Below are 288358 nucleotides of genomic sequence, written 5' to 3'. Positions count from 1 at the left end.
GTACTGTAACTTCATTGACCCCTTCTCCACACAATCTCTGATGCAGTGGTACTTGATCTCAATATGCTTCGACTTGTCATGAAACACTGGATTCTCAGAGAGTTTGATACAACTCTAATTATCATAGTAAATGACAATTGGATCTAGCTCCTGATCAAAGAGCCCAACTAGAAGTTTCCGAAGTTAGATAGCCTCATATGTAGCCATACTGGCTTCCATATGTTCGGCCTTTGTAGAACTTAGTGCAACTGACTTTTGTTTCTTGCTATACCAAGGGATTGCTCCTGATCACAAACTGAAACAACACCTTGAAGTGCTCTTCCTATCAGTTGTACTGCCTGCCCAATTTGCATCAGTGAACCTCTCAAGCTTCACTCCATCTTGCTGAATATACCTCAACCCATAATCAACTTTTCTTTGGAGATACCTCAAAACATGCTTCACAACTACCTAGTGCACACATTTAGGTTCTACCATAAATTGACTGAGTGAATTCATTGCAAAACAAATGTCTGGCCTAGTATTGACCAGATACATAAGAGAGCCTATCAACCGTCTGTACAAAGTTGGGTCCACTACCTCTGATTTAGAAGCATCAACTTTCTTCCAGTTGGTCACAAGTGGTGTGGACACAGGCTTAAAGTTTTCCATCCTAAATTGCTTCAAGATATCAATTGTATACTTCCCCTATCCAAGGAAGATCTCTCCCTCTTTCTGCCACAACTCCAATAAGTAGTGCATCAATCCCAAGTCCTTCATCTCGAACTGTCCTACAGGATCTTGCTTGCAATGTGCTATGAGCTCTTCCGACCCTGTAAAAAATAAGTTATCAACATATAACACCAATATGAGAAGCTCGCCCTTCACCTGAACATAGTATAGGTTTGGATCAACGTCACTCTTGGTGAAGCCCACACTTTGCAAGTAACCATCAATACACGCATACCATGCCATGGGAGCCTACTTGAGCCCATACAATGCTCTCTTCATCCTGCACACATAATAATCCCTCCCATGCACCTCAAAACCCTTTGGTTGTTCTATGTAAATCTCTTCCTCATTCACTCCATTGAGAAAGGTTGCCTTCACATCCATTCGGTAAATCCTCCAACCCATATGTGCTGCTACATAAATGATAGCCCTTATGGATGAGTACTTGACTACCAAAGAAAAGTTCTTGTCATAGTTGACCCCTTCTTTCTGAGAAAAACCCTTAGCCACAAATCTTGCTTTGAACCTTTCCACACTACCATCTGCATCATGCTTGATCTTATACAACCATCTTGATCCTACCATTGATTTGTTTTCAGGTCATGGCACTACCTCCCACACGCTATTCTTCATGATAGAAGAATACACTTCCACCATGACATCCATCCAAACTTGATGCTTGGACGCTTCCTGAAAGCTGGAAGGCTCCACCTCAATTAGTTCACTCATAAGTGCCATATAATCAGAAAAACATTTAGGATCCTTTCTCTATCTAACTGGATTTTGAGGATCACCAACATACTCCTAGGCCTCTCTTAGTGTCTTCTTAGCTGCCATGTTTCCCCTCATCCCTATGATAGGAATATGAGGCTAAGGAACCCTATGTTCTTCCTCTTGATCAACTTGATCGACCTACTTGCTCTGCTCTCCAACTTGCGTGAATAAAGTCTGAGGAATTTGTAAAACCTCAACCTTGGGTGCTTGTTCCTCCTCCTGAATCTCCATCAAGCTTCCAGACTTCTGAAGAGCCCTTTCCTCCTCAAACTTCACATCTCTGTGAATAACAGTTTTCCTGAGGGAAGGAATGTAAACAGGATAGACCTTAGAAGTTTCACTATACCCAACTAGGATACCCTTCTCTACAATTGGTTCCAACTTGGTTCTTTTCTCCATGAGAATATGGCATATGGAAATACACAAGGCATCCAAAGATGCAAATGTGTGCCAAATCTGGTTTCTTCTCGGTGAACGCCTCTTCTAGAGTCAATTTTCCCAACACTTTGTGTGGACTCCTATTTCACAAATACACTGTTGTATTGCAAGCTTCTGCCCATAAAAACCAAGGCAAATTCTAATCATGAAGTATGGCCTTGGCTGCTCCAACTACAACCCTATTTTTCCATTCAACAACCCCATTCTATTGAGGTTTGTACGAAACTATCAACTCTTTCTTGATACCTTCCTGAGCACAAAAATCTTTGAAGGCATTCAAGGTATACTTGCCTCCATTATTAGATCTTAATATCTTGATCTTCCTCCCTGTCTAGTTCTCCATGAGAGCCTTAAAGTCTTTGAACCTACTGAAGACTTCATCTTTATTCTTTATTAAATATATCCATGTCTTCCTAGAGAAATCATCAATGAAGGTAACATAATACTCATACTCATTCAAGGATGTTGTTGACATGGGCCCATATACATCTAAGTGCATGAGATCCAAAATCCCTTTAGATCTAGTATCGCTGCTTGGAAAATTGATCTTGGTATATTTCCCAAGAGCACAACCCTTGCACACCTCATGCTTTTCGACGTTCATCTCAGGAAGCCTCGTCACTATTTCCTTGAGCACATTAAGTGCTCCATGGTGAAGATGAGACATCCTCCTATGCCACAATTCTACAAGCCCTCTACAACTGCTCACCAACGCATGTCCTGGCTCAAACTGTAATCGAAACAAGTTGCCACGCCTGAGTACTCCAATCACTTTGTTACCTTGGAGTTCTTTAGACAGATATAAACTTTGCCCTCTTCAAAGGTCACAATGTAACCCTTGTCCTCCAAAGTAGAAACAAATATTAAATTCTTTGTCATTCTAGGGACATACAACACGTCCTCCACCAATTGAAGTTTGCCAGACCCCCTTTGAAACTTGACCATGCCTACACCAGTTGCATGGTACTTGGCATTGTCTCCAAGCTCAATACAAAACTCCAACTTCTTCTCCTCCAACTTAATGAAATATTCTTTGACTCTCGTCTTGTGGGAAGAAGCCCCACTATCAATATAACATAACACTTTTGGCAATTGAACTTGAGAGACAGGCAATGAGTGAAAAATCACTCTCAAACCATGTTGCAAACTTGTCCACCTTTGTTGTAGCAACAACTTGCTTCTTATGTTTGCCCTTGTTTTTGTTATTCAGACATTGACTAGCATAGTGACCCATCTAATGGCAGCAAAAACACTTTATCTTACTCAAATCTTTCTTCTTCCCATCCTTGGAAGAAGACCCTTCAGTTTGTCCTTTACTGAACTTATGCTTACCCTTGCTTGCAAGAGAAAGATTTTCTTCATCGTCAACTGTCTTTATCTGGCCTCCTCGATGAGCACTTTAACAGATCTCCTCCTGGACGAAATGATCCCAAAGCCTTTCCTAGTCAGGTAGGCGATCTCTGATGACAACACACTTGACAAACACTTCCCACTACTTCGATAATCCATTCAGGGCTATCTGTACGAGCTCATCATCGACAATCATCTCTTCAACATCAACCAACTCATCTTTGACCTGTGTCAATTTGGACAAGTAAGAGGTCACACTCTCATCGTTGGACATCTTAGTGTTATACAACTTGTCCTTGAGCATCATCTTACGACTCTGATAGTTTCTTTGATAAAGTTTTGTGAGCGTATCCCTCATTTCCTTGGCGATGTCCTTCTCAAATAAATGGGGAATCAAATGATCTTTTACCCCATCTAGGATAATCCTCTAAGCTTTGGCTTCCTTGATTTCATGTGAATTTAGGGCAATAGGATCATTTACTCGTGGAATCACTTATGTACTAGCATAGGTCCACAACCTATTCTCCTTCTCCTTGAGAATGGATGTAATTTGAACCTTACATTGTAAGAAGTTAGATGCACCCTCACGTCTGTCCTCATATCGAATGCTAGTTGCTATTGCAAACTAAAACCCTCGAAGGAATTGAAGATTGAAATTTGTGATATAAAACTTGGCTTTGTATTCAAAGTTTAGAGCTCTGATACCATGTTAAATTCTATAAGCCAACAATAGATTACATGCTCAACAAATATCACAAAAAAGAAACTATCTGATTTGTAACAATTAATACACAGGTTAATTAACAACTAATAATAGTGGAAGGAAAAATAACAAGCCAATCACAATAACACAAATAACACCGATATACCCAGGAAACCCCAACGTGGGAAAAACCCTGCAAATGTTGAATCTTTTATTTAGCTTCAAGAGCAAACTTTCCTTCTGAATGCAATCCTATTTGCTACAACAATTTTACATATATAGCCTTCTTGATGAAAATATTAATTATGCAAGAGAAGTGAAACTTTCCTCATATGACACATCCTAAGAGAAACTTCCTTACAGAACTCGGGAAATGAACTTTCCTTACATGATGCACGAGAAAATGAAACTTGTCTCACACAACTCAAACTATCTAACACATAAAATTGCTCTTGGCGTTAACCTCACAACTCTAGGAAATATTCTAATTACAGAATAGAAAATATGTTAATGCTGAACATCCAACACGAGTTGCACTTAAGCAACTTCCACAACCACACCTTTCGAACTACAAAAAACTTAACATTAAGTATGTCAAAGAGAATGGTAGATAAGAGGAGAAGAGGACACTCAACATATAATCATAAACTATCAAGTTATAAGAGATCTCTACAATTTCTTTTTGATAAATTATAACATGCAAATATTTGGTTTTTATTAATTTTTAAAAATAAAATAATTATATCTTATATTTTGAAGTTATATTATCTTATAAAGAGAATTTTAACTAGACTGTTTTTGAAAATTATTTATACAAATAATTTGAATATTTATTTAAAAAATGACAACAAATTATATTGAATTTATTTGAAAGTTATTAGTCAATAGATTTTATATTCATGATTTTTGTTTAGAATTAAGACATTCTTGTATTGGAAATCTCATATCAGATTTTTCACATCGAAATTCTCATACTCATGGTTTGCAATCAACATTCAAAGTTATCACGCTTGTAGTTCACAATCTACATCTAGATTTTTCATGCCTGTAAACAAATTTAATTTGCAATCAAATCAGATTAAATGATATCATATTTTTAGTCAAAACAGATTGGGTTATATTCCATTTGAATTGGAATAAATCAAATCTTGTCTCGATCTCAGGAATCAAACAACACTAAAACATCGATATTTCTTGCAAACATTTCCCATTTTTTCTCATTGGAAATGTTCACAACACAACACAATTTGTGCAAAATCTTGATGTCCTTTGCCATGGTTTCAATGAATGTTTCATTTTATGGGTTCAATGAGTGTTTCATTTTAAAAATATCGACCACAAGATTTTATAGATCAACACCAATCAAAGGCCTAAGCAAGATTCTAAAAAAAATCAAAGAGGCATTAGAAGAAATTAGCATAAGCCATAGATTTAATTTGCAATCAAGATTGCATGGCTCGCAAACTTGTAGAGAAAAAACAAAAATGTTGAGGTTGCAAATCATGTAAAAGATGAAATCCAATAATATAGAGCATGCAAAGATGAAATTCAATATGCAACCCACTACACTATCATTTAGAGTTCATGTTCACATATATACTCCAGTGAAAGAAGCTATATCAACCAAGATTCACTACATGACTAACCAAAGTAAGAGAATTATGCAAGAGTTCCATGCATTCATTATCATCTTGAGTTTGACATAAATTTTTTTTATATTATAAATAAGAGCATATTGCTCATTAATAGGTTAGAAGTTTATTTACAAAAGTTGTGTTATTAAAACCTTGTTCTTAAAACTATTTCTCAAATGCTCTTTCAATTTATAGTTTATAGAATAGCCTTAATTTGCCTTTCCATAATTCTAAGTCTATTGTGGAAATATTATGTAATTTCTCAAGTATTCAATAGAAATTGTTGTGACTATCTCTACTCTTCATGTGTTATTGCTTATAAATGGGTTAGTTTTGTGGTTATGATAAAGTTAGATTGGTTGTCTTTAACACTACTTGAGTTGTGCTTGATACCAATTGCGTGAATTGACATATTCACATCAAAATTATGACGAAAGATAAGTGAGAGAGTTAACCTATTCTAAAATATTATACACTTTCCCTTTGTTCATTTGATTACAAAATTCCTTCTCCTTTTCATGAGTCATAGTTAGCTATAGCTAGAGGACAAAAGATTGGCCTACTCCAAACGTTGCTTGACTAAAAGAGCCCCGCATCTATAAATATTTCATGTTGTCATAAATTGTCAATGGAAAAAGAGCTAAGAAGAACTTCTTGATAAGACGATTTCATTGGACATAATTGCAATGGTATTTAGTCATTTTCAAGTTTCATCCTTTCATTCCCAAAATACTTGACACCATCCATCTCTTGCAAAAGTCAGGATTAATGTTGAATATCTCCAATTCTGTATTCAACAAAAATCAATGTGTAACTTATCGATGGGCATGAGATCCAGGATTGCTACAATGACTGCTGACAAAATTCACCACCAAATGTTGTATCAATTTTTGATAAAGTACTTATACATTCAAATACAAACCTCCTATAAAATATTATATAAAAATTATGATAGATGTAATCATTATACCTCCTTTGAGCACAAGTGCTAAATTTATTTTACTTATAAACAATTGTATATACAAAGATATGAACTATAACTATTTATGACATTGGAAAAGACCAAATAAAATTGGAAGAAAGAGTGTATTTTTTGCACTTTTGGGCATGTGGAAATGAAAAATCATTTCATTTTAGAGCACGATGTCTTCAAGGACATGGATAGTTATGAACATATCTTGACAATTGGCTCTTGATATATAATTTATTCAACGATGGGTTTATTGAGAAGTTGGGAGCGCTCATCATCACCTTGCATAGGAAGAGGATGTAATTACAAAAGTTGGTTTGATCAGGCCATCAGTCCCATAGGTTATTTTTAGCCTCGTGAGCTTTAAAATTTATTCTCCCTTCTATAACCCATGAGTTCAACTGTGGAGATATGACCTTGAGAAATATTATATGTTCAACACTTTGTTGGGACATGAATGCCCTTAAGAAGCCCAACACTAGCAATCTAGGCAATGAAGAAGAACAAGTTGTAGGATCAACTTGCAATATTAAGCTTGTAGTGGATGAATCAATTATCTATAAAAAAGAAGAACAAGTTTGCACTCCAAAAAAGCGTGGGGCTTAAAAAAAATAGCCTTGATTTCTTAGAGGGTGAGGTGCCATTCTACATTGCACAATAATAACACAAGCATAAGACTAACACCAGAATTCCTAAAGGGTTACCAACAAAGAATTAAACTAAAAGTTAAATTCCATAATTACGATTAATCCAAATATCCCTCATTACTCATTGAACATAATAAACCATATACAATAACAGATTACACCATTTAAAGATTGAAAGAGTAATGATATAATTATCTCTTAAATTAAGCATTTACACAAATCATATAGATAGTTGATAAATAACATCCAAAACTAGGATTACATTGATCATAAAATACATGGCTTCCAATAATACATATAAAGTTAACATCTTTACCAAATACAAGGTTACATAAATTCATTAATACAATTGACCACATAGGTCTGCAAAGAACAATAATCTCCAACATGAGATAGAGCATGAGTCACAAACCACAAGAACACATGCAAAGCCAATCCTCGCATAAAGGTATGAACAAGAATATCCGATGGAAAGTGGCACTACCTCCCGACCATGTGATCCGAAAATGGAATCACCCCATCATGCTAGAAGATAGAAGAGGACCCTCAATCAAGCATAAAAAAGACAAGGATGACAGTACAATACTACTCCACAATACTCCAGGTGACTCGACATCACAATACACTAGTGACCCTAAAGAGAGAGTGTCATCGCATAGCTTATGATGGTTACCCTAGGTAGACCTCCATAGGTCCCGACTCCCATCCAGGGTTATCCTGGTAACCTTTCCCAAACCCCCGGTTCTATCTAAGTCTCATGCAGACCCTACCAACCCTTCGTGAAGACAAGGTGGTCGGTTTGCCATTCCAGGCCTTCCCACTACATCTTGAGCCTATACGAGCACTCAACCATGCACAAGGTACAATATCTTAATTAATATTAAAACTACCCACCCCCTAATCAATTATTAGGTTATCACTTATTAACTGACTTTCGAGGGGTTATCCTACCAATCACTTCGGGTGCGGCCCCCACTCAAAAGCCACTCTCTCATAGGACACTAAACGAACATGGTCACTCTACGAGGACCCTATGGCGAAATAGACAACCATAACACCACTATCCAAATACAAGTGGCCAAAAACAAAGACATACTAACCCTTGGTTAACCATAAGGAATAAGCACTACATGGTTAAGACAACGAGGTCATAATACATTACTTGGTCAAGAGATACAAAATACGCCACAACAGGACGACTAACAAAGATGAGGGATAACAACCAAGTAAACCCCTTGCAAGAAAAGCTAAATTCACTAAGTCCGAGCACAATCAATCTTTTGAAAATAACAACAACATATATACTTGCAATTTCATCATTTAAATTAAATAAAACATCACCATGAAAATTACGAGAAATTCAAGTCATCATTGAACCAATAGGACTAGAAATCTAACTAATCATAATTAATTAATTTACCTCTCTTAACTTGAACCACAAAATCACAATGATTAAATGAACAAACACCCCAAAATAAATAACACATTTATTCTAAAGGCATCATTTAATTTATAAATTAAACCATTTTATTAAACTATTAATAAATTAATAAAAACTAATATATATATATATATATATATATATATATATATATAATAATAATAATTAACTATTAATAATTATTATTATACTAAATTTACATTATTATTAATTATTAACCACAGATATATCACAAAGCACAATATTATAATAATATTATTATTTATTTATTTTTAATACAAAAAAATAATTTAAAAAAACTTTAATAAATAATAAAAAAAATAATAAACAAAGAGCATGAGTTACGGTGGGTCCATGACCCACTGCTACTACCACACATATGTGGCAACGACACTAACTGCTACCACAGGTATGGGGTAGCAACGCTCGCTGTTGGGTGTGTGGCTGGATCGAGCCTAGCTCCCCACCACACAACCCAAAATTGATATTTTTTAATTTTTTTTTAAAAACTATATAAAAAGATACATTAAATCTTCTGCTAAATTTTATTTTTTCTATATTATCTCTGCAACAAAACAAAGAGCATAAAATATATTTTTTTTAAAAAAATTTCTTTCCCCAAACAAGATTCTTAGAAACTCAAAAGAAATAACAAGACCCAAATCAAAATCTGGGCAAAATATAAAGAGGAATTAACAGAAATAGAGGAAAAATTTAAATCAATTTCTACATTCTTTAACACATAGGAAGAATTTTGGCAAAATTGGCAAAATTTTGCCAGCATTACCCCCAAATTTGCACAAATAAAAACTTGCAATCAATTCCATTCCATACTACACAAATGGAGGAAATGATCACAAACCAAGTTTTATGCATAAATTTGAAAACACACAACCAAAAGAAGATTGGAGAAACTCTTCAACAAAACAAATTAAAATGAAATTTCATTGAATCCCAAAACAAACTACTCCATTATCCCAAACAAACTTCCAACAAGATTTCAAAATTATAAATCAAACACACATGAAGAAAGAGTAGCATCCAAATTTATTTTTTTATAATTTAAACATAAAAAAAACTATCCAACCTGCAAAGCAATCCAGGAAGTAAATTTGTGGAAGAGCTTCAAGCTTGCAACCGATTTCCCAACCTAGGTTTCTTCTTCCAAATGAATTTTCAAATTTGCATTAAAAAATAATTCCCTTCCCATCCCGTGAACTCACAGGCCATATATCCAAAAATATTTCAACCTAAACTTTTAGGTTGAAAATCTCTTCCAACCAATTAGAATAAAACTATTTAAAAAGTAAAAGAAATCAGATTTTATTTTTCATGACGTAATCCCTTTTTGAACAAAATAAAATCTACAAGTTAAATACTATCAAAAAGGAAAAAGAGAATGTCTTTATTTATTCTTTTACTTTCTTTTTCTCATGAGACTTTATTTCAACAAGAGCATTTAAAATTTAAATAGCAAAGCAAATACTTACTTCTTTTTCCAATATTTTACTACAACAATAACATAATATATTAAGCAAATTTAACCATTTAAATCTAGCAACTCATTCATTTAATTAAATTGATAAATTCAAGAGCATAATAATTAACTAATTATGCCAACACAATAAAATCATTCACTCAATTAAATAACTATTCAAATAATCGAAAGCACGTAAAACGAGGAATGATCAAATGACAACTCACAAAACGAAAATACTAAAGCATTATGACTCACATACCGGTCAAACGGGAAAGACGACCAACTGACAACACTCACATGAGTGTAGCTGCAGATCAAGTTAGGGTCCAACAACTATCTCCTCCACTCCCATTGGACAAATAAGGCACACTCAGACCTGTGAAACCAGGTGGAATCGGTACCCCCGTACCTACCCGGTACTTGTACCTGCAATGTCCTGCATCAACGAACCACACATGCATATAGACAAATATATAAACATACACGACACACACACTGATGAAGGGGAATCATGACGTTCTCTGTCTCATTGGAGTGAGTGAAGGAAAATCACCCCTCGCATCCCATACACTTGCAAACATGAAACCTATAAATAACACATCACACATATAAAGTAAAAGTGTCAGTCCATGACAATAATCCATAAAAATTAACATTTAATCATAAGTACTAAAATACTGCATGAAAGCATACACCACATATCTAGTTAAAACATGAAATAACATCGCATAAAGTCTGAATAAAGTAGAGCAGTAATGTATCCACTGAACAATCAACTGAAGTCAAACATAAGTCCAAAAAGAGACTGATCAAGAAGGGGTACTACACGCATTACTATCCTTCCATGTTGATTCTTTATCATGTTAGAAGGTTCGGTATCCGATAGAGTAGTAAAATAGGGTTATCCTCACTATTGGTGGTGTAATGTCTGGACCAGATTGTTTGAGGTGATTTTGGTGGTTGCTGGTAAGTTCGAGGTAATTGGACCGACTTATGGGAAGCGTGTGATCATATGTTTTGGATCCAAAATGTTGTTTTGTAAATATTTGAGCCGACTTGAAGCTACACGTTTCATATTTTCATATTTTGAGAAGCCGACTTGTGAGAGATCAAATTTTCTAGTGCGGATATATAAGATTGACTTGGTTAATGCTTTTGCGTATGGATGTGATGTGTGAAATGATTTTGGAGTAATTGAGCGTAGTTTCATGTGCACACCTTAATTTTTGTTGATTTGGTAATCAGTAGCAAGACATAACATATCAGTTTACCAGAACAGTAGCAATGGATCATTTTGTGCCTAACCAAAACTATCATCTGGCATAGTTAGATGATTTTATACAGTTCATTACTCATTGTAATCATTTTCTATTAACCTGTAAGGCAATGAGCCTTCCTTCAGATTGTAGACCTTTTGTAATTGAGCAGTGAGCTCTAGGCAGTGTGCCTAAATTCATGTACATTCCCCTCATGTAATATTGTTTTACTACTGTCCATAGTATAATAATATTATGGGTTCAAATCCCACCGTGGTTTTTTCCTTTCCAGGTTTCCACGTAAAAAATATTGGTGTTATGATTATGTGCTTGTTTGCTTTGTCTTTCTACATCTCAGTTTCTAATTTGTGCATCTGGTTGATAAAGAATTAGATTAACAAATTTGTAAATATCAGAACGCTTATTCACCCCCCCTCTCAGTGTTCATTGATTCCAACAATGTCAATTTTTAGAAAGTCATCTAACTACAAATTAAGTCACTTCATCTTTACATTCTTAGTAACTTCAAATGCAAGAATTGGTGTATAATGTAGGGCTAAATGACCTAATTTGCATTAAGGGAGAAATATAAGACTTAAACGAGAAATATTTATCTTAGAAGTTTGATATTATCAAAGCAATTGTCTAGACTTGCTAATTGTGCAATGTAATTTTCTGTCTTTTTAAGAGCATGAATTATTGTTTAGGGTTTCTAGGGTATTAATGATGTAGTCATACTAGCTATGTCTTTTTGTATTTCATTTGAAAATATTTGATAGAAGGTTGGACTAGAATATTTGTATCAATGCACATGTGGAATTGAATCACGTGAAATTGTATATCATTGTTTTGTTGTTGTGATTTGTCCAAATGATTTTAAGTCATATTTAGGTACAAAATTAATGAGTGTTAGTGTTTAACTTTACAAGTAATAGATACAAATTATGGGTTATTGTAGTGCCTTCATTTGTCAATGTTGAGATATTCATTTCCTTTTAGGTTTTATTGGGCCTTTGAATATTTGTAAATGACTATATAATGCTGTGTAAATATGTATCTATATGTGTGCATAGACATAAACACATATTTATAAGTAAAAAATGACTAGAAAATTTATAAATTTATTTTATTATTTTATCTAAATTAATATATATACAAAATTTGATTCTAGGGAAAAAGCTTTGTGTTAGGGTTATAGATAAAGTTAGGGTTCAATTAGGGTCAAGGATACCTGGTTAAGATTCATTTATAGTTATAGTTCAATTAGGTTAAAATTAGGATTAGGTTTCAATTAGGCTTTACTTAGGGCTAGGGTTCTACAATAAAGCTTGGGATTAGGTTAGGTTTAAGGTTAAGTTAGGGTTGAGGTTAGCTTGTTAGGATTTAATTAGGATAAGGTTCAATTAAGGTTGCAATTCAATTATGATTCAAGGTTCAATTATGATTATGTTTTAATTATGATTCAATTAGGTTACAATTATTATATGGTTTAATTAGACTTAGGATTAGTGTTAGGGTTCATTACTCATTATGATTCAAATATAGTTGAAGGTCGAAGTTAGGGTTCAATTAGGGTTAGGTTTATTTTGGTAGTTATGATTAGGGTTCAACTAGGGTTAAATTTCAATTACAACTTAAAATTATAATTATGCTTAGGGGATAGGTTCAGGGATCGATTAGAGTTAGAGTTAGGGTTATAAGAAAAAGCTTCAAGTTAGGGTTAGAATTTGATTAGGCTTTAATTAGGGTTAGGGCTCTACAATAAAAATTGGGATTAGGATTAAGTTTAAGGTTCAATTTGGGTTAGATTACAATTAAAGTTAGCTTAGCATAAAGATTCAAATAGGGTTCAATTAAGGTTATGATTTAATTATGGTTCAAGGTTATCATTAGGGTTCAATTAAGGCTACACTTTGATTACATTCAAGGTTATATTAGGGTTAGGGATCTTGAAATTATCGATAAATTAGGGTTATGGTTAGTGTTAGGGTTGGGGTTATAGTTCAATTATTATTAGGTCTCAATAACATTTGAAGGTTAGGGTTAACGTTCAATTAGGGTTATAATAAGGGTTTGGATTACTATTACAGTTAGGGTCAAGGGTTAATAAGGGTTAAAATTCAATTTCAATCCAAGATTTAATTAAATTTTAATCAGGGTTCATTTAGGCTTATGGGGAGGGTTAGGATGTAATTAGGGTTATCTTTAGGGTTTAATTATGGTTAGGGTTCAATTAGAGTTAGTGTTATGGTTATAGAAAAAATATTTGGGCGAGGGTTACAATTATAATAAAGGTTTACTAAGGGAGTTAGGGTTAAGGTTCAATTAAGCTTCATCCAGGGTTGTGATTCAATTAAGGTTATAGTTAGGTTATTGGAAGGGTTAAGGTTCAACAATGGTTAGGATTAGGGTTTGGTTTTAATTATTATTAATTAGTGTTGGGTTTTAATTATGATTTAATTAGTGTTGGGGGTCTACTATAAATCCCGAGACTACATAAGGGTTAAGGTCAAGTTAGGATTAGGATTAGGGTTAAGGCTAGCTTATGATTATAATTCAATCACGATCAAGATTCAATTCGAGGTTCAAATAAGGTTAAGATTATGGTTAGGTTTCAATTAAGATTCACTTAGGAGTAGGTTTGGAGCTCAATTAAGGTTAAGATTAAGTTTAGGGGTCAATTAGGTTTATGGCTAGTGTAATATATATGGTTAGGGTTCAATTATGGTTCAAGTAAGGTTATGATTTAATTAAGGTTAGGTGTGTGTGTGTGTATGTGTGTGTGTGTGTGTGTGTGTGTGTGTGAGAGAGAGAGAGAGAGAGAGAGAGAGGAGATGATCAATAGGCCCAACTACAACCCTATTAGAAATAGCAAGGCACAATGATTGATTATTTCCTTTTTCATATGTGGTGCAATTGGATAAGATAGAGCGATAAAATGCAAGAACTAGGGCTATTGATGCAACATTGAGAGTAATACGCATAAATAGAAAGTTTCATATTAGATATGCAGAGTTAGTACATATTTGGAAATGAGATTCACAAAGGAACCGTTGTTTGAAGTTTGCCCCCAAAAGTGTTGGACCATGTAGCTATGTGACCTAGTCCGCAAGTTGTCAAATGCAAATATCAAAAATTGATTCGGGATCAAGATATTACTCAGAATATCCTCCTAAAGTTTTATCAAAAAAAGTGTCAGACACAAGGTATACCCAATGTCTAGGTTTTTTTGCTTGAACTACAAAGTCTGGTCCTCTTTGTCTCAATTTTAACTTTCTATATATGTATTCCTTCTCTTCTAAACTTATCACCTACACACACAAACGAGGAAAAATGGTGTTGGGTTGACAAAGATTTTCCTAGATCAAACCTTGGGTTTGAAATTAACCCTACGATGAATGAAAGCGAATGGAGAGCTTACCCTTGTAAAGAAGGCGCTAAATCTTGAAATAAATGTTGAATTGAAATGTTATACCTTCCTTTATGAATCTCCTTTTTATTGAAGTCTTCATAAAAAGGTTGATGTAGCTATGTAGAACTCATGCATGTCTTCACATAAATTTGATCATGGATGTCATCCTGAATGCTTGAAATCTGAATACTTGACCTCTCCTTCACTGCCTTAATGATGCTTGATCGCTTGCTCACTTAAGAATGAATTTCTCTTGAGTAATTGTAATTGAGAGATATTTCAAATGAGGGGATAAGACTTACTTTTATACCCATCCTCATGATATGTTTTGAAAATTACAAAGAAGACTGACACCAGAAATTATTTCTTGCTTAACATGTTTTTGACCATCAGAGGATTCAAATTTGGACCCTTTTGGCCTAGACCATGGTGTCTAGTGCCCTAGTCCAAGAGAACAAAGGCTCCTAGTGTCCTAGTCTAGGAGGAAAAGGGTACTAGGCACCCTAGTCCAATCCATCTAGGCTAAGCCAAGGGTAAGAAGTCAAAATAGAGAGCAAAGATCACAAATGTGGCACTGGTGTGAGCAAAATCAATCATAATCAGGGCATATAAGGCACAAACACTAAAGTGAGGTCCGAGTGAGTACACATGGATCAAATAAATGTGGCTTCTACGTCTAGTAAGGAAATTCTAACTATGGGCCATATGGGAAGAGAGCGAGAGAAAAGACATGACTTCTTGGGTTAGTAAGAAATTTGCTGCTACTTCTAGATTAGATTGTGTGCATTTTTTTGGTAAGAAAATACACACAATCTAATCTAGAAGTAGCACCAAATTTAATCTATGGATTGTGGAAATCTAATAACTTTAATAGTAAGGAATTGCTTAATATGAGTCATGATAGCACAAAGAAAGATTACCAAAAAACCCTTGGTTTGTTAAATAATTTGACAAAAAATTGACTAAAAAATGGGTGTTGTAGTGTGCACCAAACACAAAGATTAAAAAATAAAGCCTTGACTTGCAAAGTAATTTCAATAAGAATCAACTACAAAATGGGTATTGCAATGCACACCAACATATCATGGTGTGCGATTAAATTGCATAAAGCAAACCTTGGTGGTGTGTGCATAAAGTGTAACCAAGAATAGAGTGTATGCTCCTACATTAAAGTGATTGTGTATACCTTATTGGAAGCAATTTATTTAAGGTAGCATACATACATCCAAAAGACAAGCACGCCACAACAATGAAATGCCCCCAAGAATAGACAAAGAAAAGGTGATGCACAAGACACAAAGAAAGAACACATAAGGGATCCACTATCTGGGGTCATATGTGCATCAAATAAATCATGTATATTAAGTATTATTGTAATTAATTGATCGCATCCCCCCAAGGTAGTGGAACTATAAACATGATGGAAGAAGAGCACATAACATGAACAACACAAGTATTTTTGGGTCAACATGGAAGAGAGATCTCAACGCTTTGCATCGTTCCCAAATACACAACACAAATGAACATTTATGACAATAACATATTTACAACACAACATGCATACGACATATAGAAGAAGTGAGACATAAATAGAGGTATGCCACAATAGGTTTAGTCCCATTTTTTCCTCGTGTCAATAGAGAAACAACGGTCATCCAAAGAGAGATCAACATAACACAACAATACAACAAGTATCACATCATGGAGAACACATCACATGCAAGAAAATACACAAAAAATCCCACCACACAAGTGAAGCTAATATAAAAAATCATTTTCCTCCTAATCTTTCTTAAAATCATTTAGTGAATCTAATCTAGCAAATCATCTGTCTCCTAATGGAGCCATTGCAAGTTCCAAACAAGGACCATGCTCTAATGATGAATCACTATGTTTGTCACTAGGAGCTAGGATTAAATATTTTAAAATATTGAAGATAACATGATTAATCTTATTATAATCATAAGTATACACATTATTATCATCAACATCATCATCCAAATTAATCTCAATAGGATATCTTGTTGGGCATGGTTGCTGCTAGGATATGTTGTTGTCATTGATGTCAACATATTCCTGCTCTGGTGATTTTAGATTAGTTCATTGTGATTATGGTTTGGTGTATGGAGTATCTTTAGTATCACTATATTCTTCTATATTGGTCTTGGTGATCCGAGAAGCTTAATTGATCATATCATATGATCTAGTTTCACAGTTTGTTTATTTGATCAGTGCTTTACAAAGTTTAGTATTTCCTTCGGTATATTCTGGTGTGATTAGATCTTGTGCTGAGTTTTTGGGATAGTATTTGGAATGGTCTTGTGTATCTTTGATTCAGATGGTTCATGATTTGGTGCTCTGCAAGTTATCTTTCTTTGTGACAGTTGTTTCTATTTGAGTGTTCTTGAATTTCAGTCATTGATGGATGAAGATTTGATAAGTGGTCTTTGTGCAGCTGTTACTAATGATTCTGACATACTTGTTGGTGTTTCCTAATCGTGTCCTATTTGTTCTGTCGATCCGTGTTGATCGTTGTGCGAGTTGTTGGCGATTTTGTTGAATCGGTGATGTTCTTCATGTTATGTAGTTTTCCTGGTGGTGTAGCGTGTTGCGGTTAATCTTGGCGTGATTTCCTATGCTGTTGCGTGTTTGAGAATTTGAATTAGGTCCATGCTATGTCATGTATATCATTATATTGGTCTGGTGGTTGATCCTTGTATCGTGTGATGTAATTTTGTAATTGTGAGTCAAGGGTTTAGCCGACCTTGTTGTCAAGGTTGATGAATTGTATAAATAGGTGATATTTTCGTCTATTTTAGGTATCGAGGTTGTGTCTACATTATGAGAGAGTGGTGTATGTGCAAACAAGGATTCATCTTTCAGTGTTGTGATTGTGGAGATATTGGTGTTGCAGAACAGACAATTGTGCTTAACCGGAACTGTCATCAGGCATTTGGAGATGCTATCATTGCAGTTCATTCATTCCATATTGTAGTTTGAATCTTGTTGTAAGTCAGTGAGACTTCCCTGAGGGTTGTATCCTTCCAGGTCATTGTATTTGAGTAGTGAGATCTAGGAAGTGTGCTTGAACACATGTGCATTCCCCATTGTAATATTTTCACATACTACTGTAGAGTATCATCTTACTGTGGGTAGGTTCCCACCATGGTATTTCTCCTAATAGGGTTTTCCACGTCAAAGTCTTGGTATCATGTGTTGTGTTTTCAATTTTCTTATGTTTGTTATTGTTGCAGTTCATCAGATATGTTTTTGTGGTTAAGTTTGTAGATCTGGTGAAAAATGATTCACCCCCCCTCTTAGTTCTCCTCCTTTGTTGCTGCTAACAATTGGTATCAGAGCTAGATCCTCTAGAAGAAGCTTAACCACTTGAGGAGATCCAAGATGGCAGCTGCAGGTGTTATCTTTAAGAAGGAGAGTCTGAGATTTGATGGAAGTAACTATGCTATATGGAAGAACCGAACGAAAGTGCACTTGAGATGTCTTGGACAAGATTACTAGAAGATTACAAAGAATGCCTATTCTTCTCCTTTGAATGGACCAGTTACTGTTGATGAGATCAAGGAAGATGAACATAATATTAGAGCGAAGGAAGCATTGTTGAGTGCCCTGACTAATTCAAAGATGACAAATGTAATGGGACTTCAAACCGCACATGAGATCTGGGAGAAGGTTAAGACACTGTATGAAGGAGATAAACAAGTGAAAGTTTTTAAGTTGCAGATTTTGAAAGGAAAGCATGAGATGCTGAAGACAGGAGAAGATGAGAACATAAATACTTTTATGGCTAAGGTGAATGGTCTTGTCCTAGGTATCAGATGTGTCGATGGAACCCTTGAAGAAGATGAAATTATTGCTAAGGTGCTGAGATCTTTGCCTCCTACTTACAAACATAAGGTATTTTCTATTCATGAGATTCAGAGTGTGACTACAATGACAAGAGATATGTTGGTTGGAAATATTGCTACATTTTAGTTGAGTGAATTTGGAGAATCACATGGAAAATCTGAGAGAGTATTTAGAGCATCTGTATACGAAAAACAAAAGTATGAACCTAAAGAATGTAGAATATCCAGATATGAAAGAGAAAGGAGAGAGATGGAAGAGCAAGAAAGAGAACTTGATGAACTTGAAGCACTGATTGCTCGAAGATTGCCTTTGAAATGTTTCTCTTGCAGTAAGGTAGGACATTTTGCTTCTAGGTTCCTAGATAGAATGGCTAAGTATGATAGGCATGAAAAATTTGATAAGCATGACAAAAATGATAGATATGAGAAGCATGAGAAGTATGATAAGCCTTACAAGGCTAACCGAAAGTATAGGAATCAGAAGAATTGCTATTATGCTGCTGATGAAGGTGTTACAGATGAAGAATCAGAAGGAGATGAAGTTGTATTTCTTGCCGTTAAGGAAGATGGACTAGTACCTGTTGATTCCACTAGCTACACCATTGAGGAGAAATCTTTAGCTACTAAAGCTGAGGAAAGAGATGAATGGGTAATAAACAATGGTTGTTCACATCATACGACTGGTGATATAAGAAAATTTATGAGTATGGAAATACATATGATGGTGGAATAGTGAGATTTAGAGATGACAAAGCATGTGTGATCCGTGATAGAGGTTCTATATCTTTTTTATGGTAAGCATAATATTGATGATGTTTTGTATGTTGAAGGTTTGAAGCATAATCTTTTGAGTGTTGGATAGATGGTTGACAAAGGTTATGACTTGCAATTCAAGAATGGTAAATGCAAAATCCTCAATGCCTCCAGTATAGAGATTGCGTCTGGAACTAATACTGAAGGTAATATTTTTCATTTGAATGCCGATGAGAAAAGTTACTTGATTGCTCAAAGTGATGAAAGTTGGTTGTGACATAGGAGAATGTGTCATGTTAATTTTGATTCAATGATTAAGATCAGTTCTATTCAAGTTGTTAGAGATTTGCCTAAGATTGTTAAGCCTGCTTCTTTGGTATGTAAAGAATGTCAGTTTGGTAAGCAAAGAAGAATTTCTTTCAAGAGTAAATAGTATACATCTAATGGATTGCTAGATCATGTGCATATTGACCTATGTGGACCTAAAAATGTTGGAAGTGTGCAGAGTGATAGATATTTTATGTTGTTGATTGATTATTATTCTAGGATGATGTGGGTTGTCTTTTTGAAGGAGAAATATGAAACATTAGAGAAGTTTAATATATTCAGAGAAAAAGTTGAGACTGAGTCAGGATCGAAGGTGAAATGTCTGAGATCAGATAGAGGTGGAGAATTCTGTTCTGGTGAGTTTGATTCATTATGTGAGAAGCATGGGATTAGATGACAATTATCTGCTCCTAGAACCCCTTAGCAGAATAGAGTTGTTGAAAGAAAGAACCTGACTATTTTGGATGTTGCAAGGACTATGTTGATTGAATTGAATGTTCTGAAGATCTACTGGAGAGAAGCTATTAGCACTGTTGTTTACACATTCAACAGAGTTCATATTGAAGGTGATACCAATAAGACTCCTTGTGAGTTATGGTTTGGTCATGTTCCTATTGTGAGATATTTCAGAGTATTTGGTAGGAAATGTTATATCAAGAGAGATGATGACATAGGAAAGTTTGATGCAAGAAGTGATGAAGGATTTTTCTTGGGATATTCAACAAAGAGCAAAGCCTATCGATGCTACAATAAGAGACTGAGAAAGATAGTGGAAAGTGCCAATGTGAAGGTGGATGAGAACCTTGGAAAAGATACCAGAACATGTGGATATGATGATGGTTAGCATGTTCTAAATCCTATTCAGACTAAAGAATCAAAGCACAATGATCCGATAGAGACTGTTAATTCGGATGTTGCTACCACCAGTGGAGAAGTACAAGAACTTGAAGATCAAAACAATAAAAAGACTCCAAGGTATGTAAGACTGAATCATTCATAAAATCGGATTATTGGTGATAAAAATAAAGGTGTGATGACTAGAAGAAGGCTAGCTATTGAAGAGGTATGTTTGATTTCTAAAGTTGAACCTAAAGATGTTGTTGAATCTTGCAAAGATGAAAATTGGATGAGATCTATGGAAGAAGAATTAGATCATATTGAAAAGAATAAAACATGGGATCTTGTGGCTAGACCTAAAGATAAGAATGTTATTGGTACTTAATGGGTATTCAGGAATAAATTGAATGAAGTCAATGAACTTGTTAGGAATAAAGAAAGATTGGTATGCAAAGGATATTCATAGAAAGAAGGAATTTATTATGAGGAGACTTTTGCTCAGGTGGCCAAACTTGAAGCTATTAGACTGTTGCTTACATATGTTGCCTATAAAGATTTCAAGGTACATCAGATGGATGTCAAATCTGCCTTTTTGAATGGTGATCTTGAAGAAGAAGTTTAAATTGAGCAACTTGATGGATTTTCATTATCAGATGATGGTGACATGGTATGTAAACTAAAGAAATCCCTTTATGGATTGAAATAAGCCCCTAGAGCTTGGTATGCTAGACTAGATAAGTATTTACTGAAATTGGGATTTAATAAAGGGAGTGTTGACAGTAATTTGTATTTTAAGATTGAAAATGATAACATCTTGATTTTTGAAGTGTTTGTTGATGATATTATCTTTGGTGGAGATGATGACTTGAGCATGAAGTTTTTCAATGATATGCAAAAAGAATTTGAGATGTCTATGATGGGTGAGACGAAAATTTTCTTAGGTTTGCAGATTTCACATATTGAAAAAGGTATTTTTATATCTCAAACTAAACATGTGAAGGAATTGCTAAAGAAGTTTGGATTAGATGACTCCAAACCAATTCGAACTCCTATGTTGACTGGTTGCAAATTGTCTAAAAATGATGAATCTCAGAAAGCTAATCAGAGCCTGTACAAATCTATGGTTGGTGGATTGCTATATCTTACTCAAATTAGGCCAAACATTATGTATAATGTGTGCATGGCTGCTAGATATCAAGATGATTTGAAAGAGAGTCATGTTACTGCAATGAATAGGATATTCAAATACTTGAAGGGGATTGTGGACTATGGTTTGTGGTATCCGAGGAATGGTGATTTTATGTTATGTGCTTACACTGATGTTGATTGGGCTAGTGATGCTGATGTCCAGAAGAGTACATTCGATGGTGCTTTCTTTTTGGGTAAGAAATTGGTTTCATGGGCTAGTAAGAAACAAGATTCAATGTCCTTATCTATTATTGAAGCTGAGTACATTGTTGCTGCTAGTAGCTGCACTTAGGTAGTTTGGATGAAGCCAACGTTGAAGGATATCAAAGTTATCTATGATGAGCCTACTATCATATACTGTGATAACTTTAGTTCTATTAACATGTCAAAGAATCCAGTGCAACATTCAAATACTAAACATATTTCAATCAAATATCATTACCTGATACAAAAAGTCAGTAAAGAGGAAGTGAAGCTAGAATATGTATCTACAAAGGAACAAATTGCTGATATTTCCACTAAGCCTTTGTCTGTAGATACATTTGTCTATTTGAGAGACAAGTTAGGGGTATCCACCCCTCCTGATGAAAACTAGATGCATAGAGTTTCATCAATTTGGTGGACTTCACAGTCTTATCTCTTTTATCTGGATCGATGAGTTGGTGCTTCTCCTCTAGTGGAGTGGTCTATGGGGAGAGATTCTTGAGATTCATGTTTCATATTCTAAGGGGGAGAGTGAGTTTTTTTTTTTCAGTATTGAGATCTTTGGCATTGCTATCAAATAGGGAGAGATGCATGTGAAAAACCGGTTTATCTTCTTGATCTAAGGGGGATTTTACTGGAGATATCTTCTTTCTTTGCATTGATTGTTTTTCACATCCATTTGTTGCCATCAATGCCAAAGGGGGAGATTGTTGGACATTGTTGCTGCTAGGATATGTTGTTGTCATTAATGTCAACATATTCCTTCTCCGATGATTGTAGATTAGTTCATTGTGATTATAGTTTGGTGTAGGGAGTATCTTTAGTATCACTATATTCTTTTGTATTAGTCTTGGTGATTTGGGAAGCTTAATTGATCATATCATATGATCCAGTTTTGAAGTTTGTTTATCTGATCAGTGCTATACAGAGTTCAGTATTTCCTCCAGTATATTTTGGTGTGATCAGATCTTGTGCTGAGTTTTTGGGATAGTATTTGGGATGGTCTTGTGTATCTTCATTTTAGATGGTTCGTGATTTGGTGCTCCACATGTTATCTTTCTCTGTGACAATTTATGTTGTTTGAGTGTTCTTGAATTTCAGACGTTGACAGATGAAGATTTGATAAGTGGTGTTGGTGCAACTGTTACTAATGATTCTAGTGTTCTTGTTGGTGTTTTCTTATCATGTCCTATTTGTTTTGTCGATCCACATTGATCATTGTACGAGTTGTTGGTGATTTTTCTGAACCAGTGATGTTCTTCGTGTTATGCGGTTTCCTGGTGGTGTAGCGTGTTGCGGTTGATCTTGGCATGATTTACGACGATGTTGCATGTTTGGGAATTTGAATTAGGTCAATGCTATGTCATGTATATTATTATATTGGTCCAGTGGTTGATCCTTTTATCGTGTGATGTAATTTTATAATTGTGAGTTGAGGGTTTAGCCGACCTTGTTGTCAAGGTTGATGAATTGTATAAATAGGTGATATTGTCATGTAATTTAGGCATCAAGGTTGTGTTTGCATTATGAGAGAGTGGTGCATGTGCAAACAAGGATTCATCTTTCAGTATTGTGATTGTGGAGAGATTGGTGTTGCAAAGAAGACAATTGTGCTTAACCGGAACTATCATCAGGCATTTGGAGATGCTATCATTGGAGTTCATTCATTCCAAATCATAGTCTGAATCTTGTTGTAAGTCAGTGATACTTCCTTGAGGGTTGTCACCTTCCGGGTCACTGTATTTGAGCAGTGAGCTCTAGGTAGTGTGCTTGAATGCATGCGCATTCCCCATTGTAATATTTTCACATACTACTGCAGAGTATCATCTTACCATGGGTAGGTTCCCACCATGGTTTTTACCCTAACAAGGTTTTCCATGTCAAAATCTTGGTGTTGTGTGTTGTGTCTTCAATTTTCTTATCTTTTTATTGTTGCAATTCATCAGATCTTTTTTTGTGGTTAGGTTTGTAGATCTGGTAAAAATTGATTCACCCCCCTCTCTCAGTTTTCCTCCTTTGTTGCTACTAACATATCTTATGCATGAAGTAGATGAAAAAGAATCACCTTGCATAAAAAATTTCAAATTTTGATGAGGATGATCAAGATAAAGCTCCTCCATAGGATTAGGGGAAGGTTGGAAATCTTGACGAGGTTGCAAAGGTTGAGATTTTTTAGGCCAAAATCAATTTAGGGTGAATTTTCCACGTCTTGCTAAGAGTTGGTAAAGACTATGATTGATTGCTATAACACACACATTGTGAGGGAGCTTCAAGCACTTGTGAATGGTATAAGGTATATCCTTCATGGAATCAAGCCAAGTGTGTCCCAACTTCACATGAAATTGGTCTAAGGTAGGGATAATGGCAAAGGTAACATCTAAAAACTTAGTACCAACCTCTATGGGAAGGGTGATAGAACCTATAGTAGGGCAAGTGAACCATCATGCACCTTAATCACATCATAAAATTTATCATATGTATCTTAATATAATTGTTGTGTATAAAGATTTTCTTCCATGATAACATTCACCACACGTATTGGATCAATGAGTGTTTTTCGTGAGAGATTTCCTTCAATATTCATCGTAATGTATAATGGTCCATTAGGTGCATTAATGATATCTCTCGAGTCAAAGGTGATGTCAAGGTCACATTTTGGCTTAGGTTGCTCAATAAGGTTCACAACATGGTTGTTGGCTTCACCACATATATCACTAACATCTATAAAGTTTGGATTATTAACCTCAACAATATTGGTAGAATAAGAAGACAAAAGATTGGTAAAGATTTGTAAGTTTCGACTAGGAGGTGCCACAAATTTATTTCTTTTATCATTCACAACATGCACTACTATAGTGTTAAGATCAATAAGATCTTGAATTTCATGCTTCAATCCATATCACTTCTTACTATCATGGTTGTATTGATAATAAGCTTTGGGATTATAAGAAGGTGGTAAAGGCTTGGAGGTATCTATGGGATTGATGGGAGGAAGCTTCATCACATTAGTATTAATCATTTTAAGCATGATGCTCTAGGATGATTCAAAAAGAGGAGTAAAATTGTGATGTCTAAACTTTGATGAGAAGGAAGCTACAATGGGTGTTGTGGTTATCACTTGAGAATCACTATGATTAGAAGCATTGTTATTGGTATTTATCTTGATGAAATTCTTACTTTATTTTTGAAATGTTCGAAAAGTTTGATGAGCCTCTTCATTCTTATCAACTGAAGTCAATGATGAACTTGCTTCAAAATGACTCACTTGAAGCTGATAATTATGAAGGGTTGTGCATAATTATAGGAAATATGTTTTGTCAACAAACAAAAGCTTATCTCTAATGTCTTTCTACAAATTATTTATAAAAATTATTTGAACATCATCATTCGACATGAGATAAACAATTTGTGAATGAAAATGTTTATATCTATGAATAAAATTCATCACTTTTTCCTTAAATACTTGTTTACAATGCATCAAATCAATAAATGTAACTTATGGACCAATATTGTTTTCAAAATGTTGGACAAATGCATTAGATAGTTTTTGAAAAAAATCAATTGAATGAGGAGGCAAGGAGGAAAACCATTGTAAAGATATTTCTAAGGTATGAGTGAATAGTTTTGTCATGAGTCTATGGTCATATGAAAAGTAACTACACAAAGTTTCAAATGTTTTTACATGAGTTTTGGGGTTACATTGTCCATCATATTTCTCCAAACAAGGAATATCAATGTGTTGTTAGAGACGAGTATGAGGGATTTCATGGGAAAGTGGGTAGCAATATTTCATGTAGGAAGAGTGAATTTGGATTGGGTTATGTAAGCCAATTGTTGTTGTAAAGATGAAACATTTTGGAGCAAACATTTTATAGTGGCTTTGATGGATGAATTATAGTGAGAAATATTGGATGGAGATGAAGGATTGGACGATTTGGCATTATGATATAGGTAGGTGGAACATTATGATAGATTAGTGAAGGATGCGGTTAAGAAAAAAATGGAAGGCTAGATGAAGGATGTATGTAGGAGTGTTTATTGATAGGATTCTCCCCATTACTAACATGTGTAGCATTAACATTTTGTGTAGAGGTCGCTATGATGGAAGATGAATATGTAGGTACATTATGCAAAGATGTAGGAATGGAAGGCTCAACTTGATCTGTAGGATTTGAATAATGTAACACTTTGACATAAATTTTCATTGTCATAACATTACCATCCACAATATGAGCAATACTAATATAAGCAATACTACACAACTCATTCACACATTGTTCATCACTTTGAATCATTCTCCTTAAACCCTCAATCAAGGGGAATGCCTCTCCACCTGAGTGTTCTTGACTCATACATTGTTGAAAACTTTCCAATCTCTTGTCAAACTTTATCAATTGTTCAATGGTCACTATCCCCATCATGAGAAGCATGAAGGGATTGGTTCTCCACAATGCTAGGTATGTCTTGTGTAGGTAAAGATAATTCACCCAAGCTCCTAGAGAATAAGTTAGTCAACTCGGACTGAATACCCTTAATATTTAAACATTAGGAAGTCTTAACTTCCTCTCATTGGGATATTAGATTTGGGACAAAGGGTAATGACATACATAAAGAGGAAAAAGCTAATGAATTCATACTCACAATGCAAACAAAATAAGTGATCAAACAATGCAATTTCTAATTAACCACTTAATTAAGCAAAATGCACTATACAATTGATAGATTTGAATGATTAATGCCTTTAAATCTAAAAATGATAAGCAACAAAAATAAGATCTGAGAATACAAATGAAAAATTATGCAACAAACAAGTTGGGTTCACCAAAAAATATGAATGATGAGGAATGGGGTTCATTAGTTTAAACATGCAAACTAGGAACCAAACCCATTCATAATAACATCATATTAAGGAGATAATCAATAAGCCCAACTACAAACCTATTGGAAAGAGCTAGGCACAATGATTAATTATTTTCATGGGGGCTTCACTGGATAGGCAATATTATATCACGTGCATTCATATTGTGGGGTTTAATATCCAAAGAATAAGGGTACAACATATTTCCTATCAATGAATTTAGGGGGGTGTTATAATTTGGGCTATCAAAAAATACAATATCTAGCAAAAATAGGGAGCTTTTAATTCAAGCCGTGTAGTGGGAGGGAGTGACAAAAAATAAGTTTAGGGAAATATTTTTCAATGTTCCACGTCCTTTGGGGAATGGGGAGATGAGGGGACAGGCTTTGGAAACAGGGGGACAAAGGGCCTAAATTTGGGGGATGGGAGGACGTGGGCCTTGGGGGGGAGACGTGTCCCCATGGAACACTGATATTTTTGGAAAATAGGGGGATTCTTTAGTATGCCATGAATGCACGTGATATAACCCAGGTTCACTAAGGGAAGCCCTTGTGATTATTATTTTTTAATATGTGGGTGTAGTTGGATAAGGTGGAATGATTAAATGCAAGCACTAGGGCCAATGATAAAAAATTGTGAGTAATCAACATAAATAGAGAGTTTCATATCAAATTTGTAGAATCTGAGTACATATCTAGAAATGAGAAACATAAAGGAACTGGTGTTTGCAGTTTAAGCCCAAAAGTTTTAGACCATATAGCTGGCAACCTAGTTCTCATGTTGTCAAATGAAAAAATCGGAAATAGACTCAAGATCAAGATGTCGCTAGAATATCCTCCTAAAGTTTTATTGCAAAAGTGTCAGACATTAGGTTTACCTAGTGTCTAGGCTTTTTTGCTTCTGTAAAGTTTGGTTTTCTTTGTCTTATTTTGTACTTTATAGATTTGTATTCCTTCAATTCTAAACTTGTTACCTACACATAAGAGAGGAAAAATGGTGTTGAGTTGATATGGGTTTTCCTATGCCAAACCTTGGATTTGGAATTAACCCTATAAAGAACGAAATGGAAAAGATAGCTTACCCTTGCATGGAAGAGGCTAGATCTTGAAATAAATGTTGAATTGAAATGTTATGCCTTCCTTTATGAATCTCCTTTTCCTTGAAGTCTTCATAAAAAGGTTGATGTAGCTATGTAGAACTCATGCATGTCTTCACATAAATTTGATCATGGATGCCATCTTGAATGCTTGAAATATGAATACTTGACCTCTCTTTCACCTCCATAATGATGCTTGATATCGCTCACTTGAATTTGAATTGCTCTTGAGGTTTTGTAATTGAGAGATGTTTCAAATGACGGGAGAAGACTTGCTTTTATATCTGTGTGTGTGTGTGTGTGTGTGTGTGTGTGTGTGTGTGTGTGTGTGTGTGTGTGTGTGTGTGTGTGTGCATGTTATTTTGAGAATTCAATTATTTTCTTACATATTCTAGCTATAGATGCTACTATCAATCTATGTGTGTGCATGTACAATAAGTGCCTCAAGATCGATATCTCTCAACCTATTTTATATAGATTAATTTTAAGATATATATGCTATTTTAATTTATACTTTAAAATTATTGTGCATATACATAAACATATAATTTTTTTACTTTTATTTAAATTGATTCCTTTATTTGTATATGAAAAACATTTTTTTATAATTCTACATATATTTCACTTTTTTTAATAGTTTTTCATTTTTCTTTTTTAAAAATATCATTTTTAATATTTATTTTTTACTATATATATATATATGACTAGTATATTAGGGATAAAAGATGCTTTGAACCTCTATAGGACTACTTATTCTAGCACTCTAACAACTCTCTTGTCTTGTGAGCATCCTCCGCTATCATTATGAAGATTGCATATAGCACACGTCTTTGTTTTATTGCAAAGGTTTATATTCTCTTTCTATTTCTTTATTGTTCATGAATTTTGTTATTCACTTTGGCATTTCTATATTCTTCATTTCACAACTCTCTTGCATACAAACAAGGATAATAATAGCCATTTATCATTTATATTATTGATCTTAGTTCTAGATATGCATAGGTTAATAGAGTACACTCCAACATATTTTATATATGACTTCCCATAAAGGTCAAAAGACCATATTAGGGACTTGACCATATTACCTCTTTCCCCTCTATCCTAAACACATATACTTATAAACATCTTCACACATTGAGGTTTTGTATTCCTAGCTCATACTTGTCATTCACCTTTTTATCTAGATAAATCTAGAAAAAAGGTCCATTTACTATTAGTTTCTAGCTTTATGTATATTATATATTTTATATACTTTTTATTTTCCATTTCCTTGTATGGACACATGCCAACTTCAATACAATACTTTTATTTTTCTATTAGCTTTGGATGATAGTACAAATCAAGAACTATAGAGTAACTCACAGACAATAGTGCATTCATTCTTGTGGCCAATAACTGAGATTTTATCCTTTATAAATTTATACTATGTGTTTCTAATTGCATTGCCCCATATTTATAATTTCCATTGATTACATTTTTTTTTATGTCAGCAATTGATTAGTATTTATTTATTTTTTATAGTATTTTAAGTGGATACGACTCTTAAATTAGTTTAATTAAGATTTCATAATTATAGAATAATTCAAAATCACATTTTCAAAAATAAATGGTAATTATTGTAATATATCATATATGGAGGTAGGCTATTTATTAACAATTAGTCTATATTATTGAATGCATCATTAAATATTATAACATCTTAATTTAAATGTTTAGATTAGTAGGCATTTATTTCTCAATAATAAAATTCCACGACCATATGTATCAAGGTATTATCCATGTTACTTGTCTAACCTAAACTGAGGAGGGAAGATTATTATGCTAGGGCTCTTAGAGACCAATCAACAAGCATGCTCTCTCAAGGTTTCTAGATGCAAGCCCTTACCCCATGTTGGGACTACTCCCTCAAGGTTTCTGGCATACTTGTCCTTAAACCCCATCTCGAGATTGCTTGACTTGTGAGGATTTAACCTATCTTTCTCTACATAAAGCATCCCCATCCTCCATAGGCATTAGCAAAAGTATTAAGGGATCGACTAATATAATAGCATTTCATGTAGTATGAATGCATATGAATTAAGTATGACTATTATACATATTACAATCTATATTAACATTACTACTAAATTTTGTATAAGAACATTATCAAGCTTCATTTATGAAGCACATCCCCAGGCATACCACCAAGAACAAATATGTTTTTGATTAAAAAACCCGCGTTAACTAGGGCGTTGACCCTTTACATAGCCAAAAGACTATAAAAAATTAAACAAAAGCCCAAAGGTGGAAAACAAACCAAGCAAGGGTACAAAACCAAACAAACAAAGGCAGACAAGCCAAACAAACTGCCAAACTTGCAACAACCCAACCCATCTCAAGAGTGGGGAGAAACATCCAAAATTTGATGTAGGGGGGGTTGGAAAAGGGGGGCATATTTTACCTTCCGCTTGCGACAAACAACCGTCCAAGAAACACTGTCATTAGGAACATTCAAAGGAAAATCAAGCAGGGAGGACCCCACAAAGTTACTGCCAGACTACTGTAGGATAACAACAGACTGTGGTTGTAGACCAACAACAAGAGCATAATCACTAGGAGAAGAGCGAAGCTCTAGAGAAGAAGCAACAGATATAGGAGCCAAATGGGCAGAAGAGTCCACGACAGGAGTAACATCAGCAGTAAGGGACACCTCATCTTGGCAGGAGACATCATCCTCCAAAGAGAAGTCAACGAAACTAGACTCAGAAACATTAATCATCAAGTGATCTTCAGTAACATCCTTCCACCAAGTAGCAACACCTCTGCAATGGGAGAGAGAACAGTCTGAAGCTAAGTGACTTGTTGAGAAGCATCTTCGGCACTGAAAGGGGAGGCCCTCATAATCTAATGATTGAGTCCATGTCCTATCCCCAACCATAAGAACCACATCCCTAGGGAGGGGCAGAGATATGCCAATATCTATTAATAGATGGGAAAAGGTTGAATGACCCATGGAAGTCATGGCATCATCAACCTTCAAGAAGCTGCCAATGGAGTTACCGATGGCCTCGAAATAATAAGGCTCCCAAAAATGGAGGGGAAGATTAGGAAGGCAGACCCAAACTAGATGAACAATAAGAGGTTCAGTAAGGGGGCTGAAGGAAGTTGTCCAAGTCTTAATAGAGAGATAATGATCTCCCCAAGCCCACAACTTACCCAAAACCAAATCGTGATCAAGAGTAGAAGTAAAGGAAGAAATGAAAAAGCCTTTAGCACAAGGAAAAAGATTGATGCCATGAGCAACTAAAGGTTTCCAGGAATCACTCACCTAGCGATGAAGATCTGCAAGAGAAGGCTAAAACCCAGTAAATTTGCAAACCAAAGCGCAATGTTGGTAAAACTCAACATTTTAGCCACAAACCACAACAGGGGAAGTCTTGGCAAAAGGAAGAGGATGAAGTCCCTTGTGGAGATGAGCAGTAGCATCGGACACACGGGCAAAGCTATGCCTAGGAGAAAAAGGAGGAGGTTTGGGAGCAACAACACAAGCACTGACCTCAACAGAAGAAGAGGAAGGAGCATCACCAGTAACAAAAGGATGACCCCCCAGACCATCAACATCACCAATAAGAACCGCAATATGAGGAGCCGAAGTAGTCGCAGCTCCAGCCGGAAGGGTTTCTGCGGAGGAGGGGGAACCCTCCATAGAAAGGGGAGCGATAACAACTACCCAACCCATAGCATGAGCATCACTCCAATAATGCAAAACACCCACCAAGCCAGGCACTAAAGGCAAGTAGTGGTTTGCAACGGTCAACACACAGTGATCGAGAGAAGGCATTTCAATTTTTTTTTAAATTATAGATACATATGTTTTACCTTCACTCCCAAGAACAAATATGTTACTGCCCGTAACTTAATAACAATTTTAATCTGATTTGATCTGATCAATGGTGATCTCATTAGACGCATTTGGTTCCTTTCCTTTATATCTCTCAATTTGAGGGAGAGGTCACACCTCTTCAACATGTATGCCCTTTAGCAAGAGACACACCTTTTCACCATTAGCACCCTTCGGAAGAGTGCAACTCTTCATTATTTTTCCCCTTTGAAAGGGACACAACCTTTCACAATCAAATCTGCACTTCTTATTTAAATTTGATCTGTACTTCTGATTTCTAAATTATCCCTTTTTCAAATGAGGTTCTCTTCTCCCTTTTATATCTCATGTTGGAGGGAGTCACAACTTTTCATGCCATGTCCAATTCTAAATGTAAATCTTGACGATTCTTGAGTGGGGGATGGTTTTAGGTTGGCTGCTAGTTGTTCTTTTTGTAGCCTTGTTTTAGGTTGTGGGGCCTATTTTTTTTTAAATCCCATGTTTTTGGTTATGGGTGTCCTTTTTACCCATGGTTGTTTGGTGCTTTCTTGTTCCTTTTGTTCAGACAACGTTTTGGTTGAGGGTTCCAGATCCTCTCAAATCTGTTTGTAAAGGGTTTTGGGTCCCTTCAAAACTTGTTTTTACCCTAATAGAAAACTTTTCATTCCATGTCTTTTGACCATTCATTAACTTAATTAAATTTTAGTTATTTAATTATATTATTTTAATTTTTTTCTTTTGAATTTTATTTTTATTATTATTATTTACCATTAAAGTCCATTTCAAAGTGGGGATATGACAATTATTAAGCCTAATGAGCCAATTTGAACTTATACTGATGAGAATATTTTATTAATATACACCCCTTATAAGTATAACTTAAAGAGAGAGAGAATCCTCAAAGATGGGTCTTGAAAACTATTCCTAATTAGGTACACATGTATTATGTTTTCCACCCAAAATGAAGAAAATTAATGAGACAAAGCTCCCTACTAAGGAGAGGATAAATGAAAAAACTGAAATTCTACTCATGTACCTCAATGTTGATGTATGAATAGAAAAAATTAAAATATCAAGAACAATATAACATTTGAGAACATTGATTGTAATGAATGTCTCACAATTTGACTTGTAAACTGACGTGAATTGAATGCAAGATTTGGGAACATTTACCATACATGAATAATTCCTAATTTCAGATGTGAACTAGTGTTATTCATGATGTGTCAAGTTATAAGAAAGATGTAGTGGAGATAAAAGACAAGGATCTAGAATAGTTGATGCAACTCAATGTAATATTTCATCGATGACAGAAATAAAATCATAGTGCATGTCATGTGACTACATTGCTCATCTCATGATATATCTTATTATGTTAAAATTTTGGAACCTCATGGATTAAGCCCCCAAAATAGAATTGTATTCAAGTTCGTTATTATAAATAGGTCAATATATTAGCCCTGCCAAAGATAAGTTTGTGCATGATAACAAAATAAATTTAGTGCACTTGAATTTAAATCCCCTAAATAGCTCGAGTTACACAATCTTAACAATTTGCAATGCTCTGCACTACATAGATTAGTGCCATCACAAAATTAAACCTATTTTTCAAAGGTTTTATGATGCCTAATGTGGACTAGAACGATAAAACTATAATGAATAATAAAATAAGAATAATTATCTTACACCAATATGTAGTGCTTAGATAACATGTCTTTAATAGTTTTCTTAAATTAGTAGACATGATTAGAAATTTATTATACCGTCACAAATTTCATGAATTTTTGTGCCATTTTAAATAATTTGAGCAAAAGTTTCCTTTGTATGATGAAGATGACCTAATAAAGTTTTCCTTCAATGCTAAAAATTGTATTGAAAAGTAAGGTTATCCTCTAGTAGTAAGTTGTTGATGCCCAAGTGATCCAACAATTGAGCCATCAATGGTGGTAGTACTTGAGTGGATTTGTACTGACGAATTTGCAATTACTGAGTGGTTAATTAATAGTGGTGGTTAAGAAACAAATTAGTAGCTCAATGAGGATGGAACAATTACATTAAATCGTGGTAGCCCTTTTCTAGTGGCACTTCTAATGTGGAAGAGCTAATATTGAGTGGTTTAGGGGTTGAGTTAGGGTTGCATAATGGATATAGAGTGATGTGATCTAGCAGAGGAGCCATATATGCCAAGTGGAAGTGCTAATAACAAACAACAACTAAAAAGCAAGTGGCTCTATGTATTTCAAAGGATCTAGCAAAGTATTTGGGGTAATCAAGGCTAATCCGTGATAATCCCTATCAATGGCAAGGTCATACTCTACGATGGTGGGTACAAGGGTAACCCACCACCCTCATACATTAAGTGCTTAAAAAATAACAATTTTTCTTATAGAATCAATTTTTAAAAAATACAACACAACCATTACATGATGTTTGCATGATTAGTATTATGTGAAAGCCATAAAAACTCACTCTACATGTGCCTTTGATAAATTTTACGTCAATAGGTTTTTATCCCTTTGAAATACAACATGGTATATTTTTAACTTTCTTATTGTAAAATATTCCTATTAAAATAAACCCTCCCTTGAGTTGGTTATCTTCAAGCTACCTAATTCAATTAAAATAAAAGTAGATTATATCTAATTTTGTTGTTCTAGATGCACTAGTGGGACCAAAATAGCTCCATCACTCACTAAATATGCCTAAAAATCAAATATGTTTGCCTTCGTTACTCAAGATGAACTATCTCTATGACATCATCGTTCTCATATCAAGATAGAATTATTTCATGAACAATAATTATATCCAAGACTTAATACCTATTATTTAATCACAAAACTAACAAATGAATACTGAATTTATGTATTTAGAATTATGGAGGATAATTAGAAACAGATACATACAAATATATAGACCTCTTAAATCCTTAAATTAAGGCAACGACATGACCAAGGGGTAATAATTTAACTCTTAATTACTCCCAATAAAAAAGGGAGTTAACTCACTCTAAGTAACGTGATAGAGGAAGTGTAGCTCAACCTAGACTAGATAAGTTTCAATTAGCTACAGATAAGTGTGATTGGAGAGAATCAATAATATGGTAATTTTGTTGGAGTAAATATTGTTCACTTGTAGCTTAAGTTTAACTTAGGCATAACATATTTCTAGGTAGTAGGTTAACTTTATTATTTTATGTTTGCATCATTTATATATTTGTGTCAGGTGGTTGAGTTCGACCTACCCTCACATCTCATTGGTTCTCTCATCTCCACTCTTGTCTATATAAGAAGAGCTTATGCACATAATTATTCATCTCAATATCATCATTATTCTTGGTGAAATATTTTTCTCTATTGTGAAGGTTATATGGGTGTTTGTGTTCTTGGAGTGGAGTCTTCTCTCCAACAATTTTTTCTAACCCAGTGAACCAATGTGAACTTAGACTAGTTAGAATATTTTATTACTCTAATATGATGTGTGAGCATGATTGGAAAGTTGTATGCAAAGTAGGCATAGTAGAAAATTAAGTGAGACATAGGGAAGGCACACATGAGAGAAAGTGTATATGACAAGTTGAGTAATTATAGATCTGAAAGAGCAGTATAGGTATAATACATCATGTAGGATATAAGTATGAATATAGTTAGAAGGTAGACCAAAAAGAAGAGTAAAGTGGAGAAAGGAAAAAAATTATGTGGTGGAACACTAGTGGAGGTAGGGGTAACATTGTATGGTGTAGCAATGGATATAAAAGTGGTAATGATAGCAAAGGGATGGGTAGTAGATGAACAAAACAAGAAGGTAGATGAACTAATCTCAACACTCAACTTATAAGACCTCTATCCCACATGATTTGTTGATAAGAATGTTGTGAATTATGTCTCCTATTTATATACCTAGATCTCTACATTAGCAAAACTAGCAAGTTCATTAGAAAAATATTATTGTTTAATGAGGTTATCATTGTCACAATTATTCACATTATTCTCAATATGAGCATAAAAAATAGCCTCATTGGAGTGGAAATTGATATTGGGGTTTAAATGAGCACTCCTCAAAGGAATAATATGATAGCAATTAGCTCATGGAATAAATAATGCAATATGATAATGGATGAAGATACACAGATAAAGCACTTTGAATAACTATTAGATTTAAGAATCTAAAATATTAGTGATATATCACATTTGAAAACAAAACCCTAGGGTGGGTAAAAGCAATGTCATAATATAAGACACAAACCCTATAATCATAGATATAAAAATGAACTAGCATTAAATAAGATAAAAAACCTAGCAAGGTTTTAAAATTGATATAGCAACTAAAAAGTACAAATCTAAAACATCAAAACATTAATAAAGGTATAAACCTTGATGAAAATGAGTGAGCTCTAAGGGTGGATGGGTTCACAAAAATCTAAAGGAAAATGCAATTTTATAATGAGATTGTAGAAGTTGATGATCAATAACAAGAGCTAAGAATCATCTACAAGCAAAACACTTGTCATAAAAAAGAGATCAAGAAAAGATTGTATGCTCTATAACAACCAAAGAATTATGTACTAGTGCACAAAAGAATTGAAGATTCAATATTGGAGGTACAATTACAATGAATGAATGACTTGCTTTATAGGAAGCAAGAAATGCCCTAATCCTAAAATTAGAATAACTAAAGCAATGCAAAGTAGGAGCTAAATTAAGCTCAAATACAAGCTAAAAGAACTAACTATAAGTGCCTCTAAGTGAACTCAAACTAACACCTAGATAAAATAAAGCACTTAAGTTTGTGCTTAAGTGAAAAAGCAATTAAAGGACTTAATTAATAAATAATTAGACAATTATCTTAAAATTACTCCAACAGAAATGTCTAGACTGTCGATATATGGGCAATGCAATGGTCAAGTCATAACATTGTTGTGGCAGACATCAAGGTTGAAATCCCCATTGAGCTGCTATGCTCACAAGATATGTGCCTCCACCGGGCTAACATGTTTCCACGATGTATGCCTTTGTTGGACTATTGTGCTTGCAAGTTGCGGTCCTCTGATGCCCCATTGAGCTTCTGAGTTTGAACAAAGGTGATGATTCTTTGGGATCCATGACCCCCTAGCAGTGATCTTGACAATAGTCACTAGAAAGAGATCTCCTTGTAAGTGGTCTCCTTGTGCTCAAACTAGGCTGAAAACTTGAGTTAAATCATCAAAAAATGAACTCTCTAGACCAACCAATAAAATGATATTGTTAAACACACTAATAACTTAAATTGTAAAACTAGATAAATATCAAGTTAAAATGTTAGATTATGAAATTAAATGCAAATAAAAGATATACTTATATCTTGAATTAAGAAGAGATACAATACGTCAAATTTGTAATATCCCTTATTGAACAACTTAAGACTTAACGAACAATTGCTTATACTTCCTAACTTACAATGTCTTATTTCGCAATGAGCATATATGGTTGGAGACAATTGGATAATAAAGGATAATGAATATAGAAGTCCTTTCTGATGTATCAATAAATAATGTGCTATGAACTTGATGGGTTTGTTGTACCTGAATATATCTTTAATAGATGCAATACAAATCTGCTTAAAGTAATCAGAATGCTGTTCCCAATATACTTGGTACACATTTGCAATATCTGATATATTTGATGGTTGCTATGTCGAATATGAAGTTGAATCTTGCAAGGATTAGGGAGCTGTTGTGTGTGATTTTTGCAGGTGATAATATGCACTATGTATGGTGCTATTTCACATGTTTTTCTGATAACAATAAACACACGAATATTGGTCTTCGGCCTGTTCACATGAGTTCTTCCAAATCTGGAAACAAAGTAAAAATATCAAACTGTTCGATGATTGATTTAGAGAGTTTGATTGCCTACATATATCTTACTTAGTGAAGGGTTTACACCTTTTGGATACAAAATAGACATATCCCCTCCAAACCACTCCTCTTCATGACACAAAAGATCTTTAACTTAATCTTATCCTTTCTTTGGTTAACGATTATGTTGATTGCAATCAGTTCCTTTTAAATCACACCTTCCCTTGTATGATGTTCGTTGGCTTCCCAACTCCAAAGGGCTCCACAATTACCCATACCTGGCATGCTGTGTCATTGGAGACATTTTCATAGTGACCTTTCCCACAATCTCAGAGGACGTGGTAAGGCCAGCTTTAAACCACACGCATTAAGTGACTTGTGAGTGACATATTAAGTTTAAGAAATGTAGTCAATTTTGAGTGTTTAACATTTTTAAGTTTAAAAGTCAAAACAAAATTATGTGTCTGGAAATAAGAAAATTACCGTTTCTGAAGGTGGCTAGCAACTAATGACAGATGGATCGTTCTTGTTCGAAAGAGGGGTTCTGGATGCATTTGAATGCTTAGTTATTCCTTCCTTAGAATCCTCGATACTTCTTCTGTTTAATTTTAATTGTGTACCCTCCAAAGAAGACAATTAGATACCAATCTTATAAAACTTTGCAGCTGTAGCTGCACAACACAGGATAGATCTAATTAGAAAATAAAACAAAAAAAACTTGAAGATCTAATGCACAGAAGATATAAGAAATTGTATTAACCATCTTGTCAATTACGTGATGCAAATGCATATTTATATAGAAAACCACCACACTAGCAACGGAGGAAATGAAGCCATAACAACTACCGCATGCTGAAGTTACGGTGAAGGAGGTGGAGAAAGAAAGGTTAACTCGTTGTTTGCTTAGTTAGCTTATCACAAAAGGCATGCACTGTCTGTTAACATAATGCACAACATGCAATCTTTGAGTTTTCCGTAATTAACGAAGCAGCAGACTGTGTTAGAACAAACACTAACACTGAGTGCTTAGGGCATGTTCCCATGCGACTGCTTAGCTTATTTTGGCTAGCAGTCGCTGCTCAATATTTTTAGGGATTATTTGTGAAACAGCTGACCCCATGAATATTTATCTTTGCTGCTTATTTTTATTTCCAGCCCCCCCTTTTTTTCCATAGCTTATTTCTAATTCCTAAACAATAGCTGCTCCACCAAAATAGGGAAAGATTCCAAATTATCCCTTTTTTGACAACTTTTAAGTTGCATTGGAACACTTAACTGCTTAAATTTAAGCAAAAAATAGAGTTAAGCAGCCACATGGGAACATGATGTTAGTTGGAGTTCACATTACTCTAAGAAATCTTTCGATGTAACTTGAATGTTCAATTCAATGCCAAGACATATTAGATAGAGGATGTATCAAGGTTGTCACCTTGATCACATACATGTTTTGTTTCTTTCTTAATCTTAGTTTAAGGATGGGGATATCACAAAGTTTTTATCTATAGTGTGGTTAGTTTATAGTAGATAAAAATTGAGATGAAAATAGAGGGGTGAAAAAGAGGAGGAGTTTTAGATAGAGAGATAGAGATAATGAAATATAGATAGAGAGGGACAAGGAGAGATAGGGAGATAGAGATAGTGGGGTAAATTTCAAAGAGAAGGTGATAGAGACAAGTAATAGAGAGAGGTATAGAGAGAGGGAGAGAGAGAGAGAGGGGGAAAGATAAAAAGATAGAGATACAAAGGCATAAACATGGAGTGTGTGTATATTAGGATATGTAAAGGGTTGTCATTGATTGGAATGTAAGACATGTTTGAAGAGGATCATGCCCTATATACTTGTGCAAAAATATGTAAGCATGCTGGATAAATATAGGCTATCATCCTTTATGAGTGAAAGTACATTATTATTATTAATATTAGAAGGTGAATCAATGTGCAATTGACCTCTATTTTTTTATCAATCTATAAGTTAAAAGGCTAAGATTACATGCTTTCTAATGGTTACCACACTCCTTTCTTATGATATATTGTATGATTGCATGTATATCCTATGCTAACATGCTTATATTTCTATGATCCTTGTCATGCTTACATCATATGTCATTAATGCATGCACACAATTCTTATTTAGCATTTATGGTTATTATTTTCTTATTATTTTCCTTTTTGTTGACTATTCCATAATTACACATTTTGAGCCCGTGAAGTGAATTGTCATGCTAATTATGGTTACATTTGATTGTGATTGATGTTTACAAAAGCTAAGAATGTTGGACTAGTTAGTTCTAGACTATCAACAACATTGGATATTTTTTAAAAATTGTTATTTGCATTTTAATGCCAAAAAGAAAATAACAAATTATAGGACATTTAATATTTACATTTATTTATTTATTATTTCTTATATATCTATTTTACTATACAAATTTTATTGCGATTATCTAGTATTATATATTATTTTTAAAAATATTTAGCACAATAGTAATAAAGATGAGATAATGACATAAATAAGATTGTGCAAACCAAGTCAAACTTAAACCCTAACAAAAAGAAGGTTTTGTTTACCACTATAATATTATATGTCATGCAATAAACAAGTACAAAATAATACTATTATCTTTATTGTCTTGAAAAGGGATTATATATTATTCATTTTCTTTTATGAATTGTTTTTTTTAATCTTAACTATTACTGCTATTTAATAAATCAACAAATACTTTCTCAAAAATATGTGTGTTTAATATTGCTTATTAGTTTATTAATTTTAACCCTCTTTCCAAACTTATGCTATAATTCACCTTCTTTTATTTTAGCTACTTAAAAAAATACTCCACTTTAATGATTTTAGTTATGAGTATTTTGATTTTGATTTTAGTTATGGGTATTTTGATTTTCATTTATTACAATAGATGACAAATCGCTAACATTTTTTTTCTTAAACATAGATTATAGATTTAAAAAGACTATTATGCCAATTAACATGTACTAATCTAGCTAGATGCAACACTAATTTTTATGATTATTTAAATAATGTTGATGTTAAAATATCTATTATATTAATATAATAAATCAAAACTAAGTACCTTGAAATTCACAACTTTCTCCATTTTGTAATGCATATGGGGCCATTCCCTATCTTCTTTACGAGGACACCTATTTAATATTTGTAAGCTAACTAGAGAATCACAAGAAATAAATTTCTCCTATAGTTATAATGAATTTTGACGTACATCATATTATCTAAAGCATCAAGGCACATTATTTTTTATATTATAGCGGGTTTGATGGAAAAACTTGCGAGCTCTAAATTGTAGTCCAATTTGAATTCGACAAAACATTGCAAGTCAGTACAACGTAATTGGACAGGATCGTGGATTCCATGGTCTACAAATTTCCACAAATAAATTTTATGTTTTTAATATATGATTTTGTATGGAGGTTGCAGACATCACAAATTCTCACATTTTATTTAATAAATTGAATGTCTACATGTACAATGTAATAATATCAATGTCATTCAAATAATTTATAGAAACAATAAATATATTATTTTACATAGAAAATTAAATTTTCTATCCACTGTTTTCAATATGAGTCAATAGAAGTAAAGAGAAATGATATTTTTATAATTATGTAAAATATAAAATAAATATGAGCTATAGACTTTTTGTTAAAAATCTTAATTCTACATACGAATTGATTCAACTAATTGAAAAATAAAATTAGATGAATGCAATACTTCTCCCTTCACATAATCTAATAATAAATCAAGGGTTTGATCCATAATCACATCTCTTTGTTTTCAACTTGAAATAATAATAATAATCTCCTTTATAGTCCATGATGCTTGCGGGAGGTACCTAACTGCACTAGGGGAAGGGTACCAGTAGTGGGCATAGTTCCAATAGTAGACACCTTTTTGTCAACCCAACCCTCCAGTAGTAGATTGCAAAGAAGCCCAACAATTTGATAATGGGAAGTTCATTAATGAATATCACATGTACCAATAGTGGATAACTTTGCACAAATGTCCCAATAGTGGTGCACAAATGAGCTAATTATAGTAAAAAAAAGTCAAAAATGGTGATCTACTACTGGAACATTTGTCCACTACTACTGCAAATTTTGAGTTATCTACTTTTGGTACAAAAGAGTTCATGTATGGGTAGACACTTTGAAATGACCACTTTTTGACCTTTCGGCACAAACGATTTCCACTACCCCTTATCTCACCCCCTTGTGAGATTTGAACTTGTGACTTCTCTTCCGAGAACACAAATTCTCCACCACTAAACCAACTCAAACTGTCTCCAAGTGTTTAGACGATCTATAATAAATCAACATCTGATATGTAATAATGATCTATCTTTTTGACATCTCTGTCGCCTTTACTCTCTTTTTTTTGCCTGTAATTTGCAAATCAAGTGTAACTTTTTGCAAATCGGCTGTAAATTCAACCTGACCTGCGCAGCATTCCATCATTTGGCATCTAAATTTGGTGTTAAAATTGCTTCAAATCGACGTGACAATTTTGTGGTGGATTCTGGTCATTTCAACTGGGTATTTGGCATTTTTTATTTGGCACTTTAAATCTTTGCAGTCGACCTGCTAATCTGCGACATTTTGGAGGCGTGGGCATGCAAGATGAACGTAAATTTGCACTCAATTTGCTCCTTTTCTTGTTCGACCAGTGACATAGGCGGTTGTGTTAGAGCATTCCTTTGGCAACAAATAGCAAGGAACATGTCTTTTTACATTGATTTGGAAAGATTTTGCATTTGTTTGAAATTTAGTCTTGCCTTGTATTTGTCTTTGGAGCTGGGCGTTTGCTTTGAAATCAACAATTTGCCTTCGATGCTTGGAATACACAATTCTACCAAACATTGCATCTTCTTTGTAGAGTTCCACAATGCAAGCTTGCAGGACATTAGTGAAGACATTCATTTCCTCTTTCTTGATTGCTTATATTTAGTTGATACTTATCTTTTAGAATGCATTTGGAGGACATTAGTGAAGACATTCATCTCCTCTTTCTTGATTGCTTATATTTAGTTGATACTTATCTTTTAGATGATTCAAGGGTACATTTAAACCCTATTGTTTTTTTTTGTCTACATTTGTTTCTATTGTTATAATATCAAATTCTTATTCATCCAATTGTATCTCTAATGGCGAGCACCATGCATTCATGGTTAATATACCTAAATCTTCTATGATACCTCATCATATAAATATTTGACACATTTTGGCATTGTCTTAGAGATCCTCGAGTAGCACTTGGAGCAAACATCATCCAAGGAGGCATCAAACATCTTGAGCTTTCTTCTCTCATGTTCCTTTTAGGATTGGAAAGATAACTTGCACACTTCTGTGGTTCTATTTCTTCCTAAGGAGAGAGATGTTCGATGAGCTTGGATCATCTTCAACGTTCATTGTCAAGCATCTACCATCATTGCAAGAGATTTTTCATTGAGGGGAGCTACATGGTCTCACTCCTTATCTTGTGGGAAGGATTTTTTCTGCACATGAGATTTTGTACTTCTCATCTTGTAGAGAGCATATCTTAGCCTCATTTAAGGGGGAGTTTTCTTCCACAAGGTTTTCTCCTCTTCTTTATGAGTCCATTGTACTTGGCTACCTTATTAGGCTTTGATGTCAATAACCCACTCTTTTTCCTCACCTAAGCTAGGCTTAAAAGAGTTGTTGGTGTGTTAATCCTACTTATGTGGCAAGGTAGGTAGGGTGATAGGTAGGATACTTTTCCTATATATGTACCTCTTTCTATTCCTTTTCATTCATCTCACTCATTAATCTATTTTCATTTTACTCTTGCAATTTCTCTTTTTTTGTTGTTTCCAATTTGCCTAGTAATCTTGACTAAATCTAACACTATTTATCTTTTGTTGTAATGACCTTGGTCATTTGATTTAGTTTGTGGGTTATGTTGTCTATTGGGCTCATTCGTTGAGCATTAAAGTAAATGGGCCTAAAGATAGAATAGATTGTATAGTTAATTAAATAATAGAATAACCTTGAACCCAACCATTGGACTTTGAGAGCCTCCCCTTTGAATGTAGGAAATGCTTCGCTACAGGTCATCTTTCTTCGGATTGTCTACTACCTCGACACAAAGGTGTTGCTACCTTGTCAAAAGATGCTATTGTTGAACACCCAACAATCAATTCTTTGGACTCTAACTGCTCCTCTCAAGAGGATGGCGTCCCCTCTTGGGATGATTTTGTTGTTGAAGCTTCGAACCCTCTTTCCCCTTTGGTCATTGCATCCTTTGTCCCCGCGACTCCTTTTCCAGATCTACAACATTGTCCTCCTCCAGTCATCTCTGCTAACGAAGCCTCTCTTCTGCAACATCCTATTGTTGTTTCATCCCTTTTTGTTGTTGTTGATCAGCTCCCTATGGATCCCTCCTTGTCGGATTCTCCTTTTGTTGAGCCTAATGATAGCCTTTTCTGGATTGTGGTTTGTCGCAGACAAAAAGGGAAGTCTTCTCCCACCCCACAAAACCCTCTGGGTCATGGCTTGGGTGTTTCCCCCCTTTCTTGAGTTGGGTTTTGGGGTGTTTCTAGTTTGACAGGGTCTTGATTTCCTATCAAAATTTATAGTTTTGGGGGTTTGTACCCTTGTTAGTTTTCTTTATCGCATATGCGCTATTGTATTAAGGGTCAACACCCTTGTTTTTGTTGCTTCTTTAATAAAAAACATAAAAAGGTACATACAAAAAATTAAGAGCTCACTTAGCTTTACTTTGGAATGTTTTCATATAAGACTAACTATTTAAAGGAGAATTTAAACTTTTTATCACTAATACATTTGGTCTAGATTTCCGACGGAGGTTTCCGATGGAGAAGGTATATTGTGACCAAATTTGATTTTTTTTTGAAAACATGCTCGAATTCGTCGGAATTCCGACAGTAATTTGACATTTGGTTTCGACGAAGAAGGCATTAGTAATGAATTTTTATTTTTTTTTCAAAAAAGTGTCCGCGTTCGTCAGAATTCCGATGACAACGAGCATTACTTAAAAAAAAGAAAAAGAGGGCAAGTCATTTGTGCATTGCAATCCCGCGCAGGTGTTTGCGTCGACTTCAACCCCCGATAAGATCAAACCCACGTTGAAGGCATTTGTGCATTGCAATCCCACACAAGAGGTAGATTCTTCACCTTAATTTCATCATGCAAAAAATTACACCATTCAAGAGATTCCTTTCAAGAGGTTCTACAACTTTTTCTTTTATACATGCTAGCTATGCTTGCATTCTTGTGGGATATTGACCGATTGTGGAAGCAACTCTTGGATTATGAGAGCTTCCTTTTTTATGCAAAAGATGTTAGGAAATGAGACATGTGGTGGTTAATTGCCCAACTTTTAGATGCAAATTGGTCAATCTCGTATTCATATTGATTATCCAATCTCAGGCCGGATGGCTCCTGGTCAAAGATGTGGTTACCTGAATGCATAATCCCTATGGAAATCCACTCCTCGTAAAACCATAGATCTATGATTGAGGAGTGAGCGTTCAAGTTTGTTGGAGCAATCCTTTCCTCTCGTATACGTGTTGATTGATCATTATTGTACGAGCTAATATATAGGGCGGTGTCTACCTCTGGCTGTTGAATCGATGGAGATCAAACCAATGCACAATCAAACAATGGGAATGAATATTATTCAAGTGATTCGCAACCTTCATTCAGTGTTGTTCGGGCAAGCCTTTCTTTCTCTTGCCAGCCAGCCTAACACACCCAACCCGGAAGCTAACGCTAAGGAAGCCCTTTTTCAAGATTTCATTGTTCTAGGATTGTTGTTGGAACCTTGCATTTCACCAAAGCCTATGCAAGTAGCTACAAATTCTTCTCATTCCTAGCTTTAAGCTTCCCCCTTTATCGCTCTTCAAGGAATGAAAATGAGAATCGACTGGTGAAGAATCTTTCCACAACGAGATGTATGGAAGTCTTTTGATCCTTCTACCTAGCTTGTAACAAGGATCATTGCAAAGACTATTAGAATGGATAACGACTCTTTGGCATTATTTGTGGGGCGGTAGATTTCCTTCTATTGCCCCCATTACACCTCATTAATCTTTGTTAAAGAATTGCAGCCCTAGGGAGATACAATTGTGTTCGGTTCAGCACAATCCCAACCTAGAAGGGGTGGACTGAAAATATCCAACCACACAACTTATCACTTTGTGTTTGTCTATAATTCTAGCCCATGCTCAGAGCGGGAGGTAGATTAATAGCACATCATGAGCCAAAAAGTACTAACCACATTTTCATCATGAAAGATATCATTAGAGTAAAATAACACACTACAACATTAGTGGTTAATTGTTGAGGGCGGTTGCAATTTCTAAGTGGGCAATAGCTAGGCAGATGGATTCATATTTGCTCTAGGTCAATGGGTATGTTTGGCCTTTAAGAATTTCCAATCTCTTATAAATCTTGGTGTCGGGGTCATGATTTGTAATTAACATACAACATAAAGCGAGTCTATATGACCCCCAAACCATTTTCTTACTGTCTCGGGTTACCCTAGTTTAGGGTATTGGCAGTTTTTACTAAATCTTCTCTAGTTTAGGGTATTTGCAACTATTTCTCCTTTTGCATAGTTTTAGATGGCATACAAAGTCATTGCCTTATTTGGCTTCCTTGCAGCCTCAACTTCAACAATCATATTTTGCAAACTTACTTTCTTCAATACTCTCTTCTTTATCCTTTCAAAGTTGAATTTTAGCCACTTAGGAACATCTAGATTCTCATCACTTTGGATGGATGGGTTTGTTAGGATAACCGGTGAACAACTGAGAAGGGGGGGGGGGGTTGAATCAGTTGTTAACAGATTATATCTTTTAATCCACAATATAACCTTAAACAAATCAAGTACCGATAAAGCACATACAGATGCCGGTAGACAATACAACTTAACAATTAACCAGGTAATCAATGCAAAGCAACCATACCACATAACACCATGATTTGTATGCGGAAAACCCGGGAAGGGAAAAACCACGATGAAAATCCTACCCATAGTCAAATGATACTTTTGTAGAAAGTATGTGTTAGCGTACTGCTCATTACAAAAAAGTCTCACTATCTACAGAGAGGCTACATCCTTCTTAAGATAAGTGGACAACAATCCAATAGAGTGAACTGCTGGAAATAACATCTACTATGCCTGATTACAATCCCGGTTAAGCTCAATGCCGGAGGACTAAATCCTCTTCTGAATCCAGTTCGATCACCAATGATCGACCAACTCCTCTGCCTGAATAATATTACAATATTCACACATTACAATCCTTGACCATGACCTTTCCAATAACCATGATACATTACAAAGAGTTTCTACCTCTTATTTATACAAACCCTAAGGCCTAAAACAATTAGGTCGGCCACCTAAAGATATTACAATAAGATCATTACATAATTCCATTTACAATGATATGCCATGTCGTCTCAAGACCAAAACAGTAATAACAAATCCATAAAACACCTCGAATCATCTTGGTAACGTGTAGAGTACACGCTAGTATGATACTGGTCGATAACCTAGATAGGTATCGATCCTATTCTGGGTCCACCACACCAAAGCAAAGTCTTCAAGCATTTGAAGAACAATCAACGAACATCTTCAGCATCCTGAAATCCATCAAGAAGCTGCACCAACACCATTTATGCATCCTGTCACAATTCCTCAATGAAAGCTTTGCCGGTAAAGCCATAAACTAGTGTTGGTAAGGGTTTACCAGAGTGCATGATAACATCCAATTACCAAGCCAATACCAACTGACCAAAACATGCTCATGGAGCATATATCACATGAAATCCAATATACTTCACTGATCCAAACATGTCGGAAGTGTCAACAGACAATCTCTTCTGTCGGTAACACTTGATCTTCTACCGGTAACCTGTCTGTCGGTAACAATTCATAACAGCTAGTGTTGACATCAATGACAAAACATCAATGCAACACATAATCAATTCATCCATAATGCCAACAAGGTTCATGGTAGTTACAACCTACTTCGGCCTTTGTTCTTCATCTTGTTACTTGTGCACCTAAGTTTAAAATTTTGGAGGAGTCATTTTGGGGGTGGGGGCCTAGATAGATCCTCTTTTTCTTCTTCTCCATGCTTCTTTGACTCCATATTCTAAGTTCCTTCTGACTTATATTTCATTTTCATGAGTCAACTTATAGTTTTTAATTTAGTTATAGGCTAGTATCTTGTGTGTTGATTGTACCTCTTAGTTTGATAAGGTTTTGGGTGGTGTAGTACCCCTCCTCGATTGAACTTATTAGATTCATATTTTTCTTTGTTTACTTTCAGTGGATACATTACCATTATGTGTTATTCAGACTTATATGACATTATTTCATGCTTTATCTGGATATGGGATGCATAATTTATTTACAGTATTTCAGTACTTGTGAATTGTGGTATTTATGGATTATTGCTATGTACTGACACTTCATTTTATCTATGCCATGTGTAAATTATATGTTGCATGTTTGCGAGTGTATTGGATGCGAGGGGATGATTTTCCTTCACTCACTCCGGTGAGACAAGGAATGTCACGATTCTCCTTCATCGGTGTGTATGTCGTGTATTCTATATTTGTATATATACATGCATGGTTCAATGATGCAGAACATTGCAGGTACAAGTACCGGGTAGGGGTATCGTCTTCACCTGGCTTCATAGGTCTGAGCGTGCCTTATTTGTTCGATGGGAGTGGAGGAGATAGTGGTTGACCCTAATTTTACCCCAATTACTCTTGTGAGTGTCGTCAGTTGGTCGTCTTGCCTGTTTGTTCGGCCTTTGAGTGTTGTCGGTTGACTTTTTCCGAGTCTTCGTTTGAGTTTTCTCAGTTTGCATGCCCTAGTGGATTTAATTATTTAATTAAATTTATGATGTCATTGCATAGTTAGTATATTTAAATTATGTATTATTATGCATTGGTGATTATGAATTTAATTAATTAAATGAAGTAATTAATTTTAATTTGCAAGTTGCATTATATTAGAAATATAATTGTATTTAAATTTAGTGGAAAATAAATTAAATTAATTGCATTTATTGTTCCCTAGATTTTAAAAATAAAATAGAGTTAAAGTATTGCTTTATTTCTTTTTGGAAAAGTAAATAAATTAGCATGAGAAAAGAAAAGAAAAACAAAAAAGTATTGTTTTTTGCAAATTCATTCTATTTACCTTTTTGTGGAAATTAGAAAAGAAAATAAAATTCCTTTTATTAATAAGTTAATATTATGTTTTTGGGTAAAATAATTTCAACCTAAAAGTTTAGGTTAAATATATTTTACTTTTCATTCCTGTGAGTTCACGGGAAGGAGGCAGAGATTTTTGGAGAAAGAAATTATTTTGGAAGCATTATTTTGTTGGAGAAGTAGAAATCAGAGGATTGCTGGTAAGAGGGATTGGCTTGGAAACCTGGTTGCAGGGCTGAGCTCTTCCTCAAAGATCTTCTAGGAAATCTTCCAAGGTTGGATGGCTTCTACCCGATTATTTATTTTTAATATTAGCTCAAATACCTTTCCTTTCTCTGTAGTTTTCTGGTGTGTATTTGCAAAAGAAAATTTTATAGACTATGGCTGTGTCTTCCATTTGTCTTGATTTTTTAGATGCTTATATGCTTTATTTATTTCCTTTCTATGTAAATATTTAGCTTTGATATGGTGAAATTATAGGGGGTTATGCTGGCAAAATTTTGCCAGATTTACCTTCCTTTGTTCCATATAAATTTTCTTTGTGTTATGTGATTTTGTGATCTTCCTGGTTGAGAACTTATTGAGATTATGGAGGAAAAATTTTGGTTAAAAAAAGGGGGGGGTTTTGCCTTCTTTGTTTTGTCATAGAGTTTGGTTGTTTTTATGAATTATTTACCAGTAATTAATTTGTGTAAATTTAGTTTTACTCCTTTTAAAATTATTTTTATACTGTGTTTTGGCTCTATTATTTCAAAGTGGAGATGTAGAGATTTTAAAATCTCTATTTAAAAAAATATATTTAGAAATTTTAATCTCTGTGTAAAAATAAAAATTTAATTTAAATTAAAAAAAATGGATTTTTTTTTTTTTTTTGGGGGGGGGGGGGTGGGTCGGTAGCAAAGCTACTGTGCATAGCTACTACCATGGGGTAGCAGCTGCTGCTGTAAGGTAGCAGGTACTACCCTGCTACCGTAGGGTAGCAAAAGCTGCCAAGGAAAAGTTTAATTCGCCCCCCCTTGTTTTTGTGTACCTCCAGTAATGATGGGTTTTCGAGCTGCATGCCTCCTGTACAATTTCTGATTCAATTTTCTTTTTAATGAAAAATATGTATATATATATATGTATTTATATTTATATTTATGTTTTAGTCAATGGCATTTTATTATTTGGGAATTATCGATTATTGTGTAAATTAGTTATGTTTAATATATATATATATATATATATATATATATATATATGAGTATATATTCATGAATATATACTCATATATACATATATATATATATATTTATTTATTTATTTCAAAAATTAGTTTACCTTCAAAAAAGCATATATTTAGATTCCTTATTTAATCATGGTAATATGTTAGGGGTTAAATTTAGTCTTATTGAACAAATGACAACTCTGCTATTCTTATATCAATAAAGATGTATTTTCTATTTTTTTGAAATATCCGAATTTGCAAGTAATTAATGCTTTTTACTGTTTTAAAAAGATTGCTTGTTATAGGATCTTTAGAATAAATGGTATTTTTCTGGTAAAATCATATTTTGTTGTAAATCTGATTTCGAGTTGTTATCATGTTGTAAAGGTTGTTTTTCCCCTTGGTCAGGTGTGGTTGTGTAACCCTGTTGATGTGAGCCATTGTGTGTTTTATTCCAAATGGTCAATCCTAGGTTTATGATTTGTGTATCCTTCACCTATAGTTTTGTCAGGATTAGATATGGCTGTCAATTTCGCCATAGGGTTCTCGTAGAGAGACCGTTCCTGTTAGTGTCCTATGAGAGAGTGGCTTTCGAGCGGGGGCCGCACCCGAAGAGGAAGGTTGGATAACCCCTCGAAAGTCAGTTAATAAGTGATAACCTAATAATTGATTAGGGGGTGGGTAGTTATAATGTTAATTAAGATATTGTACCTCGCACATGGTTGAGTGCTTGTACAGGCTCAAGATGTTGTGAGAAGGTCTGGAATGGCATATTTACCACCTTGTCCTCACGAAGGGTTGGTAAGGTCCGCATAATACTTAGATGGAGCCGGGGGTTCGAGAAAGGTTACCAGGATAACCCAGGATGGGGGTCGGGACCTATGGAGACCTACCTATGGTAACCATCTTAAGCCATGCGATGATGCTCTCTCTTTAGGGTCACTAGTGTTTTGTGAGTTGAGTCACTTGAGTTTTGCGAACTCATGTTGTACTGTCGTACTTGTCTTGTTATGCTTGTTTGAGGGTCTTCTACTATCTCCTAGCACGGTGGGGTGGTTCCATTTTGGGATCACATGGTCGGGTGGTAGTGCCACTCCCTATCGGATATCTATGTCCATACTTTCATGCGAGGATCGACTTCGCTAGTGTTTCTTGGTTCGTGATTCTTATATCAGCTCATGTTCGAGATTATTGTATATTTGAGACCATGTGGTCATTGTATCAGTAAACTTTGTAACCTTGGCATTGTAACCTATGTACTTCATTTGTACTATTGAAACCATGTAATTATTAAATGTTGTAATTTTAATTCGATGGAATGTATGTTATTTCAGTTATCTTTCTTCTTATGTGTAAATGAATCATTGGAAGTAAATATATTGTAACTCTTTAAATCTTCAATTTGGAAATTAGTTTATGAGTTGATTTAATTAACTATAATTGAGTTTCCCTAATTAGATGGATAATTGGATTAACATTGTTATGTTGTTTTAGTTTGAAGTAATCTTCATTGGTAACCCTTTAGGATGCCAATGTTAGACTTCCGCTTGTCTTATTATACATGCAATGTTATATTAATGATCTTAATCTTTTTATAAAAAATTATTGCACCCTTTAGTTGCCTTGTAGTTTGGTTTTCCTTTAGGGTTTCTGGCGGGGCATTACAAGTGGAGTTTAATATCTAATTTTGAGGAAAAAGTTTCCCTATAAATGTAATTTCAAAATTCATTTTGAGGGTCTAAGAATTGATTATTTAAGGTCCAAGTTTAGTAACACTACTTAGTTTGTTTTCTTTCAAAAGACATTTAGCAAGAGGATGTAGATTGAATACTTGTGCTTTGCTGGTATATTTTGAAGAATTAATGGAAATGAAGTTCATAGTTTTCAACGGTATTGGTAGTCTTTTTTTATTGCTTGGTATTCTTCTATTTCTTTCATTTTCCTTAGTCCTGAATTAATATTTACATTTATGAAACATCTTCTTTGTTATAATCAATTTGTGCATCTTTCGTGGTGATTGAGGTTAATAATGAACATGTCAATGAATAGTAGTAGTTGTTCTAGAGCTTTCCTTGGTCTCATTTTCATGTTAGAATTGGTAATTTTGGCATGATAAATTATTTACATACAAGGTTATTTCTAGATTTTGTTGATAATGTGGGTTTAAGTAATATAGATGATTCATTTTCTCATAGCCTTGTTCTATCTTTTGCAATTTATTTTAGCCTTTTAGCTTAAGTAGATTGAGAAATCGACATTTCAACTTGATTAGTGACATTTTCCCCTTGAACAAACTGGCCACATGAACACTTTGTTATCTTGTATCATTGTTACCTTGGGAGGTATGGCTTCCTAGGAAATGATAAATTCTAAAGGTAAGCTACTTAACTCAAGGGACTGAGATGGTATCCTACCATGAAAGATGATAGTTCTAAGCAAAAGACTACCTAGTAATATGAAAGTTGATGCAAGATAGTAAGGACAACAAGGAAATTTATTTTGAACTTTGACAAGATTGAATATTTGGGTGGAAGTTTGAATTGATTGATAGCGAAAAGGCATGGTGATGCAGAGAATCCAATAAACTCAACCAACTAGGGAGATATTTCTCCCAACTCACCTATTGAATTACGTGTCAACCCTTCACTGACTCACAAAACCCCTCACAAGGCCGCAAGTTACTCAAAAGGATTCAATACCCCAAAACACACCCATACTCACCAACCATCACCCAAACATTGAATCACACTCAAATAGGAAAAATAAACATGTCTAAGTCACAATCCAACTCTCCAACATTCAATCACCACCAACACCCTCAACCCTTATTCACACAAATCCTCCTTCAACTGGGTCTTCTAATCCCCCTGGTACTCAACTCACAAAATGTATTAGATATCCAAAAACCAATGTACTTTTGGACACTCTTACAAGGACCACTCAACATATACCACCATGGGTCTTTACCCTCCCACCCACCCAAAGGTCAAAGAAAGATTCACTGCTGCAACACTCACTTTTTGTGAGTCTCAAGCACTTAAGACAATCACTCCTTTCATGGTCGTTCTTCTTCAAAACACTCTCTACCATTAATTATAATGATATTTTACCTCCTTAAACCTTCCACCAACACCAAACTCAATACCAAACTCCTTCCCAATCTTGCTAATGGACTAACTCAACTCACTGTCAAATTGTGACAGTTAATGCAAGGTTTAGGACAGTCATACACCCTCACGGATTGATGGGATTTTTTGGTCACCAAACACTTGGATTATGTTTATAAATCCCTCACAAATTCCCCAATCCCTTAATAAGACCATTAAAGGACCCTTGAGTCAATTACACCATCCAAACTCCATGCATACACTGTGTTCTCAAATTAAGACACAAAAATCAACACCTTCCACATATTTGCACGTGCCAAAATGCTCATGAGACCTTGCAATGATTAATAAAACAAAATAAATTATTTTACGGGTCATCCCATTCCTTGAACTGGATTTATCAACATGGAAATGACCCCTAATGCATTTTAGTTTGCCTTGGGCTACCCTAGACTAGGTTTTTGACAGTTTTCACCAATTTGGCTATAACTTTTGCAATACATAATGAAACAAGATGAAACTAAAGGGAGATTGAAGAGGATTGACCCCTATAACACATTAAAGAGATTTTTAAAGGAAAATAACATGCTAACAAACACCAAACTCCAATATAGCAGTTTGCAACGTTCAAGAACTCAGAAATTGCAGGGTAAAACTGAGATATTCATTAATTGTGCTTAGTTACAATGCTCAACCGACCCTTGGTCGTGGAGAGTGCCTTATTAAAAAAATCCAAATCCTCCCTCAATGGTTAGAACCACCTTTTAAACTTGTCTCAACAAACTAACACCCAATTGCTCATAAAATGCACAAAATGTTGCTTTAACAATGTTGAAAATATTAACAACTTTGTCAAAAATTGTTCCTAGACTCAACCCAAGACCACTATGACTCAAAAATGATAGAAATAGGTTCAAATAGGTCTACAAGACCTTTACATATCATTAAACATCACATTTGACCCATTGAGACATATTTGCAACATAGTGACAATTTTGACAATATTGATCATCATGACCCCCACTAGGACTCAATACACCATCTAATGGTCTTAATGACATTTATTACATGAAATATGGTCTTCTAAGACCTTATTCATAACCAAACTCAAAAACCTTGACCTATTACTAAATTGGCTTCATGGTTGCCATCTTGTGCTAGGTGCTCTTGCCCAAAAGGATGATATGATACGGTGGAGAGAAATACGAGGGGGGGGGGGTGGTAGGAAATGTTAAGGGTAGCTAGTATGTGGAGAAAGATGAGGGAATGGGATGTGTAGGGAAATGCAGACATAAGGGATATAAATGATGGAAGAAGGAGATACGTGGGGGGGAAAGAGGTTTAGGATGTGAGAGGTAGAAGGGGTTGGAGTTAGGATATGTTAGGGAATAAAGTGGAGTGAGAGGTATAAGGGGGTAATGAAAGGGTAAAGGGGATGTAGGTTATAATGGGAGTTATAAGGGGCACAGAAAAAGGGTAAGAGGGTAGGGTGGTAGGTTAGGATAGGGATAGGATATGGATAGGCTAGGATGGGGGTAGGTGATAAGATGGAAAGGGTAGGTTAATAGGTGTGTGGTAGAGGTAAGCTTAGGGAAATAAAGGAAGTAAGACTTATGGGATGTGGGTAATAATAGGTGATTTTAGGGGAATAAAGGGGTATAGGGGTAGGTATTGTGGATGGGAGTGTGATATATAAGGTATGAGGGGAAGGGAGATGTTAGGATAAAATAGGGGTAGGGGTAAGGTGGAAAGTAAGTTAGTGGAGGGAGGTGAGGGTGTAAGATGGAAGGGTAGGTTTAAGTTAAGATGTGAAGGAGGTTAAGGCATGGGGTATGAAAGGTGGATAAAGGATAGAGGATAAGAAGGTAGGTGAGTTAGAAGGTATGGTAAATGGAAGTGAAGAGTGTTAGGGGAGGTGGAAATGGGAGGAAATGGAAATGGGAGTGATTGGGTTTGGGCACCCACTGACAAGATCGACAAAAGTGGAAGGGATTATGCCTTGGCTGGGCAAAGGGAATGTTAAACATCACTTCATTTCAAAGAGAAAGACTTGGCCAGCTCCTGAGCAACTATGAACAAAAGGTTAACAACAAAGACTCGACAACAACCAACTAAGCTAATACAACTAACCTAGAAAGCGAAAAAGTGGGGGTCCCCATTTGCAATGGGGTGATGTGTGAATACATCACAACAGGATATCACTCTTTCCACTTACCTTTCTTTTTGTGAATATGCATAACACTATTTTGGAAATGATAATATAGATCCTCATCCATTAAAAAATAATTATAATGGTAAAATTAATAGACCTATTGTAGGGTCCTCCAAGCCTAGAGTAAGGAGTTTGAAGTGTAGATACATTGATTTGGCCTTGTGGCCATCAATGAGTGTTGACCCAATAGGAGATGTCTTGAGACTGACAATTTTAGAAGTGTGGCATTGTTGAGAGCCAACACTTAGGTGTGAACCTTGTCTTCACAAATTATGATCAGTTGCCATGAAACCTGACCCTATCCTCATGGTGTTAGCTCAATTCATATTAGTTTTCCCAATCCTAGAAGCCAAGTAATGTATCCAAGGGTGTCTAGAAGAATGGAGTGTATGATCATTGACTTTGTATGTTGAAACCATTATACATGCCCCTCCATTGAGGGTATTGAGGAAGATTGGGAATAGTGTGTTTTGGTGAAGAAACACGATGTGAGAAGTTTGATGCAGAGGCAAGGGTAGAACTCAATATTTCATATTAGGAAAGCAACCACATTGATTAGGCAAGTCAAAGAGGGTCCCTCCAATGTTTAGGACACACAAAGGGCAGCATTAGTCATGTAAGTATGCATGAGCATGGGAATGGATAGTTACTTTCCTTTTAGACTAACTTGGGTCTATGACTCTCTATAACTTGGGTCTATGACTTTCAATGGGCATATCACCTGCTCTAAATCACCATAAAGCTATTAGCTATATTTTGAGATGAAAAAGAAGAGTTAAATGGTTTTGGTTCAATTTTCATAATTTATATGTTCAAGTAATTTAATTGGGTATATTATACTGAAACGTGATTTCATAACTAACATTTCAACTTCTATATAACTAGTTCTATAGCCTGATTTTTTTGCCTGTGAAGAAAGACCATGTCAGACAATATCAGTGAACAACAAAATAAGAAGACAATTGATAGATTATGGTCTAACTTGAAAAGAAAAAGTGATGGAAAATGTTATTGTCCCTGCAAAATTTGTAAGGGGTTAAAGATTAGAAGACTTCTAATCAAAATAGCTAAGAAACATTGTAGGTTGCATGGTCACATTGAAGGTGTACATGATTATCATCCATTGGTAAGTTTTTCATTATATCATTTTAACAATTTATATACATAAGAATCACTTGATGATGAGATCATGATCATGGTTTATTTATGTTTATCAATTTTATATAGGTCAAGCACCTCAGAGCACATGATATGGATCAACACAACCCAGACAATATGGTTTTAGAAGTGGAGGAACATGGAGGTGTGAATATCGAAGCTGAAGATAATGATCCCATGGAAGATGACGATCATGAGCCACAAAACACAATTGAAGATGATGGTACACATACATTGATCCATGACACATTTAGTACCGACACAACTGATCATGATGATGAAGATGACCTTGATGTTGTTCATGATGTCCCTCTACTTGAGAAGGCATCTGAGGCCCTTTACAAAGGCTCCCATACAACTCTTCTCTCCATTGTATTGTTGTTGGTGAACTTGAAGGTTATGAATGGTTTATCCAGCATAACAATCTCACGTATGTTAAGGTATGTCATATATGTCATTATAGTTAATAAATGGTGAATCATGTTGTACTATTGATATTCTTTATATTAACAAATTATATTTTTTTTTTTGTAGATTCATAGGTGAGTTTTTGTTACCACCATCAAATATTCTACCTCGCTCATATCGAGAATTATCTGCCATTATGAAAGATATTGAAATGGAGTATCAAGCAATAGATGTTTGTCCCAATCATCATATTATATATCACAAACAACATGAATTTAAAACTAAATGCCCTGAATGTCATATCAGTAGATATCGAACAGATCAAATAACAAAAAGGGTTCCTTGCAAGGTTCTTCGCTATATTCTCATTATTCCACGTATGCAATGGTTATTCAAGTGCACTAGCTTGGAACAATTTATGGATTACCATGCATGCAATAGAAGTCGAGATGACAATATTCGAATGCCTGCGGATGGTTCAACATTTATGTACATAGAGGAAAAGTGGCCACTTTAAAGAAGAACCTCATAATCTCATGCTTTCATTGGCAACGGGTGGTGTCAATCCATTTGGAGAGATGAGATCTGTTTACTCAATGTGGCATGTTTTTGTTATCAACAATAAAATTCCTCCATGGATGTCAATAAAGAGGGAGCACATAATGTTGGCAATGATTGTTCCAGGTATTTTATCATTTAATAGTCATCTACATTTAATTATAAATATTATAGTAAAATGGTCATAATAATTATGTAATATTTTTGTTCATTTGATTAGGTAAGTACCAAGTTAAAGATATGAATGTATATATTGAGCCTCTTATTGACGATTTGTTGGAGTTATGGAATGGTGTCACTATGTATGATGTCTCTAGACCAATAGGACAAAGACAATTTCAATTCCATGTGATGCTTGTATGGAAAATACATGATGCCCCAGGGCTAACACATTTTTGTGGTATGTTATAGTGTTCAAGTTGCCCATGAGAACTATAATTAAAAAAATTAACATATTTAATCCAGTTATACATTATCTTGTAGGTCTTCAAACAAAGGGAAAATTTGCATGTCTAGTTTATGGTCCAAAGATGAAATCTCGTCATTCAAAAAGTTTAGGAAACCAGGTGTTTGATGAGTATAGGAACTTTCTCCACAAAAACCATAAGTATCGAAATACTGAAAAATATCTTTTCAATGGGAAAGAAGAGAATACATCAAAGCCACGAAGAATGACACCTCACCTGTAGAAGTTGAGGTTGGAATATAATAAAATTAATCGTCAAGGTAATGCCATTCCATCTAATGTTTTATGTCATAAAACATTTTTTCTATTGTGTTTTGTTTACTGATGATGTGATTGATGATCGTGAAGGTCGTCAAGGCATAAATGACCACCTTCCTAAGGGACTAAAAAGTTATCCCTGACAATTTAGTAGGTTGCCCTACTACGAGCAGTTACAAATTGTGCATTTGTTTGATACTATGCATATTGGAAAGAATATAACAGAGACATTATGGAAAATATTGGATGGAAGGTGTGACAAAGAAAAAATTGTCAAAATTTATAGTGACATTCAAGATTCCAATCATGCAATGAAAAATGCCATTCAATCAAATAGCCATGGAGACTAGATTAATATAAGTGACCTTCCTTGGTTATTAACAGACCAAAAAAGCAATGCTATAAAAGAAGTCATACGAAAAAATCGATTTCCCATAGGATTTGTTGCGAACATAAACAATCTCATATCAAAGAAAAGTGAATTTGGGCCAGGGATGAAAAAGCATGATTGGCATACCTTCATTAAGGTAATTCATGTTCTTGTGTTTTTACTATATATTTGTATACTGTGCATGTACTTTTCATTGTATTATGTTAGAAAAAATGAAAAGATAATTTTATAATTGTTGCAATACGTTCTACCTCTATCACTCCCAGACGACTTCAACAATAATGTCAAGCAAGTCATATATGATCTTGGAAAATACATAAGGTAAGTAGTGATATTTTTTTAGTTCGTTGTATAGATATTATATTTGCGATTTATTTTACTTGTTATGTAATATATTTCTTTGTGTCTTGAATATCTTGTAGGTGGTAGATCCTCTACTGCACGCCTTATTGGCCCGCCCACTATTGGTAGATCCCTCTTTTTCTCTATCTTTTGTTATGTGTTTATTTCCCTTCAAGCGTTCTTTCTTGGGGGCATTTCATAGTGGATTCATTTTCTGCAGCAGGAGATGCACATGAGGATGCGCCAGAGGAGACCACTGCTGATAACAAACCATCATTTCCTAGATCTTCTCGTATTGCTAGTACGTGAACGTTGCAGGCCATATTGGTGGTGAGCGACGAAGAAATGATTCCCTTAAAGATACGGAAGGTTCCAGGTCCTTTAAAATTATTATTATATATAGTCTAATTATAATTTACTTTCTGATCACTTGTTTTGGACTAATGATCACATGATGTTTTTGTAGGAAATGATATTTTTTATAAAAATCTTAGTGACATTGCATTGCAGATATTTGGGCCCACTACACGTAAAAGGTGGAACATCATATGTGAACTAACCCTAATCCACTATTTTGATTTTATATCATTGCTAGAATAGTTTTCCTTTGATCCATTTCTTGAACTATAATAAATGTAGCTTCAGTTCATTTCTGAATCTAACGGGTTTGTTTTTGCTTTAAAAGGTGGAATGACCAAGAAAAAAGGTTAAAAGATGAATTGACAAACCATATGGTTGAGTGGTTTGGAAATGACACCTTTGACAAAACCAAGCTCCTTGAAATAGTTGGCACATATCTAAAGTATGTGAGGGACCAATACAGGACCCATTTAGAGAAGAACGTAAAGTACGAGCGTCCCCCCATGATTCCAGAGAGGGAGTGGAAGGACCTGATTTTGGATACCAAAGAGAGAATTGAAAGGAAAAAAGGAAATACACCACCAGATGCTAGAAGAAGGTATGGGATACTATTAAGAATGTAATTATGTACTAATTAATTACTCTTTATATTTATATAATCTAACATATTTCAAACTTTTCATAGACTGAGTGACAATTCAAAGGAAACCAAGGCAAGACAAGAAAAGTACGGGAAACACAAACTCGACTTTGGTGGTTATATGAAACTTTCCGCATGAATTGTAAGTATCTGTAAATGAAATATCGCATCAAAATATTTATAAATTGCAAACGTTTTTTTTTATCAAACAATGAAAGCAAAATTCACAATACCAAGCAAAATGCAGGGATCTAAATTCAATAGAGCGCCCACAGAAGATGACAATAGAATTGCCTACTAGCAAGGCTATACAGTTGTGGTTGATCGATTATGAGAATTGAGTGGGAAAACACAAGATTCTGGTGCATCTGTCACATAGGTAAATAAGCTAAATGAAAATTGTGTCAAATTGAATACTTTACCGATAATCTAATTGATGTTGAGTTCCAACATAAAGTGACTATATTTGTTTTAAATAAGCAAGCAATGATAACAATGTGCATGACATTGGAATGTAGCCTGCTAATCGTGAAACACCACCTGCACATGAAGGTCCGGATGTGCATCCCAGTAGTGGAGGTATTCATTTTCTATTCAAATTTATTTATGTAGTTATTAATACATTTAAACATCTTAATTTGTAATTAGAGTAGTAATTAATGTAACCTTTTTTGTTAATATTTTAGAGCATGTAGTCGGTGGTGACCAAGTGGAGCATGATCCGGTACACAACATTAGGAATGTGATGTTCCCCAATCAGGTAAAGAGGACCACTGTTATTCCTTTAAACAAATTTAATTGCAATTGGTGTTCAACATTAATGTAACCTTTAGTATTTCAACTCCAGAGGATCTAGAGGGTGTTCAACATGTTGAGGTTGAGGCTAGACAAAATGATGTGGCCCCATCAGGTAAAGAGCACAACAGTTATGTTCTCTAAATTAATGAAATACTTGTAACAATAATAAAAAATGTTTTGAATTTAACCCATTTCTTTGTTATTGCAGAGGACCCCCCTTCACTTTAGTGTCCTCATCCTCAATATAGGACTAGGCATACATCAAGATCACAAGCAGAGGGTGGAAAAACTGAAGAGGGGGGAAATGATGAAGAAAACGATGCTCCACTTAGTCTTTTCATAGCTTCAAAGAAAAAACAAAAAGAAATGATTGTAATCTACCTTATTTGATAATGACTGATTTTTATGTGTTAATGAATGTAATTATGTGCTAATGATGGTTATGAATGATATGTGTTAATTAATATTGATGAATGTTGTGTGTTAATTAATGTTAATCAATGTTATGTGGTAATGAATGTTATGTGATATTAATGTATGAATGTTATATTTAATTAATGGTAGAAAGAATGAATGAATGAATGTTAGATGTTAATGGAGAATTTAGAGTGATGTTAGGGGGGGAGGGGCCAAATGAGCTTCCACCTTCACGTGGTTGGCCCTCTTAAGTAGAGAATATTAAACTATTCTTGAAACCAAGTGAAGCTCAATAAGATAACACACTTTTCAATATTTCATTATGTTGCACAGTTAATCTTATTGAATAATGTATATTGAATCTTAATTACAGGGTCCAACAAAGCCAACACGAACAACAACACCACAAGTTGTTGGGTATAATGAACTCCCATATTGTCTTGTATGTACACTAACAGTATGAGTTGCTTCTAGTGTTGATATCCATGGCGAGACTGCAAAAGTTATGAATATGCCTCATCCTTGTAAGTTTTTTTATCACTTGACATTTTCTTTAGTATTTTGTTACTTCATGAATGAGATGTTTTCAAATGTCTATTCCATGAATACCTCTCTCTTGTATGCTTCATGATCGATGTGTCTTCAACATGACCACTCCATGAGAACCTTTCTCATATATGCTTGTACCTTATGTGTATTTATGTAATACTTCATGGTTTACATGTATAGTTCATGCCTTGCATGTATTCATATGTATGGTTTGTGCTTTACATAGCTCCTTCATGCCTTATGAGCATTACTTCATGCCTTGTAGTCTTCTCAAAATATTTCAAAAACATTCAACAAGAAAAAGAGTAGTAGAGGCTACGTACCAAAATAAATTAGATCTCCCTCTTTATTTCCTCACTTTCTTCCCTATTTTCTTCCTCCCTTCTTTACCACTTCCCTTTTTCTTTATTTTTCCTTGATATAACTAACCTTTTCTCCTTAGTGTTCTTCATGAATCCAAAGACTCCTTTACACTCCCCACTTTACATCCATGGCAACTACCTCCATAACTTCACTTAGTGTGAAGTAAATATTCTCTTCTACCATGGCCTTCATATATCCTTCATATATCCTTTCAAATATTACCATCCATATATATATATATATATATATATATATATATATATATATATATATATATATATATATATATATATATATATATATATATATATATATATATATATATATATATATATATATATATATATATATATATATATATATCGACCTCATTCTAAGACTTTGAATCTGCTCTGCCCAGTTTTGCTTCACATTTCTCTTATGTGACAACAAAATGTGAGGATTTAAGAGAACCTTCAAATCATAATAGCCATTAGCATTGGTTCAGAAAGAGTCTCATATTATACCTCCTAGATTGGATGGCTCTGATCCTGATGACACTATTCAACTTTGTCTTCCTCACTGGATTGTTTGCACTAGTGATGATATAATTGTGAAGATTATATTTCAACAATTTTTTTCTTTCTCGCTTCTGATTCAACAAGAATAGATTAAGATGTCCTTTCGGTGAAATATTTTTGTCCACCTTTGGTCAATGAAAAGAAATGTATTGTCATGTATAAAACAGAGGATGGATGGTGGGCACATAGTCCCACAAAGAGACATTTAATACAATATATATTAAGATGTACGGTCTAAAAAATTCCACAATATATATTAAACTACCATATGAAATTGAAGAGTAGCAAGTCAATATTTCCTATCCCTAGCCTATTGTGCCTTGTTACACAATATGAATTGAACCTTAGCATCATTGATCATATTCACCACTTTTTATTTTAAAATCTAAAATCAACATCCGCCTCATTTCTAATGTTGGTAAGGTTCACTATTTTTAAAAGAGTATTCGATAAAAGATTTGATGGAACAAAATTGACAGAGGAAAAAAATAACAACATTATATTTTAGATGTTAAATGTTTTTTAATATATATTTCTATATGATAATTAATATTTTGGGAGTAGTTAAGGATAAGGAGATCATTCTTCTATTTGATAGTCTATCGCCATCCTTATGTTATATTGTACTTTTGTTCTAGGAAAGCTTTTGATCTTTTGCAATTAGTGTGGGTTTTTTAAGGTGACTCTTTATATGTCCTAAAATTGTATGAGCCTAATAGCTTCTACTCTTGTTGATAGTTTGGTGGCTTTGAACAATGGATCCTTTGAAGAAGCGTGATCCTTGTAATTTTTGTCTTCCTTGTAATTTTGGCCTTCCATGATGTGAAAAGAGGTTATGTTATGAATAATGGTCCAGATGATTTGGTTATTTCTTATTATGTTGAGTATGAGTAAATTTGGGTTTCCTTGGCTATGGTCACTATTTTCTACTGACTATTGTGATTTAGTGTGATTTGAGCATGGACTTCAAGTAATCAAGAGGGTGGAAACAATCTTCAAGTGTTAGGGGGTACGCGGCCTTGACCAAGGGATTAAAGTATCAAGAAAGTATAAGTGATTCATGTGTAGATCAATGTATCATTCACCTATTAATTCCTAGCAACATTCTCAAATAAACAAGCAAAGAGGTATGTTGAGTGCATATATACATTTTATGTTGCCATGATATAAGTAAGATATCAAACATGTAACTTAGATTGATTTGCAATTTCATTCATAAATATTAGATCTTCCTTGTGGATTTTTTAATGCATAATGTCTCATTGATTTCAATATCTTTATTGCAAGTACTCTTTTCAGCATGAAACTCCACTCATTGAGGTCTCTTACTAAATGCAATTCAGTTATCCTATCAATGATGATACGTTTTGCATGCATTTTATGGGGAAATATTATTAATAGCTATGGTTGGGTTGTTCATTGTTTTGTGAAAATATATACAGGTAGATTGGGACATTAGAGTTATAAACACCATAAATTGTGCTTGAGATCATTATCCTAATTGTAACAGTCAATCACCATTGGCCCAAGGCCACACCAACACCGTTGTGACACCAAGGTTTGTGCATACTGGTGTAAGGGACACTCTTAGGACATTTCATTACCATTACATATCCACACCTGGGATTTCCAAACACAACTTGTTTGAGTAGGCAGTATCACTGGTAAAATTGTGATTGTGACAATTGGTACCCTTAGGAAAGTCATTAATATTTGGTCTATGGAACTTTTTTATGGCTTCTAAATGCTTCTATGGGGTGTGAAGGGGTCCCACACATCTCTTCCAACATTCCATCCAAGGCACTTCACTCTCACCTATCTTATATTCCACTTTCTCTATGCTGCTATCCCAGAGGTCCGATACATGATGAATATCAGACCAATCAATCAAATCTAGCATGTGTCTCAAAGGTTTTGGAGACCTGCAAGAAAGAGAAATGAAAATACATATTTAAAAGAGCCTTTCCAACTAGTGGTGTGAGTTTCTAACGGTGAAAAGGCCAAAAATACTTTTTTTCCCACTCATTGGAAACCCTAGTGAGGGTTTTGATAGTTTTTCAAAAAATAATGATATCTTCTTCAAATTTCAATGGATCTCATTGCTACAAAAGATGAAATGAAGGTAATTACCTTCTCTACCATATCTAATTGACTTCTAATGAAAATATGATGAATTTCACAATTAAAAATAATGAGAATCGGACTGAAACGTTTTTGTATGAACAAAAATCTCCAACTTCATTTAGTAAAACTTTCAAAATTCAACAAGACAAATTTGGGTGGTGTGACAAAGGCCTATTTATGCCCATCCAAGTGGGTTACAATCTCAAACCGCCAAAAACCAACCTCCCAACTAAATTTTAAAAAGTTGTCATGACAATAATGACAACTTTTTACAATTTTTACAATTTTTGCCCAATGGACCTCAAGCTTTCCCAATTAGTTCCAAATACATCATAATGGCCTCAAATAGCCTTATTTACATGAAATAACACCAAAAAAAACAAAAAACTCAAATTTTGACTCTTTTGCCCAAACCTAGGTCCCTAGGGTGCTCCTGCACCATCAAACCATATGAATTAGCAAAAACAAATGTGTTTTGGAAGTTTTAATGAGAGAAGCTATATATATTTCTACCTCTCAATAAAGAAAAAAATACCACAAATCTCATTATTGATAAGAAAGTGTTCAGTGATTCATAGAGTTCCCCCAAACCCTTCAACAAATAAATTTAACAATTTCCCCATTGGCCTATCCTCAAGTGACAAACATAATAGACAAGTTGAGAAACCATTCTATACTGTGAAATCAAAATGCATACCTTTTGAATTGGTGAGATGTGAAATTGGGCTTGTAAAATGCTTTGCAAAACCATCCCATGTTTTCACCTTTATTTATTTTGTGAATTGGACCTTGGTCTAGGAGGTTAGACAAGTTGTTTTGTAGGTTGTAGCAGTAATAAAGTGCTAGAGGAATTTAGAGATGTATTCTTGTAACCCATTTGAAGGAATAACACAAGCATTGTTCTCTTTGGTGTGGTTTTTTTCTCACAAGGGTTTCACCATGCCAATGACATTTTCTTGAAAGATTCTAAAGCCTTTTTAACAAACCCATCCTATGCTTATCTTGCAATCGTAACGTTTCATGAGGTGACAAGAGTTTTAGGGGTGGATACGTTGAGAGTGTCGTCTGGTGTTGGTGTAGCATTCAGGTCCATATTCAAAGATTTCACACAAAAGAGGACTTTGGAGCCGTCAGTTCCATATTCAAAGATTCCAAGTTTGAGATCCTTAATAATTCTCATTCTTCTCGAGGTTCCTAAGTAGCAGATTCGTAATGTCACATGTTGATTTATTATGATGGTTTTAGGACCATTGCTTCCTACTAGATGATTGAAATGATGTCAAATTTAGGTATATTATATTGATCTCGTTTTGATTATCAACATTATTATATGATGCCATGATGCAAATTGAGTGGGGTATTCATTAGGGGGTAACTAGTATTGGTTAATGATCATGTTTTATAGATATGAGCATAATCGTGTACTTTATATCACTTGAAAATTGTATGATTTAAGAGTCATTCTTATCATGAGAGTTGTAAGAATCAAAACTGTGTTTATAACTCTTGGGAGATCACATAAGTGTGGTAGAGATAATCCATTGATGAAGCATATAGACTGGTTTTACTTTTATCACTATTTTACAATCAAGATTGGTTTATGGGTTATAGATGGACCTTTTGTTTTAGCTCGGTCATTGTCTTTGTTTCACCTAAGTGGGTGGCAGCCGACAAGAAAACTGTCTAGGGTAAAGGGACCCTAGAAAGGGTTGCATACCCACTCCTTTATATACCATCATGTTAGATGGGTTTTAAATAGTTTCAAGAACTACGAAGTCTCTGCGCCTTCACACAAGCAAGTCCATTTGTGATGATCCCCCGAAACACTAGGTTTGGCCCTTAGTTTTGCAATTCTAAGTTTGCTTTAGTCTCGCCAGTCCTTCAAAATCTTATGTATTATCTATTTATCTATGCCCTCTTGATTAAGTTGTGCTAACTTTTTGAAATGAATTTCTCTATCCTTTCTATCGAATCGCTTTATCAATGTCTCACTAAAATCTTCTAAGGTAGTGATTGAATCTTCCCCTTGGGCCATCATGCCATGATACCGCCATTTGTGAGTCATCCCCTCAAGATGCAAGTTGGCGAACTTGATGGCCTCTTCTTCAAACTTAGGATTCAAAAGGAAACATGTGTCCAATTTTTGCAACCAAGCTCTTGTTGAAGAGCTATCAGATATAGTATAGATGGGAATGTTGATCTTTCCAAAGAAGTGTTGAATGTCCTTTTGGGGCTACTCATCACATCTTCTCCTCCTATGCCCATTCCTTGTCTTCATCTCATACTATTTTGTAAAGGAAGTGTCTCCTCATATGCCAGTACTTAGGGAATTGTATTTATCATGAAGTCTTGTCATTTCATCTCCCTAATTGGGTTGTTCTTCTTCCATTGGTGTTGTCCCTTCCTTTTCCAGAAAATTGTCTTTAAAGGCTCTTGTATTTGGGTTAGCTAATTCCCTGTCAGCACCAGAGTTGCTCCCTTTGATCCCATTTTTAATAGGTTTACCAGTACTCAGTGGTTCATACAGTCCTCTTAGGAGTTGGACCATCTCAACCATGGTGCCCCTCATATTAGCTTGAAACCAGTGCCCCTCATATGCATATTCTTTTTTTTTTAAAAATAAATATTCGTCGGAATTCCAGCGATAACTAAACTTTGCACCGACGGCCAAACCGTTGGACCAACAGCATCCTCGTCGGTGCAAAGTTTCTGGCAACTGTTGAAATTGCGACGCCAATTGAAGAAACATCCGACAAGGATTTTGTATGTCCGACGACACTTTCTTGTCGAACGGTCGTCGATGCATATTCGTGGGGAGCGTCGGAATTCCGACGACATTATTGGTCGGAAGAGCGATCATGGCCGTCATCAGAAGAGTTGAGGATATTGTCAGAATTTCGACGTTAAATGGCATCGTCGGAAAGTCCGATGACGAGTTTTCAACAGCTTCATTTGTCGGCAGTCCAACGAAAAGTAGTCGAAATTCTGACGATAGGCCGTTGGAAATTAGCCCCGAATGTACTAGTGTATGAATTGAATCTTCTAAAAGACTTCTCATTTATATTAAATGGTAGAACTAGTATATTAATGAATTAAACAAAATTAATGGTTAATTATAAAACTAATGCCATAAAGATATGCATATTGATATAAAATCAAATTAAAAATATTAAAAAATTTAAGTAGCAATTACAATGATTTATTTTTTATAAATTAGTTATGTTTGTAATGTTAAGTCAATTGTTGTAATTTTTTTTCCATGAGAAGATATTCACAAGAACCCTTATCTAATGAATTTGTATGATCTATTTAACATAGATTATTTTTAGGTTACGTTCACAAAGACGAAGCAATCAATTTTCTTATGGATTCATCCATCAAAATATATTTCGATTGAAGTATGTTTCAAACAAAATTCTTCCCACAATTTTTCGTGCTTAGGCTCCTTCGTTATTTGAAAAACTAAAGCTATAAAGATATGCATACTGATATCAAAACCAAAATTAAAAGATATTACAAATTTTAAATAGCAATTACATTGTTTTATTTATTTTTTAAAAACTAGTTATGTGTGTAATGTTAAACCGATTGTTATAATCCATCCTTCATGGGTAGGTATTCACAACAACCCACATTAAATGTATTTGTATGGTCTACTTCATATTGATTACTTTTAGGTAATGTTCAAAAGGATAAAACAATCAAATTTCTTAGCAATTATTCCATCACAATACTAATTCAATCAAAGCATATTTCAACTGAAATTCTCAACATAGTTTTCCTTTCTTACTACATTATTTAAAAAATCTTCAACAAGTACAACACCTCATTTACCATTTATTGTGAAGTTTTAACTCTTACATTTATTTATGCATTTGGTTTTTCAAGCATGCATCAATGTGTAATAATATTTTTTGAGCATTAGCACTTGGAATTTTCTATTATGTTCTGATTAGATAAGCATGTGAAGCGCCCAAACCCATTACAAAACAACCATCAAGGCAAAAGGGGCAAATTTGACAAGATGTGAGATTGAGAAAAATACCTAGCTAGAAATTATAAGGCTTTTGACTGGAGCACAAAATTGGCAGGAAACAAGGGTGCCAAACCTATAATGGAAACTCATCTTTCATGAGACAAGAGAGAGAGAGAGAGAGAGAGAGAGAGAGAGAGAGAGAGAGAGAGAGAGAGAGAGAGAGAGAGAGAGAGAGAGAGAGAGAGAGAGAGAGTTTCCTCCTCTGACATACCATAATCCAAACAATACTATCATCATGGCCCCCAATATCATAGGAAACAAGCAGTGACTCCACCAATGGGGAATCAACAACCATTGTATAAGGAACTATAAGGGGTCTAATCAGAAGATGAGTGTCAACCACGAGAGAGGGTTGGGCTAAAGAGAAAGTCGTTGCAACATCAGGACTCTAACATGCAGGAGGAGCCTCGTGTCTAGCAAGTTAACATGGATACAATTTTTGTGACCTATTTCTCATGAGTAGTGTTCCATAAAAAAATTGTGACCTTGAATGATCAAATTAGCATTCATTGAATTTAGTTAAAGTTTTAAAAAAATATGTTAACTAGCTCATTTAGTTATGCAACTATGTTGTCACCTTATAACTTTCAAACTTAGCAATATAATTGGCCCAAAAATCATCCCATGAAACCCTTTGTGTCTATAGACACCTAAAATTATTTAGATCCAACGACACTTGAATTCACCTCATCTTAGCTAATTAAATAAATAATTATCATTTATTTAATTATTCATCCATCCTTTACCTTTATCCCTCACCCTAAATTCAATAAATTTATATTTATTTAATTGAATTTAACCTTATTCCCCAAATCCTCTAAGTAATCAATTAGCTAATATTTACTTGATTGATATTGACTAATTAACCTTTCTTACTATTTGCCTAATATTTAATTACACATCATCCTGAATCAGACTCATTTAATACATCTAGATGGATCAAGACATAAAATTGAGATCATGTGACAAGTGCCCCCACATACCTACTCTACCCCTTTCTCACAATTTGTGAGGATATCTCTCACATATGTGAAGCCACCCTACTTCTCGTCCCTTTCATGAACTCCCCTATGTGTGCCCACATGTATGAGCATGTCTAGCTTTTGCACCCCCAATCCTCTTGTGACACCTATCACAAGGCCAAGCCCTAAATCTTTGCTCCCACTCTTGTTCAATCCTAGCTATCCATTAGATATTTCACCTTAGCCCTTTATTTTCACAATCAAAAAATCTATAAATGAGGGTCTTTGCTCTCATTTTTCTCATCTTCCATTATCACATCAAATTCCACCATTTATCACTCATCAAAAGGAGAAAATAAAGTGGAGCAAGGGTGAACTTCACTTTGGCTCAATCTATGAGATGATAAGGCAAAAGACAAGATAGTTGGTTTACATCAATCTTACTTTATCTATTTGTGTCTTTTGCATGTCCAGTGGGAACCACATACCTAAAATTAACATTTTTTCCTTGAGTTATCATGAATGAAATTTACAGGTCTCAAAACAATACTTACTATTGTGAACCAACACTTCCTTTTTGTCGTCAGTTCTTATGCTTGGTTTCTTGATGCTAGCATTTTCCAATGCTAATGTCCTATATTTTGGTGTTTTTTTCTCTACACATCAATGCCTTTGTTTTATCATTGTTCTTACATCGGTTCTTGCACAATGTAGATCAACTCTTTTGATTCTAATGCAATAATTTTGATCCATCGATCAGTGCTTTCACTCTACAAATTGGAACTTTTGCTCTACAAATTGATGCATCCACTATTTTTGTGTTTATCTTTTTTTTTTGTTATGGTTTTTATAGATCTCTAACTTGTTGCGTTTTTTCAATCTATCCTTTCTCTTCAACAATATTTGTTTAACCTCCTATTTTGTAGAGATATAACCTTTTCTTGTAGGTATGACTCCCCACTTCCAAAATCGTGCTTCTACTTCTAATGCTTCTAACCTTTTAGCACATTCATTCTATCAGTACACTTTTATTCTTTTTATGCAACCATGCTTTGCAGAATGACGCTTATGTTGTTAAGGCGATTTTTATTTTTTTTGTATTTACATTTCCTTCTCTCTTCCCTTATGTTTTTTTTTTTTTTTTTTTTCTCTAATTCCATCATTGCACTAGCACTCTTTAGTTTAAGGCTTGTGTGATTTAACACTTCCACATTATATCTTGGTGCCTTCACAATTTCTCAACTTACCATACTAATTCTTTTTTAATTTTTTTTTGGAGTTTTCATCATGTTATCTAGCCACTCTTTATATCCTAACCCATGTTTGTGCATGTTACGATCACTAAGTGTCAAAGACAAAATCATAAACTATTAACTTTTTTTTATAGCTTACATTCTGTTGGCTCTTTTTTATGCCGAACAACAAAATCAACAACCAGTATAATCCACAACCAAATTTTGAAAGGTAGCCAACCTCAACTATGATTTCAAAGGACTAACTGGACCAACTTAACAAGGATATTTAATCCTTCTTCTCTTCAGGCTCTGCAAGGCCTAGGTGGGTTTACCTATGATGCACTTCAAATACAGTCTAAACTCACACACAACATCACCATTAAAGCAGAAATCTCAAACATAGCTCAACAATAAGGAAAGTACTGCAAACTAGCTACATTCACATTGACTCTCAACTACATTGGAGCTTGAGATAGGTGGGACATTGCCACAAAACATAAAGAAAATATATTAAATTCTGATTTGATTTTTTAAAATGATGCAAATGACCTCTAGCTGTGACAGATCAATGCCTCATCCTGGGCATAGAGTCAATACAAATAACTACAGATGGAAATCCAAGCTGCATATCAAATTTATTGAAAAGATTACCCTGTATTAACGCCTGACATTAACACATTCTAAATTCATCAAAGGATCATACATATTCCAAACATTAACCCAAATCCCCAATTTCTGCTCATAGAATTCAAACCCCTTCTGTAAAGGATGCTTAAGAACAGGAATTACACTCTCACTTTGAGAAGATAAACTCAAACTTCCTTGAAGACTGAATTTATTGAATTTGAAGAAATGTCTGAAGACAATCCACTACACTCTATATATGCCTTACATATATGTGACCTGAAACCAAGATACGACCTGCAAAATATATCTACTCCATGACGACAGAATAGGAACATCAACCATTACAACCAAGAAAATCAAAATGCATCAAATTGGAGCCTGCAATTTCGGATTTCTCCCTTGGAGAAAATCTCTCAAAAACTGGAACCCTTACAATTGAGAAGAATTGGGAATAAGAAGGAGAGGGAAAAAGATCATAATCCATCAGAATTTGCCAAGTGTCTTTTCTTCTAGCTGAATTTCACTTTCCTTTCTCTTTCCCGTGGAAACTGCTCTCGAAATATCCCATATTTGTTGAAACTAACTCCATAACCGCATTTCGGGCGAATTAAACTTGGATATGTGCACATCATTTAAAATTTTAGATTTTCTATATAGTTGCACTATATCATTTAATTTTAATTTTTCATCCATTTTTGCCTCTGACGGCCTGCCACGTGGCGGCTTGTGATTCACTGATAGGTCCACTGGATGCCACCTCGGATGACACTTCATCAATCTGCCACGTGTCTACCTTGTCATTGCCACTGGACTGCCATGTGTATGCCACCTCATCGCTATGTCAGCGCCACTGGATGGGACCCGTGAGTTGGACTTCCACCTAGACCTGCCACCTGTCTTTCGCCATTTCGCGATGGCTAACGGTTGTGCACCTTCGGCTCCAAAATCACGCTCATCGTTGGATCATCTTGAACCTGTAGGGTCTTTAACCTTTGTTTTTGGCATGTGTTTTTCGCTATTTCGTGAAGGGTATTCGACGTGCATCTTCCCTTTGCGAATCCACGCGCACCGTAGATCTTCGACAACCTGCTTACTTGTTAATCCGCTCTTCCTCTGCAAAATTCACTTGCCTCGAGATCTGTGCCTGTGTGGGGTCCACTTGTCACCACTTGTCAGCCTTCTCAGTCACCTCAAGAAGCGCGCCCACGCGCATGGGGTCCACCTTCGACGCCCATCAGCACCTTGCGTCAAAAGCCTCTTGAGGCTTTGACATTATAGATGAGTGGGGTTTTACTTTTAAATATTAAAAACTCTCATTTCCTAGCGAATGTGGGATGAAGTGTTTCGCCTAGGACTGCAATTTCTGAGCTTTTCTGAGACTTTAATGGCTCCTCTTCCTCATCCACCACGCACAAGGGTTTCATTAATCTCCATGACATCTTCTATTTGCCACATTTTTGCTATTATTTCAATGGCTGAATTTTTCAAAATGTTTTCAATTGCCACACACAGCAGGAGGAGACTTTGAATCTGCTAAATTGCATTTGATATTTTTAATGTTTCCATTGCTTTTCCTAGCCATTCCCATGGCTCACGGCAAGGGATACTCTGGCATTAAACCTGAAATTTTAATGGTGCCCTTCATGCCATGTTGCATTTACTTGGAAATCTTCAATGTGCCTCTTTACATTTGCTTTTGTTTGGGGCTTCAATGCCTTCCAAAACCATGCAGGGGTATGAATTTGTTACAGTTGCTAACTTCACCTGCCAAAGGCCATTGCATTTTCTTGAAAATTTTAATTTCCTCCCACACATCCATCTGCCACATAAGAGGATTGTTGCAATTGCATTTGTTTAAAGAGCTTTTAACACTTTAACACCTCCTTCTTCAATGCAGCCCCAGGAAGAAATGCCTTCACATCTGCAGATTGCATTTGCTTGAAGTTTTATTGCTGAAGTTTAATGGGTTGCTCACTATGCTACGCAAGGATGAGTTTTGCACTTCTGCCACATTGGATTTTGGTTGAAAACCATTGGCATTTGCTTTAAAGTTTCAACACCCTTTCATTTGCCACACTATTGCTCGAGAATTTGATTTGGTTGAGGAATTTGATTTGAAGCCTGGCAATCACATTTGCTAAAATTTTTATTGCTGAAGCTTTATTGCCTCCCCTTCTCAAAAAAGGAATAACACAACTATTCACTTTACAAATCATTCATGATCATATCTTTATAAGTTTTCATTGTCCCATTGGTGAATTGCGGTCGATCCGGTATGGAGAGACATATATTGCCAAGAAAAAAGAACATTTCGCCATTAAAATTAATGCATAGGCATGAGCCAAGTCGCACCCCAAAGTGGGTCCGACTAAAAAAAAAAATTGTTTTAATTCAACTAACCTTAGAAATGCTTCAAGAACCTTAAAAATACCTCTGGAATCGATTGGCACCATTTTCGGATCATTAGACTGAGTTTTGCAACTTTCAGGCACTTGCGCCACATTTTCGCATTTAATCGCGAAGACGTAATTTTCAAACCTGTCAAAACACCTTTCTGGATCTCGCCATCTGACAGGCGTGTACTCTGATATACAAGCATGAACTCTACTAAACGATTTTTCAAGACGAGTCTCGAGTGAAGAGATATTAATTTTTGAAAATGCCCAACTAGCTTTGTCGACACTGCAGACCTGATGAAGTCAATGTTCAGGCAACACATGATGCCTTTCTTAAAAATATCAAACAATCTCCATAGACCCTCAAATCTGAGACATAGGTACCTTAAAGTACATATTAAAACTTAAAATTCTCAGTTCGACCAAAATTCTGACTCGGTGCAAATGGTGCGCTCATGAAAACGACTACTTTAACTGATATAGCACTGAAAGTATGGATAACTGAAATAGATGGCTCAAGGAACCCTTTTGAAAACCGATTAAACAGGTTGGCAGGAGCTTGAAACTGGAAACATAGCTTTTAATTTATACCAAAAATAGCCTGGAACAAACATTCTAACATGACACTCATTGAGGCAACTTTTACACTTATGCAAAAATAGGGCTCCGATTAGCTGTTGAAACAGGGACTTGTCAAAACATACAAACTGCAAACAGATCGAGCTTTGAAAACTGAGCAAATGGGTTGCTAGAGACTTGAAATTTTACATTCTGACTCACATTTATGCATACAATTCAATCCATTTTGAATCTCATCATGAAAATCAACAGGGCAAAAGATACAAACCCTCAAAGTAGCTACTTGGTAAAATCTGCATTTGCACCTAAAATGCACTTTCAACTCACCCCTTGAAATGGGTACTTGATAAACTGATCCAAATTGAAATATGAAAGTTGCACACCACTACATAGGCCAAATGAAAGGTGTAGGACACATTTCCTGAGCCTTACCCTCTGAAAATCAACTGGCTCCATTTTACCCTCTCTTTGACTAGGCCATTCAAACTGACTTATTTGGGAATTCAGAGCAAAATTTTGAAATGGGCCTCTAAACTTGACTCAAATTTAATGAGTCCCAACACATTCATTGAAAACATCACTAAATTAGGCACATTTTAGTTTCTTAAGGAAAATTAACCATTTTATGTTGTGCTTGTGAGGCCCTCTTAATTGTATGCTCTCTCCTCACACTATTGGGCAATCTTAGAGAATAAAAGTTAAAGTTTATCTCTTTTCTTTTTCATCATTGTATCCCAAGGAACCCAATGTGTGTATGATCTCCCCTTGCTCTTTATATGATCTTGGGGGTGCCCAAAAATACTTGGATCATTCCTTTTATGGAGCCTTCCTAGGGATTTCATCACTCTAGGGGACAACCTCAACTCCCATGTTTTGGCAAAGTATGAAGAGTGAGGGTTGAATCCAGAGATATCCCTCTTGGAAGTGGAATCTTTTCAATCTTAGCTGAGCCCCCAAGAAATTTATAGCTTGGGGAACTAAAACTGGAGAGTGGCTTACCCTCTACTCTTGACTACTTGGGATTACACTTTTGTGTACGAATCTAGTCTTACACACCCTTGAGGTATTTAGAGGCCTCATAGAAACCTTGTTCATCCTAGCTTAATAAATTTTAGCTATTAATTAGTGTGGTGCAAGGGATGTGTATCGTATCCTAAATTTGCTCACAATATAATTCCATGTTGTGAGATGGAGCTAACCAAGGTAAAAAAATTTGGCCACCTTTGGTAAGGGAATCTACATTTAAGCGATTTTCCCTAGCTATCCATTTAGAGGTAGATACTATTAGCTTTGGGTCATGGGTCCACATTAGTTATCACTCTTGAATAATTATAGGCTTATACAAGTGCTTGTTGTGTCTTCTTGTTCAAAACTAATACATACCTATCAATCAAAATCTCCCTCTATCCAATTTGTTTTCTTGGCATGTTTTCAAGTCTACCCCTTTAATCAAGAAAACAAACCTTCAATCAACCATCCAATCTTTTCCTCCAAGTACCTTATTCATCCCCCAAACCCAATTTCTAGTCCATCCAAATAACCCCTAATTTCTCCAAATCAATCCAGCCATAAAATCCAATTCATCCTCATTTAATCTCTTCTATTCTCTTATAATCTATCTTCTTCCATCCCAATATTATCCAACATCATACCTTCATTATAATCCTCTCCACCAACCATTAATGATAATGAGGTTAGTCTTGTTGAACAAGCTAAGTACAATCCCAATGATGAGAATAAGTTTCTTGTGGACCAAAATGATAACTCCACATCCACCACTACTAATCCAAAAGACTCATTCCAATTCATCCTTGCCTACCACTTTAACAATGATAAAGATGTCATGGCTAAATGCCTCCTTATTATTGGTGTCAAACTTTCAATCTCCCCATCTCCATCAAATTCCAATTCATCTCCTATTTCTCATTGTTTCCCTTTGATAAGGAAAACCAATAATCTCTCCAACATTCCCATTCAACCCCATCTACATCATAAATCCCCATCTCCAACTCCTTTTCAATATCCTCATCTCATTGCCAATCCATGATTGCATTGAAACATCTACTTTGTCCTTCACTTGCTCATACCCCACATCCTATAAATCCACTTTATGAAGGGCACACAATATATTGAGAAGGGGGGAGAAACAATATATGCAAATTCTCAACTTCAAATCCAACTCAACATTACTAGCAGTTGTAGATCTTGCATTATCAATATAACCACTAAGCAAATGATAAACATAAGTTACACACATCCACAAAAGAGAACATCAGATATATATGGAAACCCAAAAGGGAAAAATCATGGTGAGAATATCCTCACAAATAAATATAAAACATACAATTGTTTATGGGCACCAACCCATCAGAGTCAACAATCCCCTTACAATGAATTTGTAGGCACCAATGAAATGTCCCACCCCTGTTTCTTCCAATTTTTTTCACTCCATTCACCCACTCAGCTATGAAGGAATTTGTCAAACAGTTTGCTTGTCTAATTTGATTGAGCTCTTCAATGTTTGTATGCAAAGACTAATCTTTTTTATTGCATGTTTTGGTATCAATTGAATTAAACGAATATTTATCCAATTAAATATAAATGAGAGATCTGCAATTGGACAAATTTTCTAGTATGAATTCGGAGTTACAAACTTATTGAAATATTATTTTAGACCACTTAAATACATAAGATAGTAATCGACCCTAACTTTAAATTGAATATTGAATATATGTTGTTGGGTTTGAATTACATTACGTAGAAAACTCCAAACATTAAATTCACTTCCAACATATAAATTAAATGGTAATATTATATTTAGATATTCTAATCAACAATAAAGATATACACAACATGTAGGCCTCATAAGCCAATCTGCATTCCCTTACTTATGTCCAAGGAGATTAAAATAGTCAACCTCATCGAATATTGATTTTAATTTGTAGAGAGGGTGATGTGGCACTGAAAAGAGATAATGGTGGAGTCCCAAACAACACAAGTAAAAATTTGTTGATCCTACATAGCTGGCAACATGCCAAGTCCTCAATTTTCTATTTCCTTCCCCTTGAAAATTCACATCAGCTAGCAACTTCTTTGCTAGTGGAAAGGCCCCAAAAAACACAAATAAACATCCTCAGCAAGAAAATTAGGAAACTCTTTAAACGCCAAAGTATATGCCACGTTTCCTAAATATGTTTGAGTATAGCAACCTTAAGATGGTCTAACAACCAAAATGCCTTCGATCATCAATTCCATGACAAAAATGAAGGCTTCAATTTAATATTATATCGCCAACACTACCAAAGTCATTCACAAGTATGAATCGCGCCCCTCATTTAAAATAATAAGCAAACCTTTTGAAAAACAATATAGTAAATAAGATTATGTGTTATATAAATATTTATTGAAAGGCAACACCAATAATAATTGCCCTTTTCACTTGGACCTCCCATCAAAACATATAATTCCTTGGACGATTTATATGTGAATCCATATAATACAATAAACCTCTATTCATTTAACCACATCGTATGCAAAGACTTCACAATAGGAAAGTTGTATGAAACGACAAATTGTACTGAATGTCAATTTATAACTCAATTGAGCATACAAGCAAGTAGTTGCTAATTTTATAAACGATCCCTCAATATACGATTACTGAAAGCAATTAATCAAAGATAATATTGAACCTCAATATATGCAAAAACCCTTATTACTGCAATTTGGTCTCCAAAAAACTGAAAAGCACACATGTGAATCTTGGAGTGAATCCACCTCTAAATATGGAATTGGCTTTTCGTCCAATCCAATAGAGCCCAAGGGTTTTCATCCTAGAGCACAAAACTAAAAGTCAATGCTCCCAAATTCTCCAAGAGAAAATAATAATCCAAGCATGCCCAAAATGAAGCCCAAGTTGTCTTTTATAAAAACTCAAGAAGCTTCCAAAAGCTCTTTCATATTTCCCTCACTTTGATATGTAGTTTTACAAATGGGAAATGATAATAATAAAGTGACTTACATTTTCTTATTCTTTGTTGACATAAAAAGTCACTTTAATTGTTCTATTAAATTTAAATTGTCATTAAAATTTGATATAATTTGACAACTTAAAACTTACTTATTTAATTGACTTTTTTAATGTCTCAAAAAGGGGACATTATAGTCCTCCCTCCTCGAAAATTGCTTTCCCTCAAGCAATTTGCGTTTGCATGTTGAATCCCTATTTTGGAATCCCATATCAGCCATAGAAATGCCACTCCACCAAAACGTTGTGCTACTCTGATATGAACATCACTATGCCCAAAGTTGTGAAGCAACTCATCATGATCCAATAATGCGGTATACCCATCAAACCAATGCCAGGATCCCAAATGAAAATATAAAACCTACTATATGAGATGAAGAAGTAGTCTAATACCAAGGAATCACCATCAACCATCCAGTCATACATGTAGATCGACCAAAGAATATGATAAGCAACTCTCACATATCCAAAAATCAACATACTAGGCCACCACATACCGTTGTTATATCTCATTACACTAGCAACAAATTGGATGGCAATGATGTCATCATACCAAAGAAAAAGTAGAAGACTCATCTCATAAGGATTACCCATCAAGTAATCATGTTCCCACACTCCAATGCATACCAACAACTGATGTAGACCCAAAAAATTCTGAAAATGTAGTGAACAACCATGTGGGATAGTCACTTGTCTCTAATCAACCCATGTCATTTGGCTCAAATGCCAACCAATAGGTAGTTGTACAGTCACAAGAATTAGGCACCAACATCAAATTGGCAATGTAGATGTCATAACCAACACCCAAAATTGTCTCATGAGTGGCTGGTCCACTAATAGTATCATCCATCGAATCAATATGTCCATCGATAATATTGTCGACATCAAAAAACATTTTAGTGTTAGAAGGCTCTTGCTCAACATCAACTATAGAGTGTCGCGTATCCCAAATTTCTTGCAGGGAAAACTTGGCTTGTTGGGCTATCAAATTAGCTTCCTTTTCCTTCTCAATCCAACCCTCAGCCATTACTTAAGACTGATTTAGTGTTGTTGTTCCAAAGTGAACAAATTCGGTCCTCTTGGAGGATGTGTCATCATAATAATCATGCCCAATATATGCATCATCATTTCAAGACCCACCTTTACTAGTTTCTCCATGAATAGGGGTTGCAAGTTCATGTAATTGAAAGAGTATACTATTGTTGTCCTTAACCGGAGATTTAAGACCGATTGTACCTTTACTTTTATTACTTTGGAAATCTTCAATGCAAGAGCACATTGGCATACACTTGGAAGCCCAAACTTGTAGCGTATCAAGTCTTGAAGCTATGACATCCTTATACTCAATAAAAGTAACATCATAAGAGTGGAGCAACAACATACAAATTGATTCATCTTCTTTTTCAACTACTATTATAAAATCAGATTCTTGGCAAGTAGAAGCTCCCACCATTACCTCAAGTTTATATATCTTCTTATGAATGTCTACCATGCTATCTTTCTTGTCAACTCCATCTATTTTGGATTCAGGCTCAAGTGTTGTCAAAAGTTTGTTGCCCCATCTTCTAATCCATAGCTTCACCTCCATAAATAATATGTTTACCATTTCTAACCAAACCCAAGGTGTAGCATGCAAAACAAACCAAACATTATCAAAATGCAAGACCTTCTTAGTAAGCAATCTCCCAGTAGACAACCTTCAGGTTTCTATAGTCACCTCTTCAAGACCAAATGTCTCATATAATCTTTAAAATGGTCCTCAAATGTAGTGCCCCTACCCTAGTCAGCTTTGTAAACCCAGTTTGACCTTGGTTGACTTTTTATGAGGCATTCTTGGATGGTTGATTTACCATTATGTAATGTTGTAGTCAGATATTATGATTATTGTGCGTACCTGTTAATGTGCTTTCGCATCGAATCTTATGTAAGTTTAATTGTTCTCCTGATTCTTGTTATTAATTTTGAGTTAACACCTTCATTAAATATATATATATATATATGTATGCTTGTGTGACTCCTAGTTGCAAGAGATTGCAGGTATAGTACCGCCTAGGTGCAAGGTTCGTCTTCACCTGGATTCGTAGGGTTGGGTATACCTCTTTCATCCTTAGAATTTGGATAGGTGGTCGTAAAACCCTCATTTTACCCTAGTCATGCTCAAGTGAGTGTCGTCAGTGGTCCGTCAGTTTCCCTTTTCGTTTGGGTTTGTGGGTCGTGTATTTGGTTGGCTTTCTTGGGTTGTGTGTTTTTTGTGTGTTAAAACTGAGTATTTAATCCTAAGTAGTTATTTTGATTTAATGTATTCATTTACGCATTAGTAATTAAGAAACTAAAGTAAATAGGTTTCTTTTATATAATTAATCATTAATTAAAAATTGCTCTATTCATGTTTGTAGCAAGTTTAATTTAATGGTTAATTTTAAATAATGAATTTATTCAGTTTATGCATTTTGAAAGGAAAGATTTAAATTTATTCGAAATAGAAATAATCTAATCTCTTTTGCATTTTGGAATAGAAAGGTTAATTTTAATTATTTAAGAAAATCAATTTTGATTAGGAAAGCAAGTTTATATATATATATATATATATATATATATATATAGTGAAAGTTTGATTTTGGGATTTTATTTTAATTAAAAATATTTTACCCTCATTAATAGTTTAAAATATAAATGTTAGCTTTGTTAATATTGAGAAAATTAAAATTAAATGAGGGAGAGAAGTATTTTGATTTTTAATTAGAAAAGCAAGTTTAGAATATTTGAATAGTTGAAAAGAATGATTTTTTTCATTTTATTTAAAAGATGTTTAAATTCAAAAATAAAGGATTAGGTCAAATATTCTTCCATTTACCCTAGGTTTAAAAATATATTTTTGGGGATTATTTTCTTGGGGAGCATTTTTCGAAAATATTTTTGGAGAAGGATTTTTGGAGGAGATTTGGGCATTTTGGGAAGGAAGGTTTTCTTGAGTTGCAGGTTGGGCTTTTCATCAGATCTTGCCAGGAATGCGAAATGAGGTAGGATTCAGATGCATCTCTTTGATTCCTTGTGTTATTGTGTTTGTCTTTCAAAAAAAATAATAATAATAAATTGGGGGAATGGTTGTTCTTGATGATTTCTTGCTTAAAATATCCATGAATGTTCTTAAATTTAAGTATTAGTTTTGGAAATATTCTTGTTTTGGGTCAAGATTGGTTAAATGGAGTAGATAAATGGGTGTAAATCCATCTTAGGTGGCCAAATATGGTTTTGTGGTTGAGAAAATTGGCCTATTTGAAAGTTATTCAACAAAGTTTGTGTTTTTGGAAAATCAAGATTATTCTGGAAAAAAATTTCAACATTGTTGTTATTGGTCATTCTGGAAAATATATTTCAGTCTCTACATGAGATTGTGAATAAATGAAATTGGGGGTTTTAGTTTATTTTTGTTTTATTTTATGGGGTTATTGATTAAATTTAAAATCAAATTGATTAAATTGAAAATCAAAATTTATTTTGGGCGAAATTTGTTTCTAGGTTGGAGGGCGAGGTGCCAAGGCTCAACTCGTGCCTCCTTCCTTGTGCGGATTGCAACCCGCGGGGTCTGCAACCACGCCGGTGGCCGCAGAGCCCTGCGACCACAGGGTGGCCGCAGGGTCCTGCAACCCCGCGGTGGCTGCAAGTTTCCCCGTGTCCACAGTGTGGACATCGTGGGACCTGCGTCTACCCCGGTGGCCGCAGCCCCGCGGCTAGGGCATGACTGCCCCACTCCCATGGATGGGAGGTGGGCCCGCGGCTGCCCTCATCTCTTTATTTTTTTTTTAGTTTTTAAAAAAACTATATATATTAAATTTAATTTTTTTTTGTTTTATAGTTTTTAAATATTGATTAATTATTATTAATATATATTTTATTAATGAGGATTAATATATATATATATATATATATATATATATATATATATATATATATATATATATATATTTGAAAATTATGTATTGTTAAATTATAAATTGTTTATATTTTATTAATCAGGGATTAATAAATATAATAATTAATATTTAATTTTGGTATCTATCTTAATAAGGAAGTATCTTTTTGGAGATAGATAGAATATTATTGTAAATGGAGAATTTTTGAAATAAAATATATTTATTATTTGGTAATTTTTAAATAATATATTATTGAAGAATATATTGTTTTTGGATTTGAATGATAATAGGTCATGTGGGAATTTTAGAAATGGAATACTAAAGTATATGAGTAAATTGAAAATAAGAAATATTTATCATTGGATATTTTGAAAATTTAAATGATATGTTATTAGAATTATTAGAAATTTAATAATGTATCGATTTATTGGAAATTTAATAATGTATCGATTGGAAAAAAATTGGTAAGTTAATGATATTTTCATTTAGTGAAATAAATGGTTTAGTTATATTTTTCCTTTGTATTGAGAAATAGACAAATGGTAATAATGCAATTGTGGTATTGTATTCACCTTGTAATGGTGGTTTTTCTGTTAATGTATTTTTGAAACCTTAGATCATTTAGAAAACTTGATCGACTTTTATTGTTTAAATCAATAGGAAAGAAGAATGTCTTTTCCGGTTGTTGCCTAGGCAAGTTTAATTTATGTATTTGTTTTTGCTTAAGCAATGGCTAGACCTTGATTTATTTGATTGGACCCTGTCATATGGATTGAATTGGGGTACTTGTGTCTATCCTCGATCTCGAGTTTGACTGTTGCTTGTGATGGTGTTATAACTGGTCATGTCCTTTATGCGAGTGTCGAATGTTGATTTGTGGTTGACCATAGTTGGTCAAGTCTCTAGTTAGAGTATTGTCAGGCAATGGACCTTTGTATTTGCTTTTATTATGTTCAGTTGGATCCTTTCCTATTCAAGGATCATTTATGTATTTATTGACCGATGTGGTCGTTTGTATATTGGCTATGTTCGCCTTAATGGCAGGATTGTAAATGATGTGAACCTTATGTATTATTAACTTATTTAAATGATCAGAGGGGTCTTGCGGTTGAGCAGACCCGAAGATGTGGCCCTTTAGGGGTGAACTCCAATATCAGTTTGGTGTTATGTGATGCTTATGTTCTTATACTTCCTGTTTTAGTGTTAGCATATATGGATGGCCTTATGATAGAATGTATAAAGTGGATTAGATGAAATTAGTCGCAAATGCATGTATGCAGTCATCCTTTTAAATGCAGTAAATTGGATCATGAAAGAATGTAGTTTTGATTAACAAAATGTATTCAGTTATTGTTAATGAAATTAAGTATGCATGGAAAGATTTCATTTGTCTATGATGAAAATTAAAGTACGTTATGGAACGAGATGCATGGCATGTGTTTAATGTAAAATTGAACGTAATGTATGGTTAAAAAATTATTGGATGGACTCACCATGGTATCTATATTATTAACCTTAATGGATGAACTCGTCATGTTATCTAAATTGTAACTTTTAAGAATGAACTTCATTATGTTATCTACATTTTAACCTTAATAAATGAACTTCATCATATTAGCTATATTTTAACTATAATGGATGAACTCATCAAGTTATCTATATTTTAACCTTAATAAATGAACTTCATCATATTAGCTATGTTTTAACTATAATGGATGAAATCACCAAGTTGTCTATATTTTAACCTTAATGGATCAATTCATATGTTATCTATGTTTTAACTTTAATGGGTAAATTTCCTCATGTTAGCCTCATCTTCAACCATAATGGATGAACGCATCCTATTATCTATAATTTTAATTTACTGAACAAATTATATCCTTGTTTAAAGTAATAACATGGAATTAAGTTAACCTGCTTAATTAGATCAAATGTCGTGAGTAGAGTTAGATGTTAAAATAAGTAATCACGTTGGGAAACTCCTTAAGTTTTGTTTAGTCTTCTGTTGTGTTATCTAAGCTTTTGATAACTCATTGTATCATTATGTTGTGTCTTATTTAAAAATATATATATTTGCACTCCATTTGTGTGTTTTAGCTTTATCCCTTCGGGGTTTCCTGGCAAGGCATTACATCAAACTAAAGATGGTAGATGACTAAATGAATTGAAATCAATAGTATTCCATTCCACATCGATGGTTATAACACTTGTGGCTGGTCCATCAAGTGTGTGTCTAATGTCATCATGAAAACTCAATGGTGCAATATGTGACTCCTCAAGTGTTGTTTTGTAATCATCACCCATACCTTGCTTATACTCCATCTCCATGCCATCATTCCTCATAAGTAAGAGTGATTGAAGATAGGCTTGTCTTTGTTGTCTAGCTAGTTCTATAAAATTACACCATTCCTTGACCTCTTGTAAGTGCGGCCTTGCTTGGCCAGCCAACAACTTGGCTTCTCTAGCCCTCCTTAACCACTCATCACACACGCTTTGAGTACTCTTTATTTTTCCTATGCCATGAGGCACAAAATAGGACCTTTTATTAGATGTACAATCAACCAAAGACTCGTGTTCATCTTTCAAAACCCGAATTCCAACATTAGGTGACTCCATAACATTGTCTTCTCCATGGTTAAAAGTTGGATCACCTTGAAGATGAAGAGATATATAATTGTTGTTATAACAATCAACACCGTTGTCATGCATTTGTGTCATGCTTTCAACCCTTACAAGCACCTCTTTATTGGAAACTTCACTCTCTACACTTGCACTTTGAATGCCAACACTTGGAGAATTCTCTCCATTTGTTATTCCATGAATAAAAGCAACAAACTCATGAGAATGAGGAGGTAAACTGCTATTGTCCCAAATCAGAATTTTGGCCTTCTCCTCTTTTCTTTCTTTGGAATCATCAATCATTTGCACCATAGAAGTGGCTACTATTACATCATCATTTTCAGACAATTCCTTATCATGTGAAGATACATGAACTTCATTGGAGGCATCCTGGATGTATTTCATGCTTCCTCTTTATACTAAACCAACATCTTCACAACCTTTATCCAGGTTCATTTCAAGATCACCAACAAAGAATTTTGAGTACTTTTCACTTGAAGTAATTTGTTCTTCATTCACTTTCCTATGTGTTCCATCTTATTTTTGTTGAATGAATCATAATTCTCATCATTACTAGGAGCACATGGAGGGCTAGCTTCCTCTTGGTTTTGAGAGGCAATTTCCCTTTTGTTAATTGGTTGAAAGTGATTCTTTGAATTAGAAAAATCTTCAGTAATTACCTTGTCTTCTATGCATTTTTTATTGAGTTCTCAGGGACCTTTACATGAAAAACAAAGATTTTGTTTTCTCATTTCATTCCTGCTAATTGCATCCTTTCCCTCATCTTTTTATTTTTCCAAGAAGATTTTAATTTATCACATTAACTAAATTCATTGTTGACCAACTTGAAAGCAACAGTGGAGATAATCAATTCTTTTTTATAAACAACCAATAAAAAAGTTAAGAGAGGCTAGAAAATGGCATCACATTCATCAATAATTGTAGTCATAATGATTCTCATGTAATCATGAATGGGTTTGACATGTCTCTCACTAATTGCGAAAAGGAAATGATAAAACAATTGAAAAATAAGATCACCACAACTACATTCATAACAACACATGATCTCACCTTTGCCATCAATTGTAAATTCATAGCCCTGTTACTGAAGGAAAGACTATTCATTTCACCTAGCCCATCAAAAATTTCAATGATTACTTGGAAGACCACCTTCATTTTTTCATCTTTGTAAGGAGTTTCAGGAGTTGTAATTCTTATAATTTCACTTAAATAATGAGATACAACAAGCCTTACCACCTTATCCTTGTGTCTCAATAGCCTGTACTCACCCAAAGAATTTCTTGTTGGAGTTATTTCTATTTGGATAAATTGGGAAGGTGAGTGTTCCACCTTTTACAAACACTTTCCCCCTTCCTCCAATAAGGTGAGTAGAGCATCTTTTGATAGGAACAAGTTTCCATGTTTTTATCCTGTAATATACAACTTTTTGTTCAACTCTTTGTCACCCATTGAGCTAGTTAGACTATTCTCCATAATGTCTTTTCTTTCTTCTTTTGCATGGATAGATTCTAATACTTCTGGATGTTGGATAAGCTTTGTCAAATACCTATCATAATTCTCATAGATCTGCTTCAGTTCCATCAAAATCTCTCGCATAGACTTCATCTTTCAACAGTCTAATGGAACTGATGTTAGAAGAATGTTGGTCAAGACAACTAAAAATTAAAACTCTGACTTTCTCAATAGGCTATCAAGATTACTAGCTCTGATACCACTAAAATGTGTCACCCCTGCTTCTACCAATTTTTTTCACTCCATTCACCCACTCAGCTATGAAGGAATTATGTCAAACAGTTTGCTTGTTTGATTTGATTGAGCTCTTCAATGTTTGTATGCACAGATTGATCTTTCATATTGCAGGTATTTTGGTATCAACCAAATTAAATTAAAATTTATCCAATCACATATAAATGAGAGATCTACAATAAGACTAATTTTCTGCTATGAATTCAAAGTTATAAACTTATTGAAATATTATTTCAGGTCACTTAAATACATAAGATAGTAATCAACCCTGGCTTTAAATTGCATATATGTTGTTTGGTTTGAATTACAGTCCTTAGAAAACTCCAAACATTAAATTCACTTCCAGTATATAAATTAAATGGTAATATTATATATAGATATTTTGATCAACAATAAAGATATACACAACATGCTGACCTCATAAGCCAATCTGCATTCCATTACTTTTGTCCAAGGAGATTAGAATAGTCAACCTCATAGGATACTGATTTTAATTCGTAGAGAGGGCGATGTGGCACTGGAAAGAGATAATGGTGGAGTCCCAAAAAACACAAGTAAAAATTTGTTGATCCTACATAGCTGGCAGTAGGCTGAGTCCTCAATTTTCTATTTCCTTCCCCTTGAAAATTCACAACACCTGGCAACTTCTTTGCTAGTGGAAAGGTCCAAACAAACACAAATAAATATTCTCAACAAAAAAGTTAGGAAACTCTTTAAACACCAAAGTATATGCCATGTTTCCTAAATTTGTCTAAGTATAGTAGCCTTAAAATGGTCTAACAATAGAATTCGGGGGAAATAGTTGTGGCAGACTATATCTGACACGTGTTAGAATGGTCTCCTTTGCAACAATTATAAGTCCTTCCAAACTCTTATAAAGTAAATTATGAACCACAAAATGAGCACATGAGTAATATTCAACTGAAACATTAATGTTTTCCTTCAATATGAATCAAATGATATTCCCAAATCATAGCAGCAGATGTATCTTGATGCCACTCCATCATGATAGCAAAAAAAAATACCAATCAATATTTATGGCCAAAGATAGCAACACTATGCCCAACCCAAAATATATGAATCGCCAATTGTAGAGACATAAAAATGACTTCTAAATTAAATAAGTATTTAACGCTTATTTAATTCACTAACAATTCTTCTATTAGTTAAATTAATATTTAATTAATTCACCCCTTCCTCTATTAATTAAATAGATTATTCAATTTATTTTATTTTATTCATCTAGCCAAATTCAGTTTATTAATTAAATAAATCATGTTTATTTAATTAAACACCCTTTCACATTTAATTAAATTTATATTTAATTAAATTAAATAACTTCCACACATTTAAATAAATCAATATTTATTTAAATCTATCAAATGCAAGTTGCAACCAATAATTGAAATAAATCAAATTTATTTTAATTAAATCCTAAAATCCTCCCACTTGCATTCTCCTACAAAATCCACTTGCATGCCTAAACCCCTTCTAGCTTCTTCTAATCACTTCCATTTTAGTCTAATCCGCCTCATAAACATTTGCACATTCTTTAAGAAAAAGGTCACTTCTCAAAAACCTCCAAACTCTTCAATAACCATTAAAGGCTTTATGTCTTCAAATAGTTAACCTCTAAAGTCTTCCAAACCATTAAAGGCTCTAGATAATCATTAACGGTTAACTCAAACTCAACCCTCAGTTAGAGACTTTCTCTCTAACTTAACCATCATTTTTAACTCATGGGTCTCTTCAAGCATTCATTGCTTTGACTATGGTTATCCTTTAACTCTTGCACATTCTTTTATCCCTTGGATAAAAGGATTATCCACTAACTCAACCCTAACCATACCCCCTAAGGTAACCACCATGTCTTCTCGGACATTTAATGTCTCTTCTCTCTCCTCTCAAGCCTTCTCATGTTGATAATTGTCACCATTTCATTGGTGAAAATTGTAAACATGGATTGAGGATCATTCAATCCAGCCCTTGTTAAGATTACTTAATCTTAACCATCCAATTGCCCATTTCTTTTATAAATAAGCCTCATTTCTCTCATTATCCATCATCACAAGTTTTATTTATCTAGGTTATAGTCTATCAAAGTCTTAAGTTTTGCCTCTCTTTGTTGCAAATCATCATCTTAATCATTTAGAAGCATTGTTAGTATATTATTTTATCATGCTAAGCATATATCATATTAGCCTAGTATATTATCATTACCATAGCATAATCCTCATCTTAATAATTTTATCATATAGATCTTAGTTGCATATTGCATATAGATCATTTTTATCCATTATCACTTGTTCTTGGATTTGTCATTCCAAAGGTCAGTTTCTCAATGATCTGAGAGCAACCATTGGCTTGAGGAATCCTATGAGATAGAGAACAATGAGACACCTTTTGAAAGATTTGCTTGTTTAACTAGTTTACCAAGTTAGTCTTTATGTCTAAAGTTTCATTGGTATGTTAGTTTCTTGTCTTTCTGATTGTCCCCAAATTTCTAATCTTTTTGTACGTAGTTTAAAGACAAATTCTCGAGAGAATCTCATAATAGCACAACTGTAAGCTAGTCTAGCGCATATACATTATCTTGTAGTGCATATGCCCTATACTCTAGCTCATATAGAGGATAGACTAGCGCATAATAATCTTATTCTAGTGCATGATGATTTAATCTACCTTTAACGCTTCAAAACATCAGTGCAGTGCATTTAAGTTCAAGAGTAGCATGTAGGCTCTAGAAAATAGCGTGTTGGTTTTATAATTTAGCGAGCGTTTGTTTTAAATTTTAGTGCATGACAGACAAAGAGATTTTGTAAGGCATAAAAAGTGAAAAGTTAGGCTTCTCAACCCACAATCTTCACTGAATTTTTTATTAGGTTTTTGCAGGAACTAATGTCTGTTGCAGGTCCATAGGAGATAGATCTGTTTACTTGATTTTTTTTGAAAAAATCATTTAAGGATAAAAGGAACTTCATCTCTCATTTGGTGTTTTAAAAAGAATATCATGTTCTGTCTTACAAAAGGTTAAAATGAACAAACAAACCTTTTCTTTCCTTGCAAGTTAGTTCACACTTCATTTGGTGTACTTAACAAAGACAACACAAAATTTTCTTTTACAAAGGGATAAAAGAAGACAAGCCACACTTCCTTTGCTAAGCAACAAAGAATAATCCATATTAGTTAGGTTGTGAATTTTGTTTTTCTTTGAAAAGTTTTTACAAATTTTCTCAAAAGTTCATTGTTGCAATTTATAATTCATGATTTTCTTTTGTGGACCAGGTTTTCTTTCCAAAAGCTTAGAAAAGTTCAAAAATTGTGATCTTTTTTCATCATTGCTATCTTGGGTACAATGAACACCATGATTGTTGGAACAAAATTTCCAAATAGCAATTAGATCATTTTGCAATATTGGGATAAAAGGAACAAGCTTTTTTACTGTGTTTTGAAAGTGATAGGTATATGTTCTCCCCTTATTTTGGTGATCAAAAGCCAAACTCACTTTTTTGCTTTCTTTTCATTTCTTGCAAATAGGATACAACCTTTAGTAGGGTTGCCTTCCCGAGAAGCCCATAAAGTCGGGGAGAGGGGAACGACCTAGGTGGGGAATGACTAATGCCAAGTATTCCAACCCACTATAATCAAATGTGGATATGATGAAAATCATGTTCAACGGTTTTGCTCATTGATTAGTCTTCCCCTAGTATCCTTGAGATACGTAAGCCTTTGTACTAAAGGTTGGGAAGCCTCTCGGGGGAGTTTATCACTGAAGATCAATGAAAGCCTTACTAAAAGATTTAAGAGTAGAAGCCTCGCTGAGTCAGTTATCCAAACATTTCTAATATCATAGTGCAAGGGTGGGGAATAATCTACCCCCAAGACACTCACCATACATCTCCCCAGAAAATGATGCAATTGAGAAGCAATTCTCTTTGGTTCAACTTCTGGAAAAACGCAAAAAAAAAGGATGCACCTTAGGGTGTGACACGGTTGTTTGAGCTAAAAGAGTATCTAGATGTGAGCTATTGATATTTTTAATGACCCTTGAGATTAAAGAGTTTGCTTGATGTGTCTTTCTTTTTCAAACCAATGAAAACAAACAGGGATTTGAAAAGATCCCATTGAACATACACTTATTGTTTAGATTATAGACAAATACAAATTGTCTTATTACTTGTTGTTGTGTTTTCAAATCATTTTCAGAAGATCATCCATCGACCAAACAAAATTCTCACAAAAACACAAGTCAAGTTTGTCAATATTTTCAGCCTCAAGGCAGTTTAGCACATCAACAGTTTACATTAGCGCTTTGGATCATCAGTATAGTGCATATTACTCATTTAATAGCACTTTGGAAGCAAACATTAGCACATCCAGGGCATAATAGCGCATTGGTCCAGAGTCAAATTTTTAATATATCAACAATCTGAAATAAGTCAGATAGTGCATCATCATAAAACTTTAGCACTTTCATAGGATAGCTTAGCACATAGAAGGATCAAAGTAGCACATTTGACACATACTTTAGTGCATACTCTGGCTATTTTAGCGCATACTCATAAAATTACCTCGGACAAAGAGAAGGTTATAAACTTTTTTAGAAAATTAAAACCATCTTCGGATACCCTTTTAGGAGTTGTTCTTTTCAATCACCAGAAACATCATTTTCAGCTTAGAAGAATCAGGATATGACAAGGATTCTTAAAACTTAGATCAATCAAAATAGTGCAATTGTCATTCTGATTTTTAGCTGAGTTTTTTTTATCAAGATGCATCATCCTTCATCATGAAACAAAGTTATAAATCAGATTACCTTAGTCTTATCAAATAGGAAGGATCTTTCCTATCCCGACTTAGGTATCTCATATCCAATTAGCACTTACAACTGTGATCAAAGTTTAGAACAATTCCCAAACACTTGTATGACCATTCATCATCAATCCAAGAAAAGGAAACTGAGTCAAAAGGCAATTCTCAAAAAGAGAGGATTTCTCTATATAAACCGCAAACTATTGCTAAAGCATCACACCTTCTTAGACCATTTTCGTAATTATTCACACAGTCATGGAACTGAATTTGATGAAGAGTCTCTAAAAACTCATTCTTTCGAACAAAGATCCATGTTATCACATCTCAATAGAGGAGGAAAGATCAACTTGGCTTATTTGCCTCAACAAATAATCACCTATTGAGCTGCAAACTAATCATTCACATACTAGTTGTAACTTGATCTCAAAAGCATAGAGAACAGGAAATACAATCACAACTGATCATAGGACACAAAGGAACGAACCCCTTTAACATGCATCTGGATTCTAATGAAGATGAAATAACTGAGGACCTACTTCAAGAGGCCCAACAAATCCTTAGTTTCCAAAAACTTGTGCAGAAACTCATAGAACCTGACAAGGAAAAATACTTTCTTATGCGAGCAAGAAAAGGCATTAAGATTCCTACAGATTTTTATATGGACTAGCTAAACCATGAAACAAGAAAAGAACCAAGAACACACAACTATAATACCAACGACCATGATAATGATGATGAACCAAGGAACAATGATAATGGGTCTTTGAACGCATTAACACAACAAATCCAAACTCTTTAGCAACAGATGCAAGACATGCAATAGGGAAGAACAAGGAGATATTCCTTAGAGGATATTTGCGCCTATCCATTTGATCAAAGCTTACACATGATACCATTTCCACCTAATTGTGAAATCCCTAAGTATGACAAATATAACGGTAAAACTGACCCCCAAGATCATGTAAGAGAGTTTTGCACCATGAGTTTGGAATTTGCACACAATGATACCTACCTAATGAGATTATTTCCAAGAAGCTTAGGTAGACAAACCATGGAGTAGTTATCAAAACTTACGCCGGACATTAGATCATTTGAGGAGCTAGTGAAAAAATTTGTATCACAATACTCTTACAATATCCAACACGAGATAACCATGCTCAATCTTTGCAATACAAAATAAAAAAATAATGAGACATTCATGAAATTTCTACAAAGATGAAGATGGTTGTTTCCTAGATATCCCCATCTAGTACCTGAAAAGGAAAAGATGGATATCTTTATTGACAATCTAAGTAGCGAGATGAGTTATCAACTCCAATCACAATGTCCACCTCGCTTCCAAAAATTGATCGATAATGACATAAAAATTGAAGAAGCCTTAATTAAAAGAGGAGTCTTAGAATTCTCTAAGGTACTAGTTTTTCAAACAACTACAACAACACCAACAACAATGCGAACAAGTCCAAATTCTGGATGAGAAACGAGAATATCGTCAATGATGGTGTAGTCGACATTCATAACGTAAAACCAAAACAAACAGTGTTGAGATTATTAGGTACTACACCAACCAACAATCCAAAAAACAACAACCCAAAACCATCCCCTACACCATATCGAAGGAAGTTCACACCTTTGGAACAATCACTTGAATCAGCATTAAAAGAACTTTTGGCAAATAAACTCATAACATTGCCAAGAACAAGATATTTTGAACCACAAGTCAAACCATCATGGTGGAATGACGCACATCATTGTGAGTATCATCGAATCAAAGGTCATCAGACTAATGATTGCCAAAGATTGAAGAACTTGGTTCAAGATCTACTAGACAAAGGTGACATAACAGTGGATGGACATAAAACCAACGATGATCATGAAGCATTCAAAAATCCCCTACCTAATTATGACAAGGGAGCATCGTCTTCATCAAACAACAAAGGGGCCAGTATCAATCACATTTACAACAACGTTGTCAATCGCATCTCGACATATGACAACCAAAGTCATTAAGATCAAGTTTAAACAAGAGCATGTCCTAGTAAATGTGACCACATGAGCTCAATCCAAGTATGTATTGAAAGGAAATGCATCCAATACATCTATTCCTCCAAAAAAAAATATAGTTTGGTAGATCAATTACAAAAAACACTGGCCCACATATCAATATTAAAGCTTCTCAAAATCTCACTAGCACATAAAGATGTTCTAGAGAGATCTCTTGTAGACACTACAGTTCCAAACATCTTGGATACTGATCGATTCCAAGCCATGGTGGGACATTTAACCGTGCCTCACAATCTATCCTTTTTTGAACATGATGACGTCTCTTTGAGTCATCCGCATAACACCCCACTCCATATTGAAGTTTTGGTTTATAAACATAGAGTAAAACATGTACTAAAAGATGGAGGAGTTGGCCTAAATATATGTACTCTAAAACTTATCCATGCATTGGGTTTCTCAAAAACAACCATTAATCCTAAGAAAAAGATAACAATAAAATCATATGATGACGAAGAAAGATCATCAAAAGGGTTGGTTGTACTACCCATTCAAGTGGGACCAGTTCAGAGGGACACTATCTGTCAAGTATTGGACATAGACTTGTCTTACAACATACTCTTGGGTCGTCCTTGGATCCATGAAATGTAGGAGATACCATCTACATTCCACCAATGCCTAAAATTTTCTTACAATGGACAACAAATTTTCATATCAGCGAACACTAATCCTTTCTAGTACTGCAACAATCTCAAGGCAACTTAGAATGTCCTTATACCACACAACAAGGAAGCTCTCGCTTCCACACCATCAAACAGTAAAGACTGGCTCAAATCTCTATCCATAGATTTTGAGAAAAATATACAGTTAAAGGACAAAGGCATGGGAGAATACTCTTTTGAACCATCCTTATGTCTATCAAAGTTGCCAATTTCACCAAAGTCTCATGGAAACCCATCAACATCCAAGCAAAAATCTTCACAACCCATCAAACTCCTTGATGGTACGCTTATTCAAGCAGGAACATTAGCAGATGAAACAGAGGACAAGGATGTCTTGAACTAGTTATATAACGATGAAGAGAACACAAAAGCAGCAATGTTAGGTGTCACAATCCCAACAGAACGATATGGCAACAGGTTCAAGATCACGCAAAGGATGGGATACACAGGAAAAGGTCTTATTGACAAAACAAAAGAAGGTATTCTAGAACCCATACACCTTCCTACTCAAAGTGCTAAAGACAAATCAGGAATAGGCTTTAGTCAGAATAAATCAATTTGCAGGCAACAAACAAATCAACAACAAGAATCTGCACAACAGCAACATCAACAACAAGAATCCACATGGCAACAAAATCAATGACAAGAATTAGCCCGGCGACAACAACAAAAATAAGAAATGACACAACAACAAGAAGCAGAAGTAGCAAGAAGAGGAATGTGCACAATGACAAGAATAACTTGCCATCAGGAAGGCAGAAGCTACTCAAAATTTCTATGAACAGTTCCATAAACTACATGCCAATTCTGAAACAGACTCAAATGAGTGGGAATGGGGTTCTTATTTTGAGGAAACCTGTGACATTTATATAGATGTGGTTCATACATATATACCAACACTCTACAAAGGAGAAAGATCAGGGTCTAGATGATTTGAATTTGGACAACAACATATCTATGATGCTAGTGAGAACAAGCATATTCGATATAGACAGGCAATCTCGAGGAGAGTACAATCATAGGCCTCAATCTGGTTATTGAAAACCTTGACAATATTTCTATCATGACCCTTACGACATCAGATCTTAATCCACCTAACGATTCCTTATCCCTCGTATATCCTAAACTCATTGACTGCGAACAAACTGAACCTCTCATTGTGCCCATCTTTCATGATGATGATGCCATTGTCCATTACCTCTATGTCGTAAACCTAAAAACATGCTCCACAAGAGAATCTCATAACAATGTCTTCAACCAAGGGAGTGCCAATTCTTTTAGTCACAAAACAAATAAAGCACAAAATAGATCTAACGATGAAACCATCTAATAGCAGTGTTAGATCACAAAAAAGTAAAAAGAAAGGACACATCCAACAGTGAAAAACTCTCTAAGGCGCTAGCGGGTGAGAGACTTGACACACTTCTTGGGCATTATCAGGAGAGATCACCAATATTGATTGAGCCAACACAATCAATAAATATCAACACTACAGAAATAGCAAAGACATTACATCTGGCGGCAACCTTAACAAATCACTTGAGAAACCAAGTTTCGCAAGGTTTTTCGAAGAAAAGCAAATCAAATTTGCTTGGTCATATGCAGATATGCCTCAGATCAATCCAGATTTGATCATGAACCATTTATCCATAGCTCCAGGAGCCAAACCTATCAAACAGAAGCTGAGAAAAATCTATCCACATGTGGCACTGCTAGTCAAAGCAGAACTAAAGAAACTATTGGATGTCGATTTCATCCGACCAATCGATTATGCAGAGTGGATATCCAACATAATACCTATTTCAAAACCAGATAAAAGCATCAGGATATGCACCGAGTGTAGAGATTTGAACAAAGCTTGTCCAAAGGATGATTTTCCTTTACCTAGCATCGACACCATTGTAGATTTAACAGCAAGACACACCATTTTATCACTCATGGATGGTTTTACAAGATACAATCAGATCAATATAGCACCATAATATCAAGACAAGGTAACTTTCACCTACCCATGGGGTACCTATTGTTGGAATGGCATGCCTTTTGGTTTAAAGAATGTAGGAGTGACCTATCAACAAGCAATGACCACCATTTTCCATGACATGATGCACACATTAATGGAAGATTATGTGGATGATCTGTTACCCAAATCATTCACAAGAGAAGGACATATGGAGATTCTTGACAAAATATTTCAAAGGCTAGAACAATTCAACATGCGACTAAATCCAAAAAGTGTGTGTTTCAGGTAACATTAGGCAAACTCTTGGGATACATAGTGTCAGGAAAAGGCATCAAGGTGGATCTCGCCAAAGTACAAGCCATTATGGAGATGCCACCTCCTAAAAATATCAACTAGTTAAGATCTCTCCAGGGACGGCTACAATCCATCAGAAGATTCATCACTCAACTTGTTGACAAGTGCCTCCCTTTTACTCATCTACTCCACAAAAATGTTCCTTTTAGATGGGAGGACAGATGTGAAGAATCATTCACCCAATTAAAACAGTATTTGATGAATCCACCCATATTGGTGCCACCAATAGCCGGCAAACCTCTGCTTCTCTACATATCAGCTACACAGGTATCTTTAGGGGCTTTATTAGCATAAGAATATTCAACAAGCAAGGAAAGATCAATTTACTACATCAACAAAACATTAAATGGATATGATCTCAACTACACGTTCATTGAAAAGGCTTGTTTAGCGGTGGTGTTCACTTCCCAAAAGTTGCGGCATTACATGCTAGCTCATACGATCAAGCTAGTAGCAAAAATAGACCCATTGAAGTATTTACTCAATAAGGATACTCTAACGGGCCGACTAGGAAAGTGGGTGATGATATTGAGTGAGTTTTATATTCATTACATGGACAAACGAGCAATCAAAGGCCAAGTAATAGAAAATCAATTAGTTGAAGCACCATTACCAGATAATCAACCAATGGATATCGAAATTCCAGATACATATGTCTTCACAATTGCTACACAATCATGGGTACTATACTTTGATGGATCTTACACCCAACATGGATCAGGCGTTGGAATACTATTTATTACTCCACAAGAACACACAATCCCTAGATCTTACAGGTTGATGTTCCCTTGCACCAACAACATAACTGAGTATGAAGCACTGATTAACAAAATCAAGGTAGCAGTTGAATGGAAGATCACAGAATTACAGGTCTATGGAGACTCCCAATTGGTCATCAATGAGGTAAATGATGACTATCAAACCAAGGATGACAAGTTGATGCCATACAAAAGAATCGTGGACGACTTCAAGAAATACTTTGCTGATATCAAATTAGAGCAAATTCCAAGGCTGGATAACAAAGCTGTAGATGCCATGGAAACCATTGCTTCACTCCTACAAACACTAAAAAAACATAATCATTATGAGTTCATGGTGGAGAAATTATTCTCCCCTGCCCACGACAATCTCTAATCCCAAGTTATATGCCACCTAGTCGGTTCTTACTCACCACTCTATGGAAAGATCTATCTTGAAACAAGAAACACAACTTTATACATCAAGAAGCTCATTATACCCTAACCGTTGATACACTTTATCGACAAGGTCTTGATGGTACTCTCCTTTGGTGTCTTGACGGTAACGAATCTGAAACCGCCTTGCAAGAACTCCATGAAGGTATTTGTGGTACACATTCAAGTGATCCTGCTCTAGCCAAAAAAAAATTGAGACTAGGATACTACTAGTCAAACCTGGAAAAAGAATCCTATTAGTTTGCTAAGAAGTGTCGAAATACCAGATCCATGGGAATCTTATACATGCACCGGCACAAGAGCTGCAACCATTCACAACATCATTGCCATTTTGTCAATGGGGACTCGACCTTATAGGTAAGATTCATCCCTCCTCCTCAAATGGACACAAGTTCATAATCGAGGCCACTAAATATTTTACAAAATGGATTGAAGTTGTTCCATTGACTACTGTTACCAGCAAGCAAATATCTTCCTTCATCCTAAACTATATCATTTGTCGGTATGGCATTCCCAATTCCATTATCATTGATAATGGTAGACCTTTCAAAAATCAATATGTGTAAGAACTTTTTGAAAGATTTCATATCCAACATCGCTTCTCCACACCTTATTATCCTCAAGGGAAAGGCCAAACAAAGGCCCCCCTCATATGCATTTGCACATTCCTTATGAAAAAGGTCACTTCTCAAAAACCTCCAAAGACTTCAATAACCATTAAAGGCTTTATGTCTTCAAATGGTTAACCTCTAAAGTCTTTCAAACCATTAAAGACACTTACATAACCATTAATGGTCAACTCAAACTCAACACTAGGTTAGAGACTTTCTCTCTATCTTAACCATCCTTTTGACTCATGGGTCTCTTCAAGCATTCATTGTTTTGACTATGGTTATCCTTTAACGCTTACACATTCTTTTATCCTTTAGATAAAAGGATTATCCACTAACGCAACCCTAACCATACCCCCTAAGGTAACCACCATGTCTTCTCAGACATTTAATGTCTCTTCTCTCTCCTCTCAAGCCTTCTCATGTTGACAATTGTCACCATTTCATTGGTGAAAATTGTAAACATGGATTGAGGATCATTCAATCCTATCCCTTGTTAAGCTTACTCAATCTTAACCATCCAATTGCACATTTCTTCAATAAATAGTTCTCATTTCTCTCATTATCTATCATCACAAGTTTTATGTATCCAGGTTATAGTCTATCAAAGTCTTAATTTTTGCCTCTTTGTTGCAAATCATCATCTTAATCATTTAGAAGCATTGTTAGTATAGTATTTTATCATGTTAAGCATATATCATATTAGCCTAGTATATTATCATTGCCATAGAATAATCCTCATCTTAATAATTTTATCATATAGATTTAATTGCATATCGCATATAGATCATTTTTATCCATTATCACTCGTTCTTGGAGTTGTCATTTCAAAGGTCAGTTGCTCAATGATCTGAGAGCAATCATTGACTTGAGGAATCCTATGAGATAGAGAACAATGAGACACCTTTTGAAAGATTTGCTTGTTTAACTAGTTTACCAAGTTAGTCTTTATGTCTAAAGTTTCATTGGTATGTTAGTTTCTTGTCTTTCTAATTAATCAACTGACATCACTATTCTGGCATACATTTTTGGCACTTGTGTCATTTTGCAAAATCAAAATCTATGTAAGTTTTACTCAGGTCATCATGGTTCAATTATACCATAGATGTTTGTACTAACTTCCAACATTTTAATAGCTCAATGATGATAAAAAGAGCGCACACCACTGGCTGACAAAATGACAACATTGCATAAATTAGTTTACATGGTTACAATAGATTGCATTCATATCAAAGGCATTTAATTACATACATATCATTTCATTACATTTAGTTACATAGCACTTCATCCTTGTATTTAGTTGCATATCATAATCATTGCATTAACACATTATTATCCTTACATATAATTGCATAATATGGCATCCATCCATAAAATTGTTAAAAGTTATATCATAGAATAGTATACACATCCTTATGCATTAACATCATCATACATACAACATCATTATTGCATAATCCATCATCATACATGAACATAAACATGAATCAATAGACCATCATAAAGGCATATTCATCATATATCACCTTCAAAATATATAGATCACATCATCATGAAATCACTCATCACATAGAAAACATAGACATCATAGGCATCCATAAACATAAAATCATATAGACATGCATATAGGCCTCTAGAGTATAAAGTAAATGCATCCATCCATGCACATCACATCCACATCATCATACATCAAATCATTGCATCCATCGCATCATAAATAAATCATTTATGAAAATATCATCATCTCATATAAGAATATGCATCAAATAGGCACATATCACAATACATGCATATCATAAGAAGATCATATAGCTCATCATAAAATCATCATAAGAATCATCATATGAATTCATAAATAGAAATCATGACATATAGACATCTATAAACATGTAAGATATAAATCATGATATCCATACATATGCATCATCATATAACATCACATCATCATATATAAATACCACATGTGGATCCAAGGAAAAATCATTGTTGCATCTCATATAAATCTCCAAAATCATGCCAAGAATACAAATGATATCAAGTCTGTATATAAGATAGATCAAAAAGAATGATATACATCACAAATGTCTATACAACATCAAGATAAATAAGATCAAGCATGACTACCTCTAGATGTTGATGGTCTTGTTGCACCTGTACCACCTCCAAATGCTCTTGCCCTAGGATCTCTGCTAGGTGGATCCCATCGTAATGGTCCTATCACACCCCTACTCTCAGTCCGGGAGTGACTTCGTCCAGATCTCGTAGCAGCCACAACTACGTAGCTCGGGGCTCTCTTCTCTCGAGGGACCAAATCCTCATATAATCGTCTGTAATACTTGGCTTGTTTGGCTGAGTACTGCATCTCTCTCAAGGTATCTCTAAGCAGGGCTCCTACTACTTCTTTGTCTAAACTATCAGTCAATGCCTCCACTCGTGTTTGCCACTCTATAGTAGTATCTCTCTCATTTTGCAGTTGCATGATTTGTCTATGTTGTTGAGCAATGTGTCTCTACTATTGTGCAACTTGTGCCTACAATTGATGAACCAAGGCCTGTAGTGTCCTAATCTGAGCATCTTGTTGATGAGGTAGCACACGAATTTGTACCTGTCTCGACGGTTGTCCTATGGCCCGCAAAATCTGCATCTAGGAGGATGTGCCTGCTACCTCTGTCCCTGTGACTTGTGGAGGTGGAATCCCTGATCTCCTCCGTTGTACTACCCTACTCTCTATATCTTTTTTGGCCTCGTGGACCCCTACTTCACCTAATCCACCATCATCCCCACCCTCATCATCATCATCATCATCATCTATGCACATGCGACCTCCTCTGATATGTGGCATGGCCTTGTCCTTGTCATCAAAAGATAGTATGGGATCGACAGATCTAACAATCGTGGTACTATGTGAGCTATCCAATATTGTGAGTACTCAGCTGTCATACCTACATCAATAACCCTTACGACATATTCCAAGGTCTGTGCACCCAAACTTAGATACTATGCATAGGCTGCATCACTGGATATGGTGGGTCCCCACTCCAGCACATCTTGTTGATGGCGTGCATACAAACAGGCTCCCAGTGGTACCCCCTACTGTCTCCCAAACTGCTTATAGACCCGGCTGTGTAAAACCCTCTCAATAATGAAAGGCGTCTAACCAATCAAGTACCGCGAAGCAAAAAAATATGGCATCTCTTGTACATCCTCAAGTCATGCCTCACAATCAAGATATGGCCTCCAGATGATTGTATCCAAATCATCTAATGCTCAGCGCCAATACTACAATTTTCCCAACTTGCGTTGGACAACAACACCTATGTAACCATAAACGTAGGACCAATCGACTGGTTTGTCTTTGTCTGCTAGCATTTGAGTGATCGCTATGTGCTCCCAGGCCCACACCTGTAGCAATGTCACTCCAGCAGATAAACTCGTGTATCTTCGATATACCACCTAATGCAACCCCGGTATAGATGTGTCAGCATGCATGATCCCCAAGCAAATCTCCTGCCCTCGGTCACCATGGCCTCTAGCACCAATCCCTAGCCTACTACTAGTCCTTTCAACCTACGATCGGGACATAGAAAACCTCCAATGAATCCTACAAGAATTGATGGCAGTGGTGTATATCTATCAGATATCTCCTGTCGGGAGATTCCGTATCCACAAATGTGCTCGTCCTAGACCACTCGTCGCAATGACTCGGTCTTGCCCTCCTCTGTGTGCTCGTATGGAAGATCTCCCACCACAAGGATCTGAAGAATCCTATAGACGTCCTCAGGCGTCACCATCATCTCTCCAATCGCTAGGTGAAAGGTGGTGGTGTTGCTATGCCACCGCTCTGCCAATGCCATCAATAGACCTCGGTTAATCGTATATCGAGACATGTCAAGAAGAGAGGATAATACAAACCTCTCGATAATATCTCTATCAACCTCTAATAGCTGAGGAATCAGTCTCCATGTCTTCGGGAATCGTTCCCGAGACTGAAGGACACCTAACTTCTCCTACATATCAAAACATATCAAGCCTATCAAAATCAAACAATCAAATCAATCTATCAAATTTATCAACTCTATCAAATCAATCAGTCAACTTATCAATCGACCCATATTGAAACAAATTAGATCAAACAACCATATCAAAATCAAATCACATCAAATCATCCTAACGATGAGTCAAATCAATCACATCAAACAAGACAATCAAAATGATCAATCAAATCATGAAGATCAATCAAATCAATCAACTGGTAAAAGATTAAATCAATCTCATTGAGCGTCATATCAACCAATCGAAATCAAATTGCATCATATCGACATCCAAATCAATTAGATCAAAAAGACCCATATCGAGATCAAATGTACCATCTTGAAATCAAAACAATTTGATCAAACGAACCATATCGAAATCAAAATCAAGAAGATCAATCAAACCAATTAGCTCGTTGGAGATTTAAATCAATCTCATTGAGCATCATATCGAAAATCATATCAAAAGAGACCCATATCAAGAGTCATATCAAAAAGACCCATAGCGAAAACTATATCAAGATCAAAAGGACCCATATCGACACTAATCAATCAAAACAAACCAAATCCAAGTTAATCCATATACAAATCTAGAAAACCACACAAAATTTTCATCTTCAAACCAAATGCGCTAAAACAGACTACAAATGCGCTACAATCCACTTCAAAATCTTTAACATGCACCAATGCGCTAAACTTAAAGGTCAATACACTCAACTGATAATCCAATGCACTACATTGGTGTATGCACAAATCTATCATGTGAACGCGCTATTCTATATTTTGTATGCATTAACCTATTCATTGTATGTGCTACACTTATGGCCGGGCATAATTATGCACTAAAAACACTTGCGTATGCACTAAATCATACCCTAAATGCCCTAACCCATGAAAATCCAGAGCAAAATCATGAAAAACGTGCTAAAAATTAACAAAAATCTCAAAAAATGGTGCAGTTTTCAAGCACTTAACAATGGCCCATATGCGGCGGGTCATTGGTATTGCCTAACATTCTCAAATCAATGGCTCTGGTATGAAATCGACATATTCTCCATAAGGCTCTATTCTCCAATCACAAGAAGACAAATGTTCAAATGAGCTTTCTTTTTCAGTTTTTACCTTTTTAAAAGGGGTAACAAGAGGGTTATTAAGTGGGAGTGTATTTTCCACTTCATCCATTTAATTAATACAGTCGTCTACATCATTTTTTCGGGAGATGAATCAATCTACACATTTTACACAATTTGATCATCATCAAAAAATTTAAAAATAAAAAATTTCAAACATTGTCAAAAAATTCTAAAAAAATCCAAAATTCCCTGATTCATCTCCCAACAAGGCATTATCATCATCATCATTCGACAATCAGCATCTAGGGCAAATAAAACAAAAAAAATTATCAACATCAAAAGGCAATTTTTCTTTGAATTAACATGTGGTCACATATCACTTCAAAGAGGGACAAAAATGTAGACACATAAAAATGACTTCTAAATTAAATAAATATTTAATGTTTATTTCATTCACTAATAATTTGTCTATTAATTAAATTAATATTTTATTAATTCACCCCTTTATTAATTAAATATATTATTCAATTTATTAAATTTAATTCATCTAGCCAAATTCAGTCTATTAATTAAATAAATCATGTTTATTTAATTAAATACCCTTTCACATTTAACTAAATTCATGTCTATTAATTAAATAAATCATATTTAATTAAATACCCCTTTATATTTAATTAAATTTACATTTAATTAAATACCTTCCACACATTTAAATAAATCAATATTTATTTAAATCTATCAAATGCAAGTTGCAACCAATAATTGAAATAAATCAAAAAAAATTAATTAAATCCAAAAAATCCTCCCACTTGCATTCTCCTACAAAATCCACTTGCATGCCTAAACTCCTTCTAGATTCTTCTAATCACTTCCATTTTAATCTAATCCCCCTCATAAACATTTGCACATTCCTTAAGAAAAAAGTCACTTCTCAAAAACCTCTGAAGTCTTCAATAACCTTTAAAGGCTTTATGTCTTCAAATGGTTAATCTCTAAAGTCTTTCAAACCATTAAAGGCTCTTACATAACTAGTAATGATTATCTCAAACTCAACCCTGGGTTAAAGACTTTCTCTCTAACTTAACCATCCTTTTAACTCATGGGTCTCTTCAAGCATTCATTGTTTTGACCATGGTTATCCTTTAACTCTTGCACATTCATTTATCCTTTGGATAAAAGGATTATCTACTAACTCAACCCTAACCATACCCCCTAAGGTAACCACCATGTCTTCTCAGGCATTTGTTGCCTCTTCTCTCCCCTCTCAAGCCATCTCATGTTGACAATTGTCACCATTTCATTGGTGAAAATTGTAAACATGGATTGAAGATCATTCAATCCTAGCCCTTGTTAAGATTACTCAATCTTAATCATCCAATTTCTCATTTCTTCTATAAATAGGCCTCATTTCTCTCATTATCCATCATCACAAGTTTATGTATCCAGGATATAGTCTATCAAAGTCTTAAGTTTTGCCTCTCTTTGTTGCAAATCATCATCTTAATCATTTAGAAGCATTGTTAGTATACTTTTTTATCATGTTAAGCATATATCATATTAGCCTAGTATATTATCATTACCATAGCATAATCCTCATCTTAATAATTTTATCATATAGATCTTAGTTGCATATTGCATATAGATCATTGTTATCCATTGTCACTCGGCCTTGGAGTTGTCATTTCAAAGGTCAATTGCTCAATGATTTGAGAGCAACCATTGACTTGAGGAATCCTATGAGATAGAGAACAATGAGACTCCTTTTGAAAGATTTGCTTGTTTAACTAGTTTACCAAGTTAGTCTTTATGTCTAAACTTTCATTGGTATGGTAGTTTCTTGTCTTTCTGATTAATCAATTGACACCACTATGCTAGCATACACAAATTATTAGGAAGATTAGAGCCCCCAATAAATTAAGCGATTCCCTTGTGGAAATTATATTCACATCTAATTTATCCACTAATAACCCAAATGCCTTCGATTATCCATTCCATGGCAAACGTGAAGGCTTTGATTTAATATTATTTATTGCCAACACTACCAAAGTCATTCACAAGTACGAATCGGGTCCCCCATTTAAAATAATAAGCAAAGCTTTTGAAAAACCAATATAGTAAATAAGATTATGTGCTATATAATATTTAGTGAAAGGCAGTGCCAATAATGATTGCCCTTTTCACTTGGACCTCCTGTCAAAACATATAATTCCTTGGAAAATTTATATGTGAATCCATATAATAAAATAAACCTCTTTTCATTTAACACAGCTCAGAAATGCCCAGCTTGTCACATCGTATACAAAGACTTCACAATAGGAAAGTTGTATCAAGTGGTAGACTACCCAATGTTGATTTATAACTCAATTATGTTGGCATTATGTGAACTGGTATGAGGACATGATGACATTGTATGTTGTCATTGATGTCAATATGCTGAAGAAGAGAGAACCGGTATGTTACCAAGAACCGGTATAACATTGTGAACCGGTATATGTGCCAAAGTGAAGCGGTGTGTTTGTTTAAGGTGAACCGGCATGTGGTTATGGGAACCGGTACATGGAAGATTTCTATGAGTACCGGTTGGTAATCTCAACTTCAAGGTTTCTAGTTGAAGTGCTTCAAGCCTGTGTGACTCAACCAATGACTTTGTATGATGAGTTAGCATTATAACGAAGAACAGATCGTGTTGCCATGTCACTCTTGTGCGCGTGAAGGATCTTGCATGAAGGAGATTGTTCCTATCTACCTCGGGAATGTGTGAAGTCTGTAAAACGGTATAAACGCGTGATGGGTTATCAGCTGCCATGAAAGCGGTGGAGAACGAACGATGGAGAATGTCTTGAGATTGGTTCAAGACAGTTGCATTTAATGCAATATGCTCAACGGTTAGGATTGAACCATTTGAATTGCTTAACCTAACAGGTTTACGGTTTAGGGTTTATGCTACCGACCTATCTGTTTCCTATAAGGTCGATGTTGTGTTGCATGTTGAGTCTGTTGGCAAAAGTTGTGTGTGTGTATCCAAGTGAAGGGATATGTGATTCTTGCCAGACCAGAGGAGAGAAGTGATACCTGCAGAGTGTAAGTGCAGAAGGTGAAGAGGAGCTAAAGCAGATCTGCATTGGCATTGAGTGATGTTACCAGATCATTGTAATACCTGTTGATCTCTAACCACTTCAACAGTTGGAAAATCCCTTAACAGGGTATCTTAACCGGCTTACTATAAATCCTTTTACAGGGTAACTCAAAACCATTGAGTTCTTGAAATCCTCTAACAAGTTAACCTTTAATAGGGTTTAACCCTTAACCGGGTATTCTAACCATCCCTTAACCGGGTGATCCCTAACAGGATCGGTTCCTAACAGAACCTATTGTATCAGTCTTTAACCGGACAAGGCTCCTAACAGAGCGAACTTCTAAAGAGTTCAAAAACAGCTTGTGGGTATTCATCCCCACCGTGGTTTTTCCCAGTTGGGTTTCCACGTGAAAAATCTGTGTCATGTGTGGTGGTTTTCATGTAATGGTTTAAGTGATTTGTGTCTGAAGGTAAATCATGTTGATCTAGCTATTTATATATCTTTGATGATAGATTACTCGTTCATGGACTAGGGTGAAATGGAAATGAATTATTAGATTGTATGAAAAGATAAGTGTCAACCGGTTTATGCGTGTCTCAGTTATTCTGGGTTTTGTCGGTTGTACTCTGTTTAAGACCGGTGTTACTATTTGTCTGCTTAAGCACAGTGTCTGCTGACAAACCGGTTTAGGATTGTGTTTTTGTCTGTACTAATTCACCCCCCCTCTCAGTATCGGTTTGGTACTATCCATTCATCATTGAGTTATCAATTGGGTCCTCCAGGTCCTCTGTGTTATAAGCTTAACCGCTTGAGGAAAAGATCTCAGTCTAATGATGAAGAGGGAAGGTCCAAAGTTCAACAGAGATAATTTCAGTATATGGAAAGACAGGATGAAGATATACATCAGAAGCATGGGTGCTCAACACTGGAGCTATGTTGAGAATGCTTATATTGCCCCTACCGGTACTCTCACCGATGACCAAAAGAGAGAGATGAAGGAGAATGGGCAAGTCATGGAAGCTCTAATTAGTAGTTTATCTGACATTGAGTTTATTGATGTCCAAGATAAAGTAAATCCCAAAGAGGTATGGGATACTCTTGAAAATATCTATAGCGGTGATGAGCATATAAAACAAGCTAAGGAAGAAAGCCTTAGAGGGAAATTTGAAGACATGCGGATGGTTGAAGGTGAGACCATTCAACAGTATGGAATAAGAATCAAAACTATTGTCGGAGATAACAAGAGTGCATGTGGTAAAATGGAAGATTCCATTGTGGTAAGCAAAGCCCTGAGATCCTTATTACCGGTCTATGCAATAAGGGTTGTTGCTATTCAGGAGTTGAGATCAATAGACAAGACTAAGGTATCCCTAGACTCCATCATTGCAAAGTTGACAGCCTATGAGCTAAATAGTTTTGATGGCAGTGTTCAAAAGACTGAATCAACTTTTAAAGCTTTTGTTGTACCATCTAGAAAAGGAAAAGAAGCTAGCACTAGTGGTGAACCAAGGCAGAGCAGAGAAATGGATGATGAGGAGATTCTGATGGCATTTGAATCTCTTCTTGCCAGGAAACTTCCTAAAGGAACCGGTAAATATAGAGGTAAGCTCCCTTTGAAATGCTTTTCTTGTAACCGGGTAGGACATATTGCTGCAAACTGTCCTAATGGTGACAACAAGGACAAACCAAAAAGTTCAAGAAATTCAAAGGAGGAAACCGAAGAAACTATTTTGTGGCAGTTGATGAAGGTGTCACAGATGAGGAGTCAGAAGATGAAGAAAATGAAGATATTGTGTTTGTTGTTGTCAAGGAAGATGTGTCAGACAAGAAGGCTCTTGTCTCCCGCTTTGATAATTCCAATGAGTGGATTATTGACAGTGGTTGTTCTCACCATATGACTGGTGATTGGAGCAAGTTTATATCCTTGGAAGAGTATGATGGTGGTGTGGTTCGCTTTGGTAATGATGCACCATGTATGGTCAAAGGCAGAGGGTCTATCTCTCTGAATGGAAAGAGTAGTGCTGACAATGTGTATTGGGTTGATGGTTTCAGACACAACCTTCTGAGTGTTGCCCAGCTGAATGATAGTGGTCTCACTCTGGAATTCAAGAATGGAGTGTGCAGAATCAAAGGAAAGAGTGGTGAATTGGTGGCCACCGGCATGTAGACCAAAGGTAACCTGTTTTAGCTGAATGCAAATATCAGTACATGTCCTATGGCTAAATTTGATGATAGCTGGATATGGCATAGGAGACTCTGCCATGTAAACTTTGATAGCATTGTGAAGGCCAGTAAGATCAAGGCAGTTAGAGGGTTGTCGGTGCTGAGCAAACCAGAAAATACCTTGTGCAGAGAGTGTCAACTGGGGAAAATGTCTTCCTCAACCTTCAAAGGTAAACCTTTCACTGCTGACAATTTACTTGATCTTGTGCATACTGATTTGTGTGGTCCTATGAAAACTAGGAGTGCGCAGGGTGATAGGTACTTCATGATTCTTACTGATGACTACTCAAGAATGATGTGGGTCACATTCTTGAAAGATAAGTCTGAAGCTTTTGGAAAGTTCAAAGCTTTCATAGCATTAGTGGAGAAGGAAAGCGGTAAAAGGATCAAGTGTCTTAGAACTGACCAAGGAGGGGAATTCACTTCCGATGAATTCAACAAGTATTGTGAAGAACATGGTATCAAGAGGCAACTGTCTGCCCCTTGGACTCCACAGCAGAATGGACTAGCAGAGAGGAATAACCGGACTGTAGTTGAAGCAACAAGAACAATGTTGATTGAAGGAAAGGTTGCTCACACCTTTTGGAGAGAAGCGATGAGCACTGCAGTCTACACAATGAACTGGGTACTCATCAAGAAAGGTAAGGTTAAAACTCCTTATGAGTATTGGACCGGTAAGACACCTGTGGTTAGCTACTTTAGAATGTTTGGTAGCAAATGTTACATCAAAAGGAGCGAACACCAGAGCAAATTTGATGCGAAATGTGATGAGGGAATATTCCTAGGGTATTCCACCAAGAGCAAAGCTCTCAAGTGTTTCAATAATAGGACTCAAAGAATTATGGAAAGCATCAATGTAAGAGTTGATGAAACCTCTGAGAAAACTGAGGAAACTGGCAGTGAGAAAGCGGTAAGTGAACCGGTTGTAACCTTCTGGGAACCGATTGTCAGTCAACAAGTACCAATAACAGTGTTCCTACACCGGTAGATGTAGATGTTGATACTGATGGAGATGAGGATGAAGAAGAAAAGCAAGCGGAATCTATTAAGACCATTCCTCAGTATGTCAAGCTAAATCATGATCCTAAGCAGATCATAGGAGATAAGGATGTAGGAATCCTTACAAGAAGAAAGGTCAGAGAAAACTCATGTATGATCTCTAAATTTGAGCCTAAATAACTCAAAGAGGCACATAAAGATGACGATTGGTTCAAGGCAATGGAAGAGAAACTTGACCAGATAGAGAGAAATGGCACATGGTCTTTGGTACCCAGACCAGAGCATAAAAATGTCATAGGTACCAAATGGGTTTTCAGAAATAAGCTGAATGAGGATGGCACAGTGATTAAAAACAAAGTCAGGCTGGTGTGTAAAGGATATGCCCAAAAAGAAGGAGAAGACTATGGAGAAACCTTTTCTCCTATAGCCAGATTGGAAGGAGTTTGTATGCTTCTTGCATATGCAACTTTTAAAGGATTCAAAGTATATCAAATGGATATAAAATCTGCATTCCTAAATGGTGTACTTGAAGAGGAGGTGTATATAGAGCAACCAGATGGGTTTTCCCTATCTGAAGACAATGACATGGTGTGTAGGCTACATAAAGCCTTATATGGTCTAAAGCAGGCACCTAGAGCATGGTATGAACGCCTGCACTCCCATCTTGTGAAGATTGGATTTGAGAGAACAAGCGAAGATAGCAATATCTACTTGAAGTCTGAAGGAGATCAGATCTTGATCTGTGAGGTATTTGTTGATGACATTATCTTTAGTGGAGATGACAAGATGAGTCATGAGTTTGCAGATGAGATGAAGAAAGAGTTTGAGATGTCACTCATAGGGGAGATTAAGTTCTTCATTGGACTGCAGATTTAGCAGATGAAAGATGGAATCTTTATCACTCAGTCCAAGTATGTCAAAGAGGTGTTGAAGACCTTTGGCATGGAAGATAGCAAACCGGTTGGTACACTGATGGTGACCGGTTGTAAACTATCCAAAGAGGATGACTCAACATTGGTCGATGAGAAGGAATACGGATCAATGATTGGTAAGTTGCATTATGTAGTGCATAACAGACCAGATATTGCATGTGCAGTTGGCATTACTGCAAGGTTCCAGAAAAGTCCAAGAGAATCCCACTTGGTTGCAGTCAAGCGGATTCTTAGGTATCTGAAGGGAACTATTGATCATGGATTGTGGTATCCATATAACAAGGATTTCAACTTGAAAGTATTCACGGATGTTGATTGGGCAGGTAATGTCAACGACCGGAAGAGCACAACCGGTGGTGCTTTCCTTCTTGGTGGTAGACTGGTCTCATGGATGAGTAAGAAGCAGAGTTGTATCTCTTAGTCTACAGCGGAAGCAAAGTACGTTGTAGCTTTCATGAACTGCACTCAGACAATTTGGATGAAGCATGTATTAAATGGCTTCAAAGTTCCTGTATCTGAACCGGTAAGTATATTTTGTGACAATACTAGTGCAATTAACATCTCCAAGAATCCGGTTTTACATTCTAGAACCAAGCACTTTGAGCTTAAGTATCATTTCTTGAGGGAAAAGGTTCAAAACAAAGAGATTGCACTGGAACATGTTTCCAGTAAGGAGCAGTTAGCAGACATATTCACCAAGCCTCTCACAAAGGCTACATTTATGTACTTAAGAGGTGAATTAGGGGTGTTGCCCCTTCAGGAGGTGAACTAAAGGTATATGCTCCACATCAGTCAGGTATTGCATAGTCAAATTGTTTTTGGATTGATGTGTTGAAGGATGCTACTCCTCAGGGGGAGTAGCATAATGGAACAGGGAAGCTTGTGCCTCCACTTTGGCATTGTTGTCAAGGGGGAGAAGAAGTGAAGCAGAGAAGATATCTGCAAAAATTGGGGTAGAAGATGTGAAGCGGAGAGCTATCTTTGTATATTGCCATCAATGCCAAAGGGAGAGATTGTTGGCATTATGTGAACTAGTATGAGGACATGATGACATTGTATGTTGTCATTGATGTCAATATGTTGAAGAAGAGAGAACCGGTATGTTACCAAGAACTAATATATGTGAGAACAGGTATAACATTGTGAACCGGTATATGTGTCAAAGTGAAGCGGTGTGTTTTTTTAAGGTGAACCGGCATGTGGTTATGGGAACCGGTACATGGAAGCTTTGTATGACTACCGGTTGGTAGTCTCAACTTCAGGGTTTCTGGTTGAAGTGTTTCAAGCCTGTGTGACTCAACCGGTCACTTTGTGTGATGAGTTAGCATTATAACGAAGAACAGATCGTGTTGCCACGTCAGTCTTGTGCGCGTGAAGGGTCTTGCATGAAGGAGATTGTTCCTATCTACCTCGGGAATGTGCGAAGTCTGTAAAACGGTGAAAACGCGTGATGGGTTATCAGCCACCATGAAAGCGGTGGAGAACGAATGATGGAGAATGTCTTGAGATCGGTTCAAGACAGTTGCATTTAATGCAATATGCTCAACGGTCAGGATTGGACCGTTTGAATTGCTTAACCTAACAGGTTTAGGGTTTAGGGTTTATGCTACCGACCTATCTATTTCCTATAAGGTTGATGTTGTGTTGCATGTTGTGTTTGTTGGCAAAAGTTGTGTGTGTGTATCCAAGTGAAGGGATATGTGATTCTTGCCAGACTAGAGGAGAGAAGTGATACCTACAGAGTGTAAGTGCAGAAGGTGAAGAGGAGCTAAAGCGGATCTACATTGGCATTGAGTGTCATTACCAGATCATTGTAATACTTGTTGATCTCTAACCACTTCAACAGTTGGAAAATCCCTTAACAGGGTAGCTTTAACCGGCTTACTATAAATCCTCTAACAGGGTGACTCAAAACCATTGAGTTCTTGAAATCCTCTAACAAGGTAACCTTTAATAGGGTTTAACCCTTAACCGGGTATTCTAGCCATCCCTTAACCGGGTGATCCCTAACAGGATCGGTTCCTAACAGAACCTATTGTATCAGTCTTTAACCAGACAAGGCTCCTAACATAGAGAACTTCTAAAGAGTTCAAAAACGGCTTGTGGGTATTCATCCCCACCGTGGTTTTTCCCAGTTGGGTTTCCACGTCAAAAATTTGTGTCATGTGTGGTGTTTTTCATGTGATGGTTTAAGTGATTTGTGTCTGAAGGTAAATCATGTTGATCTGGTTGTTTATATATCTTTGATGATAGATTACTTGTTCATGCACTAGGGTGAAATGGAAATGAAGTATTAGATTGTATGAAAAGATAAGTGTCAACCGGTTTATGCGTGTCTCAGTTATTCTGGGTTTTGTCAGTTGTACTCTATTTAAAACCGGTGTTACTGTTTGTCTTCTTAAGCACAGTGTCTGCTGACAAACCGGTTTATGATTGTGTTTTTGTCTGTACTGATTCACCCCCCGGCCCCTCTCAGTACCGGTTTGGTACTATCTGTTTATCATTGAGTTATCAAATTAAGCATACAAGCAAGTAGCTGCTAATTTTATAAACAATCCCTCAATATACGAATACTAAAATAAATTCATCAAGGATAATATTGAACCTCAATATATGCAAAAATCCTTATTACTGCAATTTGGTCTCCAAAAAACTGAAAAGCACACATGTGAATCATGGAGTGAATCCACCTTTGAATATGGAATTGGGTTTTCATCCAATCTAATTTAGCCCAAGGGTTTCCATCCTAGGGCACGAAACATAAATCCAATGCTCCAAAATTCTCCAAGAGAAAATAATAATCCAAGCATGCCCAAAATGAATCCCAAGCTACCTTTTGTAAAAGAACTCCTCAAGAAGCTTCCAAAAGACCTTTCATATTTCCCTCTTTTATATGTAGTTTAACAAATGGGAAATAAAATAATAATGTGACTTTTATTTTATTATTCCTTGTTGCCATAAAAAGTCACTTTAATTGCTCTATTAGATTTAAATTGTCATTAAAATTTGATATAATTTGATAATTTAAAACATAATTATTTAATTGTCCTTTTTAATATCCCAAAAAGGGGACATTACAACCAACCTACCAGAGACACCACTCCCCTCAACCCATAATACATAAGATGAATTGTAGAACTTCAATGTTGAATACTCAACTCTTATCTGTCTTCATCATCATCAGAAGTCCCTCTCACAATGCATATGATCTTCTGATAAATCACACACAATGCTACTCACAACATCTCCCACAAACTCGCACATCAATCATGTCTAGCAAATAGTGTATTAATGTGCACCTCAAGAGTAAACCTAGAACAACTATTTATGTGTGTTTCAATAATAATTACATTCATATGTCAACTTAAGAAAAGATAGTGTTTGCCACCCTTAACAAAACATTTAATAGGCTAGACCCAAAAAGCCCACACATTACTCTAAAAGAAATAACATTCTATGTGGTTCCCAATATAGACCTATTTGGTCTCATTGATCATCCACACACTATCTATAGCAAGCACATGCTACACTCCTCTAGCACATCAAGATGGAACACCAACCTAGTCGGCCAACAAACACAATGACCACACTATCACTTATAACTTTCTGTCTATTAAACACCAACTCTGAAAACCTTGGAATATGATGAAACATGTGTAGACATACTCCCCTTACAAACCATAGGTCATAACTCTTAAGATAGAAGAAATGTGAAGCATAATAAACTACTAGTGTAAACACATTGTCTGAGGAGCATACTTTAAAATATTTTAAAAACCCTTTTTCTGATCACCTCAAACACCAATGAGAGATACAAGATGATACAACAAACATTCTATAATATATATCATCAACATGACATATCGCAGTCTTTCTGAAACCCAAATTCACTGGCATTAACAAGATAAAATTATACTCTTTTGGATACCTTAACATCAATGACAAAACATACCAACATCTCATATTTTTCATGATTCCCTCCAAGGAATATTAGTGAAGGAACCTAACACCACATTCATAATAAAAGTAGTGCAATCTTGTCATACCATGCATCCAACTCCATATCTTAAATCTATGAAAATCTTCCAATCCCTCAAAATAAAAAAAATTGTATATCCAAAGTCCTTCTTTCGTCCATGTACACCACTCCTAGAATCCATTTATACACTCCTTGGTGGCTATTTGAACCTCCTACAAGTGTAGGTTTTGTATTTTCCTTACATTAGGGGGTATTCCTTTTTTTTCCTCTACATTATTTAAGCTTGATTGTGTTACTAAGAGTTGTTAATATGAGGGCAAGTGGTGAAATACTTCAACTATGTGTGTCACTCTCTCCAACACATAGGTAGTTAAGTTACACACCCTCGTTTGGCTTGATATGCCACCTCTCATAACCACTATTTTATCCTTACCTAAGTAGGTTATGGGGTAGATGGGTTTCTCACCCTCTTTTAGCTTTCATAATTCATTTTGTCTTCATTTAATGAGGTTATGCCACATGTTTTAGCATTTACCAAATAAGTAAAACCTCCCACCTTTAATGGGAAGTGGGAGTTAATGCACCTCTTAGATGAATGTGCCCTTATTTTTCTATATATACAACACTCTCATCTTACTTTCACAAGTTAAGAGATAGCTCAATGAGAGTATCAAGAGTATTGTTGAAATTATCTTGCATTGTTTGTATTTTCTCTCATTTTAGTTTTTCTCTTCATTTTGTTATTTTGATCTTCTATCATTTGTCAAGTGGAGTTGCATGTGATCTATGATTGACATCAAATACTGGCTTGGTTCTCACTTCTCATAGAATCTAACACCTACATCATCCCTCATTTTATTAAAGCATGTCCAACTTCATGAATCCCTTACTCTAGAGAATGCTACCATAAATTTCCCCCTAAATCAAGATCACAAAATCCCCTCTCCATCTCACAATCTCCTTCCAAATCAAGATCAAAGAACTTCTTCTACTTCATCTCATGATCTTGTGCATCTCAAAGTATCCCCTCTTACTCCCCATCATGATCTTTAATTCTTTTTAAGATCCAATCACCCCCATTCAAAACACTTGTGAACCCCACATCTATCTACTTGATTCCTCCACCTTCATCCTATCTAGTTTCCTCCAAAAATATATAATTCTTTCCACCTCATATCCCCCTCAAAATGGACTCGTGTCTTACTTCCATGACAACAAGTATCCCATCAAAAAAGGACTTGTAAGAACGTGCACTATCAAGAAAAAGGGTCAAGCCTCCATGAACAATGTATATTGGAACCCATACAAATCAAAGAAAACCCATGTTCACATGGCCTTGGCTACCAAGCTCATGCTCAAGACATTGGTACTCCTATCCCTCCCAAATCACTTATCATCTCATATAAATCTAAATCTCTTCATGCACCCTTATATCCCAAAGCTCATCCCTTCATCATATGCATCCAATTTGACTCCTTATCTCCCAAAAATAAATCCTTCATCTCTTACATCCATCTTGGGTCCTTACACCCCTCCATCCATCACCTTTATCTCAACAACTCATAAGTTCACTCTATCACCTCAAATTCCCAATCAAGATCAACAAAGTCACACAACTTTTAATTCCTCCCAACTTCCTCCATCGTCTCATTCATAAGATATCCAAATCATCTACTCTCATGCACCCATACCTTTTCTATTCGAAGTAATTGGATTTTAAATCTTAAAAGCATGAAGCCAAAAATACACAAAAATCCAAGGATCACCATGTCCTATCAAAAATACATGCTAGAGATAAAGCAAAGAAAAATATCATCCAAAAGAAAAGGCTATAAATGCCCAAGTAGAAAAAGAAAAAGAAATTCATGGATTCCCAAACAACTAATAGAAGCAGTGCATCTCAAATTGTAGTCAAAATTGGCATCCAAACTTGATAATCCAAAAACTTCCTTGACTCCTTATTCCTCTAATCCTCAATCTAAAAATCACCCACCTTCTAAATCCATTTTGGGCCCTTATATTCCAAACTCTACTATCCTAAGTCCTCCATCATCTCCTCCATCCATTTGGGCTCCCATGTCCCAAATCCACCTCCACTCCTCTCCTTAAACCTTAAAAGTTTTAATCCTCTTCTCCACATCTGTATTGTCAATGTTGAACTTTCCAACATCCCCATCCACTTATTGACAAGTCTTCTAACACCTCATCCATTAGCCAACATTTATCCCCTATCACACTCCTTAATTCAAGTCTCTACATAGATCCTTATATTCCCATCTCACCATCCATTTCATCTAACATTTATTAGCATACCTCCAATCGTCTTGGTTTATTATAGAACTTCTTTAAAGGATACCATCCATATAACTAGATGTTTAAGTCCTTCCACCATCCATTATCTTCCAAATCCACTTATCCATATCCTTATCCTTGTCTCCATCTATCCATACCATTCCAGCAATCCCAAAAGAAAACTTAAAAAATAATAAAATAGAGAAATAATTTGTCTGATGGTGAAAACCACTTCTTGTGGTGCCTTGGACAAATACAATGATGACAACCTAGCAAATAGGCATCATGTGCAATCCCCGTCCTCTTGCACTCTACACTTGGGGGCAAGCCTTATTCATGATATCTTACCAACTACACCTTATCCCCATCCTCTAGTATCCTTCATCTCCTAACCTTCATCATGTCCCCTTCATTCCATCCTATTCAAACGCATCCTCTCTTCCTACCTTTGATCTTAATAAGGCTAATGGAAAAATATACATGCATGTTTACATCATCCAATCCCTTCGTACCCACCATCCTCCCAACTTACAAATCCCTTACCACCATCCTTCCATCCTCAATCGCAATACATTTAATGTTGTGCATTTCATTTCTTTGCAACATAGTCCTCGGAGCTCCATCCTCTTATCTCTTATCACCATACTGTTAGGCCCAATATGGAAAGCTAATGTACTGAGAGGGGAGGGGTGAATCAGTACTTCAAATCCTTTTCCCAACAATATCTTTACTGTTATGCATAAACCAAAAACTACTGTAACATAACATAAAGCTAAAACAAATGAGTAACAATCATACATGATTCACTCCATAACACATATATTTTGGTTACGCAGAAACTCTTGGTTAGAGAGAAAAACTGCAGTGGGGATGGCACCCACAACTTCACTACTACAATAATAAAGAGTGCTCGGTTAGAGCTACATTTTTAGCTATTTCTGATAGCTTACCCTGTTAGGAGTAACAAGATCTCTTAGATCTACCTTGCTAAAGGATTTTACAACACTATATATATGCTACACCTGATTAGAGGATTTACAATTTATAGACTTGATTAGAGTCTTTTACCCTGTTAAAGGTTTCTCTTACAACTTCAAAATATTACAATAAGACTTTACAAATATCTGCAACTTTACATCTAAAATGCTGTAACAGATTCTATGTGCTCAAAATAAGATTACCTTGCCTATAGCATACCTCGGTAACTCGGTAAACCCTTCTGTTTACTCTGTTCCTCGATTGTTCGCTGATAACCTTCTCGATGACCTCTGTGTCTTTGTAACAGTCATAATACTCTGTGATTTCTCATGTATCACATAAGTCTTGCTTCATACACATATGCACACACATTTCTCACATTCAAATCTGTTTCTAACCCTAAATTCATGTTGTATAAATAGACTTCTTATGTCGGTGATCTAATTCATTGCTTCGATCTTACAAACATGATTTCTCGAATAAATAACCATGCAAAATATTTCATTGGTTAGATGACCTCAAAATTATACAAAATCTGTATGTGCAATTTCCAATGTGATAACGGTTCTGTGTGCCTCGATCCTGTAACACGTTTTCATATGTGTGTCCAGGTTCAATGAATCTGGTAACATGTTTCACTCGGTGTATATCAACTCAGTGTATTATCTTTACTACTCGGTAGTCATGAAATAACACTCGGTAGACAGCTCGGTGTATACTGGGCTTTGTGACTGTTTTCCTTCTGTAACCGACTAGGCTATTCATACCGACTAAATATTTTGGTAGTGGTAACCGACTAGAGTATATAGAATGACTTTGTATATAAAACTAATGGCAATTTGATAAGTAGTAACACATACATCTACTCAATCCTTCTATCTTCTATCCAAGAAAAACCTACATTCTTTATATCCTTTTACCAAACCTTGGTTCTCCCTCATCATTGTTTCCCACCCATTACACTATCCTAAAAATCATATCCTTCATGAAATCTCATCATATCCAATCTAAATATCCTCCTTCCATCCATCCTATACAAAAACTCCAAGTAGTGTATCCAATTACTATATCAATCTTAATCCACGCAATCTAGCCCATCATTCCAAACCATCCATTATTGTTTATCTAAATCAGTTGGTATCTTTTGATCCACTTCAATCCAATCATCATATAGATATATCATTCCCAATACTTGTGGTATGCATCATTCTTATTGTTAACATTTATATCCTAATCATTATCAACCAATCCATCAATTGATTGATTTTCAGCTCAAGGACAAAATCCTATTTTGTTTGTTTGTTGTACATGCTTCCATGTTGCTTCTAAATATTTATCAGTGTGTTCATTTATCATGGTCTTTGAATTCTATTGTCATAAGGGCATCATGATGTTCCATAGTATGTTTTTGAATAAGGGAAAATAGGTTTTGAAGGGACCCGAAACCCTGTACAAAGCAGGTTAATTTGGGGGAACCTGAAACCCACATCTAAAGATATTCAAGAATAAATTTCTAAATGAAATAGAGCTAAGACTAGACAGAACAAAGCCAAGAAAGGGGATCGAAAAAGATTGACCCCTCCAAAAAGAAAAGTTGCCTGACAAATAAAAGCTTATGCATGGGAAATCTATAGGCAGTCCAAAAACCAAAAGGAGAAACAAACGAGGAGTAAAAAAGAAGTTGCCCAAAGGGGTATTAACAACAGGACCCCCCAACTTGCAACAAATAGCCAACATTAGGATTTCCCTTTGGATCCCTTCTCTTCAGATCTAAGGATCATGTCAAAAGAAGGCAAAGACCTTTTAGAATGTTTGGTTTTAACTGAAATCCAGCCTTCTTCAACCTTAGCAGCCTCAACTTGCCACTCCAGCAAATCCAACGTAGGAAACCCAACTCCCAAGGAAGGGCCAGAAAACATCGAAGAGCTCGCAGGACCAGCAGATCCAGGGCCAGGCACATCCATGGAAGAAACATACAAAGGGATAGCTCCAACAGATGCATTAGAAGCCGAAACAGAAACAAGTATAGGGGCAACACCAACAGGCGTACCATCTAGAATCCTGTCACACCCAGCTGCAGGGGCAGAACCAACAATCTATAAAATAACAGGGCCACCAGATGGCTCAAAAGGAATCAAAGTAGGAACACCATTTGAAACGTCAACAGAAGGGACAACACCATCAACAACATCCACTAAAGGAGTATCAGATCTCGTCCCAGGGACCAAGGGGACAGATCCAGCAGAATCCACCGCAGGCACTTTAGATCCATTGATGGGAAGATCCTGTCCAACCGTCTGAGAAGAGCTCTTGAATATCGTATAATGTTGAGAAGAGGCACCTTTCCACCATGAAGAGGGCTTCTTCACTTTAACTTTCTCTAAATCACATTTAGCTGCGACATGCCTAGTCTTGAAGCATCTTCTACATCTTAAGGGAATCCCTTCATAATCCAAAGGTTGAATCCAGAAACCCATGGGTGTTGAAAGTTTGATCTCTGTTGGTAGCCCCTTAGAAGCATCAAAATCTACCAAAATACGAGCATGGGTGGAATGAAGGATATCATAGGACTCCACATCCACCATAAGAAAATCTCCCAAAGTCTCACCCACTTCCTCAAGGAGTTGGTCCACCCAAAGATGAAGTGGGAGGTTGGGGAGTCTAACCCAAATCGGCATTTTACAAAAGGATTCAGATGAGGGATTAAAATCCTCATGCCAGGGTTTAATCATCAAAGGGAAAATATTCTCCCAAAAAAAGTGATCACATAGAATAATCTTTTTATCCATCCCTTTATCAAACTTGGCAATAAAAAAACCCTTTTCCAAAGGGAAAATCTGAACCGAATCTGAAATGAGGGGTTCCCAATGCTTAGAGATCCATTCATGGAGTCCCGGGAGACCGGGCCAAAAAGCCCTAAACTGACATATAACCTCAGTAGAAGAAAGATCAAAGGTAACCTAATCAATCTCTCCAACCGTCTCTTCTTCCAAATTAATAGCAATAGATTGACAAACAGGAAAAGGCTTAGTCTCAGCATGAGCAGATCCCTTACCCCTTCCAAAAGCCAGACGATCCGCATAAGATCCCCTATAGACCCCAATAATTGAGCAATCTGCACCCGAAACACAAGCTGTTGAGTCAACATAGCAAGCAGACGTCAATGGAGGCACAACAGGCACTTCATCACCAGCATGGGCCGTTCCATTAGAGCTGTTGGAAACATCAGTACCCCCTACCGAAGTGGAGGCACCCAGAGCAAGCACCTGCAAAGAGGCCGAGGGTTTAGAGCTGGAAAACATCATTCGCAGAGAAGAACTATGTTCCATACAATGTTATAAGGCATATGTTTGTATTTGATCTTTTTATCACATACTTGGTGCATCATCACTCTGGATTTGTATACCTTGGTACATAATGTAAAGTATATTATCAAATCTAGGTTGCTTATACTAACAACAACATGACTCTCATCCATCCTCCCTATCCATCTCTCCATTAATCTTATCTTCCTTCCATCCATCTTCTTCCATGTCCTTTTTTCCTTCTTCCTCCTGTCTTCCCATCCATTTCAAGAGTGCACTCGTGTTCTTCACACATGTATGTCCTCTCTAGGAGGCATATCAAAGTCCCTCCTTGTGATCCTTCCTCATCATTCCAATGGCTAGGGTCTTTTATTCCTCTTTGATACAACACCACTTTCATAGTTGTGATGCCATACCAAATAGAGGCAAAATGTAGACACCTAAAATCATCCATACCCAACCACACTTGAATTCGCCTCATTTATCTAATTAAATAAATAGTTATCATTTATTAAATTAGTCATTCACCCTTTACCTTTATCTATCAACCTTAATTAAATTAACTTACATTGTTCAATTTGACCTTATCTCCTAATACAACTAAATCAATTAATTAATCGATTTAGAGTAATTGACCTTCATTGCCATTTTTTTATGATATTTAATTTCATCTCATCCTCAATCCTTGTCAATTTAATCTTATCCATTTTAATGCATCCACATGGATCGATATCTAAACTTGTCATCATGTGACAAGTGTCCCTACCTACTTACCCTACCTGTTTCTCACACATGAGAGCATATCTCTCACACATGTGAAGCCACCCTTCATCTTACATGTCATATAGTACCCACCCTACTTCCTTCACTTGTCTCTTTCATGAGCTTTACATATGTGCTCATACATATGAGGACACCTAGGTCTTACACCTTCATTCCTCTTGTGACAACCATCACAAGGCTAAGTCTTTAATTCATGTACTCACTATCGTTCAATCCTATCCATCCATTAGACATTGCAGATTAGCCCTTGATTTTCACCATAAAAAAATCTATAAATGAAAGCTTTTGCTCATCTTTCATCATCACATAATTATGTTATCCATTTTCCTAATCATCTTCACTATATAGTCATGTTGTTGGTCTAAATAAGAAGCCACATTCCACCACTTGTCACTCATCAAAATGAGCAAATCAAGTGGAGCAAGGGTGCACTCCACTTTGGCTCAAACCATTAGATGATAAGGTTAAAACAATGTAATTGGTTTGTAGTGCTCTTATTTAACTATTGTCTTTTGCAATTTCATCATCCTCAATGTCAAAATGCAGTTTTCATATAATTTTTTAAAATTGAACCTTGGAAGTTATCCACCCATATATTTGATATCAATGGTAGTTGGATATGTACATGCTAATTTGGATAGGAAAATAGACACCTATCTTATACTTTCCTCTAAAAAAGATATGCAAATCAAAATGTTAACAACAATAGTATGACATGATCACTAGGGTAGCTAGGAAGCAAGTAGAAGTAAGAAGATAATATGTGTGAAGATAGAAAACTAAATAAACCAATCTAGTCGTTTTGAATCACCACCCTAGCATGTCCTAAAATTCTAATGTGCATATAGTTGTCCAAGATTCCCATGGAATATTAAGAAAACCATCATTGACCTTGCAATAATGCCTCAAGGTTTGATAGTATTCCAATGGTAGGTGTACTTCATAGATGTGAGTTATGTTGCATGGATCTGCCTTTGTAAAACTAACAAAAACATCTAATTCTTGCCATGGCATGGACTAGGATGTATAAAATAAAGTAAAATTACATAGTTACATGTGAATGAATTCACTAATCAAAATACTCGAATCAAACAACATCTCACCTTCACAAATGGAATTCATGATGTAGAACACCCAACACTTGAATGTTCTCACCTCTTGCCACATTACATGGTTGATGTCACATCCCCAAATTTTACATAGTATTTCATTCCAATTCTAGAGACTTTACTTTTAACTATCATAGTAAATGGTGGTAAATTGCTATGAATATGAACATATGTTTGTTAATGACAAGATGAGATGTTGATTTGTATTCTATTATGATCTTGAAGTAGTAATGACAGCTTAAAAATGGTAATTGAATGTATATTTGTTATTGCAAGATATTTTTTTCTTATCTAACCCTAATGATAAATATGATATAATTGTGTGTTTAAAATTTGACCAAGTGTTAACTAGGAGAGGGGGTCATCAAGCCAACATCTCAAAAGATCAGGGAGAGTATCATCCTAGAGATGAATATAAACAAGTGGGAATTGTATCGATGCCATCTTGAGTCTTTTGAACATTGAACTGATAAGTGATTAAGTAAGTACTTTGGTCATTAGTTTTGGATCTTAACCTTGATTTGGTTTTAAGTCATTATAAAACCCTAATGTCGATCTAGTGTCGAGTCAAAGTGCATAGATTTGAGATTGTCAGTGTTAGTTTGATCATTTCATCATCTGGTCATATCTACTATAAGAGTGAACATGTCTATATACATGCATAAACTAAATACAATAATAGTTATGTGTATATGTATTTATGAACATGTCTTTTCAACGCAAATGAGTATACATAGACATGATACATACATATATGCGTAAGAATGCGTAAAAGTATACATGCATATTTATATATATTTTTATGTAATTAAGAATAAGTATTTAATAATATAATTATTATTTTATTCATCAAAATTTACTATTTATGTTATATATGTGTGTGTGTGTTAAATAAAATGAAAAACATTTATTTCGAAATGAATCTAAAGCTTTATTAATTATCATAATTTATTGACATTTAGAAAAAGTTAACTTACCATGAATGGTAATATATAAATTTTATTTAAAAAGAGACATTTAATCACCAAATAGTGGTGAAATGGAGCAAAATCTCTACCTTTTAAGAATTAGTTAGTGATTTGTGCCTATTGTGGCGATTAAAAGCCACATTAATCAGTAAAATTTAAAGTTTTTTTATAGCCATGGCAACATACCACGTAGTGGGTAATAAAGGGGGATTTGGTCAAACGTCATGTAGTGGTGTGATTAATGCACCCAATTTTTTTTTTAAATGAGGAATTTAATCATGTGCATCATTCTCTTTTGGGATGTGATAATTAAATATTTAATCGAATTTCATTTTTTATAGCAAATTAAATAATAATGGTAAGTCTATCTTATAGAATTGTAGGGGTTATTTCAGTTGTAACTGTTAGAATTTGTGATGTGTGAATCCCACAAGTCTAGTTATCTTCAGCAAGAATACCTATCACACAAACAAAGAAAATTGAACAGCAAAATAATTGAAGACAATAACAATGAAATTGATTGAATTGATTGAGTTACAATGAAGGATATGACATCCTTATAAAGAAATCTAACTCTAAAGATAAAAACCCTAAATGGTGGAGTTTACAAGATAAACTAAGAGTTGAAACAAAATGCATGAATTAGTCATGTATGCACAAATAGCATAATAGACTAATTAAATGCATGAAACTTTCGAAATCTAAACATAGTTTGATTTTCCTAGTTTGCATTATGCATAGAGATAAATATTAATTAATTATCCCTAATTAATTAATGAATTAACTAAATAATAAATACCAATAATTAATTACTAATTAGGGCATAGATTATTTAGTGAATTAACGCAAATAAGTGAATAATTAATGTATGAATTATTTACTCCACCACCCCCCTGAATGCACAACTAGGGAGAGAGGCAAAAAAGATGTAAGAAAAAAGCATGCAAAGATGAATGCAAGATGGGCCCCAATATAAAGCTTGATGAGGTACCCATGAACAAACATGCAAGTTTCTCAAAAACGAAGCAAAGAAGAAAACTCAGTGGGAACAAAACTCCTCTCCAAAAAAGAAATAAAAGTGAAGGACTAAGAAGCCTCCAAACAAGAATGTTCCAAAAGATAGGAACGAAAGACAAGCATGAAGAAACATTGAAGCACGAAGAAGCTGCAAACACTATCGTAGAATGACTGTTATGATGCTGAAAAAAGAACCTCCAAAAATAGGAATGCAAGTGTGTCCATATGATAAGTGCTCCATCTCACTGAAATGCATGGGTAACCAACCATTGCATCTACTTAGTACATGGGAACAAGTGTTCCACCTCACCAAAATGCATGGGTAACCAGTCGCTACATCTGCTTAGTATATAGGAACAAATACTGAATACATAGCTCACTCCAACACAAAACCAAGGAAGCATTAGCAACAACAATAGAAACACCCCCCCCGCCCCGGCAATGCTGACAAGGGAGAGGTATGACAAGTACACTGAATCTAAATGCCATAATGTATTGTATGAAGAAGAACCAAGAACATCTAAACGTGCAGACATGAAAATACAAGCAAATACAAAAGGTGTGCAAACCAAGGCACACACGCATGAGAAAGCTATGAAGGTAAAACAACAAACCCCCATGGCACTTTATATCATACTACAAGTACAATAAGGCACAAAAAAGATGTGAAAATCTCATAATACATGTGCAATACAGAGGCACTTTACCTCAATGCATTTACAAAATAATAAATGTTTATAATGAAAGCTCATAATGTCAAAAAAAAGACAAGATAGGAAATACATGAAGAACAGCCAAAAACGAGTCATCCCACGCAAACGAGAAGTTTCCACGAGCTCATATGTCCAAGTAATTCACCAGAGTGTGAAAACACAAAAAACTGAATAAAATGTACTTGGAGTAAAATCTAGAAAAAGTTCATGGACAGTTGTGAAGAGCTCCGAAACACCGTCCCAACGCCACTACAATCGCAAAAAACGGAGAAGCTGGTGAAAACTTATGAGCTCGGGATTGAAAACAACACCTCTAACTTCAAATGGTTGTAGAATGCACCAATAGGAAAAACATGTGATAAGACCCACATATTTGGAAAGTTGGCGAAACCAACTTTCCGACAATATCTCATTTGCCAAAAAACGATATCATATGCCCAAGTTATGGCCAAAAGAAAAAAAAACCTCTTTTAGGGCACAAAGAGGGTCAAAGAGGGCCATGTAGAGTAGTTTGTACTGCTGACATCAGTAGAATATTTTGCGAATACTCCTTTTCTACTAAACAAAATCCTTGCCAAAAAAAGTCGCCCGAAAAAATTTGTCGCAAGGAAAAAATCACAGCCACCGAAAAAGTGGCGGTGCAATGGCAACGTGGGTCGGGCAGCAACGGAGCCTACGAGCCGAGCGACAATAGAGGGAAGCATGTTGCGGGGGTCGGGAAAAATGTGGCAAGGGTCGGGAAAAACAACAGGGTGGTACCGCCCCCACAAGCCTAGTTATCTTCTACAAGAATACCTACCACACAAACAGAGAAAATTGAACAGCAAAATAATCAAAGACAATAACAATGAAATTGATAGAATTGCTTTAGTTACAATGAAGGATATGATATCCTTATAAAGAAATCTAACTCTAAAGATAGAAACCCTAAATGGGGGAGTTCACAAGATAGATTGAGAGTTGAAACAAAATGCATGAATTAGTCATGTATGCACAAATAACATAATAGACTAATCAAATGCATGACTCTCGAAATCTAAACATAGTTTGTTTTTCCTAGTTTGCATTATGCATGGAGATAAATATTAATTAATTATCTCTAATTAATTAATTAATTTACTAAATAATAAATGTCAATAATTAATTACTGATTGGCATAGATTATTTAGTGATTGATGCAATTAAGTGAATAATTAATGTATGAATTATTTACTCCAACGACAACTAACCCCCATATTAGGGAATGGGTTTTTAGTATGTATATTTTGAATGTCCTAATTTTTAATGCCAATTATTTTGATAAGATAATTAGGAGGGAAATTATATCAATTTAATTCTAACAACTTTCAATTTATGAAGGGGATCTACTGAATATTTTTGGTTATGTTTATTAGTGAGATAACCAACCTATGGTTATTAGTTGATTGAGGATTAAATCACCCTTATTTTTGGAGGGGAAAAGGTATTTTTGAATGGAGAACTATTCTCACATGATAGGTGATAAACAGAATAGCCTTGGGCTTTTAAGGGAACTTTTTGGAAAAAAAATTGCCAATGTGCATTTGCTAGGAATTTGGTTTTGTTCTTAAGAACCCCTGGAAGGGAGATGTGTTTCTTCTCACCTTTATATCTTGAATAGTTAGGAAAGAATTTTCTTCGCATGCAAATTGTGGATTAAGGTGGGGATAAGTTGGGAGGAGGAGAGTTAGAGGAAGGACTCGGAGCCTCACAATCTTCTACCCTCGCCATTCTCCAAAAGTATTCAAACACATTTTAAGTTTTTACTAGAAATCTTCTTAATCGTGTGCTTGTAATGTCCTTTTGGAAATGTGAATTTAGAAGTGTTTTTATGTAAATCTCAAGGTGTGAAAAAACTAATATGTTTTTTAAGAAAAAGAAATAGGAAACAGAGAATTTACTATATTATGTTGAGAATCTTACTCTATTCTTTATGAATTTTCGTGTATATATATGTATATGTACATGTACACACACACACACACACATGTATGTATGCATGTATGTATGTATGTATGTATGTATGTGTGTGTGTGTGTGTGTGTGTGTGTGTGTGTGTGTGTGTGTGTGTGTGTGTGTGTGTGCGCACATAAGAGTAATCGATAAGTAGTCGAAGATGGAGTTATTAGTATTATTGTAATACATATGAGAAATTATTTTATGACTATGTGCATGATCTTAGTAATGGCAAGGGATTGTCAAAAGATGAAACTAAGTACTCAAGAAAGACCAGTGAGTTGTAGGATTTCTAGTCAGGGAATGTATTTCATCTTAATAGGCTCAGTATTATGAATGAGATAGTGGAAGCCTTTTATCAAACTTAGATGGACTAAGGGTACTAACTCTTTACTTTCAAGTTGCAATTGCAAAAGGAAAAGTCCATAACTATAAAGTGTATGTGTAAGCGCAGTCTTTTATGTATTTGGTCTTGCTATTTTTATTTACCAAACCCTAGGAAGAGAGAGTAGTCTCCAAGTCGAGTAAGGGGTGGGTGAACAAAGACTTTTTTTTATGAAACGTTGGCCAAAGTGTTATATTAGTCATGGCATACAACAAGTCAGTTCACAAGTGTTGCCGGAACATAGATCATCTATAATGGCCATACTTAGTTAGAAGATAGTCTATAGTAGTATGGTTAGATTGAGATATGTGACACACAACGCCAGCACTCAGATGGCACCACATAGGTCCCCTTCTCTATGCTCCTCGTGAAGGGTAGGGCCACTTCCAGTTGTAAGGTGTGCGGAAGACTGTTGGTTTGTGGTTGGAGATGTAGCGCCTAAATGTTGTCCCTCCTACAATTGACTAGTCGAGGCTTGCAAGACAAATATAGTACCATCCTAGTGGTTTAACTATTATATCATGATTTATTTTATGGTACTCAATGCAATGAGAAATGAAGAAAGGATTTCCTTCAATATGTTTCTGACTAGTATTGTTAAAGTAATCCTATTCAAATACATTTTTTTTTATGTTTTGGAAAGAAAAAAAATCCATGCTTTTACTGTTGATATGATAAATTATCTTGTGTAAAAGTAAAAATATTATTATTACTAAGAGTTGTTTTGGGGTCGTTACAGTTAAGCAAGGTGATAATCATAAAGATTTCTTGTATTTGTTTCTTCATTGTCATCTTCAACAACCAATTCAACCTTTTTGTTCCTTTCAATCAATGTTTTCCCACTTGCTATTGGAAATCCAAGACATGATTATATCGTCACACTAAAAGATTTATTTTTTGAGTTTCTTTATACAATAGAAAACAAAAAGCCTCTTCTATTAAATTTGCACTCAACTTCTAATGACTTCATCATCTACCATGTGGATTCCTCTTTTGGGGGGGTTGTACTCGGCACAAGAAATGACCAATTCCTTGCTTTGTACTAAAATCAAGAATGTGGCAAATTGGATTAGCATGCTATCTCTTAAATTCTTTGCAATTTGATTCCCTCTCTTGGTCTTTTCAACTAGGTTTATCTCTTGTACATCCACAAGCCTTAGCTTAGCGTCTTTGTTTTTTTGGTGATCACATGACTATACAAAGAGTGGATTCCATGATTTGAAAAATAATATACCATCTATGAAACCACAAGCAACAAAATTTACACACCCAAAACAATCTTTGGTGATTTAAATATGAAGAAAAATATTGTTTCCTCCTTAAGCATACTTGCAAACCATAATCACCCTTGAAAACTGGCAACACCTTGGCAAAGATGAAACTCTAGATTTCAAAGCCTTTGCACAACACTCTTGTAATGACACTTGTTCCACACAAACCTATGAGACATTGAAGAATGAAAGATTGATTTCAAATCCTAGTAGTCCCTATATCTCACAAAATCTTTAAAACTTGTTGTGAATGTTGCTATAGCAACTTTTGATGCTTAAAAATGTGCTGAAATGTTTTGCAATGGTGGCAAAGGAAGACTGAATGCTTGAAAACCTACAATAAAACTAAGAAAGCCCCACAAATTATGCTTCAATCTCGTAGAACTTGTTGAAATTCCCTCCTTTCTCTTGCAAATAAAAACATTGAATGAATGAAAGATGAAAGGATGAGCAAACAAAACCAAATCACAACTTGGAATAAAATATCATTTTGTTTTTGTGTTGCTTTTTTATAACTCGCTTTACCCAAGTAGTGCAAATCACACCTAAATTACCAATTTGCTACTTTTGGTTTTGGCTAGTACTTGGTATGAGGATACATGTTCGTGTGATTCATGTGTTTGCCCTTTTTTGTGTTTCTAAACAGCTGACACCTCAATGGAGTGGCACACAATTCATTAAGGAGATTGCCAAGTTTTTTTGTTTTCAAGTGACTTGAGCAAGCAATAGGAGGTTGAATGGTTGACCATACAATTGCCTTTCACACTATCTAATTTTGGGCATGCTAGAACAAGGACATGTGATCATGAACATGTTGCCACTTATACTTCCATTACTAATTTTGGCTTTATTATGTAGGGGCATGTACCTTGTGAAGGAGATGCTTTTTATTTTTGTTTTACTCGAGCTTAATATATGCCACTTTTTGAACTCTAATTTTTGTGCATGCTGGAACAAGGTCATGTAATCGTGAACAAGTTGCCAGTTTTACTTTCATGCTAACTTTGGCTTATTTGTGAAGGGCCATGTGCCTTGAAGAATATGCCATTTTTTTAACTCAAGCTTGACATATGCATGCAAATTCACAATTTTAGTCTCTATGACATTTGCCAATATAAAACTCAAATTTGAGCACCTCTTTGGTGAGTTACATGACTCACCAAGGTGCCATTCACTCTTCTAATTTTGGCAATCCAATGGTGAATCACATGACCCACCATTCGCACACCAATTTTCATGGTTCATGCCTTGGTCAAGTTTCAACATATCATTGCCATGAACTCCGAGCTTTGTATTGTTTAATGCATTGGAAGGCATCTCCCATTGTTTATACAACTACACTAATTGTTTGAAAACATACAATCCTGAACATGGGAGACAAGGATTGCACAAGCACTAATTGGACGAGAAACGATTAGTGTTTTAACACAAAAAAAATAACTCGATAGAAAAAAAATTGATTAAGGGACTAACAATTTGCACATGATTCTTAATTCTCTAAATTATTGTTACCAAAGAAGTGAAAATTAATCTTGAAACTTGTCAAACATGTCCCTGCCTCAGAAATACTTATAGGAGCATCTCTTGATAATAGGAGGCTTGAGCTAACATCTCTACACGTCTCTTAGAAATAAGTAACATCAGGTAGAAAAGATTATTTCAGGATTGTTCGTCCATTGTCCTTAGTATAAGTTTTAGCATAACTGTCCCATACACTGAAGTGTGGGAGAAGGTATAAAAAATATTTTAATCACTCCTAGACAAAGGATCTCTGAAACTATGGGTCAGGGTTAAGTCTTCAACAATCTTATGGAGTCCTACGAGTTTTTTATTTGATCTTATTTAGGAGTTAGCGAATCAGCTGGTTTTTTATGTCTGTTGACAATGTTTGTGTTTATAAATTATTTCTAATTTTTGAGTTTGAACTAATAATCATATGATGTTTTTAGTTTATGTAGTTTATATACATATAAATGTTTTGTATTTTGGCACCTTTCTATACCTTTACATCCCATTTTCTGATAATGATGCCCGCTTACTGGTCTCCCATCCATCCCAGAGACATACCTAGATCCCGGAGACCGATTCTCTCTGCCATTGAAAACACATCTAGAATAAAGTAAAATCTATTCATCAATTTTCATAAATAGGATTAATTTCATCCTATTCTTATATATATATATATGTGGACATATTAGTAAATAAGAACTGGTGTGGGAAAAAGTGTACTTGCTATCACAGACGTCATATATGAAACAGTTTCTGCAAGATGCAGTAAGATATCAAGACCCAAGCATCTCCTTGAAAATTGATATATGTCATTCATCAAAAGCTTATGTGAAGACACCATTGGCATATAGGTTCTTGTTAAATACATGTTAACAAGTTAATGCCAAGATGTAATTATTTCAAAACCAACATGCTTCCTCTACCTAGAAACTGGTGTCTATGGAATATATTAATTTAGTCTCAAATTTTCATCATTGAATGGAAATTTTGTGGCACAGAATAATCTCTCAATTAGGAGTGAAGCGCCAAAGATCCACCATTATATCAACCTCTCGCTTCTTGTGAAATTTGTAGAGTACAGGTAGATCAAACCGAAGCTGCAAATCACAAAATATGGAATAAATCGTTTGCCAGATGTTTAGATTTTATTAAACTAAATAGCAAGCATTTTACAATTAGATGCATTACTCTAAATAAGTTATATATCACAGGCTCATGCTCTAAAACTTATACTTCGAATGTACAGGATCTCATAGTAAGATTATCTCAAAAGTTTCAATAACAAAATAAAATATAACAGAAATGATATAAGCATGAAACATGTGAACGAGGGGAACGTTCAAGGAATGAAATGTTCTAGAACATACAGTGCAGATGGTGTAATTTTAATTCCATAAAATAAAGAATTAGCTAATTTAATTATTCAAGAATTAACATTCTTCATACAACACAGATTATGATGAAAAATTGATTGGCCATAAGAGTCAAACTAAACATGTTTTTCTAAAGAGTTGGCTAGGTTTTTCAAAAAAAAAATATGTCAACAGGAGAATTTCAATTTTCAATATATTTTAAACTGTTTGAGAAACTTTGTTGCATGTAATCTGAGTTGGTTTTTGTGGGGGGCAATGTATTAGTGGAGGTACATAGGATGAAAGAGATAGGAGAGGTCATGGAATTGATAGTTAATTCCGTAAGAAGAGAAGTTAAAGCTAAAAGATAGGTAACAACTCAGATAAGTGAGATAAGGATAAACTGTGCCAAGGTAAGGTTTTGAGTTGCAACCTTCCCATGAATCTTATGCAAATCTCTCTCGTTTCCTTAACCATTTTAGTGGAGTGTTTTGCCCATAGCTCTCCTCTTTCAAACGTTACATATGAAATTAATGGTAACTATTATAAGACAACTTAAACTAACTATAAGTGTTCTTGAATCTCACTCGACTAGTTACAAACAAATTATTTATTGCAGGACCTTGTGAATAAGCCCATGCTCAAAGAAACCAAAAAATAATAACATAATACAAAAGCAATTCATGCTTACACCACACAGACCTGCCTCTGACAGAATTCACGAGTATAAATGAACATTCCTTTCCACTAAGTATCTTTATGAAACCATTCAAATAGAATATGCAGTGCAACCGTGAGAGTTGAGAAATCCTGTTGTAAATGAAACCATGATAAACAAATATTTGATGTTAATACTTAGGAAAGGTAATATGTCTCTAAAACTCTGTATAGACATCACCTCCATTATTAAAATGAATGAAGTTAAAGTTACATTCACACACAGACTTTCCAACGGGACCCTAATCTGTGGGAGATAATCATGAGGAATGATGACCCAAAGGGCTCAAGATTGTTCACTTTTTGTTTTTGGGCATCAAGAGGAATGATGGTAACCTATACAATTTGTAAGCCAAGTGACACTGATGATCCAAAGGACTCAACATTGTTCACTTTTTGTGACACTTATGGTCTTAAGGACTCAACATTGTTCAAAATGCAATTTCATTGAAATTATGGAGACAAAAGGTAGCTTTTAGAGAGGTGGCCAAAAACAAAAAATGAACAATGTTTAGTCATTTGGACCATCATTGTCACATTTGGAAAGCCTGTGTGTGAATGATTATCTCCAATCCACTTAAATTCTGTTGGAGAAAATCAAGAGGAATGATGGCAGCCTATACAATTTGTAAGAAATACTTAGCATAAAAAGTTAACTCAGGGCTTAGAAATTGTGGAGAAGAAGATCACATTGCCTGAATCTAACTCTAGAACAACTCTATTGGTCACCTCCTTTAGGGGAAGAAGGCAAGGACTAAGGATTTAAATGAAATCAAACATTAGAAATGTATATATACCTATGTTACATCAGGCGCATCCCCAGCTCTCATGTGGGCATCTCCATCCCAATAACACCTGTATTTAATGTGTTAAATTGTGATGAGGTTCAATGTGTTTTCAGATATCTATAAGCGATAATTTCTATTGTCATGGTTTCATGAGGTTGGCACTCTGACCTGCTATATCTCTCTTTGTTGGAGCTACGAAACAATGAATGGTAAGCTTCTGTAGGGCAAATCTGCTATACAGATATAATCTTTGGCTACTATTAGCCGTTACTTGTTTGGGACTATGAATGTTGAGACTTCAAAGGAATAATCCACATTTCCAGCATATAACTTTTTTTTCATGTTTAAGTATGTACAATGCATCATGAGTCACCCCTATGATTGCATATTCTCCTAGCAATCACATTGTTCTTAAAATTAGATAGTCATTATTGAAATCGAGTGTGAGGGGCTGAATTTATTATGAAATCTGGAAACATAATGATTTTTTTTAGTCAACTTCAAGTGACTTTTGGAATAGGTAAACTGGTATAAATAACTTTGTAAATGAAACTGCCAACTAGATCAGGCACTGGACTTTAAATAAACTTGAATCTTGATGTCATGTTCAGTTAAACTTGTAGAAATTTGAGTATCCCTATCTATCTATCTATCTATCTATCTATCTATATATATATATACTGCCATACCACACTGTCCCCAAATAATGCCCCCAAAGACTGTTGTCCTTGAAACACATCCAAGCAACACAAGAAAAAACTGGAGCATAGATAAATGCTAAAAAAGAAAACTATGCAAACAACACAAGAACATCAAGGTCAGGTTCGCACTTCACCAAGGTAGATTTGCACCTCTTCTTACCAATTCTGCAGTATTTGTGACAATTGTTGCAAATTACAAAAGAGGACGCTCTCTTAATTTGCAGCTTGCCACTTTGCACCTCATATGAATAACATTGCATATGGCACCAATTTGAGCTCCACAAGCATTAACTAACACGCCACATCATCAATTAGGTCCACATTGTCTAACAATAGTTTCATCTTCCACATATTGCAATGGCCAAGTATGTTAAAAAATAGTTGGGATTGGAATGTTCTTTGCAGCCATTTGTTATTATAACTAACTGTAACTATTTCCATCATTCACCTAATTCAAATCAATCAATCAGAAGACAAATGCACAGTCCTACATATACTAATTCTAAAATATATTCTCCGTGCTAAACTATCCTTCTTAGGATTCCATCCATGATAAAAACATAGTTTCTCATCTATTGCTTGCATTACACGCTTATATACCATATTCTATTCAAGACAAATTGAACAGATAGTTTATATCCCCTATCTACATTAAATGTGTAACAGGGCTTGCATGTTAGTTTACTCATTGCCATTACATGCTCAACATAATTCACATATTAGTTATGTATATATGTCTATGAATTAGTATGTCGATTTTCCTTTATACAAATCTTGAGCCCAACATGGATTATTGGTAATCAAAGAGATTTTGTGCTCACAATATCTTGTCACTTAGTTTCCATGAGTCTATAAGAACCCTGTTGGTTCTAACTTTCCTGAAATACTATTGCTGATGTGTTTTTGGATTTTCACAGTTTTTGAACAATTTTTAAATAAAAATAACAAGTGCACCAAGAAAGAATTGCTCATATAACTGAATAGATACCAAATATGGAGCAATTGAATCTATATTATGCATTAAGTAACTGCTGCAAATGAAACTAATACATAAAACATACCCGTAGGTCCTCAGCTTATTTTAAATAAAGAATTCTGGAGTTTGCCAGCCAAAACTGGGAAACTGACCAAAAATGAAGTACAAGTCTATAATAGAATTTCTCCAGGCCAAAAATGAGATGAATCCACCTAATTACATTGGGCGTTGGGAATGGTGCAACTAGATTGCAAATTAGAAAGGCATTTCAGCCTCCCAGTCAAAACATCCCTTTCCTGGACCCCACGTGCCAAGCCTGGATTGTATGGACAGCAACTGGAAACTGTACGACTTCTTATTGAAATGAAATATGCTGCTAAAAGGGGCGTCTAACCTGATTTGCCCTTCCTTATTGAAAAATCTGCAATATCTGAAATAAAAAATCTTTGTTGAAGCAAAATAAGACTCCTGAATTAAGCCTTCACAATTGCAATAATTCAGCTGATCTTCCACAGCCTCACAATCACAGATCCACGAAGAATTTCCCTTCTCCAATGGCAAAACCTCTGAAACCCTTGTCAAGGAATTTCAAATAATCAATAATAATAATTAGAGGTTGAATTGCTTGCTTTGCCTTTATAAACCCAAAAAGGCATAATTCTCCAAAAAGTGTGATTTCCTCTTGAAGGGAGTTAAATACATTTAAAATGTATTTAATATACTTTATGCAACATTTGAATTAATTCCCCACTTGGACATACCCTTTTGATATTCACTTTATATTATTTAAGTGGCCCACTTTTTAATAAGGTTAATAATATAACTTTATAATAACTCCAAATGGCACGTTTCCCAAGAAAGTACACCCAAAGTCATTTAAATACATTTAAATGTATTTAATTTACTCTCCATAGTGATTTAATTTTCTTTTGGGCATCCAAATTCACTTAAGTGATTTAATAAAAATCACTTTATAATATTTGAGTGGCTTTTAATTTTAATAAAGTCACTTTATGACTTTATAATATCCATATAAGTTAATTTAATAACTTAACCACTAAAATATTAATATCTCCCTCAATATTCAGTCTTTTGACGTGTCGTCTGAAGTTGGAATCAACACTGAATAACCCCATGTGTCCAAGTGCCCCGACTAAAGATAACACTACTACCAGATTGGCTTACTATAAATAGTAAGTCCCTCAACTAAGTCCACACACTAACTGCAAAGGCCCTGGAATTGAACCCAAGACTGAATTGAAGAAGTGGAATTGCCATTGAGACTCTCTATCCAAACATGTTAGCCTACAAGAGTCAAAATAATAGGCTAATCCCTCAAACTCTAATGCTCACGAAAATGGGGACATTACAGAGTCTTAGTTGTGCATAACTACTTGCTCATAGTATTAGAAAGAAGGCATACAACCTGACTTGTTTTAATCTCCTCAAGAGCGACAACACAAAGCCAAGTGTTCAAAGATGCAAGGAAACATTTTTTAATATAAGTCTAAATGCTCACCCAAGAAAATTTGGAAGTACAGAAGGATTTTTTTCTCTTTGTTCCATGACCTGATGCTCAAACTAGATCCCACAACAATGTCTATGTCTAATTCTATTTCATTTCAATACAATAGTCCAGTCAAGGCACAAGTCCATCTTGACATCATGGTGTTCCAAGGCAAGATATGATGTTAAGGAATTGGATGATTGGTTTTGACAATTTAAGGATTACCACACTATCAATAAGTTTACAAATGCAACGAAGATCACCTTCCTAACTTCAAATATATCCATACCTACACTCTACTCATGGAAGTCTCTTAGTGTAAAGAGAGCTAAAAAGCCTATTGACACATTATCCAATTTCACTCAGGCAATGCATGCTTAGTAACATCCTCTCAAATACTACCTCAAAGTATATAAGACATTTTAGTTTTAACCTATTGAGAGTCAAGACAAAAAGACCAATTAGTTCCAAATTACACAAGTGAGTTCCATGAGCTATATGCATGTATAAATCTTTGTTAAGCAGAATTTCATACAATCTTGAAGTATACTAGTGGATTTCTTTAATACACATGCTGCTATAGAGTTCCTACCTTGAGGAATATTGGGAGAGGCTTATTGACAAGCCATAAAGATCAAGGGAGAAGCTAAAAAGAAGGAAAAATACTCAATCTCCTCCTTTGACCCTTTCCACAAACCAAAAATTCAGGAATAGTCAAGTTCACACTACACAACAAGCTCACAATAGGCAGCCTTTGCCTAAGCATAAGGCACTTATGTGCATCCAAAAGCTCCCTCCCTATAGTAAGAAAACTGGAAACAAAAAAATGGTTTAAGTCATAACAAGGTTGACACACCTGTAACATATTGTGTGTGCAACACTTTGTCATGTCAAACTTGCATCTTGCAGTTGAGTAATAAAAAAGCATCAATTTAGATGTTCCAACTTGCTTGAACATCAATGCCTAACCAACAACCATTTCTATGAAAGAACTTTTCTATACCAATGTTGGATAAAAGGAAACTAGTCCATGTCATCAACACTAAATGGCAAGAGAATACCATTGCACAAGACTACAAAGAATCTAGGCTTAAGCGGCAATGGAAGCACACCATCAACCATATTCACTTGGATGATTTTACCAAGGACGTGATATCAAAGTCCCTTGGCAATGTATATTCAAGTATGGTATATCATCCAAGAGAGATTCAATTACATGGACTGGAGAAATCTGCAGTCGTTGTTTTTGGCAACCACTTGTACAATCGATATGTAACCTATAGAGCCAAGCCACAATGTTGATCTATCAAAATCAACGGTTGTCTATTGGTATTTGTAAAGCAATACAAAACGCTTGTGTAGTTGGCAAAACTGAAATAAATAATAAATAATGTCTTGTTAATAATAATTGACCTTGTAATGAACAATTTGTTTCCAAGTGGTTGGTAGTTACCGATGGTTGGCACTCTTAACCAACTGCCAAGTACCATATATTTCATGGTTGTCTTGGAAACGGGGACTATTCTCAATTTTACACATTACATATTTTGGAAATAAAGATATATCTTTTTGGCCATGATCTATGTTATTTCCTTGTTAAGATATATTATTATGTGATATAATTTTGTACTTGTTTACGTAATATAAGTTAAATCCCTTCGAGAATAAACATTTTGACACCATTGCCGATATGAACCAGGAGATCTAAGCCATCGAGGAGCAGTATGACAACAGGCAATGTGCAACTGTAATGGGCCGACCGTTCAACCAACAAATATTGGTATCGAAAATTGATGAGGAGGAAGACACACCAAAAGATCAACTAATGTAGGATCTGGTAAACTTGTGTGACATATTCGTCAAACAGTACGTTTAAAAGGAAGCTCAAGAGAGAGCGGTCCCTAAGAGTGTCATTCGTGATGAACTGAAAGTGAACAACGTTGTCTTTGATCTTCTCAGAAGACTTCCAAGGATGTTGGCAGGAAACTTCATTGATCTACAAGATTGTTGGGAGGAAGCGAACCGAGAGCAATGTCGACAACAAATACTACAATGATACGGGGAAAGGAACTGGAGGGAGGAAGAGGAGTGTGATACAAACCGTTGTCGAACCTCTGTCAATTCCAACAATTAATGCCCCTACAACCAAAAAAGGAAAAGAGACATACGGTAAACAATCATGAGGAAGGAGAGGGATAGGTGAGAAGATCTCTCTGGATCAATGAACAAAATGAATGATGACGATTGCAGATAATCGTCCCACCGTACAACCTAGGGTCTTTGATTACATTTTATGGTGAAGAGTTTATCTTATCACATCATATGGCTATCTCCTCCAATATACATCATATGCCATGTTCAAAAGCATTCAGTCACTCAGCACATCATAAAACATCTGGTACGACAATTGAAGGCAGCACAGGTTCAAGTTGTACAGCCTATTCAAATAGTTTGGCCACCATCTTGTCAAATCAGACAATTTTCCTTTTAAGTACATTGTATGACCTTTTAGGAGACTCTTCATGTGCATCATATGAACAACAAGGACTTACTTTTACATGGTACAAAGCTTCCCATTTGGAAATTCACTTATTTGCACTATACGGTCCTCCTATGTACACAATCTCTGCAACATACAGCTTGATAGTACAGCCCTTCACTGTCCTAGCAAGACTCTATTCTCAAGAGTTTCATTGTGCAATCCAATGAGGCCCTTTGGTTGGTTGGTCCAAAGCGTTATTCACTTATTAGAATATGATGGTCAAAACTCCACAATCTCTATTTTTTTGTCTTTGTCAACATTAGTTTTTGCCTCTTAAAAAATCACAAAAATGATGTGCGCCATGAAGATCTATGTAGTTTTGAAGGTCTTAATTTGGCAATTGCCCCCAAATTCCCACTGCACTTATTTCACTTGCTAAGTACTCTTATGGTTTGAGTTTGCAAGTTACACTTCCATGTTTGTTTACAATATTGCCGTCCATTTGGAAAGTCTTCCCTAGTAGTAGTTAATGTTTATTTGTCATCTAGAAGATGACTTTGTCTTTTAGGGAGGGATATAGTCAGCATACAATGTCTATTATTATGTTTCGATAATATTGGTTATTTGATTATGTATTAATTGGTTGTTGACTTTGGGTTGTAGACGTATAAATCTGACCACTTTCCTAAGTGAATATTTAATATTCATTATAAACCTCATTCCTCTATTTAATTAAATTCTTCATATTCATCTATTTGATTAAATGAATTACTCAATTTATTTAATTAAGTTCACTTAAGCCTTTTCTAGACTTTGAGTAAATAAATCACTTTATTTAATTAATTCCCCTTTCCCCCTTTTTAATTAAATTTACATTTAATTAAATTGATCCTTGCAAATAAATAAATCTAATTTATTTATTTAGATCCCCCACTTGTATTTATGCAAGTTGCATCTATTTGATTGAAATAAAGCAATTTTATTTTAATTAAAATCCTTTTCCCTCCACTTGCATTTTCCTACATCTCCCACTTGCCTCCTAAACCCCTTCTAGATTCTTCTAATCACTTCCAGTTTAGCCTAATCCATTTCCTAAATATTGTCACAATCCTAAACAAAGAGAAGTCACTTCTCAAAAGCCTCCAAAGTCTTTGAAAACCATTAAAGGCTTTATGTCCTTAACAAGTTAACCCTCAAAGTCTTCTAAACCATTTAAGGCTCTTACATAACCATTAATGGTTAACTCAACCTTCTTGCATGATTAGAGACTTTCTCTCTAACTCAACCCTCATCTAACCCAAGGGTCTCATCAAGCATTCATGGCTTTAACCTTGGTTATCCCTTTAACACTTGCACAAGAGTTTACCCCTTGGGTAAAAGCTTTATCCAATGGATAACCCTAGTCTAACCTTAACCCTTACCTTCTAAGGTAACCTTCATGTCTTCTCAAGCATTTAATGCTTCTTTCATCTCCTCTCAAGCAACCTCTTGTTGACAACTGTCACCATTTCATTGGTGAGAATTGTAAACATGGATTGATTAACTTTCAATCCTGGCCCTTGTTAAGATTATCCAATCTTGACTATCCATTGCCCTATTTTTCCTATAAATAGAGCTCTCATTCTCTCATTTTCATATATCCAAGTTTTATGCATCTAACTTATAGTCATTTAACTAAGCATTTTAGCCTCTCTTTGATAAATCATCTTAATAAGCATTTAGAAACATTTTAATATCATAGCATATCCATGTTAGACTAGTATATCTTGTTATGATAGGATTACTAATCTTTATCATAGCATCATATTCATACTAGTTTGAATCATTCTAGTTTCAATAGCATACATATCTAGGAATGCATTCATGCTTATAATCAAACATCACTCGTTCTTGGAGTTGTCATTCCTAGGTCACTTTGCTCAGTGATCTGAGAGCAAAGGCATTGACTTTAGGGATCCTATGAGATGGAGAACAATGGGACACCCCTTGGGAAGTTGAGTTATCTCAGATAGCTCCTATAACTTGCACCAAGAGTCTCATTGGTGTGTGGACACTTTGAAACTGACTTTCACGTTTCTATCACCCTCATTTCCTGCACACATGGGTAGTTATAAGCATTAATTGATTGACGGTTGTGTTCCTCTTGGCAATTGTCAGGTATTTTAAATAGATTGTGTATTGTCAAGGAAAGTAGTATGATCTAGTCAGATCAACTATGACCCTCAGATGACCATCTCATATCTTCTTCTAGAATAATTTCATGTGTGAATAGAGATATATTTTACTCCTGTATCTAGCATGCATTGTCATCTTTATTATTAATTCATGTATTCATTTTATCAAATTGAGAAGTAAACAACAAGAGTATGCCTATTCTATCTCCTTAAGCCCTAAAAGCCACAAAGGCCTCCTTGGATGTCTATGAAGCCCACCTGTGCACTTCATCAAGATGGCATCCTCTTAAATATCCTTATTCATTTGAACAGCCTTCTTGTAAAATCCTCTAGTACAATCTCATATGCTATGGCATTTCCTTCCCTGCAATATTGCCACTCAATAGACCTTTCCTCTTTATGATATATGGGATAAAACTGTTTTCTGATTAGTCTTTTAAATTCATTCCAAGAACAAATAAGTGATAACTTTCTTAATGCCGAAGAATGAGCATAGCTTTCCAATCAACTAAGAACATATTTGAATGATTTTAAAGTAGCAAAAGAAATCTGTTCATCACTAATATTGTGCATACTAAAATATATTTGAAATTGTGCCAAGCAATGGTTAAGTTTCTAACCATCTACCTGTCTCGCATAAGGCAGAATCTCTATCTTTGACTCTACTCTAAACAGATGTGCAGTTGGAAGGCCTTAGTAATGGAGTTGCACTTACTCAAAGGTGAATCTAATCAGTCAGAACAAATGTTATAAATGAATTTTGCCTCAGGGTAGTTACAGACTTACGGTCAGCCACAACAGTTAGAGCCACTTCCACTACTTATTAAGAAAAATGTGTTATTTGAGTAATCACCCTCTCATGTAGGAATCTGTTAAATAAATTACTTAAGTCAAATTAAAACCAAGTAAACTTAAAAGTGTATATTCCAATTCCTAAAAAGTTCATTTTAAGTCAAGGCACCAAGAAGCCCTATTCAACAAATGAACCTGTTCTGTGTAGCTAATAATAATAAATTATCTAACAAGACAAGAAAACAACAAAGCTATAACCCGGTTGGACAAAACAGACTGTCATAAAGAATAATTAAATCAGTGATTTCTCAAAAATATTAGTGGTGTGCCTCTAGCATACATGAAAGTACATATGTTAATAATTTAACAGTACGCATTTTGATTCAATAAAAAAGCAGATGATAAACACTAGTTCTGGACTGAACTTCTTTTGGGATGATTGCAAACAATCAGTCAAAACAGACGTAAAGATGTATTTAGAGAAGGGCTTAACCACCTCAAATCTACCCTTGAATCAATGTTCTTAAGTCAAAACCTGAATATAAAGAACCATGATTTTGATACCTGACATAAAACTTCTGCAGTCTTTGCATTCAAGTTTTGGATGGCCGAACGTTGCACATGCTGTTCAAAATGGGCTATAGTTAGAAATTTAAAGTAGCTAATAAGCATTACCATGAGCTAAAACAAAAAAATTCAGATACCCATAAGACATGAACTTATCATTAAATACTCTAACAATGAAACAGAAATGATAACTTGTAAGAAAAAATATAAGGAAATATTTTCAAGAATAACCTTCAGGTGCCTTTCTTTTACATGTACACAAACCTCTAGTCTCTAGTAGAGACCATGTCATTCACGTCAAATCTTGAAATTATTCTTGTCTAGACCAGAGATGCTAGGATTACAGTCCAATAAAGCATTTGTTGTTACAGCTATCCATAATAATTTACTGACATTAGTCCTGTAGTTTTTTATTTTATTTCTTAACACTTTTCTAAATATCAGTTTTAATGATTGAAACATTCCTATATTAATTGCAAAGCTGTCTTTGGGCTTGAAGCTTTTCAGCCTAAATTAACAATACACACTATGTAATCCACATATGAATCTTCATCTTGTGTTAAATATGAACAAGTATTATTAAGTAGTTTCCTATCACTTCCATAGATTGTCCTTATGTACACCTGATACCCAGACTTCATTCCATTAGTCATGTATTATTGTAAGGTAAGCAAGCAAGAATACGAAAGGGCACCAGATAACTAGAATCCCCTAAGAGATTAATCATGATCACAAAATCTACAAAATGCATATTTCTCATTGCAGATCTTTGCATCTTCACAATCCAAGTCAAAGTCAAGGATTATCTCGTTTCATATATTGGACAAACTATTCAGTATACAAGGACCGCCACAAACAAAGTCGGTATGCTACAATCATTATACTGTTGAATACAAGTTAAGTCATTGTTGGCAAAAAATGCCACTTTCCTAATGTAAAAAAGCATCAATCATGCCTTACACAAACAACTCATAGAACAATCTTATCTATTAGTATCCCAGCTGAGGACAAACTGGAACATACCCAGTTATCTTTTTACTTACAGTAACTTAACAGTTCCTCTTTGTTAATGAGTTTGACAACAGAACATGCAGTCTTGAAGGCTTCAAGAAAACTTCAATAATAAATCACATCTGAATATACACACCAATCAGCCATGTCATTATTAAGTCATGCTCATATATGAACACACAAACACACACACAAACACAAAGAACATCATAATTCCTATTCAATTATCCATACTCACAAAAGTTCTATAATGTCTATTATGGATGCCTGATCAACGTTGTCATATGAATATTCCCAAGTTCTTCAGTGATGGCAAACATCATCCTAATAAGCATATTTCATCCTTTACCACCATGTCTGGAATCCAACTGTTGCACATGAAGATGTTGCAGCTTATTTTTGTGGAGACGTTGCAAGGCACAATAGCTGGATCAGTTTCATCACCTTCTTGTCAATTCAATCGTGAGTTGGGAGCCAATGAGTGAGAAGTTTCTTGCATTTTCCAAACACAATAGCTGGATCAGTTTCATCACCTTCTTGTCAATTCAATCGTGAGTTGGGAGCCAATGAGTGAGAAGTTTCTTGCATTTTCCAAATCAGTTGAAGACAGTCATATCTTGTTTGTACAACTCTCAAATGCCAAGAAAGATGAAAGTGAACCAATGAGAGAGTTCATTGCAGGATTCAATCATCTGGTTACCAAGTCAGCAATAGTAAATCCTTTTTCTAACATTCTTCTAAACAGATCCATTAATGCTCAATCTTTAGAAATTGCTTTCTTTCTCAAGCAAGGGAACGCTACAGAATTGAGGGGCACTCAAGAACATGCCATTGAATTGGAAGAACACATGCTTACATCAAGAAAGATATAGAAAGATTCAATCAGGTTTTGGTTCCTATGAACACTCAATCATTTTAGCAATTTCCACCTCCTTCAAGCAATAAAGATTATTTCATCTATTATGCCAATAATCGCTCTCATCTACTTAGTTCCTCAAGGAAGATAGTCAAAATTAATCTTCCAACACACATATACTTCTTGTTTCATGCAACAACTGAACATGATGAAAAGAGTTGTCCAAACATGCAAAGATTCACAAAGTTATTGATAGCTTCAAATGGAATTTTACACCACATAAAAAGTTAAAACTAATTGGTAGTTAAACATTCTATCCCAGTAGACATTTCTTATGAAGTTTTCAATGAGAATCACATGCGAAGTAACGGATGTATTTAAAAGGAAGTTGGATACATACTTCTCGTGTAGTAGTCTTATGTAATGAATAAACTGCTCCAGCAGAAACCTGTAGAACAAACTTTAAAATGTTTATGTAAAAACTCATACTAGAATTTAAAAAGAATCTTATGAGAGGCAGCAAAATCACAGATCCAACAGGATGACCGAACCTTCAGGGCAGTAGAAAGAAATTCCAAATCAGCACCTTTCTTCCGTGTTCCAAATGGAGGATTCATTATGACAGTGTCAACCATTGATCCTGCAAAAATTAAACTTAAGTCCATAACAATCCAAGAGTATTAAGCCTTGTCAACAATTAATGCTAGAAAATGTTCACTTTCTTTTCCCTTAGAAAAGAATCACTGCATTAAATTCCATTCAGATACCAATCTCACATAGCTCTTAAAACAAAATTTCATTAACAAAAAACTGGATAACATGTGCATGGGCTTACTAAATAAGCATGTACACTAGAAACACATAAAACACAATTAGGAAATAAGTCTTTCACAAGACTCCAGGGAAAATGTGTCACAGAGACAATCAACACCCAAAGCTATCAAAGAACCATACCATTCACATATCTTCCTCATTCATTTACTGGACTCTGTCAGGTAATCAGCTGTTTTGATCCAACAATACTGTGAGACATGGACCAGCTCTGATACCATGTGAGATTTTGCCAAGATCAAGAGGCAATGGAAAACACAAATAAGAGAGAACAAAATAGATGATAGAAATAAATTGTATTCTATCAAGATGAAAATACTGATCAACTGGATCATCAATCGTTACATACAATGAATATGAGCCTGCTTATATAGGCAAGGCTATATGGATATGTGAGCACACAAACATGACATGTGGCTCAATAAGAAACAAGGGTAGGTAGGAAATAGGTGTGGGTAGGTAGGAGAAACAATATAATATTCCACATGAGGTGGATCACCCACTGAAGGTGGAGTGTAACAACAAGATCACACCATAAAAGGTGGAAATTCTCCTACACACACTATCCCAATGTGGCACAAACACCCAAGTGTCATACCCAAACTACTATGAAATGCATTTCCTAAGTAGACTTAAGTAAAGTGTAATAATATCCATGATGAATAATTATTTACACCAACACCCCCCCTTAAGTGCAACTTAGGGGAATGCACTTAAGTATACAATGCAACTAAGCAATGCAAGATGGGTCCCGGCTACTAGGCCATGTTAGGTACCCATGTACAAATGCAAATGCATGAAAACCAATGCAATGAAATCTCTCAAAAAGTGGGGAAAGAGAGAAAAACCCAATGGAAAAAAACCCTCCCACAAAAGAGAGATGAAAACTAGATACAAAGAACTCTCATAGAAGAATGTGAGGAACAAAACCCCATGTGAGGAAAAAGTCCCCCCCATATGAGAGAAGAAGAAGAAGAAGAGAGACTAGGAAGCCCCCCCTCAATGTGGAATCTGAACCAATGATAGAAGCTCGAAGATGAATGAAGAAACTGCTCCATGAACGTCGAACCACATTCCTCCCCTTAGGAAGAAACAAAAACAAAGGTGTATCCATGAAGTCTCCCCAACTATGAAGGGAAGATGAAGCAAAAATACTCATGATGAAAGGAATCTCTGAAAACTACTCTAAGTGTCCCCATGTCGATGCTGAAAGGTAGCCCCTCCAAAGGTGGTAAACTGTGCCACACTGCTAAAAAAGGCACTCCAAGATCTAGTGGAGATGAATGTAGAACAATATCCAAAGACTCATATGTCTCCTCAAAAGATAAAGAGACCTCCTCCAAGTGTTGTACAAAAGTATCCACAATCATGTCAACCTCTAAAGATTGATCATGTAGAGAATGCACAAGAGGGTCAAAGTGATCCCTCGCAACAATCAAAGAAGGATCATCTTCATCAAAGAGAAGATGAATGTCATCAATGGTATCTCCCAAATCTGCAATGTGTGCAATGTCTGTCAAGTAGGCATCCCAATCAACTGAAGCTGGAAGACATGAAATATCCTGCTACACTGAATCATAAGAAGGCAAAACTGTCGTACTAGCTGCATCATCAGGTGCAATAGGTGGTGTGATATCAATAGAAGGAGATGAAATGTAAGGCTCAAGAACGGGGTCACATGTGAGAATCCCCAAGTTCAAATGCCCAAAGTTCTCAAAATCTGAATCATCAACATAGGAAGAACCAACCTTATCAATAGGACCAAAATCTGAAAGAGTACAACCGAGATGAATGATCAACCACCCCAGTCGCAATGATAGCTCCACTCTCCAAGTCTCTAATGATAACTGAATCAGGTGTGAACTCCACAGTTTTCTTAGTTGCCCCATGTGTGATTTGATAGATGGAAAGAAGATTATTTGTCAAGTGGGGTACACACAACACGTCATTGAAGGAGTTATCCCCAATGGTAATAGATCCTTTCCCAGTCACATCCATGTATGTATGATTGCCCATCAAAATCTGCGGCATGTGGCAAGGCTCAAATGTAGAAAACATAGACTGTGAAAATGCCATATGATGAGAAGCCCCTGAATCTAGAAGCCATCTCCTTGAATCATGACCTATAGTAACACAAAGAGCTTGTCCCTTTCCTTTATCTGTCCCAAAAGAGTGATCCTTTCCTTTATCCTTGGAAGAAGAAGTCGATGTAGACATTCTAGAAGGTAGGTTGATTATATTCTTCTCAAGAAGATTCTTCAACTCATCAATATCCTTCTTATAACAATGATGTTCATCATGTCCTGAATTCTTGCAATATCCACAAAAAAGATTGTCCTTATATGATTTCCTCTTAGGTGAGAATGGTGAATCACCTTGTTGTGGAGAGGAAGATTGTGCTCCATCTTGTTGTGGTTTTGACTTAGGTTTCTTTTTATTCTTGCCTTTTTCTTGATTACTTTGATTCCCTTTGTTAGCCACCAAAGCTTGTGACTTTGAAGATTGGAGAATCCCCATCGTGGTCAACATAGATTGCTCAAGTATCAACATCTCCGTGAATGAATCAAATGAGGGAGAAGTGTATGAGGAACCTTGAGCTAACCTATGGGTGTGAAAGCTAGATACAAAGGCTGCATACTCTGAAGGAAGCTTGTCCAACAAGTTATAAACCAATTGAGCATCCTTTTTGTCAATTCCACAATCCTTTAGCTTTGCTCTTACCTCAGTTGCTTTTGTGACATAATCTTGGATTGTATCAAAATCCTTGGGATACAAAGTTGTGAGTTCACTATCAAGCTTGTAGCCCTTAATCTCATCAACTTGACCATACAATTTCTTAAAAATATCCCAAGCCTCTTTAATTGTTGTACACTTATCAATGTGAAAAATGAGGTCATCTGATACATACTTTCTAAGAGTTCCAAGTGCCATAGCATTCTTAGTAAGCCATTCAATTTGAGCATTAGGATCAGCCTTAGGATCAGGTGGTGTTGTAATAGTTTCATTTACATAATGAATGAGTCATTTTTCCATTAGTTTACTCCATGCCTTAATTTTCCATGATGCATAATTATGAGGAGTTAAAAGTGGAAATTTAAGAGAACCCACAGCACCAAAATGGAAAAACACAAGATAGAGAGAGGCACAATCACACAAGACACCCCCCCAAAATACTCAATCAAGAAATCCCCCCAAAATGGTGATTTGGGCACTTTATACTTAGTGCGTATACAATGGGCCACTTGCAAAACAAGGCAAAGTGGACTTCTGATTTCAATTTACAACTTCTCAAAATGAGATCTAAGAGACTTCAACAAATACTGCTAGTGATCTAAACTGAGATCCAAGCAAAATGCAAGTACCAAATATGCCAAAAATGGCCAAATACTGAAAGTACAATTTCTACTTAAACTCACTACAAACAGATGGCAAATTATGAAAGTAGATGAAAAAATATGCACTTTCAAAAAAAACGGCACATGAAAAGGAGTCCATATGAACCCAAATGAAGCCTCCAAAGTTGTAAAAATCGGGATTTCACAATTTCTGAAAAACCTCTATCCGAAAATCAGAAAACTCCTGCACCACTGTACAGATCACGAAATTCTACCCCAAAACAAAAAAAATTGCTCGAAAAAAGGAGTTCGGATGAGTGAGATATCGCTATTTGAAAATCGCCTGCAAAATTATAATTTCTGGAAAATTTCCGTCGCGGCTTCAAACTTCAAATGCCTCTAGATTTGGCCTCCGAAGTCCGATTTGGATGAAACAAAAGGCAAAACTGACTTTCTTGGACCTCCTCAATCCAATGGTAACCTCAGATTTGATCCATCAAGCTTCAATAATAACCTGCAATAGAAAATTCCAAAATGCAAACCCCAAATAGCATCAAATTTCTCTCAATTAGCAAACCAATGACACTCTAATGGCTCTAATACCATGTGAGACATGGACCAGCTCTGATACCATGTGAGATTTTGCCAAGATCAAGAGGCAATGGAAAACACAAATAAGAGAGAACAAAATAGATGATAGAAATAAACTGTATCCTATCAAGATGAAAATACTGATCAACTGGATCATCAATCGTTACATACAATGAATATGAGCCTACTTATATAGGCAAGGCTATATGGATATGTGAGCACACAAACATGACATGTGGCTCAATAAGAAACAAGGGTAGGTAGGAAATAGGTGTGGGTAGGTAGGAGAAACAATATAATATTCCACATGAGGTGGATCACCCACTGAAGGTGGAGTGTAACAACAAGATCACACCATAAAAGGTGGAAATTCTCCTACACACACTATCCCAATGTGGCACAAACACCCAAGTGTCATACCCAAACTACTATGAAATGCATTTCCTAAGTAAACTTAAGTAAAGTGTAATAATATCCATGATGAATAATTATTTACACCAACAAATACAAAACTTAGTTGTCTAGTCATTGTCAGAATGCATACCAAAATATTTTCACCCCCCAAAACCACAAAATTTCAAACAAGCTGGTAGAAAATAAAACAAGGATCTTCATAACCCTAAATGGTGGTGTTTTTGTTGGCATTGAGTTGTCATTGATGTCAACCGGTATTGCAGGCTGCCGGTAAGGTATGTCACCCGGAATGAAGAAGATTGAACCGGCATAAGGAAGATCAACATGAAGGTTTGTCAACCGGTATGGTGGAAGACAAGTAGGTATTGAGACTGTTAGCAACATCACCAGTAAGAGGTGATATGAAGTTTTGTGTTGACATGACAAGTTGTAGCCGGTAGAAAGGTTGGTTGTTTTGCTTGTGATAATGTTTGTGATAAAGAGGCAGAGTGACAAAGAGATCACAAAACACCGGAGGTGAAGATGTGCTACCGGTGTAGTGTGCACTACCGGTTAGTAGAAGGAGAAGGTCTCACCGGTAAGGGCTTGTGCCGGCATGAGTTTGTTGAATGTTCAAGTGTAAATCGATCTTGTGTCAGTGAGTTGAGTGTATGCCGATGTGATGCCATGTTGTAATGTCCCAAAATCCGCAATCTATAAAAACATATAAACAATGTGATTTAACATTTGTTTGTGATATGAATGATTGATCTAGAGTATAGTTTTAGCAAATTCTTTTAAGGTTACTTTGTTATCAATAAGTCAACTCCATACTTAGTTCCTAATGAGATCAAGAGGACTAGATGCAATGGGATGCCCATAGCGCTTGTCAGGCCCAAGAGCGGTACACTCCCCCTTGGCCCAACTGACGGCAGACCTTAAGTCATCCGCAATGGGTGGCCTACCTGACAGAGGCCTAGTTCCTGCTATCCTTGCTGCTCTATTCTCCACATGTCTCACTGGGTTTGGATATGCAATTGTCTCATTTATCATTATGTTAACGTCTTAACCCATTCCTACTATTCTCTTAATTCAACAATACCATTCATTTTGAATTTCTTATAGTTGTAATTCATATATTAGTTAATTGACCATATGGAGGTTCATTTATACACCTACGTATATATATATATATATATACCAATGTATTTGATATCTATTGTATTAAATCTCTATTTATATACAAATGCATTGTAGTAATATTCTATATATACGAATGTATTGAATTAATATCTATATACATTTATGTACCAATGTATCATATTAATATCTATTGTATTAATCTCTATTTATATACAATTGCATTGTAGTATTATTTATATTTATAACTGCACATAAGAGTTCCCGTGATTTATGTAAACCCTACTGCAGAGTAAACATTGGTGGGTATGTATTCTTACCTGCGTCCCTTGCTATCCTTTCATCCTGTCGCTATTCTTCCGCACTCTCCGTGTCCCTTTCCTCCTCACGGCTTGTACTTTAGTACAGGCGGGGGAGTGTTGGAGCAGATCCATCCAGGGGACGTGGCCGCTGAGGGAGAAGGTGAGCGGTGGTGACTGTTGGAGTCACCGCTCCCTGATCTACCCGCACTACCTTTTGGGTGCCTGAGTTTAACAGCCGCCGCATATCATATAATGAGCTCATTGGTGAAAAACGCCCTTTCCTAATGTAGTTAAGGTATGCGTTAATTATAATATATTGATATTATAAATAATTTATATTGTATATGATATATTTTATATTGGTTCTATTAATAATATCGTATGGTAGTATGATATTATTCCATAATAATAATTATAATGTATTTTGATAATTTATATTGTATATCAATATTATATTTTATTTTTATTGAATAACACATTATATGGTAAATATAATATTATATTATGTATCAATAATGATTATATATCTATTTTATGTTTATTCAATTAAGAATATTTTATGGTAAAGTTCAATTAACAGTTAATACTAATAACTAAAATATGATCATTATATTAAAATAAAAAAAGGAGTCATCTCTGATTAGGTTACAATAATAATGGAGGGTAGGAATGTTTTATTAATTAATTACAAAAACATGGGGTTATGACACATGTGGAGCTGAGGTGGCAAGCATGCAGAGGTCGGTGAAGTTTCCATCGACATGGTTATTGGAATAGTTAGTCGACATTAATGAAACAACCACAAATCACGGGTCAATAACAGATTGATGCGGCTTGAGGAAGAAGGAATTAGAGAAAGATCAGAGAGTTGTTAGCGCCTAGATCGAAGCAAAGAAATCAGATTGCAAGAGGACCTCAAGAAGGAAACAGTTGGGTAATAAATGAGTCGATAGATTTCAAGGCCAAAAATCATGGTCGGGATTGCTATCTTTAACAAATATGCATTGGATGATGGAAAACGCGTACAGATGCATTCCTCCAATGCATGTGATTGATCCAAGACGGATCGGATCAGATCGGATGCAGATTTGGTCGAGAGAAGGAAACCCTAACTGCCCTTAGTTTGAATTGATTTTTGGCAAGAAAGCTCAAGATTAAATATGATGACTTGAGACTACGATCGGTGTTGTTGAAGAGGAAAGGAGAGTGTGAAATTGTTGTCTGAGAGCCGAAGAGATAAACACTTGAAGTGTTTATGAGTGAAGACTGTACCGGTAAGGAGAAGCAGGGTAAACCGGTGTAAGGAACAAACTGGCGGGGTGAGCATAGAATGCGGAGGTGAAAATCTGAAGGAAGCAACATCTAATAGAAAGTAATCAAGTGTGATTGGATTTTCAGCAAAACAGAGGGAAAGAGGATTAAGCAGAGTTAGAATCAGCAGAAAGGCTGAGTTGCAGTGTGTATTGATCTGATACAAACCGGTAGTGCAAAACTTTGAGGGGTTGCAAAACTTCATTTGCAGCAAGGATCTCATTTGTATAACTGAGTTTTATATTGTTTTCACTGAGTTGGTGCTTAGTGCAGGGGTTGTAGCTCCTTTAGGTTGTAGCCTATAAATTGTGTAGGGGTTGGTGCTCCTTTGAGTTGGTGCTCATAAATCAGGGGTTGGTGCTCCTTGGGTTGGTACCCTAAAATTTGTAATCAAATCTTTTCATTGTGAGGCTGGATTGGTGCAAAAGATCTCCAGCAGCTATTCTCACCGAGGTTTTTCCCATATTGGGTTTTCCTCGTACATCTGGTGTTATGTGTTGCATATTCATGTGTGTGAAGTATTAACCCTTTAGTTATTTCTCCTACACACCTTGTTTGCATTGGTTTGGTAACCAGTCTAAATTTTGTCTATTTCATATTAAACCGATATAGCTCTGATTAAGTGAAAAATTATTTAAATCACTGATTCACCCTCCTCTCAGTGATCCATTGTGTCTAACAATTGGAATTAGAGCCTAGGTAACCTGTTTTGTCAAAGCGTTCTCTAGCTTGGGTAGATCCTGTCAAGTGTTCACAATGGCAAGAAACGAATTTGCCTCCTCAAAAGCCCCTATGTTTGATGGTGTCAACTATGCATTTTGGAGTAGAAGAATAGAAACCTATTTGTCCTCTCTAGGTTATGATGTATGGATGTTAGTTGTGAATGGATATACAGTCCCTAATAATCCCCCTACTGATCCAGATGCTAAGAAGGAATATGAGAACAATGCTAAAGCTAAAAATATCATTCTTAGTCGGTTATATGATAATGAGTTTGTTAAAGTCATGCACTGCTCCTCTGCCAAAGAAACTTGGGATAAGTTGCAGAAGATATTTGAAGGCAATGCTAAAGTCAAGGAACCCAAGTTACAGACATTGAGAGCACAGCTTGAGGGTTTGAAGATGAGAGATGAAGAGAAGATTGCCGATTATCTCCAAAGGATTGATGAAGCAACAAACACAATAAGAGGGCTTGGAGAAGAAATAAAAGATGAGGTGGTAGTGAAGAAAGTACTTAGATCTCTTACATCTAAGTATGATACAAAGGTCTCAGCAATAGAAGAAGCAAAAGATCTGAAAGTCTTTACAATGGATGAGTTGTATGGTTCCCTAAATGCTTATGAGACGAGGATTGTCGGTACTGAGACTATGAAGAAAGAAGCTGCATTCAAAACGTCAAGAAAAGGAAAAGAAGAGTCTGCTCATGATGCAATCGGTGAAGACTCTGATGACATCATGGCAAACTTTGTTAGAAGACTCAAGATAGGTTCAGGCAAATACAAAGGCAAGTTACCTTTGAAATGTTTCAACTGTGGAAAGATTGGACATTTTGCTGCTAAATGTCCCTATGGTGATAAGAATGAAGATGATCTATTAAGTGGTAGCAGATCATATGGTAAGGACAGGAAGAAGAATGTCAACCGGCATGATAAAAGAGGCTACCGGAAGCAGAGCAGTCTTTACACACATGAAAATGATACCACAAACAAGGAAAGTGCCTCAGATGACTGTTGCAGTGAAGATGAAGTTAGAGAAAACCTTTTTATGGCTCAAGAGGTTCCGGTACCTGAAGAAGGAGAAGAGGAAGAGCAAGAAGGAGAAGTAGATCTTGAAGCAAAGCTCATCAGTGCCTTGGAAGAGCTGAAGAAAACAAGAAGAGATCTGAAGAAGGTGAAAAAGGCTGCAGCTGAACAACAAGAAATGTTGGAAGAATCTCTTGAAGAATCCAAGAAAACAATTGCAGATCTTAAACTTCAATTGGAAGAGGCCAAGAGGATGTGTGAAGTTACTAATACCGGTCTGAGTGAAAAGGAAAAGGAGCATCAGAATCTGGAAGCAGAAATAGTGAAACTCCGAAAAGAATTAGAGAAAAGTCAGGAAGAAATAAAAGTGAGAAGCAAATATGAAGGCAGCACTGAAGCCCTGGACAAGATGTTGAGCAAACAGAAGCAATCTAAAGATACCGGTGGCTTCGGTTTTCAAGAAGGTCAAAGTTCAAACACCAAAGACACATCCGGTAAGGAGATACAATTCACTTCTTCAAATGAAGGTGAAGAGGAGAAGACATTCACGGTAAGCAAGGATACCGGTAAGAAGACATATGCAGATGCTGCTAGAAACATCCACACAAACCGGTATACTCAATCAATGAACCGGAGACTATACTCAATGTACCGACATGCAGATCCAAGGAGAAATGCAAGTGTTGATCATGAAGGATTCACCAGAGTTAGCAGCATGAAAGGAAGACCCCCTGTGAGGCAGCCGTTTGCAGGTTCAAAACAACCAAACCGATATGTTCCAAATTTTCATGGTTATTGTCACCGGTGTAATAAGTTCGGTCATAGAATGGCAGATTGTAGGAAAATGAATGTCAACCCTAGTTTTGAGAGTAGAAACTCATTTGCTGCATTACAAAGTACAAATGTCACATGTTATAATTGCAATGAGTTTGGTCACAAGAGTTATGAATGTAGGAGTAATATGCAAATGTCCTACAAGAATGCCTTGAGTACTTCTTACAGTGCTAATGTGAAATGTTATAAGTGTCAAAATTTTGGTCACATAGCAAGCTATTGTAAGCTGAAAACTAACAAGCAAAAGAAAATAATACCGGATGAGAAGTTAGAAACAAAACCGGAACACAAAGTGACAGAAGAGGAAAAGAAAGAAGAGAAACAGGTTTGGGTAGAGAAGGAGAAAAACAAGACAGAGTCCAGCCTGATTGTGCAAACTACTCTACATGTTGAAAGGAGGAATCTATGGGTAGTTGATGGTGGTTGCTCAAATCACATGACCAGAGATAAGAAAAAGTTCACCAAGCTTGATGATTGGAATGGTGGTTCAGTTCGGTTTGGTGATAACTCCTCCATCAAGATCAAAGGCGGTACACTGAATATTGATGGCAAGCTCAAGGCTCATGATGTGTACTATGTGGAAGGACTGAAGCATAACCTGCTGAGTGTAAGTCAGATGTGTGACAAAGGGTACAAGTTTACATTTGACTCTACCAGTTGTCAGATAAGAAAGCAGAGTACCGATCAAGTTGTGGCAGAAGGAAAGAGGACAGATGGTAATGTCTACAATCTGAAGAAATGCTATGAGTCCCAATGCATGATGGGACAGGTTGATGAAAGTTGGTTGTAGCACCGGAGATTAGGCCATGTGAACTTTGATAATCTGGTTAAGATAAGCAAGAACCGGTGTGTGAGAAACATACCTCAGTTCATAAAACCGGCAAGCACATTCTGTGATGAATGTGTTAGAGGTAAACAAGCAAAGGTCAGCTTTAAAACAAAGGAATATAACACCTCAAGACCTTTAGAGTTGATACATACACACTTGCGTGGGCCAACAAGGACAAGAGCATTGGCTGGTGAAAGGTATTTCATGTTGTTTATAGATGATTACTCAAGAATGACTTGGGTAACCTTCCTATATGATAAGTCACAAGCATTTGAGAGATTCAAGATTTTCAGGAAGATGGTAGAAAATGAAAGTGGGTACCGAGTAAAATTCTTAAGATCAGATCGGGGTGGAGAAGTTTCTTCCAATGAGTTTGTTGACTACTTGAGAGACATGGAATCCGAAGACAATATTCAGCTGCAAGGACACCTCAGGAAAATGGGGTGGTCGAGAGGAAAAATAGGACAATGAAGGAGATGGCTAGGACAATGTTGAATGAGGCCAACATATCGAATATATACTAGAAGGAAGCAGTTCATACTGCAGTCTACACATTAAACCGGGTACAGTTAAGAGTGAACAGTAGAATGACTCCTTATGAGTTATGGTATGAAAGGAAACCATCACTCAAGCACTTCAGAGTGTTTGGAAGTAAGTGTTTCATCAAGAGAGATGTTGATGGATTAGGAAGTTTTGATTCCCAGAGTGATGAAGGAATCTTCTTGGGATACTCAACCAACAGTAAAGCCTACAGATGCTACAACAAGAGATTGAGAAAGGTGGTTGAGAGTATAAATGTGAGAATAGATGAACTCACATAGAGAAAAATCGGCACCGACACCTTACTTTGATGATTCAGATGTTAAATATGAAGAACTATCTGACAATGGACCGGTAGAAGATGCACCAAACAAGATCCCCAACCGGTATGTGCAGAAAAATCATCCGGAAGAACAGATCATAGGAGATAGGAATGAAGGTGTGCAGACCAGAAGGAGATTAGCCTGGGATTGTGAGCAGGTAAATTTCTGCCTCATGACTAAAGTAAAGCCCAAAACTTTTGATGAAGCTAGCAAAAGCAAGAAGTGGGTAGATGCCATGGATGAAGAGTTGAGACAAATTGAGAAAAATCAGACTTGGGAACTTGTTCCTACACCAGCAGACAAGAATTCTTGAAAACTTGAGAAAAATTCAGATTCACTCACCTTTGATGGCTAAATCTTCCTTCTCCAATGATTCCTACACCTTTGATGTGTGTCTCACACCTTCGTAGTGTTAGGGTTTCAAGCAGATCCGAAGCAAATATGAACTAACAATTATATGCAGATTTAAATACAAAAGATAAAGGAATAAAATAGGACACAGATAACACAGAGATTTAACGTGGTTCACCCAGAATGGGTTACGTCCACCATACACAGCCGTCCAATCTTTCTTATTATCCAGCAAAAAATAGTACATCAACATTACAATGCCTTAAGCATCCCAGCCGCTTATAACATGCGGTTTAGGGCAAAAACAAAGTCGGCCTTTTTAGGATCTTATTACAATGTCGGTTTTCATCAAAAAAAACCCAAAAAAAAATTTCTCGGGGGCTCCTGCCCCCGAACCCCCGCTTTTCTCAGGGGTTGTCGCCCCCGAACCCCGGCCCGGCCCCGGACCCCGACGAGGATACGTGCTGAGTGTACAGTACTTTGCTGATCAGTCGCCACATTTCAACACGTAGTCTTCACCTTCAAAGAAAAATGCAAAAACTTCGAAACCTAGCTGTAGAGGAAAAATCTATAAAATGCAAATGAAATGAGTTGAATGAATGTTTTGATGCATTTCATGCATCATAAGGGGCGAAATTAGTGTTTAGAGGTTAAAAATATATAAAAACAATACTTTGTTATTGTTTTTTGCACCTTTATGACCCGTGGGGCTCATTTTTGGGAACTCATGGGCCTTGGTTCTCCCAGGTCCGCCTGGGTTCCTCATGGATTCTCAGGTCCTTCCCAGGTGGCAAGACCCACAGAGGACCAGCCACCTGGGAAGGACTTGGGAGGAATCCACTCGGAATCAAGCTCGAACCAGGACCAGGGCATAATCAAAACCCGGACCCAAGGTTTTTTGCAAAGAATCGGCAACTTAGCCAAATAGTAACTTACTAAAATAACACACTGGCGACATCAAAATACTCCTTTGATCATACTAACACCAACCTAGAAAGCCAACACCAACTGCACTACAAGAGAACATGAAAATATGTACTTAGGACAAGGTGGTTGTTAAGTTGACCTCCCTACCTGGCTACATCATTATAAGGAATATCTAGTATGATTTATTTGAAACACTACATTAGCTTTGCAAAAGAAGAATGGTTTTTAAGCCTTTCACAAGACATCCTCACAAATCAACAAGGGAATTGGTAAGTTCTACACAAGTTGTCCGAAATCACTCCAGAAAGTGTCATTCATCTCCATTAATCCGTCTGAATACACTAGTGACATCAAAATACTCCTTTGATCATGATGACACCAACCCAGAAAGCTAGCACCAGCTGCACTACAAGAGAACATGAAAATAGGGACATTACATAGGACAAGGTGGTTGTTCAATTGACCCCCCCGCCCCACCTCATTGAATCATGATAAGGAATATCTAGTATGATTTATTTGAAACAATACATAAGCTTTGCAGAAGAAGAATATTTTTTAAGCCTTTCACAAGACATCCTCACAAATTAACAAGGGAATTGGCAACCAAAGTTATCCTCAATAATACCTTCACCTCCTTTAATGCTGCAAAGAGAGATGTGAATTAATATTTATAGTGGCATAAGAAAAATAATAATTAGTTGCAAGAAGCTATAGAAAACTACTAAAGTTCTATTCATGTTATGAAACTAATATTTCTAATAATCAGAGCACTGAAGCATATGTAGTTGCCCTCATTTTGGAAATAATCTTAACCAAAGAAACTTAATATAAACAAGTGGAATGTCACAAGAAATCAAATTGAAGTCACAAGCTATTAACTATCAGCTTTTCACATCAAACTGACTAATAGATTTGGAATATACCAGTCCACGACAATTTCCCAACATCACACTTCATAAAATCCATCTCTGTCTGTCCTGGTCATCATTGCAAATTAATCAAATTTTCGTTCCCTGTTAATATGGCATTGACAAACTTCTTCACAAACAAAAAATATAACAAGCTGAAGAAAGCCAACAGCTATCTAGCAATCTTTACAGATTCCTTCCAATATAATATATTAAAACCAAAAAGACTATGGTGGAGCTCCTAAAGATATAATTGTCAGATCATATTCAAAGTTGAACTCTTTGTTTTTCAAAGTATAATATGCTCAACGTATAAATGTATAACAATTCATATTTAACAACATTTTCACAACTAGTAAGAAGATAAAATCATAAAAGAGTTGTAACTATTGGAGTGCACAGAAGGAACAAGGTATTAAATAATATACACGAAACTGTAAATATAAAACTCTCCATCAATTAGTAGAAGCATTTGGGACAGCATATATGTATAAATAAACCTGCAATTCCTTCATGGTATAGGATTTCAGCTATCTTAAAGAATAACAAGATTAATTTGTATAAATAAAGAATAGAAAGGAAAAAGGCACATGAGTAAGTTGTAATAAATTAGAAAGCGAAGGAGCTCTGGTAGACCAACATCTTGTGAATGAAAATCGTGTACAAGCAGCTATAGAGTACTAGGACCATAGGAAAGGAATTTGTAATAAACAGCAAGCACAAACTTATCATATTTGAACAATAAGAAAATCTAATGTAACAAGTCAAAGCTACACATAAGAAGCACCATATCGTTGTCTCACATAAAACTAATGACACGGTACATAGAACATCACCATCTATTTGATTTGAGTCTTGACACATACAGGCAATGAAGTCCCAGATATGCTAAGCATACAAAGAACCATAATAAATTGGAAAGACGAGGCAACAACCAAACAGAAGAAAGGATGGAGACCTCATGTACCAATTATTAGGACCTACATACATAACAGAAGAGGAGTTGCCAAATATTATGTAAGTCAGACTTGACTTTGAGACCAAATGTGTGTGTGACCGTGTACATACATGTATACATGCACACACACACACATGATAACAGACACAGAGATGTTAATGGACATAAGTGCACACAGGTATAGACACACACATACAGAAGCGCATAGCCAAAAACACACAGCGACGCACAAAACAAAACTAAAACACTAAATAACTCAGGCATGTGTGCATACAGACAAAAACACAAAGACGCATGCACACACACAAATAAGCACATGCACACTCAAATTCACACTGATAAGCACGGGCATAGATATAGACACATGACCCATCACACAGACTGCAGATATAAACACAAACACATGTGCAGCACATGCACACACATAAACATCATATAGGACCTCCAATAAACATACGCTTCCCAATACTAGCCTTTTCAAATGAAATTTGTGTAGTGTGAAAAATTAAAATAAAGAGGAGCCAGTAGGAGAACACAAGACAATAGTTCTTAGGAATATAATCCCCGCAAACAAACAACAAAAATTTGTCCACATCTATGATATTAATTTGGACAAGCAAATATGAATCAGTAATGCTGGACAAATTGTATGCTGCTATATAATGATGAAGAAAAGTCAACCATTTATTTTTTTATCAGCTCCTTACATTTTCAAAATCATGCTGTTCGAACCAAAAATTATTGATAGCAAATATAAATTCAGCAAGCTTTTGCACATTGCAAGACATTTAGTACAAAATCTGATCCTTTGGACAATTCTGTGTGTCACACAAGCAGAAACAGCATGTATGGACTCACGTGCATAGTTAAAATTGATACAAGAATAGTTAAAAGACATTTTTTTAAGGATATCATGACCTACCTCAAGATCTATAGCATTTGATGAAGCAATTTCAAGTGCATCAGAATCCATGTCAACCCCAATCACATGCCTACAAGACAAGGAAAAGAAATCCCATAACATATTTTGAAAGGTAGCATTGAAAATTTGACTAGTGAAACATATATATATTATAGCTATTAAATTGATCTTTACAATTTTAATTTCACTATACAAAATTCATCGCATGCTTATATGTCTAAAAGAAAAACAAAAAAGTTTATGTGAGGGTTATGGCATCTTCAAAAACACAAAAAGATACAAAATGATTTTATATTCAAGTGTTTTGAAAGAAACGCCTTAATGAATGAATCTTTAAATGTCTCATATCAAACAAAACACACAACCACCACCTAGATGGTGAATTATAGAACTCCATCGCTCAGTGTGAAGCCAATAAGATAGATTCAGTTTTTAAACACTTGGAGGAACAAGTAAATTCAAATGGAGAGCTCAAAAAATAACTATAAAAGAAAGTCATTCTCTCAAAGAAAATCATCTGATTTGATCATTTCATTATTCCTTCTAATTTGGAGTTTGAAGCATTCAAGACGAAAACCTTTTGTAAGAAAGATCCAGAGGATGAAACCCCTCCTGGTTTCCAAACTTGGATTTGAAGACGAATACCCTCTTATCCCTTAGAGATGATTCCATCCAGCAATCACAATTGTGCTGATTTATTGAAGATAGATTGAGGATTAGAAGTCATTTTCAATTGCAACAGTGTTAAAAGGTTAGATTTGGTGATTTTGAAGGGATTTCAGATAATTTTGTTGTTTGTGAGAATTTCCGGCCAATGATTGATTGTTTGCAGCCATCATCTCACTCCTAGCATTGCTGTACAGCTAGAGATTTAATGACTTGGAAGAGGTTTGAATGTCACTGCTATTCATAAGGGTTTGGATACTCTTGGTGACAAATTTTATATGTATATATATATATATATATATATATATATATATATATATATATATATATATATATATATATATATATATATATATATATATATATATATATTCATTGGTGTTGCCATTCCCGTATTTGTGTCTGTTGTTTCCATTATGCTACTGCACAGCACTCTGTGAAATTTAAATCTATTTTGCAGCATCCTATACTGGCCATTGGATTATTGCAGCCCCTAGGCTGCTGCATCCCCTTACAAGGCTGCCATACCATTAACCACAGGTAGATCTTGTTTCAAATTAGTCAAGTTTGCAATATATACAGCCCTCATCCCTGCTGTGGCCATACCTTCCAGAAGGAAATTAAGGGTTATGGCTGTGTCTTGGTGGAATTTCTGAGTATCTATCATCATTAGCTCAATTCCGTTACGATCAGTAGTGTTTGACAGCAGTATATTTGTGTTTACCATAACTATCATTGTATGTGTGGCACAGCCCCATACATATACAATCATTGATATTATACACAATATTTTACTATTTTGTAATAAACACATCTTGTTTGAGTTGCAAATAGCAACTAGAATAGCAGATTTGTGTGATAGTCTATATAAGATTTGTGCAACAGTTTATATCAGATTTGGGCTAACAGATTATATCAGGTTGTGTTGACAGTTTGTAGCATCAGCTTTGCTATCTAATGATCATTTTTTGTATAGCCATATTTGGCGTGGTCCAGCAGTTGTATATTTCAAGGAATAACTTTCTATGTGACTCATTCATCACAGTCAATGTAATCAGCAGTTATTCCAATTACTGTTTCCTTATTTGGTACCCTCCAAAGTAGTAGCTTTGACAATATGGTTCATAGTTTAATTCGTGTATTGGCTTACCACTTTTCATAGCTGTTCATAGTATTGATAAGTGGCAGATTTGAGTAGCTGTTTATATTGCATTTTAAGTGGAGGTTTTGGTGTGTTACTATTACTGTTCATTATTGCATTATTGGACCAGTATTGTATAGACAAAAAAATAGTATAGTTTATAAACTTCCAAAAAGGGGCATTACATTCCTCACCAAAAACACCAAGTAGAGGGTGGCACAATGGCGGAGACAATAACAAACCAACCATGGGAAATCCAAGACAAAAAATTGTATATTTTATAAACTTCCAAAAAGGGGCATTACATTCCTCACCAAAAACACCAAGTCAAGGGTGGCACAATGGCGGAGACAATAACAAACCAACCATGGGAAATCCAAGATACTTTTCCACCAATTTTCCCATCATCAGAAACAAGAGAGTCATATATATGTGCTACAAGCTACTGAAGAATAAGATCAGCAGAATGCTGCGTGGTTAAAAAGAATGGTCAAAGGAGATTAGGAATCATCAACAGACCCTAGTACCTCCTCAGCTAATGTTCCAATGGTTATTTCAGATTATGATGAAGAATGTGCTTATCTACAAATTATGATGAAGAATGTGCTTATTTACAGACCGGTAGGTTCAAAACTAACATTTCTGAAATGACTGTTACCATCTAGAAATGGAAACCTGTTAAAATTTCAAGCACTTAACATAATCATTCTGCTTTTGAAATAGATAATGATATCATAAACAAGCAGCTCATTGACTCCAATAAAATTCAAACCAGACAAGGACAGAAGAGGCCATTGGGTTGAATTTTATTGTAAGCAATGAGCTGCTTGTTCATGTTGTCATTATCTATTTCAAAAGCAGAATGGTTCCATGAAGTGCTTGAACTTTTAACAGGTTTCCATTTCTACATGGTAACAGTCATTTCAGAAATGTTAGTTTCGAACCTGCTGGTCTGTAAATAAGCACATTCTTCATTGCAACCAAAAGGAGGTTGGTTGCAATAAATATCACTGCCTTGACTTCAACGGCCCCCAAAATGGCAAGACTAAAAAGACTAAAAAGTCTAAATCATAGTTACAAGACTCGCAAAGACCTGGCTAGACTCGGCTGAGTCCCGAGGCGGGTCGCCTCTACCAAGGCCAGGCGACCCTAGACTCGGACTCAGCCGAGTTTAGCCGAGTCTTGGCAGACTTGCTGTGTCTGCCAGACTCAGCAGACTTGCCGAGTCCCGAGCCCTGGACTCTATCGCTCAGCAAGGTTTAAAAAAGCCAAAAAAAATTAATAATTTATAGTTTACAAAAAATAGGGTTAGAATATGTCAGCCAATAGAAAAATAACTCCCATGTACATCAAGTGCTTATAATATCACACCCAAGTACGACCATCATGATGCCATTAAGAAGGAAAGGTATGCAATATATAATACCCGAAGGGTTGCAACCAACCGTTGTGTCCAACTGCCCTTCGAGAAGTCTAATTGCCTGTCGTAACCCAAAATTACCGACGACAACATAACATAATGATTATTCCCAACAACACTCCCGACGCCTTTATAAAATAATAAAAATCGTTTGAGCTTTCAGGGGCGCCCCCAAAAACCCTTGTCGGGGCGCTGCCCCTCAACCCCGCCCTGTACCACGACAAGGAGCGCGCCAGGGACACTGCCCCCAAACCCCCGTTGAATAATTTGGGGGAAAAATGTGCCGATAAAAGGGTGGAAAATATAGCCTCCAAGTCTAATTGGGCTCCATATAACAGCATAAAGCAATTCTTTCTGGTTTTACGAACAAATTAAGATCTGCACTGCTCGTTTGTCTGCAACATTCTTCACTTCTAGGGACATTGGCTCTAGCTTTTATGTTGATATATGTTTTGAACTTTTGATGCCATGGATTTCAAATTCCATGAATTTTGTAGACATTTGACTCTATTTATATTCATAATATGTTATTCAGTTTAGCTTATTTCCTTCAGCTCAAGCCTAAAATTTGCGTTTATACTTATGCAATGAATATAAACTTGTGTATGTGTTCAAAGCAGTTTTTATTTGATGAGATTATTGTGTTTTAAATCGTTAAAAATCTTTAAATTTCTTGGGTTTTTCAATTTTCCAAGTCTTAGCCGAGTCTTTACCGAGTCCAGGTGCCAAGTCTGAGTCCAAGTCAAAAATCAGCTTGCCAAGTCCGAGTCTTGTAACTATGGTCTAAATGCACTGGACTATTGAAGAAGACCTCGGGTCATAAGGAGGTACGTACTAAGAAGATATAGGAACTAGCCTCAGGACTCTCGCAAGTCACCAACATCAAATAACAAGTTGTCCAAACACAATGAGACAGAAGAAAGTGTATGACATCAGTGTACTTTTTAATAGATGCAAATCTATGTTATTAAGAGTTATCACCTACCACATGCATAGCATCCCAGTAACCACCAAACGACATTATGCAGGATTACAGCACAATTCAATAATGTCCAATTATAGAATACCAATTACCATCTAAAAGGGACTGTCTAAAGTGGAACATACAGCAAGCAAGGATGGCTATAATTTTTGTCAAGTTTTTTGGTGTGCAAAACTCACGGATATCACAATCCATGGCATCAAAAACAAAAATCACAATATGGAGTCTTGAACTATGGTAGAAAGGAATTTGTATCCCTCAACCCAACATTACTAGCTCTACATAGAGTCATGCGTATCTAAGGCAAGTTTGCAAATTTTATTCTAGCCTTAGGGGCGATTACTTAAGATAGGGTTTGACTTAGCAAACTAGAAGTATGAATCTAATTTAATACTAGAAATTTAATTGGCAAAAAGACAAGAATAAAAAAATGTTGTTCTTAATCAAAAAAAACTGCCGAAATGCATTCACTGCAAGTTTCTAGTGTGACTAGGGCTTCCTATTGAAAGATCCCTGATGGATCTTTTAAGCTGACAGGCTGTAATTTTTTAATTATTTGTTTTAAAATAAATTCTTCCTGTTTATTAAATGATCTTTCCGAGAGAGACAGAAGTTGTAGAAAGGTTGTGTCTTTTGTTTTCGTTTGTATTTTTCCAGATATAGGTAAACAATGAATAAAAACAGCAGCAAATATGAAATAGGCTGGAAAATAATGTGCAATAATATAATATTCAGCCAACCTAGAATAGCTACAAATCGTACCAGTCAAAATACATAAATGATATGCCAGCAAAGTATGTACTAACCAAAATAATGTTGCCGGCTGCAAGAAAGACCATCCACGCACAAAAAAAGAGATGGCTGATGAATACCAATCAGCAACCCACATGCCAGCTGGAAGGAGGCCGTACGGCTACTGCAGTCACGTCCAGGCAGCCAAGAAACTCCCACATGCCAAGCAATATACCCAACGCCCAAAGCCAAAGCTCTTCCAATGCTGAACTTGCACTCCAATCAAAGTCTGAAACCAAATGAAGCTGCTGAAACCTTCTATTGGGGTTTGCATCCCAATATCTAAGCCCTGGGGTTTGCGTCCCAATTCTCCAGAAATCGCTCCTCAAAGCAAATTCACAAATGCCGAGTTTGAAGATGTAAAAAGATAATAAAAAATGAGCCAACATCTCCTTTTGTCTCCCTCTCAAAGCTACTCGAACCCTAAAGGGAGAATATGCTTTTACCTTTATTAAATAATGGCATATTCTTAATTAAAAAGGCCTTTATGTATAGGAAAAACACCCCTTTCGTCAAATAACAAAACTCAAGGTGCCAGAAGGTCTCCGAATGATGAAAATAAGTTATAACAATTCAAGACCTTTCCAACGAGCTATAACACATATGCCTGCCTGACCAGAAGAAGCCAAAATCCCCTTATTACTCCAATTAGCTATATAAATAGCTTTATTTGATTAATAAGACGCTAACTTAGGAAATATTAAAAATATATCCCAAATAGCCGTATAATGCTCATCTGACTCCACAAGTCTAAAACGGAGCCAGCCACCTGTCTGTGACTGTTGTCGGAAATCATGGAACCTCGAGCAATCTTATCCCTAAAATCTAGGGATGCTCCTAGAAGCTAGGAAACATACCCAAATCTCCTGAAACTGAACCCAAGGAATAGTCTCATGGTAACCCAACCCTGGGTACTGTCAAATCCTCCTAAATAGTAGGAATAGCCTCCACAAAAGAAGGAAATGTCTCCTAAAATTAAGGAATTGCTCCAAACTGGTCCACTACTGCCAAAATATCAAATCCCTAACACTGAATATCCTCACTGAGTCTCTATCCACCACTGTCAGCCTACAAGACCCCAAAATAAGCTGACTCACATGTCTCTGCTAGACAGAGCTAAAGAGGGGACATGACACCTATGGATGTGACGGGCATGGGTGCTCAACAGTGGGATTCACAAGATGCAAACCATCTGGTAATTTCACTGAGGATGGGCATGCTTTGGATGGATCTGGGTATGATTATGGGCATCGTATGGAAATATTATCTCAATTTACAAGCTAGGATCTTCCAATGACTCAACTTGGGGACTTTGTTGGCTCATGGGCAAAGGTGGTTGCTACATAGGTGAAGGGGTTGTGTGATGGGATGATGTTGCAAGGAAAGGAGTATAAGAGAAGGGAGACGAAGCCCAAAGGACCGAGTGGGCAAGAGGGATGCAACAAGGCAGGAGGGTTCAATGCATGGTTTGTTGCTGCTGCATGAACGGAATGAGGATGCTTTGATGGCGCACTGGAAGAAGGAATACAGCCCTTGCATGTTGGACCAAGGGTTCCATCTTACTACACAACCACTCAAACGTGCAATGGCCTTTCTGAAGGTGGTGTTTGAGGAGCAGATCTAGCAAGAGGTGGCTAACACCACGAATTTCTTTGCAAAGCATGGGTTGATTGCTAGGTTCAGAGGGTTCTGGCCAAGTCTCCTAGGACTACTTAAGTGGGTCTCAGAAACTTAGTGGCCTATATTGGAGGAAAATGTTTAGATTTACCTCTGTGCAAGGGGAAATTTCATAGTGGTTTTTGACAACATTAAGGATCACAACTTAATCCCTTGTGATTACCAATGGAGTTTTGACCAACATTTGCTCATGTTGAAAACTTGGCACCCTTCTTTTGACCCTACATGCAAATCTTTATCGAAGACCCAATTTGGGTAAGACTCCCTAATCTTCCTCTAAAGGTCTAGTTTGAATCTTGTTTTGAAGTGATTGGTAATGCCCTTGGGAAATTTCTGGGGGTGTTTGAGGATTATGCGAATTACCTTCACAATACTTATGCTTAGATTTTGGTGGAGATTGACATTACCAAAAACCTTCCTATGGATCCCTTAAAACTACAAATGGGTGTTGAATTTAGTCATTAGACTATGAGGGTGTTCCCTTCATTGTCATAGATGCTTCATACCAGTCACCTAGCCACCTAATGTTATAAATGAAAGAAGGAAAGCCAAGCTCTTGGTGGAAGGATGCCTCCACCACCATTAATCTATGGAGAAAGACGTCCCAAATAAAGGAGGTGATGGTTGGCTCTTCTAAAGTAGGGAAGAACTTTGCCAAGATGGTGAAGTAGAGCACGTCAAGAGAGGAGAGGGTAGATCTAACAAGAAGCTCAAAAATTGTGTCTCAAGGAAATAAGGGTAAACCTTCAAATATTCCTACTACGACTGGTAGTGTGGCAAAGGAAAACTGGACAGTGGTACAAAGAAAACAGAAAAAAATGAGGTAATGTTCCACATGCACCTTCGCTCCCATTCTAAAGGTGGGGCATAATCATAATTTTGCAGTTGTCTATCTTGTTCATGAGAGATCTTGTTTTGGTTGTAAAAGGGTTTGTGATGTAGTGAGGATGTCCCCCGCTTGTGGCCTCCCCTAGTGCGGGCCAAGCTTTTTCCCCGCATTTAATTTAACAAGTGTGGCCCCATAGAGTCACATTTACTGATCAAAAAAATGTTGTTCTTCCATTCAGCATGGCTTAAAAAATTTCATTTTTTTGTTTTTTAAAACTAGAGCAGGGATTTGGGGAGGGCCTACAAGGGGCAGCCTAAACTAAATTCTTTCAAACCACACAAATTGTCATGGCACAAACCATTTTTCATAATTTTATTACTTTTAACCATCCTCCAAACCTTTCAAAAAATGCTCGACTTCCTCAATTTTGTATGCTTTGTTTTTTCCTCATTTTCTTTAGAACTACCTACATCTACCCATTGAGACTTTCTAGGTGCCAAGTTCATGAGTCTGTAAGCCTCCATTGAACGAATGAAAGAAGGATTTAAATAATGTCCACAAGACTAAACAGTCTATGGAACCGAAGATAGCATCCTTAATTTGACTTCAAACTCTTTTCGATGTCGGATCTCCTACTATTAATTTTGACTAGGAGGTTGGCAATTTGGTTAATTCTATCTTCCTCAAATAACTGGTGCATGTTGTCGACCTTTAATCCACTTTCATAATGTTTGTGGATATCCTCATACGTTGTGCACTCCATGATGAAGTGCCATTCTGTTTCCACTGCCCCCTTATTACAGAATATGCAAGTTCTTTCTTCCCATGTTTCCTTGGGTATCTTCCACCTACTCGTCTCACATCTAAGGTGATGCAATCCAATTCTCAATTGTGCAACCAGCATCCTCGCTTTCCCTTTAATAGCACCCCTAAACATGTTTTCCCACCGTGGTCCTTTGTTGAGTTAAACTCTTTGATATAGTAAGCTTTTTTCCGCCCAATCTATTTTGTCCAAATGGCATTTTAAAATCTTTCAATAAAATAACTTTTTATTTCACTATTGGTGCTAGGACACTCATGCAACTTGATGTCCCACTTGTTCATCCAATTGTTGTCCTGCTTCATCCAAGTCTTTTTCCTCCCATTTAGCGTCTCTTTAGGCCAACGATATTTATCCAAGTTATCAACCTTCTTTAAATAGCATATCAATCAGATTAACACCACTACTTCCAAGAGGAAAGTACCCGCTTCAGCTAATAGAATTTAAAATGGAACTATGGTTTTAACTTTGAGGTTGCTTGTTATAAGATGTTTCTGGATCCTTTCTAGTTGTCTCCACCTGAAATTTGACATGCTGCTTCCCCACATTGTACACCCATAAAGGACAACCAGTGTGACCAATAAACCAAAAAGGGTTTTCCTAATTTTCCAATCCCAGAGTTCTACTTTTCTGCATCTATTTTGAAGTATGTGGCTTTTCAACCTCCCTATATCCGTTTTGTTCTACAAGTCTCCCAACTAAGCTTATAGTGAAAGTCAATCCCAAGATATTTGTATTCTTTCACTATTTCCAACGGACTGCCTTCAAAAAGAAAGGTGATTTGTTTATCTTTTCTTTTTAATGAGAAAATCATTATTTTGTTCTTGGTGTTCCCTTAACCCATGCACTGATTTTGAAATTAGGATAAGATCATCAACATATAAAAGTAGTTTCACCACATAACCAGCCAACTGAACCCCATCTCCCTCTGTCTTGCTTATCCATGCTTCTAATTTATCTATGTATAGACCAAAAAGTGTGGGAGACAGAGAGCAGCCCTGCTTAACTCCAATGTCGCTGCCAAAACATTCTGACATAGCTTCACTTGTTCTGATTTTAGCTCTAACCTTCTCATACAATCTATGTACAACAGCTCTATACACATCTAGTATGCCTAGTTCTTCCATTGTGTGCCAAAGCTTGTCTCTAGGAACCAATCAACCATTTTTTGCTTCTATAGGAGTATGCCATTTCACTTAGGACTTCACCAAAACCCTTATCAAAAAACTTTAACAATGGAATATGGATTCCCATAATTTTCTACTGCAAGAGGAGTTGAAGCTTGATTCCTTATTTTGAAGTTGATTTTCAAACTATGGTATGCAAGAATCCTCAAGTTATGGATCCCCCCAATGTTTGATTCAAATCAAGAGTTGGACACCAACAGTCAGTAAAGATTAGCTCATCTACACAGGAAAGTTATCTTGATAGGCCTTCTAGACCGTATTACAAGGACCCATTCAAAACTTGTGAGTTGGACTAGCACATCTACATCAAAAAATTTCTTCCAAGATATGGTTATGGATTAATACCAATATTTTTGGGAACCAATTGACCACTTTTTCATCTTGAAATTGGTATAATATCTGTCTATCATATACTCTTGGAAGTATAAGTCAAATCATTTTATTAAATTTACACTAATGACATACAAGTCTATTAACTATTCTTCCTTCACTGCTTGTCATATCTATTTCACCACACGTTCATTTGCCTACATGGCCTTGCAATGTATTTGATGTTTTTCTCCCCCATCTTCATAATTTGTCTACCCTATATTATTGTGCTTGACACTACTCATTCAACATTTATACAAGATATTACACAATTCCAGCCATTTCATGTCATCGTCCACTGTTCTTTCATCTTGTGGTTTTGCATATGACAGGTGCAAAATACAAAAAGAGATTACATCAATAGATAAATCTAAACTGTAATGCACAAAATCTCAGACAGAATATATCCATACATATTCGAGGATAAAAGTGAAGAAAACCATCTTCATAAAGATGCATTCAGTCACTCCCTGATAAGCTTTACATTTGTCACATTCATGAATCTCTCCATAAACAAGGGGCAACAGAAAGAGATAATAGAAGGCCTTACTCTGCACCCATTAGCATAGCTGCCAAACCCAAAGTCCCACATCCACAACCAAGATCAACTACTACCTTATCCATTATATCACCGAATGTATTCTCAGCCTGTGCCATCATTGGAGAGACAGAAAACAATAAAGGGCGTGTTAAACATTAAAGAAATAAAAAATTAACATGATAATCACTGTAGAGAAGTAAGCGGTAAACCTATATTCAGAACTAAATTAGATTAAATAAAACAAAATAAAAATACTGAAGCAAAAAAATGAGAAGATTTTCATCTTAACAACTTGAAAGAATATTTTCAAGGTAACTGGTAGTCTGTAATGGGTGCATGTTCTTTCAGAAAAGAGTAACAACAGACCAGCTACCATATGTAGCCATACTGTAGAGAAATAGAGAACAAAGATAAAATAGTATAAAAGAATACAATATCCATGTATAAAATTCAAAAAGGTGTCACTGTGTAGAAACCCCTCTATGCTACTGTCAATTCAGAACCAAAAACAAGTCTGAATTAAGTATTACGCCCCAACTACCCTTCGCCCTTCAACATTTTCCCTGTCACTGCCCCATTTCTCAACCCTTAAACAAAAGGCTAAATTCTGAGCTTTCACATATACTCAATAAAAATGTAAGTTAGATATGTTGATTGTTGACTAAAGGTTTGCATTCTCTTTCTTCTATGATCTGTATGTGCTTGATGTTGAAAGAGAGGGTTTTGAAAAGAGGGTTCTCAACAAGTGACTTTATTGGGACACACTTCCTCAGCATAGACAGGTTTAGGAGGGCTTAATTATTTGGCTGGATGATGCATAATTTTATACTGATGCAGATTTTACCTTAGCACTTCTCTATTAAAACTGAATGTACTTTTTGAGTCCTAATGACCAACATTTGGTAATTTGTGGGCATAATTTTAATTCCTTTGTTTCTATGATTCAATCTCATTCAAAATGGTTCCAAAAATTTTGGTGCATAGTTGAAAAATCAGTACAGTTTTCTATTTAAAGGGATTGCTTTCATCTCCAACTTTGTAGATGGCTACCATAGTTTGTTGTTATGAGAGTGGTAATCTCTTGTGCTATAGAATGCTTTGAGAAGGTCTAAGACTTGGGTGAACCTAACTTATAATTCAACTATGAAGGCCTGCTTACTTTTGGTGTACCCTTTCAAGGTTCAACATCTTCATGATTCAAGCGCAAGGATGGTTAAACTAACTCTTCATGGGACTTCAAATAAAAGCAAATTAATCAGATCATGAAAACTCTCGCTTCAGCAATTGCCTCGTTTGTAGTGCAGTTAGGTACCTCCCACAAGGAGTACGAGGTAGTCCCATATTGCTGTAACCCATCTGTAGACCCATACACAGATGGCTGGCATCGTGGACTTTTAAAGACCCTTTCCTTTTCCTTTCCTTAGAAACTCATGTTTTACCCATACAACCTTTTTGCATAGAATCATGTTTAATGTCAAAACATTGATCATTTGTCACTTAGTCATTATGGAATCCTCATCCCCTATCGTTGATGTTTTTTTAGCTTAAATAAATGTCATCGTATAGCCAACAACAAACACTTTCCAATGCATAAAATTTGACACAAATTGGACCTTGGATGCAAAAGTTATGTTGAAAGTTGTTTACGGTATGAAAAGTGGTGAGCTACCAATGCATCAAATGTGAAGAAAATTGAAGCTTGGGGGCAAAAGTTATGTCAAAAATTGTCTAAGGCATGACAAGTGGCAGCTAGTGGTGGGCACACAGCACACCACTAGATCACCAAAATTGAGTTTTAAGTGAAACGTGGTGCCTCCTTGGTGAGCTGTGTGACTCACCAAAGAGGTGCCCAAAAGTGTAGATTAAGTAAAAATTGACAAAACATTAACAAGTCATTTACCCTGCTCTATGGTATCAAATTTGCTAAAACACAAAAAGTGGCTAACAAGTGTAAATTGCAGAACATTCAATATGGCCATCAAATATGGCATGACATAAAATTCACAGGTCTTTCCTGGGCACACAGCAAGCTTGGAAAGAGCCAAAATGACAAAAGTTAGTGATAATGAAAAAAGTGAATTCCCATTCATGAAGTGCATGCCTCTCCATAGTAGTGCCAAAAAATGAAAAAAGTGAAATCCCATTCATGAAGTGCATGCCTCTCCATAGTAGTGCCAAAAAAGGAACAACGACACAAAAAGCTATGGCCTCATGTATTCTCCCTTTGCCATGTCAAAAGTGTGTAACATAAATATGGGCAAAGACATCAACATTGGATGACTTTCCTCTAGCATGAAAAAAAGTTGTTAGAACATTGAAATTGGTTGTCTTCATGAATCGTGCAATCAGGCATGGCATAAAAAAATTTTGAGCAAACATAAAAGCAGCAATGTAGTCACTTTGGCACAAGAATATATGAGCATGGCATAAAAGAAAATATGCTTTGTATTTTAAAGCAAATTTAGACTTATATTGAGCTCTCACTCCATATATTTCATTCAAGACTACCTATTTTGCAAGGAGCAAGACTCTGACTTTCAACAAGTTTCAGAGTATTGTAGCACCATTAGAGTGCCATTGTTTAGCTTTTGTAACACTTTATTGCAGGTTTTTCAGCAAAGTATTAACCTTCATCACCATTCTCTAAGTTTTCAATAGCCATTCAAGCACCTAGGGCCACCATAACAATATACATTGTTTTCAAAGATTTTTGCAAGTAACATCGGTGTGGCTCAGGTTTGAATCAGATATCATCAAAACGAAGGAGCGCCTAGGGTTTGACAATTGAGTATTCATCACAAGAGGCTTGCACAAGGGTTTTTGACAATTGAGTATTCTAGTGTTTTGGTTTTCCAAAGGTGCTACGGTTTAAAACTTCAAAGGTGCATGATTCGGTTAAGTGGTTAGAATTTTGAACTTGTATTTTAAACAAGAAATCAGAAACAAATCACCAAGATTCTTTTAAATGTGTCAAAATTTGCTTGTCATAATGGCATATCATTAAATTTCCTTTTGTATTGTCATGTGATTACCTAAAAATCAAATATATTAAGCCAGGGCATTGTTGGTGTGGTTTTATGCACATTCAACATAGAATAAAATACCCAGAGATATCCTATCCTCTCTTGATCAAAATCTTCTATGTGTTAAACAGCAAAACTGTGTGATCACAAAGATGACTCCAAGGCTCCCAAATACGTACGGATAGTCTCAATTTGTTCGTTGCAATTTGTTGGTAATCTCAAGGAGGACTTACATAATTGTTCGAGGAGTTAATCAATCTAAGGATTCTGCCAATTCCCAACACTTGTAACTTTCTCTTTTTTTATTCGAATGATTTTGCAATAACCTCCTTCCAATCCTACTACTAAAACTTGGGAAAAAAGGAAAAAGGGTGAGGGTTTAGGAAGATAATTCTAATCCTAAGCTAATCATATGAATAATGGAGAGAGAAATTGCAAAAATGGAACTTAAACCAATTCTTGTTTCGTAAAAATTCAACAACTAAACAAGAACGGTGCTATCTTCTAAGGTATTCAAGAGATTTTCATATCACTTGTATTCACCAACATATTGAACAATGAATATAGTAATAGAAGTTAAGTTTTCATTTACTTGTTCAGACTAACTTCGCAAAATATTTGAAAATTATTCAATTATAAAAAGTATGAACACATCAGCTCCACACTAAGCAATTTTATCGATCTTTCATTCAATCTATCAACTTGGAAAATCAATCTACTCTAATGAGAGCCAAGAAACCATGCTAACTTGCAAAAGTAGACAAAGATTCACCAAACTTCAATGAATTATGTCTATTACTTAAGAAGTAACACTACAACAATTTCCTTGAAATCTCTCTCTAACAAATGAAAAGAAGAGGGTTTATATAGAGGGCTCATTACATTCCAACGGCTCAGATGGATTCTTGAATCAATGGCCAAGATATTAGAATAAAATCCTAATTAGGGTTTGTTACACTAGACTCCTTTTGGCCAATGAGAAAATTACAATATTTTGAATAACCAATGAGAAAATAGGAGCCATTTAATATCCTCCACTTGTTGAGTCTAGTTCATTGCACCTGGACATGCCTGACTTGGAGCCGTTTGGTTGGTTGATTGATGACTAGGATGCCACCTCAGCTTGCCTTGCAGATTTGATTCCTCATCATGAAGAAGTGTAGATACCTTAGGCAACATCTCTTGATACTCAAACATTATCAATTACTGATGTGATGAAGATGCTACGACATATTCCCAAATTGCATCATCTTTGGATGATCAAGTCTTCGAACATTGATTATCTCTTCTGAAATTGTCTTTCCTTCTTGATCATTCTTACATTTTACTCTCATATTTGGCCTCCTTTATAATGCACTTCATCCTTGATCCTTGCTTTAGTCTTGAATTCTTTTACTTGATGTAGGGATAGCTCCATGTTGCAATATTTCTCAACCAGGATCACCTCTTTGTACTGACTCCTATTCTTGAGTTTCCAAAGGAAATTCAAGATTGTTAGAACATTTTCTTCATCTTCATTGTGTCTTGAACTTGTTGCTCCTTGTTGTGGAATTTTGTGTGATCACTAACATTCTAAAGTTTTCTTTATGTCTGAACTAATCCTCATCTTCACTTTGATCTTGTGCTTCTTGAACAATCCTCCATATTGACAAGTTCTTTCTTTTGATTTTGGATTTCATCCTTGTATGACTTGATCTTCTTGAATGTATTGATGAAGTGTAAGTCCTTCCTCTTTGTCCCATTCATCCTTGGATTCCACCTTCAAGTGTGAATATTGTCCTTCCATGCATTGTGGAATCATCTTTCCAACTAATTCCTTTAAACTTGAACACCTTGAGATAGTCCTTTCTATGGTTGAGTCTTTCTAGTTCCTCCTCCCATATTCTTTGGTGCAGACATGGTACCAATACGAAGCTTAAATTTAATGAATTTAAAAAAAAAAATTGAAATGTCAAAGATGATAGATTGATTCTAGAATTCCTTAAGTTCTGATTTTGTTTATGAATTCCAGATATTTTGACATCCTAAAATCTGAATTTAAAACTATGAATGCTCTTATCTTAACAAAATCTGCAAAATGGAGTTTTAAAACCTGATTTTCAGCTTTCAATGAGGTCTGATTAGAATTAAAACTTGAAGATATCAGCCCACTATACTTCTAGAAATTAAATTTCAGACTCAAAATCTGGAGACAAAGGGGGAAGTTCTGTGATTTTGCCCTCAGAATATGATGACCAAGGCTTGAATATACATCTGAACTACTTTGCCTGTAAAAGATGAGATCTGAATCTGAATCTGTATCTGTACATGTACTCGTACCCATACCCGCATCGGCAACATAGCTTACAGGTGATGTTTGCAGTCTTTGAAATCCTTGGCATGTCTCTCACAGCTTCCTTACAGCTGATATTAACACAACTGTCAAAGTTTAGCTGCCCCATTCTCATGTGCCATAACCAACTCTCGTCTTCTTGCCCCATGTAACGTTTTGGTTTTTTATTTCATAGAGGATGCAGAGATTATTAGATGTTCTATATGCATCTACTATCAATTTTCCATCCTTCTTGATTTCACATCCTTTAGGATAAAATGTGAGAGTGTCCCTTGATCACACAATTGACTCACATTTACAAAATTCTGCTTCAACCCTTCAACATATAGGACATTCTCAATTTTTGTTTTTCCACTGCCTAGACTAAGAGTCCCTTTTCCTTTTATATTTGCCTACTATCCCTTCATTCACTTGTTTGAGAGTAAGAAATTTACTCTTGCCACTTGTCATGTGTCTTGAACAAACCGCTATCAACATATCATTTATCTCCTTTGTTTCATGCGTGTAGAATTGTTAGAACAAAGATGGACTCTTCTTTCTTTTCTTGCTCCTACTTCTTCCAAACGTTAGTTGATTCATGCTTTCTTTGTTACGAACATCCTCCTTGTTTTGGCTTGAAGGCTCAACAAAAATAGTTCTGCAAAAACATGTTGTGTGCCCAAAATTGTTGCATTTGTAGCATATAATGTAATAATCCATTAGGGAAGCAAATTAATTATAGTTTCTTTTGGATAAACCAACATTATCCCTTGTACGAATTCTTAAATCTACTGGGTTGTGACCAAAATGATTGCATGAAAAACAATAGCCATGAAAGAAATGATGGAACCTGGTTATATGTAGCTATCTTTGAAGATAGGGCTTTCTGAGGTTGTCCCTGTTTGCCTTTGGAAATAGATTGTTCTTTAGTGGGGCTTTATTATCTTCCTCCTTGTTGCCATCCCTTTTGGTGGAACTCTAGGGAGCCTTGATGTAGCATTTTGGCCTTTCTTCACTTGTCTTTTGCAACGAATCCATAGTATTTGAACTTGTAGCTTCCCTTGACTTCTTTTGATCTTTAACAAAACCAAGACCAATTTTAATTAAACAATAACCTTTGTGAATTGATGATATCATCCAATGTTTAAGAGGTTTTGTCAAACTTCAAGCTTTGGTTCAACTGTCCAATAGATTTGTCGGACCCCTTTCTTAAAAAGATGATTTCAAGCTCCAATTTTTCACAATCAAATTCCTTTGCCTTAAGTTGGACTCTTATAACCTCCTTGATTTGTTTTGCCTCTTCTAATTGCACTTTCAAATCTAAAATTATTTTTTCTGATTTTTCAAGGCTTTCTTTTAGTTTCTCTTGGGCTTCATTGTCCTCTTGAATTCATACCTTTTTGTTTCAAAATTATTTTCTTGAGCTTCTCAATTTTTTTTTAAGTGTAATAGAGTTCTTCCTCAAGATCTACTTCCTCTTCGTCTTCATTGGACACCTCTTTTTCTCATTTCTCTTCATCTCCATCATTCGTTACTTCCATTGCCATGAAAAGTGTTTCTTCTCCATCACAACTTGAACTTTCTTCATTGCTTCCCTTTGATGAGCTATGTCTTGTCTTGAACAAAGACTCTTTCTACATTTGCAAAATTTCTTTTTATATTGACCTTCCTTGTGGATCTTCTTTTGATGATGCTTTCTTCTTTTCTTTATGTAGTTGTTGTGACCTTTTCACACATCGCCACATTGCTAATGGGGACCCCCTCTTTTCCTGCTTTTTGCGTTGTTAGGTTAGGGTTTTGGCTACTTAGTGGGCAATTTTGTGTTTCCCATGCACGAGTCTCGGAGTTTTGATCATGCCTAGTGCCATTTAGGGTTTTTGAGGTTATAGGATCAAGTTGCAAACGTTGGAATTTTTAATGATCCTAATTTTTGTCTAAGTCTTGACCTTCTTGAGCGTTAACGTGTTTTTAAACACGCATCGGTGATTTTAAAGTTCCAAGGTATTTTAAGACCTTTTGGAGTTGTTTTCTCGCTCCTAGGTATTATTCAAGTTGATTTTGCACTTTACCGACAAATTTCCTTGTGTTTCGCTCACATTTTTGGAAAATTTGCCTAAGTCTAGTTGAGTTTTATCAAATTTCAAAGTTTTCTAGCAATTTTCAGTGGTTAAATTGTCAAATTCTTAAGGGAAATCCACATTCTAAGGATTAAAACGTCAAAATTCCATGCTAGAGGCGCTTTTTCCCCTCATATTCCTGACTACCCATGGTTTTCCCCACTCAAAATCTTGACAACACATGGGTTTCCCCTGAAATCCATACTGGCTTTGATTTTCCACCACTATTTATCCCAGAGTTCTAAGACTCGCCAGGACTCGCCAAAACTCGGCGAGTCACGGGTCGAGTCACCCTCGGCGAGTCCTGGGTGGCTCGGACCCAGACTCGGCGAGTTTTGGCCGAGTCCTGGCGAGTCTTGGAACTCGGTGACTCGGCTCGGACCCGGCAAGTCCCAAGCCCAAAACTCGGCCGGCGTAAACAGCCGAAAAAAGCAAAAAAAAACATTTAAAAAAAGGTTTTGCTTGCTTTTTTTTTCATTTATATTTTTAGCTAAGTTGTAAAAGGCATCTCATTTCATTCTATTGAAAAAATAGGAGGAGAAGAGTGAGTTGTGAGGAAAAAGAAGAGAGCATAGTAGGGCAACCAGCAAGGAGGAGGAGTAGAATTTCTTCAACAAATCACATTGGGGCAGTGTAATACTTGTATTTGGTGCATCAAAAGCTTGTTAGAGAGGATTGGAAAGAGGTTGCATTTCATTTCAACCTTCTTATAAGAGGTAAGATTTATATTTTTTGGTTTTTTTGGTGTTTTATAAGCAAAATTTACATTTTTTTTGTTTTCTTAAAAGCTACTTAAAGAAATCAACAAACCCTACAATGTACATTTTTTTTGTTTAAAAATGTACATTGTAGGGTTTGCTGATTTCTTTATGTTTTGAAATGAAAAAACAATCTACATGGTAGGTTTGCTAAATTCTTTGAAAAAATGATACAAATTCTATTACATTGTTTTTTGTATCAAAATCAAAACATTGCTATTATCTTTTTTTTGTATTAATTTATAATTTAACAATGGACAAATATTCATTTTTTTTGTAATTGTGTCTTATTCCAGCAACCTTCAACTTTTGAAAACAATGTCTAGTTCCAGTCCTCCTCATAGAGAAATCCCGAATAGAAAAGATCCAGCTTGGAAATATACAGAACCTTTTCCTGGGCAAAAAAAAGGAGAGGCAAAATGTAAATTTTGCAAAACAATCTTTCATGGAGGCATAAATAGATTGAAATACCACCTTGCTGGCATACGTGGCCATGATGCAGAGCCTTGCACAAAAGCACTTCCTGAGGCTATTCATGAGTGCCAAGTGCTATTAGACACATTTGAGACTCGAAAATAAATAAAGAAGAGGCAAAGGGAGGAGTTGGCTCAGACTAGCATTGGTTGTGTTGGAGAGGCCTCTTCCATGCCTCCATATTGTCCTAGTGGGAGTGCTCGTGCTTCTGTTGCCGGTAGTGTCAGTGCTAGTGGGAGTATCAGTGCAACTCCAACCATTGGTCCTAGAGTTCGTAAATCTACGATGGATTCATATTTTGAGCCACGCACTACTCCTGGTGCCCAACCTTCACTTGAGAGCATGGCTTGGAACAAAGAGGTACACAATGAGGCTAAAGGTGCAATTGGAAGATTTTGGTTTTATTGCAATATTCCATTCTTCGCAGCCAGGTAATTCCTTTTAGTTTTTATTTGATTGTTTTAAGTTTTTAAGTTGTTAATATTCTTAGTTTGTTTTGTGACTTTGTCTAAGACTCTAATTTTTATAATTTTATAGTTATCTTATTTAATTTATTTGTGATAGGTCTCCTTAATGGCAAAACATGGTTGATGCCATTGCTATTTGTGGGGCGGGTTTCAAAGCCCCTTCTGATTCCGAGTTAAGTGGCCCAATTTTGATAGAATCGGTGGCTGATGTAAAAGCCACATTAGAGGAACATCGAGAGATATGGAAGAAGGGTTGCACCATCATGACCGATGGTTGGACTGATAGGAGAAATCGAACGCTCCTAAATTTTCTTGTTTCTTCTACAGGTGATTGAATAACTTGAATTTTATTAAATGATTTGTATTTTATTTTTGAGTTGAGATTTATTGAATGATCATTGATCACTGTTTTTGCTTTGTTTTCAAATTTCAGGTGGCACCATGTTCATGAAGTCCATTGATGCTTCCGCACATTCTAAAAATGCCACTTACCTATGTAAGGTTATAGAGGAGGTCATATATGAAGTGGGCGAGGAGAATGTAGTACAAGTGGTGACCGATGATGCAGCAAATTATGTTGCTGCAGGTAAACTTTTGATGGAGAGGCACCCATCTATATTTTGGTCTCCATGTGCCACCCATTGCATTGACCTCATGTTGGAGGACATTGGTAAGATTGCATGGATCGGGACATGTGTAGAGAAGGCAAAAAATATTTGCAAATTTGTATACAATCATGCATGGGTCCTTAACTTAATGAGGCAATACACGGGGCAGAAGGAGTTGGCTTGTCCTGGAATCACTAGATTTGCCACTAACTTCATCACACTGCAATCCTTGATTCGCAGTAAGGCAGCTTTGAGACGTATGCTTGTTGGTGAGGAGTGGACTTCCTCATCCTATGCTACGAGTGTTGCAGGAGTTGATGTTGCAGATTACATTTTTGATGAGCCAGGCTTTTGGACCCCTTGTGCTAAGATCGTGAAGGTAAAATTTTTAAGCATTCTAATCTCTACCTTATGTTTTAAGTTTTAAGTTTTTATTTTTATTCATTTTTTTTATTTTATTTGCTTATTTTCATTCACAATTTCACACTTACATTAACTGATATTACATATTGTTTCACAATATTTGCAGTTCATTAAGCCCTTGGTAGTTCTCCTACGTGTTGCTGATGGGGAGAAGCCCGCAATGGGCTACATATACGAGGGCATGGATAGGGCCAAGGAGGGCATCAGATCTGTCTATGAAGGGGATGAGAGTAAGTATCGTCCCATTTGGGATATCATTGACAGGAGATGGCAGACCCAGCTTCACAGGCCCCTTCATGCAGCTGCTTATTACCTCAATCTGGCATTCCATTTCCGCCCTGATTTCAAGGCGGATGAGGAGGTTCTTAGTGGGCTCTACTCAGTGATAGAGCGAATGTCGCCTGGTCATAGCAGCTGTATAGTCCAGGAGCTAGAGGCTTTTTCTAATGCTGAAGGGGAGGTCTTCTCTCGTCTACTTTGCAAAGAAAATCGGACAAAAATGCAGCCAGGTAAAATGTATATTTTAAGAAATTAAGAGCATAATTTTAATTATATGTTATTCAATCTGTTATTAATTATTAAATGAGGCTGATTTTTTTTTTCCTTTTTCTCATCTCAGATAGGTGGTCGCAGATGTTTGGTCCTAAAACACCAAATCTTCAACAGGTAGCCATTCATATTTTGAGCCAGCCATGCAGTGCTTCCGGTTGTGAGCGCAATTGGAGTATGTTTGAGCACATACACTCCAAGAGGCACAATAGACTGTCTGTGGAGAGGTTGAATGATCTAGTCTTTGTTCATTACAACCTCTGTCTTAGACACAAACAGGTTATGGACCATGACAGCACCCCGATCACGCTAGAGGAGGTTGATCCAAAATCTGAGTGGATCAGTGAGGCTACAGATCCTATCTTTGGTGATGAGGACTTAGATTGGATCGACCAGGTAGATAGAGAGGCTGAGGTTGTAGCAATGGTAGAGGAGGAGGTTAGAGCGCTAGGAGAGCTAGAGCCAGACACAGCTGATGTTGGTGAGGGTAGAATGGAGTCATGGGCAGAGAGTATGGCTGTTGATGCATCGAGGACCTACCTTAGGGTTAGACGCCTTCGTAGGAAGGACCCAAGCTCCTCTGAGCCATAGACTTGTAGTTGTTTTACTTTTGATATATGTGTGGAACTGGAACGTTTGAATTTTGATGCCATGGATTTGATATTCCATGAGTTTTGTAATATTTTTACATTTGACACTATTTATATATCTATGGTTATTGGTTGCTATTTCCTTCAGCTATAATTTGCATTTATACTAATCATAATGTGATTGATGTATACTTGACACTTGTCTATGTGATCAAATTAACTTCTATTTCATGATGTTATTGTGTATTTAAGGTTTGTTTAATAAAGGGTGCATGAAACAAGTTTTAAATCCTTAAAAATCGCTAAATTTCTTGGGTTTTTCACTTTGCCAAGTCCTGCCGAGTCCTGCCGAGTCCTGGCCGATCCGAGTCCCGAGTCCCACATCGAGTCACCCTTGTCGAGTCCACGCCGAGTCCGAGTCCCGTTTCTATGATTTATACATTCCTGTGTCGTTTTTCCCCTAGAAGCATCATATTTGACTAAGTGTCAAGATTTTGTCCTAACTGCCTTCATTTTTCCACCGGGAGTGCAGACTGGAGTGCGTACAAGAGTGCAGATGAAGTTGAGGAGGATTCCATGCCTAGGTCGATTTTCCACCAGGTATTTATGACAGGTTAATGCAGATTTTGGTGCAGACTCCCAGTCCATACCCAAGTCGATTTTCCACTGAGAGCAATATGATGAATTTTGAGTCCGGCTTTTCATCCAGACTGAGGTCATGTTGTCCTCATTTTTGTTTTAAAAAATGAAGGACCATTACATGAATTTTTTGTGAAAAAATGAAAATTTTACTCTATGACACACTTCCCGAGGCAAAATTTCAACAAATTCTTGGACTGGCTTAATCTTCAATTCATCCTCGAACCACGTTTCAAATTTCATCTCATTTTGGGTTTGTTTGCTATGTCTTTCCTTCAATTTCGGGTTTTTTCTCCCTAACCGCAAGTGGAAAATTTTTCTTGAATTGCAACTTTTAATAATTTCCTTCGTTTTGGTCTTTGCAGGGAAATTTTTGGCTATTACAACTGCACTTTATTGAAAAAAAGAACTTGTAACTTGCTTTTTATTTCACCCTTGATGTTTTTTGGTTTTTTAAGTCATAATAGGGAGTTTTTGGATAAGTTAACTTGTAATTCTTTTCTAAAACCCCTATTTTAATGTCTTTTGCTTGTAATAGGGATTTTAAGCCCCTATTACATGTGTTCAGAATTTAAGAGACTCCAACCCCTCACATACGAGACACATATACATCTCAGAAGAATACCGTATAATTTCCAATGAGTACTGATCGATTTAGAATTATACTAGATGGATAGATATCGATTGTCAATAACAACTAGGAACAGTTGCTAGAAGCAACATATAATTCTCATCGTCAATAATAATGAACGACTAATTGCAAATAATAGTCACTGTTTGTATTTGGATAAGGATCGATTACAATACACCAGCATGTTACCGTCTTGGATAATCACGATGATTGGTAAGTCAACAATGGTTACACTAAACATGGGTCGTGACTCTTACTAAGGGGTTCATCATTCCAAACACATCATAGAAGAAGGCAGACCCCTTCACTCATTCGGGGGGGAGAAATTATTATATATAGTCTGTGATTATAAAAGGAAGTAAAGTTGCATCACTGATGAGCACCATCAATCACATTAGATCAGAACTGTTATTAAATTACAGGCAGTGACATCCTTGTTCTTGGTGGTATGCATGGGGACATGCTTAATATATGAAGCACGGTAATGTTCTTACACAAAATTTATTAATAATATAATAATAGAATGATTATAATTATTATAATATTTTATAAGAATAGGTAATTGATAAATAGATAACTAATAGACATATAAATGATTTATAATATAATATAGTTCATTTATGTCAAAATCAGATTAAAGATTATATATAAACATATAATGTCTTAATGAGACACAAATTAAAATAATAGATTATAAAACTGAAAGAGCTAATTAGATAATGAACAGTAAGAAGAATTATGAATGACAAAAAATTAATTACCTAGTATAGGGGATGAACAATTTTATAATTGATAATCCGATTGAACTATGAAATATCCCTGATTTGGTTAATTGTTAAGATAGATTTACTTCCTAATCAATCTAGTTTAAGTCATAAGAATATGGAAATAGATTAATTATGGTTAAATCAGAGCTAAACCTAGTAGGGGACATTACAAATGGTATCAGAGCTATGATCTTGCCATCCTGAAGGGTAAGATTGAATCAACGAATTATTCTAGTCAATGAACAAAAGCAAGTACCATGACCGATAAGCAACGAAGGTTCTATCTTGTAAGATGAATTTAAAATATATTATTATCAGCCAAATAGATATTGAATGGGTATGACTTCAGAGTAATTCAAATTAAAATAGTGGAATTGTCTCATTGATAACAGTATAATCTTAAAGAAATTTAGACTTCACATTCACCACTAGTGTGGGAGAGAGACAGAACAATGAGGTCAGCAGAAACTAGGCCTCTGTCAGGTAGGCCACCCACTGCAGTTGACAAAGGGCTTCTGGCAGAATGGCCAAGGGGAAGTGTACCGCTCTTGGGCCTGATAAGCGCTACGGGCGTCTCGTTGTGTCTAAATCTCTTCTTTCTCATTAATGGCGAATAGGGAGTTAAGCATAGTCCATTTAATACTTGAGGAAAGTATCCAAACATTGTGCTATCTATCCTCTTTGTCGATATGGCTAATCAGACTCATTACATTTATTCCAATTGAAATTCTTAATAATATAAGTTACTACCAAGATAATGAATAAAACAATTGCATATCCAAACCCAGTGAGATAAATGAGGAATTAGGCAACAGGGATAGCAGGAACTAGGCCTCTGTCAGGTAGCCCACCCACTGCAGTTGACAAAGGGCTTCTGGCAGGAGGGCCAAGGGGGTGTGTACCGTCCTTGGGCCTGATAAGCGCTACGGGCATCCTAAGGTAGCTTATCCCTTTTATCCCACTAGGAATTAAATATGGAATTGACTTATTGATAACAAATAAACTCAAATGAATTTAGACAAATTACACCCTAAATGAATTAATCAATCATTAAAATTCATCGTTTATATGTTTTCTCTAGATTGCGGAGTTGGGGACATCACAAACTAGATTGGATGTTTATATTTTGTGTAAGAACATTACCGTGCTTCATATATTAAGCATGTCCCCATGCATACCACCAAGAACAAGGATGTCACTGCCTGTAATTTAATAACAGTTCTGATCTAATGTGATTGATGGTGCTCATCAGTGATGCAACTTTACTTCCTTTTATAATCACAGACTATATATAATAATTTCTCCCCCCCGAATGAGTGAAGGGGTCTGCCTTCTTATATGATGTGTTTGGAATGATGAACCCCTTAGTAAGAGTCACATCATTCGTCTTGTTAGCATCTTAGTTAATTGCTTTAACTCAGTCATATCATTCGTCTTGTCATCCATGTCTTTGTTGCTTGACTCTGTAACCTAAAGGATACTAAGGCACTTAAAGTTCTGGATTCTACTCCCTTCAATCGCCCCAACAATCAAAGGAAGTTCCCCAGTCAGAACCAGTTATTGTCCTCATTTTTGTTTTAAAAAATGAAGGACCATTACATGAATTTTTTGTGAAAAAATGAAAATTTTACTCTGTGACACGCTTCCCAAGGCAGAATTTTGACTAATCCTTGGACTGACTTAATCCTCAGTCCATCCTCGAACCACATTTCAAATTTCATCTCATTTTGGGTTAGTTTGCTATGTCTTTCCTTCAATTTCGGGTTTTTTCTCCCTGACTGCAGGTGGAAAATTTTCCTTAAATTGCAAGTTTTAATGATTTCCTTTGATTTGGTCTTTGCAGGGAAATTTTTGGCTAATTACAAGTGCACTTTATTGAAAAAAAGAACTTGTAACTTGCTTTTTATTTCACCCTTGATGTTTTTTGGTTTTTTAAGTCATAATAGGGAGTTTTTGGATAAGTTAACTTGTAATTCTTTTCTAAAACCCCTATTTTAATGTCTTTTGCTTGTAATAGGGATTTTAAACCCATATTACATGTGTTGAGTTATTAAAACTTGTAGAAGGGATTTTATTTTCCATTTACAAGTAATTTGTAACTTGCACATCTCTCTCCAAAACCTGATTTTGTCTAGAAATGAAATAAAGTGACATTTTAAACTTGCTATTTTGCTCAAAAAACCTAATTTTCTCCATAAAGTGCAAATTGGGGAATTTTAAACTTGTAATTGCATTTTTAAAACCCGATTTTGCCTTGTTGATGGAAAAAGTAACACTTTAAAATTGCAATTGGATTTCTAAAACCTGATTTTGCATTGTTGACAGAAAAGTAACATTTTAAACTTGTTGTTTGCTCTCAAAAACCCAATTTTCACTGTTACATGTAAAATGAAACTTGTTGTTCTTTCCCAAAAAGCCGACCAACAATATTGGGGGATTTTGTTGACAATTTCCACCGATTTTTGTGGAGAAATCTTAGGAGAAGGAAGGCGTTTTGGATTCCTTGCTATTTTCATGCATTTTCCAACTCTCTTCACACCATTTAAAAGACATTATCACTGGTTTTATGGTGTTTTAACAGCAAAAACATTTTTGAAAAATGCCACGATTTGACTCATTCAAGTGCCACGAATCTTGTCTTTCCTAAATCGTTTTGGCTTGTCTTGCCTAGGCGTGGTGGTTGGGTGCTTTACTTGACCAATTCTTCATGCTTTTAATGGGCATTTTGATACATATGGCATTTTTTCAAAAACGTGGCTAGGGTTTGAATCTTCTTCTTTTGTCTATAAGAGATTCTTTCTCTTCATGATAGTTATCTGTTTTGCTATTTCTTGCCTAAAATTGGTTTTGTGAGAGATTTTTTCCCTTTGTTCCAAGTTTGCAAAGCAATTTGCAAATTGCATTGATCTTCCCCATTTTCCCTTTTTACTTGCATTCGGGATTTAAAAACCCAATTGCATGTAAATATGAAAATAATTGATCTTCCCTTACGGTTAAAAGAATTTAACCATCTTTGGTTGAAATTCCAAGTTGCAATGATGAAAAATACTCATTCTTCCAAAATCGGGTTTTTAGAATCGGATTACATGTTGAAAGTTCTTCCCATTTTCTTGAAGAAGATCTTCCAAAAATCTTTTCGTTTTCACTCATATTCATTTCCATCATCCGTACATACAATTTCATCCACTCATTTCACACCTTCATTCATTTTCCCCATTTAAAGTCTACCTGCGGTCAGCCATCCAGAACCCTAAATTGGTCCAAAATGCACTCAAAAAACACTTGAAAATGAGTTCTAAAGGTCCAATTACAAGTGCAAAGTTGTAGTTACCCATTACACATATGAAGTTGCATGTTTGTTCCCCGCAATTGCAAGTTAATGCTCTTGTTTTCCCAACACATGTAATGCAACTTCCAAAACCCAAAATTCACTTGTGAGCCCATTTTTGCATCAATTTATCTCTTCCCTTGTCAGTCCAGTTTGCACACACGATCTACCAAATCAATGGATTAAGGCATGGGCCTTATTTTGCAAGAAGATTTCAAGAATGAAGGATGATACAAAGAAGAGATACAACAACAATTCATGGTTGAGAGCATAGAATGCTTTCAAAACAAAGATGGTCATGACATGAAAAGAGGAAGGCAACCCTTTCCCTCTTGAAAAGATAGTACTACCCCAAGCAAGAAGACAAGGATGAAAGTTCCCGTTCCGGTTCAAGATGTCTTTACCAATCCAGAATACTTCAAGTTCTAGCATCCTGAAGCGACATGAAGAACATCACAGACAAAGAATGATGCAGTTAGAGTCGTGTCTTTAGACACATGGAATAGTTTTAGTTATGCATTTGTAACTTCATTTTGACAAGTTACATGTAAAAAAAAATAACTTTGTAATTGCAAGTTAACTTATTACTTACACTTCTGTAATTACATGTAAAGCAACTACAAGTTGTGTTCAATTAGGACTGTAGTTGGAATAAGTCTTAGTTAGTTATTGAAGTCTTAATTAGTTATTGAATAAGTCTTGGTGGTTGAGAAAATCTCTCTAGTTAGTTAGGATCCTCCCACCTTTTTCTCAAGGCTCCTCTTCTATAAATACTTGAGGGGTCTATTGTAATCTTTATCTTTTTGAAAGCAAGCAAAAACTCTGTCAAATTTGCAGCAAAGAAGTCTTTGAGTTTTTATGTGTAAATTGAAGAATTGAAAGGAATAGAAGAAAATTGTTCAAGCTTTGAGTCTTTGTGCTACATTCTTGAGTTTGTGTTCCATATTTCCTTTCTTGCATATGTTTCTTTGAGAACTTAATCGAATTTGATTTGCACTCTTTGAGCTGCAAGTATTGAAAATTAATTTAGTTAAAGTAGAAGTTCTATTGGGAAAAAGCTATAAGACTTTGTTCTTACACTTGTTCGTAACAGAATTTAGAAGTAGATTTTGTGAGAAATAGCTGTGAGTCTTTGAGCTTATACTACTTCCCATTGTTTTATGTAGAATGGATGAGATATTTCAGTCTTTGTGCTGTCATAATTTGTTCTTAATCAAATTAGTATAGAAAATGGTAGATAGGATTTCACATAATCAAGTCTTTCAGTTTGATATTGTTATCCCGTCCCAAAGGAAGTGACGGAAGTCTTTTGAGCTTTCAGGAAACTTCATTTCCTTTCTCTCATTTCATTTCGAAAGTTGTTACTGTTGTTTTATATCGAATCCCTATCACTTTTCTGTGAAGAGAAAAGGATATTGTCTTTCTTGAAAGAAGAAGAAAGATTGTTGTCCCATCCTATTTTATTTTCAAAGTTGTAGTTAGATAGGGGGAGCCTTCCATTAATTAGGAGACTTTTATTCACACGCTGTGGTTGAAACCACAATTTTGTATATCTCCCCAAGTGTACAAAATTTTCAACCAACAGGTGGATATTCCACCAGGTAGTGTTTTTTTGCAAATGAAGTGAATTTTTGTGTGGATTCTCTATCCATGCACATATCGATTTTCCCTTGGCCTATTTTATGTGCATTTTGATGAATTTTAGCATGGATTTTTATCCATACTAATATCGATTTTCCCTTGGGAATATTTTGGTGTTTTAAAGGATTTTAATGGGATTTTTTAATCCCTACCTATATCGATTTTCCCCTAAAGGCTCAATTTTGACTTAAAATTGAAATATTTAATAAATGAGCCCCATTTTAATTGTTTTTAAATAATGATTGACGATTTTTAAAATTTAAAAACAAAATAAAATAGCTTGCAATGAGCGTTTAATGTTTTTACCCTTCTAGAAGCAAGTTAGTTTTACCAAACAAATATATAAGCAAGTGTTTTATCCCACATTGCTTGTGTGGTGAAAGTGAAAGGCAAAAGCAAGTATAAGAGAGGTGTTTCCAGCAATATTTTATTATGAAGTTTGTCAGGGGTCTCCATGTTTGGCAATTTTTCTCTTATTGGCGAATTTTGTCAAAGTGTTGAAGTGAAGTGTTTGATTGAAGGCCTCCATTTTATCCAGCTTGGCAATCCTTTCCATTGCTGCCATTGAGGTTTATTGCCTCCATTTCCAGATTTTCGATTTTTTGGTGAAGTTCGCCATTTTGGTGAAAATCATGATTTTGTTGGAAGGTGGCGATTTTGGTGTGTGATGAGCTTTGGCGATTTTTCCACCATTATTGCTTGCTGTTCCAGATTTGAGTTGCAGATTGTTGGCAGATTAGAGGTGCATTGAAGACAATTTTCAGATTTTCCAAGGATGGCGCCATAGCTGGAAATTACGATTTTGATTTGGCAAGTGTTTGTGCCATTATTTTGGTGAATTCCCTTCACACTTTGTGGCTGCCATCATTCCCAGCTTGCTAATATGTTGCAGATCTGAGTTTGTCCTGCATTGTTACAGCTTGTTTGACCTCCATAGCTGGCTGGAAAATCAATTTTCAGACTTACATCTTGTTCCCAGCTCTTTTGTGCCTTAAGCGATTTTATCCAAGGAGCTGATTGGAGACATTTTCAATCAATTTTCAGAGTTATCTTCCATTGTTGCAGCCCTGAAACTCCATTGTAGGGGTGCTGTCCTCAGAAAATATTTTTTTCCAGCCACCTACCTACCTTGCGATTTCACTTGGGAAGCATTTTTGCTTCATTCCGGAGTTTATTTCTGAGTGTTTTATCATTCCTAAAGGTGTTGGTAAGTCTGAAAACTTCATTTCCAGATTTGTCTTCAGACTAAGTTTTCATTTCCAGCCCTACATACATGCTCAGATTTTCTTATGGAAGGTTGATTCTCATCAATTTATTCATATCTAGATGATTGCAACATGTTTTAAAAGTTTAATTTTCAGGTTGTCTTCAGATTTTGTTGACCTCCATTGTTGACTGCAGAAGGTGTCCTCAGACATACTTTGTGTGAAAACACAACCTTTCACACATTTCCTTAGTCATCGTTGATCCGGTATACTCCTTTGCACTTTAGTTTGCATAATTTTAAGTATAAGGAGGTATTAATGAATTTTATAGAAGGTTTCCATGCCCTAACATTATCACATTTTGAATCTAATTGTCAAGATCTACCAAGAGTGTGGACTATTTTCTTGACTTTATCCTCTAATTAGCTTAAAATCTTTAGAAAGTCAAAAATTTTATTTATTTTCCTAAGTTCTAACTTCAAGCTTCGTACAAGTGTGATGTGGAAGTCCGGATTTAAGGAAAGGAAAGAACTATTGGAGATGTTGGAGACTGGATTCTATCCAGAGCCCAAGATTTCATCCAGATGGAAGGAGATCACAAATACAAACATGCATTTCTTGACCTGAACCAGATGCGACAGCGGATGTTCAAAGTCGGAAATCAAATTCCTTCCCCGGCATATGTGAACATTATGAAGAGTGGTATTTTTCATGCCGCTGGATTTCCACAGTCCATGCAGTGCAGTGAGCCTATCCTGGAGTGTGCACGATGTTATGATCCTCTCACGTGAATGATCAAAACTCTTAAGGGCGTTGTTATTGCCTACCTTGCTGAGGATGCTATTGCTAAGGTGTTCGGGATTCCACGCGGAACAAATATGAAGGATGCGACCAAGGATGAATATAACACGAAGAAGATCGATGCGTGTAAGAATATGATAAACAAGGAGTGCATGATTGAGCCTAGGCTTCATCATTCCAAGGCTCCCAAGACACTCATGTGCACAGACTTCAAAGAGGAGTATAGTGACTTAGTATTCCTACGTATAGTGACTTAGTATTCCTACTCAACAAAGTGATGGGGATGTCGTAGGGTGCAATATTCGATGGATGGATGTTCTATTTCATCCAGGATTGTCTTAGAGAGACATTGGTAAATTGGTCTAAGATTATAAGTGACAATCTGGACTTTCAGCTGAGGAATGTAGAGCGGTCCAAGTCATTCGCCGTGACTTCTTACCTGGTATACCTGCTTGCACGGTTCGTTTCATACAGAGGATTGATATGCAAGGGTGAAGTCGAGAATGGGCAAGGACAATTCAAGAGTCATGAATGCTACCCCCAGCTGAACATGTATAGAATTGAAGACTATAAGAGAGTGAATGACGTATTCACAATGTACATCACGTGGATGCTGCAAGGCGGAATCCACAAAAGATTGTCCAAGGAGGCAACAAAGCTAATAGAGAAGTATGGATCGTGATATATTCAATTTTCCACTTTCACATACCTTAAGATTCATGAGTTTCAATCCGAACCCTAGAGGCTTCCTAGGTATCCGTCCGATAGAATGATCTTGTTGGAAGTGGTGAGACAGCTTCTAGAATTTGATGTCATTCAGAGAGAGAAGCATAGGATAGGCATGACATTCCCTATTTCAGTTGGCAAGACATCAAAGGTTTGTCAGTCTGCCTTAGCTGCCAGCACTGCGAGTGAGAAGCTTGCATTCTATCGATTTGCAACCTTCAAGAAAAGAGAAAGATTTGATCCAGATAAGAAAGTTGGAAGGATCGGGGGAGAGAAGTTCATCCACAAAGTAGACATAGAAGATTATTGGGCCAACCTGATGGACAAGCAAGCAGTGAAAAGAAGAATGTGGTCCAGAATGTCAATGGATTTCATGAGGAAGTGTGGACTTTTCCTCATTCCTGATCAAGTGTTAGATGACAGGGATCATACGCATCCACAGTATGAGAATGAAATGAAGAAAGCAATCTTATTGCCTAATTGGTCAGAATCAGAAGAGATTGATTTGAATGTATTGATGAGAGGTCTTGAGTTTCTCCCGTGCATGGGTATATGCAAATGAATAAGTTAGTTGATATGGGTGTTCCCTTCACTTATGAAAAGATGAAGCCGAAAGAGTCTGCTTCCAAAGATGATCAGAGGACTATCAGTGATGACAGGATTCATGCAAACGAAGAGAGTCAAGCCCCCAAGAGAAGGAAGAACACGCCAAGAGAAGTCAAGGCCAGAGGGAAGAAGATTGAGGAGGTGAAGAAGAAGAAGAAACAGAAGACTATCATTCCTCCACCTATCATTCTTTCACCAACTCTCAATGTCTCATCAATTAAGGTGATTGAAATAACAGAGCAAAATAAGGAAACCCAGCAATGTTCCAACACAATGATACTACCAGAGAATACTCAGGAGTTACATGCCACAGCGACATCTGCATCTCCAAATGAGAATGATGATCAGTCGGGATCCCATACTGTCCTTTTGGAAGTTAGTTTGGGAAATGAGATATACGATTTGACCAAGGATAATCCTGATGATGATGATGATGTTATCTCGGCATTGAGAGGACTTGATCGAGAAATGTGTCTCGATGATGGTATGGAGATGGTTGCTATTCCTGATTTGCTGATGAGAAGTATGGAGAAAAGTAAGAAAATGATAGAGGTACAACCTATTGATGACTACCTAGCTAGGAGTGCTAAGGAGAAAGAACCCAAGAGAGCTGAGATTTTGTCGCACATAGTTAGAGATGAGACAGGAATGCGGATTACACAGGTTGTTGTTCCTATTGCAGGCGTGACAGTGGACATTGCTACTCCTATGGATTTCCAGATCACTCCAGTTGCCCTCGGTCGTACATCAAGAGAGCAAGAGTTTCAGGAGTTTGGTGATAACCTCAAGGCGATCGACACAAGGTTAGACAGAGAAATTGCAAAGAAGGAAAAGTACAGAGAAGAGAATATTAGACTTAGAGAGTATATTGCAGGGATAAGGCGTGAGAATTCCACCCTTATTTCCCCTATTGCAGTTGACCATGGAATACATTCACACTACGAGGCAGCGAGAGATACACTCTCGGAGGTGGAAAAGTGGATTGAGAGTACAAGAAAGCAGGCAGATGATTTCCTTACTCAGTTTGTCCAGACATATGATAGGACAACAGGGCTCGTGTTTAGAATCCAGTCTTTGGAGGGAGTTTGGGAAGAATTCCAGCCTATTCAGGAGAAGACTATTCCACGCCTCCAGGCTTTGAAGAAGATTCCTAATTCCACCTTGGTCAGCGAGAACATTGTGCACAGTGGAGACAGATACGATTTCCATGGCTGGTATTGTTTATTAGCCGTGAAAAGATCAATTTATGAGAATGCCCAGTCGAGTTGCATGGAGATGGAAGGATTGATTCAGGACATTTAGATGAAGATCCTTGCCTCAATTGAGGAATTATTGGGTGTTGATGTTAGTGATGCTAGTGGTTTACACTTAGCCGAATTAAGAGAAAAGATGAAATTTATGTATTTATGCCAGTTAGACTCTTTGAAGAAGAGTCAGATAGACAACTTGGTCTCTTTGTTGATTCATGTTCATAGTTCGCAGAAGCTCATGCCAGATTGGGAGAACACTTTGGACGCTTGCTCAAATTCACTGGACGTGATTGATTTACAGCTAGATACCTTGCCTAGCATTTCCATGGAGGAGTTAGATTCTGTATTGGCTAGATTCTTGGAGTATTAGATTCTTAATTGGCTAGATTCTTGGAGTATGCTAAGAGAGAGAGGGATGCAGGGAAGAATCTTCTAGAAGATTCCCTATTTGGTGACTAGGTATCTTTTTATTGGGCCATATGTTGGTGGCGCCATTTTTTATGTAAACCCTAATTAGGGCAATTCTAGGGTTTTGTTGGCATGATCTTGGATCAATCTTGGCCATCCATTTTGTAAGAGACTCTATATATACCTTTGTGTCTCTCATTTGTAAGAGAGTTTTTGTAGAATTGTTGGTATATGTTGTAGCTATTTCAATCATAATCATTGTTCAATTGTTGGTGATTTTGCTCTTCAAGTGTTGTCTTTGCATTCATGGTTCTCAATTCCTCCAAGTTAGATTAGAATTTTAGATTAGAATTTATTTTCATGTATGTCAGATTGAGTGAAAGATTTGTTGAATATATTTGTGTGGAATCCTTAATCCATACCACTAGCCTCTTGTCGTTGGTAAGTGTGCCTTGTGTGGTCAACTGGAAATTTGAGTAAGCTTAGCTTCAACTATTACGTGTCCCTTGACAAGCATCAACTTGGATGGTGTCAACGTTTGATGGTGATAGCCTGAAAATCTTTAAGTATACCTTAGACGATTGCACTAAGCTTGTGTCAATACCTGTTTGTGAGACCTCGCCTAGTTTGATTCCACTAGATCTGTTCACCATTTCCTACATTCCTAGGCTTAGAAAAGATTTCCTGAACCCTATTCCTTTTGCCCATTTTTTAGTAAGAATCAAGTCTGGAGCTTCATTGATAAATCCTAAGTTGTCAGCACACCTATTCCACATCTTCATGATCGAAGAAGATAATCCTAACATTTGCATAAGTCCCCAAGTGAACACAACAATTCACATCAACCATTGAGTTACCCACTCGTCAAGACCTGACATGTAGAAACCTTGGAATCATTTTAGTTGATCTTATCCTTAGCAACTAAGGTGATTTTGTTCAAGAGAGGGTAAATTACCTTGGTATTTTATTCTGAAATGTTATGTGCATAAAACACACATCAACAGTAGTGATCCTCTTCATCCTCACTGCTTTCATTCTTATCTTGCAAACATTTAGAAGCAAAATATCCTAATTTACCACAATTAAAACATTTGAATGGTAACTTGCCTTAATATTTCTTGGATCCTTTCTTTAGCTTTCTAATGAAGTGAGCTTCTTCATCATCTGTTTCATTGCATGAACTATCACTTGGTTCACGTACTTTATTCTTTCCCTTCCTCGATTCTTTGAAGGTGGCCACCCTCCTGATGGTTTGTCTTCAGTTTCATAGGTAGTAAGAATTCCATGCAACTCATCCTTTGTCAATTTGTCTAAATCTTTCATTTCTTCAATTGCCACAACTTTGGAATCAAATCTTGAAGGCAAGGACGTTAGTATCTTTCAACAATTACGGCTTCATCAACTTCTTCACCAAGACATCTTATTGTGTTCACAATCTCACCAACGTGAAGAAAATAGGAGGCTATATTCTTTTCTTCGTTCATCTTGTGGCTTCAAATTGTCTTTGATGGGTTTGAGGCTTTTCCTTTTTCACTTATCATCTCCTTCATAGATATTCTTCAACTTATCCCACATGTCCTTAGCTGATTCGCAATGCATAACCTTCACAAACTTTGATTCGAATAATTCACACAAAATCGCATTCTTGGCTTTCGCATTGTTCTCACTTTATTTCTTACCAACCTAATCTGTTGGGGGAGTTAGCAAGGGTGTGTAGACATTTACAACCAATTGCCAAATATCATATCCTAGAGCATTCAAGTAGGTTTCCATCCTTATGCTCCAAAAACAATAATTTGTCCCATCAAAGAATGGTGCCTTGTTTGATGAGAATCTGTATCCTTCATGCCTAGCCATGATTGCTCTTATAGATCTACCTTCAAGTAGTTAGGCTATATCCAAAGGAACCAACTTTGAAGCCAATTGAAGAGCACGCGATTATACTGAGGGGGGGTGAATCAATATAATAACAAACATTTACTTTTCAAAACTTAATTAATCACAATAGCAATACTTCAAAACTTAATCAACCACAAATGCAAGATCTAGCAAGTAGAAACACAAGAACATGAAATTTAAGTGGAAACCCTTGTGGGAGAAAACCACAGCAAAATATTACTTTTGTATTACAATCTTTGTAGGCACCAACCCATAGAAGACAACAATTCCCTTAAGATGATTAGTAGGCACCAACCCACTAGAGACGCTGATCCCCACAACTAAGCACAAACTCAGCAAGAGACACCAATTTGTTTAAAAACGAGGCACCAACAACCAAAAGAATAAAGTGATAAGAGCTTGATCTTCTTCTCAAATCAGATCTAATCTTACTCCACAACTCTGCTCAAAAATACTTCTTTAAATCTGCTTATGATCTTCAAAAATATCGCTCATAGGTCTGCAATAATGCTCGCTCAAATTCTGCTCTTAGGTCTGCAATAATCTGCCCTAAAATTCTGCTCTTGGATCTGCAAAAATTCACCTTCAAAGTCTTCTCTTAGGTCTGCTTCACCTTCAAAGTCTTCTCTTACATTCACCTTAGATCTGCTCCTAAGGTCTGCTGTAAATATGCTATGAATGGGATAATATTCAATGAATGCTTGATCAAATAAATCTCCAACCTTCTTCAATATATACTTGTGAAGATACCTCTTCACCAATCAATGCACCCCTTCATACTAGGTCGGCCAAGGCAGAAGTAAAGATTTTTATTTAATTTAAATTTGCCTCCCAAATTAGGCGCCCATCTCCATGAGGTCGGCCCAAGTTTAAAAATCTATTTTAATTTATTTGCAACCCTAGGCTAAAGCGCACCTCTCAAGAGGGTCGTCCCTTATTAAATTAAACACTTAAATACATTTTCAAATCCCATAATAGGATCGGCTCCAAGAGAGGTGTCGGCCACGTCAATGAAAAAATATTTTACAATTTTAACTCAACTTTAGATATGCATTATCTCCTCCTTGCTAGAAGATGACTCGAAAATAGTGCCATAAATTTGGCACAAGATGTCCCCCATCATATAAACCCCAAAATAATCTTTGACATCAATGACAACAATTTCCAAGAGGGTTCACACAATAGCCAAGTTAATCATTTTGAAGAGAGAAGGGAGGGAAGGAGCAAGGGGGTAAGATGTCTTCTTTCAACACTCCCATTCAACTTGTTATACTCAATATATCACTACAATATCTTGCCATTACATCTACAAAATATCTTATGAAATTGCAAAGAACTTACGAGACCAAATGATCACAAACACATATCACAATGACTCAAAATTAATGACTTTCAGCTCGATAACAAAGCTTTTCCCAAGTATCCATGTTTAGCATAAAGGATGAAAATGCCTCAAAATACCTTCAAAGATCAACCTAGATTTTTATAAGAATAGTAATTTGCTCCTAAAACAAGTGATGGAGTTGATGATGGAGCAAGGCTTGTAGAGTGTCCAAGTCAACGATTTTGAAGAGCCAACATTGATAGTGTCTGACTATGGTAATTGTTGTGCTTTGCACTACACACCCCGTCCTTTTGACAAGGACCCCCATTTTGGTTGCCCTTGGTAGAAGGAAAGGAAGCTATCTAAATAGTTCAAACAAGTCAAAGCCCTCCATGACCAATAATGCGTTGAATGTGGGTTATTTGTGCTTCGTGATGCGAGTGTCTCCCTTCAGGCCGCCTGCAATCACCAAAATCCCCGAGTAGAAGGGAGTAATCCCAAAATTGGAGAAGCTCGGCATCTTTTTTGTGAGTTTTGTAAGGTGTTGAAGTAATGGAGGAGGACATTTCGACTTAGAATGCCAAAATAAATCAGGGAGTCGTGCATAGCCAAATCGCGTGAATCTTTGAAAAGGCATCAAGTTTGCACATTTTACCTTAGAAGCCGAAAATGTCGCACAAAAGGCTCATTTGGCCGAAAACCACAAGCAAACCTAAAGAACCGAAAATGAAGTAAAAGAAATTTATAGACCATTTGCAACATTGACCCTTATTTGCCCGAAAAGCACTTAAAGCTCTCAAATCGGCCTCTAGGGCCAAAAAACACCAAAGAGTCCAAATCTCATGAAGTCCTCAATGAGCCCAAAAATGAATAAAGGATTCAAAGTCGCACAAATTGCATATGAAGGCCGAAAATGAGGCAATCCAAAAGTTCTTCTTAGGCCCAAAATTGGAAAACTTAGGCGAATAGCAACCAAAGGGGCCCCAAGATCTCACGATTCAGTCCAAATACCCGAAAAATCACAAAAATGAGAATCGTGCAAATAGGCTTTCTGAGTCGAAAATGATAAAGGACTCTCAAATCGGCCTCATACAAGTTCGGCGAAGTTCTCCAAAATCGGCCTCTAAGCTGAAAATAACAAAACCTCCAAATCACTAAAACTCGCAGTATAGCCAAATATGCCGAAAATTTGGCAAGAAATGAATGTGTCGTGCAATATATCACAAATGGCCAACACATATTTTAAACTAAGCATGCCGAATTTCCAATTTACAAAGGGCATAGTAAAAACCAACTTAGGCTGATAAGAGGTGAAGTTTACAAAATCGCCCAGTGGGCCCAAAAACAAAATCGCCATTTTTAATTGAAAATGCCGAGTTGGGTGAGTTCTCCCATTTTTGTTCAAAGTGTTGAGTTTCAGATTCAAAACGCAAAGATCTCACATTATGGCCCGTAGGCCCGAAATTCAAAAGGAGTGGCTTTAACTTGAAGTTTGAAATCTTGCAAAAGGCCTCTATGGCCCAAAATTCGCAATGAGCAAACATTGTGATTTTGAATAAACCTTGAATTTCACCTATTTCGCTCGAAGTGATGAAAGGAGGACATTCAAATTTAAAAGATCATCTCCCATTTCATCCAAACAATCTGAAAATCAAAGCAAGGCATCCAAAGGGTGAAAAGGTAAATCTTTCAAAACCTCCAGTATACCCGAAATTCCAAGAATCGGCTGATCACAAGGTTAGATCGCACGTTTTGATCCAAGGGTGTGAATTTCAGAAGTAAAAGTGGTGTTAAAATGGAAAGCCAAATTCGTTCAAAACATGTAGAAGGCCTGAATTTCGTCTAAGTTGGAGAGCGAATCAAGACGAAGGATTGAATTTCACATTTGAAGAGAGACATATAAAAAATACATTTCACAAAGAGCTTCTCAAGCCCGAACTTCACCAAGACAAAGCCAGACGTTAAATAAAATTTAATATTTGTCAAATTAATTGATTAAAGGTGAAATTGATTGTTCGCAGGAAAACGACATTGGGGGGAGCTAAAGTGACGACTTAACACAAGATCAAAGTCAAGCGCTGGGAGCTGGAGAAGAAGATGTAGGAGCGCAAAATCGGAATCAAGCATTGGGAAGTCTACCATCATGACCAAAGACCGAAGAACATTCGAATGCTACAAAGTATGCATTCTCAAAAGGATACACTACTGGATTTAATTCCAGAAATTCAATTCCTAAAAAACTGAAATGGTTTAATGTAAAGCTGCCTGTAGGCCCCGTTGAAGATATTTTAAAACAAAGGGACACAAGTCAGTTATGTTCAACTACCGGATAGACCCAAATTGAAGCCAAATAGTGATAGGTAGTTGAGATAGTGGTTGGGGGGATAGCTGAGAATTGAGTGGGCATGGGTTAAAGCTGCCATGCTTCTGGAAGGCAAACCAGGGCCCGTGGATGCAGTCAATCCTGGCCACCGGTTCGAATTGTAAAATCTATAAAAGGCAAAGGCCTTTCTTTTGTAAAGGGTGAGATTATTGTTATATTTTTAGGCAGTTAGAATAGGTTAGAGTTTTGTAGAAAGTTAACTTTTAGGAATAGCATAGAAATGCTGCAAAAAATTGTTGTACTGGCAGTTAAAATCAATATATGAACATTGAAGAATGGTGTTTGTTATCTTGGTTTTCTTTTCTTTGCATGGTTTTCTTCAGCAGTTTAGATAGATCTTTTGGCGTACAGGTATCTAATGGATTCGGGCTCATACCATTGAGGATATGTTGATTGTGTATCTGTTGGTTGAAAATTTTGTACACTTGGGAAAATATACAAAATTGTGGTTTCAACCACAGCACACGAGTAAAAACTCTCTTAATTAAGGGAAGGCTCCCCCTATCTAATTACAACTTTGGAAATAAAATAGGATGGGACAGCAATCTTTCTTCTTTTTTCAAGAAAGACAATATCAGTTTCTCTTCACAGAAAAGGATAGCGATTGAATATGAACAGCAGTAACCACTTTCAAGTGAAATGAGAGAAAGGAAATGAAGTTTCCTGAAAGCGCAAAGACTTCCGTCACTTCCTTCGGGACGAGACAGCAATATCAAGCTCAAAGACTTGATTATGTGAAGTCCTATCTACCCTTTGCTATACTAAAATTTACAACGAATAAAAGATAACAACTCAAAGACTGGAATAATCTATTCTTTAAACACAAAGACAAAAACTAATGCAAGCTCAAAGACTTGCTGCTATTTCTTATCAAACAGTAATTTTTCTTCAAGAATAGACGCAAGCTCAAAGACTTGCTGCTCCTTCTAGAGATTTTCCTATTTTAATTAATCTTCTCTATTTGCAGCTCAAAGATTTCAAATCAGATTAGACTAAGCTCCTTTTAAAAAAAATTTGCATGGAAGAAATAAAAAGATTCAAACTGAAACATGTAGCTCAAAGACTCAAAACTTGAGTAATCCTTCTTTATTATTCTTCAAAAACTTTCAATTCACATACATAAGCTCAAAGACTTTTTTGTTGTAAATTTGACAGAGTTTTTGCTTGCTTTCCAAAAAGATAAAAATTACAATAGACCCCTCAAGTATTTATAGAAGAGGAGCTTTGAGAAAAAAGTGGGAGGATCCCAACTAACTTGAGAGATTCTCTCAACCACCAAGACTTATTCAATAACTAACTAAGACTTCATTAACTAACTAAGAGTTATTCCAACTAACTAAGACTTATTCCAACTACAGTCCTAATCGGACACAACTTGTAGTTGCCTTACATGTAATTACAAAAGTGCAAGTAATGTGTAACTTGATTTTTACAAAAAATACTTTTACATGTAACTTGTCAAAACAAAATTACAACTAAAGATTACAAAAAAGGGAAAATTCAACTAAGTTTTGAAAAACACTTAAGTTGAATTTTGTGAAGACACAAATCCTTGAAATTTCTGGATGCTCGTTTGTAGTTCCTCGGGATTCGGTTCATGGGTGTTCTTGGCAACAACCATGGTCTTCACAATAGTGTCGTGACAGCGGAAGAGCGTAGAATTGTTTTTATCCAAGATAGACTAGATTTCATGCAGAAAGGCTTGGTGTTTCATCAATGTCTGAATTGAAGCAGCCGTGAATTGTTCGCTCCTCCATTCATTATGAATCTTCATCTGTAAATCAGCAAGAACTTCTTCTTCTGGAATCAGCTCTCCATCCTAACTTACTATGTTGCAAGAGGCCCTTTCACAATGTGAGACAATATCTCGGAAAACTTCACCCCGGAATCTCTTTGTATCACCGATCTCCTCAATGAGAGATTTAAGAACAAGGGTCTTGTTTTCCAAGAGTTCTTCAAATTCCAAGTACATGATCCTAGAAGAGATGATGGCGTGCTCTTGTAGAACACTCAGCTGTTGTTGGGGCATGGTACGCCAGATTGTCAAACTTTCTTCAACACTTTCCAGATTCTTTTTGAAAGTATTAGAAGTCTGATCCAGTTTCTCCTCAAAAGTCTCCAACTTAGACATCATCTGAAAAATGTCTTTCATTACCTGTGCACATAGATCATGAAGCTGATCAACCCAGGAATCCAGTGCTTGTACCTTTTGAGCAGCCCTTTCCACTCCACAAATTGATTCTTGGGAACCAGAAGAACCTATGGAGTTACTCCCTTCAGCAGCAAGTTTTGTAATTTTATGAATGGCTTCCATAAGTTGTCGGTTTTCACCTTCTAGCTTGTCTTTCTTTGCTAGAAGTTCATCACACCTTTGCACCAATGAAGCAACAGAAAACTAAGCATCATGTTTAATGACCTCATGCATCTGTTTTCCCAACTCTATCCTTGTAACTTTATAATCGGCAGCTGACATTTCTTCAAGTGCCTTCTCTGCAATGGGTTCCACAACTTCAGCTACCTTCATCTTGTTGTTGTCAACAGTTACTCTGGAGATAGTCTTGGCCTTCTTAGCAACTTTGGATCTGGACTGTTTCAGTTGCTAGTAATCAAAGGCATCAAGTGAGATTTCTTGCTTCTTCCTTTTCAGAGTAAAAGAACTAAGCCATGGAGGCAAAGTCATCAACTCCCCTCCAGTAGCAGCCGTAGGCAAAGGAGAAGCAGTTTCTGTTTGAATCACCATGGTCATCCTGGGAGGAATATTTGTTTGGATAGTGTTGTGACGTATTCACACATCGCCCCATTGCAAATGGGGACCCCTACTTTTTTCTCTTTGTGGGGTTTTGCTTTCTAGGTTTTAGAGTTTTGTCTGTTAGCCATTGCTTTTCGAGTGTCGCCAAGGGGATCACTAGGATGGCAGGCTCTGCTTGAGCCAAGGTGAGTCCACGGGGCCCCAGAATTAGGGTTTCTTTGAAAGTCTTCCTTAGGGCCTGGTTTTGCTCTTGTTGCTAATTGTGTCTTGCTTGGTGAGTGAGTATCATCCTTGAAGGTCTGAGTTAGGTCGAGTTGGTGAGTGATGAAGTCTGGAATGTCATCATGATCTTCAAATGCCCTGAAATTTGTCTAAGTCTGGAATGTCCTGATCCCGAAATTTAACTATCTAGAAAACTAAAGAATCCTCCAAAAACTAGATTTTGCAATATAACTCCTGGAGGTCCGAAACCACTCTCAAACATCCTGACAGTATATATGGAATATAACTTAAAGTATAAGAAAGAAGAAAGATATAAGGATCACTTATACTTAAATGTTATATTCCATAAAATGATCCTGACGGAGAGACCAAAATGTCAAATTTCGCACCTGACCCTTCCAAAGGGTCCAAAGCGAATTTCGCTCCTGACCCTTCCAGAGGGTCCAAAGCAAAATTCTTGAAAACACTCATTTTTCCCTTGGCTAAAGTCAAGATCTCGGTAGAAATGCAAGAGGAAGGATCTATGTTTGCCTCCCAAAGAAGATTGGAGTTGAAAAGGTCAAGAATCAAGCTCAAAACATGATTTTCGCTCCTGACCCTTCCAAAGGGTCCAGAGCGAAAATCCTTATATCTCTTGTTTCCTTCCTTGTTTTGGCTAGGCCTTGACATGATGGGGGATGAATTGGTATGTTCTTGCCTTGAGAGGGAGTTGGATGATTTTGAAGATCAAGATTTTAGCCTAAGAGTGATTTTCGCTCCTGACCCTTCCAAAGGGTCCAGAGCGAAATTCACCATAAACCTCATTTGCTACTTGATTTGGGCATCAATCCTTCTTCCTTAGGTGGAAAATGATCTAAGTTTGCTTCTTGAGGTGGTTTGAAGTTTGAAAAGTGAGTGATCGAGCCTAAACTAAGATTTTCGCTACTGACCCTTCCAAAGGGTCCAAAGCGAAAATCCTCCTAAGGCTAATTTCCTCCCTAGTTTGACCAAATTTTGATTTGCAAGGCATCTTGAAAGGAAGGATGGACATCTTTTGCCATTGGAAATGTTTGAAAGCATTGAAAAATGAAGGATTTTGAGCCAAATAGTGAATTTCGCTCCTGACCCTTCCAAAGGGTCCAGAGCGAAATTCCTTACAAGCCTATATTTTTAACCTTGTTTGAGCTTAGACCTTGTTCCTAAGGCGAAGAGAGAGGAGATTTTACCTTGCAAAGAGGATTGGGATTGAAAGAATGATGATTTTGGTCTAGAAAGGGAAATTCGCTCCTGACCCTTCCAAAGGGTCCAGGGCGAAATTGTGCAAAACCTATCTTTTCCCTTAGTTTCATGCCAAATCTAGTGTGGATCATGATTAAAGAAGGCCTTAGGAATGACTCCAAATTGCCAATGATTATCAAGATTGAAGGAATTGAGCCAAATGATGAAAATCGCTTCTGACCCTTCCAAAGGGTCCAGGGCGAAAATTCTTCAACCACCTATTTTCCCTTGCAAAATCAAGACAAACTTGGGTTCGATGTGAGAGGAGAAGTGTTTTCTAGCCTTTTGAGGTGAATTCAACTTGAAATGATGGAGGAATAAGCCTAAATTAATAAATTCGCTCCTGACCCTTCCAGAGGGTCCAAAGCAAATTTTCTCAAAACCACCTTTTTTCCCAATTTTGTGCCAAGCCTAGTGCTGACTAAGGTGAGTTTTGATGGGAGAGGTCCTTAGAAATAGCTTTGACTTATCAATGATAATCAAATGTGAAGGAATTGAGCCTAAAAAGTGATTTTCGCTCTTGACCCTTCCAAAGGGTCCAGAGCGAAAATCCTAAAAACCATCTTTCCTTCCAAAATTTGAGCAAAGTCAAACCTGGACAAGGGTGAGAGAAGTCATTTGGATTGCCTTAGAGTGGATTTTGGTCACCAAGAATGCAAATTTTGAAGCCAAAATGAGAATTTCGCTCCTGACCCTTCCAAAGGGTCCAGAGCGAAATTCATGGATCAACCTTTTTTCCTTGCAAATCAAGTCAAGTTTTTGATTTTTATGGCCTAGATAGGAGTGAGGCGATGTGTCCTTGGTCTTGGAGGTGGATTGGAGTTGAAAGATGAGGAAATAAGCCTAAAATAAGATTTTCACTCCTGACCCTTCCAAAGGGTCCAGAGCGAAAACCCTAAAAACCATCTTATCCTCCAAATTTTGTGCTAAGTCAGGCCTAGACTAGGGTGAGAAAGGCTATTTGGAATGCCTTGGAAAGATGTTTGACCTTCAAAAGTGTGAATTTTGAGCTAAAATGAGAATTTCGCTCCTAACCCTTCCAAAGGGTCCAGAGCAAAATTCTTTATCTACCTATTTCCTCCTTGTGTCAAGTCAAGACTTGGAGTCCTAAGGTGTAGTTGAGGTTGAAATGATGTTACTTTGCCCTGCAGGATGAATTGAAGTGAAGAAAATGAAGAGTTGTGACCTAAAAGGTGAATTTCGCTCCTCACCCTTCCAGAGGGTCCAGAGCGAAATACCCAATTTCACTCAAATTGCTCATGATAGAGGTCAAGGCGTGAATCCATGGGCTCTAGAGGAAGGAAAACTAGTGTGTGCTTGCTTTGGAAGGTATTTTGGAGAGGAAACATTATAGATTTTGTCCTAAAAGGTGAATTTCGCTCCTGACCCTTCCAAAGGGTCCAGAGCGAAATTCTTAAAAACCTCTCTTTTGCCCCAAATTTGCATCAGGATTGGTGTTGGTCGAAAATAAGGGCGTCCTTGGGTCTAAGCAAGTATGGTTGCAAAGTGAAAACAATTTGAGCCAGGAATGCAAATTTCGCTCCTGACCCTTCCAAAGGGTCCAGGGCGAAATTCTTATGAAACTTGTCCCTTGAAAGAATCTTGAGCAAACTTCATTTTGATGTCTTCTTGTTGATTATTTAAGGTATAAAATGCTATGTTAAAATGAATTTATTATGTGTCCTTAATCATCTTTTGGTTTGTCTTGCAGTTAAAAGAAGACCAGGCCAGAGCAAGAACGACCTTCTCCAGTCCAGCATCATCAGGGACGACCTCTTCCGGTCCAACATTTGAAGGAAAGGTACACCATCCATCCTACACATCAAAGACAAAGGAGGTCAGTGCAAGGGTCTGTTGGAGAAGCAGATAGTTTCAGAAGAGTTAATTAAAGTTAGCTTATCAACATCACCAAATTGAACATCAACCAAGTGACAAACAAGGTGGCATCCCAGTCATCACTCCTCCAGTCAGATTGGTCCACCTCAGCGTGTCCAAATTCAATGTACCTGACTCATTGGGGATGGCACAAACTTCGATGTACCTACCCCTGTTATCCATTGGTCGAATATTCCAGAGAAGACATGTGTCCAAACAATGCAATTATTTCATTGGTCAGAATTGAGTTTGTTGTAACAAACCCTAATTAGGGATTTTATTGTAAAATCTCGACCATTGATCTCAAATTGATCTAAGCCATTGAATTGTATTGAGGGCGCTATTTAAGCCTTGGCTCCTCATTTGTAAAGGCTAATAGTTAGTCATTAATAGTTAGAAGGTGAATAGTTAGTTCATACAAGTTAGAATAGCTAATGATTAATAGCAAATAGAATAGCAATTAGAGTAGAATAGAAAGAGAAGGCAAAGATTGTTGCCAAGATGTTGTTGTAAAAGACTTGTAAACTTCATTAAAGAAATGGTGAAATCTATGGGTCGATTCAACAATTTGCATGGTCTATATTCTTCTCAGGTTTGATTTCATGTTATTAGATGAGTGGAAGAAATGTGTTTGATTGATGGTGAAATTTGTATATCCATACTACTAGCAATTTGTTGATTGCAGACTTGCCTTGTGTAGTCAACTAGAATCATTCACCTTAAGCCTAACTTCAAATTGTCGCTTCTTCAATGATATGCATCAACCTGATGGCGTCTATGCCTGTAGCGATGATCTGCACATCATAAAGCTTTCCTCCGAAGATCGCACTAACCTTGTGGAGATGGTCCTGGGATGTCAAGACAAGACTTAGTTAGAATTTCATCAAAGGGCATTCATTGCTCCTACACTCTTAGTGTCAGAATTAGATCCTTCCCTCACCCTCATCCTTTTTTCCTTTTTTCAAAAATCTAGGCTAGTGAAATCCTATGTTCCAGTAATATTTAAAGCAAATCAGACGTTCAAATCATCGAGTGTAAGTCCCCTTGTGATTCCAGCAAAATCACATCGTACCGCAAAGAGCTTATCCACGAGTAGAGAACCTACATAACAGAACCTTGGAGTTGCTCCGACTGATCCTTCAGCGAGATCTTCAGCGTCGGAAACTTTGTTCAAGAGAGGATAAGGTACCTTTAGGTATTTTATTCTGTGTTTGGTCGTATACAAAATACACATCAACAGATAGCGACCACGGTTTGCTCAGTTACCAATGGGCATGAAGATTGCCTCATGAATTCTTCAAAACCAGAATTGGACGTATCAATTTCTGATAACTGGATGCAAGTAGGAATATCCTCAGGAACTTTCAACACACTCTCTTGTTGAGGATCAAGAAATGGCTCGTATGCTGAAATGGGAATAGAATTCTGAGGAGACTCATCCACAAGCAAATCAAGAGAAGAAAGAGGTGTCTCAATGGAAACTGGAGGAATGATCTCATCAAGCGAGTCTGAAACTGGAGACTTAGGAGCATCATCAGATTGCTGCCCCTCTTCTGGAATATCCAAATCGATCACCTAAACATGGAATCGTGATTTTTCCTTCCCACGAACTGTCGTCTCCTCAGGAGGAAGGACTACTGCACGACTGACTCCCAACTTGATCCTTGTGCCCGAAGATGATGCACCCTCCTTGTTGTCAACCTGAATCTCAGACTTACGTCCAAGAGGCCCCGTAGAATCATCTTCTTTACCAACCTTGATTTTTATAAGTTTAACAGCATTACTTTTCAACCATGCGTTGGTGTTGGCCAAGATAGGCTGAAATCTGTCAAGGATGGATATGCACTCTTTGTGCGACCATTGGATCAAAGGAAGTGGAGCTTCCTCAACCCTCCGTGAAATGTATTCAGGATCAAGTATATGCCCGTCATCAATCATCCCTTGTGGGATATCCGCCAAGTTCAAATCAACAATTTGCTCAACAGTGAGACTGCAGTAATCCATCTTCAGAACTTCGGCTTTCGTGCGGAGATCTACCCAGATGTCTTCAATGCGATGTACATGCACAAAGGATTTCTTGATCTTGTCCTTCATACCCCTATAATCAAAATCAGCTCTAGGTTTAAACCTTTTGAGCTTGATTTCCTGCAATTCAGTCTCCATGCCCTTAGCCTTTACAGATGTGACAAGGGAATACCGGCCAATTTTCAATAGATTTGTGGTAGAGATCCCCATTCCAACCTTGTGTCTAGCAGACTGAAAAGTGTGAACAGCCATGATCTGTCTTCCCAACTCCATAAGAATGATCTTATCAGTTGGGTATCTGGGAAGCATATATGGCTGACCACCATAACATCCGATCCTCATATAGGTGAAGGTGGGAAAATGCAGAAACAAACATCCATACTCGCACACCTTATCCCATGCCTCATCTGATACTTTCTTGTTCCTGAGATTTCTATCAAACTGACACATGAAATACCCGAAGAATGCATCTTGGACTCTTTTGAAATGCAGTCTGCTAGGTCTCAACGGCAACTGATCATAATACTCCCAAACTAGTATAAGTGAGTGATCACCCTTGGTAGAAAGACCTGGAAAGTGTCTAAGTGATGTTGCTAAGTATACCAAATATGAATTCATGAAGAAGATCATGGTGGTAGGAACTGCTGAACGAGTTCGCACAAGGCATTGCTAATGACTTCTCCCCATGAAATGTGATGCGACTGCCTTATGAACATGATGAGTTGGTACATCCATGGCTCAAAGACATTGGAATGCTCAAGGCCCATCATCCTGCTAAGAAGAGTGATGGTGTCTCCTATCTCCCATTTGAAATCGCAGCGGTACAACTTTGGCCACCTTGAGAAGGAAGCTCGTGGCTCTTGGATACACCTATTGATGTGTCGCTCGCAATCTTTTTCCCTCTTCACATAATACTCCGCTGCACTTTCTTTGGAGATTTCCATATAAACAAGTGCAGGAGGTATTTTGAAGACCTTCTCGATCATATCTGCATCAAGACAGATTATAGCTTCTTCATCATCATTTCTGATGACTCTTGACTCTTTGTCAAAATGATGGGCGCAGGCAAGAACCAACGCAGGTTCTAGGGCAGCCACCGGGAAAGAAGATGCATGTTGGATATGGCTGTCCAATAGCCGCTGCAAGTTATTATCCTGTGGATCTTCTACCCTCTTGACGAATTCTCACATATCAACGTGCCCTATTTCCGTGTCTCTGATGCGATCCAAAGGAGAGGAAACCTGGGAAGGTGCTACCTCATTCTAATATTTGTCATATTTATATTTCATCTTCTTTGGAGCTGGAGATGTCGGCAAATCTGACATTGATTGTGAACCTGGAATGTTGTGATGAAGACTTAAAAGAGTTAAGGCAACATCACAGTCAGCTGCAAATATCATTCTTCCTTCTCCAAATAGGTAAAACTTCGATTTTAGAACTTCACGATTTTGTGAGAGGAAGAGGGGAAATATATGGAAATGGGAAAATCTTGACTTTGACCAATTTCGAATCTTGGGGAAATTTTCGCAAGTATACAAGTTGGAAAGAACATACATGCAATCGGGGTTTTAAAACCCAAATACAAGTACACTTGTAAAATTGTAAATGGAGAAATGGATGGAAAATGAGATTTTGACTTGCGGAAAATGACGGAGATGGTAAGTACGGATATAGGAAACATGAATGAATAGAAATGGGAAAATCCGGGAATGTCATTTTCATGAAAATGGGAAGAACTCTTCAACATGTAATCCGGTTTTTAAAACCCGAAATTGAAAGGGAGGGGTATTTCACACTTTTCAACTTGGAATTTTAACTAAAAATGGTTAAATTCCTTAACCGTAGGGGAAGAACGAGAATTTCCAGCGAACTTGTAATCGGGATTTTAAAATCCGAAGACAAGTAAAGAGGGAAATATGAGAAGAACAATGCAATTCAAAAATTGCATACCAAAGGGAAGATTTCTCTCACAAAAACCGATTTTTGGGGGAAGAACAACACATTTCCAAAAATGCAACTAAGAAAGAAAACTAAGAAAACAAGAAAATAACAAAATGAAGAAAAGAAAGGAAAGAGAACATACCTTTCTTGAAACTGAAAATGCTTCTCCAAAAATGCAACAAACTTGGAATGGAGAAGAATATCCAATAAATAGAGAACAAACCGCAACACTAAACCCTAGCCACGTTTTGCAAAAAACGCCTTATATGAAAAAACGTGGCAGCAAAAGAGTGTTAAATGGCATGGAAAAAGGTTGAAACCTCCTTAACCCTCAATGCCTTGACATTCTTAGTCAAAACGATACATCTCTTTGAAGATTCGTGGCATCCCAAAGGGTTAAAAACGTGGTTTTTTGGAAAAACGTGGTGCTGTTATGAAGCTAAAAACCAGCAAAAACAACCTCCATGTGGCGTGAAAAGTGTCCAAGAATGCATGAAAATAGGATAGAAACCAAAATGCCTTCCTCCTCCAACAAATCTTCCACAAAATTTGCCTTGAAAAGTTTAACAAAAACGATTTTCTTGCAAATCGGGTTTTTGGGACAAAAAGACAAGTTCGAAATGCATAAGTAGTGAAAATTGGGTTTTTTAGAACATACGACAAGTTCTAATTTTCACTTTTTCACTTACAAGGCCAAATTCGGGTTTTTTTGGACATATGACAAGTTTAAAATTGCACTTTTTCACTTACTAGGCAAAATCGGGTTTTTTAGACCAAACTGCAAGTTTTAAAATTGTCAAAAATGCACTTTATGCATAAAATCGGGGTTTTTGGAGAGAAATGCAAGTTTTACTTGTAAAAGGGAAATAAAATCCCTACAACAAGTTAGAAATGCTTGCACATATGTAATGGGGATTTAAAATCCCTATTACATGTAAAAACCATTAAAGTAGGGGTTTTTGGATCAAACTGCAAGTTTACTTGTAATTTAGCCAAAAAATCCCTATTTTAACTAAACAAGACCAAAAACAATTAAAAAAAAAAACAACAAAGGAGAAATTTAAAACAAATTACAAGTAACATCTTTTAAATAAAAGTGCACATGTAATAAGCCAAAAATTCCCCTACAAAGACCAAAACAATGAATATCATTAAAACTTGTAGTTTGAAGAAAATTCTCCACCTGCAGTCGGGGTTTTAATACCCGTAATTGAAGGAAAGACATAGCAAACGAACTCAAAATTCGACGAAATTTGAAACGCAGTTCGAGGATGGACTAAGGATTAGTCGAAATTATGCCTCAGGAAGTGTGTCATAGAGTAAAATTTTTCATTTTTTCACAAAAATTTTATGTAGTGGTCCTCCATTTTTGGAAACAAAAATGAGGACAACAGTATCCTTGTGTATGGTTAACTTGAGCCTTTAAATCATGCTTAGTTCAATTGCAGGTGTCCATCTGAGCTGTGCCAAAATTGGGTGCTTAGCCATGGTCCTGCAATCTGAAATCTTCCAAGTCCCCTTGAAGATTGCACTGTTCCTGCGAGGTTGTGAGTTATTCTAGCCAAGCAGAGATTGGTTATGTCGAATCCGTCTACCCGCATACCATCCTGGTTAATTTTAGGTTTCCTAAACCCTTCTCTTTTGCTTTTATTTCGTAGTTCGAGAATCAGATGTTGACCAACTTGTTGCAAAACATAAGGCCCCTTGTGCTCCCAGCAAAACACATCGACCGTTGAGTTATTCCGTAGTCAAGAACTGACATTTAAAACCTTGAGGTTGTCCCCACATGATCAAACCAAATAGCATTAGGGCTTCCTTATACAAGAGAGGATAGGATACTCAAGGGATCATTCTATTCTGCGTTGGCTGGATAGAGTTGCAGCAATGCGACTTTAGACACATCAACAGTAATGCTACAGCAAAATCCAGGCAGTAAGAATCTCTCTCTCTCTCTCTCTCAATATATATATATATAGGAATTCATTTCAAGCAACATATGTTCCAAAAATCATAGTCAAGGCATTTTTTCATTTTTCAAGTATATGTGGATATTTATTAGAATAACATTCTTTTAGTCAGTTACCTATTTAGTTGTTCTATTAATGGTCATTTAGTTCGTCATTTAGCTTTTTAGTTGTTTTATTTTGTAAGCTTTTTAGCTTTTTAGTTTTTTAGTTTTCACTTAAACGATTTATTCTTTTTATAGAACATCATCTTGTAAACCTCTATATATAAGTTGCATATTCGTAAATATAATCATCCAATTATTTTTCAACGCCTATATTCAAGGAACTGCCTAACATAAGGATAGGTATGATATAAAGCTGCCCTTAGCTTGATTTCAATCAAAAAGGTTAAAAAAGGAAAACCATTATTGGAGTACATTCTAATATACTTAAATAAAATAGAAAAACCCAAGGACATGTCCCCAGTCTGAAAAAACTTCATCCCCATACCGTGGACATTTCTGGGACTTGGGGTTTTCGATACGAGGACGTTTTTGGGACTTGGGGATGGCCAAGGGATTCCCCCTTCATGCCAAAAAACGGAAATGGTGTCCCTGTAATGTCCCTACTAGGTTTCATTGTGGGGTTCATTCCATTGAAGTTACTTATGTCCACAATGGCCTTAGTTGAACTTGAGATTATCCATGTCCTTTTCAATTAATTGTGGGACTTAGTTAAATTCTCTAGTGTAATGAATAGTTAGGCTTACAAGAGGTAATACATGAGCCTATTTTTGATAATGATCAAACTAATTGAGATTAAATCATTGTATTTGAGTTTGTAGAGCAGACAAAAAGACGACTTTTATTGGAAAAGAAGTTACTAACACCAAATGGTAATGAGTGTCAAGGGACATTCATCTTCAAACATGGGTCGGTGATGTTTTTCCCTTATCTTAACGATTGGCTTTGACAACTAGCTTGGATGGTTTTGTGCACTTATTATCACTATGTGATGATCCTCAAAACTTATCATAGTGTTATACTCACCTTGCATTATAATTGGAATATCTTCATGGTGTATCTCCAAACATAATTGTAATGTCCCTTATCGGACAATGTAAAGATTATGAGATAATTGACACTCGGTTCTTACAATAACCTAAGCATTTGGAGATGTAATCATATAATAGCAATATTGATTTGCACCCAGTACACCATTACTTGCTGTGACAATATTAATATTTCATGAACTATAGATTGATACTGACAATAGTAATATGAACAGTTGTTTCTTATTGGGAATATACAATATACACAATTCGATTACTGCTGTCCAAATCTGGGAATGATGTTCTATAGGGTGTTTAGTGCTGTAACTGCTGTGGCTGGACCTTTGCTTCAGACGTACAATGTTGGGTCCGAGACTTGATCCCTTCATTCTCTTATGTTGTAATCTAAAATCCTTTTATCCCCCTTTTTTCCGATGCTGGGTGAATGATTCAGAATCCCTTCTTATACCTCGCATTTGGAATGATCAGTCAGGTTATGAAGACGTGACTCTTGCCCCTTCAAAATTGTATCTCTTCATGACAACGATTAGACTTGTATCTCTAATACGTATTCATAATAACATTCATCAATTCCTCATTAATTTAATAGTTATTACCCAACGATGCATAGTAATTTCTGTATCCGTTGCTAACTACCAAATAGTGACTAATCTAATTGGTCAATTCGATAATTATTATTCTTCCACAAATCGCTGATTGATACTTGCCAAAATGTTTATTTAATGTCTTTTATAATTGACCTATTTGTTTATTCGCTATTCCGCATCATTCTTCAGATTCTGAATGGGATCTACCAGATGAGCACACTCAGGTGTATGGAATGCAGGCCAGGATTGCTTCTATCGATGCTCCATACTTGGCGATGGTTTCTCTTAAGCGATGATCATCTTTATGGATACTATACATAATTATCTCTATATGCCTTTGCAAGTATTACTTCAATTTTGTCTTCTCGAGATGCGTCACCAATTGAGTTATTGGGTTGACATGACGTGAAAAGATAGGGACATCACAATAATCTCTTCCAAAAATTATATTATCAAGTAGGTATATTAATCTCCAAATGTGTTTCCTTCAATAATAATTCGCACCATGAGTTGTGCCTGATAATTATATAACAATGTATCCAAATTTCACAGCGATAAAGTTATATTATTATCACCAAATATCATTGCCTCTCTTTTATATATATATATGCGCAAGCAAGTTGTATTAATAGTATTAAATTATATTAATAGTATCAATATTAAATTGCATTAGTAATATTAATTGTATTAACAATATTAAATTCTATTAATAATAAAATGTGATTCACATATTACTAAATAATTTTTGTATAATAATTTTCAATATTAATTTGTGAATAATAATAATAATATTTAATAATTAAATATTAATAATAATATTTAATAATTAAATATTAATAATTTCAAATAATCATTTGTTGATTATATTAGTTTATAATAATAATTGTTTCATTTAGATTATAAATAATGATCAAGGAGGGGACATGACAGTCCCCTTTTTTGGAAACGTCATCCCCTGACGCCACGGACCTCTGGCTGTCCCCTTTTTTGGAAACGTCATCCCCTGACGCCATGGACCTCTAGCTGTCCCAAGGACGACCAGGGATGTCTAGGATGTCCTCCAACCGTCCCAAGGATGACCAAAAAACCATTAATGGAGTACATTCTAATATACTTAAATAAAATAGCAAAACCCGAGGACATGTCCCCGGTCTGAAAAAGCCTCATCCCCGTACCAAGGACGTTTCTGAGACTTGGGGTTTCCGGTACAAGGACATTTCTAGGACTTGCAGACGGCTACGGGATGTCCCCCTTCATGCCAAAAAACAAAAACAATGTCCCCTTTTTCGAAAACGTTGTCCCCTAACGCCACAAACCTCTAACCGTCCCGAGTATGATCGGGGACATATGGGACGTCCCCCAACTGTCCTAAGGACAACTAGACATCCCCGGCATCAAGGAGACTTTTTTTTTAAAACACCTTCAAGTTGCAAAAAAGGCATTTTTTAATTGTTTTGTGGGCCCCTACCTCCTAGGTTGCCCTAAAAGTCATTAGGCAAAAGATTTTGACTCATTTTCATTTGTATGAGAGGAAAAAAAAATGGAGTAGCAAGAGAGTTTGAAGCAAGCAACCATTGAAAGAGGAGGAACAGGATAGAAGGAAAAGAGGTTGAATCTACAACGGGATGTTGACCCCAAAGACATGACCTAGGTTGATGAGGAGACACCAAAGGGATTTGTTGGGATTCTATTGAATGAGGTGGAGGTGGACCATGATAGTGGTAGAAACTCAAAGGACTCTGATTTTGATACAGTGTTAAGAGCTGCAGATTAGGGGCAGCGGTGTACTTTTTTTTGTATTTTCATTTCATAATTGAAAATGAAACTATATGGCAGTAGTGTAGCCTTTGGGCATTTTGTATGTTATCTTTTTAATATAACAGGCATATTGACGATGAATTCTGAATTATGAATGCATATTGAGTATTGACAATGAATTTTGAACACAAATGTTGTATGTTAAAACTTAAGGTTCTAAAATGTTTTCATATGCACACTATATCCATGTTTTCATATGAATATAATGTATATATACGTGCTTTATCCATGTTTTCATATGAACATTTAAATTTTCCCTATATTTTATATAGCCATCCCCAAAATTGGCAAAAATGATTTGCCATCTCGGAAACTTGTCCTCTAGCGTCCCTATCCTGGGAACTCGAGGTAACATTGAAATAAAATTTGTCACAAAGCAAAATTACCTTATGCTTTTGAGGAATGTATAAGAAGGAACAGAATGATCATGACAAGAAAATAGTATTGAAGTGATGATTAAAAAACACATTTTATGCATAAAATACACAATAAGGCATTCTGTATTTTGAATCTTGCATTAGGATTATCTATTATCAGCTACATTAACAAAACAAATCAAAATCCTGCCATCCAGACAATTTGAACGATCAAAACAATTTGTGTTACTACTTCAAGTAGATTATTGTGGCTGGAATGAAATTATCAACAAGACAAATGAACCCACTTTATCATGAAGTTTGATTAAAACCAAAAAGTACCATATACAACATCCGTGATGCAATGTGGGGTCCTGTTGGATATTGTTCAAGGTCCACCTGCAAAGAAGCAAAGTTAGCAATTAGATGTATACAATGCAAGTTACTCATGATCACAATCACAAAGATTTTACAACAATGAAAGGGCAACTAATTGAGACATGTTTGCCCCTTAACTATAAGTAAACCAGCAAACAATTTAGCTGGATCATTCTAACTAAGGAATAAGTCAGAAAAGACCAAAAAAAATCAGATATTTAAATTATTTATGAATAACTGCAAATTCTTACAGGAAAAGTGTCTATGCATACAGATTACACTAAATTTTCAGCTATCTATAGGAATCTTTGAGGACAAACGCATAATAAGTTTAAACTATGAACACAATAGTCCTTTTGTTCAAAAGAGCTATTTATTTCAGCTTTAAGGAGTGAGGATTGTAAGGACTCACATGTCATTCTTGATGTTTTCAACCACAATAAAGCAATAACAAGAATTGCTTCTTGAACCTTGCTAGACCACTTCTTAAATGAGATGCAAATGGATGTTATACACTACATTTAAAAGAAGAACAAGATGAAACATTTTCTACCAAAAATTACTATTTATTTGCATTCATTTCCAAGTATGCACTAAAGAGTTTTCATATGAATATAGTTTATCCTTTTCCAACCCATGTGAACACAATTTCATTGCTTATAAATTTTCTATGAGAAATAACATTAGAAATTTAGAACATTGATCGGATTGTTCATCTCCTTTCAATTAACAAAGCATTATGGTTTAAGCATACTCAACTACTCCAAGCCTTTGACTAAGACTACACACTAAGTTGCAAGGTACATGCGGAACCCAGGCTGAACCCATATCGAGTGTGTCTAGGTACAGATACTCCCAGGGGTGCACTTGGATGCACCCAAGGTACGCCCTGAACGCCCCGTGTTTGTTGTGGGGTGTACCTTGGGTGCACCCAAGCATATACCCAGATTGTAATGTCCCCATTGAAGATTTAACTAAGTATAATGACCCTTATATTATGCTCATTATTACTTTAATCATCTCAGTATATTCTTATCATTAAAAGGATTATTATTATTCCCAAAATACTTATCCACAATTTACCATTAAATATTACTTAAAATTAATAAAATTATCCATTTTTTATTATTATTAATAATATCCTTGTTTATTAATATTCTTGTTAATATTACATGTTCACAAATAATTATTAACTAGACACGATAAATATTAATTTGCAATCAATATTAATTACTATTAAATAGTATTCACAATAATTATTAAATAATATCAATAGTTATTATGAACCGATACTTGTCTCGGTTGATTACTATTAAGTAGTATTCACAATAATTATTAAATAATATCAATAATTATTATGAACTGATACTTGTCTTAGTTGGCAAAGACTACAATCAAAAGATATTCTGTTCACACGTCCCTTAAGGGGAAGATATACCCATCGAGACTCTTTAAAATAGGAGTTGGTCTTTCCCAGCCAGGGCATAAAGAAAAAGAGGAAGTTAAGGAGGGAACGGAAGACAAAAATAAGGGGTCGCAGCAGTCAACCCTGCCTGGGGAAAAATAAGAAGGAAAGAGAAATACAGAAAAGACAAAAAGTCATCAGCAGTCTTGGAAACATTACGGGTATAACCATGATGATTGCTAACAATATCATATGATGCTAATACAATTTAATATTAATAATATAATTAATACTACTTATACAAATTAATACTAATACTATTAATACAATTTAACACTGTTGATACAACTTATACTATTAATGTGATATAGGAGGCACATATTAACGTAAAAACACTATTAATATAGTATATCTTAAAGGTGCCAAAATAATATAATGATGTAACCTGAAGCTAATACTGTTAGTAGAATCTGAGATAATATTGTCAGTATGGTATGATACTGCCAATGTAATACAATTCAGATAATGTAATCAAATGTAGGTGAAAATAATATAATACTGTTAATACAGTATAATAATATTAATATAATTTAATACTGGTCATACAATGTAATACGGGTAATGTAACATAAGGGGGGAATGTGAAATACTACTAATATAATAAAACATAAGGATGTAAATATAACATAATGTTATTAATGTAATTTGAGGCTAGTGTTGAAAATGGAAATCTGTTTTAATGAACATGAATATTTGTAGTAACCCTTGCTGCAAATTTATATCTGATTTACAGAATTCTAATAACCCAACTCAGATTTACAATTCGCAAACAAGCGGTGAAATCGGGTATGCCGAGAATTGCCCCAATGAACCTATAAACACTTAAAACCCTCATATAACATAAGAAGAAGATTCTACAGAAATTTTGGCATTATAACAGCATGCAAATATATGTTTGTGACAGTCTACAAATCTGCCATGAAACATTACAAAATAGACTCCAGAAACGGATCTCAAAGCTTCACAAATCCACTACAAAACCCAAAATATTCTCCAAACTCTTCACACTTCCCACAAAGAAAGATGCATGAAATAAATGTCTAACACAGACAAGAACAGCAATCTGATGCAAAGTATCCCTCTATCCACTTGTTGACTATCTTTGTTTGCCCATCTGTTTGGGGGTGGTAGCTAGTGCTAGGAGTGAGTTTTGTACCTGTCAAGTGGAAAAGCTCCTTCCAGAAAGAGCTAAGAAACCTGCTATCTCTATCACTAACAATGCTCCGTGGCAAACCATGCAATCTAGAGATCTCCTTGAAAAACAATTATGCTACTTGGGATGCGTTGAATTCGGATGTGATAGGAATGAAATGGGCATATTTTGTTAATCTGTCAACCACCACAAACAAGCAATCTTTACCTTGAGCTTTGGGTAAACCTATAATGAAGTCCATCGAGATGCTCTCCCACTTATGCTCGAGAATGGGAAGTGGTTGTAGCAGTCCTGCTGGAAAAATCTGCTCACTCTTATTTTGCTGACAAACCATACATTCCCTAATGTGCTGGAGTACATCATTTTTCATGCCCTTCCAAGAGAATCTCTCTCGGACCTGCCTGCATGTTTTGTAATACCCCTGATGACCAGCCAAGGGCGTATCATGAAAAGCCCTCAGTATCTTTTCTTTAACTTTCGATCCTAGAAACAAGAGTATCCTTCCTTTGTAATAAATCATTCCATCATTAATAGTGTATCTGTTGTCATCCACCTTCCCATCCAAAATTTCAGAAGTAAAGGAATCTTTGACATATTCTGAAATTATAGAAAATTTCCATTCAACAGCAATAGTAGAAAGTGTGCATAATGTGGGTTTCCTGGAAAGTGCATCGGCAACTATGTTCTTTTTCCCTTTAACGTATTCAATCTCAAAATCATATGCTTGCAACTTACTCACCCACTTTTGCTGACGATCATTCAAATACCTTTGGCTCAAAAAGAATTTTAAACTATTATGATCAATCTTAACCATAAACTTACCACATACCAAATACTGCCTGAATTTATCAAGTGCATGCATTATGGTCAGCATCTCTTTGTCATAGATAGAGTATCCCTTCTCCAATTTGTTTAGCTTTCTACTTTCAAAAGCTATTGGGTGTCCCTTTTGGGATAGAACAGCCCCAATCCCTTCTCCAGAAGCATCACATTCCACAACAAATGGAAGGGAGAAGTCGAGAATTGCAAGCACCGGACATGAACACATTACCTCCTTGAGTTTATCAAACGTCTTTTGGGCTTCTTTTGTCCATGCAAAGGCTCCTTTCTTAGTCAAATCGGTCAAGGGGGCAGCAAGTTGAGAGAAACCCTTAACAAACCTTCTGTAATAGCTACACAAAACGAAGAACCCTTTTAACTGAGTAAGATTGGTTGGGGGTGGCCAATCTAGTACTGCTTGAATCTTTTCTTGGTCAACCTGCACTCCTTGTGAACTTATGACATGTCCCAAATATAAAATTTCAGTCATCCCAAACTCACACTTTGATAGCTTAGCATAGAAGGATTGTTGCTCTAAAATGCCCAAAACTGTATCTAGATGCTCAAGGTGTTATTTCCAAGTTTTACTATAAATCAAGATATCATCAAAGAACACTAAAACAAATTTCCTGAGATGTCTATTGAATACCTCATTCATGCATGACTGGAAGGTTGTTGATGCATTTGTGAGACCAAGTGGCATAACAAGGAATTCAAAATGCCCATAGTGGCAACGGAAAGTTGTCTTCTCCACATCCTCTTTCCTCATGCAGATCTGGTGGTAGCCTGACCTCAAATCAATCTTTGAAAAATATGCTGCCCCATGCAACTCATCAATGAGTTCATCTATCCTCGAAATGGGGTATCTATTTTTTATTGTCTTCTTATTGAGTGCCATGTAATCTATGCACATCCTCATTGTGCCATCCTTCTTTTTCACGAACACTACAGATGAAGCAAATGGGCTAGAACTAGGTCTTATGAGACCCATGTCAAGTTCTTTGATAGCCTTCTCTATCTCCTCCTTGTAACTCTTAGGGTGACAGTATGGTGTTGTGATAATAGGCTTGGCACCCTGTTCTAATTCAATTAAATGCTCAAATTCCCTATCGGGAGGTAAACCTGGAGGCAAATCATTGAAAACAACACTATGCTTATCAAGAATGGATTGAATCTCAAAATGGTGTTTACCTTGCTTTCCTGAAGAGCTCGAGGTGTGAACTAAAATTGTTGCAGCCCATGCTACTTGTCCCCTTCAAAAAATCCTCTCAATCCTTTTTGTTGAAACCTCTCTTGGTGCCCCATTCAATAGACCCTTAAGCAAAATCTACTTGCCATTGGACTGAAACTTAAACTCAATGGTTTGATGGTTGGTGTAATAACCTCCAATAGAATGCAGCCATTGCACTCCCAATACAACATCAATGTCTCTAATACCTACAACATATAAATCATCACATAGCTCATAGTCACCTAATGTTATTTTGAGTTGCCAGACAATTCGAGTGCATGGCATAGTGAAACCATCTGCAACGGTGACATTGAAACCTAGGAACTCTTCTGTCTTCAACCCTCTTTTAAGCACATAACCCTCATCTATAAAGTTATGGGTTGCACCATTATCAATAAGAATAGTTGTCCTTTGGCCTGCTATAACTCCTCTGACTCTGAATGGATGGTATCTGGAGACTCCAGATAAGGCTGCTATAGTGACTCCTTTGCTGATTTCTTTGTCTTCATCTTCCCCTACTTCCTCATAGGTATCCTGAAAGTCCTCATTCTCATCTGAATTTGATTCTGGAACAATTTCAATATAATGCACTTGTCCCTTGCCCAAACATCTATGGCCTTGAACCCATGGCTCTTTGCAAGTGGAGCAAAGCCCCTTCCGACGAAGCTCAGTTCTTGTTACCTCATCCATCTTCTTAGGAACTGTGTTTGGGATATTTGCCTTTGGAGTACGCTTTGGTGGAGGAAAAGAAGGAACCTTTTTTTGAAAGACTCCCTTTTGTTGCCAAGTATTGGATGGTTTAGGTTGTTGCACCATTGTTTTCTTGGGCATGGATACCTCAAGTTGTAAGCTTCTTTTTATTGCTTCCTCAAAAGTAGACGGTGAAAAAGCCTTAACCAAACCTTTAACAGACTCTTCAAGACCTCCTAGGAAGAGGTACATGTTGTGCGTTCTACACACACACCTCGACCTTGACGGGGACCCCCATGTCTGCATTCTTCTTGTGAAAAGAGAGAGGGAGAAAGAGGGTCGTAGAGAAGTTCAAGCTTTCAAAAGCCACCAAAATCCCGAGCAGAGTCCAAATTCACGCAAAACAAGTCGTTAAGCCAAAAATCTTAAAAGGACCAAAATCGCGCAATATAGGCTAATCTAGCCGAAAATTTCTAAGTCGCACAAAGTCACAGTCACAAGCCGAAAATAAGCAAGTTTGAATCTCGCATTTTAACCTTAAAGCCCTAATTTTGCAAAGGAGGAATTGTATTGTTTTAAAAGTAATCATCTGTCATCTTCGCCGAAACAAAACCCGACATTGCCCCAAAAATTTAATATTTGTTAAATTAATTTATTTAATTTTTCAAAATAATTAATTCAGGATTGAAATTGTTTGTTTGCAGATCGACGACGTCGCTGAAAGAGCCAGGAGAGAACCTAAAAAGCTCAGATTGAAGACCTGATGGCAATCAAAGCCAAAAGCGAAGATGCAAAGCGCAAGATTAAAACAACGATCCCAGGGCACTGCTTGTTGCAAGACCATTACATAAAAAAATTGTGAAAAAATGAAAAAAAATTAATCTATGGCACGCTTCCCGAGGCAAAATTTCGACTAATCCTTGGACTGGCTTAATCCTTAGTCCATCCTCGAACTACGTTTCGAATTTCGTCAAATTCTGGGTTCCTTTGCTATGTCTTTCCTTCAATTTCGGGTTTTAAAATCCCAACTGCAAGTTTTAATGATGTCCATTGTTTTGGTCTTTGTAGGGAAATTTTTAGCTTATTACATGTGCATTTTTATTAAAAGATGAATACTTGTAATTTGTTTTAAATTTCCCCTTTGATGTTTTTATTATTTTTATTGTTTTGTAGTTTTTTTAAGTTAAAATAGGGATTTTTTGGTTAAGTTACAAGTAAACTTGTAGTTCTCTCCAAAATACCCCTACTTTAATGGTTTTTACATGTAATAGGGATTTTAAACCCCTATTACATGTGTGTAAGTAAATTATAACTTGTTGTAGGGGTTTTATTTCCCCTTTACAAGTGAGTAAAACTTGGATCTCTCTCTAAAAAACCCGAATTTGGCTTTGTTGAGGAAAAAGTGAAAATTAGAACTTGTCATATGTTCTTAAAAACCCAATTTTCACATACTTATGCAAATTCAAACTTGTCTTTGTCTCCCAAAAATCCGATTTGCAAGAAAATCGTTTTTGTTGAACATTTCAAGGCAAATTTTGTGGAGAATTTGTTGGAGGAGGTAGGCGTTTTGGATTGCTCTCTATTTTCATGCATGATTGGACACCTTTCATGCCACATGGAGGTTGCTTTTGCTGGTTTTTAGCTTTATAACAGCCACCACGTTTTTTACCCTTTGGGATGCCACGAATCTTCAATGATATGAATCATTTTGGCTACGAGTGATAAGGCGTTGAGGGTTAAGGAGGATTCAAGCATTTTCCATGCCATTTCACATGCATTTGCTGCCACGTTTTTCCACATAAGGCGTTTTTGCAAAACATGGCTAGGGTTTGGCATTTTGGAATCTCTCTATTTATTAGTTTGTCTTCTCCATTCCAAGATTGTTTGCATTTTTGGAGAAGCATTTTCAGTTTGAAGCAAGGTATGTTTTCCTTTCTTTCTTGTTTCATTTTATTATTTTCTTGTTTCCTTGGTTTTCCTTCTTAGTTGCATTTTTGAAAATATGTTCTTCTTCCCCCAAAAATCGGTTTTTGTGAGAGAGATCTTCCCCTTGGTATGCAATTTTTGAATTGCATTGTTCTTCCCATATTCCCTCTTTACTTGTATTTGGGATTTTTAATTCCGATTACAAGTTCACTGGAAATTCTTGTTATTCCCTTACGGTTAAGGAATTTAACCATTTTTGGTTAAAATTCCAAGTTGAAAAGTGTGAAATACCCCCCCTTTTCAAATTCGGTTTTTAAAAACCGGATTACATGTTGAAAAGTTCTTCCCATTTTCATGAAAATGACATTCCCCGATTTTCCCATTTCTATCCATTCATGTTTCCCATATTCGTACTTTTCATTTTCGTCATTTTCCGCAAGTCAAATTCTCATTTTACATCCATTTCTCCATTTGCAAATCTACAAGTGTACTTGCATTCGGGTTTTAAAACACCGATTGCATGTATGTTCTTTCCAACTTGTATACTTGCAAAAATTTCCCCAAGATCCAAAATTGGTCAAAGTCAAGATTTTCCCATTTCTATATATTTCCCCTCTTAGTCTCAAAAAATCGTGAAGTTCAAGAATCGAAGTTTTTCCCATTTGAATTCCCATTTGAAGAAGGAAGAAGGAAGAATGATATTTGAAGCTGACTATGATGTTGCCTTAACTCTTTTAAGTCTTCATCACAGTATTCCAGGTTCACAATCAATGTCAGATTTGTTGGCATCTCCAATTTCAAAAAAGATGAAGTACAAATATGACAAATATCAGAACGAGGTAGCACCTTCCCAAGTTTCTTCTCCTTTGGATCGCATCAAAGACACGGAAATAGAGCACGTGGATATGTCGGAATTCGTCAAGAGGGTAGAAGATCCACAGGATAATAACTTGCAGCGGTTGTTGGACAGCCATATCCATCATGCATCTTCTTTCCCGGTGGCTGCCCTAGAACCTGAGTTTGTTCTCGCCTGCGCCCATCATTTTGACAAAGAGACAAAAGTCATCAAAAATGATGATGGTGAAGCTATAATCCGTCTTGATGCAGATACGATCGAGAAGGTCTTCAAAATACCTCCTACACCTATTTATATGGAAATCTCCAAAGAAAGTGCACCAGAGTATTACATGAAGAGGGAAAAAGATTGCAAGCGACATATCAACAAGTGGATCCAAGACCCACGAGCCTCCTTCTCAAGGTGAGCGAAGTTGTACCGCTGCGATTTCAAATGGGAAATAGAAGACACCATAACCCTTCTCAGCAAGATGATGGGCCTCGAGTATTCTAATGTCTTTGAGCCATGAATGTATCAGTTCATCATGTTCATAAGGCAGTCTCATCACATTTCATGGGGAGAAGTCATCAGTGATGCCTTGTGTGAACAACTTGCAGCAGTCCCTACCACCATGACTTTCTTCATGAATTCGTATTTGGTATACTTGGCAGCATCACTTAGACACTTTCCAAGTCTTTCTACCAAGGGTGATTGCTCACTTATACCAGTTTGGAAATATTATGACCAGTTGTCGTTGAGACCCAGCAGATTGCATTTCAGAAGAGTCCAAGATGCATTCTTCGGATATTTCATGTGTCAGTTTGACAGAACTCTGAAGAGCAAAAGAGTATCAAATGAGGCATGGGAAAGGGTGTGCGAATATGGATGTTTGTTTCTACAGTTTCCCACCTTCACCTATATGAGAATTGGATGCTATGGTGGTCAGCCATATATGCTTCCTAGATACCCGACTGACAAGATCATTCTTATGGAGTTGGAAAGATAGATCATGGCTGTCCACACTTTTCAGTCTGCTAGACACAAGGTTGGAATGGGGATCTCTACCACAAATCCATTGAAAATTGGCCGGTATTCCCTTGTCACATCTGTGAAAGCTAAGGCCATGGAAACTAAATTGCAGGAAATCAAGCTCAAAAATTTTAAACCTAGAGCTAATTTTGATTACAGGGGTATGAAGGAGAAGATCAAGAAATCCTTTGTGCATGTGCATCGCATTGAGGACATCTGGGTAGATCTCCGCACAGAAGCCGAAGTTCTGAAGATGGATTACTGCAGGCTCACTGTGAGCAAATTGTTGATTTGAACTTGGTGGATATCCCACAAGGGATGATTGATGATGAGCACATACTTGATCTTGAATACATTTCTCAGAGGGTTGAGGAAGCTCCACTTCCTTTGATCCAATGGTCACACAAAGAGTGCATATCCATCCTTGAGAGATTTCAGCCTATCTTGGCTACCACTAACGCATGGTTGAAAAATAATGTTGTTAGACTTATAAAAATCAAGGTTGGAAAAGAAGATGATGCTACGAGGCCTCTTGGACGTAAGTCTGAGATTCAGATTGACAACAAGGAAGGTGCATCATCTTCGGGCACAAGGATCAAGTTGCAAGTAAGTCGGGCAGTAGTGCTTCCTCCTGAGGAGACGACAGTTCGTAGGAAGGAAAAATCACGAATTCATGTTCAGGTGATCGATCTGGATAATCCAGAAGAAGGGCAGCCATCTGATGATGCTCCTAAGTCTCCGGTTTCAGACTCGCCTCATGAGATCATTCCTCCAGTTTCCATTGAGACGCCTCTTTCTCCTCCTGATTTGCTTGTGGATGAATCTCCTCAGAATGTTATTCCCATTTCAGCATATGAGCCATCTCCTGATCATCAACAAGAGACTATGTTGGAAATTCCTAAGGATATTCCTACTTGCATCCAGTTATCCGAAATTGATACTTCCACTTCTGATTTTGAAGAGTTTACAAGGCAATCTTCATGCCCGTAGGTAACTGGGCAAAACGTGGTCGCTGTCCAAACAAATATTCCTCCCAGGATGACCACGGTGATTCAAACAGAAACTGCTTCTCCTTTGCTTACAGTTGCTACTGAAGGAGAGTTGATGACTTTGCCTCCATGGCTTAGTTCTTTTACCTCGAAAAGGAAGAAGCAAGAAATCTCACCTGATGCCTTTGACTATCGGCAACTGAAACAGTCCAGATCCAAAGTTGCTAAGAAGGCCAAGACTATCTCCAGAGTAACTGTTGACAGCAACAAAATGAAGGTAGCTGAAATTGTGGAACCTATTGCAGATAAACCACTTGAAGAAATGTCAACTGCTGATTATAAGGTTACAAGGATAGAGTTGGGCAAACAAACGCATGAGGTCATTAAACATGATACTCCGTTTTCTGTAGCTTTGCTGGTACAAAGGTGTGATGAACTTCTAGCAAAGAAAGACAAGCTAGAAGAGAAAAACCGACAACTTATGGCAGCCGTTCATAAAATCACAAAACCTACTGCTGAAGGGAGTAAATCCATACGTTCTTCTAGTTCTCAAGAATCGATTCGTGGAGTGGAAAGCGCTGCTCAGAAGGTACAAGCACTGGATTCCTGGGTTGATCAGCTTCATGATCTATGTGCACAGGTAATGAAAGACATTTTTCAGATGATGTCTAAGTTAGAGACCATTAAGGAGAAACTGGATCAGACTTCTAATACTTTCAAAGAGAATCTGGAAAGTGTTGAAGAAAGTTTGACAATATGGCATACCATGCCCCAACAACAGCTGAGTGTTTTGTAGGAGCATGCCATCATCTCTTCCAGGATCATGTACTTGGAATTTGAAGAACTCCTGAAAAACAAGGCCCTTGTTCTTAAATCCCTGATTGAGGAGATCGGTGATGCAAAGAGATTCCGGGGTGAAGTTTTCCGAGATATTGTCTCACATTGTGAAAGGGCCTCTTGCAACATAGTAAGTCAGGATGGAGAGTTGATTCCAGAAGAAGAAGTTCTTGCTGATTTACAGATGAGGATTCATAATGAATGGAGGAGCGAACAACTCTCGGCCGCTTCAATTCAGATATTGATGAAACACCAAGCCTTTTTGCATGAAATCCAGTCTATCCTGAATAAAAACAACTCTGCGCTCCTCCGATGTCATGACACTATTGTGAAGACCATGGTTGTTGCCAAGAACACCCATGAACCGAATCCCGAGGAACTACAAATGAGCATCCATAAGTTGAAAGGATTCGTGTCTTCACATGCTGCAACTTAAGTGTTTTTCAACACTTAGTTGTATTTTTCCACCTTTGTAATCTTTAGTTGTAATTTTGTTTTGACAAGTTACATGTAAAAGTATTTTTTGTAAAATGCAAGTTACACATTACTTGCACTTTTGTAATTACGTGTAAGGCAACTACAAGTTGTGTCCAATTAGAACTGTAGTTGGAATAAGTCCTAGTTAGTTATTGAAGTCCTAGTTAGTTATTGAAGTCTTAGTTAGTTATTGAATAAGCCTTGGTGGTTGAGAGAATCTCTCAAGTTAGTTATTGAATAAGCCTTGGTGGTTGAGAGAATCTCTCAAGTTAGTTAAGATCCTCCTACCTTCTTTTCAAGGCTCCTCTTCTATGAATACTTGAGGGGTCTATTGTAATCTTTATCTTTTGGAAAGCAAGCAAAAACTCTACCAAATTTACAGCAAAGAAGTCTTTGAGCTTTCATGTGTAAATTCAAGAATTGAAAGAAATAGAAGGAAATTGCTCAAGCTTTGAGTCTTTGTGCTACATTTTTAAGTTAGTGTTCTATATTATCTTTCTTGCAAGTGTTCCTAAAGAGCTTAATCACATCTGATTTGCAGTCTTTGTGCTGCAAGTAGTTGAGTTTAATATAGAGTAAAATAAATATTTTGTTGAGAGAAGCTACAAGTCTCTGTGCTTTCACTTGTTCTCAAAAGAATTTAGGAATAGATTCTGTGAGAAATAGTTGTAAGGCTTTGCGCTTATACTACTTCCCATTGTTTAAAGTAGAAAAGAATAAGATATCCCCATCTTTGAGCTGTTATAATTTGTTCTTTATAGCATTAGTATAGAAAAGGGTAGATAGGACTTCACATAATCAAGTCTTTGAGCTTGATATTGTTGTCTCGTCCCGAAGGAAGTGACGGAAGTCTTTGCGCTTTCTAGAAACTTCATTTCCTTTCTCTCATTTCATTTGAAAGTGATTACTGTTGTTCATATTCAATCGCTATACTTTTCTGTGAAGAGAAAAAAATATTGTCATTCTTGAAGAAAGAAGAAAGATTGTTGTCCCATCCTATTTTATTTTCAAAGTTGCAGTTAGATAGGGGGAGCCTTCCCTTAATTAGGAGAGTTTTACTCATGTGTTGTGGTTGAAACCACAATTTTGTATATTTCCCCAAGTGTACAAAATTTTCAACCAACGTTGCTAAAGCAGAACGCACCGCTGAGCATAAACTGAAACACAAAGAAACGCACCACCACCGGACGACAAGTAGAAGTCCACCAGCAAGATTAAAGACAAAGAACACAGGGTGCTACAAAATGTGTAAACTCAGAAATAGACAGCTGGATTTAATTCCAGAAAGTCAGTTTGCAAAACTAAATTGTTTAAACTTTAAAGTAAAGAACTCCCTGTGGACCCCGTTCAAGATATTTTAAAACAAAGGAACACAAGACAATTATTTTCAACTACCATATTGACCTGAATTGATGTCAAATAGTGGTAGGTAGTTGAGAATATGGTTGGGAGGATAACTGAGGATTAACTAGGCATGGGTTAAAGTTACCAAGTTCTAGAAGGCAAATCAAGACTGTTGGATGCAGTTAATCCTGGCCTCTAGTTCAATTTGTAAAATCTCTAAAAGGCAGGATGCCTCTCATTGTAAAGGAATAGAGTTTTTGTAGAAGGTTAAATTGTTAGAACTTAGAAGGTTAGAATTTAGTAGTTAGGAATAGAGTAGAATTGTTGCAGAAATTGTTGTAATGACGGCCAAAATCAATATATGAACATTGAAGTATGGTGTTTGTTATCTTGGTTTTCTTTTGTTTGCATGGTCTCCTTCAATAAGTTTAGATAGATGATTTTGGTGAGCAGGTATTTGATGGATTCAGGTTCATACCATTGGGGATATGCTGATTGTGTATCCTTGTGTATGGTTAGTCTGAGCCTTTAAAATCGTGCTTAGTTCAATTGCAGGTGTTCGTCTGAGCTACGCCAGAATTGGGTGTTTAGGCATGCACTTGCTATCTGAAAATCTTCTAAGTCTCCCTTGAAAATTGCACCGTTCTTGTGAGGTTGTGAGTTATTTTGGCCAAGCAGGGATTGGTTATGTCGAATCCGTCTACTCACACACCAGTCTTGTTAATTTTAGGTCTCTTAACCCTAACCTTTTGCATTTATTTTTCCCGCGGCATCTGAGGATGCAGATCAACTTGTTGTAAACGCAAGGCCCCTTGTGCTCCCAACAATACACATCAACCGTTGAGCTATCCTGCAGTCATGACCTGACATTTGGAACCTTGAGGTTGTCCCCTTTGATCAATTAAAAACAGCATTAGGGCTTCCTTATTTCAAGAAAGGATAGGATACTCAGCGAGAACATTCTATTCTACATTGGCTAGATAGAGTTGTAGCAATACGATTTTAGCCACGTCAACAATACACAATCCTCTTTTCTAACATATCTGGTACCATCACTGCAATCTTCTAGAAATTTTCTACATACTCATTAATGGAACCCATTTGTTTCAACCTAGCCAATTCTTTGAAATACTCCTCTTCATCCTTAATCTCAAACCTATCCAACAATCCTTGACTAAAATCATCAAAAGTAGTTACCTGATTGTGCCCTTGAGTAGACATACCATGGTACCACCAGTCATAAGCAGTTCCTTCCAAGTGCAAGGTTGCATATTGAACAGCATCCAACTAGTTTGCAACTTCTGTAACCAAGCCCTAGTTGAAATCTTGTCTGAACCATCAAAAGTTGGAGCTGGAAGTTTATTTATTTTGCTCTTAAGTTCTCCTCCATGTTGATCTTGTTGAAGTCTATATCCCCTCAAATTCATCATTCCTTGCATTTGAGTAACAGAGTCATTGTAGGGCACTGCATTCTTAAATCCTTCATCTTGATTGTCATAAGATAGTCTGATTGCAGCCAACTCTCTTGCTAACTCTTCCATTGGATTGGGTGGTGGGTTGGTTGTAGCTAAGTTTCCTTCAGGTATGAATATTGGTTTTGCATTTTTAAGAGGAGAGGTATTCTGTTGAACTTTTGAAGAGCTCCCTCTTTCCTCAGTAGATATTGGATTTTGAAGTTTTTTTGCCAGTAACCTCATCAATTCTCTTGTTTCAGCAAGAACATCAGCGATTTTCTTTTGGCTCCTTTGTAACTCTTCAAGGAATTTCTTGTGCATCTTCTCAGCATCAGCCATCTCCTTCTTATGTTGGTTATACCCTTCATTTTCTCCTGAGAGAGGGTTTTTGGTTAGCCTTTTATTTTTCTCCCTCTGTAAATATCTCTTTTCCCTTTCACTCAACTGCATAAATATTGTTAAACCCACAGGCATACAAGATCATGGCTCTGATACCACTATAATAACCCTTGCTGCAATTTTATATCTGATTTACAGAATTCTAATAACCCAACTCAGATTTACAATTTGCAAACAAGTGGTGAAATCGGGCATGCCGAGAATTGCCCCAATGAACCTATAAACACTTAAAACCATCATATAACATAAGAAGAAGACTCTACAAAAATGTTGGCATTATAACAGCATGCAAATATATGTTTGTGACAGTCTACAAATCTGCCATGAAACATTACAAAATAGACTCCAGAAACGAAGCTCAAACTTCACAAATCCACTACAAAACCCAAAATACTCTCCAAACTCCTCACACTTCCCACAAAGAAAGATGCATGAAATAAATGTCTAACACAAACAAGAACAGCAATATACGTTGTTATTATCAACAATACAAATCTGAAAATGCACTAAGAAACTACAACAAAATTTATTACAACCACTATCAAAACAACACATATAAAGTGTCTTGAAGCACAACTGCAACCCCTGGATGTGATTGCCACTGGAGACTTGTAAACACACTGCCTGCTGCAAGCCTCTATCCCCCTAGTTTATCAGCCTGGAAGATCACTCCTTCAATGGTTTCGCAGCCTCTGAAGAACAACAACAAAACTCTATTAAAAATGATAAGATAGAATGAATCCAAAACAAGTCTAAATCACTATAAAAGGCACAATATTCAAAAAGCACTTTTGGGCGCCAAAATCCCCATGCCAAAGAGGAGGGAATCTTGCATTTCAAAAGTTGTAACTACCTTTCCAAAAATGCGTCTCCACTTCCACCACTTAAATAGACATTGCCATTTTATCCAACTTCGTCATTTGAACTCGAGACGACTAATAACTACTAATTTTGAGATTCTCCAAACCCCCTTGCCATTTTTGGCTCCAATTAATTTAAAATGCCATTTAATAATTTTGACATTAAAATCTGATTTGATTTTTCTCCATTTAGAACATTATTTCCCAAATTGTTCGCACGATTTGACTTACTAATTTTGGACAAACTGGCCTACTGTAAACAGTAAGTTTTATTTTTGAAAAGGGGACATGACAATATTGGTTCTTCATCACTTATGGTATATCAAAACCATGATGAGAGAGGTTGTGAGAGGATTACCAGAGGGATGGTATATCCGCTCTTGGGCCTAGGGAAGAGGATCTCTAGGGTACCCTATCAAGTCACCTTATTCTAGTTTCCCTATGGTTGAAATTCTCCAATAAATTAGAGATGTCTTATGATCAATTTAATGCTCCTCTATTCAATTTCTTGTTTTACTTGGGATTGTGATTTTTTTGGCAAAAAATGGAGCATTTATAAATAGGGGACATTACATAGATGCACCCACAAGCATTGCGCACCAAAAAGTGTAGAAGAAAAAAAAAACATTTTTTAATTTTTTTCACTAACTAAACCCTAAAATGCCCATAAAGAGGTCATTTCGCCCAGCAAAAAGAACATTTTATTCTCTCCACTCAATTTTCTCATTTTGGCATTTTGAAGGAATCTAGTTTTTTGCGAAGGTGATTGATTGAGGAGTGCCAAAGGAGCAAAGATAGCTTGCACAAAGGAGATTTAAGCATTTAAGGTAAGTGTTTTTACCCTATTCTTTAGTCTATTAAAAATGTTTTTAAGCTTTTGATGAATTTTTTCAAAAATAAAAAATAAAAATCAGTATTTAATATAACATTTTTTTATCTTTGTTTTGAACTTTCGTTATTCTGTACATATTGTAGGCTTGCATTTTTATTTTTTTCCTAATTTAAAATTGTATAGTTCCTTATAATAGCAAAATCAGATTGCAAGAGTGGTCAGTAGTTCAAGTTCAATAGGTGTGGATGCAAACCAAAAATTAAAAATTGATAAAGCATCTCCTTTATGGAGACATACTATGATGCTTGAAAAACTTCCAAGAGGTGGGGGATATCTTGGGAATTGTAACGTATAAAACCAACTTTAAGAGCTCGTATTATCGAGTGAGACTTCACTTTTGTGGCATAAGTGGGAAAGGGATTAGAGCATGTGAAGGGATAAATAAGAAGGGTTTGTCGAGTGGAAAAATTGTGTCATTCATTAGAGAACAAGAAGCAGCTAATGCTACGGTTTAAAGAGCAAAACTAAGATGTCATCCTTCAGCAAAGAAAAAATCAATGACTTTATCTATAGATTCTCAAAAAGTAGTGGCCTCCCAGCATCCTTTCTTGGAGACACCCTCTATCCAAGTAGAAGATCCCACTCCTTCCCGCAAAAGAGACCCATTGGATAAGGCATTTAAAAATAAAGCACGAGACATTGCAGAGGAAAAAGTTGCGCGTTGCATTTATGCCAATGTTCTGCCTTTCAACTTGGTGAGATCACAATATTGGCCATGTCATGTCATGTCTTGGAGATCACAAGACCTTCTAGTTTCACAGGTCTTGGGTATGAAAAGGTGCGCACCACCTTATTGGCAAGAGAAAAGAATTTTGCAAAGACATCACTCAAACCAATAAGGGATTCTTGGATTTAAACGGGAGTTTCTATTGTTTTTGGTAGATGCAAAGATTGCAAAAATAGTCCTCTAATAAATGTTATTGCAATGTCCCCCAAAGGGACAATGTTTTAGAAGGCAGTTGATTGTGAGGAGCAAATCAAAGATGCAAAGTTCATTTCTAAAATCTTCATTGAGTCCATAGAGATGGTGGGTTCTGAAAAATGTTGTCCAAATCATTATAGACGATGCAAAAAATTGTAGGGTTGTAGGTGCTTTGGTTGAGGAAAGATATGAAAACATTTTTTGGACACCATGCATTGTGCACTCCCTTAACTTGGCGATGCAAGCAATTGGCACTCAAATAGAGTGGCTGAAAGATATATACCAAGAGAATAAGAAGAATCAAATGTTTGTGACGAACCACCATATGCATAAGGCATTTTTAGGACTTTCTCAAGGTTGGAATTGTTGAAGGCAAATTTAATTTAAATATTTTATTTAATTTTTTATTTTATTTATGCCATGTTTAATACGTATATATTATTTTTTAATGTGTTATTAACATATTTTTTACATGATCCTAGGTTGTTGAGACCCAATTTGCATCACTGACAATTGTTTTGAGACGACTTGTAAGGTGCAAGAGGCATTAGGTGCCAAGGTTTTTAGAACCAATGGAGTGTTTGGAAGCAATCAAATTCAGGAGGGCCCAGAGGTTAGGTCATTTGTCCTGAATGACGATTGGTGGGCTCATGTGGAATATGTCTTCAATTTCAATAGGCCTAGCATGAGTATGATCAGGTTTGTTGATACAGATTAGCCATGCTTAGGGGAAATCTATGATGGCATTAACTCCATGATAGAAAAAATAAAGGGGATAATAGCACAAAAAGAGAATGACCCTAAAGAAACATTTTTCTAAAGTGTGGAAAAAATCATTCATCATTGCTGAAACAAGATGAACACGCCATTGCATTTCCTTGCACATGCATTCTCTCCCAAATACTATAGCTCTTAGATACTTGCTTTGCCAAGGAGAACTCCACCAATTAGAAATAGTGAAGTTGCTAATGCGTATAAGAAAGCATTCAAAAGACTCTTCTCAGATCCGAAAATGGTGGAACATGTTAGGAAAGAGTTTAGCTTGTTCATCTCAAGACAAGATCATAGTCCTTGTGCTCTTTACGACCGATATGTTGTAGATGCTTGTACATGGTGGTACCTCCATGGGCAAGAGTATTTGTTCCTCCAACCTCTTGCAATCAAGATTCTATCACAAGTATGTTTACTTTTTTACATTTGTATTGTAGACTTTAGTACATTTTTTTTTTCTTTTTTTAATGGTAAGAGCTATCAGTAAGGGGATAGCACTAGACTTTAGTACTTGACATTCTTTGATTTATTTTGCATTTTTTATTTTTAAGTTGTGTTGGTTTTATCTCCAATTTCAACAGGTTGTAAGTTCTTCTGATGAACAAGATTGGAGTACATACTCCTTTATCCACTATGTGAAGCGTAACTGGTTGGCTGCAAAAAAAAAAGAAGATTTGATATATGTTCATTCTAATTTGCGGCTTCTATTACATAAGCACGAACACTACAAGGATGGGACAATGAAGCACTGGGATATAGCCCCTAAGTGTACCAACTTGGATGCATAAATTCAAGAGCTTGCTAGAGTCACTATAGATGATGATGATGAGACACTTACACATGATGCACATAGTGTGAGTGGCATTGCATATACTTGTGGTTCAAATGATGTTGGAATGGAAGCAAACAATGATATTGATCTAGACTCTTGATGATTGAACAATTATTAATTTTTACTGTCAATTTTGTAATTATAATGGTTTTCATTTGAATTGTGACCCTAGACATATATGATATATACTATATGGCATATGACATAATATTGAAATTTTGAACTATCAATCAGCATTTAATATTTATCTTTATCACTACCATTTTGGCATTTGGCATTGATCAATGATGAAGTATCATATTATCAAATGTATTTAATTTTACAATTCTATATATTTCTTTAAATTTTTTTTGTGTATATATATACATTGTACCCAAATGTACCATACCCAAGGGAAAAAATTTGTTGTAACAGCATAACTGTACCCATTCCTCCAACTTAGACTACACATTATTGTAATCAGAACCACCTGATCAAGATAAATATCCACTAAAAGAACCAGTTAAATAATTTAAAATATGACCAGTTGATTGTTCTTTTGTAACATAATTTTAATTTGACTATGAATTGCTGATAAATTATCTTTCGCCAGCCTCATTTCTTCATAGTTCTAGGAAACAAAAATGTCACAGCCAAAGGACAGACCAATTTGGTGTACGATCCCCTATTTCAAAGCCCACAAGGGGGTTACTTTTAGACTTACCTTATATATTGTTCAATGACATACACATGACCTACTCCTCTCTCAATTTGAACTTGTGCCTCCTATGAGTATAAATGCCTTCGTCACGAGGCCCACTCAAGTTCTATAAGAATATACCAAACCCTTAGCCTTTTAAAAGCTTTAATCCTCCAAATACAAGTCTACAATTTCAAACCGCCAAACTTTGACATAAAATCAAAACTAAATGTGTTCGCAACAAGGGGAACTCAACTATGTGCAAGACTGAATTGATTGCAAGTGGGAAACCAACATCAATATCTTCTTTGAGGAAATTCAGTTTTGTCATACCAGTAAAAGAATCAAGAGCATTAAATATTCTCAAATAAACAAACAATTTTGTCAAAAATTACAAGTTCTTCTATTAAGCATTATAAATTGGTCTTTCAATCAAAATAATAACCAAAATTCTCAAATGTGCTTGAATTTAATGCCCTCTGAGCTTTACGATGCTCAAAAAAGGCTTTGTGATAGAAGAACTTCACAATATTATTTTACAAAGCAAATGATAAAGCTTATCCTATTTATGCTCTTCATTGTGACTTTTATGAGGCTCTATACTATCAGATCTGATCTTTTGAAAGCATATCAGCAATATGTATCTTCTTAATTTTTGGTCAACACCATCAATCAAGGTAAAATGCAATTCAAACCTAAGAAATTGTAAAATTCCTGAACTATGATTGGTTTGCAGATAGACTTAAGTGCAGAATACACAGACACATATAGTTCAACTCAGCTGGTGGTTAATTGGAATACTTTAAACAGTTTATTGTCTTATTACACAAAGTCTCAATTGCTGATTAACATAATCTTTGCCAACAGGAAACTGAACCATCTTTATTCAATGAAGTTGATAGCAATTGATGAAATATTCCATCAATAAATGGGTTAAGAATTTCTTTTGGTGCACCTAATGAAAACGTTGTGAATGCTGTTGTTCTTCCACGTGGGTGCCAAACGTACTGCAACATACTTGTCAAGAGTCTTCATTCAACAACGATAGACCATTCCTTCACCGATGATATTTACCGGAAATCACCAATAGTTCTTCCGCATCAATCCCGCAATATAATCAATACCATTGCACTGTAAGGTAAGCATGTGTCTGGGAACGTTACTTTCATCCTTGATAACCTAGGATTTCAAACCATTACGTTTCGCGTCGGCTCTGGTGGCACTTTCATCTCCTTCCACGAGAACCTGACTTCCTTACACAGCGTTACAACCCTGCTAAACACCCTCACGGGTTACGGGGCACGGAGAATAGAATACGTGGTTTTCACTTAGCATCCGGTGGTGCACGGGAGGAAGAATGCGCCCCCCATAGTTTGTAACATTCACGCGGTTTAGGATCTACACACGCCCACGTCTCATACAAGACTCACTTCAGTAATTCTTCTGTTGCTCCGACCCAACACGACTCTTCTCAGAATTCCCGCATCCAATAGGCCAGTGGTTAGCTGGCAAAAGGCATTTGTAACAATCCACTATGCATCTTTCACACTAAAGGCAAATCATTTTTTATTCAAGCATATACGTTCCCTGCAATATCATCCTTTTATTCGCAAAATAAGCTGGTTTATAATTTCCCGTAGGAACTACTTCAATAGTTAAGAATAATCACAGCGTTTAACATTTTATTCACCAGAGCATTAATAATATTAATTATTTATATTAATCTATAGCTGAGATATTAATATAAAATAATTAATATTGTTTCAAGTTTACTTTTCGTAACTCAATTATTAGGGAACATTACAGTTTCCCCTGCCCAATGTTGCTTGCCCACAAGCAACTGCAATCCAGGATGCTGAAGAACCTGTTCATTTTCCCAAGTAGCATCATCCAATGGTAAATTCTGCCATTTAATGAGATATTCCCTGATTGTCCTATTCCGTAAATCCCTGTCGCGGGTTTCCAAAATCACTTCAGGTATCATCTCTAATAACCCTTCCTCATCCAGTGGTGGTAGATTTCCTGAAACTGTCACCTGTTGACCCAAAGCTTTTTTGAGACAAGATACATGAAATACATTATGTATTCTGCTTTCTGCAGATAAAGCCAATTCATATGCCACTGTCCCAACCTTCCGAACCACTGGGTACGGCCCATAAAACCGAGGCTTCAATTTCTCAGCCCCACTACGCTTGAAAGATGATTGCCTATAGGGTTGTAGTCTGAGATACACCAATTCTCCAATTTCAAAATGTCGCTCAACACTTCTTATCTGCATAAATTTTTTGTTGACTCTGAGCACATTGCAAATTTTCCTTAACCGCTTTCAATACATCTTGGCATTCCTGAAGCACATCACGAGATTTGGGAATATTACTCTAATCAAAAGCAAGATCAATAAAAGATAGTGCATCATATCCATATAATGCTTTGAAAGGAGTCATACCGATAGACATATGATATGTAGTATTATAGTAGTATTCACCCAAATATAACCAACGAGCCCAAGCTTTCTGATGTCCAGATACATAATTACGAAGGTATCCTTCAACCCACTTGTTTACTATTTAAGTCTGTCAATCGGTTTGTGGATGATAACTCGTACTGTGATTCAACTCTATACTTGTCGATCTGAGCAGTTCCCCCCAAAATATACTCAAAAACCTGCTATCTCAATCACTGATTATATTTTTCGGTGAACCATGTAAACGGAACACCTCTCGGAAGAACAGTTTTGCGAGTTGGACAGTTGTGAATTCTGTAGTGATAGAGAAATGTGCGAATTTAGTTAGTCTATCAACCACAACAAAAATGCAATCTTTACCTTGAGATCGCGGTAGGCCTATAATGAAATCCATTGATATACTTTCCCATTTCTATTCTGGTATAGGTAATGGCTGCAATAGACCTACAGGATAAGTATGCTCTGCTTTATTCTGTTGGCAAGTGATGCATTCTTTGACATAACGAAGGACATAATTTTTTAGTCCCTTCCAAGTGAATCGTTCCCTTATTTGCCGATAAGTTTTAAAGTACCCGAGGTGCCCTGCCAGAGGAATATCATGCACGGATTGTAGAATTTTCTTTTTCAGCTTTGAACCTGGAATCAAATAAATCTTGTCCTTGTAAAAGATAACATCATTTACAATCTTATATTTATCATCTTGTATATTACCATCTAGCAAATCACATGCAAAAGAATCCTTAGAATATTCAACCAGCAATAAAGATTTCCAATCAGTTGTGACTATAGATAATGCATTTATTTCAGGCCTTCTAGATAACACATCTGCAACAACATCGTGCTTTCCTTTCACATATTCAATTTCAAAATCATAAGCTTGGATCTTACTGATCCATTTTTGCTGCTTGTCATTCAAATCTTTCTGTCCCAAGAAATATCTCAAAGTGTTATGGTCAGTTCTTACTACAAATTTGCCACCGACCAAATATTGTCTAAATTTTGCCAATGCATGTATGATTGCCAACATTTCTTTGTCATAGATAGAATACAATCTCTCTAGATTACTAAGTTTCCTACTTTCATAGGCTATAGGATGTTTATTTTGCATAAAAACTGCTCCTATTCCCTCACCAGATGCATCGCATTCCAGGACAAAAGGCTGATTAAAATCTGGAAGTGCGAGTACTAGGCAAGAACTCATTACCTCTTTAAGTTTCTCAAAAACTTGTTGTGCTTCCTCAGTCCATTGGAATGCCCCCTTTTTGGTAAGATATGTCAATGGTGCCCCAAGCTATGAAAACCCTCTGACAAACCTCCTGTAATAACTGCATAATCCAAAGAACCCGCATAAATCTGTAAGATTTCGTGGCGGTGGCCAATCCATAATGGCTCTTATCTTATCCTGATGAACCTGTACACCTGTAGCACTGATCATATGCCCTAAATATAAAATTTTTGTCATTCCAAATTCACATTTAGAAGCCTTTGCATAAAGTGATTGAGATTCCATAATACCAAGAACTATATCAATATGTTTCAAGTGATCTTCCCAGGTTTTGCTGTAAATTAATATATTATCAAAGAAAACTAGCAAAAATTTCCTCAGCTGATTGTTAAAAATGTGATTCATACAAGACTGAAATGTCACTAGAGCATTTGTTAAACCAAACGGCATAACCAAGAATTCATAATGACCATAATGACAACGAAAAGCAGTTTTATGAATATCTTGATCCCTTAACTTTATTTGATGATATCCTGACCTCAAATCAATTTTAGAAAAATAAACAGCACCATGTAATTCATCTAACAATTCATCAATTCGAGGAATTGGATACCTGTTTTTGATTGTCTTCTTGTTAAGAGCACTATAATCAATACACATGCGAAGAGTTCCATCCTTCTTTTTTACCAGAACTACTGATGATGCAAAAGGACTAGAACTTGGCCTGATATGCCCCATATCCAACAATTCCTTAATTGTCTTTTCTATTTCATCTTTGAATGTTTTAGGATGTTTGTAAGGGGTTGTGATGACGGGTTTGGCACCTTCTTCTAATTCAATGGTATGTTCAAATCCTCTGTCAGGCGGAACTCTTAGAGGCATATCACTGAAAACCAGATTATGTGAATCTAATACTTTTAACAAATCATCTTGATAATGTTTAGATTCAAATCCTAATACCTTATTGGAAATTAAACATTGTGACGACCATGCCACGTCTCCATGTCTGAAAATAGCCTCCATTCTTTTAGCACTAACGATCCTGGGACCACCGTTAGACATACCTCGAAGCACTACTTTCTTATTATCAATCTTAAAAGAAAATTCTAGTCTTTTAAAACTCTGAGTGTACTCATCAAACAACATTTGTATCAGCCAAATCAATCACATAAAAATCATCAGTAACAGTATAATTGCCAAGAGTAATACTCAATTTAGGAACTTTATGAGTACTAGACAAATTAGTTCCACCTGCTACTCAAGCATCAAAACCTTCATGTTTTTCAGTTTGCAATCCACATTTTTCCACAAGAGTTGCATCTATAAAATTATGAGTAGAACCACTATCAAGCATGACAGCCACACGCTGCCCATTCAAAACTCCTCTAACTTTGAAAATATTATAATGAGGTGTTCTCGTCATAGATGCTATTACTCCTTCTCCACGTTTAGTACCTGTCTCTGATTCTATGTTGTGTGATGCAGGTGCTATATTAGGTTCAACATTCTCTTCATCATCACTATCTGACATAACCTCAATGTAATGAATTTTTCCCTTTCCCAAACACCTATGTCCTGGCTGCCATGATTCTCTACAGCTGAAACATAGTTTTTTCCTTCTGAGTTCTTCTCTCTCTTCTTTATCTAATTTGTTTTTAGGGTAATTATCTTTATTGAAAGGTTGTTTGTCATTTTCAGGTTTAGGTGGTGCTTTAAAAAATTTCCCCTTTGAAGATGGTTCCAATTCTCTTGCTCTTTTAATAGCCGTTTGTAAAGTAGGAGAGTTCAAGGACTTAACCCAACCTTTGAGTGAATCAGACAATCCATCTATGAATATCACAATTTTGTGTCTCTCTGAAATTTCAGTTACTAAAACTGCCAATTTTTCAAATTCAGAAATGTATTGTTCAACAGTTCCAGATTGCTTAAGCTGCGTTAAATCTTTTAGATGAAGTTCAGGATCTTTAAAGTCAAATTTGTCAATAAGTTTCTCAGTGAATTCAACATATGTAATAATCTGATTATGACCCAAAGTTACTTGCCCATGGTGCCACCATTCATGTGCTACACCGTCAAGATGTAATGCTGCATATTTAATTGCTTCATCTTCCAACATAGGATTTAATTGAAAGTAGGTGTCTAGTTTCTGCACCCAAGCCCTAGCTATAGTTTTCCCTGACCCGTCAAAACAAGGGATAGACATCTTACCGATTTTCCTCTGTAACTCACTGTTATTCCCTCGCTATCCCCTTGGCCTATGTTTCATTCTGACATCTAAATGTCATGGTTGATCTTAAATCATCCCCTGATAATAACCAATCTTGGTGTATCTCATCTTGTAATTCTCTAATGGTCGGTTCATTTTCTGGTTGCACATTCCTAACAGTGAAAGTTGGCATAAAAGGTCTGGCTTTTCCTGTTCTTTCCGGCTGATTATTATTGACAGAATGCTCATCTCTACCCCCATTGTTTGCCCCAGCATTATGGTGTTGATTATTTCCATTATTTTGATGCTGATTAATAAATTGGTTCATCAAATTAGTCATTCTGTTGACATTGTCCTGCATATCTTGTTGACTTCTGATTAGTCTTGTTATGAGATCCCTATTGTTTTCTGGTTCCCCCATACTGTTTGTTTCAAAAATAATCTCTTCGTCAGTTTCAGTATGGCTGTCCTAAATTTCAAACTGAATAGAAGAACCACTTTGTGCTAAAGGAGAGTTTTGATATCTGTTTTATCGAACCCTAGTATTCCGAAAATTATAATTCCCCTGGTGCATACTCAGTTGTGCATAAAGTTTTCACGAATTTTCAATTTTAAAAAAAAAAAAATAGACACCCTACAGGCTGGCAAGATTTCTAAGCTCTGATACCACTATAAAATTCCTGAACTATGATTGGTTTGCAGATAGACTTAAGTGCAGTGTAATGTCCCCTACTAGGATTTGGTCTAATAAAACCATAATTAATCTACTTTCAAGTGCTTACGACTTAAACTAACTTGATCAAGAGTCAAGGCTATCTTAACATGAAAACAAATCTGGGACATTCTTTCTTTAGTCGATCAAGTTCTAGATAATTTAATCTTATTCCGATTCATTTATAAATCATTTACATTTATTAAATTACCAGTTTTATGAATTCTTATATATTATTATAGAGTCGTTACTAAAAGATATTACATTAATTATATTTATTGTATTAATATTTGTTATTATATCAGTATCCATATTTATAACCCTTATATTATTCCTTATTGTGATTTGAGTATATATATATATATATATATAAAATAATGTTACCAATAATTTATATATTTGCTAATAACCTATTATTGACACTGCCACTGCAAAACATTATTAGTTATGAATATATTTAGTGGCTGGGAATGGCAGACAGATCTGATGCATGTCAGACATGGTCTGCCACTGTCATGAAACTATGTGTTTCTATAATACATATTTTAAACTATGTTAATATTATTGTTAAAATTATGTATAAAGACATTATCGAGCTTCATATACTAAGCATGCATATTAAGCACATCAACATGCATACCACTAGGAACAAGGATGTTCTGCCTGTAACTAGATAACAGTTCTGATCTGAATTGATCGATAATAATTTCATTTTTAAAGAGCACAGATTATATATCTCCATCCCTTCCCGATACACTATCTTCCCTCTCTAAATACCTATTGAATAGTTGCAATGTCAAGAGTAATATCTTTTCAATGGAATGGTTTTCTCTAACAGCCACATCCTCCTCTAAATATTATTAGTTAATTTACTTAATATCATTTCCCTTAAACATACTTCTTCGTAAATATTTGTTATAGTCTAATCATAACCATAAGTTATTAATTGTTGACTATGTCTTACGTGTCTTAATTGATATTTGTTTGATAACATCATCCTATTTAAACTTATTTAATTGGAATTTGCTTAATGATATATATATATAATGTCGATGTCTTCCGGATAATTGCTGGATGATATTGGTGTTTGATCGCTGATTTTCAACATTTCTTTGATGACACCTGAGTTGTTAATAATAGGGAGACCATACAGTTCAATTCTTTGTCAATAATTATTTGATGTGTTTTGTTGTTTGTCTTAGCACTTCCTTGGAGACTATGGATCGATATAGGACAAGAAGGATTGCTAGATCTTTCATACCATCCATCTAGTACTTCTCAAATTTAATGGATGACTAATACTAAATAACACCAATATCGTTTTCGCCACTCATTGCTAGATTAGCACCAAAATATGCATCGCTACCTTCGATATCATAGTTATCTTTTTTTCATATTCATGCTTCCCTTCTGGACATAATCCTTAACATACTGTAGTCTCTTTCCTTACGACTTGTCTCTTCGATAATGGAAGAAATATAGAACATTAAGATGTAATACTATAAGATAAAACTATAAAGTTCATCACATTAATAATAAATATTAATAAATATATTAATTAAAAAAATAATAATATTTAATCATTACAAATAATCTTTGGTTTCATAATTATCATATTAATTACTAATAATCACTTTATTTAAGATATATATATATATAATGATCAAGAAGGGGATATGACAGTCTTATTATAATATTAATATTATTTTTATATTAATGAATGATTAATATTACTATTAATATTATTAATTACATAATAAATGATAATTTATTATTATGATGAAGAATCACAAAATCTATTATTGATTACATCACCAGGATGTGGGGTTATGACAACCCTCTCACTTTAGAGGAAAATCGTGAAGTCTCATAAATGAGACGATTTTCCCATATTATTAAATGTTAATTAATAAATGTTTTAATTATCGTATTTATTTAATCACGATAATCTAATGTCCAAAGAGGGGTTATGACATGTAGAATACACAAACACATATAGTTCAACTCAGCTGGTGGTTAATTGGAATACTTTAAACAGTTTATTGTCTTATTACACAAAGTCTCAATTGCTGATTAACATAATATTTGCCAACAGGAAACTGAACCATCTTTATTCAATGAAGTTGATAGCAATTGATGAAATATTCCATCAATAAATGGGTTAAGAATTTCTTTTGGTGCACCTGATGAAAACGTTGTGAATGTCGTTGTTCTTCCACGTGGGTGCCAAACGTACTACAAAATACTTGTCGAGAGTCTTCATTCAACAACGATAGACCATTCCTTCACCGATGATAATTACCAGAAATCACCAACAGTTCTTCTGCATCAATCCCGCAGTATAATCAATACCATTGCACTGTAAGGTAAGCATGTGTCTGGGAATGTTACTTTCATCCTTGATAACCTAGGATTTCGAAACCATTACGTTTCGCGTCGGCTCTAGTGGCGCTTTCATCTCCTTCCACGAGAACCCGACTTCCTTACACGACGTTACAACCCTGCTAAACACCCTCACGGGTTACGGGGCACGGAGAATAGAATACGCGGTTTTCACTTAGCATCCGATGGTGCACGAGAGGAATAATGCGCCCCCGATAAATTGTAACATTCAGCGGTTTAGGATCTACACACGCCCGCGTCTCATACAAGACTCACTTCAATAATTCTTCTGTTGCTTCGACCAAACACGGCTCTTCTCAGAATTCCCGCATCTAATAGGCCAGTGGTTAATTGGCAAAAGGCATTTGTAACAGTCCACTGTGCATCTTTCACACTAAAGGCAAATCATTTTTTATTCAGGCATATACGTTCCCTGCAATGCCATCCTTTTATTCGCAAAATAAGTTGGTTTATAATTTCCTATAGGAACTACTTCAATAGTTAAGAATAATCACGGTGTTTAACACTTTATTCACCAGAGCATTAATAATATTAATTATTTATATTAATCTATAGCTGAGATATTGATATAAAATAATTAATATTGTTTCAAGTTTACTTTTCGTAACTCAATTATTAGGGAACATTACAGAAATTACTAGTTGGATTCCTGTCAAGCCATCACTATGTTGAACATCGCTTACAAAATAATTGCCATGGCCTCGGCCTTGACACTGAACCATCTCCTCCTTGCAATTGTCAATAGAAGCAAACAAGATTCATCAAAAACAAATATACTCTTAATTACATCATTGTTGTTTAGGGAGGTGTGAATGTGTCAAAATCCAAATTTTATTGAAATAGACTTTAAAAAAGCTTATGATCAATTGCACGGCCTTTCATTCTGCCCTTGTTTAAAGGTGTGCCTTAAGACTTGGCAATTATTTCATTTATGTTTTTCAAAACACAAATCCTTAAAGCTTTAAGGAATGTTATTTACTTCATGTCTATTGTTCAAACCTCTGTCTTGATGCTTTTGCTTATCATACTATTAATTGTCATAAATACAAGAACTTTATATTATTCATTAGACAAGGGTACCCTTTAGCCCCCTTTCTCAATGTTTTGGCTGTTGAATCTTTTGTATATCTTCTAGCTAACAAAGTCTCTTGAGATATTGTGGAAGCAATTTCTCTTACAAGAGGGAATCTCAGTTAATAAATGGCCATTTTGTAAATGATTCCTTTCTTACTTTTGCAGGCATTAATCAATCTATGACTAATGCAATTGAACATCTATCTATCTTTGTAAAGTTTACGGTTCTACATCCAATGAAAAAAAACTCAGTGCTGTTGACCTTAAAAAAATAAAAGAAAATACTTAAACTCCTAAGCATCCCATTTGATTTCCAACACTCACTAAAAAAAAAAAAAACAAGTGGGTTAATATATGAATGATTTTCCCTTCCAATTCATTGACCTCACGTCCAGTACATATTCCATCATGTAGAAGACAAGTTCTTTGAGGAGTATTCTTTTTTATTAGAATGACAGGAATTCATTTAATTTCCTACTTACAATTTTTCTAATCTAAGGCCTAAGGGAGAACCCCACAAACAACCCAATTAAAGAGATTTGATAAGGTTATCTGCAAAAATGGTTTAATTGAAAAAAGGGATTTGAAACGTGCAGACTACAGATGACCATGGAAAGCAGAGAAGACAACTAATGTGTATAGAACTGTAATATGCAAGATCTGTAAATTATCTATTAGAAAAAATGTGTGTTATCTATCTCTTCTCTAGCCTACAAAGAATGGTTATGTACATTAATATACAGAAGGGGAAAAAGATGAATGTTGATTGGAACCAAACTGTTTCATATCTTACTTGAACCATCACAACCACTGAAGACAAGCTAGGTCTTGCAGTACCACTAAAGTCAAGTTAGGACTTTCGGTCTTGAATGTGGGTGCTAGTTATGGCATGGAACCTACCTTTGAAACCACAAAGGTTGTCAAGCAACAACCAAGATTTACAAAGTGTTCGAGTGAACCCTCGTTGAAGAGCAATGATCTCCATTGCATGCACTTGCACCAAAAGATGTGGAAACAAATCGGCAACGTGCACCTCTATAAACAATTTTCCCTAGGGAAGATCCTGACCTGCTTTGATTATCTGGAAGAGAGGGTTCCCTTATTGATATGTTTGTTTGACCCTAGAGTCAATAACAACCCAATTCCAATGTAACACTACATTCTGGATTGATCTCCATTTGCCAAAATGTCTCTACAACATCTAATGTATCCAGCAGAGGTGGAAAGCATTGGCACAACATTGCAGACCAAAATGCAACCCAAGATAAGAAGGCAGATTAGGTTGAAAGTGTTATCATTGATGGTGTGGAGCCTATACTGAAGTGGATAAAGCTTACAATAAGGTCCTATCTATCTTGCAATTGTAGCCAAACTCAATCACCAACTTGAAGGGTGTGTACTGCACGATGCTTGTCATGGCATTGCTTGTACTTAGCATTAACCTATTTCAGAATGGTTTTACGGTTTAACCTGCTTCTGAATGTCCATAATGAAATGAACAATTAAGTTAACTTCCTTTTGAGTTGAAGGAGTTGCTCCTATTAATGGTGAAATAGATAAGCTATGTCAACGGGTGCCAAAGGTTGGAACCTAAGCAAACCTGAAAAGGGATGTGTATGGCAAAGCTATGTGGAGCTCTCTTGTAGATGTGCTGAATGAAAGTAAGGTTCATCCCAAGTGGGATGCTTCTTGGAATTGTACACCCTGAAAAGATGCACTATCATTCTATTTACCACTTCCATATATCCATCAATGTAGGAATCGAATGCAATATGCTTTTTCAAATTTGTGTCAAAGCACTTTCCCAAAATTGCTCAAGAACCTTGTGCCTATATCTAATGATAATTTCCAAGCATGATAAAAGTACAATTAAGTTGTTTCCAAAGCTAAGATTGCTTTCTTGCAAGTAAACAGAATGCCATTTATGAAAATCTACTAACTAATACAAAAATAAAATCATTACCATGTTTGGTAGTAGGGTAGCGTGAGGGGAAGTCTATGGAAACATATTCCCACAATCTCTTTGGAACTAGAAAAGGCATGTACAAACCTTGCTTCTATGTTGTCTGAATAACAATTGCCCATGCAGTAAAAGATTTGATGTATTTGGTGACACTGGACTTGAGGTGTGCCCAAAACAAGTACTTTTGTAACACTACAAGGATCTTATCAATCCCAAAGTGTTCTACAACCTTTCTAAAATGAACCTCCAATATTAGCTTTTATCTCCTTGCCTCATGCAAAATGCACAATGCCCAAGGTTTGTATAGGAGGCCGTCCTACAAGTAAAAATATAGATCTAAATTACCGCAAAGTAGTTTCTCATAGATATCTACAAAATTCATATTAGATAGATACGATTCTCCACATGCACTAACTTCATGTTGACATGCAACAAGAATAAAAAGGAGTGCTTGAACCAATGGATGGCTCAAACAATCTACAACTAGATTGGCACTTCTCTTCTTATGCTTGATGTTTAGATGGAACCACTAAAGATGAGAAGACCATTTTTTATGTTGCTCTTGCTCTAACTTGTGTTGAGTCCAATAATGCCCAACCAATAATAACTGCACCTCCTCCTCATCAATCTACCTAACATCTTCAAGATAAGCATCTCAATGTGCTACCGGTGTCTATCAATACACTACAGTTTATCAAACCTAAAGTCTCCAAGCACTCTAAATTGCAACTAATATTTTTGCTTGTCTACAGATAAGCCTATTCCTTTTAATCAAATGGATGACACCGTAGATAGACCAATTCCTCTCTACGACAAAGGAACTAGCAATCTATGAGAATAGCAAATGGCAAGTTGCTTCAACACTCATGTGCCCTTCCCAATAGACTTCCACAATCCAATCGGGTTTTTTTGTGTAATAGTTGCTCCATCCATCCTAACCTCTAGATTGTTGAACGTGGCACCTTGAAGATCAAAAAACTAAAGCCACTGCTCTCAAAGTATGGTCGCATCCTCAACACTATACATCTTATGAAGGACCTTCATAAACCCCTCCATTACCTCATCATCCTCAAAAGGAAAAACTTGGCAGAGTCTAGCTGCATACCACTTGGTATTAAGAGCATATGCAGCCATATAAATAGGGGTGTTCATTTTATTCCACCTCTTTGTGACAACAAACTTAATATGCTCCTCATAGAATTGCAATCCAAGATCCTCATCACGAATTATTTGTCTCACTTGATCAAGCATGCTATCAAAAGTCTCATTATTCTCTCCAAAGCTATTAGAGTCTTTCCCCACATAACCCCCACAATAGGTAATATGATAGGGAAAATATGGCTGTAAGCAACATTTAAGAAATTATAAGACATTAACAATATTAAAATTTTAAATTAAAAACAAAAAAAAGTAAAAATATATTAAATAAAATAAATACCTAATATTGGACCACCAAATATCATCAAGCACCCTTTGTCTAACCTTCTTCCCTTCTTTTGTCTTTGAGTCAACCCACTTTTTCCATGGATTGTTGAACATCTCGCACCTCCAACATTCTTTCCAGCAACGTTCCACGGAAACGCCTTTTCCCCCCTTTTGAGCCGCGTTTCCGAGATGGGGACGTTTATGGGACATGGAAACGGGGACGTGATGTCTCCCGCCGTCCTGCCTCCACCACCAGTGCTCCGCCAGAGAAGAGGAAACATCTCTGCATCTCCCAAGAAGACATCTCGGCGTCTCCACATCTCCTTGGAAGATGCCTAGGCGTTTCTTGAGGGGTAGGGAGACGTCCAAACATCTCCCTTCGCCCAGACCTAAAAAAAATGAAAAAATTAAATTTTTTTTAAAAAGTGTTATTTTGGGGGGTTGGGGGGTAACCCTAATTTGACATGGGCCCCACCCCTTCTCCCAAAACAACACAATACCACCATATTTGATGATTTCACTCACATTTTCAAAGTCCGATTTTTTTTCCAGCAAGCTGATGAAGAGGAAAAACTTGGAGAAGTCTGATTGAAGGAGTGAAAAGAGTGAGTGCAAGTGTGAGAGGAGTGTGAAGGAGCAAGAAGAAGAGGAGAAAGAGGATTCTACAACATTTTGGATAGATTTTTCAAGCACAAGGTAGGGTTTTTCTCGTTTTTTGTTTGTTTTATTTTCTGATTTTCAATTCTTTGTTTGTTTAAACTTGTTTTTTTTATTCATCTCAAAATCAGATTTGATGTTGAATCTTGAATCTTGAAGGCAAAATGATGCTCTCAAGATTCAACATGAAATTTTATTATTTTTATTTTAAATAATATAAAATTATAAATTGTCAATTTTGTTTCCAAAATTGAAATTTCAAATTTGTATTTCAATTTGTTAAACTAGGCTCAATTTATTTTCATTTTTATTTTGTGAAATGCAATGTCACTATCACAATGAGCTCCCATGACATGAGTGAGGATGAGATGGAAATCCATTCTCATAGTGAACATGATTCAGAATTTGAACCTGAGGATGAGGGGTGTGACCATGGGGCTGATCCTGAAGCCCAATCTAGTTCCATGGCGAGTGCACAAGCTAGTACAAGTTGCCCTTCAGAGTTGTTGGCACCGTATGCTAGGGGTGCTTATGATACTAAATCTCCTCTAAGACAGTTTGCTTCAAGAGTAGAAGGCACATCACGTACAAGTGGGGGAACAAGGAACTGGAAGTGCAACATTTGTGGGGTTGAATGGTTTGGTAGCATCACTAGAGTGAATGCACACTTACTTTTTTGGACAGTTAAGGTGTGGATCATTGTAAGTTTTTTAAGGAAACTAAAAATATAGAGTACAGAATTGAGATGAACAAGCTTTGGGGCATTCCAGATGAAAAAGATGTTTCAATCCCCACTACTTTGTCTGCTAGGGCAGCCCTTCAACAAAGCTAGCAAATGCAACATACTTCTCCTCATGCATCGCAATCTTCGCAAACGAGAGGAATGATGTTTAGACCTTCACCCACTTCCACTTCTAGTGCCAAGCCCCAATCACGAGAGGCTAGGGGGATAGAGAGACGCAAGTTTCACACATCACAAAGTAACCCCATAGCTGATTTGTTTAATGTGCAGCTGAAGGATGAAATAGATGAGTCCATTGGCAGGTTCTTCTTTGCCAATGGCATCCCATTTCATGTTGCACGGTCTCCATATTATAAGGAGATGATGTCTAAGGTGGCGAAGGGAGGACCATTATTTGTGCCACCAAGTGAGATGAAATTGAGGACCTCAATCTTGGATAAGAGCTATTACAAGATCAATATTTTGATAGAGAAGATGAAGGCATGTTGGATGGCATCTGGGTGCAACATAGTTATGGATGGGTGGACGGACATTAGCCATCGTCCACTCATCAACATCATGGTCACATGTGCAGAGGGTCCATACTTCCTTAGAGCAGTTGATTGTACAAGGTATCGCAAAGATGTTGATTTTCAGTTTCAGGTCCTCAGGGAGCCTATTGAGGAGGTTGAGCCACAAAATGTGGTCCAAGTAGTGACAAATGCAGCCCATGCGTGTAGAGCAGCAAGGAAACTCATTGAGACGGCCTATAGACATATTTGGTGGACCCCATGTTGTGTGCATGCCATGAACAATGCACTCAAGGACATGGGGAAGATTGACTGGATTAGAGGAGTGGTCAGCGATGCGAGAGATGTGCAAATGTTTATCTGCAACCACCACACTTCACATGCAATCTTCAGGACCTTCATGAAGGAGTTCTAGAAACCAGTTGAGACTAGATATGCATCCTATTTCATTCTCTTGGAGAGAATGATTGAGTTGCAAGAGGCATTGCAACTCATGGTTATGACTAATGAGTGAAATAGGTGGGTCGAGGCCAAGACAACGTAGGGGAGAAGGGTGAAGGAGATAGTGAAGAGTGATGTGTTTTGGAATGATGCGAAATACATTGTCTCCATCATTTCTCCAATATTACAGGTCATTAGATATGGGGATGGGGATGCACCTAACCTTGGAGAGGTGTATGAGTGCATCAACTCTATGCTTGACTAGATGAGGGTTGTTGTGCGAGTAAAGGACCCCTCTCTAGCATTCTACAATGAGCACATCCGGCCAATCATTCAGCGCAAATGGGACAAGTTGAACACTCCTTTGCATATGGTTGCCTTTGCCTTGAATCCTGAGTGGTACAAGGATAGACCGGGTAGAGTGACACTGATTCAGGATGATGAGGTGAAGATGAGTTTCTTTAGGTGCATAGAAAAGATGTATGATTCTAGAGATGCCGGCATAATTCGCACTGAGTGGGGAAGATTTGCCACTCTTAGAGGCTATTCAAATGCGGCAAAGATGGATATAGAAACTATGGCACAAGAGGATCCACTTTTGTAGTGGAATTGTCATGGTCCGAAATCTTTGACCACCACTCTAGCTATCTATTTGCTATCCCAGGTTTCCAGTTCTTCAACTGGTGAGAGGAACTGGTCTACATATAGTTTCATCCACTCTCTTAAGAGAAACAGACTTATCTCTGAGAGAGCAGAGAATCTTGTGGTTGTACACTGTGCTTTGTGTCTCATGGACCGCAAGACACTTGTGTACAAGGAGAGTCCAGCGGCACGATGGGATGTAGAGCCAGAGGAGCCTTCATAGATTGATGAGGATGATCCTACCACTTCAGATGTAGGGCTGGTTGTTGTAAGCTTGAGGGATCTTGACCTTGAGGAGTCCAGCAATTCCAGTAATGAGGAGTTTGCAGGTGATTAGAGGCCTCCCTTAGCTACATTTTGAGTTTTGACATTTTGGCATTTTGTCTTTGTTGTCGGGTAATTACGTATGTGTTAATTTGTGTGTTAAAGGTCGGCGATTAACTGACGGTTGCTGGCAGTTGGCACCGGGTAACCGTGCCGACACCTATATAGTCCTCCTTGTTTCCAGTTTGTGATACATTAGTAGAGGCTTGATGTTATCTGATGTACTAGAACATGTTATGAATGAGAATGCAGTATTGAGTTCATCTATTTGTCTGCATCTGTGTATATTGTCATATTCTGGTTATCTGCAATGCACTAAACACACACACACACACACCCGTAGGGAAAACATCTGGCGTCGTTGCCTATTAATCTGGAGCACGGGAATATACTACATGGCATGTGGATAATGGGACAACCATTGCCCGAAGGGACGAGCAATAACCTTGACGAAGAGCCTGAAGAACTGTTCGAGGGAGAACTAGCACTTACGAAAGATTTCTCCTGCATCCTCCAAGCGGCGATCGAAACACACATATGAAGAGAAGCCACCACCGAGGATGTTCCAGAGGAATCTATGTGGAGTGCGCTTGGTGTAAGCCCGGCGGTAAATCGTTTGATGAGCAACTTGCCCAACCTTCTAGCACAAGCATTTTTGGCTCTTCAAACCGCAGGGAAGACACCTATCGGGAGAACCGACGACAGCAAATCCTACGAGAGTTTTACGAGCGCCAAGACGAGGAGTGCAGTGAAACCGAGCGAGGGGTAAATAATCCCCGAACTGTGTACAGGCGAAGGAGAATAAACAAGAACACCCCCATTATAATGAGTATGTCAGTGACATACATTGTATACGAGGGATGAATTAATTAAAGTGTTCTTTTTAATATGATGTCTTGTTCTATTTCATAAGGAAAATTTAGAATTAATGCCCAATCTGCTAAATAAGGACAAAAACAAAAAGGAATACGTAGGGGCCTTTGAAGCTGCCCAATGAGCATTAATTCTAGAGCAACAAGCAGAACGAAGAAGAAGATTCAAGAGGATTGCCGAGGAAGGAAGCGGCGAAAATGGCAGCAATGGTTCTGGCGAGGGCCAAGATTCGGTGCTAATCGAAACCACCAGAAAACGGTTGGGGAATTTGTCCCTCACATTGGAGGAGATCGATAACGGGAGTGCGGTCGATCCGTACACACCATTTAGGGGAAACGAGACGACAAGGGAGAAGGGGACCGAAACCAAGAACAGAGAGGTCGGGGATACCGATGCAGCCGAAGGTGTCAGAGGGACACAGGGGCACGATACGAGAAGCAATCTGTTTGGCTTGGCAGCATCCAATCCTAAAAGTCAGAGTCACGTAGTAGGAACCAACGCACCAACCTCTGGAGGGTCGGGTTCGGGAGGTACAGGCATAGCGCAACCAAGAAGTGTGATGGCAAACAAACAGAAATTGCCAAAGTTCGTGGGGGACGGAAAGGAAGACCCCATACGGCATTGTCATACATGTGAGACCATCTGGTCCACCAATGGGGTGGTGGACCAGGCTGAGTGGGTGCTGCAATTTCCGGCCACACTGAGGGAAGTAGCCATTGATTAGTACTTCGACATAGATAAACAAAAGGTGACTACATGGGCAAACTTACAAAAAGAATTTCAAGCAAAGTTTCGGCTACTACGAGACGATAATGAAATTGTGGCCGAAATCTACAGTACAAAACAAGGCAAAAGGAGACGGTCCGTGCATATGGCCAAAGGCTGAAAGAACTGTTGAGGAAGATGGATAGCCAGCCAGCAGACGGGCTGAAGAAGAGATGGATTGTGGAAGGATTGAGGCCTTCCCTTCGGAAAAAAATGAAGATTGTACCGCCCACATCATACAGCGATGCGTACAACAGGGCGATGGACCTAGAGAGTGAACATAAAACGTCAAAAAAGAAGAAGGACAAATCCTCGTCCGACGAAAATGACTCCTCGGAAGAAAGCAACAGCGACAGGGAATCCAACAAGAAGGTCCAGGCGCTCCAGAAAGACATGAAGCGAATGATGAAAGAGTTTAAAACAATGAAGGGGAGCACGAGCAAAACCAAGGAAGGCGATTTATTGTGTACTGAATGCAGAACTGACGAGCACACAAAAGGTTCTTGCCCGAAGAAGGCCTGCTGTGACATTTGTCAAATAATGGGACATTCGACGAAGGAATGCCCTTATAATATGAAGACGAGGAATCAACAGATCCTCTTTACACAAGAGCAACCGTCAGCGTCCGCAATAGCGGGTATGCACCAGCCCACCAATAACAATGCATCATCTGGCGGATACCGAAACAACCGGCAAGGAGGAAAAAGCAATAACAATAATAACAATAACAACCGGAGCCGGATCCAGTATGACGCAAAAGGGTGACCAAGGATCCAGTGTAGGGCCTACAACGAGTGGGAGTACTTCGCCAGAGACTGCACAACGGAAGAAACCCCACAAAAGTTGTGTAAGTGGTGTGGATCAGGAGATCGTGACGATGGAAACTACCCAAAATCCGAGGTCAACCTACTAAACATCGAGGGAACGGGGACGGAGGAGCAGTTGTTGGCTCTCACAAGGTCGAAGACGAAAAAAGCCACCTAGCCTGAACAACGTACGGAGAAACAACGAACACTGGAGGCGAAAGCCCAAGTAGAGAAAGAGATGATGGCACAACAGAGGGACACCTACGAGGCGGCAAGTACCTCCCGCTCGGAGGCAGAGGAAAATATTCTGAAGCAAATGTTGCAGATAGAAGTACCCGTAAAAGTGAAGGACCTTCTGGAAACAATGCCTCAACTACGTACGGCACTCTTGCGTTCAGTACAAATAACTGCGCAGAGTCGGATAACCCAGGGTACGGATGTCTCTGGCGGGTCGGCAACAAACCCCTTGATCCTGACATTGAACAACGTTCGGCATCCAGCAGTCGTAGAAATGGGCATACTCGAGACCATCCTAACGGACACCATTGTAGATGGCGGGTCTGGGGTAAATGTCCTTCCTGAAGAAACCTGGAAGAAGCTTGGCAAACCGACACTATGGCCACCAACTTTTAACTTGCTTGGCGCGGACCAACATGGGATAAAACCCCTAGGAACACTTATGGCACAACAAGTGACGATCGGAACACAATCATTTGTCCTGGATTTTGTGGTGATCCCACTTAAGAAGAAGGGCTACGACGCCATCTTAGGGAGAGGGTGGTTGGTCAAAGCAAAGGTGAATCACAATTGGAAGAAGAACACCCTCTCCATGGAGAAAGATGGACGGAAGTACGTCATTGACCTCATGCACCAGGCCGTCACCGAGGAGCTCGCATCAGACTCTGATTCAAAAGACTCAAACAGATGGGAGTGGGATTCCTACAAAGGCAGAGACAAGATGGAACCAAATAATGAAAGAGTGTTTGAACTGGACGGTTGCTCAGAGGACGACATATGCTCATTGAATAGACTCTTCCATTGGCAGATGGAGGATTATGAGTTGTTCCAGTGTAACATGCTCTAGATAGAGGAGCCAAAGGAGAACAGGTTCCCGCCAGCGTACAGAGAGTACACCAAAGGAGATGCACCCGTAAATGAAGCACTGGCACATGAGTTCGACATGGCAAAACCCATTCGGTATGAGGAGCCTTCCATAAAAGCCACGAACCTCAGTGAAGAAGCTGCGCCTAAGAATATTCTGATAGGTGATGATTGGAACCCTGTATTAAAAGTTGTCACATTTAAAATTTTCATGGAATATAAGGACATGTTTGCATGGACCTATAAAGACTTGAAGGGCGTACCACCAGAACTATGTGTACAACGGATTCCTTTGGTACCGGGAGTCATACTTGGACGAAAAAGGTCGTACAGGATGAACAAGAATTATGCGGCAAGGGTAAATGACGAGATTGAGCGTATGCTCGAAGCGGGGATCATTTTTAAAGTGCAAACCAGCGAATGGGTATCCCCGATAGTGCTATCCCTGAAGAAAGAGGCCAACCAGATCAGAATTTGTGTCGACTTCAGGTGCCTCAATGCAGTCACTATCAAGGACCCGTTGCCTATACCATTCATTGACACCATTCTGGAGGAAGTGGTCGGGCACGAAATATACTCCTTTATGGATGGATTTTTTGGTTATAACCAGATATCCATCGCAGAGGAGGATAAGTTGAAGACAACCTTCGTGGTGGAAGATGAAAGATCCCTGATGCATCCCCTTGTTGATCTGCTGTAGTTTTTAAATTAATAAACTATATTTTCCTGAGATTCCTTTGATGGTTTTAGAGAATAGACAGAAGTTGCAGAAGGTTTGTTTCTTTTAGTGTTTTTTGATAGTTTTCAAACAAGTAATGAATAATGAACAATAAACATGAAGGAGACTGAAAATAAATAAGAACATACAGCCAAATTCAGAATTGCTACAAGCTGTACCAGACAGATTGCTGATTTGTAAAACCAAATAATAATTCCAATGCAGATCCAAGGAACTTACATCCAACAATGATGCCAAACTGAAAGGTGAATAGTGATCATAAATCAAGAATACCTCTAAGGCTGAATACATGCATTCCTTACATTCCACGTGGGATGTACCTGCTGCAAATGGCGGCCCTAAGGCTGCAAGGATCACGCCCAAGCTGAAGAATCAATCTGCCATGCTGAAACCCTTACTCTGCAACCTGAATCCACAATGAAGAATGGTGTACTCAATCTCTGTCAACAATGCACTCTACCTGAAGAATCCAATGCCAATAACTGCTAAGGGCTACGTCCCAGCCAGTCCAGATCTTGGGGTTTGCGTCCCAGATGAAGAATCGCCCACTCAGAGCTAATTCGCAAAAATAAGTTTGATTGTGTAAAAAGATAATGAACAATTTGGTCTTCATTTCCTTATATCTCCTTTCCTTTCCAAGCCAAAGCCTAAAAGGGAGTAAAGTTGGCACATTATGAAAAGAGTGTTATTTTCTAATTATGGCGTCAACTATTGGAAAATAACACTAAATTGCAAATAAATAGCTTTAGGCATCCAAAAAGACTCCGGAAGGTGAGAATCGTGTAGCAAAGTTCAAGACCTTTCCAACGAGCTATAACACATAGGCATATCAACTCAGATGAAGCCAAAAATCCCTTATTACTCCGAAATGACTAAATACATAGCCTTATTTTAATTTATTTAATCGCAAACTTAGGAAATATTTAAATATATTAAAATATCTCCAGATATCCAATAATAGCCCAAAATGACCAAACAATCATGAATATAACTTTGTCACCTATCTGTGACCGATGCCGGAAAAGTTGAACTAACTAGCAGTCCCATCTCTAAAATCTAGGGATGCTCCTAGAAACTAGGAAACACACCCAAACTTCCTGAAACTGAAACCATGACATGGTCCCGTGGAACCTCCAATATGGGAACTGCCACAACCTCCTAAAAAATAGGGAATCTCCCTAAAATCAAGGAACTGCTCCAAATGGCCCTCAAACTGCCTGTAAAGCCAAAATCCAGTCACTATATGCACTGAATGAGTCCCAATCAACCTCTACTAGCCTACGAGACTCCAATGATAGGCCAACTCTTCTGTCTCTGATGTCCACTCTAGAAAGGGGACATGACAGAAGATGGCATCTATGCATATAACAGAATGCCCTTTGGCCTATGCAATGCGCCAGCAACCTTTCAAAGAATAATCCTCCACATCTTTGACAAAATGTCGGTGGGCAACTTCAAGGCTTTCTTAGACGACTGGTCAATTTACAGCACACAGGATGCACATTTAGCGGCTCTCGGGGAATGCATGGAAAGATGCAGGAGGGCGCGACTGGCACTAAATCCCAAAAAGTGCGGATTCATGGTCCCCCAAGGGAAGTTACTGGGACACATCGTATGCAAGGCTGGACTGAAAACTGACCCGGACAAGGTTCGGGTGATCGTGGAAATGGAGGCACCAGCGGACGTCACTAGAGTGAAGTCCTTTCTCGGACACATCGGGTACTATAGGAGATTCATCAAGAGCTTCGCTCGAGTGTCGTACCCACTGGACTAACTGACACGAAGAGGAGAACCATACGCATGGGGAACTGCACAGAAAGAAGTGTTTCAAGAACTAAAGACGCGACTGGTGGGTGCACCAATTCTTACGTACCCGAACTGGGACAAGGAGTTCCATGTCCACGTGGACGCGTCCAACTTTGCAATCGGAGCCACACTGGCACAAGTTGGGGACCACGGACTGGACCACCCAATTTACTTTGTGAGTCGATTGTTGTCAAAGGCCGAAAAAAACTACAGCACCACAGAAAGAGAAGCCCTAGGGATAGTGTATTCGGTCCATAAATTCCAGCACTATCTTTTGGAAACACCATTTACATTTTATGTGGACCACCAGGCGTTGATGTGCTTGGTCAACAAGCCGATCGTCCAAGGACGGATCAGCCGATGGTTACTCCTCCTGCAAGAGTTTACATTCAATATCATTGTCCGACCCGAGAAAAGCCATGTGAACACTGATCAATTGTCAAGGATCAAGTCTAACGAGCCGGCCGAGGGAGTCAACGAAGACTTTCCAAATGCTAATCTATTTCGAATTGTTGTCTTGCCTGCTTGGTACACCAACGTGGGGGAGTACCTTTCAACATCACAGTTTCCAAAGGAGATGCCACCAAGAGAAAGAAGGAAGCTGGTGCTCCGCAGCAGGACGTTTCAATAAATCAATGGCCTCTTGTATAAAATGGGACCTGACCATGTCCTACGGCGTTGTGTTGTAGAAGAAGAGGTTCAGGGCGTCTTGAGGCAAGCACACGAAGGGCCAGCAGGTGGACATATGGGGTCGTATACAACTGCCAGGAAAGTGTTGTCGGCAAGACTTTGGTGGCCAACACTCTATAACGATGCCCAAGAATGGGTGATTAGTTGTGATACGTGCCAACGGGCCAGAAGGCCACTTAAGAGGGATTTCATGCCACTCAACCCATCGCACGCACAGGAGCTATTCGAATGATGGGGGTTGGATTTCATTGGACCCCTGAAGCCAAGTTGAGAGCACTGATGCAAGTACATCATGGCGGCGACAAAGTACTTAACAAAGTGGGTCGAGGCACGAGCTCTTCCAGACAACTCAGCAATCAGCACGGCAAAGTTTATCTATGAACAGATCATCACCCAATATGGAATTCCTATCCAGCTGACGAGCGATCGGGGGGGGCCACTTCATAAACCACATCATCCGGCTACTAACCACGGAGTTTCAAATTTTCCACTCCCTGTCAAGCCCTATTACCCTCGAGCGAACAGGCAAGCCAAGGCAACCAATAAAAAAAGTGTTTGTCATTTATAAGTCATGTGGGGTCGAAAAAGATGATTGGGAGGAACAATACCATCGGTACTCTGGACCTACCAGACAACGTATAAAGTGACCACCGGCCAGACCCCTTTTCAGTTGATGTACGAACAAGAAGTTGTGGTGCCGATGGAGTTCATGGTGCCGAGTCTTCGGATTGCCATCGAGAATCGGCTGGTTGACATGGAAAGCCTAAGGGAGAGGATGTACGCCTTGAACAAGTTGGACGAACGGCGAATGATGGCACAATGGGCCACAGAGGTAGCCCAGCAAAGACGGAAGGTTTGGCATGACAAGCATCTTAGGCGAATGAGATTTACTCCGAGGCAATTAGTGTTGAAATTCAACGGGCGAAACAAAATCAAACCTGGTAAATTTAAAGCACGATGGCTAGGTCCCTTCAAGGTGCGCGAGGTCAGTGCAAACGGAGCAATTAAATTGTGGATGCTTGACGGGAAGGAGGTGCTAGACGTCGTAAACGGGTCGAAACTAAAATTGTATCACGAAAGGCATTCGAAGGACCCCACCGAATGAGTAAGTTAAAATTTGAAAAAAAAAAAAAACGAAAAATCCGTGCGACCGTACAGAAAAGCCATTATATTGGAAAAAAAAGGTTGTGTTACAAGATAAGTCCGTACTATTAATCCGTACGGCATGTTGGGGGAAAATCCGTACAAATCAGTACGGCACACATAGACAAGAGCATTTCATACATACAATGGAGAAAAGAAATCTGCACATTATGAAATATGAATTCCGTACAGTAGTAAATCAAATTCAGCACATCATGAAATGAAATCCGTACGAGCAGAAGGTGAAATCCGTACGGCCAAGGAAGGCATTGAGATTAGAGTGTGTGGAATAATTAACTGTTTAAGATTGCGTACAAAGCCAAGGCCAAAGAAGTTGAGATAGGGTACGAATTCTGAAAAGGATATAAGTGTGCAAGCAAGGTACAAATTCATCGATGGAGTTGGGGAGCAGGAAACTGAAGAAGTTAGATTGGAGGAAGTAGTTACAGCAATTCGAGAACTCATTGGGACAACCGTCTGGAAGGAGCAGAATGCCGGATTCGAGCAATGTCGGCAAAGCGAAAAAGGTGGTGCAACCAGATGAAGGAAAGAAAGAAATGCCAACAAAAATTACAACAGAAACAGTTACATTCGAAGGTTTGAGCGGAAGTGTGTGCCGGACATGGTGGGTGGAAGCACAAACCCCAGATGACACTGCGCTGAAGACATCATTGTGCAGGGCACGCGTGAATTGGGCTATACAAATGCCTGTTTTTGCCGTACGCAACTTCGAGCCATACCTCCGCATGTTAATTAAAACCTATAATGCAGAGCTGCGAGTATCAGCATTCAAATACCAAGACACAGATATTGTCGTTTCCTTTGCACCAGACGCTTTCGCTCGGGTGTTTGGTATTCCAGACGAGGGCAAGGAGGTGGACAGAAGTGCCACGAAAATGTCAATCAAGAGGAAGACGCAGCTCCTACCGCGGATATGCCACAATGATTTGTCAGCAGCCGAGTGGGGGAGGATAACTGCACTGAAGGGTAGGGGTTTGAAGAAATCTTTCATCGTACCAGGAGGGTGGCAGTGTTTGCTTGATGTAATGAAGAGCCGCCTCACGAGAGCTAGCAAAGCATCCGACACGGCGATACCTATGATCGCCTTGATGGATGGATTGCGAAACGGCACGGTATATAACTGGGCGACGGTGCTTTCAGATAGAATCAATGAATTTTTGACTCTGAAGCACAAGGCGTTCTACATGCCCTTCCACGCCATCGATCTCTTCTTAGATGCAGTACACACACAGGTGGCTCCAGAACGGTGGGTATGGAAGTCGAGCAATATCGGCATTCAAATACCAAGACACGAATATTGTCGTTTCCTTCGCACCAGACGCTTTCGCTCAGGTGTTTGGTATTCCAGACGAGGGCAAGGAGGTGGACAGGAGTGCCATGAAAAATGTCAGCCGAGAGGAAGACGCAGCTCCTACTGCAGATATGCCGCAGAGATTTGTCAACAGCCGAATGGGGGAGGATAACTGCATCGAAGGGTAGGGGTTTGAAGAAATCTTTCTTCGTACCCAGAGGGTGGCAGTGTTTACTCGATGTAATGAAGAGTCGCCTCACAGGAGCCAGCAGGGCATCCGACACGGCGGTACCTATGATCGCCTTGATGGATGGATTGCGGAACGGCACGGTGTATAACTAGGCGACAGTGCTTTCAGATAGAATCAATGAATTTTTTACTCTAAAGCACAAGGCGTTCTACATGCCCTTCCACGCCATCGATCTCTTCTTAGATGCAGGTGGCTCCAGAACGGTGGGTATGGAAGCCGAGCAGTATCGGCATTCAAATACCAAGACACAGATATTGTCGTTTCCTTCGCACTAGACACTTTCTCTCGGGTGTTTGGTATTCCAAACGAGGGCAAGGAGGTGGACAGGAGTGCCACAAAAATGTCAGTCGAGAGGAAGATGCAGCTCCTACCGCGGATATGCCGCAGTGATTTGTTAGAAGCCGAATGGGGGAAGATAACTGCACCGAAGGGTAGGGGTTTGAAGAAATCTTTCATCGTACCAAGAGGGTCGCAGTGTTTGCTCGATGTAATGGAGAGCTGCCTCACGGGAGCCAGCAGGGCATTCGACACAGCGGTACCTATGATTGCCTTGATGGATGGATTGCGGAACGGCACGGTGTATAATTGGGCGACGATGCTTTCAAATAGAATCAATGAATTTTTTACTTTGAAGCACAAGGCGTTCTACATGCCCTTCCACGCCATCGATCTCTTCTTAGATGCAATACGCACACAGGTGGCTCCAAAACGGTGGGTATGGAAGCCAAGCAGTATCGGCATACAAATACCAAGACACAGATATTGTCGTTTCCTTCGCACCAGACTCTTTCGCTTAGATGTTTGGTATTCCAAACGAGGGCAAGGAGGTGGACAGGAGTGCCACGAAAATGTCAGTCGAGAGGAAGACGCAGCTCCTACCGCGTATATGCCGCAGTGATTTGTTAGCAGCCGAATGGGGGAGGATAACTGCACCGAAGGGTAGGGGTTTGAAGAAATCTTTCATCGTACCAGGAGGGTTGCAGTGTTTGCGCAATGTAATGAAGAGTCGCCTCACGGGAGCCAGCAAGGCATCCGACACGGCGGTACCTATGATCACCTTGATGGATGGATTGCGGAATGGCACGGTGTATAATTAGGCGACGGTGCTTTCAAATAGAATCAATGAATTTTTGACTCTGAAGCACAAGGCGTTCTACATGCCCTTCCACGCCATCGTTCTCTTCTTAGATGCAGTACGCACACAGGTGGCTCCAGAACGGTGGGTATGGAAGCCGAGCAGTATCGGCATTCAAATACCAAGACACAAATATTGTCGTTTCCTTTGCACCAGACACTTTCGCTCGGGTGTTTGGTATTCCAGACGAGGGCAAGGAGGTGGACGGGAGTGCCACGAAAATGTCAGCCGAGAGGAAGACGCAGCTCCTACCGCAGATATGCCGCAGTGATTTGTCAGCAACCGAATGGAGGAGGATAACTACACCGAAGGGTAGGGGTTTGAAGAAATCTTTCATCGTACCAGGAGGGTGGCAGTGTTTGCTCGATGTAATGAAGAGCCGCCTCACGGGAGCCAGCAGGGCATCTGACACAGCGATACCTATGATCGCCTTGATGGATGGATTGTGGAACGGCGCGGTGTATAACTGGGCGACGGTGCTTTCAAATAGAATCAATGAATTTTTTACTCTGAACCACAAGGCGTTCTACATGCCCTTCCACGCCATTGGTCTCTTCTTAGATGCAATACGCACAGAGATGGCTCCAGAACGGTGGGTTTGGAAGCCGAGCAGTATCGGCATTCAAATACCAAGACACGGATATTGTCGTTTCCTTTGCACCAAACGCTTTCGCTCAGGTGTTTGGTATTCTAGACAAGGGCAAGGAGGTGGACAGGAGTGCCATGAAAATGTCAGCCGAGAGGAAGACGCGGCTCCTGCCGCGGATATGCCGCAGTGATTTGTCAACAGCCGAATGGGCGAGGATAACTGCACCGAAGGGTAGGGGTTTGAAGAAATCTTTCTTCGTACCAGGAGGGTGGCAGTGTTTACTCGATGTAATGAAGAGCCGCCTCACGGGAGCCAGCAGGGCATCCGACACGGCGATACCTATGATCGCCTTGGTGGATGGATTGCGGAACAGCATGGTGTATAACTGGGCGATGGTGCTTTCAAATAGAATCAATGAATTTTTGACTCTGAAGCACAAGGCGTTCTACATGCCCTTCCACGCCATCGTTCTCTTCTTAGATGCAATACGCACACAAGTGGCTCCAGAACGGTGGGTATGGAAGCCAAGCAGTATCAGCATTCAAATACCAAGACACAGATATTGTCATTTCCTTCACACCAAACGCTTTCGCTCGGATGTTTGGTATTCCAGACGAGGGCAAGGAGGTGGACAGGAGTGCCACAAAAATGTCAGCCGAGAGGAAGACGCAGCTCCTACTGCGGATATGCCGCAGTGATTTGTCAGCAGCCGAATAGGGGAAGATAACTGCACCGAAGGGTAGGGGTTTGAAGAAATCTTTCATCGTACCAAGAGGGTGGTAGTGTTTGCTCGATGTAATGAAGAGCCGCCTCACGAGAGCTAGCAATGCATCCGACATGGTGGTACCTATGATCGCCTTGATGGATGGATTGCAGAACGGCACAGTGTATAACTGGGCGACGGTGCTTTCAGATAGAATCAATGAATTTTTGACTCTGAAGCACAAGATGTTCTACATGCCCTTCCACGCCATCGGTCTCTTCTTAGATGCAGTACGCACACAGGTGGCTCCGGAACGATGGGTATGGAAACCGAGCAGTAGCATTGACCCCTTGCAGCCCTCCATTTTTTATTGGATCGACCTTGACACCTCCACAGGTGGTGGAGATGCACAATCTAGTAAGAAGCGAAGGAGACCAGTCCAGGTGACCATTTCTGAGAGTGAGGCAGAGACCGCAGAAGAGGTTGATAGTAGCAGTGGGGAGTCTGATGATGGTTCATTGAGGAACGATGGCGGAGATGATGCGTTACGACTTACAAGTCGGAGAGAGGTGCAGGAGAGCCCTCGTATGGGGGAGAGTACTGACAGCACGGTGACTTTTGTACATATACCTAGAGGAACTCGGGGGCCTCTATCTGGTAGGGTCAAGACCCCAGAGGGAGCCAAGACAGGCCACATCCTCTTTACACCGACGTTTTTGAGTGTGGATGGCCAGGTGACGCCACTCTCGCATACAGAGATGACAGTTGGTGTCGTCCCAGCAGTCCTTGTGCCGGATTTTGGACAATTGTATCCTCCACCAGCACAGGTTCCCGCACAGATGCCAGCACAGAGGGTTGTAGGGAGTACGCCCTCCTCCGTGGAACCAGCAGTACAGACCTTGGAGGGAGGTGCGGACATGGCAAAGGATGACGCCTCTATGGATACATGGTTGGGTCGCTATGCAGCTCCCCCCCTCACACTAGTGGGACCACCGCTTGTATCCCCACGACCACCTCCGAAGGCTGTTGTGGACTTGGAGAGGGATAGTTCTTCTCCCCAGTAGGAGAACACCATGACACTGCATGAGATAGAGGGGTTGGGAGAGGAGGCCCATCAGCTAGATCTGCAGATTGGGGACCTGTTGTGACGTTTTCACACATCGCCCCATTGCAAATGGGGACCCATGTTTTTTGCTTTTTAGGGTTTGTTTTCTAGGTCTTTTAGGGTTTTGTCAGTTGGCCTTTGCATTTTTGAGTGCTGTCGGGGAGATCATGGATAGCAAGTCCTGCTTGAGGAATGTCCTGATCCTGAAATTTGGCTAAGTCTGGAATGTCCTGATCCTGAAATTTGGCTAAGTCTGGAATGTCCTGATCCTGAAATTTGGCTAAGGCTATGATGTCTGGATCCTGAAATTTCGCTAAGTCTGGAATGTCCTGATCCTAAAATTTGGCTAAGTCTAGAAACTGAAAAACCTCAAAAAACTAGATTTTGCAATATAACTCTTGGAGGTCTGAAACCACTCTCAAACATCCTGAAAGTATATATGGAATATAACTTAAAGTTCTTATACTTAAATGTTGTATTCCATAAAAATTATCCTGATAGAGAGTTCAAAAAGTCAAAAGGCGCTCCTGTCCTTCACTAAGGATCCAGAGCGAAAAGCGCTCCTGTCCCTCTCAGGAGGACCAAGGCAAAAGCGCTCCTGTCCCTCACCAAGGGACCAGGGCGAAAAGACTTATTTGAGCCATTCCTGGCCTTGTTTGGTCAAATTGAAACATCAAAGGCATGGTGGACGGCGAAATGAACATGATAGAGCATCCAGACTTGATTGAAAACAAAGAAATGATGAAGTTTTCGCCTAAAAGGTCAAAAGTGCTCCGGTCCCTCACTGAAGGACCAGAGCGATTTTCTTTATATGCACAATTTTAGACCTCTTTTGGACATTAACTTTTATTCATAGCGTGAAGTAAGATGAAATCTTCCCTAGCAAAGGAATTTCGAGGTGAAAAGTGAGACATTTTGGCTTAGAGGGCAAAAAGTGCTCCTATCCCTCACTAAAGGACCGGAGCTTGATTTTCAAATTTGCACTGTTCTTGCAACATCAAGACAATTTTCTGATTTGAAGAGACCAAAGAAAACATGATTTATCCATTGAATATAATTTAAGTGGTCCACAAAGGAGGAAATCAACCCAAATGACAAAAAGCGCTCTTGTCCCTCACTGAAGGACCATGGCATCTTTTCAAAATTCTCCTCTTTGTTTAAGATTTTGAGGCAAACCCTGACTTGGATAGGAAGGAGCAATGATGTTTTATGCCTTAGACGCGATTGAGGGTTTAAAAGACAAAGAAATACACCAAGATGTAAAAAAGTGCTCCTGTCCCTCTCCAAGGGTCCAGAGCGATTTTCTAAAAAGTGCAAATTTCTTGCAAAGCCAAGGCAAGTTTGTGATTGAAATGAATGGAAGAAGACATGATTAACCCATTGAAGATAATTTGGAAAGCTAGCAAAGAACGGATAGGCTTGAAATTGCAAAAGTGCTCGTGTCCCTCTCCAAGGGACCAGGGCGAAAAACATGTTATCTAGCCTTTCTCGCCAATTTTGGACAAATCTAGGCCAAGGCACAGGGTTGAAAAGATGTTTAAAATGCTTCGAGGTGGAATCGAGATGCAAGAGTTGCAAATTTTGATGACAATTGGCAAAAGTGCTCCTATCCCTCTCCAAGGGACCAAGGCGAAATTTCCAAATATGCCCATTTACCTTACATTTTGAGATGCTAGAGTTGCAAATTTTGACGACAACTGGCAAAAGTGCTCTTGTCCCTCACCAAGGGACCAGGGCGCAATTTCCAAATATGACCATTTACCTTGCATTTTGAAATGATATTTTCATTACCAAGGCTCAAGATGGAGTGAAATGTGATATTCTATGCCTGGAGGATAATTTGAAGTTGATATGATCAAGAATTCATGCAATGGACTCAAAAGTGCTCCTGTCCCTCACTGAAGGACCAAGGCGCTTTTTATGAAACAACAAATTCCCTCGGAGATTATGCTAAGGCAAAGTTGTGTGAGATGGGAAAGATCTTCTAAAGCATGGTGAACAAAGGTTTGACTTCAAAAAATTGAGAATCCTAGCCTAAAAATGAAAAAGTGCTCCTGTCCCTCTCCAAGGGACCAGAGCGAAGTTAATGGCATTCATTATTTTTTACCATATTTGGGCGTTAATATCCTCTAAATCGCATTAGATGCCAAATTGCTAACTTTGGAATATTTGAATAAATTAATTAAATTGGCATTTAATAAATTAATTTTGGGCCTCAAATTGAATTTCTATTATAACGGCATTTAAAATTAATTTTTGTGAAATAAAAAATTAAAAGTTGAGCGCTCAAGGCATTATTTTGTCTTTATTTATCAAGTCGGCCTTCTTCTTAGTGTTTTTTATATTTTATTTTAAGGCTTATTTGCTAGGTCGGCCTCTTGGAGGAAAGAAGGTGAGCGCTCTATATAATAGAGGGGGCATTGTTTCAAGTTCAAATCATTCATTCATCCCTTCTAAAGTGCGAAAGTGTGGAGACTAAGGAGGGTGAAATTCATCTTGAAGGCTATTGGAGAGGCGAATTTCTTGCTAGATTGGAGGATAATTTCCAGATTTTTTGAAGACATTTGAAGGCGAATTTCCAGATTTTTGAAGAGGCTAGTGGAGTTTATTCTTTTTCAAACTAGAGGAGGTGTACTTCATCCAAGGAAGGACTATAAATCTTGCCCAACAAAATCCGGTCCTCTTCCTTCATTTTTCAAGGTTTTGTACTTAAATACTCAAAGGGAAGGTATGAAGAATCATTTTTTGAAGTTCTTATTCAAGACTTATTATGATCCCATTGCAATTTTGTAAAGTCTAAGTCTTGAAGATCCAAATTCCATTCATTATTAATTTGAAAATGTGTAGTTCTTGATTTATCATGACTTTTTTCAAATTAATATCTTAAGTTTTACCGTTGAAAGGTCTTAAATTTCATGCTTTGAGGTTTGATGCTCAAAAGACTAACTTTAATATTTTGTGTAGGCATCAAATGGAGATCCCGGAGTTGTAAAATCAAGCCAGATCAAGGACGGTCTCCTCCAAGAAGATCAAGCAAGGACAAGGGCGACCTCGTCCAGTCTAGCATCGACAAGGATGGCTTTTTTCGATCAAACATCAACAAGGGCGACCTCTTCCAATCCAGCATTCCAAGGCGAGGTACATCAATCATCCTGCACATCAGAGACAAAAGAAGTCGGAGCAAAGGGTTCGTTGAAGGAGCAGATAGTTCCAGAAGAGTTAATTAAAGCTAGCTTCTCAACAACATCAAGTTGAATATCTACCAAGTTACAAGTGTCAGACCAGGTGGCATCCTAGTCATCACTTCTCCAGTCGGATTGGTCCACCTCAGCATGTCCAGATTCAATGTACCTAACTCATAGAAGGTAGCACAAACTTCAATGTACCTACCCCGGCTATCCATTGGTGGAATTTTCCAGAGAGGACATGTGTCCAAGCAATACAATTATTTCATTGGTCGAGCATTAAATGTTATGTAATGGTTGTAACAAACCCTAATTAGGGTTTTCATTATTGAATCTTGGCCATTGATCTCAAATTGATCTTAGCCATCGAATTGTATTGGGGGCACTATATAAGCCCCGGCTCTTCATTTTGTAAAGGGAATAGTTGGAAGCAGTTAGAAGACAGATAGAGAGTAGTTAGAAGGTGATTAGCTAGTTGATAGAATAGCAATTAGAGTAGAGTAGAGAGAGAACGCAAAGATTGTTGCCAAGATGTTGTTGTAAAAGACTTGTAACTTCATTGAAGAAATGGTGAAATTTATGGGTCGATTCGACAATTTGCGTGGTCTCTATACTTCTCGTATTTGATTTCATGTTATTAGATGAGTGGAAGAAATGTGCTTGATTGATGGTGGAATTCGTATATCCATACTACTAGCAGTTTGTTGATTGCAGACTTGCCTTGTGTAGTCAACTGGAATCATTTAGCTTAAGCTTAACTTCAATTGTTGCTTCTTCATTGATATGCATCAACCTGATGGTGTCTATGCCTGCAGTGATGATTTGAACATCATAAAGCTTTCCTTCGAAGATCGCACTAACCTTGTGGAGATGGTCCTGGGATGTCAAAACAAGACTTAATTAGAATTTCATCAAAGATCAATCATTGCTCCTACATTCCTTAGTATTAGGATTAGATTCTTTCCTTGCCCTCATCTTTTTTCCTTTTTTTTTTCCAAATCAAAGCTAGTAAGAGCCTGTGTTCCAGCAATATTCAAAGCAGATCAGACGTTCAATCATCAAGTGTAAGTCCCCTTGTGATTCCAACAAATCACATCATACCACAGAGAGATTATCCACACGTAAAGACCCTACATACAAGAACCTTGAAGTCATCCCGATTGAACCTTTTCGCGACATCTTCAGCATTCGGAGGCTTTATTCAAGAGAGGATAAGGTACCCTTGGGTATTTTATTCTGTGTTTGATAGTGTACAAAATACACGTCAACAGGAACCTGTGGAGAGCCAGCCCAGTGGGATGGGCCATTTTTTAGCCGAGGTTGAGGCATGTGCTCAGTGGTGGGTGACTTCAACGCAAGAGCGAACTCTCAACCCGCCAGCATTAGAGGGTTTGCTTGCATTTGCCACAGGGGGCTGTGTCGAGGCGTTTGGGCGATGTTTTGAGGACAGGGGTTGGCCTGAGGTTGAGCTCCCTGTGATATTGGAGGAGTGGCAGCGCTCGAGGGTGGCTAGAGAGAGTGGGATGCAGTGCCTACTTAGGAGAGTGGAGCAGTCTATTCGAGATATTATCATCTCAGATAGACTCAGCACAGTGCGGAGATGGTGCGAGTGGCCGCCCTAGCAGCTCAAGCGGAGCTGGCCACCTGTGTTCCACCTCTTGAGTTGGAACTTGCCTAGCAGCGAGCTAGGGCCAGTAACCTGGAGGAGGAGTTGGCTCGGGTGAAGGCGGAGTTGGCTCGGGTGAAGGCGGAGTTGGCAGCTGCCACAGGTGAGCGAGCATTGTTGGAGACCCGATTCACTTCTGCCCTAGACGAGCTTGACGGGAAAGAGAAGGAGCTTATGGAGGCTGTCCATATGGTGAAGCGGTCGAGGGAGCGACAATTGGTCGCCGAGAGGGATCTTCGCCACCGTACACATCAGGTGTACTAGCTGCGGGAGCAAATGGCAGCCATACTAACGGGCCCTTCTTCATCAGGGATGCCCTCTGTACCCCCTCCGTCTTGAGTTTCTTTTGTTGTATATGTTACATCATTCCCATTGTGTTCGTATGTCGTCCGGAGGCGACCCTTCTTTTTGGGAAGGATGATGTTGTCGGGTAATTACGTATGTGTTAATTTGCGTGTTAAAGGTCGGTGGTTAACTGACGGTTGTCGGCAATTGGCACCGGGTAACCGTGCCGACACCTATATAGTCGTCCTTGTTTCCAGTTTGTGATACGATAGTACAGACTTGATGTTATCTGATGAACTGGCACATATTATCAATGAAAATGCATTATTGAGTTCATCTATTTGTCTGCATCTGTGTATATTGTCATATTCTGGTTATCTACAATGAACTAAACACACACTCACACCCGTAGGGAAAACAGTCTTTTGTAATGCTATTGCTATTAGTATTTGCTACTCATTGTAATGATAAATCATGTAATCATCTTTATAGACTTTGCGATATCTCATATGACATCAGATATCCATATTTTCAATATAATAGAAATCTCTAATTTGACAAATTCATTTGTCAAATTTTATTTAGCAATTAACATTCAAGAAATCTTCGTATTTAGATTTAGTATTTCAAATTTTGTTATTTTATAATTTTCCTAATTTCCTATAGTTTCATTTGAAAATTTGAAAAGTAATTCTTATACTATTATATTGTTATATATCTTTTCAAAACTAGTTTTTCAAGTACTATAAGTATATGTATAACTATATCAGCAATAGCTAACTCGCCTTCCTCTTCCATCTACATAACTCTCTTCAGCTAACATACTAGAATGCTCGTTAATAGATGGCAATGGTGTGATGGACATTTCTAAGTAATTCTGGTAGCTTTTTCCTAAGTTGTCAATTCTGGTACGGGATCGAATATGGCTATGTGAGAAGGGTACACCTGTGCAGAAAATTTTTTCCTTGGGCATGGTACCTTTGGGTACGGCTGTATTTTACATATATACACATACATATACATACAAAAAAATTAAAAATTATACAAAATTGTAAGTAAATTTGTTAGTATGATACTTCATACTATCAGATGTATTTAGTGGGAAGACATTTACAAGTACAATAGGTTGAAGGGATAGAAATAGTGGTTGTTTGTTATCTCGGGAATTGCTTGAACATGCTTGTCATTTACAAGTACAACATAAGTTGGAGGTGAAATGCATTTTTTGTTATTGTTGGTTGTGGAACTCTAGGGTGAGCTACTAGACCAAATTAGTGTTTTGGATGAAGCTTGGAGGACTTGTTGAGCTATTAATCACAGAGGAGACAAAAAATGACCAACATAAATTCTACAACATAATATCAAGAAGAGATTTTATGGCAAATAGATTGACAGCAATTTGACAACTAAAATATGCACTCTGAGTTTTGACAGTAGAATTGAGAATCGAATATCTGAATGGTAAGAGATCCAGTATACCAAATACACAATTAGTGTATTAAAAGAAGAATGGTGGAGACAATAACCAAGATGAAATTAGTATGCACAAATCTGAATTTTGGAAAAAAAGGAACAGCAATATTCAAGAAATGGTAAGAGCTTGATGATTAAGTTGACTGATTGATATGAATATTTATGGATGTCTGATTGTATAAGAGAAGCACATTTATTGATTAAAAATCTGACAATGGCATTAAATATTCCTTGCTTTGAGATATGTCTTACCACTAACTCACTAGATGGGTATAGCGTGGGAACATCCGGGAGCACCTGGGAGCATCCTGGACGACCTGGATTCCCTGTGGGCATGCAGGCGCATACCCACAGGGAACCTGGAGCATCTAGGGTGCTCCCAGGATGCTCTCGGGCACTCCCCATCAAGAACCCGAATGCTCTCCAGCAAGAACCCAAACCCGAATGCTCTCAGTATGGGCACAAGAACCAAAACATAGGAACCCGGTAAGTTAGGCTTTTCTTTGTGCTCCCCCACCAACTTTGCTATTGCATACCAGTGTTCCAACAATACATCATCACAACCCAAGTCCACTCTCACTTAATAAATGGTGTACAAGTGTATTATAGCTCCTATGATAATCAATTTTGCAAACACAACACAACCAATGGTTGCTACCCCTTGTATTTTTATCCTTATAAATTTAAATTGATGGCAAATTGTAATGCTCCCTTTCTAGGCGACAAGAGATGAGAAGAAGGTTGACCTTTCACTCGAGTTCCCGTAGGTCAACCAGATGGTTAGGAGACTCATTCTAACGAGTATAGAGCTTTGTGGGGGCTCTATAAGCCATTTTGAGCTTTCAGACGGCAGTTCCTACTATTTAGGGAGGTCTCCTATTTTTTAGGGAGAATTGACAGTTAATAGGTTGACCACCCAAGGGACCACGACGTTGAGCAAGAGCCTCTCAAATAGTTTCTGGAACTTTGAGCGAGGTTCCTATTTTTTAGGGTGAGTTCCTATTTTTTAGGAGGAATTGTCAATCAGCCTACAAGGGTTCAGTCGTCAACAGTGATCATAGCACTTCAGACAGAATTCCAATTTAAGTCCCGGTTCTCATTTTGTTAATAAATAAGGAAATATTTTAATATTCCCTAAGTTTGGACTTAATAAAATAATAATAAAGTGATATTATAATCACTTTATGGGAAAATAAATTATAATAATTCATTGGCCCTCTTACCTAGGCGTTTTAGTAAATATTATTATAATAATGAAGGGGCCAAATTAAATTAAGGATGGAGGCCCCTTGTGGTTTGATTTTCATGAGGCATATCTAAAAAAAAGTTATTTTATTAATAAAAGGGGAAATGAAACCCTAATTCGAAATTAGGGTTAAAGCTGAAATAAAAAATGAATTTGACAATCATCTTGGCATTGCATTGTTGTTATTTGGTTTTTTTTCTTCCTTTAGCAGGTCTGCAACGATTTGGCAGAGGTCTAGGAGCAGAATTGGGGACAAAAACCTCCAATTTTAGGTGATAGGACATAGCCCCTCTCACCATACAGCATTTTGATCTACAAGGGAAGCTCTAATCAGGGCATTGGGGGCCAAATTCAGGAGCAATTTGATGTTTGCAGCATATCCAATGTTCGAATTTCCTGATCTAAGCAGATTATACATAAATTCCAGCAAGTTTGTCCACCATTCCAGCAAGCCGTACCCTTTCTAGCACAGTCGTGCCATCCTCCCTTGCCTGGATTTCACAAAAAATAAATACAAGGGTTTTCAGCTTGCAATTTGCATTGATCTTCATTGTTGGCAATAAAGAATAATAGATTGGTAGTTATTTTGGAGAAATAAGGTCATTTGTGATCAGCATATTCAATAATACAGGGAAATATTTCATTCCTGGAGGGCTACACCTGGCAAGAAATCAGATTTCCATCTAGGTCTGCTTAGTTCTTCCCCAAATGTTTTTGGTAATTCATGTCAAAGTCAATAAAATCTTTTGGAGCTAATTCCACACTCTGGAGCTCCCACATCAGCATGTATTGAATTTCAGTCAAATAAGGAGGCTCAACCAGGCAGGCTCAAGACACCTGGTATGCAAATTTGTTCTCTAAGTGGAAATAATGAGTTATTCTTGTTATATTGCACTGCTGTAATAAAAATCAGAGTTCTAATTTTCAATTTTCAAAATTAATTTAGTTTTCTATTTGTATTCTCTTCTGTGCAACATTCAAAAAAGTCAATAACACGCAAGTTATCCTCAAAATCTGTTTCAAACCCCGATACCACACCAAAATAATTATATGCTGGCCAAAGAATTGAATCAAACAAACAAATCAGCTGTCAAAATCAATGGTTGGCAACTTTCAGTGGTATCAAAGCCAAAAGATGTTGAGGTTGTTTACAAAATAGAGATGTCAGAGATGATTACAGAAATTTGAAAGATGCCAACCACTGATTTTGACAGCTGATTTATTTGTTTGATTCAATTCTTTGGCTAGCATATAATTATTTTAATATGGTATCGGGTTTTGAAGATATTTTGAACATGTTTGACCGTGCCCTTCGGTTTTTAATGCTGAACAACTTTATTAAAGATATAGCACGGCAAGCATATCTAGAGTATACTACTTTGACTCCTGATTTGAGAGATATGTGGTCTTTTGATCATTTCATGAACTAGAGGAGTAGGAGAAATGGTGGGGGGAATGATTACCACACTCCAGCACAGGTTGCTGCCCCTGTACCTTATGCAGAGTACTGATCGTCCTAGGAAGATAAACTACAGTGACAAAGTTGTCCAATTTTCAAGCACAAAGAAAGAAAAATTGATGATAAATGACAAGGCAAGACACTAATCAGTACAGTGACCCGGCTGAATTCCCCTCCATGCTTATGCAGCTGTGTGCTGGATCGCTTGCACCCAAGCCTATTTTACTTAATTTAGAAAACTACACGGAAAGTTAAAAAGCCTGGATATCACAAATCACAGTTTCGGCAATTGACCATATACTAAAAACGCAATCAATTCACACATTCTGAAAATAGTTATATATGAATTTTGTACAATTTGCATGGTTTGAACCTTAGACTGTAATCCACACCTATATATCAATCAATCAAATGTCTAGGAAATACATACATAACTACGACTTGTAATCCCACATTCTCTTAGTCAACCGGATAAGCTCAACTGATAAGTAAAGGGGCTTTGAACGAGGAGACGCAGGTTTAACCCCTACAGGCATTATAAAGTGTTTAAGGCTGGGTAAAAATACTGTATCTATCACATTGGATGCGGCATGGCTTACCGCACCAGATGAGGCCCGGTACAAATCCTGGGTCACTTTCACAAAAGCAATACCCGTGAGTGTCCCGTCTAAGCTCAAGATTAGGCCCCCAAGAAAAAAGAAAATTTACTAAATTTCAAAATAATTTTAAAAAATTCACGAGACCTCTCACAAGTAATTCTTTATTTTGATATGGACTTGATTTGCGAGAAAAGTCTTAGTGCGCTCCGATTTGTTGGTTGCAATGTCATATATCAACCTTCAAGAGCTACCAGAATTTTATTCTTTAGGGTTTATGCTCGAAACAAATTTGATGGAATCATTATGTCAAAGCAAGAGTGGAGTGAGATCAACACAGCTATGAGTTCACATCAATCGATTTTTGAATGTTTATATAAGTTTAGAGTTGTAAGTCGAAACAATGTAATATTCTTCAGTGTTGTCCTCAACCCTTCGAAAAGACTACCAAAGCCGTGATGAAGAAACTAAGAAAATTTGAAAAATGTGCATTAGTAAAGTACCTTTGGATTAGAAAACTGTTGAAGACTGCCCAAATATCCCTCCAATTCTTTTAACTTCATTTTTAACCTGCACCTCTGCAACTCTCGAAGTTGGGCAGACTAGCCCCGTATGTGAGCAATATCCTACGGTTAGATTTCAATAAAAGCAGGTTTGATGTTATAATTCTTTAATCATGTGCTTCCATGTAAAACACTTGGCTCTTATATTTGCTCTCAACAGTTTCATCAAGTGAAAAAATGCAGCTACAAGATTAAAATGAATCTTCCTCTGTAAAATACTTGTCTCCAAAATTTAGCGATCTGTCGTAAGCTCTACAAGCCAAGCTCGAAACCGCCAGTACTGAAATTAAAAAAAATCAGACACAAACTTTAAAATGGTATATGGACCATTCTTTTAAATTCTAATTTCTATTTACATGTGATTAGTATAATTTGTCCTTCAAAATAATTCAGTTTTTGAGTACGCATGGATTTAAAAATTTCTTTCTAACGTAAAATAATTAATTACATGATGTGTGACAATGAATCTCAAATTTTATTTTTTAATTCGAATTTTAAGATTAGTTTCCTTTCATATTAATCATTATGAACCAATTTCACACACATTTGTGTGAAATTATGCTATATCTTAGTATTTAAGTATTCAATGTGTATGCAGAAAATTGTGAGTGCAAGATGAAGAAAGTTAATATGCCAAACTAAACATCTAAATAGGCATAAAAATCAACCACACTCATGATAAAGTCGCTAAAAGGAAATTTCGAATGCAAATGGTAAACAAAAGAAATGCAAACTCTCTTTAAGCCCTTGATTTGATTGTCTTTTGATTTAATGTGTGCTCGCTATATTGCAGATGCTCGATTTCGCTCCATGATAGTTGATGCAAGATGAGGATTATGTTAAATGAGATGCAAAATGGATGTTAAATGGATGCTAAATGGATATGGATGTGCAAAGGATGAGTGAACAATTTGGCATTATGATAGTACGAAAATGAAAGTGGATCAATTATGAAGGAAAATGAAGGGAATAATAGGGTAGGTTGGGAGATGAGAAGGCATGAAAATGAGACACTTGTCCTTGAGAAGGGCAAGTGTCATGGATGGAAATGACAAGAGTCCTTAAGAAGGGCAAGTGTCATGGGAAGGAATGACATGTGTCCCTAAGAACACATGCCTATTTGGGAAAGAGACACTGAAATAAGAAAGTTCTATTCCAAATACGGAGATATTCTCACATATTAGGATATTTGAGATATTTCCCAAAATTTTAGGAAATTTTCCCAAATTCTAGGAAATTTAGGATATTTTGGAATGTGCACACATATGGTGAGGGCAAAAGGATAAGGTTGACTAAAACCTATGGTTAGCCAAGGAGGTTAGATTTAGAAGAAAAGTTAGATGAGGGTGAGAGTTAAGAGACATGTGGGGAAATGGAATTAATTAATTTAATTAATTCTATGTAATGAAAAACGAAGAAAAGGACAAAAGTTAAATTAAATAGTCAAAGTATGCATTTGATGTATTTAATAGAAGAAAGGGGGTGGATTTAATTAATTAAATGATTTATGATTATCAAATAATTAATTAAAAAGGGACTATAGTGTAATTAATAAAATTAATTAGCTAGAATGAGGGAACACTAATTAATTAAATAATATGTAATTATTTAATTAAAAGCACTCGGGATAGCTAAATTCAATTAATTAAGTTATTCAAATTTAGGTGTCTACATCTTGCCCCTTTTTGTGGTGGCACTAGAATAGAGTCAATACGAAGATAATAAGACACCATTGACTCGAAGAATAGGGAGCGAGAAAATACCACAAGCAGATGAAGGAATAGAGGAGTGAATGCAAATGCAACAAATGATATGTACCAAATGATCATGGAGCATGAGCACCCTTGGAAACAGGTTAGCATGCAGCGAGCACTTATTTTGATTTAGCATTGTATATGATGCACCAAGGTATGAGTAACCAAGGTGATTTCATAACCAATGCATGGACTTAACACAAAAAGGAAAGTCTATCAACGCAAAGTTGTAGAGAACTTTGTGAGAAATGATGCTAGAAAAATCACAAGCAGAAGATATACCCCAGTGTAACATGTCGAGACCTCGTCAGGGTACAACAAGGGACACATCAAGAAAACACATGCAAGCAAAAAGAAACCAAGACCATGCCCCAAGTTTCATCAATCATAGCACACCATTGTATAAAGGTTGTGGCAACCGTGAGGAGACAAAACAACGAAGCTCAAATAAATATAAACAAAGACCCAAATCAAAGCCAACTTGAGTGTCTCAAATATCGTTTGCCAAAAGGATAATTGATGAACGAGATTCAATGTTGTCTGACTAGATGAAGAATGCATCCTATGCAGACTAATGATTGGATAAGGGATTAACAAGACTAGACAACAAAAGGTACCTGATACAATCACGATGACAAAGATGCTCAAGGATGATTGTTGAAGAACCAGCTGATGGGATATGATCTTGACGACACATGGTCGATTGACACAAAGAATGAGACTTAAGGACACATATGCACAAGTGGACCTAGATGGAAACACATGATCGACACTATTTACAAGATGTACAAGAGCTATGGATGATGGATGAGGATCCAAGGACAGACATGATGTTGCCCTAGTCAAAATGAAAAGCCATGAGAGATTGACGATTGATTAGATGTTGATGTGAGAACGATATATCCCAAAACAACACCATGATTGGATTGATGGTGGATAAAGTGTTGTTGATTTGAGAATGATATATCTTGAAACAACACAACGATTAGGAAGGATGCATCCCGATGATGATGACTAGATTGTGACCAAGGCTTGCAACAAGGTTGGGAACAATACCTAGGATGTGAATGGATGATTTGATTGGTGTGTGATGTTGGATAGTTGAATGAGATGGATAGGATTCGCATACAATGGTGGATTGTGAGGAGCGGATGGATGATATTGGATTGCATGGAGGTAGCCTAGAGCTATATAACAATGACAAGGGACATAAGAGGTGAGAGAATGATATGGTGGGAAGGATTGGGAAATAGAGGATACGATGAAAAGGCTTTGGAGATGGAAGCATTATGGATGTGGTTGAGAGGTGAAAGGATGAGGGACAAAGGGATGGAGGTAGATGAGGATTAGGAGAGGATCAAGTTATGGATGAAGGGATGGAGGAACTGAGAGATAAGGATTGGTGGATGGGTGGATTGATGAATGGATGATGGGTGTGATATGGTCTACGGGGACTATGTCACAAAGGGATAAGATGTCCTTCTTAGGATATGTCATTCGTGATGAGGCATTAGGAGTGATATGATAGGATGACTAATAGGAGGATAGGAAGTCAAGGGAAGTGGATGGAAGATAAGATGATGATGGGTAGATAAGGACTATGAAGGTATGCAAAGGATTACATGGGTGGGAGGAAGGACGGTGGATAGGAAGGCAAATGGAGGAAAAGTGTGATGGGGAAATGGAGGCCAAGAGGTGTCCAAAGCATGTATACATGGTGGCCTTTTCTTTTTATGAAGATCTAAAGGAGGAGGGAGGAAGCGAAAGGATAGGATATGATGGGTATGGTAAGTAGATGAGATGGAGGAGGTGATGGATATATGGCTAAAAGAACTTGCCCCTAAGTGTGGAGAACAAAAAGATGGAGACAATTACACATGATGCATGTTTGTCGGGTTTTCATCATGGTACTTGTCCAAGGTGTCTGTTTGCCAAGTTTTCACCATTGGACGGATTTTTCTCATTTCTTTTTTTTTTCAATTTTTTTTTTTTTTTTTTTTAATTTTTTTTTGAGGAAATTTATGGATGGAGATGGATGAGGATAAATGGATTTGGAGGATAAGTGATAAGGGAGATGGATGGAGGACTCAAGCATAAAGTTCCATATTAAGGTAAGAGGAGCCCATTTCAAGTTATCACTATAGGTTGGTACAACTTTATTAAGATGGGTGGACTATGCAAAGGCTTGGATTAGATGACTTTGATGGGGGATGCAAGTGGGATAAGGGAGGAGTTATGATAGGTAGCTTTGGGACATAGAGACCCAAAATAGATTTAGGAGATGGAGGAGATGGATGCTTAGATTGTAGATTAGCGACTTTGGATGCCATTGGAGATTATTATTTTAGACGCATTGCTTCTTTTTTCTTCAGGATCCACATTATTTTTGCTTTTTTCTTTAGTGGGCCTTTGGGATTTATTGCATTGTTTCATCAAAGTTTGTTTTGTTTGAGCATGTATTCTTTAGTGGACATGGTCATATTTATATTGTTGTGGATGTTTAGCTTTATGCTTTTATGATTTGGCATCCAAACTGTTGCTAGTAGCCTTGGAAGGAGTGTGTGAAGGTGTAGGAGATGGAGAGAATATGGATGGAGTGATGGATGTAGGATGTTGGATGAAATATGAGGATGTGTGCCTTTGTTGATCCTAATTGGAAATGAAATGAGTAGGATGTTTATGATGGGTGATGGGGGATATGGGATCTAAGTATGGGGAGATGGGTAGGGTAAGATGGAGGATGGGGTTTTGGAATATAAAGGTCTAAAATGGACTTAGCATGTGGTGGATATGTGATGGTGGACTTTGGGATATAGAGAGCCAAAATTGATTTAAAGGATGAAGGAGAGAGATGGATAGTTGTTTTGGCTTTATATCATGAAGGAGGGGAGATGACAATGAATTATTTGGAGGAACGATGTGAAGATGGGATGGTAGGTTTAGAAACACACTTGAATTTTGCATTAGTTGTACCAACATTTTTGGACAAATTGCCCTAGGATATATAACCAAGACCGCAAGACCTTGGATGTTCTTTGACATGGATGGGCTCCAAAGTATCGTGTTCATGTAAGCCTAAGCCTTTACCTTGATAGTTCATTTTTTTAACATTTTATCTAAAACGAGATACTTTCTCTCTGGATAACAAGATGCAAGTCCTTTATCGAATGGAGGAGGATGGGTGGTGAACATGAGATGTTCTCCTACTACAAGTGAACCAACCTGGATGAATGTAAGTGAACCAAGGGGATAAAGTGGTGGTGGTGGGATAGTTTGAATAAGAGGTAATAAAGGATCAATAAGTGCACTTTAGTACAAAAGTGCACTAATGTTAACTCCTTTCAATTTGTTTTAACTTTATTAAATGGAATTTAATTCTGCTTTGCAGAAACCAATTAACCAAAACCACACAAAGCAAGAAAGTTGCTTTGATAAATCAAAAATATCCTTGGTAATCTAAATAAAACAAATAAGAAAATACTGAACTGGAGACAACCATATAACATATGTCATTCACAACCAAACAAGTAATTGAAAGCAGAAATTGAAAACTTTTCTATTATATAACCGCCACTGCAAGAAAAGTACAATAGTCTCTTCAGCCACCTACTATTTTTCTATATCCTCTATGCATGTTTTTGGTCTTGGTTTCTCCCTTTTATAAAAAGGAGAGAAGCTACAAGCTTTAGACTATTACACAATAACTGTTCAAAATGGAGGGACATGCCCTTTCAATTAAGTAAATCAACACCTAATTAAAACAATAAGAGTTTGTGAAATAACAAATCTTTTGAAATAAGAGAATAAAACATGGAAATGGTTGATGAACATAAGCAAGCTCCCTATCTTCATTTTTCGAGTAGCAACTCGTGACCAATGGGCCAGGCAAGGTTCTACTTTATGTAAGAGTACACTTCGTGCGCACCGATCGATACTTTGTTTCATCAATCTTCTAATGGTTTCAGATACTAGGTCTCTCATTGATAAGTATCATAATGACTTGGCCACTTATTCTTTTGGATGGCAAGCACATTTGTCAAGTGGTCTCTCCACCTCTTATCTGTTATGGCCCGTACCTCTTTAATCAACCTAGTGTATCCAACATCTAGTGTCACCACTCTGTCCAGAAATATATTGAAGCTTTGAACAGTGATGTCCTTCTCTTCCTTCATATGCATTATGATATTTTTAGGCACCATCTGGTAGAAGTCACTTCTCCAATCACCGAAGTCTCTAACATGCTTATCCTTATCAGTGATCTAGGGTATGGTCCAGTGCTTGAATGTGTGAAAAGAGTCTATTATGGCCTTTACCTTAGGATCCTCACCAGAAATATACTCGAGTTCTTCAATCATCATGTTCACCATTTTTAGTTCATTGTATAGTAGGAGGGAAGTTGGATCCCTATGTATAACTTTACACAAAGTTATGAGAGTGTGATGAGCTAGATGCCATCTTTCTGATAATGCTTCTAATACAGTTCTATTTTCTTTCAATGTATCTAACACTTTTAGAAAAGATTCATATCCCTTATAAACATCATCTAGTTTATCAATGACGTACTTTATCTTGTGTATCAGTATTTGTTCAAAAGTGCCAAGGATTTGATGGGGTATCTTCGGTTGGATCTCTTCATTAGCTCTCTTCAACTCATTGATTTCCTTTTCATTTTTTTCTTTCTCCTCAAGCCATCCTTGATTGTCTATGGTGCCCTCGATTGGCTAGGGTGTAGCACTTTTATGAAGAATAATGGCTTTGTTCTAATTGACTAATTGCTCCTTTATCTGATCTTTCAATGCAACATTCTCAACATATAACCTATTTATTTCATCATTCATTTCAATTTGTGTCTTTTCATATTCAATTAAATTTTGTTGCATATTTTTTACTACATCTTGGGTGAACATTGTCGAATGCATAGTCATGGTGGCTTCCTCCAACTAGACTCGGTTCTTGTCTGATCGCCATATCGTAGGCTTATCCCTGATGGTCTTGCCTATCACTGCGGAGTTGTGATAACGGTCGTCAAGTTATAGCAATCTTCATTTCCACTATGTTCTTTCTTTCCACGATATAGTGACACATGAGTTTACCTTTATCGCTATATCGTAATAGCATCTTTTCATAAGTGTTAACATCATGCGCTTTGGCAATAACTTTTATCATGGGCTATCGCTATATCGCAACATCCCTATCTTTGTGTTACACCTCCTTTGCGATATTTTGATATCCTTACCTTTTAACTTTTATCGCTATATCACAACATTATTCCTTTAACATTACACCTTTTATGTGATACCGCGATAACTTTACTTCCTTGCTTTTCTTGTCATTATATCGCTACCCACTAAATGTGATAAGGTAAGGGGTATGCAAGATTGCAATAATTAATGATAAAGTTACATTTAGGGCCTATAGGGCGTGGCGAGTAAGGTAAATAGAGATAATAAGGAGAAAGATGGTAGATATGAATGAGAATGATTAATTAAGGAGGTAACTTGAGGGTTAGAAATTTAAAACATGGGTGTAAAATCATAATTTTTTACAAGGATTTTTTAGGGTCCTAGTAGGATGGGGGATTGGGATTAGATGGAGGAGTGAGGTAGGATGAGGGATTAGGATTATGGATTGTGTAATGGTTTTGGGGACAATGAGATGGTGAATTTGGATTATGGATGTAAGTGGTGTTGTTGTTGTGAAAATATGGAGGTTAGGATAAGCTCGTGGGAGAATATGAAGACATGGATGTTGCATATGAGGGATACATGGATCTGATATATAAGGGAGCTATGGGTGGAAGACATAATGAATTTCCCTTGTCAATAGTGTGATAAGGATTATGAGTGGATGTGCATGGAAGAATGGTAGGGTAGGTAGGATAAACAGTTGGATTTTGGTATTTGACACTTGGTGCAAGCTTGCTAAGGATGAGGGTATCAAGGTTTTCTATTTCATATTCTTCTTGACCAACAAGACTACCATCATCATCAAAATAGGATGAAGTGGAAGAAAATGAAGGACGACCAAACTCATCATAATAAAATTGCGACGTGACAATTAGTTGATGAGTTGGAGAAATGAAAGATGAAAATGGATGATAGACTAAAGCTTAGAATAGGGTTATGACAAGCTCAAACTAGGATGCATACTAACTTTGAGGAATTTTGAAAGAGGATGAAGTTTGATTTTTTATTTTGGATGTTTGATATTTGGATTGATTGATGTTTGATGTTTGGATTGATGACTTAGGAAGGAGGTAATGACGATGTGACTCTGGTGATAATGACAATATCTATAAAAATTGATGATTGTGATGGTGCAATTTTGGATGATAATGGTGACTATGCTATGACTAGGATAACGATCATGAAGACACAAATTTGGGACTTTGATGGACAATAAGTTTTGACTTCGAATGACTAATTTTTGACTTGTTGTTTGGCAAGAGATAATAAAGTGACAAAAACACAACAAGCATAAAAACAAAATGTCTGACTTAATTGAGATGACAAGGGCCTAAGTTAGCCCAAGTGATAATTATTACTGGTAAAAACGTGAAGACAATTCAGACAAAACAATCTTAGGCTTGGAATACAGATATTACTTGTTGAGTTCCCATTTGGATTTCTCCATATACTTAGACAAAGCAGACTAAAAGAGATTTTGGAGGCATTGGCTCCCCCTTAGACGAAACACACTTCTTGGGTGCACCAAAATCTCATACCTTTAAGATCCAGAGACCTTATGAACCAAGGGACATCCATCTCAACAATGAATAGTATGAAGTGGGTCAACTTCAAAGGTCCAACCTTCTACTTCAACAAATATCAAAGATTTTGGGCTACTAAAAACATTGGTTCGTAGTGGGGGAACTTTTGGGGTAAATTTGGTGGTTATACATGCGTCGATTAGCTCATTTAAGAGATATCCCAGCATGTAGAACACGGGTTTTTATGTATCTACCACACAAGCATTAAAGGATTTTGACTTTTGTCAAGACCACAAAGGTATTTGGATGTAGCTACCGAGGGAAACCATTGGTATAATGCAATTGCACCAATTGATTATGGCTTTCATCAAAATCATGAATATTTATATAGTGGACCAACCGCTTGGGTCATTCCCTCTCACCTGTCTATTGGGTTGAGAGGCAAGCCATTTTCTAATAAAGGTAGAACACTTTCTCTTGCACCCAGAGTCACACAGACATGTGAGGGGAGAGGATACCTGTATACTACCTTTAGGGAATCTAACCTAAACAAAAGTGAAAGATTGCACAGTTTTTTTTCTCCCGAGGTCCATGGAAGGCGAGGGAAGAGCATACACCAAGTACAATCCTTCCAAACATGCAAAACACTTGGTTAATTCCCTTTAAATTGAGGTGTTTTCTAACTACTCAAAAAGCATACTGTTCATTTTATCTCAAAAGTTATTTTTTCCAAGCGCACCCCTCTTTGGTGGCCCTATAACACACAAGTTAGATGTTTAAGTTTTGGGGGTCTTCTACTATCAAATTTGCACAAACAGTAGCAAAAAATAAGAAAACAACAACAAATTAGTAGGTTAGTCCAATCTTAACCAGACAATTATTTGGGAAAAAGTACAAAAAACAAAAATAGAGCATTCCCACTGTTTATTAGAGCATTCCCATAATTTCTTAGTGCATTCCCACAGTTTCTTCAAAAAAAAAAATTGAGTGCAAATCTATTGTTTCTACCCACAAACCCGTTGTTTCAGTTATAGAAATGCAAATTTTTAATAAAAAAGTGCAAAAAAAACCTAAACAGAATGAAAACCCGTTGTTTCTACCTACAAATCCATTATTTCTATGCGCAAACATATTGTTTTAGTGGTAAAATTAAATTTGCTAAAAACAAAAAAACTCGAAACATAAAATCCAAAAATTATACCTGCCACGAGACCACGTGAATACGTTCTCACCATTTCTTTTGTCAAACCAACTATTTCGTCTAGCAAACCTGTTATTTTTTAAAATTGAAATTGAGATGAAATAGATTTCCACTGAAGCATAAATCCACCTATATTCTCATGTTTTTGCTTGCAAGTGTCAAAAATCTGCAATAAAACAACTAGGACAACAAAAAATGTGAGATGGACCTATGAAGTGAGTCCCACCAAGCATGCCAGAAATGTATACAGAAAATTGTGAGTGCAAGATGGAGAAAGTTAAAATGCTAAACTAAACATCTAAACAGGCACAAAAATCAACCACACTCATGATAAAAAGACGCTAAAAGGAAATTTCAAAAGCAAATGGTAAACAAAAGAAAATAAAACTCTCTTTAACCCCTTGATTTAATTGACTTCTGATTTGATGTGTGCTCGCTATGTTGCAGATGCTCGATTTTGCTCCATGATAGTTGATGCAAGATGAGGATTATGCTAAATGAGATACAAAATGGATGTTAAATGGATATGGATGTGCAAAGGATGAGTGGACAATTTGGTATTATGTATGAATATGAAAGTGGATCGATCATGAAGGAAAATGAAGGGATCAAATAGGGTAGGCAAGGAAATGAGAAGGCATGAAAATGAGACACTTGTGCCTAAGAAGGGCAAGTGTCATGGATGGAAATGACAAGTGTCCTTAAGAAGGGCAAGTGTCGTGGGAAGGAATGACATGTGTGGAATGACACATGTCCCTAAGGACACATGCCTATTTGGGAAAGAGACACCCAACTAGGAAGGCTCTATTCTAAATATAGAGATATTCCCATATATTAGGATATTTGAGATATTTCTCCAAATTTTAGGATTTTTTTCCAAATTATAAGAAATTCAGGATATTTTAGAATGTGCACATATGGTGAGGGCAAAGAGATAAGGTTGACTAAGGTTATTGTTGTCACAAAAGTGTGCACCCTTGATGAACTCTCAAGGTCATCAACCCTACAACACATAGAAACAACCTCCAAGTGTGGGACCTTGCATAATGTGAGGTTGAGTCTTCGAAGAAGGTCGACTTCCTTATCAATCTGATGCAAGTGTTGGACTAACCCAGCACATAAAAATCCTAATCTACTGATTTTAAGGGGAAAAGGGGAAGAAACAATGCTTGAAAGGGAAAGAGGTTTGCACCCAGATTGAAATTTGATCTCCCTGCTTATATCTACACATAAAACCAATAAAATTACCCCAGGTATGCACAAAACTCTATCTGAATTAGTGCCCTAAGAAAAAGTGAAGGTTGGAATTCTTCCAATATGACAAGAGGAACCAATTCAATTCACATATGACATCTACAAAGGGATAAACACAATCACCTCTGGTAAGGAAAACATTTATGAATGCATTCAAACAAGAAGGTAACAAGTTACACAAGTTGTGAGAGTTGAATGAAGGAAAGAAGGCTAATTTTATTCACGCAAGGGAAAGCAAAATTTTACAAATCACAGAAAACATGTATTCTAATATAGAGAAGAAAAGAAGATCCCTGTAACAGGGTTACAAAATTGCCTTTTGTTGCCCCCATATTTGTCCTACATAAAATTTGAACTTTAAATCAGTCTCAGTGTCGAGTAAAGATCCAATAGTTGTTTTTACGTAAACAGTGAACATGCAATCCAAGGTCCTTACTAGTCAAAATATGAAAAATGAAAGAATTTTGAAAATTATCACAAATTGAGGGAAATAACTTGACAATCGGGATCTAAACGTCATTTTATATCATGTGGCCAACTTTCACTTGAACCCAATTTATACTTTGTCATATTTTAAACTTTCAAT

The 288358-nt window shown here is 36.7% G+C and overlaps 1 protein-coding gene across 2 annotated transcripts; it reads right to left on the bottom strand.

The window, feature by feature from the left end:
* Nucleotides 1-131938: 131938 nt before the first annotated feature.
* On the bottom strand, nt 131939-277187 carry LOC131044226 (uncharacterized). 2 transcript variants are annotated; one of them, XM_057977511.2, is made up of 10 exons: nt 276795-277187; nt 232158-232313; nt 216938-216994; nt 171829-171926; nt 161396-161465; nt 159531-159579; nt 145710-145798; nt 145559-145606; nt 143289-143348; nt 131939-132332 (listed from the first exon to the last, which is right to left on the bottom strand). In XM_057977511.2, exons 3-10 carry the CDS (start codon nt 216947-216949, stop codon nt 132243-132245), a joined length of 516 nt encoding a protein of 171 aa, XP_057833494.1. In that variant the 5' UTR covers nt 216950-216994; nt 232158-232313; nt 276795-277187; the 3' UTR covers nt 131939-132242. The 2 variants fall into 2 exon arrangements, with proteins under 2 accessions (XP_057833494.1, XP_057833493.1); XM_057977510.2 differs by lacking the exon at nt 232158-232313 and having other exon boundaries at nt 276795-277184.
* Nucleotides 277188-288358: the final 11171 nt, after the last annotated feature.

The sequence above is a fragment of the Cryptomeria japonica genome, chromosome 6 (assembly GCF_030272615.1).
Source record: "Cryptomeria japonica chromosome 6, Sugi_1.0, whole genome shotgun sequence".
NCBI lineage: Eukaryota > Viridiplantae > Streptophyta > Pinopsida > Cupressales > Cupressaceae > Cryptomeria > Cryptomeria japonica.
This window is presented reverse-complemented; position numbering and strand designations above follow the sequence as displayed.

Coding starts and splice junctions, on each gene's coding strand:
- LOC131044226 (XM_057977510.2), bottom strand. CDS start 276,854: ATGAAGTTAAAAGAATTGGAGGGATATTTGGGCAGTCTTCAACAGTTT. Junction 159,580..161,395: donor CAAATGCTATAGATCTTGAG/GTAGGTCATGAT, acceptor TGACCAGGACAG/ACAGAGATGGATTTTATGAA. Junction 145,799..159,530: donor TGGGAAATTGTCGTGGACTG/GTATATTCCAAA, acceptor TAATTTTTGCAG/GATCAATGGTTGACACTGTC.